We start from the raw sequence: 232960 nt of genomic DNA, 5'->3' as shown, positions 1-232960 counted from the left end.
GTTGGATGAACTAGGGTCTATGTACAAATTTAATAACATAATTAGTTGATTTTCCTATACTTATCATTATTGTTGTGTGGGCATTTCGGATTTCATCAATGGAGAGAGACACAGAAACCCAATTCACAAACCCAAGTGTCTGATGTTGGCATGTACCTAGACTGGAAATAGAAGCATGCAGCTTTCATGTTTGAAGACAATAGCCATTGTAACTATCTAATTGTATTAATGAGAGAGCAAATGACAGGAAACAAGTTTAATAGCCATTAAAAAGTATTTGGCTAATGTATGGTAATTCCATGCAATGCCAAACTATGCAGATAGTTAAAAAGCAATGTAAAGCCGTATGTGTTGATATGGAAAATCGACCACTATGCATTATTGAGAGAAAAAGAGGATTATAAAACAATATATAGATTATGATACCATATGTATAAACAAGAGGATGTATTAGTTAAGCATTATGAAATTGTAGATATTCAGCAATTTCTAACCAACAGAATGGACAATTTCATATTTTTCAGCTTGAGTATGTTCAGGAAACTATTGAAATATATTTGAATGTGTCCAGGAAAATTTCTGAAAAGTTTATACAATTTACTCTTACTGGTGGTTACTTCTAATAGTGTTGGAGGGTTGAGAGGGTGGGCAAAAGACTTTTTATTTCATACCATATCCTTTCTTTTTTGATTTATTTTATGAAGGAACTCCCCAGTTAAAAAAGATTCCTCTTCCTCCTATTCTACACTTAGTATCTAACTTCTGGATGTAATTTTACCTACACAGAGTGGAAATAATGACCAGCTAATATGTTCACTTTGTGCTCTTGACTGTTATGTTCCTCACTGTAAAAAATATTCAAATAATTTTTTAAAAATAAAGAATATGAATCTTGGAAAGCAAGTAGCCATGTTAACTTGCCTTTTGGAAATCTCAGGTTGAGACTTTTAGTGATTGAAGGGAAATTACCAGGAATATGAGTCAGAAAGGAAATTTTCTGGTGCTCATGAAGCTTCAACTGAATCAATGGGTTATAGTTTCACCAAAATTTTCCTCTTGTTCCATCTTTGTTGAGGTGATTCACAAGCTATAAAAGTTCTTGGCCAATTATTTCAGGTTGGCTATTGTTAGCACTGAAAATGAGCATTTTTTAACATTTTTTTTAAGAATCCATTTTTTGAGGTATAGTGTACCTATATGATGCACCCATTTACAATATACTGTTTGGTGATTTGACAAATGGATAGTCATGTAATCATGACCACAATCAACTTATCAAATATTTCTATCTTTCTAAAACATTCACTTGTATCTTTTTGCAGTTAATCTCTTTCCTTGTTTCCCAGCCCCTGAAAATCAACATCTTCTGTCACTATAGTTTTGCCTTTTCTGGACCTTTGTATAAGGAATTCAACAGCCTTTTGTGTTTGACCTTTTTCACTTATCATAAGTACTTTTAGATTCACTATGTTGTTGTGCATATCATAGCTCTTCCTTTTTATTGTTGAGTTCCAAACAAGAATTCCAAACTGCAGTATTGACAGGGGCTATCTCAGGATTTTTGCTAAAAAAAAAAAAATAGTTTATTTAAGCTACATTAATTGAAAGAAAAAAAATGCTGAAGCCAGAATTCATCGTAAGAATATGGGTAGTTTCAGATACAAACCAAGGACCTTGCAAGTGCTAGGCAAGCGCTCTACCACTGAGCTACATCCCCAGCCCCAACAACTCTCTATTTCTTAATGAAATGTGATTCTAAGTGAATATAGATAGCAGAGGTCATTGAGGGATTTGTTTATACATAGCTTCATAGAAAATGGTTCAATAAAAACTGATTACAGTCATATTGTCACAACTGACCTCTTAATAAACTATGAAATTTCAATTCCTTAATAAAGATCAAATTCTCAACTTTGTGTTATCCCTCATGAAAAATTCTTTTAGATTTTTAAAATTTAAATGGAATTTGTGGCCTATAAAAAATTAAAAGGCAAGTCTTAATGGGAGGCTCCAAAGAATTCTGGAGATCTAATTTAAACACACCTAATATTATGTACAAAAAAAGGCCTAGAATATATGCATTAGATAACAACTATGATCCTCTTTAGGCTTATTGCATAGTATCTCAGGAGCTGTTATGTCTGTTAATCATTCTGACTTTTATACATAAATGATCAAGCAAAAATGGCCAAACATTAACAAATTATTTTCTTCTCATGTTCATTAGTGGTTCTAAACTCCTTTCTATGGCATAGATGACCTCATCTCCTTACTGTCTTTCATATACCCACCTCTCTTACCAATAGTTTTCAAATTGTAAGTTATGCCTATTAGTGGAGCTGTGAAATCAATTTTAGCTACCAATATAAAAGAGAACATGTGTGAAACACAGAGTCTCATTTTGTGACGTTTAAGTTGGCCAAACAAACATGGCCTCCTGGACCCATCCCCACCAATAGTTCTTTCCTAGACAACAGGGAAGTAGAAAATGGGTTGACATTGCAATGGGTAAATGAGCGACAAAGGGCTGGCTGGCTGTTCATGGAATGCGGTTGTGAGTCTAACAGAGATAACTGAGGGATTTGTATGGACACAACTTGGAAGAAAATGATCCAGAATATATGCATGTATGTACCAGATCATGATGTTGGATCATACTCCTTCCTATAGATTATGATCCAGATGTCTCCGAGCTTCTCCCAGGCACAGTCTTACCAATCTTCCTGTATTTTTCTGCCTTCCCTTTTATAATTGCAGGCCTTGCTCTTACAAAGTATTTTTCTTCTCCTGTGACTGGCAAACATTAACCTTTAGTTTTGAGTCCTCTCAAGCTTTATTTTGGATGCAAAAGCTTTACTTAGCTCCAGTTTACCTGCTAGTGATAAGAAATCTTTTCCATAGTCCCTTCTCTCATCTGTAAACTTTGTAAAGGACTGCCTACATCTTCCTCATTTTTGCATTTTTCAGTGGCATTGTCAACTAATATGGGCTCAATAAATATTTGTTGAATGAATTCTAAACTCAGTAGGCTGCTAGTTACTTTTTCAAACTTTGGAAGTCTAAAAAGGAGTCTTTTAAAAGTAAAACACATTTTGTTAATACATTTTTGCAATTTAATGCTGTTTTATTTACCATAGTTATATTCATTTTTCATTGAAGTAAATGTTATTCTGGAGGCTGAGACAGGAGGATCCCAAGTTTGAGGCTAGCCTGGGCAACTTAGGGAGACCCTGTTTCAAAGTCTAAAATAAAATTCTAAAAAAGGGTTCAGTGGTTCAGTGGTAGACTGCTTGCCTAGCACGTGTAAGTCCCTGGGTTCAATCTCTAGTATTGTAACAAACGAAAAAAAATCGTGACGAGAGTAATTCAAATTCAAGAAAGCAGTTTAAAATTGCCTTTTTATTGTTTTTATTTGCTACCAATATTTTTATTGTAAGAAATACAAAAGGTATGACAAATGTACAGACCATTTTCTTTTCGTTTCAATTTAGCTTCTGCGGAAGTGAACACATTGGACAATAACATTTCAACACCAATTGTGAAAAAACAGTGAATTCCATTATCTGACAATAAACACCAATATTTGCATTCTAGCACCCAGTAAGACATCCAGTTTCCAAAGGATTATTAACTGTAACCCTCTGAATTTCCTGACCTGTTATCTTTGCCATGACAACGAAATTGCCATGGCAGTTCTTCCTCTCCAATTAAGTGTCAGGGTAAGATGCAGGCAGGAATGGACACTCCTGACCCCAGAGGCCCCAGGTCATAAAGCATCCCTTATTTGAGTTACTTTAAAAATAGAGTTCTACTGGTGGGCTATTAATGAAAGTTGTGGAGGTCCTTGGATGACATATTTTATCTGACACAAACACCTACTTTTCTGTTCTCTTCTGGTGGGAAGGGTTTAGATCAACTGATCACTATTTTCATATGCCTCAAGGGAAGAACATTCATTCAGCTCAGGACCCTCTAAAGACATTTCTGCATGGAATAGGGGAACGGTCGCTAGTGACACGGCCCACTCCACCCTGTCTCTTTGCTGCCTATACCCAAGGTCATTTTTTTTTTTTTTTGAGGGTTGATGATCCATATAGGTAAGAAAGTCCCTGCCTTCCCAGGGCTGATGCTGGGATGGACCTGACAGGCCAGTGTGGTTACTCTCAACCTTGTATGCAGAAAAAAGAGCAGAAGCAACATCTAACACCAAGTCGTTGGCCTGCATTCTTGTAAGACTGTGTTCCAGGCAGTGATTTTCCACACTGCTTTTTTGACCTGCTGAGTCCAAAGCACCAAAACAGAGCATTGTGTAGCAATATGAGCAAACGGAATGAGAGTAATTATGCACCTTGAGGGAACATGCACCCTGATGTCTGTACCCTGATATTAAAATAGCAGAATGAATTTCAAGTATGAAGAAATACAGTAGAAGTGTAGTCTGCAAATGGATAGAAAACAGCAGCCTGAAATGTGGTTTTTATTCTTGGTTAGTTTTTCCCTTGGTACCACAGTCAAAAGTGAATGCTCTGTAGAATGACTTGGTTAAACATCAAGATGCTACAAAGATGCTAGAGGGCATTTCTGATTGACCTCATGAGCACATTCGGTGCCTGGCATCAGGAACCATCTATTGATGACCGTGGCCAGCCAAATGTTAAGAGGGGGTGTTGGCCAGGCCTAGGCAGGCACACTGCGGTGCCTAAAATATCTCTCACGATGTCCCTGATGACTCTAAATCAGCAGAGGACTGAGAGCAACACTTGGACAGGTCAGGGTGGTGGCAAGGAGCACCTTAGTGGGAGAGAGGAAGAGATGCAGGGATCAGAATGTAGGCTGTGGAGATAATAGTCATCCTGGACTGTTCACATAGTCTAGATTAGCATCTGATGTGCACAGTCTCTACATGAGAACTGTGACTTCAGATACAGTAACCAATAAGTCAAAAGTCCAAATTAATATTTTTTTTAACTTTTAAAACATTTTCTCTTTTAAGTAAGAAAAGAAAGGCGTTTACTGTATATGACAGCCTCGCTGAAACTTAGAAGATTTTAACTAGGCCCTATGGCAAGGCTGAAGCACTAATACATTTTACAGTGAAAACATGCTTTTACACATCTTAGAAATGATAATCCTATAAAACTCTCTAGTTCTAATCTGCCCTCTATAGGAACTGACAGTGTGCTTTTCTTAACACATACTGCTTTTCTGTACCAAACACTTGCCCTTTAACCTTCAGTTCAAATACCAGACATACCTAAAATACCAGATATGCAGCAAGCTTTTGAGGTGTTGGGAATTGCTGGTTGTTAAAATCCCTTTGTCAATTACTGTATGAACAACCCTTGCTCTTTATTTCCAGGCTGGATTGCTTCTGTACACAGTTAAGTTGCCCCAAGCATGGAAACTTAAGACTTCTTCATCTGACCTGCTCTGGAAGCCTCAAGACACAAGCTGCCAGTTCTGCTTCTACAGAACAGTTTTCACACAGCTCCCCTTTCAGCAGTACTACCTGTTCTCACATCTGCACAGGACACCTAGTACCGCACTAGATCTGAGGGAGAAGCTTCTTCACAAGGCCAGACAGAAGGCACCGCCCAGACACCTGTCTCTGCCTGGCATCTATCTACTCTGCTGGCCACCTGGCCCAGTTCCTAAATGAAGGCAATCTCTAAAATGCTTTTCTACCTTTAGCTTTTACTTTTGCTGTAATTTCACACTATACTATATGCATATTCGACAAAAGCAATAACTACAAAGTTCTCTGCTTTGATTCCTTTACATAATGATAAAACACCAAAAATCCTACAGCTATAGACTTCAATCTACTAATCATATTAAAAATGCATGCAGCTTATTTGGGGGCTTCCTCTCACTTTTAATTTCTTAGACCCATGAAGACCATGATAATGAATGTCAAATGAAAGTCCTAGTATTTCTGCCTTCAGTTGTACTTTCACAGGACTAGTGTGACTCAGAAATAAATAATATACATGAATAATAATAGAAATAATTTATGCAAATGTAGAACAACTTGAAAAAAATTCTCCACCTGCTAAGTGCTGCTTCTAGGTTCCTATTAATTCCATTTACATTTATTAATGGTCACTGGAAAATAAATGAATAAAAAGTAAGGAGATATAACTTACATGTGTATATTGTTGCAAACAAAGTCCAAGAGTGAAAAGATACATGATACACTTGGAGGTTCAAAAAATGCACTACTGCTGGATCAATTTTAAGTATTCAAAGACTTAAAGGTCAAACTCAAGAGTTACTGGTGACCACAGAAATATCGTTAGCTAATACACGTTATTTCATTTCATAAAATTTAAGATTAGAAATTTTCAAGTAAGGGTACAAGGGTACCATCAGAACTTTGACATAAACATAGCAACAGAATGTGACTAAAAACCGGTATGAAATTAAATATTTGTGTGGTTTTATGTTTGCTGGTTAATGCTACAGTCACAGTTCTTTGCAGTTAATATGTAGTTATATTCCTCCTTTAAGAAAATTTACTTTTGACAATCCAAACTCCTAAAGTAGAGAAGGGGTTGATTTTTTGTGTGTGATCAGATGATTCACACACAAGATTCCTCTTGACAGGAAAGTCCCCTATTACAGGAGATAATTTGCTTACATGCCTGTAATTACTTGAAGCGGGAGGGGAGGAAATCAGAAACTAAAGAAGAGCTTTTGCCAACTGAAGATGGAGTAGAAAATAAACAACTTTTCAAAAACAACTTTCCCAGAATCACTCTTGCTAACATAAATGTATAATGATAGAAAATAAAAATTAAAAAAAAAATCCTGCAATTATACATCTCTTAAAAGAAAAAGAAAAAAAAAAAAAAAAAAAAAAGGGCTGAGCTTACAGCTTGAGATGCCTGGTAGAGCTTCGCAGAGAGCAGCTTCTACCACATCCCTTCATACCCGAACGTTCGGAGAATTGTGTTGTACTTATTTATGCACAGAAGGCATCCGTTTGCTTCCAGAGTCATTTTACTTCCTTAGATTGCAGAACGGATGCCTCTGAGAGAGCAGCAGGGCCTGGACCTCGGGTGGTCTCCTCGGGGCGGGTCTCGGGCAGCTCCGCCCCCTGCCACTCTCCGGCTCAGGGGCGGGGCGCCGCACCCGGAAGGCGTCCAGGTGCGGATCAAGTCGGGAGCGCCAGCCAGTGGCGTTCGCTTTGGCCCAGGTAACACACCTGGACATGAAGTTGGCCTTTCACTTAGGGGCTTAAACTAGACTCTGCTTCGGTGGGAGCAGAGGGGTGAATGGGGTTATGATTTCTTAGAGCTTTGAAAGTTCCTAGTGTGTGTGGTATTTTGATTCAGTGTGAATTACTGAGATTTCTTGCCTGACCCTCTGGAGGAAAGCAGGTACCATCTAGTACCTGCCCCTCAGAGGGGAGTAGCCTATTGTGCTGTGCTATGTTAACTGAAAAATGCTGTAATTTCCTTCCTCCTAAGTTTTGCACATCATCTACAGGGGAGACGGGTGGGAACTGGCCTCTGAGCAGGAACTCGAATTAAAACAAAAATATCATAAATGCTAAAAACCCTTCAAAGTGGAGAAACCAGGAATATGGAATTTTTGCTAAATTATGCTCATATACCTAGACAAAACCTAAAAATTAGAATCTCTTAGGAATTTACATTAGTCATTACATAAGTGTGAAATTTACCAGGTCTTTAGTATTTTAGTGCTGTTTCAGTATAACAATTCTTTAGAAAAGATTTTGCCTACTTATTGATGCATTACTTATTTTCCCCATCTGATTTTTAAAATTAGAATTTTTAAGTGGAATCAGTGTCAAAAGGTCACCATGGTAGAGGATGTGAAAGTAGTAGACTGGGGTTGTCTGTAGGTGTTTTGACTGGGGCTTCTTGAGTTTTATACTGCTAACAAAACTATCCTGTTCACAAATGAGAGTTGCCTTTTTAATAAGTGAGTCGATCCAAAGTAGAAAAGTGAGGTAAGTAGATACCTCAAAAAAAAAAAAAAAAAAAGTGTCCTGAATAAAAGTATAAAAGTGACTAGGCTTTCTTGACCCACTTAGGATCAAAAGAGGCATAAAGTCATCTAGCACAACTGATTCGCAAATTGTTCAGAACCTAGATAACAACTGAAATATCTTTAGTTACAGAACATTATGAACACTATTAATTATCTTGAAAAACAAGTGCCAGGCAGAAGTTAAAGATGTGCAGAAAAATAGAATGAAGTCCTTAGAACTAACTCTTCAGCCTTGACCAAATTTTTATTTTTTTCTGAAAGCGCCACCTTGTGGAACACACTGTAATAAAACAGAAGAGCCCAGCTCTTGGGACTGAATTTAAAAACAGACCTTTTTTAGAAGTTGTTGTTGTTGTTTTTTTTTTTAAAACTACCTTTCATACCTACTATTAAAACAAAAACAAAAACACCAAACTACCTTCCCTTCCTACCACATTAACTCTAAATTTCTGTAATAGTATTTCAATAGGTACTTGGAAAAAAAAAAAAAAAAAAAAAAGCCTGTACTTTCAGGTGGCTCTTTCTTCTTGAAGGCCAAAGCACCAGGATCAAGGAAACAAAGATTCTAATGGAAATCCATTTATTAATCTACACTGCCTCCCCGAGAATACCAATAAATGAAAAACACTTTGAAAAGCTGACTGGTACTTCACTTAAAAAGAAAACAGAACAAAAAAACAAAAATTTTGAGAAAAAAATAATTGAGAAATAATAATTGAGAAAAAATATTAAAAATTCAGATCCCTCCTATTTCTACAGTGCTGTTATTTACAAAGGTCAGAAGACAGAGAAGGTCAAAGGAATAGTTTGGCTTATTTTCTAAAAAAGAACAAGTTAGAAATGCTTGAGATATAAGTATATATCAAAATTGGACTAAAATTACATTGATATAAAAGGAAGTCAATAAGGAATGAAAATGCTATTTTCTCATGTTCTTGAAGAGATACCATTACTATTTATCCCAGGATATACACTGCTTTCAGGCTTTGGTGGGCTCAGAAAGTTTTTTGGAGAAGGAATATGCAAAAAATACCTTCCCGATTACATTCCCAAATGTATTTAATGCACATGATAAAGGAGTTTGGGTAAGTTTCACAATTTTTCAAAAGTCCCACTGGCATAGGAAATACGTGCCTTAAAAAAAATTTTTTTTAACAGTGAATACCCGAAGGTATATGTTAATTTGTGCTTGGGATAGCTTTTCCATAAAATTTGTGTTTGAACATGTCAAGTCCATAGTTGCCAGGTGCTTTAATATCAATTCTTACAATATATTTGATGATAAAAAATGTGCTTCAAAATATATGAAACTTTGAAACTACCCTTTGAATATGTTCAGTTTTTTCAGAATTTCCTCTATTCACTGTCCACTGTTTCATAAGTAATTTTTAAAGATTTAGAAATCATGCAACATCTTTATTCTTATGTCACAACATTAAACATTAAGCATGCATTCTTTTGAATTCTCTCAATATGTTCCTAGACACAATTATGCAATGAAAGTGTGTTTTCAGAGAATAAAATGTAAGACACTCTCATGAGCTTATCATAAAAACAGTCAAGTTCTCACTTAAAAGAAAAGTAATTCTTTGAACACAAGAATTTTAATGTTTATGATATCAGGAAGTTTACATGATTTAATTTCCACAATGGAATGAGAATTGCCATTACTGACTTTAATAGGCACCACTTTAAAGAGAGGCAGCTATAGTTATTTAAAAATCAATTTAAATACATAATTTAAAGTTCACAATGTTTGGTACTATTGGTTTTTTTCAACATGGATAGTACCATATTCTAGAATCAAACTATATATTTTTCTATTAAAAGGAACACATTTCCTTTGGGATCTTAATGTCCTGTGCATTCTGAAATTTTCATTTGTACTGAAAACTAACCTGCTGAGATTCTACTCTTAGTTGAATAATTTTAAACTATTTTTAGTAAGTCACCCAGGGCTAAATGAAAAACCCGCTATTCATAGTGTGTGCTTCCTGAGGGAAAAACTGTGAGAATACAGGGGGCTGAAATGGCTGGAGCTTTCCTTCAGATAGGCTCTTTGCTCGTGAGTTCCCATCCTCTTCAAAGAAGGACAAAGTGGGAGGCTCCAACCCATTAAGTTCTTACAAGCTCTCAGGAATTATGTTCTTAAGCTTAGGTTATCATTACCCTTGACCATGAGATAGCTTATGATAAACAGACACATTTTTCTCTTTTTATACTGAGGTTATAACTCTACCCCACACAATAGCCCACAGGGCATGGGCCACCAGAATCAAGCCCCAAACAAGCTATGAGGCACATACATAATGTTCAAATGTGATTTCCAATCTGATACTTTTCCTGCTATAAGCTGCTTCAGTAGAACCCTGGGGCAGTCTGACCTTGTCAGTTAACCATTGCCTAGCTTTTGGCAAAGTCTGAAGCCATGTCACAGAAGAATAAACCATATTCACTAGATTTTTATTCTACTGTATGCTTCAAAGTGCCCTAATGGCAAAGCTGTTCACGGGGCACCTGGGTTTTAGACGTGGTGACCCTGGGTGTGAAGACATAGGACAAGAGAATCATCACTCGGGTGCAACCACCACAGTGAGGGAAGAACTGGAGAGACTTAAGCTGAGTTTGTGAAGCTGAGATGCCCTTTCATTCTGTGCCATCAGAGGGTGATGGGCAAAGCATCTAGTGTCAAAATGTGTTTTAATTTTTCTTCACAAACACTTATAAATAAGTCCAAAGCAGATGCTAGAAATAGAAACTGAGCTCTCCAACTTGTTTAAAATTCTAAAAATGCTGAAAATTTCCAGTCCAGAACAGCTGCATTTTTCTTGCAAGAACTACTGAAAAAACTTTTGCAAAAGCAAAGAGTCAAGTTATGTTCACTCTAACACATAGATACTAACAAGAAAAGGTCATGATGAATCAGTGCAGTGAATTTTAAAATCAAATTTCTAGGCTCCAGGAAAAATGTCTTTGTCTTTTGAACCTTGATCAAAGGAAAGGCAGAACTCATTTTCCAGGTAAGACTTGGAATAGATCTTGCCCAGAATGCTCTAGATTCATTATATCTCAAGCATTTATAGTGCTGACAACACATCATCAATGCTGTCACAGGAAGGAAGTGTAAAACATTCTTAGCCCATCTTTTTTATCTTGCTTTAGAAAAAATTCCCATTCCTAAAGCTACTGAATTAGAACAATGTTAAACAATGTATGTTTTTTAAAAAGAACAGTTCCACCCCAAAAGGCTTTTAAGAAGAAACACCTCCTAAATTTTCTTCTTGTTCAAGATAGTCATATAAAATATTAAGCTGGAAGAATTCAGGGAGCTTGATAATGCATAAGTATCATATGAAACACTTTCTATCGAGCAAAGCAATAGCCAGTCCTTGAAAATTCTAACTCTAATCATGATCTAGCTGTTTGTTGCATGCACTGAAAGAGTCAGAAAGCATGGGCAGCTGAACTTCTCCAAAGATACTTTCTGTGTCTTCTGGTTACTCAAGCTCTCTCAGCACTAAACCATAAAGAAGGCAGAGATGGGATGAGATACTAAGGATGAAAGAGAAAGCATTCCAAGAAAAAGGAGAGCTGTTTATAATGCCCAGTCAGGCTGGTTCTGCAGAGAGCAGGAGTGAGAATAAGGCACTGGAAACAAGCATGGCCTGGGGGAGGGAGACAAAGACTATTTTAGAGTATAAACAGCCAGCTCTAAAAAAGAGTAAAAGACACTCTCTCAGAAACTACACCAAGCATAAATTCTACAAAAATGTAAAACACTAAGTAACAGTTTATAACAATCTGTGTGCTGGTGATAGAGTGGAACAAGAATCCTACTCATGGCCTAGGTAACTCAAGCAGATGCCAGGTAGGAAGAATGCATCCAGAGTGAGAACATATGGGCCCTGTCAGGAAGGCAGAATCAAGGCCATAAACCATAATCTGAAGCTGCCTATTTATGAAAGGTTCATTGAAAGCAGGCAAGCAGGTGGCGCATGGAACAGCTTCAGCATCTGTTATGAGTTATGTAATGGTAGCGATATACATTAGAGGTGCTGGGAGACAGGTATGATGGACACTTTGCAAATAATGCAGTGCATGGTGAAAAGTACAGTGTAATAGGTACAGAAAATTTAAATGGTATTTCTGTCTGGTCAGAGAGAACTACTCTCCAAATCCAAACAGGAAACAGTTTTTGACAAATTCCTAAAAACAAAAACAAAGTAACAACAAAAACCAAAAAAGAAGTCATGACATTTCAAACCAGAAAATAAAGGGTTTTCACTAGTTCTTTAACCTATTTGAGGTACAATCCCTAAATCTATAGCAAGTAATAAAAAGCTTATATTTTCCAAAGGAAACAATAAAGCATGATACTATATAGAAGGTTAAGATAGACTTACAACAGGTAAATTCAGCTTTCAAAAGAGTAAATAGAATGCATGCTTTAAAAAACAGGTCTCTTAAAGGATATTAGAATTTTTTTTCTTCCTTTTTGTTGTGTGTCTAAAACGTCATCTTTAACTGCTAACAAATGTACTCCTTGTGGCCAGAAAAGAAATGCTGAGGACATAGGCTCAACTTTCTAATTTGAGAAGATCATTCTGGTGAATCACCTTCAGTGAACAAGTGCCTGGTATTTATCGGTCACCTTGAGTCTTTAAAATTCAATTATTCTTGTTGTTTACAAAAAGTAACACTTTAAGAGATCATAGAATCTCTCTCACACACAAATACACACACACTCAAAAAAGTACCAAATCAGGCCCAGCAGCTGCAGAGAGATTATGTCATAACTCAGCTGTGCCTGGATCACCCACTTCACACTGGCAGCATTCAAGGTTAGAAAAATGAAATGGCAGCACAATTGGTCAGCAGCTTCTCTTCTTCTGGAATTTTTCCAGGTTCTTGGAACAGACAGACAAATGAATGAACATAAAGCTGCAATCACTCTTGCATTGATTCCAAAACAGTAAACTAGGCGGTTTCCTTGAGGAAGCAGAACCCATCCCGAAGATGGCGGCTGGAAGGCCTCCAGACAGTGACCTTTGACAGCTCTGGGACCCATCAGCCACCAGGGGTGTTCTCTAGATGATCAGCTCAAGACAGCCATGGGGACCTCAGGCTGTATTCAGCTCTGAGGTGTTCTGGCTGGGCGGCAGGTGGGAATCCAGGTTCTCCTTGCACCTCTCCAGGTCTTGGAAGTATGGGTGAGACAGGGCGCTGTACGCAGATATTCTTTTGGCTGGGTTAAATGTCAGGCACTTCTGTAATAAAAAATAATTGATATAAAACATGTCAGTGTGAATAATATGCTTTACATAGTTATTCATCTACTTCACTGTCATGTATTAAGCATATCTATAATAAGAATGAATATTTATTTCAAGGGACACTACATAATATGTAGACAGTACTGGTATATGTCTCTAACACATAAACAGCCCCTCGGGAAAAGGCAACATCTTTTAGGTGTCTCTGGACTGTTCCCGACCTAGAATTTCTCTCCAAACTATTCCTAGTTCCTTAAAAAATGGAGGTGTAGCTCAGTGGTAGAGTGCTTGCTAGGATGTACAGGCTTTGAGTTTGATCCCCAGTACCCCCACTCAAGTTTATATTGTATTTGTAGTATGTATATATCCTTACTTACATTGTGATTCTGCTAGTGATAGAAAACTTAGTGCTATAGCCAGAGACATCACCTTAGCACCTTGCCCCAGGGTTTATCAATGTGCAGGGAACAGAGGAGGTGCCCTATTCAGGTGTAAAGGGTAATCAGAACAAGGGTGCCTGGTAGAGGGGCTAAAACTAGGCCTCCATTACTCGCCCTGGGACTGTATCACCCACGGGAAGGATGCCCTCCTTCTGACTCTCAGCACGATGCCACATGGGCTAGTAGCATCCCTGCAAGGAATCCATAAGATTCTGTTCAAGTCACTAAAGTCTATTCCGGGTGGATGATTTAAGTACAGGAGCACTACAGCAAATTAGCTAGTCCCTGCACTTAAGGAGTACCTGGTCTAAGTCAAATGGTCTGGTCAGTTTGGCTAGGTGACTGAGGTAGAAGATAGAAGGAGGGATAGGTGAACCTCTGTTCCCAAAGTGTCAACCAATCCCTAATGTCAGTCCCATTTCCACTTCAACCACATGTAATCTTGTTTCTCAATTCCTCCTCTCCTTCCATGGACTACCCCCCCACGCCCCCAGCACCTACCTAGTGATAAACACTAATTACCATGAGTAGGACCCACTCATTGCCCCAGGAGCTCACAGGCCACAGAAAAGCATACCAGCTGAGGCAATGCCCATTGAAGGGAAGTGGGCCTCTGAAATGCCTATAAATTTCAAGACCTCTATGTAATCTGAAGAGTTAATATTTTTATGGTTATGCAGACCTTCCCCCTCATTTTGGGTTCCTGCTCACAATCCTCATTATTTTCTGACTAAATTAGGGACTCCGTTAATAGCCGAAAGCTACTGGTCTTAAAGAAAGGCCCATACAAGTAGAAAATTTTGCATATAATTTCAGGTGAATTTTTGGGTCCCTACCAATGTGCAGATGCCAGTTTCAGTTTTGGGTCTTCTGAAAATCAAAGAGCTAAATGGCAGGCAGAGGAAGGAGATTATTTGTAGAATGGATCCACTGGCTCTAATAGAATAAATAACTTTAGAAAAACTTTGCAAAGACTGCCTTTCCAAAGGACAGGAAAGCAGGGGCAAAATTCTTGAGCCTGAGTCTCTCATTCTGCAGGGCAAGGAGGAAAAAGATAAGGCAAGGGCATTAGAAAAAGCACCAGTCCCCCAGGACATAGGAAAGAAGAGAAAAGCATTGTGGGAGTGTGTGTGAGGTAGAGAGAGATCCCTAGAGGATTATCTGGGAGGAAGCCCTTTCCCTGCAGCTGCACCGACGGGTAAGAGCTGGGAAGAGAGAGGAGGGAAGAAGAGCTCCTTGGTCAAAGGGTGTGTGTGAGAACCCAAAGCAGAACTCTTAATACATTTTGTCTTACAGAATTACAGTTAGAAAAGGGAGTTAAGTTCTATTTCTGCTCTATTTCAGGGACGAGGTGGCTGGCACAAGAATTAACTCAAAGATCTTGTGTAATAATATTGCTTCTGCACAAAAATTTAATTTCATTGCCAAGTAACTAACTTACAAAATGAGGTTTTTGAATCATAACTTAGCCAAAACGTGAATAATGTGGTAGACTGGATGACTTCTTCCGCACATTTTCCCTTTCTTCTCTCTCCTCCTTCCCTAGGAGGAGCAATCCTTCCTCCATTCAAGCTGGCCTTAGCTGGGTAACTTGATTTGGCCAACGGAATGTGGAAAGAAGTGGCAGGGTGATTCTTCTAAGTGGAGGCCTTTGGGGGCACTGTATGTTCTTGCCTGCCCTCTGGGAGCATCTGCCTGCTGCCATAAGGAAAACATGCCCCAGGGAGTGGGGCCTCCCATGGAGAAGACCTGTACTTGACCACAGCCTGAAGCAGAGGTCAAAGGCTCTTAATTCAGGAGGCAAAGGATACACTCATTACTAACTGAGTTCTGTCACCAAGAGAAGACCTCAACAGGTATACTCTTCTTTGCTTATTGTTCTGGCCTCCAAGTCCAGAAACTTATGTACAACATCAAATACTATGAGTTTGAGACTTAAGGATTTTACATGTGCATGCATGGCATGTTAAATACTTAAATAAATTGGTCACTAGAAGGAGTTTTGTTACTTTGTTCCTTTGGAACCAAAAGATGTTCCTATTTATGAAAAAGAACTTAAAATGACAAACAAGTTACTTAAAGCAGCATGAACTTTAAACAAGGAAAGATAATATTTACTTCTAAACAAGCATATACCCAAGCAAATCCAGAAGCTTCTAAGGCTTCATTCAAATACATGTTCAAAGATTAAGAGTGTGAATCAGAAAGACGTTCCAGAATCAAAAGCCACCAGCTGGAAACAAAACCCATGAAGAAACTGCAGCCAGCTGTGATGGCTGTAGCCCTTGTTGAACTGATTCTTGCACCCAGAGCCCAGTATGAATAAGATCAGCCCAGGGCGGAGCACTGCATGAACTTACCAGAAGCAGGTCTTTGCCTAGTTCGTCGATATCTGTTACAAACTTCTCAATGGGCTGGGCAGATTTGGAATGAAAAGCCTGCCTGGGAAGGGCAACGTCTCTAGGCCAGTCCTCTTCTCCTGGGAGTCCAATTACACTATGAAAGAATATGTGAACGTGAGCATTAACTGCTATGCCAAGTGTTTCCTCACCACATTCTAGAGAGAGCAAAATCTCTGGGACAGGCATTGGGGACATAGATCCCCAGGAGAAATCCACTTAATGACTATTTGTCTCTGCCCTACTGCAATATGACAATCATCTAACAGGAGAGTAAGTCTGTAAAATTCATAGGAAGGAGATACAAGTTTATGCTGGCAGCAGATAAAAATATATGAGATGGTATAGAAATGAAGCATATATTAAGGGAAAGCCCTAACATATTGACAAAGCAGGACCTACTGGATTCAGAAGAGACCCGCATGGGTATATAATATCTTCCTTTATGCCCACAAGTGTTCTTTGTGTTCCCCAGTGTCATGGTTTCATTGATTCAATTTGGTTAAAGAGTAATTCATTTCAATTTGGTTAAAGAGTAATTTCCCAAATAGAGATTACATATATGTGAATCAGACAAAAAAAAAAAAAAAAAAAAAAAAAAAAAAAAAAAAGGCTAAAGGGTATGTTAGTCCTATTTTATGCAAACATTATTTTATAAAGAACTCTACAGTATTCCACAATAAGAAAAAAACAAATCACAAGAATATCATTCATATTTCCTCTGAAAACCATTCTGGGATCAGAGATGTTAGAGAGATAGTAAGTGATAAAGACAGCACAGGCTTTGGAAATAAGTAGATCTGGGTTCAAATTCTGCACCTGTCCCTTACTGGTAGTAAGGCCAAACTGTTTTGATATCTGTGACTCTTGGTATTTTTATGTATACAGTGATGGTAATTTATGGCTGCTATAGTCAGTAAAAATTTATATAAAGTCAGTGATAATTTATATAAAATGTATACCAGTGCCTCACACATAGAACACAGTCAATATAATTACTCATTATTATTATCATAGTTAGAAAATGTTATTAATGTAAAGTGCATAGGAAATACATCATGACTACACTGCAAATAGGAACTGCTTGAATCCTAGTTACGTGTAAACTTAAAATTCTTCAGAAATATTCATGCACAAGTGGCCCTACATAATTTATACATTATATAGATATTATTTATAGCTTATGTAAAGGTGGTTAAGCACATTTGAACACGGGAAAACATAGGATGCGAGAACTTATATCTCACAGACTGCTAACTACAAACTAAAAAAAAGTCATAATTTTGCAGAGAGGATATACATTCAAATTCTGACCCAAACTAAATTATTCCAGTAAGAAATGGTGCCATCATGTCATGGTTCACCTTAGAGTCTTCTCCTTGGTCTGTACTTTCTAAGAGTAGGCCTAGAAGGGGTGACCTCATGAGTGGAATTCCAGGTTTCAGGAAGATAAGGCAGTAAATGTCACAAGATCTTGAAGGCTTTGTTCCTTTTTCTCTTACCGAAACAAAGCCCAGGTCACGACCTCACCTAGGACAAGCAGATACCCCTGGGATCACTGCACCTGTCACTGGGTATCTGGGGCAAGACAGTAATTCTGCTTCTGTTGGGCATCTGAAAGAGTCACATTATTGAGGCAAACACAGGCACATGGACATATTTACTAGAACCAACCTGAGTAATATCCAAAAGTGTTTAATAGCAAGGTCTATGGTAGAGTGAGAAGAAGAAAATAGGTTGGGGGTGTAGCTCAGTAGTGGAGCAGGAGTTCAAAATCCAGGTTTTGGACTCAATTTCCAGTCCGCCACCCTCTACCAAAAGAGAAGAAAACAAAAATGCCAATATTAACTATGAAAGGAAATGAATGTGTATATGTTTGGACAGATGAGATAGGGAAGAGGGGGCAAACAAGAATGTTTATTAAAGATCTTTTGAAATTTCTTTCATTCCTTTTTAGCTTTTTGTTCTTTTAAAATTTTTTTTTTAGTTGTAGATGGACACAATACCTTTATTTTATTTGTTTATTTTTATGTGGTGCTGAGGATCGAACCCAGTGCCTCACACATGCTAGGCAATCGCTCTGCCACTAAGCTACCGTCCCAGCTCTTTGTTCTTTTCATAGCAGCATTTTTTTTTTTTTTGCTAAAAATTGATTATAGGAACTCTTATAAATAATTAAAATTCTTTTGATTGGCAGCTTTGAACATATATGTGCATATACACACACACATATATAGTTATTCCTATTTAACCATGACACTGTTCTTAAAAATGCTCTAAAATATGTCTCAAGCTAAAAACATGGTTTCACTTTTAAAGTACTTGTTTTTGAAAGTACAAATCTCCTTAAACACAGAAACATTTGTCTCTTTAAGGGTATGCAAATGTAACTTTCCTTAAAAAAAAAATTCAGTCTCATGTTCAGTATGAACTTTTATGGTCTGTAGGTGAGCATTGTGAAATACTGATAGGCTCATTAAGAAGTGCTTGCATCACATTCAACCATTTGGACAGCTGAATATAAGACTTAAAAGCTGACTTTTACATTGGAAAGACTGACAGTATACAAAATCTATAAATGGCTGTGATGGCAGGGACAGAAATAATTTCTCAAGTACTTAAACAGTGACACTAGGGTGCAGCATTGTCCCTTTTCTCTAGCATGGTAATGCATCCAGAGGAAATAAAATATAATTTTGATGAAACAATGCCAGAAACCAAGAAATAAAATCTAAAGGTACAAAACATACAGAACTTTACAGCTTCTTTTCTCCCAGCAACCTGGATTGTTAGGCTTTTGCCAAAAGTGGAACCGGCTTTCCCTTGGAAGCATGTCAGACAGGCTGGTCAAATGTTCCTTCTGGTCCACTGCACTGGCTTCGTGCACTAAGGGAATGCTCACAAGATGGCAGGCTGTGTTGGAGGTGGACAGAAAGCCCAGGTAGTTTAAATAAGGAAGAGCAGGTGATGGTTTTCTGAGCCTGGCAAGCTGAATGCAGTACAGAGTGTCTTTCCTTTCAACTGAGGGGCATTGGAAGGTCTGACTTTCATGGTTCCCTCACATTCACAAGAATTGTGTCCAATGGCCATGGGGGAGAACAGATGTAAATTTGCCAATGAATGATCAATGGCCCTGACATCTAGAAGGAGGGGCAACCTGATGGCTGAATTTATCCATCTCACAGGGTGATCAGTTAGTGGCAGAAGTCCCGGACCTAGGAAGCCCCTGGACAAAATCAAGAACCAAAAACCAAACCAAACTTGAAAATGTTTTTCAGGCCTTAAAGTCACTGGGTTCTGATTCAACGGTAGCACTGGCACCACAGGAGGGCTATCAGAGCTGCTTCCAGTCAACAGAACAAAGTCTGGTTTCATTTTTATCCCAACTCTTTTAAGCAGTTGTGATTGGATAGATAGTGCTAACATAAACTTCTGTTCTTTAGGGGTAGTTTTTTGCAGTCTTACAGCCTTCAAATTTCATAAAAATTACTAGGATTCCTATAAAATGTCACAGAGCAGTGATCACTGCTATTTTTAGTCAGAACTCACACTTTTTCTCTACTCCACCCCAATGCTGACAGAGTTTAGTAAATGCACAAACCCAAAAGGGGTGTCTTGCTACACGCTGTGAAAAGAAATGCCCTGGTTACACTCTATGAACATGAAAGCAGACAGACCCTCACAGGCACCCACATGCAGTCATGAACAGAGCTCTGCAAACCATCAAGGAGCTATGTAACAAACAACTGGAACCAAGAATTTTGAGACCAAGGAAGGATCATATGCAGAACTCAAGTCAGAGTTTCATTTCTCAAATGAAGTTAAGAAACAAAAGGTTGAATAATTAGTGATGGATTACAACAACAACAACAATCTTGAACACTGTTAAAGCGCTTACTATGTGCCAGGCACTTTGCAAGCCTTTTATGGGATGTTTTAAAATGATTTTCTCAAGGTTGCACAGTTATTTGGCCACAGATGTAGAATGAGAATCTAGGATTCTCATTTCCCATTTGGTACTCCAAAGAAAAACGGGATTGTGCACCATCCCAGTCATGGCCCAGGAAATCAAATCAAAACAAACAAACGAAAGAAAAGCAATGCAAAACCAACCTGGATGACCAAGGATACTTGATGGGAACAGGAAGCCCCCTGGACAAGGATTACTAAGCCACCAAGCACCTTACCTCTGTTGCGAGTGTGTTTGAAATGACCATAAGCAGACAACACATCTGCTCCAAAGAGCTGGAGCTCAGCCAAGCGAAGAAAGAGCAGCAAAAAGATCCACACAAGCAGCACACAAGCCTCCAAAGCACAGCAGTCAGACCACACATCATGGTGAACTCATAAGACAGTTCTCATACCCTGTCCCCACTCACCACACAAATAATACTGTCTGCAGCAGCAGCTTGGGGGTAAGAAAGACAAGAGATAAACATTACGTGAATGTCAGAGAGAGTCACTATAAATGTTTCCATGCTATATAGACACTGATTAGAGCTATTACTTACTCCAAGATTTTTCCTAGTTGATCGACATCGGAACTTCCACGAAAAAGAGGCCTAAAAGAGAAAAGGTAGATCTTAAACAAGGAATTATCTCAGGTTACATTTCAATCATATTTGCCATTATCATTGTTCAATAGGAAAGAAAATATTCTCTCTGAGTGAGAAAAGAAGAAAAGAATGGTTACATCTTTCCTCTGGCCAGTGAAGTGACCCTTACCTTCACTTATGGTAAGGATTGCTCACAAGCAGCTGGTGATACCCAACTCTGGTGTTTCACATCATGGGTATCCTGTTGGCAGTCATGGCAACAAGAGCACTCCTACTGTCGACCCAGGTTTTGATGTTAGTGTTCACTTTGTGACAGGGCAGAACACATCCTGGTCTTGGTCTCACCCCAGGGATAGGTGGGACTCTGAAGCTCCTTGGAGAGATGCTTCTCAGAGCATAGTTCACACCACTTCCTCATGGGCCTCTCTCCTATTTGTCCTAAATCTGCAGCTAGTCATTTCTGGGTCTGTTTTCTTGATTGTGCCCTTTTCCTTTCTCCTAGCATTATGGTTGCTAACTGCCATGAGCTCAAACATCTCCACTCTAGGCTTCAGAGATGATCGTATCCTCGTCTGCATACACAGCCCTCCTTGCCTACACTGAGCACTTAACTGGCAATTAAATAAGCTCACTTTGTAACATTTTTGGTGTTTTCCCAAGCAGATCAAGTAGCCCCTTGAGAGTGGTCAGGGGCTTCTCTAGGTTTCCCCAGAATCCTTGTCCTAATGGCTTTACCTTAAGAGGTACATGGTTATCAAATATTTCACTTGACTTTGTATACACCTATGGTTCACAAGTAAATCTCCCTAACTCCTAGCTCATCAGAAGCAGGTATTTTTCAACACTAATGTATTATACAATATTTGTAGCCTATTATCAGGAACCATATTCCATTTTATACTAGATATAACATCATAAAGCCTTGAGTTCTTAAATATTTGGTATGCACAATAAATGCACTTGCTATATAGGTCAAATACAGAGATTCCTACACAGAATCGTAGCATTACAAGACACCTAAAAATTCATCAGTCATACTTTCTACTCCTGTCATTATTCCTGAAAATAAATTATTTCCAAATGTGGTGAAAAATAATTTGGGATGGATTGTGTCCCCCTCAAATTTTTAGGTTGGAGCCCAACCTTTAATATCTCAGAATCTGACTATATTTGGTGACAGGGACTTTAAAGGGTAATTAAATTAAAATAAAGTGGTTAGGATGGATCCTAATCGACTCTTGACTCGTGTCCATAAGAAGGAGAAATTTGGACAAAGAGACATCAGGGGTGTACATGTGCACAGAGAAATGACCACCTGAGAACACAGCAAGAAGGCAAGCCAAGGAGGGAGGCCTTGGAAGAAATCAAGTTGACACCTTGATCTTGGACTTCTAGCCTCCAAAACAAAGAGTACATTTCTGTCTTTTAAGCTATTTTCTTGTGGCAGCCCTAGAAAACAAATACAGGCAGCTTGTACAACACTTATGTAGTCAAATTCATAAATAATCATGGAGTTGGGTTCTAAAAGGCACCTAGACTATTTTTTATGGGGTGCTGGGGATGGAACCCAGAACTTTTCATGTACTCTAGCACTGAGCTATACTCCTATGCCCTAGACAATTCTTAAAAAATAGCAAAGTGAGCTAAGCACAGTGGCATATGCTGATGATCCTAGCAACTTGGGAGGCTGAGGGAGGAGGGTTGCAAGATCAAGGCCAGCCTCAGCAAATTAGTGAGACCCTATCTCAAAAACTAAAAAAAAAAAAAGGACTGGGTAAAGTGCCTCTGGGTTCAATTTTAGTACCAGGGTGGGGATGGGGTAGACATCAAACATTAAAAAACAAAAAACAGGGAAAACAATGGAATATTTTACCAAGTGTTAATGCTCTCCACACATGATCTCAATAATTCTCACAAAAATTTCAGGAGAAATGTAGTATTATTATTATCCCAATTTTCAGATGAGGAAATAGGATCAGAGATAGTTAAGTCATATGACTTAATTAATACATATCAAATTGCAGATTTAAAATTCAAACTGGGTTTGCCTTACCCAAAGCCTGTATACTTCATCATTATGTTGCAATTCTTTTTCTTTTATTTTTATGTTCTCTTAGTTCAGTCGTCACAATTAAACCTCTAGAGAAAAGCAGCATGAGACTCTAAAGGATGCTTCAGAGACCTGATTATTTCTCAGGCTAGTGCCTGAGGGATTCCATACTCTACTCAGTTTGCTTTACAAGTGTCTTTAAATTCTTTTTCTATTCTAACAAGGAACCGAGCAATCCATCAGATTAGCTGATGCTCTCTGTAACTTATTGACTTGGCAGCTATGGTCTGAATATTAGGGTCCCTCTAAAATTCTTAGGTTGAAACCTAATACCCAATGCAACAGTATTAGGATATTAGATTTTAAAGTACTTTCCCATCAAGCTCAATCTTCTACAGTTGTTTTGCCCACACTTAATCAAGACACTATTTTTCATTCTATCTAAAGCACCAAACTTGTATTTCATAGAAACATTTCTCTTTCCTCGTATACTCATCCGTTTCCTTAATATAGTCAATTATGAAATCACAAAAAGTAGTATAACTGGAATGATGAGATTTAGGAACATACACAACTGACCCCTCCTTGTTAAGTATATATCTTGAATGGCTGGAGTGTCGGGTGAGTGAACTCAGCAAGTTTATAAACAGAATTGAGAGTATCAGTTAAGTTGATGAGCTGGTGAAGTCTATGTAAACATGCCAAACCTCACCTTTCAGGAAGGAAGTTGGTCTCCCAGGAGCAGGGCAAAACTACCTTTAGAGTAACATGAACAGCTTAAAAGAAATATGTTGGCCATGGCTATTGGGAAGCAAACAAACTAGACTATCTTGAACGGATGTTTCTTCAAGGCCAAAGAGTAAGACTATCTCTTGTTCTGGGGCCTGTGTCCTGGTCTCTTTGGGCTGCTAAAACAGAATACCACAGGCCAAGGCACTTATAAGAACTGAAATTTATTCCCAATTCTGGAGGATGGGAAGTGCAAGTAAGGGCCCACTTCCTGATTCATGGATGGCTCTTTTCTTGCTTTCTCACATGGTGGAAAGGGTAAAGGACCTCTCTGATCTCTTTTATGTGGGCACTAATCCCATTTGTGAGGGCTCCATCTTCATAACCTCATCACTTCTCAAAGGCCCCATCTCCTAACACCTTGAGGGTTAGGATTTCACATGACTTAACTAACACATATCAAATGGGGGGGGGGGGCACGAATCTTTAGTCCGCAGTAATGGGCTCTGAAACCAGGGCCTGAAATTCAGTCGCAGCAGTGGTCCATTCCTTTACTGTTTGGTTTCATTTCCTTTTTCATTTCTGTCCCTGGCAATATTATAAATTTCTTGTTATCTCCATTATGCCTTTAAACAAATGCTTGCTATGCTTAAGCTAACATATGCTAGGTGTTTTACTAATGCACTTCCAGGTCATGTTTTACCTTAAGTCTTACTCTACTTATTGACTGGAAATTGGCCTCAATTATGAAATGTACTTTCCATCCTCAAGTTAGAAATGGCCCATCAGTTTGGCTTCCTTTAATATGGAGGAGAGCAAGCAGAGGTCTGAATCTTGATCACTATTCTGTGAACACTCAGCAAAACTTGCTTTGGGGAATACTAGAAGCCCTGAGGCAGCAATGTGGTGCACAGGTCAGAATAACTTTTACCACCTTAGGGAGCATGACTGAGCTCTGTTAACTTGGTTTTGCAGCAGATAATAGCATGAGTTATATACAGCTACTGAGCCCTGATTGTATGCAATCAGTTCTTATTAAAATAAGATATAGGGGCTGGGGCTATAGCTCAGTTGGTAGAGTGCTTGCCTTGCAAGCACAAAGCCCTGGGTTCAATCCCCAGTACCGAAAAAAAAAAAAAAAAAAATCTCTGGATGCAAATACACAGTCACAAGAAAATGGAAATGGGTTATGTGAAGGAGGGAACAGTCCAAGGGGTGGACTATGAATGTGATCAAATTTTTAGAACAATTAGTCTATGGCTGAAAATTCTGAACACTGCATCAGATTTTTGTATGATAGAGGATGCTGTGTACATCAGGAGCACAAAGAGGTAAGGATGGAATTTTTCATCATGGTGAAATCTTGAAATGCTACGGTAGAATATGGAGATTTAAGAATGTATGATATAATCTGTCTTTGAATCATGCTGTCTGGTAAAAAATATATTGGGGATATCAGGTATCTGTTAATTATTCCCTCCTCAGATTAGTTGACTTAAATATCCTTAAATTCATATAATTTATGGCATGTTTTAGGTAGATGGATATGAACATAATCTTTGGTTTTGTGGAGAGTTTATTTCTATTGCCTTAGATAACTTTATAATTATAGGAATAATTTGGCATGCGCGCACATACGCACATGAGCTGGACCTAAATAGTTCTTTATTACAGAGCTGAACTGGAAGGAAGTGGTTGGTTGAAGGAACATATAGAAGACTGAAAGAGACATAATAGAGACAACCTGGAGAGGTCCAAAGTAATGTTGAACTCTGTTTTTTCCTACTGCCTAAAAATCTAACTTCCTGGACACTCTGGTGTATACTTAGAGAAACCATGCTTGGAGATTGAAATGAAGAGGAATGCTCTATTACATACAGTGAGACAAAGGCCCATAAAAAACAAAAGCTATGCAAAATTTTTTTTTTCAATAAGAAGATCCACTAAGCAAAACCATCTTGTCTTTTAAGTGACAAACTCAACTCTTTTTAACTAATTACTTAAAAGTAAAATTAGCAATAGAGAGTAGAAAATCTGAAGGCTGTTTTGTATTTTTAAAAATATTTCTGCCTTATATGACACATTTTGGGGGGTGGTTTAAATAACAAAAGGGAAAGATTACATCTACCAAGAACATCTCAAAATGAAGAATGTATAAATTATTTTCCTAGAGCAACATATAAGGAAAATACTTTTATTATATAGGCTATTGTATAAAGTTGGTGAGTTTCACTTATTTTAGTATATCAAAAAGTACAATTACCTACTTTAGGTGACTTTTCAGTAGTTTAGGATAACAGTTCTCAAACTTCATTTGCTAAAGACCTTTGCTAACTCTCAATTTTGTGAGTCCTATTTCCAATTTTATGTCAGCTTTTCTTGGCACCTGTCTTATGATCCTCTTTGCTTCCTAAGAATGTCTCCATACTCACCTCTCTGCACCTTATTTGCCTCATTTGTAAAACAGATAATGATGCTGACCTCATAGGATCAACTACATGAGGTTTTGAATACATATCATTTATAAGAATACCTAGTTTCCAGCAGACCTTCAATAAATGGTAACTGAACATACACACACACACACACACACACACACACACACACACACACGCACGCACCCTCTCCTATTCCTAGCTGATATTATACACAGTTAATAGTACAAGTATTTCACAGGGTGAACAAGAAGGTGGTGAACTCCCAAATCATATTTAAGCTTAATAGTCCTTTCTCTGGGTCACTACACATTACAGCTCTTACAACTTTATCAAGGAAAGAAAGTTTTTGTAAAGGATGGATGCTAAAATTTCCAGTGAGGATTAATTACATCTGAATTGGCAATGTTATTAAAATCTCAATCACTATATAGTTAGGTCTGTAATCAGTGAGGTGAATTTTCTCAGGTCAAATTACAAAAGGAATCAAGTTTCAGATTATGTCTTTTTAAAAGACAACTAGAAGAACATACAAATATCATTCATAATCTCAATGAACACTGGAAAACAGCACTTAAAGGTGGGGTATATTTCCATAGATGAGAAGTGTGTATGAGGAGATGATTCACGTATTGGAAGATGAAAGACTTCATTTATAATATGGTCGTTGTACTAAAAAGACAAGGAAGTCATGGGTCACCCTATAGAGTACCTTTGTAACCTGCATTTGACCTGTGGCCATATTTTAGCTGCTATCTTTTTTGATTAGTAGAGGAATTTTCCATGTTCATGAAGTACTTTTTGAAAAATATCACTCTACTATTTTATACTTGCTCTTCTGTTCTAGAGTAGTTATCTGTTATGTTAAAAAAAGTTAACTTATCACCTTACAGTTACCACCTATTCAAATAACAGGATTAAGCAGAAAATCAATTAAATGATTTAGTTGGTAAACACTAACTGAGTGATCATCCACTAAGCACACAGGGTTGCAACTGAAGCTGGCAGATACAAAAAAAAAAGGTATATAAACTATGTCATATTACATAATATTATATAGTCTTTATATATACAATGTGTAACACACATAATAGGTATTGAAATTATATCAAATTTGTATTAATACAAGTAAATTTATTAAAACAAATTCATAAACACACACACATACACTCTACATGTATTTGTATGGTGTGTGTGCATGTGCATGTGTATATGTGTGATTAGAAGATAGTAATTTGATTTTAAATATGTTTCTTTTTATCTTTTAAAAATATTTTTTAGGACTTTGACGAACCTTTATTTTAATTCATTTATTTATATGTGATGCTGAGAATTGAACTCAGTGCCTCACACATGCTAGGCAAGTGCTCTACCACTGAGCCACAACCCCAGCTCCTAAATGTTTCTTTATAGTTAAAAATTTATAGAATAGTTCATTAAATTCTGAGAATGAATAATACCCAGGCACAGCCAGGTATACACCCCAGTGAACTGAAAACATATGTCCACACAAAAGCTTGTATGTGAAGGTTCACAGCAGCATTATTCTTTTTTTCTTAATTTTAACTTTTTTATTTAGATTCTTAATTAATTTTTTAAAATTAGATTCATTGTACACAAATGGGGGGAGATTCCTCGAATTACAGCCACCATTTGACCCAGCTATCCCACTCCTAGGCCTATACCCAAAGGACTTAAAATCAGCACACTACAGTGGACGCAGCAGCATTATTCTTAACAGACGAAAAGTGGCAGCAACCCAAATGTCCATCAACTGATGAACAGGTAAACGGAATGGGGTATGACCACACAATGGGATTCGTTCAGTCATGAAAAGGATGAAGTCCTGGTGCAACAAGAATGACCCTTAAAACGATTATGCTAAGTACAAGAAGACAGCCACAAATTGTGAGTCTATTTATATAGACTAGGCAGATCTATAGGGTCAGAAAGCAGATTAGTGGTCATTTAGGACTGGGGGACTAGGCAGGAAGTGACTATATAGTAGATTGAATGTTTGTGTCCCTGCAACATTTGTATACTGAAATCCTGACCCGCAAGGTGATGGTATCAGGAGGTGATGCCTTTGGTAGGTAATTATGTCATAGATGGGATTAGTGTCTTTGCAAGAAGCTCCAGAGTACTTCCTCATCCTTCTGCCATAAGAAGAGGACTCCCTAGGGAACAAATAGGTGGCCCTTGCTGGACAATGAATCTGCTGGTGCCTTGATCCTGGACTTGCCAGCCTCCCAAACTGTAAGAAATAAATTTCAGTTGTTTATAAGCCACCCAGTTTATAGTATTTTGTTACAGCAGCCTGAGATGAATAAAGACAGACTGTTAATGTGTATGGAATGTTCAAAATTGATTGTGGTGTTGATGGCATAACTCTGGATATGTTAGACTAAACAACTGAATTGTCATTATTTGGAAAAAAAAATTTTTAGTTGAAGATAGACACAATACCTTTATTTTATTTATTTACTTTTAAGTTGTGCCTAGGATCGAACCCAGTGCCTCACACATGCTAGGCAAGTGCTCTACCATTGAGCTACAACTCCAGCCCCTGAATTGTCATTATTTATATTGAGTTGCATGATATGTGAATTATATCAATTTTAAACAAATTGTTTAAAAAATAGTTGAGAAATTATTTTTCCAAGCAAAGTTTATAGAATCAGGACAGTAAAAAAACCACTAAAAAAATTGCTTTAGCCTTCATTATACTGAAGACTTAGTACATGATAGTGATGTACAGTGATAATTGTTTACCATGTATTCAATCAAATACACATCTGAAGGCATGTGCTGTGCAAGTTATGAATAAAGTAATAATATGGCCTGAATCTTTCCTAATGATTTATCAGAGAGGCTTAAATAATAAACTAACTCCCTATGGTCTGTCTTAAGCATTTTATGAGCACATTTCACAACCTGAAGGAAGAAAGCCAATGACACTGCTGCTTGCTTATTTATGGTCTGTTTACCTCGCTTCTTAATTCCCCTATACTAACCCACTCCTATTACTCCTTGACCTGTTCATTTCTACAGACCAACTGGAGGCTCTCTGAGAACAGGGTCAACCTTCAGTTGTTTCTGTATCCAGAGCATACGATTTACTGCCCAGTCTATCCATAAATGGCACTCGATTAATACATACTAAGAGGTTACTGCTCCCTGCAAGAAGGCTTTGTCTTCCTTCTTTCCATCAACTTCAGCTCCTCATCTCAAAACCTATTTCTTGGTTCATCTCTGGGTAATTCGAGTGTGAGCATGCGTATTTGCACAAATATGTATATAAGAATAGATGTATACACACTGAGAGTCAAAACTGGATTTGATTTATATTGCTGTGTCTATGCTTTAACCAGTCTGCACTAGGTACTAGACAATACCTGCCTGAAAATAATGGGTATTCAAAAACTGGGGCCAGTTGATCATTACTCTCCTAAATCTAAAATATTGCCCAAACCATTACAGAAGCTGCAAGAGGCAATCAGGCCCTGGATCCTGCCCTTAGGTGCTTACTGCACCCAAGTATGCAGGCTAGGGATGGGCTTCCTAGGACAAGAAAAAGTGTAGCAAAGGCAAAATAAACATGTAAAGGATTACAGAGGGTGTGGAGAGGAGGTAACTGACAGAAAACAGCCCAGAAAAGGAGAAAGGCTGATAGAAAAGACCATGGAAGAAAAATGAAAAGCCCAGTAATGAAAAGGAAGGACCATGGCAGAAAGAAGAATCTGAGATGGAGTTCTATCACCCAGACAGGAACACAGAGAAGAAAATCCTCTACCAGGGAAGGGAGGTGCACTTATAGAAAAGACTCAGGTCTCTAACAAGTTAGAGTGTGCTGGCATCTGCCTTTAGGAGGGACTATTAGTCTGGTAATTTCCCTAAAAATAAATAGCTGAATTAATTTCTTCTTGTTACCAGATGTGAATATTTATTGCTCCACAGAGGGCTCATATTTACTGGCTATGAGTAATGTGAGAGGGAGGGGAAAAAAGAATGAGGAGGAGGAGGAGGAGAAAAAGAAGGAGGAGAAGAAGGAGAAGGAGGAGGAAAAGGAGGAGGAGGAGGAGAAAGGGAGAAGGAGGAGGAAAAGAAGGAGATGGAGGAGAAGGAGGAGAAGGAGAGGAAGAAAGAGGAGGGGGAGAAGGAGAAGAAGGAGGAAGAGAAGGAGATGGAAGAGAAGGAGAGGAAGAAAGAGGAGGGGGGGAAGGAGAAGGAGGAGGAGGAGGAGCAGAAGGAGGAGTAGAAAGAGAAGGAGAAGGAGTTGAAGGAGAAGGAGAAGAAGAAGAAGGAGAATGAGAAGGAGAAGGAGGAGGAGGAGGAGGAGAAGGAGGAGAAGAAGGAGAAGAAGAAGGAGGAGAAGAAGGAGGAGAAGAAGGAGGAGGAGGAAGAGAAGGAGTTGAAGGAGAAGGAGGAGAAGGAGAAGGAGGAGAAGAAGAAGGAGAATGAGAAGGAGAAGGAGGAGGAGGAGGAGGAGGAGAAGGAGATGGAGGAGAAGGAGGAGAAGGAGAGGAGGAAAGAGGCGGGGGAGAAGGAGAAGGAGAAGGAGGAGGCGGTAGTGGCAGCAAGTGCTCTACCACTGAGCTACAAGCCCAGCCCACAGAATCCAAATATTCTTTTAAGTACTTTCTGATCATTTTTCTTATCAAATTACAAGTGTGTTATTCTTTGAAAGCCTCCCTTATCTCATGCTCTCTAATCATAGTGCTCAGGGCAATTCTCAAAACATGGTAAGGAATGATTATGCTATTGGTATTTGCATTGAATCTATAAACCGCTTTGCATAGTATGGACATTTTAACAATAATTCCATAAATGGTTCTGTCTTTCCATTGTTTTGTTTCCATTTCCTTCCTTCCTCCTCCATTTCTTTCATCATCACAATAACTAAGATATGGACCCAACCTAGATGCCCCATCAACAGATGAATGGATTAAGAAAATGTAATAGATACACACAATGGAGTACTATTCAGTTAGAAAAAGAAAGATATCATATAATTTGCAGCAAACAATGGAAATGGAGGACATCATGTTAAGTGAAATAAGTCAGACACAGAAAGTTATCTCATGGTCTTTCTCATATGTGGATATTAAAAAAAAAAAACAACACTTGATCAGAATGTGTAATAGTGATTACTAGATGCTGGGAAGGGTAAGGAAGGGATAGAAAGAGGCTGGATAAAAAGTACCCAAATGCAGTTGGACAGAATACCTTCCAGTGTTCTAAAACAACAGTGGAGGATGAACTACAGTTCACAATAACCTCTTGTATATTTCATGAATAACCAGATGACAGGAGCTTAGAGGCTCAAAATACAAAGCAATCAAAAAGAGACAAATATTAATTACCCTTATTTGATCAGATCAGTACATAATTGTGTACATGTACTGAAAATATCACACTGTATGTACCCTTTCACTAAGTACCAATTACTACAGGCTAATCAAAAATTTAAAATGTTTAAGAGGATGGAAATGTTTACCCTGATTTTATCATTTGATTTGAAATTTGTATTAACATACAAATACAGGTATACATGTACTGAATTTTTACTCTGTACCCCATAATTTTGTATAATTAAAGTTTAAAAAACAACCATCACATATTGAGTACTTTCTAAAGGCTGGGTTCCTAATTACATTAATAAACTGGAATTCTCATTCTAACTCTGAAGTTAGATGACTAGTAAATACTGAATAAGTTTGCATTTGAAAATGCAAATTTTCAAATTTGCATAGCACTGGTTTTAGAACCAATGTTATGGTTTAAACATGAGGTGTCCCCCAAAAGGTCATATATGACACAATGCAAGAGAGTTTGGAGGTGGATTGGATTATGAAAATCTTAACCAGTGCATTAATCCACAAATAGGGATTAACTGGGTGGTAACTGTAGGCAAGTAGAGTGTGGCTGGAGGAGGTGGGTTGACAGGGGTGTGCCTTTGGGGTTTATATTTTGTTCCTGGTGAGAGAGTCTCTCTCTGCTTCCTAACCCTCATGTCCTGAGTTGCTTTCCTTCTCCACAACCTTTCCTCCTGATGTTCGCCTCACCTTAGGTCTGGAGCAATAGTCAGCCATCAGTGGACTGAGATCTCTGAAACTGTGAGCCCCAAATAAATTTTTCCACCACTAAAGTTGTTCTTGTCAGGTCATTTGATCAGGTCTTTTAGTCACAGTGGGCTAAAACAACCAGGAAAAGAAATCTGAGGAAGCTATAAGGAGAGCGAAGCATTTTTCCTATCAATCTTACTAAGAAACTGGAGGCAAGTCGAGGATCTGGTGGCCCCGTGGCATCACTCCTCTCAGGATGGGATTTTTTTTTTAATAGTTAGAAATCTCAGACTCAGTGCTCTAGGGAACACTGTCTTCAGAACCAAAGTTTGGATGATCCTCCTCATTCTTTGTGAAATTCTAGCTATAATACTTATTCTATAGGCATTTTAAGTTGGGTTTGGTACTGAAAACTTTACTGATGAAATGCTGGAAGACCACTTGGGACAACAGTGATGACGGTGTTTGCAGACACAGAATAAATGATCAGAGATAACCACTGGCAAAATCAGTGCCGTGGCTTAAGCAGTCAGGCTTCAATTGTTAATTGGGCTCAGGGCTTGTCAACTGTGCAGAAGAATTATGAATTAGAGACATCCCTCAACCAAACCAGAAGGATCCTCACCATACCCTATAATAAAATAATTCTGTCTCACAATTTCCAGCTTCATACTGGGCTTTTCTAGAAGAGAAAGGAAAGCTTAATACATGAGTGAGAAATAATATCTGATCATTTGAGCAGGAAAGGTCCCAGGAACCAGGTGACCAACAAGCTCAGCTTGCTCAGGAGGGTCCCAGTTTTAGCATTGCAAATCCAATGTCCTGGGAAACATCCCTGATAAGGCAAATTGGGATACTTTCACCCTACCCAGGAGACCCAGAACCAGAGGCAGAAGGTGCAAATAAGAAGAAAAGAGTAAGTGTTCTTTGTTGTTTCAACAGACTGGGCTGTTTATTTTATTTTTTTTGCGGAGCTGGGGATTTGAACCCAGGGCCTTGTGCATGCAAGGCAAGCACTCTACCAACTGAGCTATATATCCCCAACTGGGGCTGTTTAAAATGACTGCCACTCAAAACAATTAAGAAAGAATGTGGTCGAGGTGGAGATTTCATTCCTTTTTTTTTCCCCTAATAACTCACTGCTGCTGTGTACTAAAGGACTACCAGGGAAAACTCCCTCTGCACCCGAAATCAAAATGCTACTTTTCTCCTTTAGCACCGGACCTTGGAAACGTATATGCACCTTGCTGTGTGTGCAGGGAAAGAGCATTGCTTATGGCTTTGAGCATGTTTGAAGTCACAGTCTAAGGGAGTGTGTGATTGAGAGGCAGCCACCAATGGAGGTTCACAGGGTTGGGGGTACCTACACATACACGATGAAAAGGAGAATTTGTCCTGTCCAATCTGACTGATAGTGACAGGCTGTGAGCTGGGTTGAGAATGATTCTGAAGAGCTACCTGGGTAGAGTAGGAGAGAGTGCTATGATTAATCGGGAACATATACCAATGAATACAAATTAGCCAAGTGAGTTAGCTTTATCCCTGATAGGGTGACTTCAAAGCAATACAGAAGAATAAAGTTTAGAAAAATGCAAAAGTAAGTTCATTTAATAAAGATAATATTTCAATAGCAAATATATAAATAAAAATATTTATAGAATATAAATATAATGGTTACCAAAATGAGACTTTTGAAACTATATCTTTGATTCTGTGAATCCACTGGTTTTGTCTTTGATGCAACATTTTTTTGTTTTTTGCCAAAGGGAGTCTCATGAACTTGGCTGTGGGCATGGTCATGTCTATGCTCATACATACATGCTTTCTCTTCAAAAACTCTAATATTGACATCAGCCAGCTGTCAGCAAGATGATGTCTTTCGAAGGCCATATTCATGTTGATTTTCGGGGAAAATAATCACTAGAAATTTTCTGAAATGGAAATGTCTGTTAGTTAGAGTGGCTGGTTTACTTTTTAAAAAAGGGAGCTTTACTCAAAAGGGAACCAAAAGTATCACTCATAAAGTATTACAAATGATCTAAAAATAGTCTCAAATTGGACTCAATCATCAGTTATAAATACTCTGAACAGTGGAAGACTGATTTTCTCATTTTTTTTCCTTAAAAAAATTATAATCTGCTTAGCATGCAAATATGAGTTCTAGGCCTTGGATATCAGTGACGTCATCTACTTGTCTCTAGTACAGAGAGACTAGTGTGGTGATTAATCAGCAAAGCTGGCATTTATTTTATCAGGATAAAACTGTACTGACCCAAGAGTCAGATTCATCCTTTTTTTTTTTTTTTTTTCCCCCACATAAGGGAGTTTATTAAGTTAACAGAGTGTCTCCCTGCAGGGTAAGAGAGAAAATGAGAGGAAAAGAGTGTGGAAATCGAGGAGGAGAAAGAAAGTGAGTAGGAGAGAGAAAGCAAGAGAAAAGATCCAGATTCATCTTTTAAAGGGCTTGTTTACTGCTTTTGTAATTTTAATGCTGGGTAGATATTTGAAAAATAAATTATTTTGCTGATACTAAATACATATGCATTGAGAAAATATGGGACAGAGAAAAGCAAATAGGAGAGAATCAAACTGCATCACTTCCATTCTTTCCCATTTTTGTATACAAATGGAAGAGAGGGTATCTCTAAAGATCTTTTCTTTCTCAATCAGGCTAAGATGGCACCATACCCCAGGCAGGATCTGAACCTTGGCTCTGCAGCCTTGGTTTGAAAAGTACAAAGAGACAAGAAAGTGGTTAGCAGCCATAACAAAGCTGTGACTGAACTGACTCAAGTCTCTATGAAGAAAAGAGCCAAGGACACATTCTAAAAAATTACTTGCACACACATTTTCTCCTCTTCTTTTACAGTTTATATCTTAGGACATGGAACTGAAGTTTTTTTTTTCCCTTCCCTTTACGAATGGTAAAGACAACTGGTGTCCTGTGTGAATATAATATCTGTATCCAGCATATTTTGGGTGGAATCCAATAATGTGTGATAACTCAACAATTTAGCACAGGAAACAAAGCCCACAACATTCCTCAGAAATTTCACAGACTATCTAGAAGGAACAGACCCATTGGAATGGGATTTTTTTCAGTAATATTTGAAGAATGCAAGTTTTCATGGTGGACACCCTGGGTTTGTGACAGATGCAAATTCAGATACGAATAAAACACAATTAAATGATTCAGACTCTTGCGCTGTGCTTCCACAGACCTTATTTCTGCATGGGTCAAACAAAGGAAAGTTGATGTTTGACAACTGTGGATGAGTCATCGGAGGAAGTTCTTACCATATGGATGTGCTTGTTGAAATAAAGCTGTTGAACAAAGCCAGCCTTTTTTTTTCCCCCCCTGTGGGCCAGTCAGGGTTTCATTTTAGGAAATGGAAGTGTCAGTGTAGACAAACTGTCCTGGAGTATTTATAGCATAAATGTGTAGTTTCCTTAAACTGCCTTTGAACAAAGAATATGGGAATGGAAAATAGATCTCAATTTCTTTCACTCTCCATGTTGTCTGAGCAGCATTCTGTTTAAGAAACTATTTACCCCTGTGACTTACATAATGTGGCTTGAAAGTGGGGAAGCTACACTGGGCTGTCCTAGTGGTTTCTCAATTAATTTTATTCATTAAGATTATTACACCATTGCTATATTCACTGAAAGTATTCACTGAAAATACTTTCCCCAAGGTTATCATAAGTTTTTAAACTCTGTAGAGTAATATTTTTATTTTTTGATGAACAAAGGTTCTCAATTTTTACAGGCAAACAAATATACCAATATCTTTGTTTTAAAGCTCTCAAAGTCTATCTCCATCCTAGGGTCAAAAAATATATATTATGGGTTCTTTATCCTTTTATGGTTTCATATGTGACTCTTGAAGTCATTTGTCACTTGTTCTGTAGTAAGGAACAGTGAAAATTTACTCAGATTACCATTTCTCCCCAAAGAGTTGAACAGTTGCCCTAGAGTACTTTTTAAACAAGCCATTCTGTCCTTCCAGATTTGTGATTTATGATAAATTACATCTTGTCGTAAATAGGGGTCTCCATTCTGGCTCTCTATGTGATTCCATTAATTTCTGTCACTTCCTTGCTTGGTAGTACGTTGTTTTTATTACTGCAGCTGTATAATGCATTTTTGGGATTGACAGTAGAAATTTTCCTTCATAATTGTCTTCTTTTTTGGTTATTTTCACTAGTTTAATTCTTCCAAATACATTTTAGAAAACCCCACTGAGATTGATTGGTATTGCAAAAACCTATAAATTAGTTGGAAAAAATTTTATACCCTTATAATACTCAGTTTCATTTGGGAAAAATGGAATCTTTTTCTAATATTGAACATCATCTATGCTTACGTCAGTCTTTCATGTCTCTCAATGGAGGATTATAGTTTTCTTGATATAGATCCTACCTAATATATAGGTTGGTTTATATTAGTCTCCATTCTTTATTTTTATGCTGGGAATGAGCTAGTGCTACTATGAACCCTAGAGAAATTTAAATGCCACTCATTTATCTGAAGTCATAATCCTGACTGTTCTCCTGAATCATGGATGATTTTATTTTACTTTATTTTATTCTTAAATATTTTTTAGTTGTAGATGGACACAATAACTTTATTTTTTATGTGGTGCCAAGGATTGAATCCAGTGCCTCACACATGTTAGGCAAGGGCTCTACCATTGAGCTACAACCCCAGCCCTCATGGATTATTTTAGATTGGAAAAGTGGAAGAAGCAAAAGGAAAAGGGACATGCTGGGTATGAAGCAGAGTCTGTTACATTTCATAATGAGACTTAACCTCCCAGGAAGGCTCCCAAGGTTAAAAAACATGCAACCAAAAGCACTGAGGGTTAGTAAAAAAGAGAAATAATGTACTAATAAGTGCTCAGAGTGATGACTCACTGCATTGGATCATCCCTGGGAAACCACCTACTAAGCAGAATTTAGTAGCTAAGGGGTTATTTTTGGTTCATGATTTACAGCTACTTCCCCTTGTGGGTGAGGGGGATTAATCCTAGCTCCCTAAAACATATGAAATTTGACATGCTGGCAGACCAGGCTGCCAGGTAACAATGCTATTTCTAGACCAGGACAGGGTTGTTTGCTGTACAGACTTCTTTAAGAACCAAGAAGTCCTGGATGTGGTTCTGGATGCTAGGAATACAGCAGTAAGTCAAATGCACCACTCCCAAGTGCACTAATAACTCATCATGAGAATGTAGAGTTCCTTGCTTAGAAGTGGGCCTGAACATTCTCATTCATGTTTATTTACCAGTGGTAAAATTTCTGTGAATTTCTACTTCTCAATTTCTAAGCATGGTGGGATGATTTGGCTTAAAGAAATTGGATAAGTAATTCTTATATATCTAATCCATACAAACAACCCTGAAATAAAAGCATTGCTATCCTCAGGGGAGACACCTAGGTCTCAGGCAGAGTTATAGCATATGTTGTAAAAGTGAAAGCTGGAATCAATATTGTATAACATTGTTTCTTACTGATTCTATTTTATCAAATATTTAAATGAAATAGCACATTCAAAATATGAGACAAATGTTAAAGTCAATCTTTGTTCTCAGTATATTTAGTTTATTTATGAAACAAATGAGTTCATAAGAATGAGGAGGTTGAGAGCCTATGATTAATATTTAGGATGCATTTGCATTACACATTCTCTAGAGAGGCACAACTCTATCTGCCATATTTTTGATTTTACAACTAACAAAATGATGTAAATGGCCAAGGTTTATTACTCATATAAGTAAAATGAAATTTGGTAAAACTGTGTGTAAGGTAACAATTACATTTTGGTAAAAAACATAAAAGACTGGAAATATATGCATATTATATATAACCACATATAAATTCTAGAAAGTAGGATATAATGAAAATGTTAGGATATATATTATTTACCTATTACATATCATTTGAGATATTATAGATATAATATCTATATAACATACGTAGATATCTATAATATATATGGATATATATAATTTTCAGGCTCCTTTACTTGATTCTTTGTATTTCCCTAAATCAAAATTCCCCAAACTGTGCTAACATATTACTTTTCAATATGAAAGATACAATAAAAGTTGTTAAAAATAAAAAATAAAAATGCAGTCATGTATTGCTGTCTCTCAATTTATGATTGTAGAAAAGGAAGGCTATGCAGGCATTAAGCAAACAAAAATCTATGAGAAGTATCGTTTTGGCCACAGGGGGCTGTCAGGTTACATGAAGTTTAATAAGCCTCTAACAACTGAAGATTTAAAAGGCAACTGCCATTTCACTCAAAAACTCCTTCTGAATTTAGATATTAAGCAAATAAATGTCTACTTCCAATATAAAGTTTAATTGCCTACAGGTCAGTTTAACTTCTTGATCATCACTTGTAGTCCTGAAATCATCACTGAGGGACACGTTGTCCTTGAAAATCAAAGTTAGAGTCTTAAAATTTATAAAAGAATTTCTGAATACTTTTGGCTAAATTATAATCCTAAAATAAATCTTAAGGGAGTATAGTTTTTAATCTTAAGGTCATTATTTTTAAGAAATTATGTAGATATCTGGGTGTGGGTGGTGCACACCTGTAACCCCAGGGACTAGGGAGGCTAGGCAAGAGGATCACAACTTTGAGGCCAGCCTCAGAAAATCAGCAAGGCCCTAGGCAACTTAATGACATCTTGTTTAAAAAAAAAAAAAAAGAAAAGAAAAGAAAAGAAAAGAAAAGAAAAAGAAAAAGGCTGGGGATGTGACTCAGTGATTAAATGCCCCTGGATTCAATCCCTGCTGCCAAAAAAGAAAAAAAGAAAATTATCTGGTTAAAACCCAGAGTAACCTAAAAAATGTTGGGTAGGTAACTTCTTCAACAGCAGTACCATTGGAGTACATCCAATGGTATTCACAGGGCAATTACATATTTGAGGAAAGTATATAGAAAGTGAGTCTCAAGATACATTAAAAATTTTGTTAAGTTCATACTATTCAGTTAATTAATTAGAGGCCTTTAAAACTTGGAAAGCCAAAGTATTTAATATATTACAAATGAAATTTGGTATAATTTGATAATTAATTTGTAAGTACAACTCATTAAAATGTCATTTCAGATGGAGTAATGTTAGCATATAACTAATACACAGTCTTGATTATTTTTTATTTACAGGTTAAAAAGTCTGAAAGACATTTTAATTTTCTTTAATTAGAAACTGAACTGCTCTTCTTAATTAATTTACCAAAATGTATAAAAATAAGTGTTTAGTATATCTGGCATTATTTTTATTAGCCTCAATACTGTTTTTTAAATAAAGTACTTATTGTAAAAGATGAGCCTGGCACTTGGAACCTCCCTTGCTACAGGGAGGCTTCCGGCTGAGCAAGGGGCAGCTGAGTGACAGTTCCACACCAATCCCATGTCCCACCATTGAACAAAGTTTTACTGTCTAGTCTTACTGACCCCCTTATTTGAGGCTGAACTTTCCTGGTACCTCTACCCACTTGTTTGGGAGTTCTGCCAATGCCCAGATAGACGGATGCTTCAGAGAAAATGTGGCGTCTGCCTGTCTTGCTCTGACAGGCAGCAGGACAACACACCCAGTGTTGACCCTTCAGCCTGGGCAAGAACCCCAGTTTTGCTCTGTCCCTGACCACTTGTGACCTGCGAGGGCAACACTAATTCTGAACCTCAGTTTCTTTAATCAGAAAGGGCTGAAATTCCTCATGTGCCTCAAAAGGACATCACTTATTAAATTATATCAAAGTGTGCACGAATTAAATGCTTTCTTTACCAGTGCTTGAAAATGTCTTTGGACTCCCCCTCCACCACAAACTAACCAGCTATTGGATATTGATGATATGCAGGAAATTATTAAAATTTGCTTTTCAGGCAAAACAGCCATATTTTATCAAATCTAAGATGCCACCAATTAATTGCAATTCACATCCTGATTTTAGAAATAATCAAATATGGAAAAAAAAAAAAAAGAACATCTCAGAAACACTGAATCTGGTACAAGAGCTTCAGGTATACAGCATTCAACCTGTCCTTGATGGCACTCTGGAACTTAGATTTTCTGTTCCTTTATATGTTCATATAATTTTTCAGTTCCCTGAATATAGATTTACTGAAAGCATTTTTTTCTCCTTAAAGTATTAAAAAATATCTTGGAACTTTGGTGAATACTCATGGAGAGTTGCCAGTCTAAAGTTCTGGAAATAAAGTAAGTAAACAGGAGACAGACTCTTTTTGCTAAGCACTTTGCAGTTATAACATGCATTTCTTGATAAGTGAGGAACGGTAGCAACATTATTGAACATCTGCTCTAGAAGATTCTGTATAAAGGACTATGGGATAAACTCCCTTGACGTAACTTGATTTCCAGACCCCCCAAGACTCCTTTGTGTAGCAATGATCTGAGAAGCAAGGTCAGGAAACTGACAAAAATAGTCTCAATTAAACACCAGTCATTCCCTTCAAGTAAAGTTTTCTTGCTCAGCATATTACTGGGGAGCATGGTTTGGTGCTTAAAGTCTTCTTTTCCTCACTGGAAAATTGGAGTCAGTGCCTGGGGCACCACCATGCTAGCCTCATGCCTCAACCAGACTGTGCAGGCTCCGACCACGTTGTACGATTTCCTTTGTCTCCCCCTCCTTTTCTGTAAATTTTTTTGTTGTTTCGTTGTTATGGGTAGTGACAGTTTCTGGTTTCTTTCGTTTACCAACGGTTTCCTTTACCACAGGCTCTATTCCTTGGGCTGGAAGCCTGGCATGATTGGAAGTTGGAAGAAAAACCACAACTGAATAGCCTGGCACTTACTTTAACAGTCATTTCCAACCACAGATTAATACTGTTACTGGATTTGACTAACGGCTCTCAATCAGCCCAACTGTCATCACTTGAGAACATGCTACCCCGTGAAAAACAGAAGGGAAAATGCAAGCAGATCCAAAGTGTGGTATAGTTTTACCAACTGCTCATTGTCTGACTCCAAAGGTATCTCTCTGAATGTCCTTTTCTTGGTTTTCTTTCATAATCTGCATACTGAGTGGATCAGGAGATAATACACCCCCTGCTCCAACTAGCAGAAGGCTTAGGTCAGCTGGTAAGGCTGCCATGGGCACCAGCCAGCCTAAAGAGCTCAGGGCTCTGCTGTGGCACCTTGCCCTGCCCACCTTAGGGAACTGCATGGGATGCTTGGTGTTCTTGAGTGTCAAGGAGCCAGCATCAAAAATCCAGATGGAAGCAGGCCCTCTTGCAAGTTTGGGTAACAGTTGTGCTCAAAGCTAACTCATCATAAAAAGGAGCCAGGTTTTTCTCTTCATCATTTACTTTGATATAGTAGGTGCCCTAGGGCAGCTGACAGAATTTTTCAATAGATATGAGAAAAGGATGGTATGGTATGTGATACAAAATAAGGCTGGGGATATGGCTCAGTGGCCAGGTGCCCCTGAGTTTAATCCCCGGTACCAAATAAACAAACAAACATCTTGTAGAGATCAATTTTGAGACTATGGAAATCTCCTGATCTGTATCAAATTTTCACTCACTGGTTTCAGCATCCATTGATGAGTTTTTAATGCTCAATCCTTCAATATTTATTAGTTGTATTCTGTTGTAAGAGTTTTCTCATCTTTCCTACTTATTTATAGCACTATGGACTCATAGATTTTTTTCATCTTATTTTATAGGTTATAATCCTTTAATATAATTAAATATTTTGATGCTCAAAATACTCAAGGTTTCTTCAGTGTCCCCACCAAGCTAAATTCTGTGCCTTTCCAGAGGGAAATTCTGTTCCCTCTATTTTTGAGCATTTTCTTACTTTCTGGTATAATAAAATGCTTCAGGCTTATCTTGTACTCTACCCATATTTTAAAAAAAAAGTTCTAAAACAACCATGTATTATACTTTTGTTAAGTGAAAGAACACACGATGCATACAATTTAAAAAATAATCTTACATAACATGTAATACTCTGTTAATGTATGCATTTTATGTAAGATAATCTTAAAAAGTCCAGGTTGCTGATTCTACATGATTCAGAAACATGAAGACAAATGGGCTCCTCCTGGGTTCCACTTGAGATGGGAGAAGGGAGCACCTGCCTTATAAACCAAGGAGAAACCTAGCTGTGTCTGAGAGAGATCACTATAGGCATCGGTCACTGCTCTCTTCTTGACTGAACCAGTGAGCCACCAGCCTGCGATGAGAAAGGAACAGTTAAAGTATATTTTCAATTAAGTCTCAGAGTTGAATGCCTCCTCACTGCCCCCTCAGAACACTGCACAGAAGAATGGTGACACACAGTCATTTCCATCCTGCTTGAGTTTCTTCCTGCTGACTGTCTGGAGTTTCCCTATGAGCTGGTATGAGGCACTTCTTCCTGTAGCTCAGAACAAGACTCTCTGAGGGCCCTGGGGGCTGCACTCTGGACTCTGTGAGGTACTATGAAAACAGAGGACCTTGCAGGAGCCCCAACTCCTTCTTGTTCAGGAGTGAGTAGACCCCTGGCCCCAGAGAGCTCTGTCTAGTTTCTTTACTTTTCTCACATGGTTTCCTGACACTCACTTGCATCCTCAGCCTCTCGCCAGACTCCAGGACCAGCTCTAGTCTTAGTAGTGATTATGGAGGGGTGGAGGGGAACAGACATGAGGAGCCCCTCAACCGTGAGTCATTACTTCACTACTGACTCATCTGACCACGCCACCGAGCCAGCTGTGACCCAAGATCAAGTTCTGTACTCAGGCTTGAGATGTTGCCCAGAATTCCAGCACTGCAGGGCCCCCCACACCTTTTGACTAAATTCTTCTCATGTCTGATGTTACCTCTGACAAGAAGCCACTTCTTATTGTGTTCCAGAAAATGATGACACTGAGATACAATTTGAACAAATTTTACTGAGCATGCACAATGCACGGGACAAAGCCAACTGCTTTACGTGCACTATTGTACTTAACCCCAGAGCAACACTATGTGGAGCTACAGACCAATATCCTCATTTTACATTTGAAACTGAGGTTGAGGGATGGTTTATAATGAGTCATCATCGCCCAGCTAAGAAACGAGAGACCGAACTAGATGCTCCATTTCACTATATTGCATCCTTCAGATGTGGCTGTGGAGCTGTTAGTGGGGATGAGGCTCAGACTGAACAAAAACTCAGGGGATTTTTCCCCCAAAGAAAAACTATGGAATGGAAACAACACTGGGAAGCCTGGTGTTGAGACCAAGTAGTAGCCTTCATTTGATACTAAGAAAGGTGATCCAAGGAGGCTGTGAGTCCACAAAGAACTCAGAACAAGGTGGCCAAATAACACTTCAGTAGTTTGTTCATTCATTCATCAGGAACATTTGGGATCTATGATGCATTCTTCACTCTGCTGTGTGCAGGGTACATGGAGATGATAAGAATGACATGGTTTCTGCCTATGTTGGGCATACAGTTTAGGAAGGAAGAACATCCTTAAATAAGTGGTAAGTGCTATGAAGAAAAGAAGCTGTCCTTGTTGGAGAATGACATGGTAGGGTCTCTAAGAAGATGACATTTAATCTGAAGGATAACAGAGCAGGCAGGGTTGATGAGTGCTCTTCACTTCCCTTTCATCCTTGGTAAGAGCTGAGTGCTTTTTAAGGATGCTTTATGACTTGGGCTCTGGTGAGCAGCTCACTATGATTTCACAATGCATGTTGCTTTATCACTCATGCTTTCTTTCACCCTGTTCAAAATGGCACAAATAAGATATAAATGAGATTTCTACTATTTGGTCCAGTACTGTCTCATTCTTTTTTTTTTTTTTAAATGCAGAAAAATCACTACAGAATCAGGACTAAGAAGAAAGTGCTTTGTGTTTCACAGAGTTCATCCAAGTGTACTATTTGTTTCTTCCCTGTGGAATTGTCATATCAGCTTTGGGAAAGATGATGGAAAAAAGAAAAAAAGAAAGAAAGAGGCCCAGAGAACCCAATGGAAACAATGCTAAGCTTGCTATTCATATTTATGGGGGAGTGGAAGGCAAGAGCTGAGAATGAGGGGCAGTTTTTCCTAGCAGTGCTGTTGGTGCAGTGGTTAGATGTCACTCAAACTAAAATCCAAAGGCTTTTCAACCAGCATTAGTGAGTCCTGACCTATTTTTCTCATATTTCTGAAAATGGTAATCTTATTATCTCACAAGCAGAGCTGCTGATGAGTCTGTAGAAGGCAACAGCATGGAAGAGCTGGGTCCAATTTTGTTATAACTTGACTGCACTTTCTCAGGGAGAATAGATGCTTCCTTAAGGATGTGTGGAGTTGGGACCAGTCGCCATTTATAGCTAGGGGGATATGTTTTGATGGTCAGAGAATTTAAATCACGATTATTTTCTTGTATTCAAAGACTACAGCAGAATGGTTGTAAATTCTCTTCATAGAGCAACTTGAAGTTCTAGGACCCTCTAACCTCAGGTTTCCAGAAATCTATTTTTTCTTCATCATACTTCTTCTAACTACTAAGTAATTAACCCTAATGACTAACTTAGTCTCATAGGGAAAAGGCTTGTGAAATCTGCTCCTGATTCATGTAAATAATGCAGAAGGACACATTAAGTAATGGGACAGTCTGGAAAGGCCAAAATTCTTTCCCCAAAGCCTGGTCTACCCTGAAAAGAGAGGAGAGTTTGTACCCTAAGTGGAGCAACCATCTTATTGTTTCACACATTCCCAGGACCACAGCAAGTGACATGGAGCCGCCTGGCTCTCCACAGTGATCACCAGTGCGACTCTATGCCAACTGACCAACTCTGTCACCCGCCCCACAAGGCAGCCAGTGTAGGCCTCCAGATTGTAAGGGCACAGGGTCAGATTTGGGGCTGGGTGCTGTGCTGCCACAATGCTGTGTGTCCAAAGAGGCCAGCAGCCAGGCAGATCCCTTTCTGTGTAACAGCCTGGCCACCTGTCTGTGAGGGAAGACAAATCTCATTTCATGAGGTCTGGCATGGAAAACAAACAGTCCACCCTCACATTCAAAAGCACTTGAGTGGCAGAAGGAAAAGAAAAGTATAGACCTCGTGTGTGGATATAAAGTGGATCTATGGGGATGAATCTTCTAGTTAGCTTGGTTTGAATTCTAAGGTATTTGCACCCAACTCTCTGTTAAAGAAGTAATGTGATGTGAAAGAAATGGTTATCACAGGGCTTTTAAAAAACCACCATTCTCTAACATACCCATACAGGAAAAAAGATGAGGCTTATCTTGTTTTTAAGCTATTGTGTTACCAGTCTTTCAACAGGACAAGCACGATAAATAAATGCTTGCAAAATAAGGTCTGACCCAAGCATCACCCGAGATGGAGTTTCTATCTTGCTGAGTGCACATGATAATAAGATTTTTAAACTGCATCAGAAATCAGGGTTGAGTCCAGAAGTGTGCTTCTTCAACACTGGGAGGGCTCCCGATCGCTTTGCAGTGAAGCCACCGTCACAAACAGGATTTCCTAAAGAGGTCTTGGGGCGAGGAAGCCTCATTCTAACTTTGGCTCTGCCATCTGGGCAGCCCTGCTGCTCCTCCCCTACTGTAAACAGGCAGTTGGGGGGACAGGGGAACACTCCTTCCTATTGTTCTTCATGCCTCTCACTTCCCTTTCATCTTTGGTAATGGCTGGAGTTTATGAGTACATTGGATGACCTTCCAAGTCTTTCCTTCAGAGTTTATTCACTTCATTGAGACGCCTTAGCAGGGCTCCATCTTTGGCTTCCCTTACCCGTTGTATTTGCCTGAAGGTGTGGCTTCCTTTCTGTATGCTGTTTAACTGAATGGAAACGGAGTCATAAACACTGTGCAGTTCTTACAGTCTAACAGCAATTTTGCATATAAGCCTCCATTTCCCAACTTATACCTTCCACTCTAGCCAGGTCTTGCTTTTCCAAGACAGCACTATTTCTTGGCTTGTCTCATGAAGTTCTTGTTAAATATCCAATTAAACATCTCCAAAATCTACCTCAGGACTAACTACATGAAGCCCATATTATTCTAGTCCAGTTTAGGGTACTATTAAGCTTTTCAAAGCTCTTGTAGTTAAAAAAAAATCTGTAACATGTAGCTTAACACTTAGACAGATGCAAAGTCTAAATGTATGCTAGTTATTACATGCTAATGCCTCATGCACACTTCTTTTATTTGCTCAGATGGGCAATAACTCCTTGAGGATTGATCTTTCGCTTCTCTGTTATCTTCCATAGTACCCCGAATAATATTAGACAATTGATAGGTTTTTCAAAGAATCGATAAGTTTCATTTGCTTATGATGAAAGGTTGGTTGAATATATTAAGTGTAAGCATGAGAATGACCCAAGAAATAATGCTAGGATCTAAATTGATTTAATGCTATGCTGATATCATTTAGACAATAAAATGATGCACTAAATTAAAATCAAATGCTTGCAGGCAATAAAAAAATGTTTAAATTTCACTTAAAAATCTCTGCAACTGTAGAAGAAACATGACAAAATGTATGTTTTTATGGTTTGAGAGACAACATGAAATAATGCCTTTGGCCTGTTCAATGCCAAAGCTCCTCACAGAACCACTGAAGCTCTAACTACAGTTTGCAAGATGTTCATTCATTTGTCACTCAGTTACTCAGTGGCCATTTTATGCCATGCTGTAGGTACTAGTTATACAGAGGTGAGAAAAACAGAGGTGGGCGGGTCTACAGCTTTGTAAGCGATGAGGGAAACTAGGTTTTAAATTAGAAGACACACACACACACACACACACACACACACACACACACACATACAAATGTAATTCCAAGTAAGAGTAAGAGCTATGAAGAAAAACACCAGGGTGCTATGAGAATGAATACCAGAGGTACTGATTCTATTCTGGGTCAGAGAAGGTGTCCTTGAGGAAATAATATTTGTGACGTTTTTGGAGGATGGGATGGAGAAGTTACATGGTGAGTTAGGAGATGGGCAGGGAGAGTTTCAAGAAAATGACTCTTGGAACCACTGTTGGGAGTTTCTTGAAGGTTCTAATGTCATTGCTCCTTCTGCACAGCAAAGCCAGTAACTTACTGATCCCCATAGGGAGACAAAAATCCATATATTCATTCAACAAATCTTCATAGAGGGCTGACTGTGTGTCAGATACAGTTCTATGCCCTTGGGATATCTATGTAAACAGAGTCTCTGGCCATATGACAAGAAATAAAAACATACATTTTATTCATCTAAATAATGCAGGTCTGGCCACAGAACTTGGATGTTTGTAATGAAACTAGAACTATTTCAAAAGAAGGAATAATGACATAGGAAATGGAGGGGGCATCTGCTAACTGTTGGGAGATAATTCTGCAAGTTCCTTGTGTTTTTGTACCTCTTGTGAGTAGAGACACTGACTGCATGTGTCCTGGACTAGATTTTCTGAGTAAACAGCCTTGGAAGATAGAGATAGTGTCTCTCTCTGGCACATAAACAGGTTGTTTACTCTCCAGCCTAATAATGTCTCCTGTTAGGGCAAGGGCCTGATTGACTTATTGCCCATGATGAAAGATTCGAGTTTCCTAAGCTAGGGGTTTAATCTTCTATAACACACTGGTTGTGTGTGGAGGTGTCACCTGGCCCTATTCTCATTTTCCTATGAGAACTGAGAATCTGGTGCAAATGCTGATACTCTGGCTACTGCTATTGCTGGGAGTAATAAACAGTCCTTTGTCTCTAACCCAAGATTGTGTGTCTTCTGCCAGGATCCATAAACTGTGGAGGACTAGTTTGCTGGCTTGCAAGTAGGGGAAAAACTCATTTCCTTCACAGTTCTTGACATGAGTCAACTGACAGACCAACAAATGGGGACTTTCTAGTTTAGAAAGAGAAAGACCAAAAAGGAGGATAAGGGTTACATCTGAGATCAGTAAGAGTAAACATGCTCATGTTCACCAGTCCTGAGTAGAAAATCAAGGGTTAAGTGCAGGACAATAGAAAGGAATTTCTTCACACAGAGGATGCTAACCTCATAGCATTTATCATCTCAGTAAGTAAGTGGTACTGGTGAAAATATAAATTGCTTTATGAAAGAACCTAGAATGCCAAACTCAATAAGTATTTGATGACTCGATTTTGCCAACTAGAGAATCATGATCTCATTATGTCTGTCATTACCCAGAGAACAACTATGGGTAAAAGACATTAATGTAATCTAACAAGGGCCATTTTAAATTTATAAAATAAAAACTCCATTTTTTTATCTAATTATAATTCTTCCTATGGATATAAATCTATTTGAGATTGGTACCTATAAAATCTCCTTTACCACTAGTTACAATTCATAATAATCATAATGCATACATGTTAAATAATCTTGGTTAAATTTGCTTTTATTTTAGGGTGGCTGTTTCCCAAATTGCATATGCAGAATACTTTCAGGAAATTCTGAGGTATTTCTTGGGAAAAAAAAAAAAAGTTTAGTGGTCAAATATGTTTGGGTAGCAATACACTACATATTGGTGGAAATTCAAAGTTTATGTTAATGATAAGAGCTCTCATAAGTCCTGTACAGAAACCTTTGTTTGACCCATCATTTTCCAAATTGGTTTAGTTCTAACAGATCATTTGACAGCATGCCTACATGAAATACTACTCATAGAAAAAGATGAGAAAGATAACGAACACAGAGAAATGTTCTTGAAGGTGTTATAAAAATGAAGATCTACATGGTAAGGAAAATACTGCTTATGTGAGTATTACCTATAAAGTCTCACTAATTTTAAGTGGAAAATAATAGCAGAGAGTAGGAAGGGTGTAGAAAAGACTGACAGATGACTGGATGTCCTCATTTGGTTCTTACATAGTCTGGCTAGGCCATTTCCACTTTTTCCTTGGGGCAGTCCTTGAGATCAGTTGTTTCTTTGGTCCAGGGAGGCAGGACATGGAGCATTTCAGGGAAGGACAGCAATGATAATTACAGCTAACATTTATTGCTTCCAAATGTATTTACATTAAATTCTCATAACAAACCATGACAGAGGTTTTCTTATCTGTTTTCACAGAAAAGGAAACCAAGGTACAGAGGAGTCAAGTAACTGGTCCATGGCCACAAAGCTAGTAGGTAAGAGGGTTGGAATTTTAAACCCTTGTAGTTTTGGTTCCACAGGTTCAACTCCTGTGCTCGTCTACTTTGGAATTATAGCAAACATTAGCAAACTTTTATATTACCAGTGTAATTCATATCACAAAGCAATTCAGTACCTTCTAGTGAGGCTGAAGTTTCCTTCTCCCAGATTTTGTGCTAACACATCTTAAAAACGTTTTCGAAGTTTATGGTTGTACCAGAGGAAATAAAATACAAATGGAACAGTGTGTACCCACTGTCAAAACAATCTCCTTTTTGCATAATTTCTTCCTTTCACCAATTTGTTATTATACACAATATTGACTTGTACGTAAATAAACAAGTAGTTGCAAACATTATACCCATACTATTTTCAGCCCTGGGTGATGCCCTGTTGTTATTAAGGTTCATCTCTAAATTATTTTTCTTACATAAAAATATACATACATACACATACATTTTCATGTTTCCCCGCAAAACTCCTGATCCTTAGTTGGGTGCTGAGTACAGGCTCCCACTGAATCTGCTTGGTTTTTAGAACTGGTGCTCCTTGCTGTACAGACAATCTCAGCCAGAGAGAGAGAGCAAGTCAACAGCCATCCTGAATTGTGTGTTCTGTCATGTTTACCATTCATTTCACTGCTTTTGGTTGTTGCCATTATTTCATGTTGGTTTATTAATTTCCTATTTCCACTCTAACTAATTAGCACCAATTTAGTGGCTTAAAAAAACATCCATGTGCCATCTCACAGTTCTGTAGGTCAAAAGTCCAAGTATGGCATGGCTCAGCTGGTTCTTTGTTCAGACCTGTACAAAGCTGACCTCAAGGTATTCGCAGATCTGTGTTCTATTCTTGAGGTTTCGAGGACAAATCTGCTTCGACTTCATTCAGGTTGTTGGCCAAATTAAGTTCCATGCAGTTATAACACTGTAGGACTGAGGTCCTTTCTCTTGCTGGCTTTCAGCTGAGGCCACCCTCGTTTCTAAAGGCCTCTCCTCTAGTTCCTGATGTGGTCTCCACAAACATCTCAGGGCCAGTAACCGCAGGTCAGCTCCCTTGCTGTCTGCAATTCTCTGACTTTCCCTTCTGTCTCATCTTTTCTACCTGCATCTTTTTTTGTTCTCATGTGCTTAAATTGGGCCCATTCAGACAATCCAGAATCATTTCCCTGTTTTAAACTTTATTAACTTAAATCTGAAAAATTCCTTTTATCATGTTTAAAAACAACAACAACAACAACAACAACAAAAAACAAGTTCATAGGGATTAGGATGTTGACATATTTGGGAACCATTCTCCTACTAGGGCCTCCTGCCTGCCAGGGGAGAGTTCTACCTACCACAGAGACATCCAGGCCCAGTGGTGAATGATAACACCAAATCTGCCTCAAAACAAAACAACAAACAGCAACAATAACAAAATAAATGAAGGAAGAATTTCACAGTTAGAGACTGAATTATAAGTTTCACCCATTTCTAGAGGCCTTTAAGGTCCAGGAAACAAGATAAAGATCTGCAGGCAGATAGGAACTAGTGGTAGGTCTTTGATATTATAAAGAGCATAATGACCAGCAATTGTTCAAATGGTAGCTGGAAGAAACCACTGCCAGAGGCACAGTATGATTCAGGGGACTTAAAGAAGATAGAGGTTTTGCAGCCAACATATGTTCCCCAAAAGGTATCTCCATAGCCTGAGATAATATTATAAAAACATAGGTTCTGGAGAAACCTGGTATGACAGCTGATAATAATGCCAATGCTGGATCCCAGGGAGGCCCTGGGGATCTCTGAAGAAAAGCAGGGGCATCTAGGGAGCTGCCTAGATGGGCAGTGGTTCTTCCCCAGTGGGAAGTACTTGAGCAATGTGTGAGGGACACAGCAATATTGCTGACAATAACACAAGTGCACCATTTCTTCCAGGGAGGAACACTACACAGCACAAATCCTTGCAAATCCATGAATATTGAATATTTTGATTAATTCCACTTTTTGATCATCTCTAAAAGGAGAAATTCAGTGTTAAAAGAAAAATGAGAAAATGCCAAATGGGGTATGATCAGAAGGAACAAATCATCCCCTGAAAATTTAATTCAATGTGCCTTTGGCATCACTTCCTTAATCTTGAGAAGTCAGTTTTTGCTTTTTGCTGCCTCCTCCATTTTGTCTTGTTAATAGTCTCTTATCTCATCATCTCCCTTTCCATTTTATCTTCAGTGTTTCACTTTGACCTACTCTTCTCTTATTTATTTTTTTAAATATCTTTAGAGACCATTTCTTTTTAGTCACAGGTGGGCTAAAATGAAACATAATTTCAGTCATATTTAATTAGACTTTCAAATCTGATGGTATACTCTTGCCTGAGGCTTTTCAAGGGGAATTTCTGAAGTCCAATTACAGGGCTATTCTCATAATAAGGACTAATAATTCCTAATGAAATTATTTGCTTTTAAGCCTCATCCAGATGATGTTGTGAAAAATATACTAACCCAACCACATTCCTATAGGGTCATTAGTGTGGCCAGTACAAACAGGTGGTGAGGTCTGTAGTTCTCCTGAGAGCTTCTGTGAAGAGGTGGGTGCTGGGTCTGGGGGCATCCCATCAGTCCTTCCATATCATGGCATCCCATTCCTGAGGTGCTCGTGTGGACACCCCAGTTAGCTCAAGTATGCCCAACTGATATTTAACAAACAAGCACAAGGTGATCTGTGCATATCCGAAGCTTTCTGTCGCCTTCGAAAGTTTAAGACAATACAGCTGATTATGAAGTTCTTGGGTTACAAACTTTTCCTCTACAAAACTATAGAATTTTCTCTATTCTCTTCTGGCTTTTGGTTAAACAAAAGAGAAGTATGAGGCCACCCTGATTGTTTTCCTTTGTGTAAAGCTGTAAAGTAAAATTTATGTGATCCTGGAAGGCTTTTTTTCCCCCTTTCTCCACACAGTTCCAACATTTTTCTAGGATTTGCTCTGTGTCAGTCTTTGGAGTGGATTCCATAGATTGTCTATTCACTTTTTTCTTTTCCTTTGTAACAGGACACTGATGTTCTTCAAACTCTCTTGAAGCTGATTAGCAAATTCCATTTTCTCTGGTCTCAGTTGCTGGTTTGAGTGTGGGCATGTGTCATAGCAGTTCTAAGGATGAAACTGAGAACTTTCATTTGAAATCTTGGGACATAACTAACGCTTCATCTGAATATCCTGGTGTGCAGATGTGAAAACTGGAACTACTACAACCACTTTGCCCTGGGTGAAGACAGTCTTCCAAGATGCCGAGACAGAAAGGGAGGTGCAGCTTCTGAATCAAGCCAACCCTGAAGCTCCACCTATCTCTGGAATCGCCATTTATGAGCACCAAAAAGTTCCTTATTCTCTAGTTGATCCAAATTGAGTTTTCTGTACTCACAGCCCTGAGTATCCCACCCAAATACTGCAAGATGGTTCTGCATACTTAAGTCTTAGGAACATGTTTCTTTGGTCATGGTTTTGATTACTGTATTTCAAGATCATCACTTTCTTAGCCCAGATTTCCATTCTCTACCCATGCTTTCTCACCATCTGTTCTTTTCATTTGCATTCTGTGAGAACTCCTAATACTGTTCTTTATATTGATGATTCTGTTTCCAACAGTAGGAATTCTACTTCTTACTCCCTCTTACTGGATTTTAATTTCTTACTTTAAGTAAGTGCTATTATACTGGGTTTCCTTACAATTCCACATCTTGTTTATCTCCCTTTACAGCTTTGTTTGCTGGTTTTGCATTTTAGGATGTTTAATTCTTGTTTGTTCCTATTTTAGTGAACATGTCTTCTAGCATTCTGCTGATGTAGTTTACTAATTTTTAGAAAATCTTTCTGATTTTGCTTATATTTAATCATCATTTTCAAAATTTTCTATCAAAATTATTATTATCAAAATTTTCTCTTTTTTTGGAAATATTTTGGCTAATGTTAGTTTGATTTGTTCAGTAATTTTTTTTTCAAAAGCTACAAAAATGTTTTCCTTTTAGTTTGCTCTCTTATACTTCTAAGACAAGTATTCTACACAACAATTTTTTGTTAATATAATGGAGATTTTACTTCAGACTCATTCTGAAAACATTTAATGCTCTCTGAGTAGCTCTTAGATTTTAATATCTAGCATTTTTATCTAGGACTGCTCTCATGTCTGTCCCCACCTACAGATGCTCCATTTTTCTCATCTCCAGACATTACCACCCTGTTCCTTTGGCAGGTATGTTTTGCTGGTATTTGTAGTTAGGGGGTGGGGAGGGAGAGAGAACTGATGGCCAATGATGGCCAAGGAAAGTCTGCAGCACGTGGACCTCAACAGGAACAGTAACTGGAACAGTTGCTCATTTTTTCAACTAAAATCAACCTTGTGTTTTGAAACAAGGGGAGTAAGGCAGTAGTCTACCTATTTCCAGGTGCACAGAACAAACCTGTGTCACCAATTTTTTTTTTTTTTTTTGCATTGGGGGACTGAACCCAAGGGGTATTCTGCTATATATCCCCAACCCTTTTTAAATGTTTTATTTGAGATGGAATCTTGCTAAGTTGCCTAGGCTGGTCTTGAACTTGTGGTCCTTCTGCCTCAGTTTCCCAAGCAGCTGGGATTATAGGCGTGTGCCACTGCACCCAACTCCCAAATGGTTTTTTAATTCAGTTCTGGCTAAATAAGAATTCTTCTACATAATTTTGATAATTCTTTCACTGCCAGCTTAGTTTTTCATGTTGCACATTTTTGTGATTTTTCAGTTAAGAAATTAAGCAGGGACAGTAAAAAGACTCCTAATATTTTTAATACATTTTAATATATTTTGATAGAGGGGTCATAAAGGTAATGAAACAAGAAGCTGTTAATATGTTATCTGTAAAACAATGTACCAGTTTAGAGGTAAAAAATGAGAAATGTCTAAGTACTAAGTTCAGTGCCATTTTTAATCAGTAGTCTATCCCACTTAAGTGAGTGCCTTTGGAAATTAACTTTCTTACATGCTGATATCTGGAGACTTCAACAGAACTCTGACAAGTAAGAACATATAGATATTGGCTTCCAAATGACTTCTTTAAAAAAAAAAAAACAACTTTTTTTTTTTAGATGTAGATGGACACAATGCCTTTATTTTGTTTATTTTTATGTGGTGCTGAGGATTGAACCTAGGGCCTCACATGTGCTAGGTAAGCACTCTATCACTGAGGCACAATCCAAGCCCTTTCAAATTATTTCTGAATACTGAAATATTAGTATGTTAAATTATTCCCAATTAAGTGAATTGGCAAGATAGCACAAACACATTTGTCAGGCCCCTGATGCCTGACTTCCCAAGGTTTTTGACAGAAAATGTCTAACAAACTTAACTATGTAGTGATAAGAGAAGAGCTGGTAACATCCAACTCAGTTGACAGTTAAATCTAATTTTCCCTGGAAACAGCCATATTGAAGTGTTCCTTGCAATATTTCAATTCACAAGTAAATACTGCCCACATGTCTGCAGCTGTCTCTGCCACACATTTTGCTCTCAAATCATAGAAGCACACACATGCACATACATACACAGATGAGTACACACTCCTCAGCACCAACTATTAATGCTAAGAGTAAGTTTTAATATTTGTAAATATAATTTAGTAAACAAAACTGGAACAACAAATCACAAACCCACATTTTATCAGAGGAGGTCAACATGGAGGATTATGCTGAATGCTCTTTCTTATGGTTAAAATGGGAGGAAGAGTGGGTAGAAAGTAACAGAGAGAGTCAGTGGAAAAGACAGAGAGAGGGAAAGAGAGCCAGAAGAGGGGAAACACCCACTGCTTCTTAGTCAAACCAAGCAGTGGTCTCATCAGAAAGGGTCTCCTCCACCATGGGAAGGCCAGATGAGAAGCATGGGTATCAGGCAGACACAGAGCACCCAAAACAGTGGGCCAAGAGTGTCCCACAGATTGCCACTACAGTCTCTCACTTTACTCCAAGAGCTAGCAGAATCTTTTGTCACATTTTACTATTTATTGTAATTTAGCACTTAGTACTGTTTGGAGGGAAATTATGTTAGGCATATGATGAAATCCCATGAGTTTACATTTGTGTGAAATATCTTTTATTATTTTCTTATATTTATTGTCTAGTAAATTTGTATGAATGTTATAAAGCAACAAATGTAAATGTTACATCATGCTTTTTTTTTTTTTTTTTTTTTTGGCGGTACTGGGGAATTGAACCCAGGGCCTTGTGCTTATGAGGCAAGCACTTTACCAACTGAGCTATCTCCCCAGCCCTACATCATGCTTTGAAAGAGTTACCATGGCCAGACTCAACTCAGATTGGAGGTCCACATTGCAGCTAACAGTAACTGTGTAGACCTTTTTTATTTCCCCCCCTTAAATTTTGTAGGGCAAGGAAGTCGTACCCTTCTTGCTCATGAGAAAAAGGAGGTAAGTTTGCATTCCACTAAAAATTTGATTGGTAAGAACTAGCTTTCAATGTATCAAATATTTCCTTTCCTGCCAGTATTTTTTTTTTTTTTTTTTTTTTTTTTTGAAATACTGGGGATCGAACTCAGGGCCTTGAGCTTGCGAGGCAAGTACTCTACCAGCTGAGCTATCTCCCCAGCCCCTCAGTATTTTATAATTAAAAAATATGTGGTTTCTTGCCTCAAACAAGGTATTTGAGGTTGAAAGATGTGGCCAACTCAGTGGTTGAAAGATGTGGTGACCAGGTAGACCTGAGATTTTGACCAGATGACTTAAAACCATTAGTCTTATTCTTTTCCTAATTAGAGGAAGTGGCTGATGGAAGAGGTTCTGGAGTTTTTCCAAGGCACAGATCCAGAAGGCAAAACATCATTTGTGAGCTCTGGCAACTATCAAGGAAGAATTGGGTGAAGAAAGCGCTAGGGTTAGGTCCTTCCTGGAAGGAAGATCACAACTCAAGAAGAGAGACTCTCCAAATGCAGGCACTGTGGAACTCTACAGAATGATCTCTGGACCTGCTGTGCACTGGAAAAAACCAGTCTGAGAAACTGCTTGGAACTTTATCTAAGATAATTTTTTTTAACTGACAAAATGAGGTTGATTCCTTCCCTATTGCTACCCAACTGATAAAAAGGAAACCCACAGTAAATTTTACAGTTGAAAGAGGTCTCTTATGCATCAAACCAAGTTTAACAACAGTGTTACAAAATTACCACATTCACGTATGTTTTCCAGTTGATATTTTTACAAAGAGGTAGAAGAAGTAGTCAATGCTTATGTAAGAATTTTAAATTTATACTTCTTTTGACAACCTTTCCTAATCTTCAAGAATCTCAATCCTACCACCTACTTTAAGCTAAAAACAGATTTTCAGTTTAAGATTTTTGGAGAGTAATTTGGTTTAGCTAGCAGAATTTTAAAAATATGCATGTTATCTGACCCTATAATTTTGCTTCTGGAATTCACCATACAGAGATACTTGGACAAATGTTCCACAAAATAAATGCAAGGATTTTACTGCAAAATTATTTATAATAGGACTAAAATGAAATGAACAAATAAATCCTAAATGTCAACAACAGGAAATTAAATTATTAAATAAATGCAAGGATTTCTTTTCCTCAGTTTAAAAATGAGTTAGTAGTATAGTGTAAATCCATTTCTGTACAAGAAATTTACTGAAAAGCAATGTGTGCATGTGTATTTATATATTTATAAATGTAAATGTATACACACACCCGAATTTATAAAAAAGAAGATTTGAAAGTATATTCAGGGAGTCATCTTTGGGGTTTTGTATAGGAGTACTGGATAGATAACATTCAGTTTTACATTTCTGTAACATGTGCGTTTTTACAACTGGATTTTTTTTTATTATTATTTTTAATGAAGCTAAGAGGCATCTTGATCTTCTAACTCAGTCCTTTCCTCAGCAATTCTAGTTTCTGAAAGTGACAGATGGAGTGAGATGTCACAGAGACAATGAGGCTCCCCACGTACAAGCAATTTAAAAAACAAGACACACTGGGGAAGATCTGCTAGGTCTGATAACCACTATTTTATACTTGTTAGTTGGCACTCAAGCATCCCTAATTCAGGGGAAGAAGGCCAGGTGGCTACATCAACCTCAGCTCTGCTGGTTTTACATGCAAGAACCCCTACTTCTATCTATAGTCTCCACCCAAACTAGAAAAGAAGACAACATAGGAGACAGAAGAATGATAAAACAGTGTAGCTGGAAAAAGGGCACTGAGTTGTTTTCTTCCTCCTTCCCAATAAATAGCAAATTGTCTATTTCCTGTTTATTCATTTATTTGAGGGTTTAGACCTACACTGTCCCATAGAGTACATATGGTCATCAGCACTTCAAATGTGGTTGGTTCAGATCAAGGTATGCTTGAAGTTTGGAGTTTGAAGACTTGGCATGAAAAAAAAAGCCTAAAATACCTGATTCATTTATATTATTTATATTCATTACATTCTGAAATTATAGTATTTTGGATATGCCTGCCTAATTTCTCAGTATAGCTCTCAGTGTAGATGAGGGATCTGGGGCAAGACACTTGGGAGGATTAAACTTAATAACATATGTCAAGTGCTCAGGACAGCACAAGGATGTGTAATAAGCTCCGTCAACAAGTGTGAGCTGTGTTGGACATGTTAAGGGTTCCAGAAAGTACCAAGACATAGTTCTCCAAAGAGTATCAGAGTTGGAGTGAATATTGGGCATTATTTACTCCAACAGTTTAGAATGTTTTTAAAAATATTTTTTTAGTTGTAGATGGATGCAATGCCTTTATTTTATTTATTTATTTTTATGTGGTGCTGAGTATTGAACCCAGTGCTTCACATGTGCTAGGCAAGTGCTCTACACTGAGTCACAATGCCAGACCCGTTTAGAACCTTTTTAAATCTTAGAAGCCCAATAAAGAAAAAAGAGGAAAGGAGAGAGCTGGGAACTCCTTAGACCATACACAGGGGGTCTGAGGACTCTGTGAAGCACAGTGAACTCCAGAAAAGGATGCTAGGCTCCAGAAGTTGAAGGTTTGCCCTCTGTCACAAAGCCGGTAGGGCTGGAATGGACTCAGCAGTCTAGTTCCTGAGAAAGAACACTGCTCTGCACTTCGTCATTACAACTTGTGTCTGCACTGTTTGTCACTGAGCAACATCCCAGCCCAACAGTTTTATTCTTTTTAATGGTAGAGCATTTAGATGATGGTATTTCTAAGGTGCAGTGTCCCTGAGAAATACGCATAGAACCTGAGCTCCTCACAAGGTCACTGAATGCTAAAGTACCAGCCAGGGCGACAGGGAGCGTGTAGGCTGAGTGAAGCAGCTGTTGAGCCGATCTGGATCCTCAAAGTGCTCTGTCTCTTCCAATGTGTGAAGCACTTCTACCAGTAACATTTCTCCTTACTCTGTGCTGACTATACTTAAAAAAAAAAAAAAATCCCTGGCACTGAAAGTCTCCAAGGTGATACAGTTAAGATGAAGTTGGGAGTCTTAAGAGGATTAAAAAAAAAAAAAAAAAAAAAAAAAAAAAGACACAGGGCTTTGGCAGAATCATGCCCTCAAAGCAGCAAATTGCTAAGTATACTGCAATTCCTTTCTAGAAGCGGATACAACAACTATAGGAGAAAGGTTGACGGAAGTTACCCTGAAGGAGGAGACTGTGAGAAAAAGCTCAGGGAAGCAGGGTAACTTGCTGCCACAGAACATGGGTTCCAAGAGGCAGAGTAGAAAGATGAATAGAGGTAGAAAGAGCCAGAGAAGGGAGGGGCGGCTGCCAAGAACAGGGATGGGAACATGAAAAAATGGAGGAAAGGCTATGATGGCAGAATAGTTGGAAGAAAGCCATGATAAGACCTGGTTTGTGGAGAAGATCACCCAACAGGCAGACAAAGGTGCCAGGGGAGCTGGGGAGCTGGGGCCTACACAGCAGCTCTAACGGGGAAAGGCCAGGCCTCAGAGTGGAATATATTATGAACAAATATATTTTTTTAATTCATAATTAAAGCAAGTTACACATTAAGAATTTAAAAAGTCAATATTGATTACATTATAAAATATTCACTTGCTCTAATGTAGAACTATCCTAACTAATGTAGAACATATATCACTCAACCAAGACTGGTTCTTTTCCTGGGTACCATCTTGTGTATTTACTCACTCAAAAAAATGCTCCTTTAGAGTTTTCCCCATTTGGCTGTTTCTTTAAAGGAAGGGAGGGGAAAGGCCTAGGAAAATGTCACAGAAGGGATAGGAAATCCATGAGTCCAGCTGAGTGCCCTGGGATCTGCACATGTGTTCTGACCTAACCTGAGGTGGTGGGCTTCTTCTCATGGTCTAGGGCTCTCTTTCTGTGCCTCATGGTCTGGGACAGACAGTTAAGGACCTCATTCCTTGACATTACCAGGAGAGTACTCCAATATGAAGAAGCACCAATGCAGAAACCATTGGGAAGACTGGCAAGGCATTCAGTGACATTGTAGACATTTGCTCATTGGCCATTGAGCCACAAAGGACAGTTTCACTGTTAGTTTCTCAGATACTGGGTGTTTAATTCATAGAAATCACTGACGACAAGCCTAGAGAGGCCACCGAACAAGGGGCAATATAACCATGAAGTCCTGTTTGTTTCCTTCTAACAGTGACTGTGTTTGTTATATTCTTCCTGGTGGCATTTGGCATTTCTTAGCTAGGGATCAACAGAGCTAGCAACTCAGAACTTCTAAGAATTACTATCTGTTTACCACAATCTCCATATTCAAAGAATTAGTAGGCTGTTTTGTTTTTGAAATGTGCATTTTATTTTTAAGACTTTGCTATAATCTGGAAAACCCCATAACTTTCAAACCACAGACTACATGGTCCTGACCAGTTTATAACAGATACATACCTGGAGAAGTGACTATGAATTTATTTTGCCATGTAGGTAAAAATCAATATACCATATCCATCTATCCATCCATCTATCCCCTCCCATTAAAATGAATGACTGACTACTGACCAAATTCATAACAAGGCTTTTTAGTATCAAGATATAACTGAATGTTGAGTAAAAATGGATTATCCAAGGGAAAAGAGTTACAGGAGGAAGATTAAAAAAAAAAATCTAACTGTAATCCATTTTGCAGAATACTTCTATGGGTCAGTGTGAGCAATTATTAAACCCAGATAATAGTGACAGATGGTATTTAAACTCTCTGGCTCTTTGTCAACCATCTGCCCCAAGACTCTCTTTACTGAGTTCATATTTCCTAGGTATTCAGTTTTAGAACAGAAGGCATGTACCTCTTAATAATATGACAGAGAATTAGTCAACCTTTCCAATGTAGATAGACTGAAAATCGAAGCTATTATATGTGCGATTTGCTTTTTGGCTTGTCTAAGATATTACTGCTGCTAGACTGCAGTAATACATAAAACACTCTAGAAAAAAATAACCCAGTTGTCAAACAACAGCAAGAGAAGAAATGTGGCAGAGCGGAAAATTCAATGGCTCTGGGAGTCAGGTGGATCTGGGTTCAATTTTTTCTCTGCCATTTAATAGTTGTGTGTGTCTATGCACCCTGCCTGCAGCAGGCCCCAGTTCAATATATGTGAACTCTAGATAATAGCCCTCAGAATGTGGGTGTGATGATATAATGCATGTGAAGGGCCCTGGCCTGGCACTTGTAACATGACAGGAGTTAACTCCCTCTGTTTCTTTTCTTCCCCCTAGGTTATGGATGATGGTGAGCCTTAATGATACACAAAGATTTTATATGAACAATTAGAATATGTTCTTTATGGAAGTTTAATCCTGACATATAGCCTTCCACAGAGCAATCTCCTTTACTTCCTCAAAACAGTCTTCTCCCTATAGCCCACTCACAGAAGCCCACACTTCTTGGCACTGACCCTACTCACTGCATGTAATGACTTTCTCCAGATCGAATCGAGTTGGACCCCAGGACACATCTGCCACAAGAAAGAAGCATCATGTGTTCAGCTATCTGGGTGGTATCACAGGACATACCAAGTGTGACTGGGCAGGGACAAAGGTCAGACCCCATGGCCACAGTCAAACCAGTAAGAGCTACCTAGGGGACAGGGCAGCCACCCTAGGAAGGAAGGACATGTGATTATCCTGGATTCATTCTCCTTCAGCCTTGAAGGCACACAGACCCTGGTTTCTGGCATTGCTTTCTCCTCCCGGCAATTATTTCTCAATTAACTACCTTTGTAAGGATCCAGGAAAAAGATACTTTCCTATGTGCATAAGCGAAGAGCCAGTGGGTTTTCCACCAATATCTCACTTTTGTGGCAAAATGAAGCAGAATGTTGCCACTGTCCTCAAAGGAGCCTTTCCTTGAACCTCCAGTGTGTGAGTCCTCCCTCTCGGTCCTGATGCCTTTCATGTTGAACTGGAATACTGAATGAATTTTCCCACAGAAAAAAAGATTCGATGAATTAGTTCAAACTGATGTTTCATATATTTTCCAGGTTATATAGGATTCTGCAAGCTAGGCTGGGAACTTGATTACCAATTATACTATCACTTTAGTGAAAAATGTTTTTCATGTTAGCAAATAAAATTGGGGGTTACAATTGTTCAACAGGTAGGGACTGCCTATACTTAAAAATACAACAAATTCTTTACTAGTGAATGCTTAATTCTACATATCTTAGGTTTTATCTTTAACAGTTTTTACCATGGATCAAGGCTAATATTTAAGATTGTACTGCTGAAAAACAACCAATGACTTTCCCCTCCACACCAGAAGAAGGACCCCATCTTTACACTGGGGATGAAAATTCGAGACACATGAAGGTAATTCCAACAAGCATTTTTCTAATCAACTCTTAGCTGCTCCAAGTCATTCCCTGGATGACCTGGAATGACTACCTTGATTTGTACCCTTCTGCTCTATTGATAGAAGCTTATTCCAATTTTTATTTTATTTTTTATTTTATTTTGGGACGGTTGCTGAGGCCCTTGCTAAGTTGCTGGGGATAGCCTCAAATTTGAGATCTAGGGTTGGCCTCAAATCTACGATCCTCCTGCCTCTCAGTCTCCTGAGTCACTGAGATAATAGGCATGGGCCACTGTGGCTGGCACTTAGGACCAGAAGCCTAACTCATTGTGTTCCACAGTTGTTGGACAAAAAGAATTATTTGAAGCACTTTTAAAAATAAGAATCTCTGGCCTCAGCTCAGTAATGAATCAGAATCTCAAGGAGTGGCCTGGGAGCCTCACTTGTAAAGACTGCCCGTCCCTGGTACCATGAAGTGGTCCTTCCCCTAATGATGGTAGCGATATTTTGCTTCGTTGTGTTACACAAGTGAGATGCTGGGTAGAGACCCACTGGCTCTTTGCATGTGCACATAAAAAAGCACCCTTTCTCCTGGAACCTTACAGAAAGGTAGTAAATTGGGAAATAATTGCTTGGAGGAGGAAGTAACACTAGAAACCAGGGTCTATGTGTTTTTAAGGCTGAAGGGTCAAGTAGAGGGCTTGTTGAAACATAGGCTGCAGGACTCTAGTCCAAGAGCTTCTAATTCACTAGTTCTGGGGTGGTGACTGAGAATGTGCATTTCCAACAAGGTCCAAAGTGATACTTAATGCTGCTATCCAGGGACTATGCTTTCTAAACTACTCATCTGGCCTGTTTGGTAAATATTGTGGCTAGGCTGAATGTTACTATTTTTCTTTCTTCCTCTGCAGAAAAACAATACTGGACTGGAACTCAACAGACTTCCTTTAGATTCATCTTCCCCTACTTCTTAGCTGCCTGATGTTAGACAAATAAAATGACTATTCCATTTCAGTTTCCTCTTTCTGTAAGGATTACAAAGATAACACAAAGGAGCCATGTTGGCACTGCACTCTGTACAGAGTAGGCTGCCGCGAAACCCCTCTGTGGTCTGACCTCCTTGCAATGATTCCATTCTATGAGTTACAGATGAAATTGCTGAGTATTAGGAGTTCACTGCGCAAAACTTGATTTGACTAAAACAAACAAACAAAGTAATGGCTGGCTTTCCCTGGTAAGATCTCACGTAGCTATATTTTGAACATATCATGTACAATGGGAATATACTTGGCTTCTCAACTCACATATTCCCAAGGAAATAAAAAGTAAAAAAAAAAAAAAAAGATTAGATTATACTTAGGTTCTCTGTTCAATTTGACTAGGCTGAATTTAGTACTCAGGTATGGATTATTTTCCTGGCAGATCTTTATAATATTGTTTGGCTTTTATTGTGACCTGAAAAATCAAACAAATGAGTCACAGACTTTCAGACTCAGGGCAGCCTGCAAGGGCATCAAGCTCACCCACCTGCTCTGTGAATGCTACTGAAAGCAGCTTCAATGTGAGGTGGTCCAGACTCTTCTTGAACACCTTATGAGAACACACAAATCCCAACCTACTTTTCAGATAACTGTTTAATCATTAGATTGTTCCCCTGCTGAGCAAATGCCTTTATTTCTTTAATTTCTATGTCCCTCAGTCTCATCTGTGTCCTTTACAGTGTCTAAATTTTGTTCCAACTTCTCCTCTACACAGCAGCAACCTGAAATATTCTGACATCCTCCTTACCGATTCCTTTCGGCTTACATATTCTGTCTTCAGTAATTCTCACCATCGAAATTTCTGTTAATAAATTCCCATGAACTTAACAATCCTGGTCCTCTGTCTGTGGATAAAGTTCACCTTGAGGATATTTCTTCACTAAAAACACTGCAGCTTACCCCAAGTTTATCATGTCTTATCAACACCAACAGAAACAGTGTAAATGGAAAGAAGAGGGTGTGTTCCTTTCCAAACAGGGTTTCTAAGAACTTGAAACTACAGTTACACAAAACTACATTGTAAGGACTGAGAAACTGGTTTGAGGATAGGCTTAGAGGGAGCAGCCAGGAGCCTCAGATCTGAATCATGACCTGAATTGAGACAGACAGATGCTATGCTGTCACTTAAAGTACAGAAGATTTAAAAAGAAAATATATTTCTTACTTTCTACGAAACATTTCTGCAAATATGCAGCCAACACTCCAGAGGTCCACGGGGGTGGCATAGCTGGATTGGAGCAAGACTTCTGGAGCTCGGTACCACAGTGTGACAACCTGCAATGGCAAACAGATCTCAGCGTTAGTGAGGAGGATGGTTGTGGGCTTAAACCTGCTGATGCTGGGTGGCTTAATGACAAGATCCAGTTCAGAAAGAAGTCCTATAAATCATATGAGGACACTGATAAATGTATAAGTAAAGAGGACTCATCAGTCACAGGCCAGGAAATTACATCATCCCCACACAACCTGGGTTCCCATCTCAAATGCTATCTTAACAGAATGGTGAAATAACAAGCTTCAGAAAGCAAGGCAAAGACCAAAACAAAACAAAGCAAACATACAAAACCCTCTTATCTTAAAACTATTTTTTTTTTTCTTACGGGACTTTAAAAAAGAATACACAAAAAACAGGTGATGAGAATAACTCCAGCTCAATTCGCAAGTCAGGGCTGGAAAATTGGAAGATTCCAGTGGCTGCCAGACGGTGACCCTGAAGTCTACAGAGCATCCAGGGTGAGTCAAAACTGCTCTTATCATGACATTGTGGGAAATCAAAACAAAACCCCCTTGCATGCTGCTTTTTTCAGAAAACAAACAAAAAAATGGGAAAGAACTTAGAATATATAACCCAAATATTCATACCATGTATAAGAAAGGTCATCCATAGCAATAGATTCCCCAAAATGGAGAACCCATTTAGTGTGGAACACTATAAAGTAGATGAAACAAACAAAGTTGTAATTATTTCTGTTGGGTTGAGTGAGGAAAACATGTTAGGGCTTTCAGATTTATGTGTGTACAGGGATCAGTGCCTCCTATTTTGGGGAGAGAGGCAGATATTCTATGGAGACCTGAAATGAGGATATATTATTGTCAAATAAAGAATTGGATACATATATTTATTACATAAACATTTTATATTAATCAGATCCCCTTATATTTATTGATTTGTCTAATTGTATTATTACTGACATTCAGCTTTATGTGTTTTGATAGTATGTTATTTGGTGCATTAAGATTGAAGTAGAGAGTCTTTAAAAATGGCTCCCATCAATTTCCTTGTCTACTTTTATATATGTGCTGCTTCTCCCATTAAGGGATGGAATTCATTCACCTTTCAGTTGAATCTGAGTTGGACTTTGTGATTTGTTTGACCACAGAATACAGTGGAAATAACATCTGAGACTATTATGCTTGGTCATGAGAAGTCTTGTAGCCTGGGCCCTTTCAAATGCTTGCTTGCTCCCGAGAAGCTTCCTTTTGAGATTCAGATGGTATGCTATGAGAAGCGCAAGAAGACTCTGGTCCACATTCCTAGCTGAGTTATGACGCATCTTAGATACTCAAGACCAACCAATCCCCCAGATGTCTCCAGCCCCAGGCAATGTCTCACAGAACAGCTGAGTCCAGTCAACTGACAAGACGATGAGCAATAATAAAATGCTTGTTGTTTTAAGTTTTGGGTTGATTACATTGGTAAATTGACATTCATCTCTTAACATGTTTTGCTTTTAATTCACTCATGGATCAAGTTTTGCTTAGGGATTATTTAGCTGATATCTAACGAAGTGGTGATGTAACAGAAATAAAACTCAAAATACAAACTGGCAATACCAGAACAATGTTACTCCAGTTATCATTTGACACCAATAAATCTTCTGAGCATCATCTCCTACAGGACTTCCACATCCCTTGTGCCACAGTCACACACTGCATTACATCCTTGGCTTTCAACCTTAACTATGACCAGAATCATAGAATCTTTTTAGAAAAACTTAGGTATCTGGACCTTTTTTTGTCTCCACTGAATTAGCTCTCCATGGGCGGGCCCCTTGTTTTTTCTTTTCTTTAAAGTTCTTCAGGGAATCCTCACCACCCTTGGATAGGATTGAGTACCACTAGATAATACAAACACATCCTACGGCTCCTGCCTCCATGGTTTTGTTTATGCTGTTCTCCTAACCTGGGCGACTCTTCTTCATTCTCTTCCCCATTAGGAAATTCTACTTATCCTACATGCCCAGCTTGAATGTCATCACCCTCCTGAACTCACTGCTACCTGCAAATAACTCCTGGTAATTGTTCATGGCTGAGGGTCATGGCCCTGGCTTTGTACATAGTATGTCTGTAAATGCCTATCATAATACAGTATGCTCAGGAACAATAGCCTAACAAAGATCAAAGTAAGGACTAGTTTATGGCAATCCATCCTAGAAAGATGACTGGGCAAAATTCAATGACTAGTCATTTCCCAAAGAGAAGGTACTATTTTCTCTAAGAAGACTGTCCAATTCTGTGTTCTAGTTTTTAGTTCCATGGTTTATTTCTGCTTTATTAATATTTCTAACTGGAGGCACACTTCTTCATTTCTGTCACACTGTACACAGAAGCGCAGGTGCAAACGGTCTATAAAGTTCCACTTGAGTGGTTGACAGACGTACACAGATATCACACATTTATCTTTTCACCTCAATTCAGAATAAAATCTAACATTATGAGATGAAAATTGTAATCTGAATATAGCATTATTTGAAGTATTTTAAGGAAATTGATTGATTACTCATCCTGAGAAACTTTGGCAAGGCAGAATATCCTCATTTTTAATACTTTAGTATATGATACCTATTATAATGACCAAATCAATGTTTAAACAGCAAAAATAACAAAAAGAATACTAGCATGTATAAAAGTTCCCTTTTATTCTTTCAAAAATCTAGTTATCACTCAAAATGTAAAATGGATTATCAAATGCTTTAAAAATGTCTATTACTAATGACCATGTGATCACTTTCCTTTATTTAATGACATATTAATTATATAATTAGATTTCCTAAAATTGCACCATCCATACCTTCTTAGAATAAATCATTCCTAATCATTGTGTATTATTCTTTTAAGAAGCTTGAGAATTCTATTTGTTAACATTTATTTAGGATATTAACTTACATTTATGAGACTTACATTCATAAGTAAGACAGATCTATAGCTCTCTTTTTTGTTAGTTTTTCATGTTTTGATATCAGGGGTATGCAAACTTTGTATTCTTTTCTATATTCTCGAACGGTATAAACGACATAAGAATAATTAGTTACACGAGGGTTAAACTGACCCGTACCACCGTCAGGGTCTCTGTTAGCCGTGCCCAACAATCTTTTGAATTCCTCCTAGGTAATTAGTGTGTTCAGGTATCAATCTCTTTTTGAATCAATCCCGATTATGATAAAGGATTTTCCTATGAAAATTCTTAACCTAGATTTAAAAATGTATTGGCTTAAATCTGAACACAGTATTTATTTTATAATTATTTTAAGTTCATCTTTTTCCTTGGTTATACTGATTTTTTTCTTTCCTAATGTGTATTTTTGTTTTCTTTATATCTGTCACATTTGTCAGGAGTTTGGCTAGCTGTGTTATTAATTTAAAAAAAAAACCCTCATGTGGAGCTTTATTTCCATTTTGGGAAGATAATTGTTTTATTTTATAATTTGTTGATTTCTATTTTCATTCTTTTAAATTCTCCCTCCAAGTTTCTTTTGTTTTTCTTTGGAACTTTTCTTATTTATTTTCAACTCTGATTACTAACAGAATAGTTATTTTAAAATAAATTTCCCATTTTTGTTCATGTTTTAAATAATGTTATTTATCTTTAATCCAAGGGAACATTATATTTGAAGAATCACTTATTTAGGAAAGTGTTTAAAAATTTCCATATGGTCAGGTTATTTATGGTTATTTTTTAATTGTGGATTTCTAGTTTTATTGCTCACAACCAGATAAATAGTGTAGCCTGTAAAATTTCTACTTCATAGAATTTATTTTTGTTTTCTTTATGATGATGTCCATACCTGATTTTTTGTTCTGTGGGGTATGAGGGAGTACTCTCTTCAAAGTGTAAAGTTCTTTAATAAGAAAAGTTTTCTTCATATAAATTCTTACTTACATTATTCTATACTTTGTCGAACTCTGAAGGAGGAATTTTATTTTCCTTTCCCCAGTATCTCTGTGTATTTTTAAGGGTTTCTGCCTTATATACATTGGCCTTACATTTTTGGTAAGTAAAATTTATTATAATAAAAATATTATTAAAGTAATGAGAAGTTTGATAGATACAGAATAAATACACAAGTCCTACTTAATTCAGCTACAAAATAAAATGGAAACGAGTCCATTCATAATAGAAAAAAATATAAAATATTGAGGCATTAAAAATTAAGATTCATACAGAAGAAAATGATATGCTGCTGGAGAAGAATATAAAATAAAAATGAAGTAAATGGTGAGAGAGAACATGACTAAAATGGGAAAAGGTCAGATTACAAAGGTAATAGTCATCCCAGTCATAAAAATTAAGACAATGATTTTAGGAAGGAATTTAACTTTGACAAAATGGCGCCTCTGGCAGAATAATGCTTAAGAAGAGCATTAAAAACAAAACACAAAACTCAATACTAAGACAAGATAGTTGGAGAGGTATGGTTGAGGGAGATTTTCTCTTAAACTAATAAGTGCTAACAGATTTTAGAAAACAACATACAATCCAGAGACTGATGTATTTACGGGGTTTAATCTTAAAGGTGTCTGAAATTAGTGAGAGAAAAATCTGTTACAAATGGCCCTCTGTTAGGAAGAAAGCAAGTTAGACCCCTACTCTATATGATGTGTAAGAATATTTCATAAGCATCTAAATGTATGAAGTAGATATAGAAAAATGAACTAAAAAAAAAAAGAACTACAAAAAACAAAAAACAAAAAACAAAAAACAAAAACAAAAACAAAACACAAACAAAATAAAACCAAAACCAAAACCAAAAACAACAAAGGTTGGTGGCAAATGGTAGCCCTTTTTAGCACTTTGGGAAATCTTGAAACCCTGGATGAAAAGAGTCACAGACCTACTTCCTCTTCAGCAAAGAACACTGTAAAAAAAAAAAATGCAAATGGTAAATGACAACCTGGGTGAAAACATCTAAAACATATATAAAGTCAAAGAATTAGTATACATAATACATAAAGAACTTGTACAAGTCAGTAAGGAATAAAGCAACACCATTGAAAAAATAGATAAAGTATAGATAGAGCATGTGAAAAAAGCAATTCACAAGAAGTGAAAATTATCAAAGGCACTCAATCCTGTGGAAGGAAGGAAGAAAGGAAGATAAGGAAAAAGAAAAAAAGAAAACAAAGGAAAGAAATCCATTACAATAAATTGGTATCATTTTTGGCCTGATTTACAGAAATAAACAGAATGACAATATTCATAGTTGGTCATGGCAGGAATTTATTTATTTATTTATTTATTTTTTATTTAGGGGTTGGGAACTAAACTCAGAGTCTTGTACATGCTAGGTGAGTGCTCTACCACTGAGTCACATTCCTAGCCCTGAAAAAACTTTTAAACTACAAATTGGCACAACCTTTTTAGAGAGCAAACTGACAGTATCTATAAAATCCGTAGTGCACATCTTCCTGACCTAGAGTTCCACTCGTGAATATCTGTGCTATAGGAATATTCACATATAGCATACAAACAGATATTCCCAAAGATGTTTGTGCCACAGTAATGACCAATAGGGGGACATTATTGAGCCAGTGAAAAGAATGAGTTAGCTGGGTGCAGTGGCACATGCCTATAATCCCAGTGGCTTGGGAGGCTGAGGTTGGAGGATCACGAGTTCAAAGCCAGCCTCAGCAGAAGTGAGGCACTAAGTAACAGGGCTGGGGATGTGGCTCAGTGGTCAAGTGCCCCTCAGTTCAGTCCCTGGTATGATATTCACTCCCCAATTTACATTTAATGACTTTAATAAAGTTTAAGATTTAAAAATCTCATTTGTTATGAATGCCCAACAAATGTATGAAAAAATGTTCAACATCACTAGCAATTAGAGAAATGCAAATTAAAACTACTCTTAGATTTCATGGCATTCCAGTCAGAATGGCAATTATCAAGAATAAAAGTAACAATAAATGTTGGTGAGGTCGTGGGGAAAAAGGTATACTCATACATTGCTGGTGGGACTGCGAATTGGTGCAAACACTCTGGAAGGCAGTATGAAGATTCTTCTGAAAACTTGGAATGGAACCACCATTTGACCCTGTTATCCCACTCATATGCTATGACCAATAGCATACACCCAAAAGACTTAAAATCAGCATACTATAGTGACACAGCCACATCAATGATCACAGCAACTCAATTCACAATAACTAAGTTATGGAACCAACCTAGGTACCCCTCAACAGATGAATGGATAAAGAAAATGTGGTACATATACAAATGGAATATTACTCAGTCATAAAGAAGAATGAAATTATGGCATTTGCCAGTAAATGGATGTTACTGGAGACTATCATGTTAAGTGAAATAAGCCAATTCCAAAAAACCAAGGGCCAAATGTTTTTTTCTGATAAGCGAATGCTGACTCATAAGAGGCATGGGGGAAAGAGGAGTGAAGGTTCACCAGATTGGATGGGGGGCAATGGGGGGGATGTGGGGGATGGGAGTGGGAAAGACAGTAGAATGAGTTGGACATAACTTTCCTATGTACATATATGAATACATGATCAGTGTAACTCCACATCATGTACAACCATAAGAATGGGAACTTATACTCCACATATTATGATATGTCAACACATTCTACTGTTATGTATAACTAAAAAGAACATATTAAAAAAATTTTAAATTAAAAAAAGACTCATTCATGTTAGTAAGACTGATGCTTAATCTGTGATTTCACTGTAACAAAGTGAGAGGAATTAGATGAAGTTTGTATTTACACTACCATTTTGAAATATCAATATTTTTCTAATGAGACAACTTTTTGGCTTAATCTTTGTGCATGCTTTGATCATGCTTAAATTCCAAAAGCAAAAACAAAACCTCTGAACTGTATAAGCCTTACATTTCTATTTAATTTCCCAACAAAATAATCCAAGAGGGCCTGCATTTAAAATAATAAATTACAATTGTTTACAACAGACATAAAAGAATGGCATTTTCTTAGAGTTGTTCCCTGGTCTATGTATTAGTATCATATATCAAGAGATCTTCCCTAGTTTTAACTTCTTTTTTTGGGGGGGGGATGCTGGGGATCGAACCCAGGGCCTTGTGCTTGCAAGGCAAGCACTCTACCGACTGAGCTATCTCCTCAGCCCATTAGTTTTAACTTCTTAATTCGTGTGGCTGTTCTACAATATCCAATCAGAGTCCTTCAATTCTTAAAATAAGTCAATGTAATTATTAAATATCTCAAATGATGACAATTTAAAAAATTATGTATGATTTAAAATATTCACTACAACTAAATTTAGCTCTAAGTGTTTGAGAACGAAGTGTAACATATTTTCCTGATAGTAAAATACAGATTCTTTTTTTTTCCGGGTGCTGGGGATCGAACCCAAGGCCTTGTGCTTACAAGGCAAGCACTCTACCGACTGAGCTATCTCCCCAGTCCCCAGATTCTTTTTTTCTTAGGAATGATATTTGTGCCTCTAAAAACTTTTATGGAAGACCCTGTAACTCGCAACCACTTTAAGTCACACATACATAAAGAGAAATTTATTAATTTTTCCTTATAAACTTTTAAAATAGAGTGAACAGAACTGATAAAAATGTTTCAAGGTTTTAGTGCACCAAAGTAAGGACACTTAATAACACAATTTTTTTGTTAGAAGAACTCTATGTTGAATAATTCTAAAGGTCCTTCAAAACCAAGTGTAATGGTCAATTAAGTTTAAAAACATGTTGTGGGAAACTGAGTGCAATATATGAAGATCAGCATTCAGGAATCTGTGACAAAGGTAGCTACCAGGGGACACAATGCAGTTGTCTAGTAAGCAAAGATAACAATAGGAACTATGGATAGAGTTTGGAGGTTGGAGCCAGCTGGAACAAAAGCAAATACGATGTTTATTACGATCATTACATGTATTAACAGCCTCTGGAGGTGCTGAATGAATTTGGCAACAGGAGGGGGAGCGGAAGGGGGGAAGGAGTTCAAGGATATTTACACAAGTGAATGTATCTGTTTAAACTGCTTTGATCTCTATTCACAATTTTTTTTGAACCAGTTCAATAACAATACAAGATAAAGTAGAGCCAAGGCCAACTCTGACTCAAAATACATGTCAGAATACACCGCTCTCACTTCATATTCTACTGAACTCTGTTATTCACGTACAATTTCACCAAGATCCGGGAAAGGCTGTCGATGCTATGGGGTTCATCCTTATTTGATGGCTACGACAGCAGCCAAGCAGGGTGTGAACGCTGTGCAGTTGTCTTCCTTTTGCTTCTCTGGCTGGTCTCTGCCTTGCAGGCAGACCTGTGTTTGCCATATGCCTCCCCTTTCTTACTGGGTATGGCCAATGGGAAGCCCTGGCATGAGTGAAGGGAGAGGGAGAAGAGAGGTCAGGTCCTTTTCTCCTTGATTTCCTCACAGGACGTCATCTAGAGCCGGCTGCACTGCCATGGCAAAGTCAGTGTCTACCTGGAGCAAGCAGATCAATCTACTTGATTCTTTCCCTCTGGATTCCAGGAACCACTGCACCTCTCTTCCCTTTGGGCTGGGGGATGGTGACAGCCTGGCTGCCATTAAGAATTCAAGGTATGACACCATCCTGAGGCTCCCTAAACCCACATTTTTGTAAATCATGTCTCAGCAAACAAATCTTCCCCAAATTTCCTTATTTTGTGTGCCATCTATTTCCTGTTGGAACCCTGACTAACTGGAAGCCTGTTTCCTCATCTATCAGTGAGGACATCTGCACGGGGGCCTGTTCACATTCTAGGCATACATAATTCATGTGGCAACGGTAACAAAGACTTAAAAATAGATATTCTGTGCAGACAAACCCAAGACCTCTACCCTTGGATATCCTTGCTGTCTTTCTGTTCGGTAGCATCATATGAACAGTGTGGTGATAGTTCTCCTGGGCCCACTTCAGCATGTCCCAAATGCCATTGTAGGTAATGGTTTATGAGGAATATGGATACAATCCTTGACATACATCAAAATTTTTATTTTGTCACAGTGAAGATTTTCAAATCTGTCTTTTTTCTTCATACCAATACAAAACTCTCTAATAGGTAGATTTTTCCCTACCAAAAACTAGTATGGTTTTGCAAAGTAAAAATGTAAGTTAGTGATAATTTCACTGTCCATATTCATAAAGGACAGTGGAAATGATTTTAAAAATCCAGTTCTTTAAAATTATGCATTTAAATTAAGAATATTAGAAATAATCATAATTTGAATTCTGTCAAGCAATCTTCTCATTATAAGGCCAGTTATATGGAAATTAAAGTTAGATACCAATAAAAGTTCACAATGAAATACCTGACAACAAAACATAATGGAATCATCTCAAATTCAATCATTGGTAATCTAAGGGCCAGAAGGAAATGTTTTGACATATGACAAGAAATGGTCAAGATTTAAAGATGAGCTTCTCGGGACAGGGAGTACTGTTCCAATAACTCTGGCCTCATCTCTGCTCTGATGCTTCCATCAGAGCCTTGGGAAGGCGGGCTGTCCTTCCTCAGACCAATGCTGCCCTGGTTTACATGAGGCCATGGTTCCTGTTTAGATGTGCTGACTTCCCACCACCTGGCCATCGCTTGGTGGTTCTGTTCAGGGGACACTCTTTCCCTAAGACTCTGCAGGTCTAAATTCCATCCATCTTTCGAGGCCTTGTGCACTTACTGCTTCCACCACTAAGTCCTTCCTGATTTCTCAGTGGAGGTGACAGCTGCCCTATGAGCTTTTATTTCACTTCTACAGCACTTGGTGCTTCCTATTTCTCTTTGTAGTCATGATTCACTGGCCACAATGCATACATAAGGCCATGCGTGGAAGGTGCTCAGTAATGACTAGATGGCTGCATAGAAAAATGAACCTCAGGAGACTGCCAGTGGCAATATTAAAGATGAACAGAGGCAATTCCCTGGACTGAAGATAATGTGGACAATACTGTTTAAAAATAATTTAGTACCACTAAATACGTACCTTTAACAAAGAACTGGACTTGTGGAGGAGGGGGATGAACCTATTTGACTCAGAGGATCCAAGGACTCGGAGGGCAACAGATTAATGCTGAGATGGGTGTTTCCTCCAAGTATAGACCCAGGCTATCTTGAGGGAAGATAGCCTCTGAGTACAACAGAGACTTGTGTACTGTGTCTGGGGAGGGACAACCATGACCCACTGAAGGTAGAAGAGGTGGAGTTCAGGGATCTAGGTTTCTGACCTTTCATGATACCAGAGGTACTTGCTTTTTCTTTCTGAGCTCGTATTTCTCATTTTATTAATGTCTATGCAGATCTACCCCAAAATGAGTTTCAGTTAGGTTCATCATGTGACTGTCCCCTCTACGTGAGGCACTGGTAATACTGAAGAGTGTGGTCATAAACTAGGAAAGAAGCAAGTCAAATGAATTGGCTGAAGATGGGGGCAGGAAGACTATGGAGTGATAAATGCAGAATACTAGAACACTAAGGTCCAGGCCCAGTGTTACCCCAGATTTCTTTAAACAATTGTCTCCTCTAAAGCTACCACCTCAGGCAGTCACTTTTATATGATACATGACCCCTGGAACACATCATAAAGGGGTGCACTTTAAATCCATGCTGTACCCATTTTGAGTGTGGTGGTCTGCGTCTGGAATCCCCAGCTACTTTGGAGGCTGAGGCAGGAGGATTGAGAGTTCAAGGTCAGCTTGAGCAATAGAGAAAGACCCTATCTCAAAACCAATAAACAAAGAAGCAAACAAAAACAAAAACAAAAACCCGTACTGTACCTAGAACTCTGCAGAATATCTGACCTAAAACTCCAACTGACTCCTGGAAGCACTGCGTAGTCTTCTGAGGAACCTCAGGCCCACAATGCAGGCACTGTCTTCCCACTGAAGCTTGTCTCTTCTGCTTTCCCGGAGAAAAACCGTCACCTGTCCAGTGTCCTATTAATCTCCACCAATGAAAGCTCCATCAATGAACCTGTCCTTTCCTGGGTGGTTCCAGAAGCTTCCTCGGGGTCTTTTCTTACCAGTCTGCCTCTTTCCACTCTGCTTGCTCAAAATCCTTCATTCATTCTCCAGAGCTTTCTGGGTCAATGTGGAGTCTAGCTTACCCCAGGGGCCCTCATGACTAGGCTCCCACCCTCTCTGGCTTCATCACCTTCCCCCCACCCTCTTTACAGGCAGCTTTCCTCAGTCTGCTCAGAGACTTAAGAGGTTCTTCAAATATGTGGGTTGTCATAGGCTGTGGCCTTTCCCATGCTGAGAGCCTTCTCTGGTCCTCCTCACGACTCCATTCTTAATTCTTGTGAACCCTGCCCTGCCTGGTCCTCCCCAAATACAAGTGATCACAGCACTGACCGCACTATATCTCCTATGTGGTGTCCTGACAGCCACCTAGACCCAAGATCATGTTTCTGAGGGTAGAGACCATTTTTAGGTGCAGTTTCAACCCCAGCACCTTGCAGAACATTGTACATAGGCACAAAATAAGTGCATCTCCCAATGAATGTGCGAGTAACAGAAGATAGGAGAATGGAGGGTTCCAGGGTTAGGAGGGAGAACCCAGGGCAGGACACAGGTTTAAATTTATAGACCATGATGGTGTCCCCAGACACATGCCAGGCATTCTGAGAATCCACTAACACTATCTTTAGTTAACAGATGACTTTTTAACAAAGTGCCAGGGCCACTTTATTTTTGTAAAATGAAGTTTAAAAATGCCTGAAGAGACCATGTTTTCCTTTAGGCTGCATTGTTTAAATTTCATCTTGAACTGGTGAAACTTAAAATACTTACCACTTGGCTAAATGTCTATTATGTTTCAAGTAACAAACTCATTCTCTTTGTAAAAGTACAGTATAACATAGTTTTGATTTTGACACTAAACAATCATCCACTTGATCTCTCTCTGCCTTCACCATAGAAACCAAGCAAATATTTGTAGACATTCCTTCAACCTTTACAGATAAGTAGAAATGAAAATTGTTCTGAACACAGGATATGGCAGGCTGCATAGCTCATCATTTCCTCTTCAAGTTGTTTTAACTCTTAAGGGAATCTATATGCTTTGGGAGGTCAAGTCATTACTCAGATTTGTGAAAGAACTTTAATATTAATTTTTTTGTTATGGAAATAGTCAAATGCCTCTAAAGTTTGTGTCTTATTTCTCCTTGGTTACTAGGTTCATTTTCACACAGGCTGTATGCAAATCTACAACATGAGTCTGAACAGGTTATATGGTTAGTGCAAGTGATGAGGGAAATGGAAGCATAGTTTAAAAACTTAAGTTCAGGCCTGGGCACAGTGCACATCTGTAATCCCAGGACTTGGGAGGCTGGAGCAGGAGGACTGCCAAGTTAGAGACCAGCCTCAGCAACTTAGCAAGGCCCTTAGACACTTAGCAAGATCGCCTCAAAACAAAAAATAAAAAGGGCTGATTGGGATGTAACTCAGTGGTAGAACACTTGCTTAGCATGCATGAGGCCCTGGGTTCACACAGACACACAAAAAGTGCAGTATAGTCCTGTACCACAGGGGAAAAAGGCAACCAAGTTTATGAACACACATTCTTCAATATTTTAAAAATTCTGTGGGCAATGCATTCCTTAAATGGGAAGGATTTAGAGATCCTTAGCTGGAAAGAACTCCCAAGGTAGAATTCCTTCCGCAGCATACACTCCCATCCTATTTCTCTATGACACCTCCATCTAAAAGGTTCACAGAGATGGATGCAGGAAAAGAGAACCAGCTGTGCAGTTTCTGGCTAACCTGGGTTACCAGAAATAAATTCAAAGCACCGAAAATTCTGGGGTTCCTACTAGATTTTGTGCTTTCAGCTATGAAAGGCAAGAAATAAAGAAAATATCTTTCTGAAGATTAGGATGTTTCCGGCTGTTCATTTAGCAAGATTAAAGCTGCCAACAGAAAAGGAGAAGGACTCAACCGAGAGAAGGGTTTAGGCTGCAGCCTTAGGAATTCCAGTTAGACAGAAGGAAGTATTTTCCGACAAGTGCGATTAAACATCAGAATGGGTTCATGGATGACTTTGTGATCTCTTCTCTGAAATTTTTTCATTTTATTCTTATGTGAGGGTAAAGAAGTGGGCTAGGGAAAGAGGGAAAGAAAAAAATTCGTCAGTCACAAACGTAAAGTACTGTGCTGGACTCACCACCTATTACTTTATACTTTGGTTTAGTGCTGTGAGGTAAGTATTGATGACTATTTTTACAGACAAGGAAGACGTAACTCACAGAAGTCAAGGACCAATAAGCTGGTAAAAGGCAGAACCAGGAGTTGAAGTAGGGCTTATCTGACTCAGGTGCATACTCTTAGTATGACCTCAGTTTTTTTTTTTTTTTTTGTCTTCAGCCTAATTACAATGAAAATGTTTGCTATCCAGCCCCAGCCCCATCAACATTTCCACAGCAATGTAGGTTTACCAAAAGTTGACAAGAACAAAAGAAGATGTTTTGTAGGATCATGGTATCACCAAGGATTTCACCAAGATGGCCACAAGCTGGGGGGCCAGGGACAAGGACATGCAAGTGGTGGGGTTCTGGGTGGAGGGTAGGGAAGGTCTGCCTACCCACAGTGCTCTGCACAGGGCCAGAGCTGGGACTGTGTGCATGGGCAAATTTCTGCTCCCCTTCCAGAATATGCCTCCTGGAGACCACAGCATCGTCCTTCCTCCCCAACTTGTTCTCCTTTTGTATTCTATCTCTGCAAAGGAAATCACCCTCTAACCAGTTCCTCAAGTCAGACTCTTCCTCAAACTCACCCTTCACCCATTTATACAGACAGTATAAAAGGCTGCCTTTTGTTTATAAAACAGAAAAAAAAAAAAAAAGCACAGAGGACTATAACTGTGGAAACAGGACAATGAAAATACAGGTTAAGAGTCTGATTACTAATCATCTGCCATTTTATAACACATTGCTAGCAAAAAACAAAACAAAAAAACAAAAAGAAGAGAAAAAAAATCACATCATAAGGCATAAGAATTTTTCAGGTTTGAACATAGTACAATTGGATGGATATCATGATAACACCCTGGAGTTAACAATGTGATTTCCAGGTTGCTAAAAAAAAAAAAAAGTCTGCTATGTGTCTGGGTCTTTTTATTTTTTCCCTTCTGTATTTTATAAAATGCTTTTCTGTACTTAACACATTTTAAATATCTTTAAAAAGATTTTTTTTTTTTTTTGGTTGTAGATGAACACAATACTTTTGTTTTTTATTTATTTATTTTTATGTGGTGCTGAGTATGGAACCCAGTGCCTCAGGCGGCAAGTGCTCTATCACTGAACCACAACCCCAGCCCTCAGTTTAGATATCTTTAAAATTCTAAAATTCATTTCACATAACTTCTATGAGCAGAGGTGAAGGATCTTTGATAAGGAATACAGTTCTGTCAATTAAATAGATAATTACAGAATCTGTAAATTCATTTGCTTTTAACGAGCCACAATACTTGTCTTTAAGCAGTCTCAGTTTCTAGGAAGAACCACACTATTACCAAGGCCTTTACTGAGTATTTCTAGGTACATCCGCCATCAAGAGAGGCACATGCGTGAACGTAGAAACCAGCGGAAGGTTTCTCACCTAGACTCGGGCCCATGCTGCGTGCGTGTTCGGGGCAGTGTGGCTGCTGCATGCAGAAAGAACTTGAAAGGAAAAGTAACCCTCCACGTTTGGGTAAAACTTGGTTTTAACCTCAGAACTAATTCAAGGAAACACTACCTTTCCATTTATAAACAATTCAAAGAAGCTGCTTTCTAGAAATCTGTGGCAGGTAAGTTTTTATCCTTGAAGCTCTGTTGGGGCTTTGCTAAATGGACTAAGAAGTGATCACGGTGGTATCTAAAGTACTTTTAAATCACCATTGTAGATACTCAATATTACAGAAGACCCACAAATATGGTAAAAATAGAAGCAGGGCTTAGTGATGTCTTTCATGAAAGCCTTCCGGGACATTCTGAGAGAAGGGTCAGCTCTCTGCTCTACACTCGCACAGTACACCTCTCTTATGGACGCTGCTGATGTGTGGTATGACCATAAGACTCTACTTCCATTGCCCGTTACTCCCAACAAAACTGAATGCTACTGAAATATTTGAATATTAATAATGTAAAAGTTTTAGATGCTGTTATATTGTTGTCTTTATTGGATTTCTTCTAGGCACAAAATTCTGAAACAACACTATAAACTAAAATATACAACTGCCTTTGTTATTATATAAGCCTGAAGCTCAGTTAAGGGTCAAACTAAAGGCAGTTAAGTTATCTTCCCCTGTTGGCACATTTCCCTCTAAAGAGATCATTTAGTCAGGTTTCCATCTGTAGTGAGTCTACAGTCACAGGCATCCAGGCATGGAATTTAAACACAAGGAACCAAGGCAACTATTGGGGGTGGGGACTGAAGGATGATAAACACTGGGGGCTGGTACCATTTTCCTGTGTCATTTATACACGTAATGACTGCAGAGATGATTTTGTGATTTCTTGATCTAAACATCTGCAGGGCGCTACCTGGTGGCTCACATTTAGCGCTAGTGAATGGTAGGATCTGGTTCCTCACCTTATGGGGCTTGTAGTCTGACTGATTCAAAAATTGTGGTGGGAAAGAAGGGAAGAAATGCTCTTCTATATTTTAAGGTAAACATACTGAATATGTGAGGTGGTTCTTCTCACTTAAGAAAAAGAAAAGAGAAGTAAGACCATTCATATTTTCCATTAATAAAGATACTTCCAATCAGAGAGGAATATTGCTCATATTTTGGAGATGATGTTAGAATAACTGATTTGGCTACACTAAGTCCTGATTATATAACATGCTTGCTTCCCAAAGGGAGTTTAGATATGGAAAATGGTTCTAAATTGAGTAAATTTGGGGATATGCTGAATCTACCCTCTTTAAATTTACATTGCACACTGATGTATCACAGGCTCTGAGAAGTCCTGCAGTTAAAAGAAACCTATTTAATTCAGCATTTACTGAGCTGAATGATTTTTCTCTCTCATATAACACCCATTGCCATTCTACAGAATTACTGTTCCTTGGAAAGTGCTTTGTAAAGCACTAGTTTATGACAATGTACAGGTTTGGGAGTACAAGTAATCCAAAATAAAATTTGGAATGTATCTATGTATGTAACTTAACATTATTAACTAACGTAGTCCTGAAAAATAAGAGCAGATATATCTTGCTTTAAAAGCAAGCAATACAGCTGGGGGTATAGCTCAGTAGTAGAGCACTTAACTTAGTATGCATAGGGCCCTGGGTCCAAACCCCAGTGCACATGTGTGGGTGTGTACACACACACACACACACACACACACACACACACACACAAAGAAATATAGTGACAATCTTGTTTTGCATTAAAAAAATGGAAGCACAAAGTGAAATAAAAGTTACAAGTATGCTTTAGGGTTTTGGTATAACCATTATGGGCTTCAGTTACCACTATACATTATGGTCGATGCAGACAGTGAGGGCATCTTTCTAGGTCTATGTTAACTGGATTATTTCTATTTGCACAGATACACCCATGTTTAGACAGAGACTGCTCCAAATAAATGACTTATTTACTTTCAATTACTTCTTCATGGTAAAAGTAGAATGTAGAACATTTCTAATTAACCTTTCTGGCTGTCTGCACACCATCGAGGAAGACATTTACAGTATATGAAATTCATCAACATTCACTGGGCAACCAATCCACTGTAATAGAGAAAGACAAATAATAGACTGTGCCTGTCCTGGAAGAGTTCATAGCCTAGTGAGGCAAATATAAAAAGACACAACATTAATACAGTGTGGCTGGAACTATAATAAGGCATTGAGAAAGTATTATGGAAACTCAGATGACCTCATACACAGAATGGGTGATTTATTGCTCCTACAGTAAAGTACACATAACATGCCTGCATATAATAAAACTGATGGCAATCAAGAAACTAATAAATATTTACTGAGCACCTACTATATACTGTAAACCTGCGTGCCAGACTTTTTAATTATCAAATCACTACTAGCCTCAGAATTTCATATTGTTCTCAAAAGGAATATAAAATATCTTTTAGATTCTTAGGCAATTTTATATCTAGAATTAAGAGGGAGCCAAGCTAACGTTTAATTTTACATTTTGGAAAGAGTCTAAGGCAAAGAACATGATATGCAAGCAATCTCCGGAATTCATGATCAGAACTATACTTTTACATACTTTCATTTCATAGTTGGAGCCAGCAGAGGGAGTAAACCGCTTCAAATTAAAGCCTCAACTATGTATAGAGAAATTAAGATTCAGATGTAAAGAAGGCCTTTGGCAAAAGGAAACTTGATTGCAGAGACGCCTTTCAATTACTCCCCTGTATTATGGAGTAATATTACAGTTCAAAAATTTGTTAAATCTGAGTGCAATAGAGTAACCAGCAATCACTGAGCAAAGCAGAGGATACATCTTTTTGCTCCAATAAGATGAACGGGACTGAAAACATGAACTCTCTCATCTGAGAACCTGGCAATAGAAACTTCTGTAAAACAGGTCCTGCAGCAAAATCTAAGTTCCAATAGGAAGGAACTTCACTCATATACTTGCTCATCAGTCAGAGCTACCATCAGCTAAGTGTCTATTTCACTCCAAAGATAATTTCGTACACACCAGTTACAGGACATTTCTGCTTCAATTTCTAAGAAGCTTCTACCTTGGGATCCCAAATGTGTTGTAACACTCACATGGAGTATTACAACAAATTCATTTCTTAATACAGCTACACAAGGCTCTTAGTCTTTCAGTGATTTTCTTCACAGGGAGTACTGAGAGAAAAATTTTACTAAGGAAACCAAGCAGTTTTACTCCATTTCTGGTACATCCATAATATTTTATCATCAGTGCTCCTTACTGAGTGCTTTTCACACCTTTCTCAGTTGGTATTTTTACCATCTTTAATTCACCTACCAAACTGTAAACTTCTTGAGCACAATCCATGCCTCGAAATTTGCACATCCCTACAACTTAGAGTGTGATACAGGTCACGCACAGTTTTGCTTATACTGTCTGAAGAGACTTTGAAAAGCTTAACTTTTTTTTTTTTTTTTTTGGGCAGGATATATTTTCCCTGTTTTTTTTTTTTTTTTTTTTTTTTTTTTTTTTTTAGTACAGAGGATTGAACTCAGGGGCACTACACTACTGAGCTACATCCCCAGTCCTATTTTGTCTTTTATTTAGAGACAGGGTCTCACTGTCTCTAAACAGCCTTGCTGTTGCTTGAACTCACGATCCTCCTGCCTCAGCTTGCAGAGGTGCTGGGATTATACAGGTATGTACCACCACGACTGGCTTCCCTGTTCTTTAAAAAAAATTTTTTAAGTTATAGATGGACACAATACCTTTACTTAATTTATTTATTTATTTATATGTGGTGCTGAGGATCCAACCCAGTTCCTCACACATGCTAGGCAAGTGCCCTACCGCTGAGCTACAACCCCAGCCCCTTCCCTGTTCTTTTGCTGGCATGTGAACCTACACCATATATAAATAAAGTATGAGACATTTATTTATTTATTTTTAATTTTTTTTTGTAGTTGTAGATAGACAGTATGTCTTAATTTTGTTTATTTTTATGTGGTGCTGAGGATCGAACCCAGTGCCTCACACGTGCGAGGCAAGCGCTCTGCCACTGAACTCCAGCTACAGCCCTGACATTTATTTTTCTTACCCAAGTTAACACAACAAGACACACCACTGGGAGAAATGGGTGTCCAGGCTCAAGCCTGGGAATGGGCTGGGCTCACACAGCAGGCTGGATCAGCACTCCCTCCTGCCCTGACTGATCCTGTCTCCTCAAGAACTACGAGTTCTTCCAAAAGCTCCACCTGTCAGTACCAAAGACTGATGTGCTCCAAAACACACTCCCCCGCCCGCTCCCATCAGCTTTGCCAGAGGACTGTCTTTGATGTTAGTTTTTGAGGGACCAACTCTCAGGTTTGTTTTCTCATTTTGTTATTATTCTGTATATTAATCCATTCATTTATGTTTTGAACTTTTCCTGTCCTCCAATTTATACAGGTCTTTTCTAACTAAAATTATTTTATCTCTATAATTTTGACAAAGTTTTTATTTTTCATGAGTATAGATAACATTGGTCTATAAAAAATACAACAGATGCACATGGAAGAGAACTTCTTTTGTGCCTCTTTGAATAAGGCTTTTACATTTGTAGTCAATCTTTCTCATCTAGTCATAAAAGCATTTAGTGCTATGAATTAGCCTCTGCAAATAGCCTTGGTCATACTGTCAGCTTCTATGTATAGTTCACTGTTGTAATGTGAGGTCACTCTTACATGTTAAATGGGCAAGAGAAAAAGGGGATTCTACAGAAACAGTGAGAAACTTATAAGGAAACTGAGGTGTGGGAAGTTGGTAGTGAATGGCTGAATGTCGATCAAGGAACAAGGAAACACCAAGACCTCATGTTACCACCTGCTCAGTGTACAAAACACCTGCTCGTATCACTGTGTGGTTCTCTACCTGCAAGGTAACACCCATGAGACAACTATCAGCCATTTATTAATCTCGTCTTTGGTCACCAGCAAACATCACACAATATAGGGGGGTACAAGACTAGATAGATGAAGGGAAAGAATTATGTACTGTGATTTGGAGAACTGGGTTTTAGTTTTAAATAAACCTGTGTAAATTTATTAAAAAGAACCCCTGTATGTTTATTATCTTATCAAAAAAGCAATTTCATATCATTGGTTCCCAGTTTCCTCAACTATAAAATCAAGTCACATTAAATCATTTCTAAAGTTCTTTCAACCCCAGAATCCTATAATAGATAAATTCTACATGCTTAGTGACACTATCTGGACATTGTACTGTGTACCAACCAACACATCAGGTTAGTGACGTTGTTCACAGAAATTTGACATTTAAAGAAAAGGAACTTTGACCAAAAGAAAAGCTGAAAGGATGTCAATCAATACCCGATTTGTGATTTCATAAAGCAAAACTGGAATTCCAGAAGACAACAGAAGAACCTGTAAGAGTCATTTAGACATAAGGGCAACAGGCAAAGCCTCTTACCTTTTACAACTGCCAACTACAGACTAGAGAACAATCCCGTCTGTGTCTGTGCAGGGGCTGTGGTCTGTCTCGTAGTCTTTTCAAAATCAAGCATTTTTATTTAAGCAGTAGTATATGGTGATTGAGTAGGCTTTCTATAGGCAAGCACTTGAATTTATTATACAAATATGTTCAGAGCAGCCATTTCAGAAGAAAGGATAAGGTTTTATATGTCTGCCCCACAATATCTCTGCAAATTCCATTCTGTTCTCATGCAACTGAGTCAATGAAGGTTATTATGATAATAAGTTATGCTGATAACAGACTTTTGAAGAATCAGGCATAATAAATGGGAGCACAGATGCTTCAACCACCTTGGTTTCTTTTAAATATTACAATAACTCTGGTCCTAGGACCAAGACAACTATATTTAAAAAAAAAAAAAAAAAAAGTCCCAGAGACTTTGTTGGTGTATAAGGAACTCTGTGTTTTAAAAAAAGGAAAACAAGAAGCAACGCTCAAGGTAATAAGTGCTTTCATGTTACCAGTTCTCATATCCGAGGGCACTGGATCGAGCTAAAGGACAAAGAGATAAGGGCAATATTGCTAGTTACTAACAAATGGCAGATAAAAGAGCTCTTCTGGGTTCTGATTAAGTGACAGCATTCTACACATTCTTTTGACTTGAGAAAGTCAGACTAAGAGCAGCAGCTAAGTTCCATGTGAAGCACAGCTAAATAAGCGTATCTGCATGCTTTCACATTCTGGCAGGACAGGATTCCTCTCCTTTCATTGAACAGAGACATGTTTTCTGGGATCACAGCAATAACGTGCCTCTGCTTCGGTTTCCATAAAAAAGCATAAACGTATATGCTGCAAGCACAGAGAAGTTTTGTGCTGTGGGACGTGGTGGCCCGGAGCCAATGTTTACAATCCCCTGGGTGGGGAAGGCAGGCTGAAAGGCTCAGGACGGCAGGCTTTAAAAGTCTTTGCTGTTGCCGCCTGTGACCTTCGCCTCTGTTTTCAAAGCAGCTCTCAGGTTAACCCCTTGGATTCTGTGTGCACTGGAGCTGCACAAAGGAAATACCTTTCTTTGAAGGACACCTCTCTCACACACATCGGTTTCTGATTTCAGCTGAAGCAGCTCAGAAACACTGGATTAAGAAAAAAGCATGCATTCAATCTGCCGTCAGACCCACGGGCATGTCAGGGGTACTGGATCTGGATTTCGATGAGTGCTGTGTTCTACAAAGTGAAAGTTTCCAGCTTCAGGCAATGGACTCAAGCTTACAAACCAGGGGATTGTGAAACATGAGCATATTTGGTCTCCAGGGGAGAAGGAAGCATCCAATTTATGCAGAAATGCTCTTTTCCCAGCTAGCCAATGAGGATCGAGGCTATGGGAGTGGGGCTTCCTATTGGGATCTCCTGACCAGAAGAACGGTGCTTAAAATTAAAGACAGGCTAAATTGCTAACAGCCCGACTTAAAAAGCGGCTGAAGAGAAAATGCCAATTGTAGAAATGAAAAGGGAGTTTTCCAGTTGTGAAGTCAAAGCTGACCACATTTGGCTTATGACTATTGTTGTTTTGATGGGGGTGAATTAATAAGCTTTTATTCCTAACGTTAAGAAGTAAAGGGCTCATAAAAACTCACCACATATGTGTATGTTTTATTATAGACTTTACTAAATTACTCAAAAGATGTTTTTCAATCATGGTAATATTTAAGGCTTCAAAATGTTTTCAGGATGTAAGATTTAAAAGAAACCGGTCTGATGTTAGGGTCTCATACTTATTTAAACAAAGGCTTCGCTCCATGAGAAGGTTTGTAGATTTAAAGATGTTTGGAACCTAAACATTGGTCATCATTAATATCGTCGCCCCTTTGTGGAATGGACAGCAATTGAATTCTGGGATGTTGAAAGGTGCAATTCTATCCCATATTTGGAGTCTATGAATCCCTAACATGTCCTCTGCCTTTGAGAGGGTTAAGATTTCTGGAGAAGAAAATGAAAAACAACATACACCAGAAAGTGTAACTGAAATGTATAAAAGTCATTAAAATAAGTCTTATGAAAAGTCATTCATTTGAATACGAGACTGTAAGAAGAGGATTTTCTCTTCACATTTGGAGATGAAGCCCTGGCCTTTGTGTTACCGGGCAGCAGCTTTAACGTCATAAAGTATGCATGTCCTCTGGTTTAGAAGCCCATCTCAGAAGAAGGACTCTATCTGAGAGTATTGTTTTCCAGTTTTCCTCGACTAATAATTGGGTCTTAAGTGCTTCTGAAAAGAGTTATTAAAATTTTAGCTTCTCAAAGAAAGCTTAAAAGTAATCAAAATATCGCCCTGGCTTTCACTACAGACCAACCTGTTCCTTGCTATCTACCACAGAAGTCAATGGTGATTAAGTAAACATATTCAACTCTAATGCAGGCACTGATGAGAAAGAATGTTTTGAGAAGCTCAAAGAAATCTCAGAGCTTCACAAGGGAAAAGATGTAATAATACCGCCTGAGTTTATCACAGGTTTTCCACATGCCTGGCATTTCACTAAGGATTTGACACGTTTCTTGTCATTTAAATACCGAAAAAGCTTGTGAGCTAGGCTCTCTCCGCCCCCTGCCCCCATATTCTAGGTAAGAAATGGATGCTCTGAACATGTTAGTGCCCATGTTACAGTCAGAATTCAAACTCAGGTGTGACCCCAGCCTGTACGCACAACCACCGAGCATGGCAACCATGCAAGCAGACAGGTGTCCACCACCCCAAGAGAAGCCCTGGGGAACTAGTTCACTGCCCTCAACATGTGGCAGATATCACAATTACAACTATTAGGGGAGACTCCCAGGATTATGGATCTTTTAAGAAAGGAGCTGCATTTGGTTGGAGCTTTCCCCCTGTATTACTGACCACGAAGCTGGAGTACTTTCTCTCTGCAACTGATTTACTAATACCTATTCACTTCTTAAATGGAATCTAAAAGTAGCATATGGGATCATGTCTATCACAAATTTTCCTGTTTTACAAACCAGCTGGAGAATATTTTCATTTACTGGTTACAGGATTTGTATTCTCATTACTCCCAGTCTAGGCCTCGCACTTCTACCCCAAGTTTTTAAAACATTTTAAAACTTGTCTCCATAAGTGAATATTGTCTTGTAAAAACTTCGTGAAATCAAAGAAAATAACTGTTGCCATCTTTTACAATGATGATATATCACAAAAAGTTTTCAGCTTAGATTTGGTGTTTGAAGCTACTTCTAAGTAACGATACAACAGCTATACATGAACTTTAATTATTGCAATAGAATTATTAGGCACAACCAGTTACAACTGAGCTTCTCCACATGCAGCATAAAGTTAAAACTGTACAAATGAAGCCAAAATATGCACAGCTAAAAGGAATGTTACAGGGGGGCCTCTCAGTGAACAAAGCAAGCTCAGTTTGGCTCTTTTTCCCTCGCGCTACCACATCCGCACATCGTTAGTTGGAAAATTCCTGATATATGCTGTAATTTTTTTGTGCTCTTTTTTTTCCCCCCCAGTACACTTGGGGCTTTAATGTCCAGATGCCATTTTCCCCCTTATCTGTCCCTGTTTGGGACTCTGCCAGCTATGGTCAACAATTAATACAGTCGAAGAAAAAAATACAGTACGCTCCCTGGCAACTGGTACAGCCTCGCAGGAAATACCAAATAAAAACTTGATTATGTATTGTTTAACCATTTTGTTTGCCTGTAGGCCACCCCGTCGTCGGTGTAATTCAGACGAGCATGCTTCATCTGGAAGGCCTGTGCGCCGCACCATTGTTCCCGGAGTCTGTCACGCACAATCGCTGGCTTCAGCCTGTGGCCCTCTAAATGAAAGGAGCAGATTTGTGGCAGCTTTCCAACCTGCATTCCTTTTAATTAGTCAACTTGTGGCCCAATGTTATAATAGATAAGTAACCTCTTAATATTCATGTAATTAATTAATTTTTTTTCCCTCATTCAGTTATAGACCTTTGCGTGGGTGGAAAAAGGCTTTATCCTATATGGGCTCTAGTTTATGAAATAAGTGTGTTACTATTACAAAGAACATCAGACACCAGGTTTCAAAGATTCTTCATGAGGACCAATTCCAGAAACCACAGCATAACTGTAGCTATGTTTTAAGCGTACTACTTTGCATCTGAGATTATACCTGAAGTTTTCCTCTTTTACAAGTATGATATATGTAAGATGAATTATCTTTTTGCTGACTTTAACTTGGCTGGGAAGCCTCTGTCCATCTGTACAGATAAACTAGTTCACCAAACAGGCAGAAGGTTTCACATTTTGAGAATCCTTTGCAAAGCAAGGCTGACATGGAGAGCGGGCAGCAGTTCTCAAAATACCAGGCAGTCTGTCTGTCCTAGATCTTGATTAAGTCGATAGTTAAACTATGATGCTTTTAGTTTTAGCACATGATTCCCCTTAAAAGATGATTTTTAAAATAAATGTTAATGTTATTCATTGGTAACAGGCATAAGAATGGCATTCAAAGCTCAATATTTAATTTCTTTTAACTACTTACATTTCTCAACTGAACCAAATTCTCCTCAAAGGCAGTAACAACATTTTTAGTTGATATATGCCCTCACAGACCATATATATGGTGGGTGGAATATTACTCTTGCATATTCTTATTATCACTTCCGATGCCACTTATGAGACATTTACAATGCCACTTCAACAATTCATTCATTTATTCACACATCTACTAATATACCTACCAAGTGAAAAGCACTGTGTCCCAGTTGTGAAGATGTTACAAAGACGGCTGAAAGCGTTGTATCTGCTCAAACATTGTTGAGCAGAGGAGGCAGTGGTGTAACTACTGGTCGCATCTGCTCTGGGTCAAGGAGAGGTGTATGATTTAATAGCCCGGATTAAAATCCTGACTCCTCTCTTATAAGCGGTATCACTTTGGTTAACTACATTAAAATCTCTGTGCCTCTGTTCTCTCAACTGCAAAATGGAGAACCATAGCAGCTACTTCATGGGGCAACTGGAGAATTATATGAAATAAGGTACCATGAAGTATTCTGGAGGTGCCCTTTTTCTATAAATTTTAGTTGTCAGCAAATGTTACACATACAACTCCACAAAAGTGGGGCAGGGTGTGGAATGGGGGTATACCGCCCAGTGACAGAGGCTCAGAGAGGATCTGCAAAGGTACAGCTGGCAGAGGGAGCAACTGGAGCAGAAGTTGAGAAGTATGGAGTTGCCTGGACCAGCTGCCAGGGGATGGAGCCTAAACTTCATCTTAAAGGGAAAGGGGGCATTGAAGGTTGTAGGCAGGGAATGCATGTTTGCATATTCTGCGTAAAATGCATTTTGATAACTGTGGAGGATCAAACTGGAGATAACTGAGCAAGCAGAAGATCCACAGAAAGGGTGAGATGATCCAGGGGCACTGGGAGGAAGACTTACGGAAGGTACTATAGCGGTAAGGAGAGGAGAGGGAAGCAGAAGGAATAATTTTATCGATTGATTGATTGCAGTGTGGGGATTGAACTCAGGGCCTTGCACATGCCAGGAAAGTGCTCTACCACTGAACTGCATCCCTAGCTTAAGAAGGAATAATGAACCAAATTGGGCAGAAAGGAAAAAGGAATCTCTAGATCAGTCTCACATTTCTGGCCTGGATGAGGAGGATGGTGGGGAATGATGGGCAGGTCTGCTAATTAGGATGATTTCCAGGTGGATATTCGGGCCTGGAGCTCAAGTGAGTGAACTGAGTTGGACATAGCATGAGTTCCCTGCCTCCGGGATCGTCTCCACAGAAAAGAGTACATTGCTGAGGGCGAAAGTGCACGTAGGCTACGTGTCATAGGGGAGAACCTACAGGGAAGAGGGAAGGGCCCTCAACAAAGAAGTAGGACAGGCAGGAACACTATGATGCTATACAGAAGCCAAGGTGGGTCTTGATGAGAAATATAGTGAGAATCATATAGATACCAGAAGATGCCAAGCAAGGTGAGGGAGGCTGCTTGCATGAAAGCAAAGTGGGTGGCATCCAGAGTGCAAACCATCCTTCCTTGGTTACAGAAGGAAAGAGGCAGAGCCATCCCAAGCTGCTCTCTGCTCGCGGTGCTTTTTCCACCTGCCCTCTAAGTCTGCCTGAACTTCTGACCCCTTTAAAGATTTCTTCTTTGGAAAAGAGGGCACACCTCTGGAAGAGAGAGTGTGGGTGAAGGTGCTGTGGCAGCAGAAGCAAGCAACCAGGACCCAGAGGGGATCAAAACAGACTCAAGCCCCCAGGTAGTGAGATTAGAAGACCCCTACCTCCAAGGCTTCAGATGCAGAAGCCAGTGGGAGCACAAATAAACAGAGGATAACTTGCAGGTGTGTGTGGTAGGAATGGAGAAGTGAAGTAATTCACATTCAATGATTTATTTACTTGATTAAAAATGAGATGGAATCATTATGAAGAGAGCAGATCCCTGGTTTGTGAAGTCTAAAGCTTATACACTTTTAAAAAGCTGTCAAATGCTGCAAACATCACAAAACACAGGAATAAAATCACCACGTTTTGATTAGTAAGTGGACATGTCCTCTAGGCAACTCTCTTGTCCTACTCTTTTGACTGCATATTATTTTCCTTTCATTTGACAATGACTTTTGACATATTTTCTATAGAAAGAGCAGAAGATAACATGTTTAGTCAAAATTATTTTTATTCACAATTGTGATATAAAAAACTATGCCACTTCACATGTGTTCATTACTTGTGCTACAATTTTAGCTTGATAAGAGGAATTTTGATAAAGCCTGTTTTAGATGAATTTTTTCTTTTGGGCTGAGGACTGAACCCGTGGCCTCTGCACTCTCCCACTGAGCTACATAACCCCAGCACTTAGATAATTCTTGTAAGGACAATTCTTACAAGGATGATTCCTTCCTTATGAATGGAAAAAAAGTGCATGATTGTTTTTATAATGAAATGTTGCATTATCTATTATCTTTTCATGAAAAAACTTCTACTTTAACTAGGCATCAATGAGAACAAAATCTTTTATGATTTATGTGTCTATTACCCTCAAAATTTTCCTCAGACTAGCTTCTGTCCCCTTGTTTTAAACCTTATTTTTCCTCCACCAACCACAGGCTGACACCATGGGTCATGTTCACATAGTGCAATGACCTCTGACCTCCAGGTAAGTCAGAGCAGTTATGGAAGGGTGTCACTGTAAGCCATTCCTACACTGGATCTAGGGCCAGTCATTATTTTACGGAGTTTCCCAATCTGGGCATTTTGGGCAGATGGGGCAAGAAAATTCTCTACTGTAGGAGGGTACTCTGGGCACTCCAGGATGTTTAACAGAAGCCCTGGTCTACAACCACCAGATGCCAGTAGCAACCACCCCCCTCCACCGAGACCACCAAAAATGTGTCTGTACATTGACAAACGTTTCCTGGAGGGAGTCAAATCATTTTTAGTTGAGAAGCACTGATAAACATGAAACAGTGAACCCCATAATAAGCTTACACCACCCAAAATAACTCAACATCCCGAGTCAGATCTTGAAAATACCTGTGGTCACTCCAGTGCCACTTGAGTGGAAAACTGTGATTGTGCGGGGTAGAAGGTTAATCATTTGCACTTAGAACAGCTTACTTCTACAATTAACAAAATACACTACCTGAACATCCTGCTAGGGTTTCTTCCTTGGCCTTGGTAAATGAGCTGCTAGTAAGAGCTCAGAGCTTACGACTCACAAGCATAGTAAATCCATTTCCAGTCATGGGCCAATCCCAGCTGAAGACAATGTAGTCATAAACACTGACATTTTTTTCTTTAATTCTATTTTTATACCACATAATAATTAATGATACTACCAATCATTTCACACAGATACTGCAAATGTCACGATGGGTGCAAATACGTTTCAAATGACCTCATTAATCATCATAGTATCATCTACAGTTTAGTAATAAAGGAAAACCAAGTATTTTCAATTCTTTGGATACAAATGTCATATTTTAATGACATGAATATATCAGTGGTGTGGGGGGGGCGGTGGGGAAAAGTGTGCACTTGTTTATCTGGTAAGATGAATGAAGCTTTAGATACAACTAAATTTCCCAGATGACTTAAGTTTTTCCAGCTCTGAAAGTATATCATATTTTGATCATTTAATTTTTTTCTTCCTTGTGCCCTGCTATCAATTTTCTTTTTTCCTGTTTTTATGCTGCCTTTTTTTTTTTATTAGCTTAATTACTTTCCTAGTTTCTGCTTCTCATATGCACTGGGTCCTTTATTCAAAGTCCTCTGATAGCTTCCTATTATACTTAAAAATGAACTAACACTTTTACAAGGTCTTCAACAGCAGCCCTGACCAGTCTAATCCCATTCACTCTGCCTCAGTCACAAAATGGCCACCTTGCTTTCTCTGGACAGGTCAAAGTCCCTTCTGCCCTTGGGGACAAAAGTGATTTGAAATCTCTGCCAGAATGCTGTCTCCTGAATCTTGTCATGATGTGTCCCTCACTTGCTTCCTAAGAGACCTCCCCTGACCATCCTCCCTCTCTAAAACAGGTTCCCAACCTGCTCTGCTTTATCCTCTTACTCACCAGGCTCCACAGAACTTCTCACTATTAAGGAATAATGTCACGTGGTAATTCTTTTACTTGTTTATTATCCATCTTCCTCACAAAAATGAAGGAAGAAGTTACCTTGTATCTACACTCTCAGCTCAGTGCCTGGCCGACAGAAACCATAATGCAAAACTTTAAAAAATCATGTTAAGTAAGAATATGTTAAGTAAGAGCCCAAGGAAGTAGGTGTTAGGTTTCAATGATGGTACAGCTATTTGGTCCTCAGAAGTCTCTTTCTTTTGTTCTTTCATACTCTTTCTTATTGTATCTCCTTGCTCCTTTACCTCTCTGCCTCCACTGTTTTAAATCCTGTGTTTGCTTTTAAAAATGTTAAATGTATCACATAAATGTACCTATATAATATGTAGTACTGTTGATAAATATTTATAACTTCGATTTTTTCACTCAATATTGTTTATGACATTCATGACATTATTGTCCATAGCTAGCTACAATCCTTCATTTCCATTCTGTGTTGTATAATTCCATTGTGAATATAACAGATGTAATTTTTAAAAAAATATATTTTTTAGATGTTAATAGAACTTTATTTTATTCATTTATTTATATGGGGTGCTGAGAATAGAACCCAGTGCCTCACACATGCTAGGCAAGCACTCTACCACTGAGCCACAACCCCAGTCCTAACAGATATAATTTAATCATTGTTTTGTATCTGGATTACAAAGGCATTAAGAATATTCCTAAATATGGCTCTTGGCACACATGTGCAATAATTTTTTTGAGATATGTAACTAGATGTGAAATTTCAGAGTTTTGTTTGTATAGTTAATGCCAAATTATTTCCCAAATAGAGAACCATTTTATGTTCACATCAACAGAAGATCAGTTTCAAATATTACCTGAAAAACAGAGAGTTGGTTTTGGATAAATGTTTTTTGAATCCGAATATTCTTTTTTTTTAAACTGGTGAATTTTGTCCATTTACACTTGTTGTGATTAACAATTCATTTGGGTATATTTACCAATTTATGTATGTGCTACTCTTTCTTGTACCTCAGATATTCCTTTGTGGGTTATTGTCTTTATTTTTTACATAAATCTTTTAGTGAAAAGTCTTGTTGTTATTAAGCTCTACTGGTTTTTATTAATGTGAAAATTTTATTATTTCATGAGTATATTCTGTACTTTGATTCCATATATACACAAAGATAATAACAAAACATCTGGTCAAGTAGTGGCCTTTCTATTATTATGTCCTTTAGCCACCAAGAGAAAAAGATGGTAACAAGTAGTTAATCACCAAGTAACCAACCATCTCCTAAGTTTTTGGTGCACACTAATGGTACTTAGTCATGCTTAGCAAACACGAGTCATTGCTCCTAATCTAAAAGTGCTTTGAGCAGCATGAGAAAAATGAAATCACACGTAACCTAAGTAAAAGGTTTCATGTAAAGACTGACTTGGGTGGCTTAAGAAATGCTGTAGGAGTTTAGAGCAGGAAGTATCCAAAGAAAGCTGGACCCTAGTCAGGTCATGTTGCAGAAGCTCCTGAATTACATTTCCATACAATCTGCTTATGTGGCCAAACCACACCTTTACCCTGAATCTAAGAAAAGCCAGAGCATACTTTCTTCAGAGAGACAGTATTGTGGTTTAATGTGAATTCTGAATCCAGCACTAGGTAGGTAAGAGCAATACTAAGACAAATGTTTTTAAAGACTAAATTAGAGACTATGCATTGTATAAGATGCCACACACAATTTCCAGAATGGCACGCTGAATATCCCACTGGGTTATTAGTTTAGGTAGGACTCCTGTGAATGGGGGGCATTCCTGCATGACTTTGTAAAACAAAACAAGACAGTGCAGGTTACACAGGGCTGGGCTGGAAGCCTCAGGAATTTCTTTTAACTGATTTTTTTTTTTTTTTGGAGAGGTTAATAGCTAGAAGAGTTTTTATGTGACACAAAAACAGACTATGGTAAAGAAGTGTATGTCATTTGTGACATTAATTCCTAATCCATGGTACAATGAGTCACTTATTCACCAGAGAAGAATCTAACCTATCTGGGAAATGAAACTTTCTGAATATTAACTACTACTTATCCTCAGGAGAAAGTGAAAACTGGAATACAAAATGGTTTAGAATAGAAATAAGATTAAAATGCTCATTTTGACTATAGAAAGGGAAGAATTTCAAGATTAGTTTATGAACTGGTCAACTATCTTCTACCCTATGGAGATTAAATACCAAAAGGTTTGTCTTGAAAATACTTTTACTTATCTTTCTAGGGTTTGTCCAGTAGGTGGTAAAGAAGAAAAGTATAACCGTGTAGTTTTGTGGTTGAGCCAAAATTCAGTTCCTCTTCTGCCACCATTAACTACTTGCCTCACAGGTAAAAGTGAACAGGGGACAAGGACTGAGAAGACAGCACTGGATTCTGGAACTCTGAGACCTCACACTGGGGAATGGATGGCTGAAGCTGGAAGTGTGTGCTGCCTTACACTCATTCACAGTAACACACTCATCCATTCTTCACCTCTTAGTGAAAATTCTGCAGCCGTCTTATTTTCAAAGAAAAGATATGCGTATAGAATGTATTTTATTTTTCCAAACTTCACTATTGTTTAAATAATAGTGATAACAGAAGAATTTCCTTAACATACTCATTTTAGGAATACTAGAAACACTCTCCCATGTTGAGAAACAAAAACTTAAAAAAGTGAGAATGATCTAAACTCCAGCATGAGTAGTCCCTAAGAGACTGGCTAGTAGTAATTGGTTATGCTAATTTCCTAACCTGCTTTCTTATTTAGATGCAAAGAGGAACATTACTACTACATAATTCAATATAAGAATTTCTTGAGTACTTCCTCTTTTCCTTTGAACTTATTTAATTCCCACAACAATCCTATAAGGCAAGTACTGTTATTTTCTCCATTTTAACAGAGAACACAGACATTTTAACAGGACACAGAGAAGCTAAGTAATTTATTTAAGGTCACACAGCTTGTTGTAGCAAGATAAACTTCAAATAAAAGGTCTGGTTCCTGAATCTGTCACCTTAACCCACGTGCTGTGCTGTACTGCTTCTTCTTCTTTTTAATAGTTATTGATGGACCTTTATTTATACTTGGTGCTGAGAATCAAACCCAGTGCCTCACACATGCTAGGCAAGTGCTCTACCACTGAGCTACAACCCCAGTCCTGTACTGCTTCTTGAATGAAGCAAGATTCTTCCAAAAACTATCTCTGCCTATAGTGGAAAAGGGTAGGAGACAAGAAGGAATATTACAGGAACACTCAAATCAATTTAAGACTTCAAAAACAATGTTGCCAAGGAGGAAGAGAGAAACAAGGGAAGAAATTCTAAAGCAAGATCAATGGAGTCACTGTTCAAAGAAAATAAAAGACTTATTCTCTTGGGAGGGTGTGAACTATTTATTCACGAATACCTGATGAGATATATATATATATAGACACGCGCGAGTGCGCGCCCACATACACACACACTCACTCTCGCTTTCTTTCACAAGATAAGCAAATGCAATATCGGAAAGAACACCAAGTATATCATGTTTTAAATTCTGCTGTCTTTCCAGATCTTTCCAACCTAACATCTGGCATGACTCAAGAAGGTGGCTGTGTTCTCTGAAGGGGCAGAGCCATTACCAAGGGTATGCTGCTGTGGGGGAGGGGCATGTGACAGTGAAATTTTTAAAAATATATACTTTTCAAAAAAAAAAAAACCAAACTTTAATTTATTTAATTATATGTGGTGCTGAGAACTGAAACCAGTGCCTCACACATGCTAGGCAAGCGCTCTACCACTGAGCTACAACCCCAGTCCTGGTTAAAACCGAACCCATTCTTACTGGAATTATATATCCAATATCCTTTTTAAAATTATTTGTTTTGGAACTTGGATCAAACCCAGGGCTTTGCATATACTAGGCAAGCACTCTACTACTGAGTTATCCCTTCAGCCACCAATATTTAATTTTTAAACTTGCTATTCCTCAGAAGCAGTAAGCAAAAAAGGTAAAGGTATTTATTTCTAAGGACAGAAAAATCTAATAAAGGGCTGAAAAAATATTTAATTCCTTTTTCTGCTTACATCTTTCTTTCAAACTCCATGTAAAATTTCTTATGTTGGAAATTAAAGAATCAAATCCATGTCACTGTTTTTTAAATGAATGAATGAGCTGAACCAAGAATAAACCAAGACCACACAAATTTGCCTATAATGAGTATATATTACTTTTATAATGGACATAAACATCCTAAAACTATATCCTCATTACCAATTACTACTTAGTGAACATAATATACACGATGCCCTGTTTCTTTCCTCAAGGTGCTTGTTGTCTAATGAAAAGAGTAAATTATAGTGTTTTGTGGCTGTTTACATTACACAGCGCTCATTAGGGTTTAGTCATGTAATGACCACATGTGAGGTATATAATCTGCCAACTTTAGCAATAGCTGGATTATGGGGATAAAAAAGGAGGAACAGAAAGACAGGTGTTTAATTAGATAGAACCTAACCATGCTACTTTAGGCCCAATAAGGTAAAGTATCTGTCACGTAAGTACTGAGGGGGGAAAATTTCTCTTTTGGAAGGAAAAAAAAAATTTTATTAATGAAAAATAAATCATTTTATGATAGTCATCCTAATTCCAATTGAGATAAGCATTAAACCATTAGGAAATTTCTGTTCTACACAACTACGAGTAAGATGACTTATACAGATTCTTTATGATACAATATGTTCCCAACTCGGAGCTGTTAATCCTCTCAGAAGAAATTACTATATGTTTTCATCCACTGCTAGGAAAAAGAGTTACGATCACATCAATCATTTGATTTAAAGAGAAATTATTTTTTATTATTTTTTCCTTCATAAGGTATATTTCATATTAAACTTTGGCAAGAATGTGTTTTTTCCCTATTTTTCTTTGGATCTGTCTCCAGTTTCTGTGCCCTCTCCCTCCTATCCCAGTTGACCAAGCCCTTATCACACATCTGTCATAAAGCAGCCTCCATGAAGATCTCCTTGATGGCAACTTCTTAACTCACACCAAACTCTCCTCCAACCCATTCATCACATTATGTTAGATCTTTTGGAAAAACAAAACCAAACAGTTTTGATCATGTTTTTCCAAGACACCTTGCTCATCCACCCACACACTTCTTGCTGTTTTGTGAACATGAGCTGCCTTTTCTCAACTCTATCCCTAACACATCTTTCCTCTTGCTTTGCCAGGCAAACTCCTCCTTATTCTTACAGATTTGGCTAAAAAAATCAGCTTTCCTGTGAAGTCTTCGCTCCCTCTCCCAGATCTAACAACGCCTGGCTTCTAGATTCACTTGGATTTACTGGGGGAGGTAATACATGTGTAGGCAACTTCAGATTTACACATACATATGTATTTCCTATGTGCATACAGAAGTAATTGGCATTACTTTGAAGAATATAGAGATAAGTATTTAAATCATATAAGTTACACAAATATTAATGAAATCAACATCTTTAAAAAAGCATTTAAAAATTTTTTGCTACCTCAGTGTTAGAAACCAACTTCAGCTTCTGACATGCCTAACTGAATTTGCAGGTGAAGATATTACCTGTAAATTGCTCAGATTGTTTATGCTCAGAAACTTGGTGATTATTATTAAAGAACCCAAGGAACACGCTGGGTAAGCATTCATCCTCCGCCTAATCAATGTGTCCATGAAATTCAGCTCTCGACATATGTGGAGCACTTACGGAAAACCTGCACTATACTTCATACTACATTTTATTAAGAGATCCCTAAGATCCATGCACTTCTGAAAGAAACCAACAGCACAAGTTTCTACCTCACATTGGCCCTGTGTCTTGAGAAGTCTCCGAGATCAATGAAGGGCCTGTCACTGGTTATTTACCATGATTTACAGTCATTTCCCTTTTCCGGGTTAGTACAGCCTGGTTTTCTTTGAGTAGCCTTAAGCTTATCTACAGCACGATCGGTGTGTCATTCAGTTCTGGGTGATGAAACCCAAGTGGAAGTTTGCAGAGAGCTTTTGGAAAAGATTATCTTTCCTGATCAAAGAGGCAATGAAACCTTTTTTGGCTACTGCTCACTCACTACCTAAAACACTGCTGTACAAGAATCTGATGCTTGAAGCTAGAGCAGCCATCGTGGGTCCATTAGGGAAGACATAATCAACTCCATGAGGTGGGGAGGAGTGAAATTTTTCCAAAATTTGATTACAGGAAACGAGATGACTCCACTAAGCAATGGTGCCAATTGTAGAATTATCTATCCCCAGACTTCTTATGTAAGATTAAATAAGTCCTACTGTTCAAGATACTTTGGATTGGGTAGTGTGTACTTGTAAATAAACATACGTTGACACAAATAGATCTCAGCAACAACAACAAAAATCTAACGATTCCAGTTTTGGCCATAACTAGTAGTAAGGTTAAATAAAGAAGGGAAACTGAAGTAGAATTGCCAAGGGCAGCAGAAGATAGTGAATGACCTTTCTGACATGTAATGTTTCTGTTCTCAAGGGACAGACACCAGATGGAGACAGGAGGAGGAAAGTGAAGATGACGGCTGATACACAGAGGGATTCTGGGGCAGAGCAGATGACATGGATGGCCCCGTGCAGAGGTGAACGTGAAAGCCATGGACCTGAGCATGACTTGAGAAAGGGGTGAAGTCAGAAATTAGGGAGGGTTTCTTAGTAGACAGGAGGAGCAAAAAGGTTAGCAGGGGCGATGTCAGAGGAACTCCGAAGAGATGAAAAGGAGAGCTCACTTACATTCTGATAAGTGTGAAGTGAAACCCTTTTGAAGAACAACTGGACATAAGCTATTAAATTTTTAAACGTGTGCACTTTTCATCCTTTGTCCTGGGAATGCCATTTCTTAAAACAAATCCTACAAAAATATGAGTATTGGGCTGGGGCTGGGGCTCAGCATTGGAGCGCTTGCTGTGCACGCGTAAGGCACTGGGTTTGATCCTCAGTACCATATGAAAATAAATAGCAATATTGTGACCATCTACAACTGAAAACATAAAAAAAATGAGTATTTAGGTGAAAAATACAAGCGCCAAGATTCTTGCTGTAACCAAAAACGATAAACTACTCAAATGTTCATTCCAGGAGACTGGGTAAAACTATTACATATGTTCACACAATGAAGGTACAAAAAAGAATAAATGGGTTATATGATAGACATGGAAAAGTACCTAAGACAAATTAAGTGAAAAAAACTAAACAAGAATCCCCAAAGAAGCAAACAAAAAGCCTATATATATATAGTATAAACTCATGCCTATACCCACCCATACTGAGAACTCTACATAAATAGAAAAAGTTATAAAGGTTCATTCACTAAGCTGTTAACAGTGACTTTTTCTGTGAGGAGGGATTAGTGGGGATTTTCTGTTTTCATTTTTTTACCTGTCTGTAATGTTTCAATTTTAAAATAATTTTAGCAATCAAAAAAGAATGTATATTAAAAACGTTGCCTAAAGAGAGATGAGAGTCATGTAAACAGTGCTACTGAGGTAACAGAAAAAAATTGCAGAAAATGCCACTAGCTTTGGTCAAACTACAGTTTATAAATAGTGTCATTTCTCTCTTAATAACTGTCTACTGGTATCAAATTTCTAAACATAAAATTACAGAGTAAATTAATTCTATAATTCTTGGGTATTGAAAACAGTTGATGACTATCTTATTTTTCTAAAATATATAGGACTAATCATACTTGAGAACTATAATCAAACATTAGGAACACAAAAGAGAAAGAAACTGATGGAGAACACAAACTGCTCTGCAGATACAGTGGAAGCAGCATGGCATTTTGGTCCCACATTCTAAAATCATGGAGCCCTTATAGAAATAAAGCTATAATAATAAGTGTAAAGAAAGATAAAAATGCCGGGCGCAGTGGTGAACACCTCTAATTCCAGTGGCTGGGGAGGCTGAGGTAGGAGGATCGCATGTTCAAAGCTAGCCTCAGCAACTTAGGCCCTAAGTGACTCAGTGAGACCCTGTCCCTAAATATAAAAAAGGGCTGTAGATGTGGCTCAGTGGTTTAACACCCCTGGGTTCAATCCCTGGTCAACAAACAAAACAAGACTATACATCCACTTGTATACAATTACTAAAAGAAGGTCACTCTTGAAGAGGCTTTCCCTATTTCAACTGGAATGTTAACTCAATATGAACACCTTAAAGGCAGTGCCACAGTTTTAACCTTTTCTAGCTGGTAAAAAGCATGATAGTGACCAACTTGTGTTCAGGTATAAGACATGTGAGTCTCCTTTTTCTTTTAACGTCAACATTTTAAAATTCCCAATGAAGTATTTTGACTTTTCCTACAATATCTTTATTCATATACCCAGTAAGAACTAGAATGGCCAGATATTATGTAGTTACTTTACATACTATACAATCCCAGAGAGGCTTAAGAAAATGCATTTTAATCTATTAAATTATATTTTTTAAAGCCTATGCAGTTTTGGAAAAACTTTGCCATAAGCCCATTGATAAAATACTTAATTCATGCAATTTTATTAAAGCTATATTGCTTTTAAGATTTGGTTTATACTATAATTGCATTTAAGTTCCCCATTCAAGTTAATATTGACAAACTGATGATTTAACATTAAAATTGGTCGTGATTAGAACTAGCATCATTGAGCTCTGATAAGACTCTACAACAATATGCAACCAACCAACTAGTCATTCATGTGGTTGTAAAATTAATACAACCTTGGTTTTCAAAATGTAATCTAAATGTAAACACCAGAGATTTTATCAATGAACATATAACAAAACAAGTTGGATTCCTGGTGCTGAAATTTCTAGACAGATGCAGATAGAAGTTGTAATGGCCCTTTCAGGGAAGCCAATGTTCAAGGAAGGCATCTTTTCTGAGCTCAGCCCCTTTCATTCCTCCACTCAGAAACCTGTTTCATCACACACACCTATATGGTGTTTATACTCTATGAACACTCGCCGGGCAATCAGCACAGGCCTGTGTGTTACCAGAAATGCTGAAAAGGACATTTCACAACATAAACCTTTTTGAATTGGATGACAGATGCCAAAGGAATGGGAATACCATCATGACAGAGCTATAGGCAAATCAAAAGCACGCATTAGAGGACCTGCCCAGATATCCCAGGGGAAACTGGTGGACTTCGGTGAGGTGGCACTGGAAATGCGTTCTTCAAGACTGTGTTCTTGGGCTGAGAAGGGGAAAGGCAATCTAAGTAGACAGGAAGAATGTCTAATCAATGAAGGCACAAAGTCTAATGGCGTGTTGTTTCAAGAAGGAGGAAAAAGGTCTGGACAGTCAGATCTTGGGGTTGTGAATGGGTTTCAGGGGTGGGAAAGCAGGAATGGCAAGAGAGGTAAACAGTCACTGTTGCATCCACTGTACTCCTCCTTTGTCTCCCAAGCCTGCTGGCTTCCCACGGTGGCCATGCTGAGTGGCTGCTGTCATTGGTTCCCCCTATAAACTGGTCTTGTCTTTCTAGGAAAAAGAAAATCTGCTTCTCACTAGTCTTCCACTCAGCGAAACTGGGGTTTCCCACTCAGGTATTAAGAAATTGTCACAAATGTATATGAAGACCATCATTCTGGGAATCAGTTTTACATTCTTGATAGTAACTTCTTCTATCCTTTACAAAAGTTTCAGTTGTATTTTTTTTTTTTTTCCTAATCTGATTTTTCTAAACTAGTAAAAGCTAGTTTTCTGGAACTAGGTTACAGACAGACTTTGGCCCATTTAACAAGGTCAGACTGTTTATTCTTGACAGAATTCTTTCCCACTGTAAAAAGGTACTTTTAAATGCCACATTCCAAAACCAGTGCCAGTAAGCCACTGAAGCATATTTTCCCACAAGAACTGATACCATGTGCGGTCCTTACCTCACTGAAATCGCCCAGCGTTACATAAGGTGCAGAGAGTTTTTAATGCCACCATGAAATCTATCAACTGAAGTGTATCAGCCAAGGACTTAGAAAAAAACTTCCACACATTTCAAAGCGCTATTAACCTTTAAGAAGTAATTAATCAAAATAAAAATGGGAAAAAAGAGGGAAGGATGGTTTTAGAAATTAAGATAGCAGGAGAAACTAAAATTTGGAACTTTATATTAGTATCCAAACCTAGAAATCATAAGGTTTTTTATTCCTTATTTTGGGGTTTTTATGGTTGAGCTGTTAAATTTACAGCCCCATTTTTAGATTCTGCCAAGCCTTCAAAATAAATATATGAGCAGCACTAAAGTAAATTCTCCTACGCTTTCCCCTTCTTTCATTTGGATGTTTCCCTGAGACTTGAAGGTAGATTATTCCTCCACAGCCAACTGTCAAGTTTAACATTCACATTTATGAGGGATTTAAAAATCATCAGTATCCTTTCAGATGCTGGGTGGAACAAGATCACTCACCCTGAGTTTCAACCCCCAGAGAAAAGAAAAGCCGAGAGCAGGCATAATAAAAGGAAGGGCTCAGTGGCCCAAAGACTATCATTTGGAAACAAATTTGGAAAAGTAGCAATCAAGTCAATAAAATTAGACAGAAAATACAGCATTACAAAATAATCATTTAGAAGTTTGACCTCACTTTTTGGAGAGACCTGTACAGATGATCAGAAACACATGCCCAATCTTCTCAAGGACCCAAGTGGACTACATAAAACACCAATAAGAAACTACAATGCAGGCACTTTCAATCCTTTCCGGAGACACTATGGTTCTTCCAAGATGACAAGAAATCCTAATTTTTAAATAGAGGATATCATTTGGAAAATAAAAGAACGTGAGTTGGGGAGGTGGAGGGAGGTTTGTGGTATTGAATAAGGAAGAATGGAGCACAGGAGCGATTATCTGAAGGTGAGAAATGGCTGCCCAGACACACATTCAAAGAGTAAATGTTACTCCCTTGGAGCTCAAGTTATTATCAGGCAGTGACGCAGGCAACTGGGAAGATTAGCAGAAAGTTGCGTCTAAAACAAAACAAAACTAAACTTCGGATGCTTATAATTGATGATGCAATGACACAAGCAGTAACAGAAAACACAAAGGTGGAAATTCACTGATTCATTTTGGAAAGCAGGGCTTTGTGAGACATGTTCAAAGACAGTGAGACATTTGATGGTGTTATGTGGCAAGCAATAGGTGCATATGTGTGTGGGCGTGGTCTTTGGACAGATGCAGTGATGGGAAGACAGAAAAAGAGGTTGCAAAAAAAAAAGCAAGCAAGAAAGAGAAAAAACACAAAATTTTGTATGCTCATGCGCAGAGTTTGGAATTTTTTTCTTTGGGTGCTGGGAATGATGAGGATGCATCCATTCATTCACTGCTATTTCTCAAGCATTTAACCATGTGCAAGGAAGGCACTGTGGGAAACAGTAAGTAGTATAAAATCTGGACTGACTGGATAAAAATGGGTATGTTCAGAGTTACAGCATTTCAATGACAAAGAATGCCAAGCAAAAGGTGCCAAGCAAAATGAAGACATGGCACCTTCCCCTTCCTTACAAGGCAGAAGTGACAGCTGTAAAAAAACACAAGAAGCTCCAACATCCAAAGAATTGAAGAGGACACAAAAATTCAAGCTATGGAAACACTGTTTCATGTTCATTTCAAAGACCAGGCTTCCCTAGCCTGAGTATGAAAATAACATGACACTTGGGTTAAGCAAATTTAGGAGATGGGATTATCTCCTTAACTAAAGTTCTTCGGACTTCCTCAGGACCCATCACCGAAGATGTACTTCCATTAAGAACATTAATGGTAAGAGGAAACAACATTTTATCATCTTGTGGATCCCTGAGAAACCTTTGCCTGTTAAAAAAAAAAAAAAAAAAAAAAAGGTCCTACCAACTATAAGACACTATCAAATGCTCTTTACATTTAAATTTAAAATTGGTCTTCACACTTAAATTTGGTCTCAGGCAGCTGAGATGTGAATGAGATCACAGGAAGTATGAATGACAGGATACAAAAATCCAGGTGACAACCAGACTCTCTCGCACCACGCCTGGACAGGACAAGCAGGATGGACGTGTATGGAGGAAGAGAGGAACGTCTAGTCCTTTCTCTGGGGAAAACTTCCTCCAGGCAGTAGCACTACAGTTAAACTGCTTTCGTCCAGAACTAATTCTCAACAGTGACCACTTATGAAGGAGCTAGAATTAGGTGAGTCAAATGAATGACTATCTTTTATAAACAAGGAGGGCAGTCATTGGATCCACCTCCCAAATACAGCTGGTGTAGTCAGATGCCCACACGTAGACACAGGCCCCCACAGCAGCTCTCTGTACAGTATGGAATTCATCCTTCTACATGGGAACAAGTCTCACAGTGGTCACCAATGTTTGCCTTCACTGTGGAGGCAGAGTTAACCTATCAGATGGTAACTCAAAACGTGTTTTATTACCACTGAGAATGCGCAACGGAGGATCTGGATGGGTTTGTGTGTTTGTTTTGGCTCTGGCATTTTCCACGTACCCTGCCCTGGGAATCCTGAAGAAAACGTGTCCTGTTCCCAGCTCTGTGCGCTGCCCCCATTGTGTTCCATTTCCCTCACTGGTGAAAGTGAAAACGAAACCGGCACAAACACTCCATTGTTAACGATGAAATATGTACTGGCAACTGGAAGTTTTAACAAAACAGACCTGGTTGTGTCATGGCAAGATGTTAGCGGGGAGGGAGTTACAGGAGCCTTTCCTGCTTCCGAGGTGTGTCCTGCACTTTCACTGAGGTGCTGGGGCGACAGGGCTTTGGGTTTTTTCCATTATACTCATGTAATGCTCTTGGTTTGATTTATTCAGTATGCACTGGCAGCGTCTGGAGGCTTCTGTGGGAGCAACTCAGCTGCCCAAGCCGAGGTACAAACCCTGCCAGGTCTCCATAGTAAATACAACATGCACGAAGAGGAAACAAGCATAAACAATTTATTTTCTCCTGTAAAAGATGACATTGTACTCCACTCTCTGGTTCTGCTTTACTTTGTTACTTGGCAGTGCCAACTGGGTGCCCTATGACGAGCTATTCCAAATCCACACACAGAAAACAGGTACGGACTGCATCATGTGCACATCCATGGGGTCCACATTCAGACAGGTTCCGAAAGCAGCATGCTGGAGACCTCCATGAGCATCCCACATCCTGGCACGGGTGTGTGGAAAGGATTTCCCTGACCCCAGCCTCTGCAGGTTCCTGAGTCACATGGCCTCGCAGAACCTTGTTCTTTTCATTCATTGAGCTCACCTCTGTTTCCAACTATAAACTCCCTCACGTGATGATTTTATTCAGATCTATCATTTTGCTTGTGTGCTCTTTGAGAGCAAAGCCCTTGTCCATTTTTGTTCATCTCTCTCAGGTTCTTCGATATATGGAAAGTGATCAGTAATTCTTTGTTGACTGAAAGCCACCCTCCATTTCATTAATTTTCTCCCCTGGGCTTATCAGAAAGCTTTTGTCTGAATCCAAAAAGTTCCTTTAGTGTTTACTAAATGCTACTAACACTGAGATAAGTTAGAGTAAAAAACCATCCATTGTCAGAAGCCTAAGAAGGGGATATAAGTAGTTCAAATTTTGTAATACTTGTGGCATTAAATAAATTAATGACCTTAAGAAAGCAATCTTTGGAATCTTATCAGTTGCATTAAAAAATAATTTTTGTACTCTATGCAGCTTTCTAACAGTTTCAACAAGTTTATTATTTATGTACAGTCTTTTGTTGATTTCTACAGAGGAAAGATGTTTTCAGGACATGAATGCCTTTATTCAAAAGGAAAGATGATGTGGGAAAAAGGTCTCTGGAGAAGAGAAATATAATTTACTTATGGATAAATTATTAAGTCACTAAGAAGAATATTCCCACTCTTTCATTATGGTACAAAGCAGACTTTTCCTCCTAAGTAGGTGTTAGGCACAAGCTTTTGAAGGACAAATGCTAATTTAATGATGAGCACTGAATGATTATATAAAAGTCCTAAAACACTCTGGAAAGTCATGGTAACACTGTTCAGTCCAGAAAAGGAATTTGTTTAAGGCAGGCCAATCCTGGAATTCATCTCAGAAGGTGAAGTTAGGTGAGGTACCAAAAAAAGAACCTTATGTAGCTTTATGGTGACTATCTTGGGGAGTGACTGGTCCTTACTGCCTGAGCACTGGCAATCACATCTGGGTATAAAAACACGTAAAAGTCTCTTGAACAGTGAGTAGAGCACAATTTGCACACTGTGATGATCATGATGACGCAGCTGGGTGATTATAAGGACACAGACACACAGAAGTGAACTGAGAGAATGCTTGTTTTTTTTCATATACAAAATATTCAGGTGTACAAATATGTCCAAAGTTTTATTTTGAAGTCTACATAAAAAAAGAAACTGGGAGGCACCAGTTCTTGCTTCAATGTTCCCCACTGTGTCAAAATGTGGTCTCGGTTAGTTTTTTTTCAATTACAATTTTAATAAGAAAAAAACTAATTTAAAAAACAAACTCTTGAACATTTTTGGAACCTCTAGATACTTTATAGAACCTGAGAGTTCCACAGAACATTGGATATTCTTTGAGGTAGAAAGAAAAGGGAAGTGGGGAACATGAGTGAGAGCTGGAATATAAACATTAGAGTTCTCCTAGCCCTTTATAATCTATCTGGCAAATTCAGATTTAATCTGGTTGAGTCTCCATTTCCTACTTCCAAAAAGAAATGGTAAGGAGTTCATAAAACACCAATTCAGTGGCAACATTATCACCCTGAATGCTGTAATGTTAGGTTTAGGGGGAAAAAAATAACAAAAAATTTTTGCATCATAAACAGAAAAGACTGCTCCCTCTCTAAGCAGCCGGTCACAGGGCTTCATGATGATCAGGGGCCTCAATGGAGCTGCAGGTGATGTCTCTGGCTCTGCTCTGAGATACTTTCTGACAGACCAGGATACACTCTCATGTAGGACCAAAACTACTATCTGAGTGGTTGGCCTTGATTTATTCTGACAGATAAAAAATGTGCTGGCACCATATACTACTATGGTAAGTACTTAGACATGTTGACTTGAGAATGACTGTAAACATAATTTTAGTTAGTTTTAATATTCATTCTACTGAATATGTGTATATTCGCAAAATGTAGATATTATATAAGCATATGAGCTACGATTCTTGCATATCAACTTCTGTGCAACTGAACCGGTTCTTTTTGGTTTTCCACAAATATGAGAGTTCAACAGAACTCACAGAAGTTCATTTTTCAGGAACTCAGAAACTTTTTTGACAACAATAATGCACATCAGGTGCTAGATATAATAGACTCCACTACTCTTCACACCTCTGACTTTTTCTTTTTTTTTCTTTTTTTTTTTTTTTTTGCTGCCATATCAATGTTTATAGAAAATCAATTCACAATAGCTAAGCGATGCCCTTCGGCAGATGAATGGATAAAGAAAATGTGTTACATATACATAATGGAATATTACTCAGCCACAAAGAATGAAATTATGGCATTTGTCACTAAATGGATGGAACTAGAGACTATCATGCTAAGTGAAATAAGCCAATCCCAAAAAACCAAAGGCTGAACGTGCTCTTTGGCATGGGGTGCAGCAAATGGGGTATGCCGACTCACCAGATTGGAATGGAAGGAGAGTTGGGGGAGGGAAGGAGGATGGGAAAAGACAGTAGAATGAATTGTACATAACTTTCCTATGTTCATAAATGAATACCTGGCCAGTTTAACTCTACATCATGTATAACCACAAGAATGCGAAGTTATACTCCATGTATATAATATGTCAAAATACATCCTACTGTCATGTGTAAATAAAAAGAACAAATAAAAATCTGGCTTTTTCTTTGAACCACAAGGGACCACACAAGTATGCATCAGACATTCCTGTGCACACATCCAGCTCTGCCCATATGCCTGCAAACAACTGTCCCTAGGCTTACAGAAAATACACAAGGGGCAAAACCTGCTATTAGGAGGAAAGATGAGCCCATGAAGTCCCATGTAGTCAGGGATTTTCAATGCCCTGAGGGTAGGATGGAGGTCTTGGCCACGTATCCTTCGTACGCTAGGTTCTGTGTTCCATGAAGGGAGACATGGCTGGAGCAAGTCAGCACAGGCTCCTCTACAGAAAGAGACTCAGGCCAGGGGTCCCTCTTGACCCTTAGGTCAAAGGCATAACTGCTGGCATCCACATTTTAATACTTCAGTCTTTAAAAAAATAGCATGAATCTTTATTCTGTATAGGTACAAGTATATGCACGACTGTATAGTGAGCAGCAAGAATCCTATATCCCCTAAAGACATCTGAGTGTCTTATTGGAGACAGCCCAGTACAGTTAAGCATCTAAAGGGCACTTAACCCTAGAGATTAGTCCTCAATTTATTAAGTGGGGACAAGCTAAGTCATTTGGACTTATGCTACATACCAACAACAGCTAAAACTATAGTCCAGACTTATTATGTTTGTCCTACGTTAATTTCTACCCAAAAGGTCAACATATCGAGTATATTCTTATGAAAAGAACAACAGACACATTTCATTAAAATATTAAATAATAAAGACCAGAGTATACAGTGTTATGCCCTAAGACAGCTGAAAAGCTCACTAGTCTAGCACAGCTAATTTCTTAATTAATTCAGAAAAAATGTTTCTTCTTGAATGCTGGCAGAGAGCATAGTTCAGAAAGCATGGAGCAGCAGTCTCAGTTCCATCATGTAAGACTTTATAATGAAATAAATACTGCTAACTCCCCCTTTAAAGATCTAGAGTATATGTGAGAAAATTCTGAAGCTTTTCGAAGACTGTAGGAATACAAGCTATTGTCAATGGTCCACATAGAAATTCCATGTATTATATAAATACACATATATTAACATAGTTAGATAGCTTATTAACCAGATAGGAAAAAACTGTCTAATAATGCACTCATTCTTTCATTATCTATCTGTACTTTCATATCTGTGAAATATGAAACCTCTTCTAAAGCTCACTAACACCAAAATAGTGGGTTAAAACATTTTGAGTAAGTAGTGGAATTATAGTAAAGCCACATTTCTGTATCTCTACAGCTTCTGTTCAGGATTGAAGTTAAACTCATAGAGGTTAATTCTTTAATGAGACAGCAGAGAGAATTACCATAATTATAAGGCACAAACTGTGAACTTGGGTTCAAATCATTCCTTCATTCCTAACGTGAAACTGAGCTACGGCCTGTAGCTTTCCTGACTTCAAATAGATACTTGTCAATGAATTAATCAGGACTAAGGTGCAAAGTGGACTCATCTTTAAGGTATCTGCTCTAGTAAGTCCTTTGGTTTAGTATCACCAGGTAGCTATCTAGGAATATTGAGACTATTAAATGTATAAGTAACATCTTCCACATTTTTATTCCAACTTAGCTATTTATATCTATATGTTGGTATTTGTCAGTTTATTCATTAAAAATATTTCCTGAAAGTCTATCAAAATAAACAAGGCTAAAGATAAGATACAGCATCTACTTTCAAGGGACTTGCAGCTTGATAAATAAAACCCCTAAATAACAACAAACAAGATAAGAAAGCAGTATCATGAAGGACATTAGTAAGATGTTACTCTAGAGACAGGGCTCTATTTTTGGAGGGATACCAGAAAAGGGCATGTGAATCAGGCTTTGAAAGATTAAGTAATATATTAGCATTTCTCATGGCTGTAAGATGTCAGTTTCAAATCAGTTAACTCTTAATCCCTTTAACATTCCACAAATTAAGTTGATTCTCAGGTCCCACATGACATATCCTAGTGAAAAATGTTCATTTCCAGGAAGTGGAGTGTAGTCTCTTCCAGAGATACTAAAAATACATACCAGCTCAGTTTGAGAAACTGTGATTCTAAATTTTTATATGCTAGCAACTGTATGTAAATCAAAGCATCACTACGTTAAATGGATTTTTCGTTTAAGTAGAAATAATAGAAAACTGTGGGCAAAATTTTAAATGCCGCAACCTACAGAAACATACCTTTTATTATTACTATTAAATTCCAACTATCACTCTTTCAAACAAGTCTCTCCTCAGCTGTGAACACCTTTAACTTATGCCACCACAGGAAATATAGAGCACACCAGACAGACTAGGTACTGAAAAACCATGTTCTATGCTTGCCCTTCTGTTTTTCTCTGAATATGAAATAATTTGTCTACATTTTCCAGTTTAAACATATCAACTTTCAGCATGAATGGAATGTTAATTGGTGTTACACACAAGCTGAGGTATCATTCCTCAAATTTAACAAGCAAAAAAAAAAAAAATCAAAATAAAACCAACTGGGTTTCCTGTTTTTATTTATGGTTCTTAGCGCCCACTTGGGGGGATTAAAATAGTGTCCGGCTTAGTTATAGCTCATCCTTCCCTTAATTAACTACCCAAGGAGACCAGTTCCTTCATCTGCTCCCCCATGACTGCCGTGATCACAAAGTCTTTTCAAGCTTCTCCCCAGGGCCCCAAAACAACATGTGCAGTAACTTCCTAGGGAAGCCCAAAGCCTACCTCACCCTTCCCACTGGGGAAGCACACAGACTCCGCCCTTTCTGGTCTGATTTTGTAAGAACAGAAGGGCTTGCTTGACCCTGCCCAAAGTGGAGACCCAGCCTTTAAACATCAACTTGTGCCTTATCTTCTCAAAAGTACTGGTGTATGCTGAGCAAAGAGGAAACAAGCAGGATTTATCGTTTAACAACTGCAACATACTTCAAGGAATCCTCTGGAGAAATTCTGATGCCCCGGGCAAAGTGCTTAATGCTGGGAATGTAAGGAGTTCTACAAGGGAAGGTTGCTGTATTCATATTTTCAGAGAGGGAAGGGGAGGATGCAGAATACTTTTGCAAGCTGGAATTTTTCCTAAGGCAAGTTACCTGTCTCAAAGAATTTCCAACTTCTCAACCATGTTTCTACTTCTCAGCTGAAGAATTACTGGAATTCGAGGGAACATTTTTGTTGTTGTGGTGGAGAATGCATACCAGCATTCCTTGAAGCATATAAATTAAATGCCAAGAGCAGTCATCCCATTTTCCAAGTCACTGTGATGACCAAAGATGCCACCATATATTTCTCAACCATGTCCCCCACCCAGGGCAGTGCTGCCCCTGATTTGAGAAACTTTTAACACATTTGAGGGTATCCTCCTCTCTTTACTTCCTCCTTCCTTCCCTCCCTACTCTGGGATTGAACCCAGGGCCTCACTCATGCTAGGCAAACACTCTACCACTGATACATCCCCCGTCCTGAGGGTAACATTTCTATAGTCTTCATCAAATCAAAGGGATCTGCATCAACCTCCAGCTCCAAAATAAGTTGCAAGGCAAAAGGACATTCCCCTGGCTTTTAAAATATATGCATGAATTCATTATATATAAAACAAATCTTTCTAAGAAAAAAGGTTATTAATACCTACATCCAGGCTGCTCTTGTAGTTTGGGTGCAGAATTTGAAAAAATTCATCTCAGAAACGATGAACTATAAGAAGGAATAGAAACTAAACAAAGTCACTACTATGCTTTTGCATCTGAATGAGACAAAGATCAGGATATCCTAACTGTTAATTTTTGTCAAAACAGGACCCTTGGGTTCACTCCTCCTATTCTGGCTCAGACCTGGCAGGGCAGGGCTACTTGTTCAAGGGTCATCCAAATTCCCTGTCAACTTCTTTCTTCTTAGAGTCAGCACCTTCAGCTTTAGGAGTGTTTAACACACCTGGGTCGGTACTTCCACTGCTTCTCAAGCCAGGATGCTGTAAATAGGTCAACATTCCTAGTTCTGTCTCTTCCCTGATCCTGAGCTCATCATTACGTAGCTCTCAAAACAGTGGTTATGGCAAAAAGCGTTTGGAAACCTTTAACTGACTCCTTCCTAGTGGTTAAGATGCAACAGGCTATTTCTGCAATGGTCCTGCCACAACACAGCCAGCCCAGATGTCTCTGTAGCTGTAAGCGGAGCGCTTCCCTCTTACCCACTGCTATCCAGAAGACTGCAAAGATATTCCGGACACCAACTGACCATGGGAAATAGTAACATTGGGAGCATGGGAGAGGGGCACCTTGTCATTCAAAACAGGAAAGATAATTCAATGAAAGGACAGCATTCTCTTACTCACCACTGAGGTAAGGGCCATCTGAAAACTATAAATGCGCGCAAGGCCAAAGTCAGCTAATTTTATTTGTCCATTGCTGGTCACCAGAATGTTCTGTGGTTTTAGATCACGATGCACTACTCGATGAGAATGAAGGAAGTCCAGACCTCGGAGAAGCTGAAACATCATATCCTAAATAAAACCAAAACAAAATATCAATAAATGCTCAAAACAGAAATTCAACATGTGCTGTAGTTGATACTAAATCCTCAGCATTTTGTTAAGTCCTTTAGAAGCAGATATTTGATAAATACTAACTGAATGAATGAACTGGTCTCCTCACCTCTCCATTTTCCCATTCTTGAGAACACCACAAAATTTTTTTCTCAACCTGTATTTCATTAATGAAAGGGAAATTTAAAATAGCTTTCAGTGGCACAGGAAATATTTTGGGAGGGCATATTCCAAACTGGTTAATTCTGGGGAGGGCAAGTCGGAGATGTCAAGAGGAGGATGCAAGTCCCTTCATACACTTTTATATTGTTTAATGTTATTTCAACAGGTAAAATCTGGTTAATATTAATAATATTATTAATGGTGATTATCGTTTTTGAATACCTAATATTAAGCAGTCATTAAGGGTCAAGCACTATTCTAAACACCTTCCATTCAACAATCCACTTAATCTATGTTGCAATGTTGAGGTAAATAACCTTATCACCCCATTTTACAGGTCAAGAAACTACACAGAAGTAGGTTAGGTAACTGGTCCGAAGTCACAATATTAGCCGAGACAGAGTCTTCATTCAAACCAGAATCCAGAAAAACTGGACACGCATTTTCACTGCACTCCTTTAATAGACTGATGAATGTATAAGAATGTAAAATGAAGCAAATCAGCCATTTAACCGCTGAGTCTCGGTGTTTCCATCTGTAAAATGGGAAAGTAACAAAGTCTACTTCATAGGGTCGATAGTTTATAAAGCACTTAGCACAACAGTAACCATTCAGTAAATGACCATTATTATTGCTGGCATTATTAACCAGCATGGAGCAGGGGAGCATTCAGAAAGTCAACCAATAACCAATTTTTAAAAATTTTAGGTTCAAAAAATAAATGATGTAAAATTCAGAAACAGTGTCTGAAAGTAGGAACTTAAGACCTTGACCAGAATATCATAGCCCTCTGAAATCTGGAGTTAGTAAAAGTGGCTTACTCTTCCCCCTCCCCTGCCCCCACCAAACACTGTGAGAATGGTGTACACAGGGAAGATAAAGCTATTTTGTTCATACAAGGAGTGGAAAAATGACTAAGCAGCATGCTGGGCTTCAGAGCTGAAGAAGCTATGAAGATGTCCTTGTTCATCAGCTGGATCGCTAAACCCTTGCATCAACAAAGGGTCACTGGTTCCCACTTTTGGTTCTGAATCCTCTAGAACCGAAAGTTCTGTCTTCATATCCTATCTTGTTTAAAACCAAAGCCTTAGTTTTTCCATCTATCAAATGGAGAAAATGGTGTTTACTTTTCGTAATAGTAGGAAGTTGAAATGAAGTAATGTATGCAAAGTGGGAGTGTAGCTTCTGGCCCCTGGTTCAACAGATGGTAATTATTAGCATGATCACTGCCATGGTAAGCATCCCCTTTCCTTGGGGAGACAGATTCACACACAAATACACACACGTGTGCGCACACGCACACACTCACACACATATGGCCAGTGCCACAAAGTCAGTGTGAGTCAAGCACTGCAAGGGGGCACGTCATAACACAGGTGTGTGGGAATCATGTTTGAGATCCCCAGAATGAATCCTGTGAGCTGGCAGGGGTTGCCTTCTAAGCTTTGGAAGGTGAAGACCCTGGAGGAGGCTGCAATGGGCAGGATGGCCTTTCAAGACTTGAGAACCACCTATGGTCAAACAACTTGCAATGAGTAGACGGGAGTGTGACAGTGAAGCACAGAAAGTTAAAGAAAGTCATCTGCTATGGCAAATGAGTCTTTATTGGAAACACATGCACACAACTTGTAAGCACTGGATTTTAAAAAGCATGACTAACCTAAAGTAATGTCATGCTGGCTCATCATCTTTAGCTTCCTATACACTAAGAATCACCCATTTAAAACAGCACAGAGAATAAATCTGCTCGGCCCATGCTGCAATTTTCAAACAATTTAAGCATCCAATTAGCAGTGTGAAAGTTAAAAAGTTGAACTAATTTATTTGAAGACACATCTAAATTTATAAAAGCCTGAGTTACAGAAAATTTTAAAAGTGTGCATTGCTTTTGTGTATTTAACACAGCACATATTATACTTTCTTAATTATAAAATTGATAGAACATATATGTATATGTATATATATAATATAGATATATATACACATGCTTAAAGCAGAAACCTATAAATCAAGAGGAAGAAGAAAAATCACTCAAAATTACAATACTCGGAAAACATTACTGTTAAATAACAATTTCTGAGGGTTTTTCTGGTCTGCCTTTTAAAATTTATATATATTATCACATTTGTATGAATCACTGAAACATGTATTTAAATAAAAATGGTTATTCTAAACCCTTTATTCTGTGACCTTTTAAAAACACCTAACAATTTATTGTGAATATTTTTCCATTTCAATAAAATTCTTCGATGTATAACTTTTTCATACAATGTGAGTTTTAATGGCTGCAATAGTTTTCCTCCTTGGGATATGCCATAATCATCATTATTTGGTTTTAGTTGTGTTACTTTGGCACTTTAGTATGGGTTTAGTTCTTCTTTGTTTGAAGGCTGGAGTAGATTAAAATAACTTAAATCATATTCAAATATGGGTTAAGTAGTATGAGTCCACATGACTGCACTAACATTGATTCCATGTTAACGACACCTGGAGATAAAAGTTGGTTTTATGTAACAATTACCATTCTGAACCCTGGTCCCAAGTAAGAACAGGATATAGGTCCCAATTCCAGAGAATGATATAAATGAATAAATGAACTACATTAAACAAGTAAGAAAAAACAATTCTGCTTAGAATCACAAGATCAAACACATTTCAAAGGATTCTCTCCTTAAACTTGTTATCTGTTTTATCTCAATTTATGGTATCATGAGACATACTTTTAAATTAGCTCCTTAAGATTTTAATCTAATTTAATCTGTCCTATAGAAGACTCAGAATACTTCACAGTAATCCAAGTGAGGTAACGCAATGAACTAGAGATGATGCCAATTAAAGCTCTTTAGGTTTAGCACAGTAACATAACCTCTGGTGCCAAAGGTCTGAACACCTAGTAATACCTATGATAAGTAGTCACTCGGGGTTCTATCTCTCTAAAACACACGACCTGGTGATGTGTTTCAACAGGACACCATTGTGAAGTCTGAGTGACTTTTTAGGTGGGGCTTGGTCCTTGGCAACTCTCTCCAAAAGCTCTGCACCCTCCATCTGAGTACTGAAAACCTTTAATGTCATAACTGTTTCTTTTAGGTGTTCTCATTCTCTTATTTCTCTAAAACCAAAGCAAACAAGCAAACTAAAAACTGACCTTGAGCTTTTCTATGGGAAAAAGTTTCATCATGAAGTCCTATTTTCCAACTATACATGGCATAGATTAGTTTCTAAAGCCACTAAAAACATCCCATATAGTAAATTACAGAAATGCAAGCTTCAAAATGGACAATTCTGGATATTTGGCTATATCTAGTTGATCTAAGCATACATTCAGATCATCAAAGTTTTAGTTCCAAAAACGTACAAAAGCTTCTCTATTAAAAAATTTAAAAACAAGACAGGCAGAGCTCGTAGACAAGGATAAGCATTATTTTTGTCTCCTTCTAATCCATAAGCCACAGCTTTTTCAAATTTGCTATCAAATTTTTCCCAGAAACATCTCCATAGTGTTTTGTTTATTTCTTAAGAAGGGTGTCAGAAGAGTCTACAGTCTAAAACATATAAAAGTTTTTTTTTTTTTTTTTTTTTTTTTCAGTGCTGGGGATTGAACCCAGGGCCTTGTGCTTACAAGGCAAGCATGGTACCAACTGAGCTATATCCCCAGTCCATAAAAGGGGTTTTTAATACTAAACTGATAACAATGTATTGAATTAAGTTAGGGGTCATAATTATAGCAAGAGAGGTAAGGTCACCTGAGCCATACAGGTGATCATGAAGTCATAAAAGAAAGCAGAGGGCTTCTGATAGTAATGAGGGCCAGTCCTAGGATCTTTATTTCCCCTCTTACTACCAATACATATATTTTTAATTGTGGTAAAATACACATGACATATGATTTACCGTCCTGGAGCATTTTAAGTGCATGTTTAGCATTATGTGTACTCATATTGTTATGCAACCAATCTCCAGAACTTTTTCATTTTGCAAAACTGAAACTCCGATGTCCATTAAACCACGATTTTTCATTTTTATCTCTATTAGCCCCTGGCAACCACCATTCTACTTTCTGTTTTTATGAATCTGACTACTCTGGATACCACATATATGTGGGACAATACTGAATTTGTCTTTTATTGTGGTTCATTTCACTTAGCAAAAAGTCCTCAAGTTCCATCCATGTTTTGATGCGTCAGAACTTCCTTTTGAAGGCTGAATAATATTACAGGTGTGTGTATTTATAATATTTTGTTTATCTATTTATCCATTGATGGACAAGAGTTGTTTCCACTATGGATTATTGTGTGGACAGTGCTGCTATGAACATGAGTAACATTTATCTCTTTGTAAACTTGCTTTCAATTCTTTTGGAGGTATACATATATGCACACATATATATTATACATATATATTCACATATATATATTATACATACATACATACATATATATATATATATATATATATATATATATATTCACACACACTCAGAAATGGAATTGCTGGATCTAGTCCCAGAATCTTTTAAAGTCATAGTTCTCCCATAAAATGTGGTAAAATATTGCTACCTATGCAATAAAACAGTGAATACCAAAGCCAAGCTGAGGTACTAGAGGGTCAGCCAGGTGGGCTCACACATTCCCTGGAGATTTCACCCACACCTTTCTGCACTCAGGGAGTGTCTTTGCTGTGGTCACCAATCAAGCTTCCCATAGGTGCCTGCCTTACACTTTGCTTCAAATCTGAACAGGGCTCTACTCCTGATCAACTCACAATGATAACAATGGGCTTCAAAGGCTGATTTATAAACAACAAAGTGGGAATAAAGAGGACCTATTTCTTGCTTTGGTAACTACAGGAGTACCCGAAGAATGTTTTACCCAAAGTCCAAAGGGGAAAAAGAAAAAACAAATAAACAACAACAACAACAAAAACACAAATAAAATTGCATTCTGAGGAAGCAGGAGGATTAAAGCAGAATTTTTAAAAACTTTCCATTCACTTGTAAAGCTGTACAACTGGTGACTTTAAAGCAAGCAGTTAACCAAAGGACCTAGAGAGAAGCAACAAGAGTCACACATGAGATTGTTCCAAAGTAGTGTGCAGTCAAGCTGCACCATCTTGCCTGTCACTTTGCCACTGGGCACGAGGACAATGAGGCAATTACATAAGGTGGCATGCCACCTTGGAGCTCCTCAGCAGAAACAAAGGTAATGGCCCTAATCACAAGTGCCGGCTTCCTATATTACTGCTTCCAGGTAACTGGATAAAAGCATAATATAGGCGGTTGACGTTGGGTACACATTTTATTAGTCAAATAAGTATTCTAAAGTGAGAATTTAAAGAATCCATATGTTATTCATCCTGGGAAGTGGTAATACTGAGAAGGTAAAGAATCAGTTTCAACTAACTAGAATTTAAAGAGTAACAGCTCATTTCCACCATGTTGGCTGCCAGACAGGAAGGACTGGTCCAAGTCAATCAAGGCAATCACATTTCCATTTGTTAGGAATTGATCCAGGGACAAACATGAGACAGAGGCCTCTGTGTGGGCAAGTTGGCTACAGAGTTTCAGGAAGCATTTTCTTCCTTGATAAGAGGAGCAGAGGAGTAAGCTCTCTGCTCTGCTTCCTCTTACCTCCCAGCCTCCCCCTGCCATGTCATACACTGCTACGGCTCAAGGGCATGAACTTGTGCTGTAGCTACCATCCTGAAACAAAAGGGGAGACATTGTCAGTACATACAAGTGGCCAGAGTGTAAAAAGAGAGAGAGTATGGGTTTTTGATGACATTAACAAATGGCTGAATTCACATTGGGGCTGCCCATCTCTGCCCTTATAGTTATATACATAATAATGCACTAACTTTAAAGTCATCTTTCATGGAGTATTCTGTAATTTGCAGCTGAAAATTAATCTAAAAATTTTTTTTAACTAAAATTATATTAACTAAACCCTGTTAAGGGCATTATTACCTTTCATTTACAACCACCATCCCTCACCTCCTGCTCAGCAGTGCCCATAGCAACATTCTTATCTTGCTGCCAATTATCACTTTCAGATGGTTATAATTTTGTCTTTGAGACCTGTCCCTCTCTTTCCATTACTGGTCATGTTGTTCCTAACAACACTGACTCTCAAACTCTCATATTCTTCAGGTACTAAGGTTCATCTTCTCTACCCCACACCCACCACCATCCTGAAAGTCTGCAAACATACTTAGGATGCCCCAGCTTATATTTCAGCTTTGGAGAATCTTTGACTTCTTTAAACTAATTTCACTTTTGCCACCTACCTAATACTCATATAAACAGCAACTTCATTTTACAAATGGAATGCTAGTGTATACAACTTTCTAAATGCCTTTCCAAACCACAAAGTATACTGAATTCATTTGTGCATAGATCTATCTGCGACAGAGATGTATTGCTATTTGCAATAGAGATCTATTACTCATGCTTATGTACTACTGGATTTTTATTTATATACTATTTTTAGCCAAAGGTTTTAAGCACTTCTTAAATTACCTATTAATTTTAAATGCCATTTTATCATGTTCTAAATTACCTGAGTTTGTTTCTGGACATGTATTCTTCTGCCTCTGTTTGATTCTCTTAAGAGCACTTGTTTTTATTATTAAACATTCAGAATATACTTTAATGTTTAAGCAGGGCGAGTTTCCTCTTTTCATGCCTTATAAAACATTTCAGGATATTCTTATGTGTTTTTGCTCTGAACTGAATTTAAGGTTATTTTATTGAATTCCCATGCTCTTCAAAAAAAATGCCTTTGGTATTTTTGCAGAGTTTTAAAAATTAGTAGATACTTAGGGGAGAACAAATATGTTCATAATATTGAGTCTTTCCTCTTCAGAACATGGTGTGGTTCTTCAATTGTTCAGGGCTTCTTCTGGGTCCCTCAGGAAAGTCGTGTGATATTTTCCATACAATTCCTACACCTTGGAGGCCCCACTACCACAGTCCTAGTCCTTATCCTTTTTCATGTTACTGTACTGATTATTTCTCTGTCAATCTCATTCCTCTGATCCATCTTTCATTCTTCAGCTAGCCTGCTCTTTTTTAATGTGCTCACCTGATCCCATCAAATCAGGTTCTCCTGCTCAAACCCCTCAGATAAGACCCATCTACCACCCCATCTACCTCCTGGCCCACTTCCTGGCACTTAGTAGACTTCCTCCATTCTTCACTCCCTCATTGCCCAATGGCCCTGTCTTTGGAGAGTGAGTTCTACTTCAACCACTATTTCTCTAGTTCTACTGGCCTCCAGCACATTGTACTAATGAGTATCAATAAATATTCAATGTTCTGTCATAGAAAAGTGAGACCCAAACTAAATGGGAAATGGCCATGGCGTTTATAAAGGCTGTTACCTTAAAAAGAACTCACCAACTCCTCCCTTGGAAAAATACTAGTGGGCAATAAAACCTATAAGGTTTGGGGGTATCTTATTTCTAAAAGAATGACCCAAAGGCCTTAACACATGTAAGAAGATGTTTTAATGGCTAACAAGAACACTGCAGCTTAGAATAAAAAGAGTGAAAGATCTTTCTTTTCTAATTTATCCTCTCTTTTAGAAGCAACTTACCCAGTGTCAAGAGACATGCATTTAGCACACTGTAGCACCCTCGGTAGGGGTGTGACTACAAGAAGTCCCATAGTCTCTCACCCCTGGGAGCAGCATTCTAGGGATCACTTTGCCTGTGGCTTCACTTGAATGCATAACTGGACTTTTTGCTCACTCTTCTAATAAAACTTAAGTTTCATATCATCACAGCAGTATTTCACAAAGTATGATCTTTTATTCCAGTGTTACTGACCAAGTTCCATTTCATCTTGGCTCCTTACCAACTAACGAAGCAAGTCTCAACCTTTCTGAGCCTCAGTTTTTATTTACAAACATCAGGATAAATTTTGCCCTGCTCTGACATGAAATTATGAAGGCAAACGATACATTTGATTATTTTATACCATATATTTGATTTGTTTTTAAACTGTCAAGAGATTTTCTGTGAGACTGTAAATTCCTGTAGCAACAGAAATGTAGTCTTTATATCCTCCTTGAAATCTAGCAAGACTCTTTATACAAAACAAAAACAAAAACCTGTTGGTTTTACTTGATAGACATTAAAATGAAGTATAATGACTTTAGCTCTTAGCTCTGTGTATAGGGGTCATAGCACTTCTCACATAACTGATTGGAGTTTTTTTTTTTTTTTGGTAGAAGAGATTGAACCCCAGGGCATTTAACCACTGAGCCACATCCCTAGCCCTTTTATGTTATATTTTGAGACAGTGTCTTGATAAGATGTTCAGGGCCTCACTAAGTTGCTGAGGCTGGTTTTGAACTTATGATCCTACTGCCTCAGTCTCCCGAGTCACTGGGAATTATAGGCAAGCTGCACTGCACGTGGCACCAAGTTTTTCTTCAGGAAAAAGGCCATGATCTTGCATTATGGTTCACTGGTTATTCACTAAAAATTTACTGAATGCTTGCCATGATTCTTTTCATGAAAAGAAGTACAAAAACGTTCCTCTCAGAAATGTATAACCTAGGGGATTGAGGAGGAAGAGGAAGGGACAGGCAAAGGAAAGAACAGTGGAATGAATCTGATCAAATTTTCCCACGTGCATGCATGGATGTGGCAGTGGGTCCTGGCACTGGGTGTATCTAAGGACACTAATTAAAAAAAAAAAAAAAAAAAAAGTAAACTGTAAATGTACTGAAGAGGGACTGGTGGAGTGAAGGGAGGGAAGCTGGGTGTGGTGTGGGGAGGAAGGGCTGGGGACTGAATGGGAGCGGGTTGGGTTCCATGCTTTTGTGATTAATTATGCCAAGGTGTATCCTGGTGTTGTACCATAACTAAAGAGAATAAATGTATAACTGGCATGAGATGTAAATTTCCATTTTTGAGGGCAGGACAATTAAAAGAAAAAAAAATCACTGGATTAGGAAAAAGATTTGGTTATGAATTGGTGTTTACTAATTATAATCTAAGGTAGGTAGGTCCCTTGCTACCTTTGTGGGCCTTGGATTCCAGGCTTATAAAATGGAAATAACACCCCCCCCAAAAAAAAAGAGAGATGTTAGATGATAAGATAAAATATTAGCATAGATTCATATACAATTATATGTATTATGGTTACATATAATATTAAGTAGGATATTATATACTTTAGCACTTTATGTATTATAAAGTACACACATAATAATCTGCTATCATCTAATTCAAAAGAACTAAGAAGTCTCTCACCTATAAGGCACGTGTTAGCTGATGTTACCGCACAGAAGCACCTGAAGACAGTCCCAAGGAGCTCCTATCTTAAAGGGAAAGGAGACATAATTGCGTCCCTCCACTCTTCAAATCGGTACGTAACTAGGATCACAAATGCCACAGGTTCTACAGGTACTGAGTAAGTATGGAGGAAGAAGGAGCATCTAAGCCAATCAGGAAGAAAGCTAGTGTTAGTTTGCCATCGAGACAACACCAACAGAAGCTTGGGGGACGGGTGCTTAGCTTAGAGCCCAGCCACAGCCCCAGCAGGCGAGATCCCGGAGAGGGCACCCTGCTAAATGGCATCACGCTGCAAAGGGCTTTATTGTAGGGCATGTATAGGGACGTAATAGTATCTTATACAGTCCTTGGGTAAGTAATATCCAGGAGTGGCATGTTATTATAGATATTTTAGCACACGGAATGGATGGGAGGTGGTATAAGGCAGCTATTATTTTGCTCTGGACATAACGTAGTATGGGTGCAAACTAGAATATTTGAAAAACAAAGAAAAGGGAAAGATCATCAGGAGACAAATGCAATAGGTTAATGTTTATCGTCATGGGTCAGCTATGATGGGCTATCTTTTAAAGGAAATGCTGTATCTCCATGTCTCACAGTGGGTGACATTGGGCTTGTTACTTAGCTTCCCTTCCTCCAGTATCTAGCCTTAATTTGCTCATCTGTGAAGTGGGGGCAACACTATCTTGTACGGTGGATGTGAGGACTAAAAACAATGAGTGTACCTCCAGTGGGTAATGGGTTCAGAACTGGTGCCACTAACTCAAGAAGAGGCTCTGCTACCCACCAGTCATGGCATCTAACAACACTCCAAGTTCAGATTCACCTAGTTCTTTGGTTAGAACAGGACACCATCCCATCTTCCCTAACTCTTATTAAGATCAACAAACCAAGTTCACAACAAACTCCTACTGAAGGGCACAATCTTTAAATACTTAGTATTTTAATTATATCAAGTATTATGTATTGCCTATTCTTAATTTTGAAAGTCTAAAAGATTGCTACCATTTTAGGTCTGGAAGGATCACTAGAAATCCTCTGTTGTTATCGAAAGCATTGTATGCTCTCTTTTTTAAAATAACCAACTTTCTACAGTAGTTTTAACTTTTTAAAAAATATGTTTTTGGTTGTCAATGAACCTTTATTTTATTTATTTATATGTAGTGCTGAGAATTGAACCCAATACCTCACACATATCAGGCAAGTGCACCACCACTGAGCTACAACCCCAGCCCACATTAACTTTTTCTTTTTTTTAACCTATTATCTAGAAAGACTTTTCTGTGGGGTCTTCCAACTTTGGAGGTTCCCTCAAACTGTCCTTCAAGTGCTTTTATAGAATAATAACTATATACTATAAGAATGTAATATAAAATTTTACTTAATTGACATATATTCAGAAGCTACTACTGAATAGGAAAAGTTACTAATGACCTTTTTTACGTAATTAACTCTGGCTGCTTTCCCAGATTAACAAATAAGAACTAGAATTTGTGACACTATTTCCTTATGTTATCCATTAATGCCGAACTGTGTGCATTCCAATGCAGCGGCGGGGGGTGAGGGGGAGTAAAGGAGGGCTGTGAGAAGAACACTTAGCTTCATTTGGTCAAAAAATGGTCTTTACAAGGGTTTTTATTATGGGTCATAAAACACTGCTTACCACAATGTACCTCTTCCTTGAAAAAGAAAAGAAATCCTCGCAGTGGTGAGAAGCTGAAAACAACACACTGAGAGTCCTCGTGCCTTCCTCCCATAAACACATCTGTGCATATTATCTGTTTTGGGTAGAGCTGCATGCACAGCTGTTTATGGGGACTCTGAAGAGGCGGCACTTGAACACTTTTTATTTCATGTTGTTGCAAGGCCTGAATGTTGAAGCTGAAGCCTGCTGGGACAGAGGCAGCACACGCATCTCCACGGAGAAGAGGACCATATGCTTCTCACTAATAACTTCTTCAGTCTACAGGAAGAGGCTCTGGGTGGTCACATCAAGTCAGGAAAGGCATGGAGGCCAAGGAAAAGGGGATCTTTAGGCCAAATGGAACTGACGCGCTAACCACAGAGCCAAAAATGAGACCGGGGTTAACAATCTGATGACAATTTTTTCTTCTTTTTCCACATTTTTACATTGGTGCATTATAGTTGTACGCAGTGATGGAATTTATTACATATTCACACATACACACAATATCACAATGTATTTTATAAAGAAGAATTTATCAGGTTAATACCAGCATCACAATAGGAATCCTGGGGGAGTATTGGGCATTGCTGTGGCTAGGAAAATCTTAGTGTTAAGGGGTACAGGACCCAGGTACAGACACATGCATGCATGCATGCACTGGGTATACTGAGGCTTTAGGACACCCTTCCCTAAGATGCAGGGCTCTGTAACTTCTTGAACTGATTGTTCTCATAAATATGCCCCTCATACCTTCAAATCTGTTCCTGCCAACCTAAAGCTCCCAGTTAGTTTTTTGGGTCTTTCTCTTTCTGGGCATCAAAGTCATCTTCAGCTTCTCCCTACCCTGGTCCTCCAAGGCCTCACCTCAGAAGCCTCATGTCCATTCTACTCCTACAATCAAGGTTGCCAGGGACTCTACCCTGCCACCACCACCACCATGAAAACGGAAGTGGTCACGCATCATGGTCCGATTTCATCTGGGCTTTTAAAGTACTGCCTTCTCTGGAACTATCCTAAGCTCCTGTTATAGTTTGGATGTGAGGTCCCCCACAAGCTCATGTGTGAGACAATACAAGAAGGTTCAGAGGAGAAATAATTGGGTTATGAGCCTTAAACCAATGGTGAATTAATTCTCTGATGGGATTAACTGAATGCTAACTGAAGGCAGGCAAGGTGTGGATGGAGGAGGTGGGACATTGGGGGATGTGCCTTTAGAATACATATTTTATATATGGTACTTTCTGATCATCATGTGAGCTGCTTCCCTCCATCATACTCTTCTGCCATGATGTTCAGCTTCACCTCGAGCCCCAAGGAATGGAACCAGCTGTCTATGGAATGAGACCTCAAGTAACCTTTTCCTCCGCTAAAGTTGATTCTTGTCAGGTCTTTTACTCATAGTAGTGATAAAGCTGACTAAAACAGCTCCCTTTCCTGTTGTCCATGATGACTATCACAAACATTCACTTTATTTGTGTTTCCTTTGTCACTCTGCTTCTCAAAAGTATCTTAAGTTCTAAATTCTACCTTCACCCTCATCATTCATCATCCATGGCTTTAACATTAATGTTAGTCATATTTTAAGATATCCCAACTCATAATAGCAGCTGGGACTGTTCCCAAGCTCCAGATGTGCAAACGGGTGAGGATGTGCTTCCTGCCATGTTTTCCAGTAGTGATAATCTCAATCTGCCCAAAAAAGCCACATAATTTTTTTCACCCATATCAAAGCCTGTTCTTCAGTGTGTATTTATCTTGTATAACAGTACCACCATCCACCCAAATGATCGATTCAGAAAACTGACAAGACATTTTAGGTTCCTTCTCTCTTCCCAACCACATAATTAATCTGTCACCAAGTCCTGGTCATTACAATTCCCAAATAAAGGCAATATGCCTTCTCTCCCATCTCCACAGCCTGGATCAAACTGCCAGCATCTCTTGCCTGGATTACTGCAATAGTGTTCTAATACAGTTAGCTCCTGTCTTTAGATTTATGTCTCTTTAATCTGTGTTTAATCTTTTTTCCAGAGTGATGACTAAGTGGTATTTTTTAAATGTAAAGCTGAATCATACAAAAGTCCCCTCTGCTCACTCTGAGACAAAGGTAAAACTTACATCGCTACCTATGGCACTTTACTGTCTCCTCTCTAAGTACCTCTAGTTTCATTTTCAGCAATTCCCCCACCCCTCTTACTATGTCTAATCGCTAATGATGTTGAACATTTTGTCATATATTTGTTGGCCATTTGTATTTATTCTTTTGAGAAATGTCTGTTTAGTTTATTTGCCCATTTATTAATTAGGGGTTGTTTTTGGTGGTAAATTTTTTGAGTTCTTTATATATTCTGAATGTTATTCCTCAAAAGATAATTTTAACATGCAAACAAAATAAACTGACAGAGAAAAGAGTATGATTAAGAGGGACACAAGAATACCCTGATTCTAATATGATAAAAGAAACATACATTTACATATGTGTAGCTGCGTCTGTATCACAGTAGCCACATCAAATATAGGACACAATTAAAATCTGAATTTAAACGGCAGATACTTTTAATATTTAAGTGTGTCCCATGCAATATGTAGGACATATTTGTGTAAAAATTATTTTTTATCTGAAATTTAAATTTAACTGAATATCTCATTATGTATACTAAATTTGGTAATCCTAGTCTGAATACATATAAAAGTGTTTGGATATACACATATACACATCTGTAATACACACACATATACATACATACATATATACACGTATACACATACAGTTAAAGGTAGTTACTTCTAGGTATATGGGTGAAATGGAGGAACAAAAAAGATTTTTGCTTTTTTAATGTCAAGTGCTAAAAGTGGTGGAATTATGGGTAATTTTAACTTTTTTGCCTGTTCTTTTAAATTTTCCAGTTAAAATTATATGTGTATATATAAGTTCCTTTTTTCAACCAGGATTTTTAACTTTGTAGCCAGCAATTTTTTTAAAGTATAAAATTTGACAGGTTTCTGATGAAGTTTGTGAAATAAGAAAAGTCCTTCAAAGACTATTTAAAATATTATTCCACAGAGACAGAAAGCTTTAGAGTTTTCTAAGAAATGACACATCATTTTCTAAGTTATGTTAAATAATATCGTTTTATGTCCTTGGCAGAATATAGCTATTTAAGAATAGTAAGTACAATTTATTCAGGTTGTTTTTTCTTTCTTAACCACTACATAGATCCCAGGGAAGAACAGTTCCTCTATAAGTTTATTTTTTCCTAACTTATTTTTAAATTTACAAATGAAAATTGTATATATTATTATGCACAAAATGATGTTTAAAATGTATACATGCTAAATCAATCTAATGTATGTATTATCTTTTTTTTGTGGTGAACACATTTAAAAACTATTTTTGGCAATTTGAAAGAATACAAAATGTTTATTTTTTAATATTGAAAGTATAATATCAAGAACAATCTCAGAGGTGATTTTGAAAAATAAATAAAACAATTCATTTTAGAGAACAGATAATACTACAAATATGATTGGGTCGTTTTTGAGACTCTTATTTAATTCTTTCAAATATTTAGGAATGAAAGCAAAATCAACAGTGCCCTTTCAGAACAACCCTGAACTTTCTTTAGGCTGAGAGTAAAAAGTATGAGCATTCACAAGCAAAATAATCAATGTAAAAACCCTAAGCGTTCCCTCTCACAACAGATTGAACTTTGTTGTTGAAATGAACACCACTATTATATATAGCTCTAATGCACTAATAAACACATTATAGCCAAGATTGAACTTTTATCTTTCCTTGAATACTTCAAACCCTGCTTCTTTCCTTTTTGTTGGAATCAGCATGAAGTCTTTTCAAATGGGTTTTGAAGCTTTTTTATCTTGTCTTTGCGGCTGTGATCAAGTGACATTTTAGCTCAGCTTTGGGATCATCTCAGATGGTCAGACATGATGCTTGCTGATTTGCCCAGAGGTACCAGGTCTGCAAATGTCTGCTTGTTTCCCTTTCCTCCTTCCCTCCCCTCTCTTTCAGTCTTTCTTTTTCTCTCTTCCTTCCTTCCCCCTCAACACATGCATAAATGCTCTCTGCAATCATTCACAAAGGGCACAAATGGATAAGGCAGAAGAATTGTTTTTTTCTCTAAAGTTATAAATTCTTTTTGCCCCCCTCTTTTGGAATTATCAGTACTTTTTTTTTTGGTAGACAAAATATACACTGGAAATTGTTTTTTAGCTATGAGGTACTTTGCTATCCCCTCATCTATATATTTAGTTTGAAGTTAAAAATATTGTACTGGAGAATTAAAGTGTAGTAGTATGGGATGCTTGAATTCCATACTGTTAATTACCAAAATAGGCTAAAAAGGCATTAGGGAACTCTTTTGCCTCCAGACATTATTAAAGTGTTCCAGTGATGTAAAAACCATCGGTTTGCAGCTCTACCTGGGTGAAGAGGGAAAAGTTCCATTTAAATTCCTATGTATTAGAAGATTTTCACACTGTATATATCTGATAAAGGACTTACACCCAGAATATATAGAGTAAAAGACAATACCCAAAGTATAAAAATGGTTAAAAGATATGAACACCTTAAAAAAGAGAAAATCCAAATGCCCAATAGTTTATAAAAAGGTGTTTAACCTTATTACTCATTGGGGAGCTGAAAATGAAAAGCACAGGATACCAACACAATGGTTTAAGTTGACAAGACCAAGTGCTGAGGAGGATGTGGAGAAATTAGCCTTTCATCCACCAGTGGTGAAATACAATATTAAAGATACGACACTGGGTATCACTGCCAGCCCCTATCAATTCTCAAATTTTCTGAAACACAAAAATTCAAAAGTTAATTATGAGCAAGATTAAAAAAGTATATGGTCTTCCCTTCACCCTTAAGATGATGCAGTGATTCAGGGTATTTAGTGTTCTCTTAACTTTTCTGCTGGGTTAGTGTTCTTTACTTTCCTGCTGGGTGACCTTGGATATTTTTGTGTATTTTCTTTATTTTTTCTTATTAATTGACAAATGATTATAAATAAATTTGTGTATACATATACATATTTATACATATATATTTTGGTGGGGTTACAATGTAATGTTTTGGTAAATGCATATACTGTGGTATGATTAAGTCTTAGCTAAATAATGTAACCATTTTATTAATGCTAAAATAGCTTCTATTTTAAGATTTAGTATTATTTTAATGTAGCACTAAGAAAAAAAAAAAAGATTGTCAATTAAGCCATAATGTGATACTTTTTTTTTCCTTTAAAAGTTTTAGTCATATATATTAAAAGGGCTCTTGCAGACTTCTTTAGATTTGGATTTTTATCTCTATCATACTTGAACATTTATAAAAATTAAAATTTAAGTGAAATAATTTGATTAAAACATTCCAAAAAATTTCTTTACCCTCAAGAATTCGGTGGTCTTACATTCCTTTTCTATTCAGAGCTGTTGTTCCTGTGTCCTACACAATTTTGTCTTCTGTACTATCAGTGGCATTGATGATTAGGCAACAGAGTTCCACTTTTATACCCAGGATTTTCAAACAGGCCATGGACTAATTCTGCAAGTTCCCAGGCATGCGTGCATGCTATGGAAACTGTCATGTCTGGTGCCTTGGGACAGTGCCCACAGGCCTTATATTAATTTAAAAAAGGGCATCTGAAAACTGATAAAATATGGTCCTTCAATTTTCTGAACCAGTTTCCTTTTTAATAAAACAATATTTATCATTATAAGACATGACACAGATTAAAGTATATAATTTCGAGGGTAAAGTGTAAGACTTTGAGAATACCACCAAAAAATACTAATACATAGCTCCACTGTTTCCTACAGCTGACAGTCTGTTATTTTCTCTCTTTGGGCTGAAATCTACTTTAACCTACAGCTTACTTAACCATTCACAGCTTCAGTAACAGGATATATGGCAAAAGAAAATGCTGGGCATCCTAAATTAAAGGATCTTTTTCAATAAAAATCTTTTAAGGTCATAATATTTTTTAATCTACTACTTTAGCAAATGCTATCTGACATGAAAATGAAACTAGAACCTAGTCTCACTGAAGCAAAGCTAACTTCTAGTGCTTATTACATCTTTTTAATATACACTGATCTTATTTTTGATTATATAAAGGATATCAAAATATATTTGTTATGAAAAATTATAAAACTTAAACAGTTGAAGTTTTACTTTACTACTTACTAGAATTACCAGATAAAATTTTCAGTAAAATTTGAATTTCAGATAAACAATGCATAATATTTTTTATCATAAGTATGTTCCAAATATTGGATGGAACATACACTAAAAATTTGTCTTCCTGAAATTTAAATTAACTGGGAACTCTACATTTTTATTTGCTCAATTTGGCAAATTTATTACCCACCCTTCTTTTAGTATCCTCTAAAGAGGTAGGCCCTTATACGAGTTTGTGGTATTTTCTTGTGGAATTGGTTCTATGAATTATATGAGATATACATGTACTTCAGATAAATGAAACCAGGCCATACTCACAGTTCTAAAAGTGGTCCTCTTTTTCCACTTAACACTGTGTCTTAAAGGGAATTCCTTACGGATCTGTCGGTCTTTTTAGTTGTCACAAAATTTTCTATGCAGGGTCACAGTCTATTCAGTTGGTCCCCCAACTGATGAACACTTAGGTTATTTCCCTTTTTTTCATCATAATTAGTGCTATAGTTATTCATGACACCTTTTGCATTTGTTCCCAGGATTTCTCTGAGAAGTGAAAATATCTGATTAAGAATACATCCATTTTTAGTTTTAATAGGTACTGTCAATTTACCTCCAAAATGCTGTATCAATTTATATTTCCATCAGCAAAATATGAGATTATTCATTTCTTACTAGTGTCACTAATACCTGACATTATCAGGCTTTTAAAACTTATTTATTAATTTTGCTTGCCTTAATTTGATGGAAGAAATATTTTACTATTATTTTACTTTTCCTTTCTTTGCCAAGTTTGGGCATCGTTTCCTAGTTATTAATCAGTTATTTTTTCTATAGTCACAACCCCATTCTTTTATTAACCCAAGACTAATATAGATTTTGCTGCATTATATTTTGTAGAATCTATCTTTTGTTTATTTAAAAGAAACACAGAACATTTTTTCATTTCCAGGATTTGGCACCTCTCCCATATCCCCTGATTCCTTGAACATTGGGGCTCAGCAGTTGCAACCACAAACTTTCAGTGGTGCTGTCAGATATAATTTCCTATTCCTGGTCTCAAAGTGATGAATCCCATTTCTACCTACTCTCCAACTACTGCCACCTCTCCTTTACTCTGGACAGGAGTAACCAGGTCCTGTCAAGTCCTTCACAATTCCTCACTTCTTTCCATCTGCCACCACTGCCACCTTTTCTGGTATAGATCAACAACTGGGCCAGTCTCTTTTGACTGATCTCTTGTTGTCCTCTCTCCCAAATGAGCACAGCACTACCAGATTAAAATCATTTTAAATCCCCAACTAGAATAAGTTACGTTCCATGCTTGTATCATTATATCAAAATGGATTCTGCTGTGATGAATAACTAAAAAGAACCAATAAATACAAAAAAAAATAAGTAAATAAGTAGATAGATAAATAAAACCCCACAGGATTACTGTCAGACATTATTTCCCAGTTCCTACTCCGTCAAGCCCATTTCTCTCCTGCTTAACTAGCTTCTTTTCCTCATCTCTCTGAATGTGCTCAGTAGAAAGCTGTCTTTCCTCAAGAGGAAACTGGCAAAACTTGAGCAAGGCTTCTAAATTCTGGCTTCTGCTGGCTTGTATCACTCATGCCTCAGAGTGACATTTCTGAAGTCCTACACACTTGCCACTTTCTTCATGAAGCCAGTCTTTGTTTCCCTTCTTCATCTGCAACACTCACATGGTGTTTGTCAAACATTGTCTTATGTGGTCATAAGTTCTCTGTACATCTTATTTTCCCTTTCTAGATTTTAAATTATCTATAAGCTGTGCTTATGTGGTATGTTCCTTTTATTTAGCATAGTAGTTTGAGATTCTGCTGCATAAGTACTTAACAAATAAGTTAGATATAAAACTAGAATATTTATTTGTCAGATAGACTTCTTTGTCCCCGTTTAAAACATGCCAATAAAAATTGATGAATTTTAAATCCATTAAATATTAGAATATTTTAAAAGTTAGCATTTCAGTTTGGTCAGCTGCCATCCAGAAAACATGATGACAAAGATTTGAGGGAAAAATGCATAAATGTTAAATACACTATATTATTCCATGGGTTTTCGCTTTTTAAGTGTTCCAATTTGGAATGGAAAATTCTTTTCTTTTTAAAATTTATTTTTATTGTACACAAATGGGATACATACTGTTTCTCTGTTTGTACATGAAGTAAAGGCACACCATTTGTGTAGTCATACTTTTACAAAGGATAATAGTGTTTGATTCATTCTGTTATTTTTCACTTCCCCTCATCCCTCCCACCCCTCTTTTCCCTCTACACAGTTCCTCTTTCCTCCATTCTTACCTCCTTCCCACCCCCCACTATGTGTCATCATCCACTGAACAGGGAGATCAATCGTCCTTTGGATTTTTGAGATTGGCTTACCTCACTTAGCATGATATTCTCCAATTTCATCCATTTGCCTGCAAATGCCATAATTTTATTGTTCTTTATGGCTGAGTAATAGTCCATTGTATACATATACCACAGTTTCTTTATCCATTCATCAATTGAAGGGCATCTAGGTTGGTTCCACAATCTGGCTATTGTGAATTGAGCAGCTATGAATATTGATGTGGCTGCATCTCTGTAGTATGCTAATTTTAAGTTTTTTGGGTAGAGGCCAAGGAGTGGGATAGCTGGGTCAAATGGTGGTTCTGGGATGGAAAATTCTTAAAATCAGCTCCCTAAACTTATGATGGCATAGTGTGCATTCTATACCCAGAAATCCTACAAGTAAAAGTTGATGGACATGACTTTCCAGAGAATCTGGAGATTAAGTTCCTCAGGCAAATGTTATATTATCAGCAAGAAATTTATGGAAGGAAATGCAAACAGTCCCCTTATGGTCAACAAAGGCTCAAACCAGAGGGAAGAAAGGCCTACAGGGATACTAAATAGGCCAAGTTGCCTTAATGGGCGATTAAGTCCTCTGTGCAACATTTACCTATTATTACTTTTAGCAATGCCAATAAGCCACTATCATCACCAGTGAGACCTCTGTAGTACTGTGACTTACGGGGTCTTTACATATGAAATTACATGGAATAACTAAAAAATACACAGGTTCTTCCATTATATCATTAGAACGCTGGACTGCATACAAAATACTTTACATATTTTAACTCATTTGGTTTGCACACTTTCATCTTGTTTTACAGGTAAGGAAACTGACACTCACAGACGTGAAGTGTCTTGCTCAGGCTAATAACCACGCTTCTGGTTGCCAGGGATGCTAGTCCCGCCAAATCAATAAAATGAAATAAACAGACAGTGACTCCTGGGCCTTGGATCTTTTTAGATAATGTACTACTTCCACAAATCTAGTAGAGGTATTGCTTCCTGGGGATCCATAGAAGGCAACACTATAACTACTATATCCCATCACCCATTCCCCATCCAGACCTAAAGAATGAATGACTTAATAGGAAATTTTTGCATGGAGATTTTGTAACTTTAAGAACTGAGAAAATAAAATATATGCCAGTCTCCAAAATCAAACCTGAAATTCCAGGGTCTGGATCCTCCCACTGGAGAGAAGAGAACTTAGGGGGAGACCATCCTAATGAGAACTCTTTTTTTTTTTTTTTTCAGTGACAAAGACACAGCAACAGCAATCATAAATTGGTGAAAATATAAAGATTTGTGAATAAAATCATAGGCAGTTCTGTTAACCTTTTACAGAGAAAAGAGGCTATATCTCTGTATGCATGATTGGTTGTAAAGAAAATCTGCATATATAAGAAAATAATCTTAACTCTGAGCATAATTTTAGAGGTACTAGGTAAAAAACAATATATGTAAAGCATAGTCAACGTCTAATGCATAGTTTTAATTTCTGAATAACAATAAAATTTAATGTATCTGTCTTAATTCCACTTCTGGATTTATTTTATACATTCAAGAGGCTTATGGTAACTAAAATTGTAAAAATAAATTATTTTAATGGCCCAGAGGGCATGGAAATGCAAAAACATTTATATAAATAGGACTTAATCATTAAAAAGCACTGACAAAGATATATAAATTATATTTAATTCTATTATAGTGGCTGAGATGAAAACAGTCTAATGGATTGTGCAAGAGTCACAAATCTACCTCCTGGCTCTTTGCTTGTGTGAACCTGGGCAAGTCATTAATTAGCTACGTATGCCAGCTGCCTCCATCTGTAAACCAAGGACAGTGCTCCTTCGCAACTGCACCAGAACTCCCAGCTCAGCTCCAAGAAGTTTCCCTCAGAATTTAGTCTTTTTAAAAAGCTAAATCCAATCAACACACAAACATGGGGGAAATGTTAGTATTCCTTAAACGTGCAGATGAGACAGCATCTTCCAATGGCATTACAGAGGTTGAACTATTCCACTGTTCATGAAAATAGTCACGCTTATTGATTCACTAGGCTTGTGTCTACATGACAGAGAACTCTGAGGGTAAACAGGGGATAAGTTCTGGGGAAAAGAATGCAGTGAGTCATTAGGACTTGAAGTGAAGTGAAATGCTACACCAAATCCTGTCGAAACTTCAGGACTTAAAATGAGAAGCTACTTTTTCCCATGAGAACTCAGCAATTATAATTTTAATGAATGCTAGGAAAAGATTTTCAAGTTCTTAGTTGACATGTTTAAACGCAAGTGTTTTCAATGAAATAGGCCATTTCATAAAATATAGGCACTATTAATTAATGGCAAAACTAAGAGAATTTTTATGGAATTACATACGGACACATGACTACCCAAGCAGCTCATCATGATGGATGTTATTATTCTGAATACCACAGTAGTTAGTAATGATTCGGTGCCTTCCCATGAAGTTCAAGCCAATGTTTTTTGTCTAACTGGCTCATCATTGTTCATTAAACTGGCATTTTTCTCTGCTATTCCTGTTTCCAATCATCTGGTATTCTTCTGGAGTCCATGTGATCTTCAGGTAAAGTGCTTCAAATGAAGTGCAATTTTACACGACAGATCCTGAAATCAGGCATAAGAAACAATTCTGGGAAAACAACACTGTTTAAACACAAAGTGAGTATGATTTAGTTTGTAGGAAGACAGGAAGACTGTCCTTTGGCATATCTTATTCTAACAGGGCCAAGTAAAACTGATGCTTCACATTTACAGTTCGACATCACAGCAGAAATTGACTGAGGATCTTACTGAAGAAAGCTGCCTCTATCCCAGATGTGTGGTTCCTTCCTACTTCCTGCCGTCAACAAGACTGGAGAACCCGTTGGTGGCTGCTTGGATTGGCCATTGTCCTGTACTGACTCAGCCTATGGCATAACGAGGATGGGGCCTTGTGTTCTCTGCTTCACTGTGAAACCTCAGAAAAGCCCCTCTCCTCAGAGGCTCATGTTTTCCAATCTATATAAAGAGGATCTCAGATTGGAAGATGTCATAGGACTGGAGCAACCCTACTATTATTCATCATAGACAATATTTCCAAGATCTCCTTGGTGGCCACACCACCAATTCTTCCATACAGGATGAGTTGAAATCTAGTTAATACGACACTCTGTGACTATGATTCAATTGAACTAATAGTTACTTCTGCCCCTCAATGAAAGTTATTTTAAATGGGGCCAGAAACTCAGAAATATTAAGAACATTAAGATTACTGCCCTCCAGGTTGCCTTTTGGTGCAATCATTCAAATCTATATCCTATATGCATTATTTCTGATCATTTTTAGATGTTTTGCCATTTTCATGTCCTCAAGAAAAAAGATCTTTTCAGAAAAGCAAGTTCCAAGTACAATTATGAACCTGTTACCTATTGGTGTTAAAACATGGCAAGGAACCATTTTTATCCACCCTCCAACGACTGAACAGTTTTAATAATTGGTTCAGATGAGTAGGTTTCAACAAACAATTCCACTTAAGTCCACCTCATTCATCTGTTCAGATTTTCACTAGACACATTCACCCCAAAGCATGCTTTTGTGCTAACACCAAGGTTGGTCAAAAGTGTCTGGACAACAGCAGCTAAATCACCTCAGTCTTCAAAAAATCAAATCACAGTTTTGGTGGAGCTTCTATTTACTTAAAGAGTTTTTTTCTTCTCATTTTGGATGGGCTTTGTCCTCCGAAACTCTAAAATCCACTATAGCTCCTGGTGAAGAAGGGCTGACAAAGTCAGCAAGACCGACCTTTGTGGAAATGGAAGCCGTCTGGAGCCCACCAGTTTTAACTACTTCGGTTTGAACTGAAGAGGAGTTTATTGCCATTCTAGTCCCCTTCCCTATGGCAGTAAATTACCAACGATTAAAGAGCCCATTTCCCTTCACCCTCTGCCCCACCACTTTTCTCTGCTCCCAGCAAAAACATAAAAACCATCCCCAAAGGACAAAACCTGCCACCACGGCGGTGGTACTGTGGTAATTTCCCAAGGCATTATGATTGATAATGATCAGCAGAGCGTGGGATAATAGCTCCCCTTAATTTACCGGTCCCTTTGAAGGGTTAAAATATGGCAGATGTTGATAGCTGACACTCCTTGCTAACAGGAAAGACACATTGCTGTGGGGCCCACGTCTAGGCTTTCCCTTCCCCGCAGCTGTCTGTGTAGAGCTAATTGTATCCACTTGTTTAACCTCGGGGAACGTCTGGAGGGGACCCAGTGCCACAAGGGTACCTTTTTTTTTTTAACGGTCATTTCCTCTCTGGTGTAACTTGCATGACAGTATGTGACAAGCAGAAATTAATGGGGACACTGCTGTGCCAATTCCTCCTGAATTGCTGACACTGGCTACAGGCTGCCTGTTTGCCACCCAGCCAAGACCTCACATGAGACATGGCGAGGGGCCCACAGCTCTATTCACCAACAAGCCAGCTGGTCAGTGATGAGAGGAGCTGAAACAATGTGGTGCGCACAAACCAGGAAGAAAATGCTTTACAAACCAATTCAAATCAAAGAGGTGGCATTTGATAGGAGTTAATATGCTGGTTCATTTTCCTGAGTGGCCAAGTGCAGGACTCTGATCTCCAAAGCACTTCAGATATATGAAGTATACCTTTCCCAAGACCTTAAGGTATATGCTAGGACAGGAGCATTATTCATGCAAAAGAAAGTCATGGGAGAGTCATCTCCAAAGAGGCTTTCCCAGCAGGAGCTTCCAGAAAGGTCTGGGAGCCAACAGGGTGTCTTTTGCCGCTAGCTAACTACCAGGGTACTGCCCAGTTTAGAAATTCTATGCATGGGTATCTCTTTCACTCTTTCTTGCACGTACAAATGCACATATGAGCACACACACAAAAGAACTTTCAGTTCAAGCCCCTTAATTGCCTGTAACATTCTGCAGGGTTGGGAAGTAAGCCCCAACCTGGCAAGATCTACTTTCTCCTCTCAGCATAATCAGGAATCAACCTTGGCTGGTGGTCACTTAAAACAGTGGCTCTGTTATGGATTAGGTCCTGCTGATTTCGGCACAGATGAAGAAATAAAGGCATATTTTAAAAAAGAAAAAAGAAAGCACAGCAGAAAAGTCACCTAACTATGATCTTGTATGCGATTCAAAAGTCAAGTTTAAGGAGAAAGATGGAAAGTTGTAATGGGAAAATTATATTGGTAAGAGTTTTATAACAAATTTAGGAAACTCCAAGGGCATTTTAAAAAGGCACAACAAAGAGGGTCCTCAATTTTGTGGCTGAGTGTGGCATATGGTGAAATTTTGGTGCTCTGAAATACCAGATACTCTCGTGTAAACAAGAAATCTATTTGATTCACTTTTTCTCCAGTTCAAAGTTTTAAAGAGACCAGTTGGTAAGAATGGGATGTAGCCAAGCTCAGAGAAAATAAGGAAACAGCAACTTGGGAATTCAAGTACACAATTTTGCAAGTTTTGGTCTAATCATTTACGTAGGCCTCTCTCTTGGGGGGCATGAGGAAGGAAGAGAATGGAAAACCTCGGGCAGCCAGGTGGAATCCTGGGAGAAAGAAGACAAGCATTTCCAATTCCAAGGTGACTTTTCCAAGTCAACATCTGGATGGTTCCCTCAGAATGGTCATTCTCTGGCCACAATGAATTAGCTACAGGGATAGGTAATCCGTCTATCCACCCAATGGAATTAAAAAAAATTCTCCAACTTACTCAGGCAAGAAGAGCAAGTCTAGAGAGGGAATCAAACAGACTGTGCCTACCCACCTCTACTGGATAAAGGTTCTGTGAAAAACTTCAGTGCATGGGTTGTTATTTCTATAAATATAACTTATGAGAGATCTACTGAATTTACAAAAGTTTAAAAGAAAAAAAAAAAAACAAAAAACTTCTAACTCAGAAATGAAACATAGGTCCAGAAAAAAAAACACAAAGGAAGAAGTCATGGAAATAGAAATGCTCTTTTCTTAAACATTTCTAAAATATACTAATAATGCAACCTGAGCCTTTTAAAATGTTCACTGCCAATATAGTCTTTCAAGGATCTCTACTTTCTGATAACAAAGGAATACTTCAATGAAAATTCAAACACTCCTAAGAGTGCTCGGAATGACTGTCTAAATAATGGGTCCTTATTTGGCTCAAGACCAATGTGGAAACATTAATAAACAGAAAACCCATTCAACTTCAGACATTTGCTCTTATGTGATAACCCCACGGAATGTGAATCTCTCAGAAACGATTGGGCGAATGTTACTGAAAGCATGTGCAAGCCAAATCCTGAACTCCGGGCTTGAGGTGTGATGCCACAGCCTTGCGGTGGCTGTGCAGCCACTCCAACAGCTCCAGCAAGAGGTCTGCTGTGTGGGGCTGGTGAGCACACTACCCAGGCCTCCAGGGAAGTCATCGGACTGCACGAAAGGCTAAAGAGCTGGTCCAGCGGTGGGACCCAAATAGGCACTTCCAACATTGCTTCTGATTAGTTAAAATGTTATTTACATTTATGAATTTAGCTGCAGTTTACATTTCTGAGCTCCTAAGTTTTTCCAGACTATAAACATTCAATTTAAAAATGCCAGAAGGAGTAAAAGGATTCTACTTATGGAATTTCATCACATGGATACTTTTTAGAAATGCACATTTTTTAAACTAAACAGGGGATACTGTATACTTATTAAAATAGCCTTCTCCTGCTCAAATGCCATACTGTAGTGGTCAAAAAGCTGGATGGCCTGTCAAAGGCTATCCATTTACCCACATGTTTTATTTGTGAGATAGGGAACCATGAATTGCATTTGCAAAGGTAATTCAGTAAGCAGCTGGATAGAGCACATTTCCAGACTTTACAGTTCCTCTTGATGCTTCGTTAGGCCTCTTATCAGAACTAGAAGAATGGAGATCTCTGTTAGGGCTTTCCTGTGGCAAGTAAAATACAAGGCGATGATTTTCCAGTTCATTTCCCCTGGCAACATGCTCATCAATCACCAGAAGCTACAACTTTGTTATTTTGGCTGGAGGAAAGAAAGCCCAGTGGTTTCTGTCCTAGTGAAATGGGACTTTTCCTTAATCCACAGTTTAGGTTATCATCCGGTCTTGTGTCCATCCATCCTAAGTGAGTTCCCAGTGCTAACCTGGAACACAGCAGTTTTAGCTACTGTGGACATGATTCAGTCTGGAATAGAAGCTATTTTTTAATGTGTTTTGTGGTGCCAATTTTCTAAATGCAATGGGGAGATGACCAAAGCTGTGGGTATACTTCTTCCTGTGAGGGATATGTCCTCAGCAGTGTTCATTTATTGTCATATCACATTGGCCTATTTTTATCTTCTTATGTTCAAAAGGCCATGATGGAAAGGGACAACAGGACAACAGACTTTAAGGCAAAAAAAAAAAAAAAAAAAGCTTAAATAATAATAAACATACATCTTCCCTTTGGCATCACTTTCCCCCTTTAATTTTGAAGAAATATAGGTTGCCTCTGAGTGGACTATGGAGTTGAATGCAAATATGATCTTGTATGCACATGCATATGTTATGAAGGTTCTTTTAGTGCTGAGTCTCAAAGATTTTACTTCAAGGAAAATCGGAAAGGAATCTGACACTCCTTCATTGAATGAATTTTGTATTCATAATGTCTATTCATAGGCAAATCTCCCTGTACCAGCCAATCCAGGATTTCAAAGAAATGTTCTGCTTTTGGCAGTCACAGAATAAAATATACCTCCCTAAAAAGCTTTTGCTCAAATATATAGTGTAATTGTATGAGCCCCTTTAACAAGCACACTAAAAATTCATTTAAAATAAAAAATACTGGAAACCAAGAGACCGTTAGAGAAAGCTGTACCTGTGCCTGCCACTGCAGTAAAAATAGGTTTGTAACTTTATCTTACATGTAGACATTAACTTAAAAGTTTGCTACTCACCAGTGACAGCTTCCATTTACAATCAAGTGAAATTTCTCTATAGCCCAATTACACTATTTCATGGTAAATGGCCAGTAAGATTAAAAGAGATAACAAAAGTTAGGTCAGTAAGTCTTAGAATCACATTGTTTTTTTTCCCTAGTCCTTTGTTTGCTATTTTATCAAGATCATCATCATCATCATCATCATCAATAAATATGTACTGGACATTTTTAATGTAAGCACATTGACTATTTTACAAAAGCTTTCCTACCGTATTGCCTACCACCAAAGAAGTGACAGCATGTTGTTAATTCTTATGTTAGGCTACAAGGAAGAGAACACCAATTTCTCTGTAATCGAGGGCCTTACTCACTAAAATGTGTTAAAACATCTTGGACTAAAAAGATATTAGGCTGAATCATCTTAAATGGCTACTTTTGTAGGGCAAAAGGGAATTTCACATGGTACATGCACAGGCTAGACCATACATATAAACAACCCAAAATACTTCAACAGATGCACATTATTAGTATTTAGTATATTTATTAGTATTTAGTATACTCTGTGCTAATTTTTAAATTCAGGTATTAGAAATATATTTCTAAATTGGATCATGTCTTTCTTTAAGCTATTATTCTTCAAATTGAGTTTTCATTCTGAATTGAGCTGTATTCATTCTGTTACATGAATTTTTATAATTTATTTAATCATCTCTCATTGTGATAAATTCTGATTTTTAACATACATCTCTAATTATCTGTGAGGATGATCTTCCCTGCAGTTGTCCAGTTAGACTGTGCATAGGTATGTCTCTGTGAATTTAGTATGTTCCTTATCCATACCTAAACTGGGTCATCATTCTTTTCTTATTAGTTTGTAAAGGCTTTTTATATATTAAGGATATTAAGTCTTTGCCATACTTTTCTGTATTTTGTCATTTCTTTTTACTTTTATTTATAATGTTATAAATTAAATTTTTTAACAATCTAACCTATGAACCATTTCCTTTGTGATATCTTCTATGTTTTACATGTAGAAAAATTCTACTCTCAGATCTGGTAAGTAATTGCTTTTATTATTCTATCCATTTTAAAAAAAAACTAATAGTAGCCCTCACATACACAACTTATCTTTTCAAAATATAAGTATTTGGGCTTTCTACAAATCATAAAAGAGGGCACTTGCTTGGTATCCAAAGCTGAAAGTACTGTCTTCAACCTCCTAACCAGCTCTAAATGTTGCTAAATCAGGCCTGTTTCTAGCAAAATTTACAAGCAAACTCAGCTGTCTCTTTTCTAAGGAAAATTTCCTGCTGTACAAAGGGTTACCTCTGAACAGTATCTCCATTATTTCACCCATGACTCCATTCCTAATTTTCTGTTTTCTGGCAGCTGCTCTCCAACTTACAAATAATGTGTGTCTTTGTTTAGAGTTCCTTAAAAAAACTGTATATTCTAAATGTGGAAGAAAGCTCAATTTCTTTTACTTTGAAACCTGAGAAATCAATAACATGAACCATATGTTAATTATGGAACTTGGTGATAAATAAAGTAAGAAGTCCTGTGAAACTGTGGTGGTGAAAGAGATGGTGGAGCTGAAACAGAAAAGGAAAGAAGTCCTTTCTCTTGGTGTGTGATGCTTTCATAAATCTCTCCCCTTGGGAGGATACCAAAATGCAACTCTTTTCTTAATTCATTCTCATGTCATTTGTATTTTACTTTCTTCCAAGTTCCTAAGTGTTTTTTATCAAGATCTTCCAGCAGAGATGACATGCACATCAAGGGCTGTTAGTATAGTGCAAAGTCGAAGACAACTTAACTGAAATTTATGTCCTTGTGTGTTGTTTATTTGGATTTATATAGTTTTGCACCAAAGATGTAAATGAACCCATCTTTCATGTTTGCTTGAAATACTAAAGGACTTCAGGTTTACAAGGTAAACAGGTGTGACCAGAGTAATAATCATAATGGGGAGAACAAGAGTTATTAATGTAATGTTTCAGATATTTAGACATCAGTTATGTGGTTTTTGTTAAATTATGTTACTTTTGGGGGAAGTTTATTTACAATACAGGAATTTCCCCCTTTTCCCCTGGGACCTAGTCAATCAGTTCTTCTCCTGTGCTTACCAATTGATTTCTTCCCTCTAGTACCTTATCCTTCTGACCAGGAATATATTTTGGTGGAGGGAAAGGACCTCATATACAGCTTTTATATAATTTTATTTTGGACAAACACATCCGGTCTTTAGGTATGGGTGATGGTGAATTTCTCAATTCCAGGCTTGACTATTACATGTGATATATCAGTAAGACTGAAATGTCAACAAGGAATGTTTCAGGTATCCACTCCATACTAAATCATAGAATATCTTAAATTGAGGGTAACTACTTCCAGGTCAATCTATATCTGACTGCTAAAGGTACACCTGACCTTTAATGTTGTAGTTCCTAAACTTAATTCATAGTGAAATCTATGCCCTACAATCCCCAATCTCTGCTATGTCCTATTTTAGCTTTCTAATCTAAAAGTGGTATGACTATACTTCAGGAGAATGATAAATATTTTCTTTGGTATTGTCCAAGGAAGGAAAAATTAACAAGTATGGTCAGGGATAGCGGTGAAAAATGGTAAATATAAAAATCAACAAAGTTACATACTTGTTGAAGCCTTGAAATCACAACTGGGAGAAAACTAGAATCTGGGCACTCAGTTTTTAATATATGAGCCACAAAGAGAGGACTGTGTTTGGCCACACTGATGTCAGCACTAAAGCCTATGACAATGATTCACTTAAATTTCATAAATTACATTAACAACTCTTTTCCTCATCTATAAAAAAGGAGTAAGAATTCTGACTAATCACACTTGCAAGTCTGGTGATAGTTTACTAATTAAGACCACAGGGAACTGTGAGAACATAAGTGAACAGGAAACAAAAAGCATCTTTCAAAGCGCAAATCATAATACTTCATGAATGCTTTTTTGAAGGATGGATTTCTGGGTGACTTAAGAAGTTTTAGTTGGTATTTTTATATTTCTAAGAATGTTCTCTTTAATTCATATCTCCTACTAATGAATTAAAAATTTTCCAACAGAATATCTTAAGAAATTTCAGTGGTAAGGAACAAGTTTCATAGATGCAGATGATTTCAGTTAAAATGCCACTCCTGACCTCATCTGGACTGAGATTATAGCCTTCTGATCTGGGGTTGCCTGTGCCCAGGCAAGCGAACATTCAAGTGCTTCAAGTCACCTCAGAACATAAGGTGGACATCTTCCATTTCCAAGCTGTGTTGTATGTCAAAATGTAGGGAAATATTTCTTGAACTTGGTGTTTACAAACGTCACCAGAGGGAACTTAACAGAAACTCTCTCCTGAGACTTATGTTTGGGACAGGGAGATCAGTTAGGGAGGGACTGTCATTTTGAGATGCAGGGGATTCACTGGCCACATTGGAAGAAACACGACATGGGAAAGAAAACAGGTGTAGAAACAGCCCACAGTGTTACCTAAGTCTCCGTCAGTCCTTTATTAGATACTGGCTCATTTTTGCAATATCTATTAGGTTTTGTGTATTTTCCAGGCATCCTAATTAAACTCACCATGGAATGATAGTAACTGCCAGGTTTTTTCAGAGATTAGAATTGTGTTTGGTTATTTCCAATATTCAGGGGATTCTCTTTTACTATCTAAGACTTTAAGTGTCACAGTGCCCTGATTTTTGGCATAGAGTCCCTGTTTAAATGTATAAATCCAAATTCAGGCCAAACTCTCCTCACTTGATTTCCCACTGGAGTCAATCATTTTGGAGAATTCTACTCTTACGGAGTGATGGTGAAGAAGAGAAAGAGCGTAATGACGGTGACTGGAACAACATCTCAAGCTGGAGACATCGGATCTTCTAATTGTCACCACTGGGTTTACAAGCTCCACTGCAAAGCCTTTTGTGAAAGAACTTATTCATTCAACAGATAAGTACTATCAATGATTATTTTCTTAACGGCAATGAAAAGACTTGATTGATCTCTTCTACCTTGCTTGGAAATGAGGAGTAAGAATACTATTTTAGGTAAATGACAGATCCATTCTCTACATGCCTTTTTTTTTTTTTTTTTTTTTTGTTATAGATCTTCCAAATTTTACAATACATATGGGTATGTGAAATTTCTGGGTAAGGATGATAAAAATCCAAATGAACAAGTATAGGACAGTATTTTAAATTAGATTTTAAAAAATTCAGCCAAGCATGGTGGTGTATGCCTGTAAATCCCAGTAACTCAGGAGGCTGAGGCAGGAGGATCATCACAAGTTCAAAACCAGCCTCAACAACTTAAAGAGGCCCTAGGCAATGTAGCAAGACCCTGTCTCAAAATAAAAAATAAAAAGAGGACGGGGAAGTTGCTCAGTGGTTAAGTGCCCCCAGGTTCAATCCCCAGTACATAAATAAAAAAATGTGTAAATATGAGATTATCTGTTAGCTATATACTCCTGAGAATAAGGTCAAAGATTCACAGTATCATTTCATCACTGGAATTGATTTCCCATCTTAGTAAAAACCATGTTTAACAGAGTTGAATGTTAAATAAAAATAATTTTTGGAATTTAGTTGAGAACTATATTAAGTAATAAAATGATTTATAGTTCTAGTGGGGAGCAATTATTTTAGATTATATCTGTTTTATTAATTTTTTTATTCTGTAGTTCTGAAAGCTCTACCACTGAGCTACACCCTCAACCCCTAGATTATATCTAAACCAAGTCAATCAAGGAACTTCTTAGCTACTATATGGATAATCCCAGTGACCCTGCCCACCATAAAGAACTGAACACGCAAGAGCAAAGTGAACGTGATAAGAAATGACATCCTCTGGGCTTATTTTTCTTTTATAATTAAAAAAAAAATCTATCCATGAAAAAGTACCATTCCCTCCCTTGGGGATATCGAGACCTACATTTCAGAGTTAACAGCAAGGTCAGGACATAGTAGTTATAAACACAAGCCTCTGTTCCAGGTAGTATGCTGGTCCTGTGGATTCTACAAGAAACTGGAGTTCTGACTTCAAGTCTCTTATTTTCTAGTTGGGAAAGATAAAATAACAAACGTTTAAAAATAAACAATATAATTTCAGCTAAGTGCTATGGAGAAGATAAGATAGGATACTAAGGTATAATGTCATAAACTCTATGAGATGTGAGGTTGTAGCTGATAAGGTCAGAGAGGGAATGGTGAGGACGTAGTAGGAGCTGGGAGGTGCAATGTCTTCCAAATTGAATGAAGTAAGAATATGGAGTCTGAGCTGGAAGCACACTGGAAGAACAGAAAGAAGGCCAGTGTGGCTCAAAGACAGCAAACGAGGGGAAGGATAGGGGTAGACCAGAGTGGCAAGGGGGTGGGTAATACTAGATGAAACAGAACTTCTGACATTATCCTGTAGGTCACGGGAAACCACTGTAGTTAAGTTTTCAGTAAGAGAGTGACACAATTTTACTTGTGCTTTAACCAGCACAAGTTATATTATGGAGGATGGTTCACGAAAGGGCAGGAACAGAAGCAGCATGTTGAACTAGGAAGCTTGTTTGATGGGCTGGGTTAAGTAATGAAGAGATTAGAGAAACTGCTGGATTGGGGATTATCCTTTGGGGATAAAACCGAAAGTACTGACTGATAGATTAGATGAAGATGAAGATTAGATGAAGACAAAAGGAAAGCAAGAAACCAAGAACGATGCCTCAAACTGGGGAGAGGATTCCTGGCCATTGCCTCGGCAGTGAGGTGTCAAATGGTGGGTTAGCTATACACATGGAGAACATGGGGGAACAGCCAGGTTGGATGGAGAATAAATGTCTTAAGATTCTTCACTGAATAACATGCTGGGCATGAAGGTGTAGCCCAGGAAGAGAAGAGGGTTGACGGTGAAGCCTCAGAAATTCGAACGTGTAGCAGAAGAAAAGGAGACTGTGAGCAGGGGACTTAAGGACACAGTAAATTCAAATGAGGACGATCCCTCTTCCACACAGAACATCCCTCTGCTCTCTGTCACCATGGCAATAGATGGGGTATACACTGTCTGTAACTTTTTAATAGACTCAATAAACAGATTCAGTGCCTAAGGTGAGGAGGCAATTTCTAAAAAGAGCCCAACTTATCTATTAGTTTAATCGAAGTGTCATTTGTCACCTTAGTGAGTCAGTATTTGTTTTAGTGACTCAGTCTTATGGCACCTTTAGAAAGACACTCTTTTTTTTTTTTTTTTTTTTAAACCCTTATTTCCTGTTGGGGGGAAAACAAACCACTAAACTCTGTGATGGTTTTTAAGAAGAATATCATGTATTTGCATAATTCTTTTCTCTTTCCCTTCAGATATTTTCAGCTACTACAAAGAGCAGGGAGTTTGCATAAACATTTGTTTCTGGGAGAGTCTTCAAAGTCTGGATTGCCCTGCATAAATTCCTTGAGTTACTCAAAATTTTCGCTTGGAGTGAAAGACACTAGAAAACACCATATATTTGTTTCTGATGGTAGGGGGACAAATGGAAATTAGTAGTGTGTGGCTGAAAGATCACACAACTGAAGAGTTTATTTCTTTCTGGGCTGAAGAGTTTAGAAGTATAAATTACTGCAGTTTTTACAACTCACAGTTTTTACAGCTCACTCACTCTACATTTCCTTCTAAATTTGAAATAAACTCGGTATTGACTCGCTTTTCTTCCAATTATCTGTCCTATTCTAGTTGATGGTCCAGTGCTGGCACTCCTATAACTCAGTCTACTCTCAGACTAGCTACTGAACTTTTATGCTTAGCTACAAATATGATAGTCCTCATAAAAAATAAAAAAATCCCACAACTGTATGTGCAGGGTCAGATAGCAGGGCAAGGGTGTGGAGAAAACATTTCTTTAGAGTCAAAGACTATATTCAAAGCTGACTTTCCAGAAAATATTGGTCATGTTCCTGGTGAAGTTTGGATGCCTGTTTTTCAAAACAATCAGAATGTCTTTAAACACATTAATAATACACTTTTTATAAGGCATAGTAAGGGTGTAGAGTATGTAGAAATGCATTAGATGAAAGATTATAATAAACAATCTTATAAAATGCTACATTCATGTGGAAGGGCAGTGGAAATAAAATGAACAAAATCTTGGGTCTCAGGTGGGAGCACCTAAAGCTGAGGACTGAAGGAGAACGGCCGGGCTAGGTTGATCGAAGGGATGTTGAAAGAGGGGCCGAGACCCAGAGTGGTGGTGGTGGGCACAATGGGACAGGGAGGAGGGTGTGTGGGGAGAGAGTGAAGGGAAAGGTTAGGGTTAGGGTTAGGGTTAGGGGAAAGCAGGTTGTTGAGTACCAAGAAAGAAAGAAACTGGGAAGCGAGCTGGAAGGCTTAGGAGATCCAACTGTACTGTAGGAGTGAAGTATTTTAAGTAAAACTGTTGTAAACCAAGGCCCATCTTACAGCAAAAGTGGCATGACTGACCAGTGAGGTCTTTACACCATAACTAGTATTATTACAACACTCCACTATTAAAAGAAATTTTATTAAACAGTCCTATCAGGCATCTTTTCATATATGTACTTTCTTTGAAAATTTTCTGTTACTATAAAAAGGACTTTGCATTGAACACCAGGAAAGAGGTGTGTGTGTGTGTGTGTGTGTGTGTGTGTGTGTGTGTTTAAAAACATGGTCTAGTCAATTAATCCAGCCATGATATTAGATTGAAAAAATTTCCTTCCAAGACCTTGATCATTATTATGGAGTATTTGTTCTTTGAATTTCTGGCCTTGTTTTTGGGATCACCTTATTATGCAACATCTGCTCTGAATTTCAAATGTGATAAACAGAGTATGAGTGTGGGTGGCAGATGGCTAATGACCAGCAGTGACAGGGCATTCAAGCCCGCCTTGTTTTCTGAGAAGCGATATTTTCATGTTAATTTGCTCTGTGTCCTGCAAAGATGAGACAAATCACCTGCTCCTAATTCAGGCAAAGTGGAGACCACCAGGAGTCGAGGGGCTGTGGCTTGGTTCCTTTAGGAGTGAGAGGAGAGGGGGATCTGGGAGACTTTCCTCACTCGCAGTAGAGGAGACCAGGCAGTCACTTTGCATTATGTCAAATCGAGAAAGATGAATTGGCCCTGGGCGTCCCATGCTGATATCAGAGCCCCTGTTTACTGCAAGCAGATATTAGTCATGAAAACAGATATTTCCCAGAGGCAAAAACAGGTGCTATTAAGAGTGTGTGTCAGTCTCTGAAGTCTGGGTTTTGTAAAACAAACCTAATATACATTTTATCTCCTACTGAAAATATCAGAACCAACAGAAATTGCTAAGAAGCATTTCAATTGAAGATAAAATGAAATCTAATCCACAGAGCACACGACACACACAAACACATGAACCTGGAAGCCTTCTAGCCCTCTCAAGCTCTATGGAATAATATATCATAGGGGATACACAGACATGATTTTGATTCGAAATTGAATCATGAAAAGAGATCAGCTCAAAGAGCCCTGTCCTATTTTAGAGAAGTCTCTGATCTGTGTGACCTTTCAGTGCTTCAAACTTTGTGAAATTACCGCACCACTTTTATCAAAAATGTTACATGCAGAGAATGTCCGAGGACTTCTAGGTAGGTTCCCAGAGAGTTTATAAGATGGTAGCACAGGTTACACCCTAGGAAAGATACCATATTTACTGTGCGGGTAGCCGAGCAGTTCAGTAAACAGGGGCATTCTGTTCTTTACCTGGCAGTCTCCCCCAGATTTAATCTATAATACAGTTCTTTTTCTGGGTAGCAGCTCCAAATGACTAAGGAAAAGGGTAAGGGAATAAATTTACAGTTCTGTCTGAGCCTTTCTTACAAGATGAAAGATGAAAGCATGAAAAATAAAAAGCTGAAAGCCTTTTTTAAAAATTTTAAAATAAAGTCCCGTACAAATGAATGGTGATATAAAAACAGATACTCCAGACCTATGAACTCTAAAGGAAAAAATAATATGGTCGTTAAGGTGTCAATTATTACCTTATCAGTTTAAGAGTGGAAATCTTGGGAGGGAGTATCAAATCTCAAATGATATAAAAACACTAAGATGGCACTGAACTCCTCCACAATTAAACAAATCCAAAGATAATATTCTAAATCAGAAAGAGGAAAGCAAGATATGTTAACAGTCAGTCTATGAGGCGGCATGAGAATATTTGTTGACAGATTCTCTTTTATCCAAATGTCATTGTCAACCAAGAATGGGTGTACCGTAAGGACATCAAGAACAGAGATCAAAGAATGTGGTGATGCAAACCTCAAGATGAAGCATGAATGGGATGTACACACGTGTTTGTTTATTTAGAAGAGGTGTCTTCAAAAATGATTTTTTAAAAAAAATTTTTTAGGAGTTTCTCAACAACAATGTTCAGCTCAGGCCTATCCCCTTAATTTGTTTTATCAAAGTCTAATATGAGAACTGTGCAATACGGGATTTCCTTGATGAGTTAATCCAGCTATTAACCTCTACAAATACTTAACAGCTTTAGGTTTGGTTCTGTGCCTTTGTATTTTCTGGCACCTAAGTATCTGAAACTGTTAGATGATTATTTGTAGGTCCACCATGAGTTCTTTTTATTAACAAACATGTCGATGACATGGTATACAAAAAGATTTACCCCCTATAATATCTAGTATTATACAAACCATGGATCATTCCAATTTTACCCAGATTCTGTATACCTAATACAATTTGGCCCTGAATAGGTACTAGAATATTGTGAATTTCAGTGGCTAGTTAACAGGTAAACAGCACCACAGAAAACACAGCTGTAGGGGAAAATTCCCTTAGCCATGTTAAAACATTTTACATTCTTATAATTATTTTGACAACATGATATGTTCCAATATGTGAAAGACAATGTCAATACTTACATCCTGATCCTTTGAAAAATATTTTAGGAAACATTTTGGTACTGTAATGCAAAGAGAGTTGTTAAAAACAGGACTTCTGACTAATTAGCCCTTACATTAGTAAAAAATGTTTAACACTCATTGTTAAATGTTAACATCATTAACACTCAAATTAATTGCCAGAACTATCTGATCATAGTTAGGTTTTATTTTAAGAACACCAACACATTATTAAATATAAACTATTAACCTTAACTAACCAGAGCCCCTTCCCTCACCACCACTCCTGCCAGCTAATCTGGTCTCTATAAGATCAATAGGAGCACCAACCTTGATGGCTGAAGAAACTGAAAAGCCTCCAGGAGAATCTCCTGTTAACCTGGAATGAGGTGACACTCCCTTCCCCTGGAGATAGAGGGGAAACTTGCAAAAACTTTACAGTCACTTTGTTCAAAAGCTTGTAGTAACAACCGCCTCGTGATACGCACCCCCATCCTGGCTCAGTCACTCCCTTACTCCTCCCCGTATCTCACTTTGGTGACTACACTTCTGCCTATTCCTATTCCTATCCTGCTTGCCCTTCCATAACCACCCTTGAAAATATTCCCATCCCACTTCATTTCTACTCCTGTCTGATCAATGTACCACTCTAGCTTATCAACCATTTAAATTGCACAGATACTTCTGCAAATAATTCCACTCAGCAGCTTATAATATCTTTGGAGGATTTAATGTAAAGCTCAAAACAAAAATTCCATGAGCATGGAAATGTGGGTATAAATATATGGTGACCTCGTCTTGCTGCTTAAAACATAAATGACAGGCCAAAAATAACTTGGAAATTAGAAACGTATCAAAAAAGTCAATGATTATTTTGGTAGTCTATTTAAGCCACTGGAAGTCATTTTAAAAATAATTTTGAAAGGGGCTTTTCTCTGGGCTCTGCTGCTGTCTACACTGCTGCCGCTGACTCTGCTGTGGCCACCAACACCATAACTGCCAACACCCCTACCGCCACCACTGCTGACCCCCCACCTGCTTCCAATGCCGGCTGCAGCTGCCACTGACTCCCACTAACACTTCCACCACAGCCCAGAGGTCTGCTGCCAGGGAGAGTCCATGTTTGGTTGCACATGGCTGCATCCATGTTGAGACGCAACCAGGGCCTGGGGGGTTGGTGTGCCAGCAGATTTCCTATCACTGCCATCTTGGGGCACAGCCAACCCCTATTTGGGAAAGCTGGCTAAGACCTAGAGGTTCAGTGTCAGGGTGCTGTAGGTTTGGCTGTACCTGGGGTCTTCCTCCTGAGAGTGCTGGTGGCCACCATCTAGTTGCTGTTTCTCAGGATTGCTCATCCCTGGTGGTCTCTCCAAATTCCAGCAACATTGAGATCTTGGGACTGCACTGGGGCAGAACCCAGGATATATGAAGGCCAGATCGGTGGCATAGTGACTGGGTCTGCCGGGGTCAGCCTGGGCCAGCCAGTCTTGTGGGACGTCAGAGACAGGACTGAGAAACTTTCGAACACCGACAAAATCAGTTGTTCAATTTTCCATTGAGATTTATTTTATTTTAATTTTTTCTTCTCTAACATGTTTCTCCACCATATTTGGAACAGGGTATTTTTCATGCATCAGTTTGTTGAGGACACTAAATATGTGCATGGTGTTTTGCAGTTTTGTTGTACATTCTTATATTTTAAATTTTTTCTCTTTATATGTATTCTTCCTCTTGCTTGTCTGTTTTCTGGATTCCCTTTCTACCTTTTCTCCACCTAACAGTTAATCTCTGTTGGTTCCTTTTCCACTCTTCCTGTGGATTTTTACTTTTAGTTTTTCTCTTCCTTGTGAACATGACGTCCTACACTGTTTCTGTTCTCTCTTTGTCCACCTTTGAAACTGTACTCGCATGGACTGTATAAATAAATTTTCTGTTTACATAGTAGACAGTGATTGAGCTCATCATTTCTGTTTATAGTGAGAAAGCAGCAGACACCTTGGTAGAAGCTATTAGATTTAAGGCTATATATTGTTTACACTGGGTGCTGTGGATATTGGTCTCCATTTTAAAGGTGGGGTACTGGAAACATTCAGGGACAATCTAGGTCTACAGGGTAGAATCTTTACTGCCTCAGATCATACAACTAGATGGGAAAACACAAAAGCAACATGAAAAAACAAGGGAACAAAGTGCCCCCAAACAAACCAAGATACCACAATAAGAGAATCCACTGACAACACAGTAGAAAAAATGTCCAAGAAGGAGTTGAGAATGTACATAGTTAAATAAACTGATCTGCAAAGTACAGGATGGTATAAAGAGTGAAATCAAAAAGAACATAGAGGACGTGAAAGATCACTTCAATAAAGAGAGATTCTGGAAAAAAAACAAACAGAAATCCTCAAAATGAAGGGATCAATAAACCAAATTATAAATTCAATGGAAAGCATCACCAACAGACTAGGCCATTTGGAAGACAGAACCTCAGGCAATGAAGACAAAATATTTACTATTGAAAATAAAGTTAACCATGCAGAGAAAATGGTAAGAACCCATAAACAAAACTTCCAAGAATTATGGGATAACATGAAAAAAACAAATTTAAGATTTATCAGGAAAGCTGAAGGAGCAATGATACAAACCAAAGGAATGCACAATCTTTCCAATGACATAATATCAGAAAATTTCCCAAACCTAAAGAATAAAATGGAAATCAAATACAAGAGGCTTACAGGACAACAAATATACCAAATTAGAGCAGACCCACACCAAGACACATTATAATGAGAATGACCAAAATACAGAATAAGGATAAAATCTTAAAGGCCATCAGAGAAAAAAAAGCAAATTACATATAGGAGAAAACCAATTTGGATTTCAACTGATTTCTCAACCTAGACCCTGAAATCTAGGAGGTCATGGAACAACATACTTCATGCTCTGAAAGAAAATGGATGCCAACCAAGAATTTTATATACAGAAAAATTAAGTTCCAGGTTTGAAGATGGAATAAACATCTTCCATGATAAACAAAAGTTGAAAGAATTCACAATTATAAAGACTGCACTACAGAACATTCTCAAAATATTCCATGAGGATAAAGTGAAAAAAAAAAAAGTGAAACGAGCAAAGGGAGGAATTATAGTAAAGGAAAGGTCAATCAAAGTAGAAACTAAATCAAATTAAAAACAAGAAATAAACCAGAATTACCGGGACTACAAATCATATCTCAATAATAATCTTGAATGTTAATGGCCTAAGCTCATTAATCAAAAGATGCAGACTGGCATATTTGATTAAAATACAAGACCCAACAATATGCTGTCTCCAAGAGACTCACCTCATATGCAAAGACATCCAAGACTGAAGGTCAAAGGATGGGAAAAAACATATCACTCACATGGACTATATAAACAAGCAGGGGTTTCCATCCTCAAATCAGATAAAGTAGAAGTCAAGCCAAAGTTAATCGTAAGGGACAAAGAAGGACATTTCATTCTACTGAAGGGAATTTTATATCAGGAAGATAGAACAACTGTAAATATTTATGCCCCAAACAATGGAGCATCTATGTACATCAAACAAACCCTTCTCAATTTCAAGAATCAAATACACCACAACACAATAATACTGGGTGACTTTAAAACACCTTTCTCACTACTGGACAGATCTTCCAAACAAAAATTAAACAAATAAACTATGGAATTAAATAATACAATCAATAATTAAGACTTACCAGACATATATAGACTGTTTCATCCATCAACAAGCAGATATACTTTTTTCTCAGCAGCACAAGGATCCTTCTCTGAAATGGACCATATCTTATGCCACAAAGCAACTCTTAGTAAATTAAAAAAAAAAAATGGGGATAATACCCTGCATTCTATCAGATCATAATGGAATGAAATAAGAAATCAATGATAAAATAAAAAATAGAAGCTACTCTAACACAGAGACTAAATAATATACTATTGAATGATGAATGGATAGTAGAAGAAATCAAGGTTGAAATGAAAAAATACTTAGAGGTAAATGAGAATACTGATACGACATACCAAAATCTCTGGGACACAATGAAGGCAGTACTAAGAGGAAAGTTTAATGCATTGAGTTCATTTATTAAAATAATAAAAAGTCAACAAATAAATGACCTAACATTACATCTCAAAGCCCTAGAGAAAGAAGAACAAATCAACACCAAAAACAGTAGAAGACAGGAAATAATTAAAATCAGAACTGAAATCAATGAAACTGAAACAAAAGAAAGAACTGAAAAAATTGACAAAATGAAAAGTTGGTTCTTTGAAAAAAAAATTAATAAAATTGATAAACCTCTAGCCACAATAGCTAAGAGAAAAAGAGAGAAAATCCATATTACTAAAATACGTGATGAAAAAGGAAGTATCACAATGGACACAACTGAAATACAGAAGAGAATTAGAACCTATTTTGAAATTTTATACTCCAATAAAATAGAAAATATTGAAGACACTGATAAATTTCTGGAGACATATGACCTACCTAAATTGAATCAGGAGGCCATACATGATTTAAACAGATCAACTTTAAATAATGAAATAGAAAATGCCATCAAAAGCCTACCAATTAAGAAAAGCCCAGGACCAAACACATTCTTAGCTGAGTTCTACAAGACCTTCAAAGAAGAATCAAAACCAATACTCCTCAAATTACTCCATGAAACAGAAAAGGAGGGAATCTTTCCAAACTCATTCTATGAGCTAATATCACCCTGATACCAAAACCGGACAAAGACACATCAAGGAAAGAAAACTTCAGACCAATATCCCTGATGAACACAGATGCTGAAATTCTCAATAAAATTCTGGCAAATCACATACAAAAACATATTAAAAAGATAGTACACCATGATCAAGTGGGGTTCATCCCAGAGATGCAGGGTTGGTTCAACATACAGAAATCAATAAACATAATTCATCATATTAACAGACTTAAAAACAAAAATTATATCATCTCAATAGATGCAGAAAAAGCATTTGACAAAATACAGCACCCTTTCATGGGCAAAACACTAGAAAAACTAGGGATAGTAGGAACATGAGGACCTCAACATTGTAAAATCCTATAGGCTAAACCCAAGGCCAACATCATTCTGAACAGAGAAAAATTGAAAGCATTCCCTCTAAAAACTGGAACAAGACAAGAATGCCCTCTTTCACAGCTTTTATTCAACACTGTCCTTGAAACTGTAGCCAGAGCAATTAGAGAAGAAAGAAATTAAAGGTATACAAATAGGTAAAGAATAACTCAAACTATCACTATTTGCTGATGACATGATTCTATATTTAGAAGATCCAAAAAATTTCACCCAAAAACTTACAGAACTAATAAATGAATTCAGCAAAGTAGCAGGATATAAAATCAATACCTATAAATCAAACGCATTCCTATATATCAGTAATGAATCTACTGAAAGAGAAATTAAGAAAACTACCCCATTCACAGTAGCATCAAAAAAAATACTTGTGAATCAATATAACAACAGAGGTGAAAGACCTCTACAATGAGAACTACAGAACACTAAAGAAAGAAATTGGAAGAAGACCTTAGAAGATGGAAAGACCTCCCATGCTCCTGGACAGGCAGAATTAATATTTTCAAAATGGCTATATTACCAAGAGTGTTATACAAATTTAATGCAATTCCTATTAAAATCCCAATGACATTCTCCGTAGAAATAGAAAAAGCAATCATGAAATTCATTTGGGAAAATAAGAGCTCCAGAATAGCCAAAGCAATCCTTAGCAAGAAAAGGGAAGCAGAAGGCATCAGAATACCAGACTTCAAACTATACTACAGAGCTATAGTAATTAAAACAGCATGGTATTGGTGCCAACACAGACATATAGATCAACGGTATAGAACAGAAGTCACAGAGACAAACCCACATAAATAGTTTCTAGACAAAGGCAACAAAAACATTCACTGGAGAAAAGATAGCCTATTCAACAAATGGTGCTGGGAAAAATGGAAAGCCACATGTAACAAAAAGAAATTAAACCTTTATCTCTCACCCTGCACGAAACTCAACTCAAAATGGATCAAAGACTTAGGCACTAAAACAGAGACCCTGCGTCTACTAGAAGAAAAAGCAGGCCAAAATCTTCACCACGTTGGCCTGGGATCTGACTTCCTTAACAAGACCCCTAACGCACAAGAAGTTAAATCAAAAATCACTGAATGAGATGAATTCAAACTAAAAAAAATTTCTTCAGCAAAAGAAACAATCAATAATGTGAAGAGAGAGCCTACAGACTGGGAGAAAATCTTTACCACATGCACCTTGGATAAAGCATTAATCTCTAGGACACTACAAAGAACTCAAAAAACTTAAAAAACACCAAACCAAACCAAACAAAACAAAACCCAAAAATCAATATATGGGCTAAGAAACTGAACAGATACTTAACAGAAGAAGATATACTATCAATCAACAAATATATGAAAAAATGTTCAACATCTCTAGCAATTGGAGAAATGCAATCAAAACTACTCAACAGTTCATCTCACTCCAATCAGAATGGCAATTATCAAGAATACAAGCAACAATAAAAGTTGGCGAGGATGTGGGGGGAAAGGTACACTCATTCACTGCTGGTGGGAATGCAAACTGGTGCAACCATTATGAAAAGCAGTATGGAGATTCCTCAGAAAACCTGGAATGGAACTACCATTCCTCAGTTTATACTCAAAGGACTTAAAACAAACGTACTACAGTGATGCAGCCACACTGGTGTTTATAGCAGCTCAACTCATAATAGCTAAACTATGGAATGAACCTAGGTGTCCTACAGCAGAAGAATGGATAAATAAAATGTGATACACACACACACACACACACACACACAATGGAATATTACTCAGCTTTAAAGAAGAATGAAATTATGGCATTTGCTGGTTAAATGGGTGGAGTTGGAGAATATCAAGCTAAGTGAAATAAGTCAAACCCAAAAAACCAAAGGTTGAATGTTTTCTCTGATATGCAGATGCTAATTAACAATAGGAGTGGGGGGCACTAGGAAAGAATAGAATTATTTTAGATTAGGTAGAGGAGAGTGAAGGGAGGGAAGGGGGTAGGAAGGATAATAGAGTGAAACAGACATTACTACCTCATGTACATATATAACAGCATGATCGATATGATCCTACAATATGAACAATCAGAAAAATGAGAAATCATACTTCATTTATGGGTGATTTATCAAAACACCTAAATGCATTCTACTGTCATGTATAACAAATTAGAAGAAATAAGTCATAAATAAATAAAAAATAAATAAAATTTAAAAATAATTTAAAAATAGTTATATCTGAAGAAAGATTAAGAATATATCATACTTAATGAGTACATATGTCTATAAATCATTGTGAATGGCAAGGTCATGATACAAGGATGCATGAGAGGTAAGATGTGCACATAAGTAATCACAACCAAATGTAGAAAACAATGAAGAAGGAGCAATAGGCAGGACAAGTGTCAAAAGGCAAACGAGATGACATCCAGCTATAAGAGGTGATCAAATGGTATCTGGGGTGAACCTTGAGAAATTTAAGCAGACAGTTATTAGTGGAGGGATCAAAAGAAATAGTGTAAGAAAGAGGGCCACTGAGACGGGAAGTCATGCATTACACTAGGAGAACTGTGATAAGTCCAATGTGGTCAAAAAACAAAACTCAAGAGGGGACCAGGCCTGCTCTATCTGCTGAACATGGGGTTTTGACAAGCTCATATGGGAAAGAAATGAAGCTACAGGGATGCAGCAGACCACCAGAGAAAAAGAGGGCTGCGGAGAGAGAAGGGGGCAAGAACAGGTGATAAGGAACACCCAAAATTCAAGAGGCTTTAATGTCCTCAAACATGATCAAGAAGAAATGGGACAACTGCTGAGCACCACATTCTTTTATGAATGCCAGATTGGAGAAAATATACTCTATATGGGTCTAAAATCTAAGAAATAAATCATATATTGTATCAAATGCTAAATGTATTAGTCTCTGGGAACATCATCTAGACATCACTCAAAGCCATTTCTTCTTACTCTGTTGAGAACGACAACTACTTCCAAATATTAACTTCTATCAAAAAGGATGTTGAAATCAGTACAACCACTGTGGAAAACTTTATGGAGATTCCTCAGAAAACTAGGAATGGAACCACCATATGACCCAGTTATCCCTGTCCTTGGTATTTATCCTAAGGAACTCAAATCAGCATACTATAGTGATACAGGCTCACCAAGGTTTATAACAGCACAATTCACAATAGCCAAATTATGGAACCAGCCCAGATATTCGTCAATACACAAATGGATAAAAAAAAAATGTGGTATATATACAAAATGAAGTATTATTCAGCCATAAAGAATGAAATTACAATATTTGCTGGTAAATGGATGGATCTGGAGAACATCACATTACACGAAATAAACCAGTCTCAGAAGTCAAAGGTCGAATGCTTTCTCTCATATGCGGAAGCTAGAGAGAAATAAGAAAATTTTAAAAAGGGGCTAAGGAATCCCAAGAAAATAGAAGGGAGAACCATAGAGAAAAGGAAAGATACTGAAGGGGAAGGGAGGATGAAAAGGAAGGAACTGCAGAATGAAACTATACATACAGTATGTGCTATGTACATACAGGAATATACCACAGTGATTTCCACCTTTATGTGTATCTATAAAGCACCAATTAAAAAAAACAATAAATAAAGGAAAACCTGTAGAGTAGAAGAAGGGGGATAGGAGATAGCAGGGCAGGAGAAAAAGTGAAAGTTTGGGGAACTGGAATGGAGCAAACTGTATTCCAAACAGGTGAGAATATGTCAAAATGAATTATGTATAACCATAATGTACCCATAAAAATATTAAAAAGCAAATAAATAAAATGAAGCTGAGTTCTTTAACTCATTTCTAAATAATGAATGATGTGGTAGGGAGTCTCTTTAAAGAAGTCACCTAATTCACATAGACAAAAAGGTAAGCAAGAAGACCTGTCCATGATGTGCACAGATCTACTGGGAAAGTCAGGTACAGAAAATATAAATTAAGACCAACAAAACTTTATAAGCATCTTTTCCCATTAGATTTAAAGGAAGAAGAAACTTGTAGTCAATATACTGCATCTGGCTTGCTGACCTCAAGAGGCAGAAAGTACATCTTATTCATCTTTACCCTCCAAGAGTTTGGCATACTACCTGGCAATTGGTCTTCCTCTGAATTTGGAAAAAAAAAATGGAGCAAAAAGGGCCAGTAATTCAGCTTTACATAGCATCAGTAAGTCTTATGATCAGTATATAACTATAATATAAAATGTGCTAATGAATGATATTTCAAATTATGGCCCTCAGAGGCCATGTTTCACCTGAAAAAGGTTGAGCTATATTTACTACACTATACTAAGGTTGGGGCCAGATAATGTACAAATAGATATTTTAAATTATTTTAATATGCATTAAAACTGAAGGGTTATTTCTCTTCACCCTAAAATAAATGAACTAGATTACATCCTATTCTTTGAACATCCCACTCTTTTGATGAACTGGATTATATCCCATTCTTTGAATAATTTACTTGGTTGCTATTTTAATCATAACTGGCAATTTTCACAAGGAGAGAATGTTATTGCTTAATAGACTATAACCATGGACTGCCTGACCAGGCAGAAAGATGATTCTCAGTACCTTTATGGTTTCTGTGGGCACTCCAGGCTCCGGAACTTTATCCAGGTAAGTGGTCAAGTCTTGATCAACATGTTCAAACACTAGTGTTAGCTTGGTTTCTCTGTCTGTTCGCGACACAGTGCACACATCAAACAACCTAGAAGACAAAAGCAAGAGACTTAAGTAGGTGGAAATGAGCAAAGCAGCAAGTTGTATATCTTACACATATTCCTCAGTTTCACTTCATAATAAGAAAAACCAAGCCAGGAAAATGGACTAGTGTTGATCAGTCCTTGTGACAGAGACACAACCATGCCTGGGAAAACATGTATGCTAGAATACAAAGAGCTTTCCGATCCTGCTGAGTCAAATTATTTCCCTGGAAAGGGCCTAAGTTCTTCATAAGTTTTAAAATTCAAATGTCATGTTAACTAATACTGAAATTTTTAGAAAGTTAGTTTTTAAATTTTTTGTTTTTAATTTACAGATAATAATTGCATATATTTATGGGGAAGTTGACATTCTGGTGAATTATTACACAGAACAGAGTATGTATAATAATGCATTGTATACTTCAAAATGACTAAAAGAGCAAATTTTAAATGTTTTTAAATAAATAAAAATATGAAAAGTATGTGATGATTTGTTAATCAGCTTGATTACATCATTCCACAATGTAAGCAATGTGAAATTTCAAAATTTCCATTTTTGAAGGAAAAAAAACCTAAATTGTAAACTATATTGTCCTTAAATGATAAAAATCACAGACTATATAATTAATTATCAGTTTGGATAAACACATTCAGTTTCTTCCATAAAAGTCTTATAAGTAATTCAAAATTTAAGTTTTAAAGATAACAAAAAAGGCTTCAGTAAAATGCAAGTGAGACTATCAGGGAAAGAGAATGGGCTGGGGGAGGAGGGAGAGAGGGAACTGGGGAAGGTGCACAGAAACGTGCATGATGGAAATGTCACCACAAAACCCATTAATCCGTACAGTTAATATGACTGAGTAATTATAATCACTAAGAAAAAGCTGATAAAATGATCTTCATATTAAATTGTTTCATTAAAAATACTGAATAAACAACCTCTTCAAAGAAACTAACCAAATACGTGCAGATGGCCCAATTACAAGAACACTCTTACTTGTGTGGTTTGTATTTTGCTTTTATTAAAAGTTCTAATATCTAGTTGGTTCACCACGCCACCCTACTACATTTCTGGTCTATATGGGTCCCATAACATTTGGTACCTCTCTTTGAATCTAAACTAAATTTTTAAAGTATCTAAAGAACAGTGCAATTAATTTAAATCTGGTGGGGCAGACAACAGAATACCAACAACTACATACACATCACAGCCAGATCCAAACTACTGTTCACTTATGGGCAGTTTGAAGTGATTTCTCTAACTACATTAAAATTAACCAAAATCAACTAAAGTTTTTCCCTCACATTCCCTAATTCCAAATTTTCTAATTTTTGTTTTAATATATACTTCTAAAATCGATATTTTCCCTAAATTAACCTATTCTGGAAAAATATTCTAATAAAAACTCCTAATTAAATGATGGTGCCATAGATCATTTAAATCCTATACTACAAAAAGTATGATTGCTATCATGCATGGATATAACACTGGGGAAGTTTATCAAAATTGCTGTTTGAACTTAATAATGAGATAACTACCATTTATTTGTAGGCTCCTTCCCCCGCTTCCCCATAAGTTTCTTTGAGTCATCTTATTCTTATTAAAGACAACTTCACTTTTTCCTTCCTTTTGAAGGAGAAACAGTAGTTCCAAAATCACCTGGCTTCTATTTTTGCAACAAAACAAAACAAAAAAACCCAGCAATGAACCAAAAATGGTATGTACTAAAATCAAATATGAACATAAGAACTGGGTCTTCCTGCGTCATTACAGTTGTGCTTCTCAACATCACTTTAAGAATGTTCCCCATTATAATCAATACATAGTCTAATGAAAAAACACATTGCTTATCACCATTCAGGCAACAATGACTTCAGCAATTCCAGTTCTTATTACATTTAAAGTCTGTGATGTATCAATGACTGACATTTCAGTAATTTCCAAAAGAAAAAATTCACACAGAGACTCAACTGAAGAATGAAATGATCCTAAATACATAACCCAAAGGTCACCTGTTCCACAAACCATTGTCCTAGAGGTTACCTAAGAGCCCTGGCAGTATGCTACATTGCTTTATCTACTGAAACTGTTTTCAAACACTCTTTGTATGACACAATTCATGAATAACACCCAAGTTGTTTCCCTCAAAATTATGTAACACCACTCTCTACAAACTATTAAGATTCACTGATGCCACTTATAGTAACTGAACTTCACAATGAACTTTCAAAGGATGCTCAAGATATGTAAAGGCAAACTCATTGAAGGCATTGCTAATTGCCTTAAATGCCAAACACTGGCAATATTTGAAGAGTGGAATGAATTTTAAGGAGACATATGACAGTGCATATAGCAAAATATTATTGTATGAATTTTAATATACATACATACATATTCCAGGCTACCAAAAGAACAGTGTTAGATACAGAGGCTGCTCAACCAAGTTCAAGGAGATAATCCTTTAAAATTTTTAAAGTGTTATTATCAACTTCATTTGGGAAGTGGTATGCATTAGAGTCTACTTAGAAATTCTCAGGTGGCATGGGGGAAGTTAGTCCTAAGAGAGTTACATGATACTCCCTTTTTGAATTCAGTGCTGGTCATCAATAATCCGTAGACCCACTACTTCAGGGAAGACATCAAGAAAGTAATTTCTCATCACTAGATATAAAATTTTGAATTTATTGTTTAATAAACATGACTAATCAAAATTAAGTTATATTAGTCATAATGGGTAGCAAATTCACTTTGAGCTAACAGTTATAAATATTAATCTTAGAAGTTATAGAACATGATATTTATGATGTTTTTTCATCATTGACTCTTTCTAGAATTACCCCAAATCAAATAGTCATTCTTATAGGTAGTAAAAGATAGACATTTTAATATAAAAAACAAGTTCCACAAAAAGCAACCAAGCTAAACAAACACTGAGGTCCTGAGTATTTGGCTGGAGGTTAACAATCTGTAATATATTTATATAAATCAATGAGGAATGTGGCTAGGCCACCTATAACCTCTACACTTGCAAAACAGAAGAGCCAGACAGTTCTGAACATTTGAACATAAAACACTGGAAAATAACTTCCACTGTATGATTCCTTGTGTTGAGCAACATTTTACAACTTACTAAAATGTATTTTTTTTTTTTTTTGCTAGATATTCAGTAAACTGACAAAAATACCATTTCAATGACTGCAGCTCCATAAGAAAAATGCAATCATGCTATATTGAATATGAACAAAATATCTCTCACATACTTTCAGAGGAAAATGACCATTCAATATTTATCCATTAGCGCTTTAGTTAATGTGATCCAAGTGAATGTCTGTTCAAAAAGTAGTGAAAAGTGGTTCTCAGCATTTACTGAGGTTCTGCATCCAGTTTAGCTGCACAAACACAATCCAAAAAAGGCAGATAGGTCATTATTTCACAACTAAGTCAGCCAAGCCCCTGACCATTCCATAAAGAGAGTTCTCTGGCTGTCTCTATTGTCCTGACCCTCCAGCTGCAGGGCAGAGAACAAGCCTTCCAGTCCAGCACAGCGCTCAGCTTTCCAGCTGTCCTAGTGATGTAATTATCTCATAACAAAATATCTCCCTGAATTAGCTCTGCATCCTACCCATTGTAATTCTTAATGACTGCTTCCTGTTCATGTTCTCAATTTAACTTGCTCTTCGGGATCTACTGCATAGGTCTTCAACTGATGGATGGGATTATACTCAATAGGCTTGGGATTTCCAAAGATTACAATTTACAAAGGTCTCCCAAACAACATGCTTTGTAAACACCAGCCCTCTCTAACTGTAGTTATAATAAAAGGGAAATCTGTATTATTTGCTGTGATTACACTTTGACCTGTTACAGGAAGTTCTATGAGGATTTTTTTCCTGTCAGTTTTTTTCCCCCATACTCTTGAATGTTTGGACATCAAACAGTTTGAGTGTCAAGGGATATGCCTGGCCCAGCTACTAAGGGGCCACAAGAAAATTTTACTTGAACTACAGCCAATATTTGGAATTGAGAAGAACTTTTTTTTTCCCCTATATCTAATCTCTTCCTTGAAAGTCCACGAAGCACATTCTGTGGGTATGGTTTGAAGGCACCAAAATTACTGTTCACACATCTCACTAGCCCTACTCTAAGGGCTACTGGTCATGACATTCTCTTTTTGCTCATTATGGACTGTGTGTGAACTTATTCTCCACCAACACTGAATAGCATAGCTCCAGAGGTATTTGCCACTAACAATAAGCATGCTGCTAGAAGAAAATCACTATTTCAGCAGCATCCAAAATTCTTTAGCACTATCTACCATGTGTAAGTGCTATATTTAAGTGATAGTTACCAAAAGTCACAAGAGATGTTGTCTTTAAGAGCTTTACTATTCAGATGTGGGATAGAAGACTTACATGTAAAAATACAAAGCATGATGTATTAGTACCAAATAAACTCTATAAATACTATGTGTCACTTTATGTATTACAACAGAGTAATTTACTCTGCATCCTATCACAGTATCTCATAGGTGGTCTCTGCCTCTCCAGCATCTGGTTACCTCTTCTGAATACCATATACTTATTTTCTGTTGAGATATCACTCCTACCTGAAACTCAGGTCATTTGATTTTGGGGGCAGGGACCAAGGGTTGGCATGTGACTGATCCTGGACAAACAAGAGTGACAATGATTGCTTCAGGGATAGACAGTACTATGAGAATTAGTCCCAGGAATTTTGCTAGAACTTCTGAAAGAGTGAAGCTGTCTTTATAACAAAATTACCAAACTGGCAAGGCACATGCCTGCAGTTGCTGGTGGCTCTCTTTGCTACCATGTTAGTGAGCCTCCACTGAATGCAGCCAACAGAGAGGAGAGGCAGAGGAAAGAGACGGTAGGTGAGAGACTCTCATTCTAGCATCTGAACCCCTTTGTACCTGATCTATCTGCTGGGTTTATTAATTACCTAAGCCAGTGAAGTCACATCTTTGCCTACCCAGTTTGAGTTGGGTTTTCAATAATTGCAACAAAAAAAAATTATCCTTATATTTTGAAATGATTAAATGACTTCAACATGTTGATATCTAACCTCAACTATATCCTATTTAGTAGACAAAATGTTGAGCTAAGTTCAGGCACTTAAGTAGCAGTACTGTTCCCTAAGAGACTGTACTAGTTCTCTGACTTCCTGGAAGACTATTCACTATTCCATTCACATGTCTATGGGGCAGAAATAACTGACAGCAGCAGACTGGAATCCCTTTTTTCTAAGGAGCCATGTGGCTTCCTCCCAGAATTCCTACTTGAGGTTCCTGATCTGACTTGAGACATTTTATGGAAAAAAAAGCAGAGAAAGGAAGAAAACAGACAAGCTCATCAGAAACAGGAACATGGAAGCCAGAACAAGAAAGGTCTCCATAGGCGAGAGGAAGTGAGGAGGGAAGGAGAAGTACCTAAAAATGATACAAAGATACAGAGTTCCATTACTTTAAAGGTGCTCAGAGGTATGTTCTCCTGAAACCTTCAAATACAACCCCTTCCCACTAACTATTTCTGAAAAGTGGAAATACATAACAATATCAAATTAACAATTTGACAAGAGAATGCAAAGCCAACAGCTTTTACTTACTATAACATTTTACTCTCATAGCCTTAAAAAGAGTGTCCATAAGAAAGTTTCATAGTTCATCTTTCAGTTCATCTTTAGAGTTGCTATTAATCTGGTTTCTGCTTCTATTTACATACACCTGGCAAGCGTGGCTCTGTGAGTTAACATCTTTTGGATCTGTTAACCAAAAAATGTTTTACAGATGAAATGGGAATCCCCTAAACTGGGCAAGTTTACAAGACATGACTCACACTACAGTAAATATTGAAAATAAAGCAAACAGTAAAATTTGTGTATATGGAAACAGTCCTACCATATGATCAGCAACACAACTGGTGTGTTACTAGTCAGGCCCCAAATAAGCTATTTAGGGTAGCTTAATGAATATATGGATGCCTACATACTGCTCTGCTCATATCCAAGATGAATTCTGCAAACAGGCACTAACAATTCAGACTTCTTTCATTGTGCCACAGCAAGCATTAAATGTACTCTTCCATTATCAAACATAATTCTTTAAACTGCTAAAGCATTTGAAGAAGAATGAGGTTGTAGCCTCAGTCTGTTAGGAGAAAAAGGAAAATATTACTTTAGAGTTGAAATGAATGAATATCATAAAAACAAGAGATGTCACCAGGGAAGCATAGCACTCTAAGTTGGAGACTGTAGCTGATGTTAAAAGAAGACTCAGGCACTAATACTATATTTCATTATCAGTTAATATTTATTACTCTGCTCCCTATCTACTAGTTGCTTCTCTATATTTTTATTGTTTCAAACCTCACAGCAACTCTATGAGATAGCACTCATTTTAGAGATGAAAAAAATAGGTAAACAAATGTTCCTTGTACCACCATCCATAACAGCTCAAATGTGAAAACAACCCAATGTCCAACAACTGATGAGTGGAGAAATCAAGTGTGGTACACTCACACAATAGAATCTTAATTGGTAATAAAAAGAAATGAAGTATGAATACTGTTACCACATGGATTAACCTTGAAAAGATGATGTTAAGTAAAAGAAGCCAGTCACAAAAGCCTGCATGATTCCATTTTATGAAATATCCAGAAATAGGCAAGATCCAGAGACACAGAAAGTAGATTAGTGATTGCCTAGGACTTGTATAGGAGGCAGAGGTGGAGGAATGAGGAATGATTGCTAATGGGTACTAGGTTTCTTTTTAGGGTGATGAAAATGTTCTAAATTTAGATCATGGTGATGATTGTGCAACTCAATGTACTAAAAATCACTAAGCTGCATGCTTACAGAGGTGAATCTTATGTGATATAAACTACATCTCAAGAGAGCTATTTAAAAGTAAGCAAACAAGAGCCAGGTGTGGTAGCGCATCCTGTAATCCCAGTAACTCAGGAGAGTGAGGCAGGAAAATTCCAAGGTTGAGGTCACCCTCAGAAACTTACGGAGCCCTAAGCAACTCAGCAAGAACCTGTCTCAAAATAAAACATACAAAGGGCTAGGGATGTAACTCAAAGGTAAAGTGTCCCTGGGTTGGATTGCTAGTACCACTCCCAAAAAAGGAAAAAAAAAAAAAGAAGCAAAAAGGTTCAGTACTGTGCCTAAGGTATGGGCACAGTAAATGGTGAAGATGTGACTGGAAGTCAGACTGTTTGGCTCAAGAATCTGATTTTTCTAACCTCTCCTAACTCCTTACATAGCACACACTGGGACTGCAAGAGAGCAAAGGCCAGTAATGCTGAGACCTTGCTGTGACTGATTGGCATTGTGGAAGTACCAATCCTAAAACGTCTGGTAAATCTGGAGATCCTAATATATACTCCACACACTTGGCTGAAAGATGGATAAACATTCAGAAAATTCATAAAAAATATGAAGACTAAAGATCTCCAACCCTCTTGTTTTTCCCTTGACTAGTGAGAAAAATGACACAGTGCAATTTACCCAACAGAGCTTTAAAAAGATATTCTGATCTCAAGAATATATGAGTTAAGTGATATTTTTAAAAGCAAAGTGAACAGCTCTGGCTTGAGTCAGATAGAGTGTGGAACATTCTGGACAACTTTCAACATTTCGTTCTCTTTCCATTTCTGACCTGTAAAAGCCCTGTTCTCCAGCGTGGGCCTCTCTTGAGGAAAAATGATGAAGCAGCCAAAACTAGACAGCCGTCTGTGATGAAGACTGTCTGCACGGTCTTAGGAGAAAACCAGCTGAGCTTTACCTACACCACAGGCCAGAAGTCTTTCATAATCACATCCTTACTAGGTACATAAATTTATCCCAGAACAAATTCACTACGAAAGATTAGCTTCTTATCTAATGAAACCCCCAATGAACTTAGTGCCTTTTAAGGAAACACAAATGACCAAAATATATGAGAAAATGTTAAACCTTGGTGGTAACTTGAAAGAGAAATGAAAAAAAAATCAGTCATAACCCTCCAAATGTAATTAAATTATTAAAAAAACTTTATAATGATAAAACTGCATGGCAATTGGGAAGCTTTGTGAAAATGGGCCCACATCAGTGTGGGAATGCAAATTGGTAAAAATTTTTGGACACACACACACACACACATACACATGTACATGGATATACATTATGTTGTTCTTAAAATGATGTTCCAGGGCAGGGATGTAGCTCAGTGGAAGGGCACCTGCCTGGCATACATGAGGCCCTGGGTTCAATCTCCAGTACCACAAAACAAACAAAAGAATTTTTTAAAATGATGCTACAGATTCATATTATTTGGAAAGGCACGCATAATATGTTATTAAAAGAAAATGCAGGTTTCAAAGAATATGTACAGTATGATCCCATATAGGTAAAGAAAATGGTAGGAAGACAAGTCAGGATGCTACTAATGATTATCTTCGTTATGAAATTTTTTTTCCTGTTATTTACTCATTTGAACTATAAACAACAAGAACTTAATTGTTAATAAGAAAAGTTACTATTTTAAAAATGAGAATACTGGAAGATTCCTTTCTCCTTTCTGTTTCCTTCTTCTCAAGTACTTTTCTTTAACCTACTTTTCCAAGTTAATGAGAAAATAAATTTTAATCATCAATCCTGAAAAGGTAATTTTAAAAATTATGTAGGCAATGTAAATTCTTAATTTTGTTGTAGGAAAAAATAATATGCATGATATTACCACATCACTAAAGGCATTATAATTTTCAATATTTTCAATCCTCTCTCTATATGGACTACTGTTAAAAAAAAAAAAAAAGGTAAAACGAAGTTATTGTACAGGTTCCTGGCTTAAAATTGAGAAGTTGACAAAATTACCAAGGAACAATGATGGCTCAAAAGTCTTCCAATTACTCTAATATTCATTATATATAAGCCAAAAAATAAAAAATCCTGGAGGAAAGAATTAACCACTTTTATAAGTAGAGGGAGCTTTAGCGATTGACTCATTCTGTAGAATTGTTCTACAGATAAGGAGCAGAATGGCAAAGCTAAACAAACCAATGAGACACCTGGGTCTCATGAATGAGAATCCAGTGCCCTTTCTAATGGAATAAGGTACAAGGAAGAAAAATAATTAAAATGTGGTGAAAAAAAATCCTTATAAAATCAGTATCTATTACCTTATATAATGTTTTAAAATTAGATCTATTTCACCTAAACTTCCAGGAATTTTTGTGTAAAGAACTATAACAAATTCTATATTTTAAAGACATTAAAAGAAAACTACATTAAAAAATAAGAAAACAATATAGTTGGAAAAGTGAAAAGAACTGTCATCACTGTAGATAGCTAAACACAGAGGTATGAAATTGGGTTGTTTTGTTCAGGTGTAAAATCTTTCAAAAATTAAAATATGGGGCTGGAGGGATCACTCAGTGGTAAAGAGCTTACCAAGCATGCAGAAAGCCCAGTTCCATCCCAACATCACAAAAAACACAAAGCCCCCTGCCCACAAAGAAAGAAGGAATTCAAATTATGATTTGTTAAATCTCTGTGAATCAATTGTATTTTTAAGTTTGATCTTTGTTCCAGGAAGATTTCAAATAACAAGACAAATATTTCAAGGTGTTAACAGAATCAAAAACTAAGGGAGATAAGAATTTATAAATGTTAGCTCCAATTTTATCTCCTCCACAGCAGGATTCTTCTTCAAAGAACAACACCTTATATTAGGATCTATTAGGCAACTAGGTATTACATGTAAATGAATATTTTGAATATCTGATTGTTACTCATCTTAAGCCCTAAACTATTTTTAAAAACTAAAAAGTTTTCAACTGAATTTTTGGCAGTATTCACTGAACATTTTCTTGACTTAAAGAACATATACTATATTGTTATGCTCTACTAATAGATGATTTGGTTATATTTATTATCATTAAATTATAATCATTTAATTCAGTACCGTTATAATGATCGTTTATTTGAGGGTTTACTAGGAATAAGTGGGTGTCAAAAAGCCCACATCCATCCAGACACATTACAATCAAACTGCTGAAAGACAGAGAACCTCGAAAGCAGGAAAAAAGCAAATCACATACAACGGATCTTTTTATTTTTTAATCTTTTTTTAGTTGTAGATGAACACAATACCTTTATTTTATTTAATTTTGGTGGTACTCAGAATCAAACCCAGTGCCTCACACATGCTAGGTGAGCACTCCACCACTGAGTCACAACCCAGCCCCACATACAACGATCTTAACCAGACTAACAGCCAATTGCTGTGGCAGAAGGCAGGGGGATGATGATTTTTAAAGCGCTCGAGGGAAGAACTGTTAATGAAGAATTCTACATCTGGTAAAATACACAACAAAAATCAAAGTGAATTAAGACATTCCTAGAGAAACAAAAATGTTAAAGGAGATCCCTTCAGTCTGAAGGGAAAGGACAACAGTATCTCAAAGCAATATGAAGAAATGAACATAGGTAAATACAAACCCCTATAGGTGTATTTTGGTTTGAAACTTCCTTCCTTAAATGATTTAAAAGACAAATGCATGTGATAATAATTAGAAATTTATGTTGATGGCCTTACATGTATAAATATATAATTTGTGACAATAACAGCATGAAGGGGAAGGAAAATTTTTTTAACATAATAGTAAAGTTAGTATTCTTTCAAACCAAATTGCTGTAAATTTAAGATGTTAATTATAACTTCCAGAGTAACCATTAAGAAATTCTTTGCTTTGAATTTTTTTTCATATCCTAAGTGATATATTTTCCCTAATTAATCACTTAAGAGTACCTATCATGAGCCTAGGACTTTACCAAGAACGATATATATGCAGATTCATTGAAGCCTTTCATTTATAGATGAAGTAGTTAAGATTCAGAGAATAATTTTTCAGAGTCATAGAGAGAAGGTACAGAATCAGGATTCAAATTAGACTTCCACTGGCTCGCTCTTTCTTTTTTTTTTTTGCGTGGAGGAGTACCTGGGGTTGAGCTCAGGGGCACTTGACCACTAAGCCACATCCCCAGCCCTATTTTGTATTTTATTTAAAGACAGAATCTCACTGAGTTGCTTAGTGCCTTGCTTTTGCTGAAGATGGGAGATCCTCCTGCCTCAGCCTCCCGAGATACTGGGATTACAGGTGTGCACCACGGCACCTGGCTTCCACCTGCTCTTTCTGCTCTTGATGTGGGCTTCAACACCTGGTGTCTCATGGTCTTACAGTCCCAGTGCACTGCCACCACCATATAATTAACAACAGACAATTATCTCCCAAGCCACAGTTTTGAAGAACACCTCAAGGTTGGGGAATCTCTAATCTGTTCCTCTAACACAGTTCTCTTTCCAAATTTCTTTTTTTTTTTTTTTTTTTTTGGCGGTGCTGGGAATCGAACCCAGGGCTTGTGCTTGCAAGGCAAGCATCTTTCCAAATTTCACATCCAGCTATTTCCTTGACAACTTTGATCAATATTCGGAAGACCTTAATTCCAAAGTGTCTGAGATGGCGTTCGCTCCTTTGCTGAATCATACAACCATCTAACCGATGTTCTAAGCCCAGAAACCTTCCAGCAATCCTAGATTCTAACATTTCCCCAAACATCCACTCATCCACCAGTTTCACCAAGGAAATTTTTCTGTATCCACTGCCCCTTTCTGAGTTCAGGTACTCATCTTTCTTGGCTGGTCCTGTACCAAGGGTCTTTCTCCTGTTTCCCTGCCTTGTGAAGACCTCTGTATTAGCCCTCTCTGTAGACAACGAAACTTCTACATTGAATATCTGATCCTAATCCTAAACAAATGCATTTAACCAACAAATGTATATTAAGTATTTACTTTCTAAGCATTGTAGTGAGTGACAGGGATAGAAAAATCAAAGGAGAAAATAACATTTTCTCGAGTTGTTCACTCCAAGGGTGGAAGGCGAGTATCAACTATTTTGTAAATGCTGCGATGTATGTGTGTGTGCTGAAACAATACACTAACACTCCCCGGTGGCATTTTGACAGAGATAAAGAGCGGCGCCCAACCTAGAAGTGTAGGAATTAAAAATGAAAACTGAATTGTCTTAGGAGTATCAGGAGGTACCCAAGCAAGTAGCAGAGAAAGGGCACTTGAAACCAAGAGAAAGTGTCAGCAAAAACACATCAAGGCCCCCGAGAGAGGAATCTTGCATGCCATGAAAACTTTTGTCCCTGGAAAATGGGTATCTACTTTTGAATTTTCAAATAGCTCAATCTGATGACATGGATACTTGGGGAACAGTGACAGTCCAGAAAGGAGACTGCTGCTAGAGTAGTACAGGGGAAATAAAGAGGGCCTGTCCTAAGGAATTGGCAGTGAGGATGGAGAGGAGAGTCGGATTCCAGAAATATTTAGGAGGTTGAATTGGCAGGACTGGCTGAGTGTCTGAATGTGGCAGAGGTGGAGGGATGGGAAAGGAGGGAAGCCAAGGATGACTCATGGGCATTTGACTTTGGGGACTTGGTGCCACCTCATGAGCTACAGCAGTGTTCCCAGACCTTTGGTTTTCAGGGAACTGTCAACTTTCCAACAACTTCAGAGCTCCAACAGAAAGTTGCCAGCTAAAGACATAAATATACCCTACCATCTACTATCACCATCCTTTCATTAAGGAGAGCACATTTTAACACCCAAAATGTGAATACACTTAGCTTTCTGAAAAATTCACCACAGGATTCTTATTTTTCTAGCTGCAACACAGATAATGGAAAACTGGTACCAGGGACACATATCTCACATATATTAAGGATTGAAAAAAAAGTTTGAGAGTTGTTGGAAGCCCTGAAGAAGGGGCATTCAACTATGCCTGGTGGGAAGTGGCTGGGGAACTGAGTCTCAAAGGACAGTCTGGAATTTGTGAGATAAACAAGGAAAGTTTGGCAGCGTCCTAGCAGAAGGAACAGCATGTCCAAAGGTGTGTAGGTACGCAGGAAAATTTGTATTGGGGGAATTGTGGACAGTTTGGCATGACTTGGTGATTATCTTGGAAAATGGCAAAGAGATGGAAAAGTACACAGAACAAAATTATAAAGAGCTTGGTACTCACAGCTTAGAAGTCTAGAAATTATCTTATGGGCACTGGGAAAGAACCAAAGGATTTTATAGTGGGTAATGCTATGGGCAGATCTGCCCATCAGAAAAACCACTCTGATTACAGGATAGAATTTGGACTGTAGGGGAATAAAACTGGAGGTGAGGAAAACACATGGGAAATGTCTATGAAAGCTCAGGTAAGAAATATAGACAGAGAAATAGCAGCAGAGAGAGCCCAATACAACCAACGAGCATTTCCTAAGCACCTAGTCTTTTCAGTAGTATATCAAGGCCCATGAGACAAGATCACCGCTCCCTTGTTTATTTTCTACTATTGTTAAAGCTATGATCATACTTTACATAATGTTTTGTAGTTTAAAATTTTAATAATATGCCAACTGCTTTCACAAACCAATCTTCATTTTTAAATTGTACTTACAGTCTATATGTGATTTATTAAACCATTTCTCTATGTTTGTAACAATGGCTCATTATTACCTTAAGATAAATTCCTAGAAGTGGAACTGCAAAAATCAAAAGGTATATATGCTTTTTCTGTAGTATGGAGATTCCTCAGGACCCAGATATCCCACTCCTCAGTTTATACCCAAAAGACTTAAAATCAGCATACTACAGTAATGCAGTTACATCAATGTTTAAAGCAGCTAAATTCACAATAGCTAAACTATGGAACCAGCCTAGATGTCCTTCAACGGATGAATGGATGAAGAAATCGTGGTATATATACACGATGGAATACTATTCAGTCTTAAAGAAGAGTGAAATGATGGCATTGGCCAGTAAATGGATGGAGCTGGAGAATATCATGCTAAGTGAAATAAACCAAACCCAAAGTATCCAAATGCTAAATGTTTTCTCTGGTAAGTGGATGCTGATCCTTAATGGGTGGGTGGGGTGGTAAGGGAAGAATGAAGGAACTTTAGATTGTTCAGAGGGGAGTGAAGGGAGGGGAAGGGGTATAAGAGTGGGAAGGATGGTGGAATGAGACAGATATTATTACACTGTATACATGTGTGACTATACTACCTGTGTGACTCTGCACTATGTACAGCCAGAGGAATGAGAAGTTGTGCTCCATTTGTAAACAATGTGACAAAATGCATTCTACTGTCATGTAAAATTAGAACAAATTTTTTAAAAAGGTATATGCTTCTTCTGAATCAAAATATACAGACCCTTTAAAACCTCTTGATCCAAAGCAACTGACAGCAGACTGTACCAACTGATACGCCCATAGTGATATCTACAAGGTAAATTCAGAGGATCTGGTGACCTACCAGGATATAAAAGTTGAAGGGGATACGAAGTTTTAGAATGACCTTCAGGTTTAGGCAATAAGGTAGGTGGTGGTACTATTTCCAAAGGTAAGAAAACAAGATTTGGGAAGTGACTAATGAATTTATTCTGAAAGAGATTAATTTGCGATGTTTGTAACATTCAGTTGGTAATGTCCAGTCCACAACTGTGAGCATGCCTTTAGAGCTTTGGACACAGATCAAGTAATAATTGTGAAGTTACCAGCATCCAGAATCTCAGAGGCCATAATAACATGCAGCAAACCGCATAGCATCCCTGAATGAATCAGAAATAGGCAAGAAAAGAGCTGAAGACATGATAATAAAAAAATATATATTTAAACGAAATAAAGCAAATTCATTTAAAACAGCATAAAAACAAAACACTTAGGTATAAATTTAACAAAAGATGTGAACTGAAAACTTCAAAACAATATTGAAAGAAATTAAAGACCTAAATAAGTGGAAAGATACCCATACTCATACTCAGGAAGACTTGATATGGTTAATAGGCTGAATTTCCCAAATTAATCTGTATCTTCAATGCTGGCTTTTAGTAGAAACAGACAAGCTGATCTTCAAAATCCACATGGAAATGCAAAGGACTCAGAATAGCAAAAATAATCTTGAAAACATAAAAATTGACAGACCTACTCTTTTCAATTTCAAAGCTTATTATAAGCTACGTATGCGAAACAGTGTGGTAGTGGCATAGACACATGTAGGTCCGTGAAAGAGAACTTCGAGTGTAGAAATTAACCGCCATGCTTATGATAAACTGGTTTTCAACACGAGTCCCAAGACCATTCACTGAGGAAAGAAGAATTTCTTCAACAAATGATACTAGGCTAACTCTATCCACATGCAAAAGAATGAGGTCGGACTCCAACCTCACGACATATGCAAAAATTAAACCAAACTGGATCACAAATCCAAGTGTAAAAGCTAAAAGGAAAAAACACAGGAACAAATTTTTGTGCCCCAAAAAAAAAAAAAAATTTTTGTGACCTTGGATTAGGCCATGACATCTTAGATAGGACTCAAGACCCATAAGCAACAGAAGTAAGAAGAGATAAGCTGAAATTCATCAAAATTGAAAAGGTTCACTCATTTTTGTGACATGGACAGAATAGGTAAAACCATAGGAACGGAAAGTAGATTAGTGGTTGCCCAGGGTAAGGGGTAAGGGGATTAGGAAAAAATGGAGATGGGGTTTCTTTTAGGGAATAAGAAGTTCTAAAATTAGGTTGTGACCATGGCTGCACAACTATGAACATACACTGAGTTGTCCATTTAAAATGGATGGATTGATGAACTGTATGGCACACAGTTACGTCTCAATGAAACTGAACCCCTGCATGCTCTATTCCATGGCTTATCAGGACCCTGAAAATCTTGCTGCTACTTACCACTCCAACTCATCTTTTAATTGGATTCTACCCACTGTGAGATACTGACAGTTCCTGGGGTTTGTGCTATAATTTGACACAAGCTATTGCTTCTGCCTAAAAAGCTCTTTTTTCCTCTGTCCATCTGGTGACTCTCCCACTCATCCTCAAAGATTCTGCCCAGGGTGAATGGAATATTTCCTAGGATCCTTCCTTGTCTCCCTTCCTAGAGCCAGGACTCCTCTGTGTTACCAAACATACCTGACTCATTGGAGGCACTCAGCCATGATTGCTGAATGAATAAATAAGGGAATAAAACATTCAATTGTCTTATAACAGAGTGGCACTATATTTTTGGAAACAGCCTGAGCCAAGTCTGATAAATTAAGTGGGGAATCAGTCTGAGTAATATTCTTTTGGGTCCAAAGAGAGGTGTGATAATAAAGTAAAGATGTTGAATTTTTTTTCAATTTGGCTCATGAAACAGTTCCAAAGACAATTCCAGAAGAGTCTGAAAATGTTTTGCTCAATTAGAGTAAAGCCAGAAAAACTGGACTACCTCCCATGGGAGGAGATTTATTTGGTCATATAAGTACTAGTATGGCATTTTTTGTTTTTCGTTTTTCCTTAGTCTCATTATTTTCAAGTCAAGTGGTATAAGGCAATTGTCCTTTTATTAAACATATTTCATTTCCGAAAGAGCAAGTTTTTTTTGAATAAGTTATCCCCATTTTTCCCCTCATGTTTTCTTTCCTCGGTAACTATCTTGACATGTTAAAGAAATATTTTATTATCAGAAGAATGATTTTGCTTATTTCCAAAGAGGGAAGCAATTTGCTACTCTTTAATTTAAACCTACCCTTAAATCCAAGGAATGTCTGGCTCATGAAAGGAAAAACAAAGTCCAGAATCTATTAACTTGTGATCCATAGCCCTCAAAGCAATTTACATTCAGTATACATGTGAGTTCATTTAGTTGTCAGAGTACAGCCTAAATGCCCTGTGGATCCTGCCAGTACAAAAGTATACTCAGACCCAAACTAGGTCACAAAATGTTTTAGAACGACAACGTGTTTCATTCTTCCAACATTTTGAGAAATTTCCAAGGAACCACAGAAAGAAGGCTTCCTGAAAGAAAGAACTTCATACCCTAAATCACATCCTAGATAGGCCTCACCCCAATCTGGATTTAGGGCACTAGCAAAACAACAGAAGAGGACTGACTTGTGCCACAGCACACACTCAATCACACTGCTTCTTCCAAGTCTCAATCTCAATACACCAATAAGCCAATCCATGTTTAAATGGTCTTCAAATGTTTTGTCCATTCCTCTTTATCCATATATTTTAATGTAACCATTTTTTTGGTCAGAATGTTTTATATTTTTACACTATGCATGTGGAATTAATGTATATGAAGATTAGACTCAAGCACTAGTCTAAGTACATCTCTGCTAATGTCAACTCCAAGTTTTTCTTAGCTGTTCATTGCATGTTACTCTACTACAGCCCCACTCTTGTCTTAAATATAGGAGAAGATGGGAAACTGTAAACCCACTGCAGTGTTTTCTAGCAGAGAAGAAAGGCAACATCACTTGTTGCTGAAGTTAACTGAAAAGAGAAATTCCACCCCCAAACACCCCACCAAATGAACTGCACATAGACTATTTCAGTTTCTTTGCTTAATAAACAATAGATTTTTTAAAAAATAAAAGTGTGGGAATAAGTACATTTGTACAACTTTTAAAAAGCTATAGACATGTGGATGATTAGTTACTACCCACCTCACCTGTATTACTTGGTTAGAAATAAAAAAGAAAATTCGGTTATATATCTCCCTTTGACAAAAAAATTAGATAACGAGGGCTCTGTGAGACAACAGTTTTTTAAAAAATAATGTTTTTAGTTGAAGGTGGACACAATACCTTTAATTTATTTACATATATGTGGTGCTGAGGATGGAACCCAGGGTCTCACATGTGCTAGGGGAGTGCTCTATCACAGAGCCACAACCTCAGCCCTGAGACAATTGTTTTTATTGATTTGTTTTGAGATACTAAAATGATAATAAACAAGGTAGTTTACTCAATCTCTTTTTAGTCTTCCTGATCACTGTCACAGAAAACTTTGAGAAAGCTATGTTTTATAATTGCTAAATACATAAATATTATTTATTATAAAAATAATGCTTTCTTTGATATTTCACCTCTCTTTTTCTATGTTTTTCTGACGTACTACATTTTCCTTTCAGAATTCAAATAGTTTCTTAAAGGGAAACTCAGTTGTTAAGAGGACATTTCCCCCTTAACTATATACATACAGTTTTTCAAAAGAAAATATATTGTTATTCAAAAGAAAATAACCTATCAAAATTCTAAAACTTCAAAGTGTACTATTTATATTTTAGAACCTGTTTAACCATAGAGACAGAGAAAATAATAGGAAACGAAATACTTCACTTACAGTATTAGACTTTTAAAAATCATATGCCATTGTCAAACGATGTGCCAAAAAGTTATCTTTAGGAGGTTAATTTTTAGCTTACTGTAAGTTATTTCAATAAACAAACACGAAAGTGTCCAGAAGCAGGACATGGGACAGAAAACACAGTAGCCCTGAAACCAAACTGAAAGACAAAGTCTAAGAATGAAGTAAGGAAAACTAATTTGTAAGTGATGTGGATGAGTTTATCAGCAGAAAAAGCTCAAGAGACTATGATCACCCCAAATTCAACATTAGGAGACTGTGAAGGCAATCTATGAATAGCACTGTAACTAATCAAACTGTACTTCCACCAGAAGCCTATATTTTACCTAGAATTTACCTAGTAAATTCTTAAAAGACACAATTGAGCAGTACAGTATGGCCCTTTTGGAAGAGGTTATTCTGTCACAGATGAGGAAGTCTGTGATACAAATGGAACTTCTTTCCTTATAGTCAAAATGGATGCATCCAGCATCAGAGTCTAAGGCCACAGGACAGTAAGAAGATCCCTAACTTCCTTTGCCAGTTCCATGTTCACAAAGCAACTATCCCACTCTAATCTGGCTATCCTGTTGATAAGTATGCAAAGGAAGACAATGGTTTCACTGGCAGATCCAAGAACAGGTGAGAAGTTCAGCTTTTATTAGAAAAGAATACATTAACATTTTGATTCAAACTCAGTTTCTTGTGAGGTTGACAGGAATCTGTCATCCTAACTGCTAAATCTCTCTAGGTATACTAAATAAATCTAGGCTTGCAGCCGAAAAGCCAAATAGATCCTGAAACATGGAACCACACCATAGAAATGGCTTCCTAAATGTGAGCAGCCAGCCATCATTCCGGTTGCCTCCTGAAAAGGCAACACAGGTCACACTGACCTTCGAATATACCTTTTATTCTGTAACAAAATACTTCTGCATTTTTTACATTTAACTCCCCCAACACTGAAACTATTAAAAAGAAAGACAGTGCCTCAGGACACACTTATACAGGTTTGTTGGAAGAACTTCTAAGCAGATCATCTCTTTGGGCAGCTTAGATGAGCACTTTTGGAAAAGGTTAATTCTTAGACTAGCTTATACTGAATTTGTTTTGGTTATGAATTGCATCATGGGATGGGAAATACTGAAGGGAAAGGACCAGACACAGTAATACCAGAATCCCCTGTGGGCCCTTGTCAAACACCAACTTGCCATCCACTGTCAATCAGTCAGGCAACAAGGGTTTCCTGGACACCTGGAGATACTCCAGTGAGCAAAACTGTCCTCTCCGGAAGTTACTGGAATTGCTGTTACGGGGAAGCCACTGTGATCAGTCCACTTCCTTTCTCAAGTGTGTTGGGGCAGAAATAAAACTGAAAATGACTCATCCTGAATGATGACTTGACTTTGCAAGTGAATATTATCAACAGTGTTAGAAAATTTTGTTCCTGGCTTTAGCTGTTCAGACCCCAAATTTGCTCTATTCATTTGATGTAAGACTAAACAAGAGCATTCATTAATATAAAGTACAGAAAACAGTGCCAAATCTTTGTATATTTTAGCACATAATATATCCATCTTCTTCTAAACAAATGGCCTGCAACTTGTTTCTAATTCAAAGAAAGATAATGAAAAAAAACTGTTTATAGAACAATCTTCAGTAATTTATAGCTGGATGATCTAATAAAATTACTTTAAAATGTCAAACATAGAAATGCTGTCTCAAATCTCTTACGCATTTCAAGGCTAAATTAACATTTTGACAAAAAAAAAGAATTCACCAAATTGTAGCTGTAAGGCGTGCCCAACTTTTTATAAGTTCAATTAAGTAAAATGATTTTTACAGACAGCTACGTAAAAGGGTTCTTAATTTTTATAAAACATCACCCTAACAATTTTAAATGTCTACATACCAGTGAAGTAATCCACTCTTAGTATATGCCAAAGAAGTGAACACACACACACATATACAAGTTATGGCTTCTAAACTATAAATGAAGAACACAAGACAAGACAAGGAAGCTCCTTAATGTTAAGGTAAACCAGCTACGAATAGTAGGGCTGCTGAGGAAGAACTGTCACCACAGGCAAACCAGGTCTTGAGGCCACTTAAGTGTTCGGTTAAAATTTAGTTTTAAGATGATATTTACAACTTAATTTTAAGAATTTTAATTTTTACTTATTAGAGCTATATATTTTAAAGCATAAGGGTTCCCTTGATGCATGCGGTTGGCACTCTATGTAAAGTCTTCATTTACTGACGAATGAGGGAGAGTCCCCCTGGGTTGAGGGATCCCAAGGTATTGACCACTTCAGGTTCTCCCACAGGCTCGAGTCTCTCTTGGAATAGTCATTCCCTCCCTCCATTTCCCTTCCTCTCAACCTTTCTGCTTATTTCAGACATTTCTCTTTAGCCTTTACAGAGGGCTCCCAATTCCTTCCCTCTTTCTGCAAACAGTTTTTTCTTATAGAAAATAGAAGACAAGATGTTCCTTCTTTCAATAGATCTTATGTCACTCATGATTCACAGAAGTGTCCTCTTCAGGATGCATCATCTTCTGCCTGACTTGGGCTTCTCCCCTTCTGCTAAATCCTCATTTCATCCCTGTTTACTCCCTCTGCTTCTGCCTGCTGGCTCCTCCTCTAACACAACTCATATTTCCTTTGTATCACAACAACAAAAAAGTTAAACTGTTTCTACCTTAATCCACCATTCCAGTCCCCTCAGCTGAATGCCGCCCACACTTAGTGCTATGAATTCTCACTCCTTAGTTATCTCCCCTGCCTCTTCCATCACAGTCTGTCTCTCAAAGGATAACATAATCACTTTCCTCTGTTAGTTTTTAGTTTCTTCAACCTCTTGGCAACTCCTGGGGCACCTGAATGTGACACTGCCTCTTGAAAGGCTCTCTTCCCTGGCTTCCCTCAAGTTTTCTTCTACTTCCCCCTTTACTTCTCATGTCCCTGCTGTTCTTGTCCCCCACCCCCCAATACTTCATTCCTAAATGCAGGTAGTCCCAAGATTCCATATTCTTTTTCTCAAAATATAAATAAGGCCTTTTTCATTAATTTATCTGACAAATGGGGTCCTATCTGCCAGGGACCCAAAGGATCTACCTCTGATGGACAGCAATTGTGAGACACGATCTGAACCACCTAAGTCGCACAGGCTGGAGTGTGTGAACTAGTCACTTAACTGAAGTCTGAGCCTAGTCCTGGTCTCAGTATCCACAGTGGGCACAGGGTTTGCTCCTTACTGGGGCAAATTAGGTACAGTAGTGATATTTCCAATGTGGGACTCAAGAATCTCTATATGTCTCCTTTACAGATGTCACAGATGCCGAGTGTGGTGGTGCACACTTATAATCCCAGCAATTTGGGAGACTGAAGCATGAGGATCACAAGGCCCAGCAACTTAGAGAGGCTCTAAACAACTTAGTGAGACCTTGTCTCAAAATCAAAAATAAAAAGGGCTGCGGGTATAGCTCAGTGGTGAAGCATCCCTGGATTCAATTCCCCCACCCAGGCGCTGGGTGGTAGTGCATACCTGTAATCTCACCTATTTGAGAGACTGAGAAAGGAGGATAGCAAGTTAGTTGAGCCCAGCTTGGACAATTTAGCAAGACACTATCTCGAAACAAGAAGTAAAAAGGCTGGGGATGTAGCTCAGTGGTAGAGCACTCATGAGTTCAAACCCCAGTGTCGCAGAGGGGAAGTCAAAAAAAAGAAAGCTTCACAGGTTTTTTGGACTCCTCTCGAGCTGACAATTTCCTAAACTTTGACTATAACTCTGCCTTGGCTATTTCTTGAAGGGGCATATAACTGGACAAGTTCAAAATTGAGTTCATCATTGCCCCATCAAACCCGCTCCTTCCCTGGTGAATCCTATTTTCAACAGCAGCACCATCCTCTCACCTGAACTTAAAATAACGATGCATCTTGATGCTTGATGCAGCTTGATGCATCTAAGCTCTGTTCACTCACACACTCAACCAAGACCTAGTACTCAACTCTGAGTCAACTTTTTCTCTCACTTTAAGGGTACAAGCCTCATTTAGGCTGTTTTATCTCTCTTTCCAGGGACTGGTCCATCTTTGCCTATCTCTCGATGCCTTCTATTTCAAGCTGGTTTGCCCTCTGCAACTATTCTCTCTCCATCACTTGGGCATTTCTCCATTCCTCTTCTTCCCCAACACTCAACATCCACTAAATGAAAAGTCGCCAAGACACTATTTTATGAACATGACCTCTGCCACATACTGTTGTTCCCTACAGAAATATTAACTCTGGGAAGATGATTCACACTATAGCTGGACTCCCTTAGCATCTTTGGGTCCTTCCTAAAAACATCTTCATTCAGGCAATGTCATTACCCAAGTTCTAGAATGGATGTTAGAACAGAATGGATTGCCAGAACCAATCTTCCAATTCCTTCAGAACAGAGGCACCACAGAAGCAAGTTTCATTTCTTGGGATATATCTTTACCCTTATAAATATCCAAATCACCATTTTGGGGAATGGGAAAAGGAAAAAAAAAAGGTTAAGGTTCCATTAATTTTCCATCTAGCAAACAGGAAAGTTTCATCATGAGCAAAGCCCAACACTTAACAAAATAGTGGATTTAAAACTTTAACAAAACTTCCAAATGTGTTTTAACCCTAAAAACAGAAAATTTCTCAGATCTGGAAGCATGTAGCACAATATCAATTATGTGAAAAAATTCAGTATTATTAATACTACTAAAATATTTTATTTATACTTAAATATAAATACACAAAAGAAAATGGACAAAATTTTCAAAGTTAGCTAACAATGATATTTTTAATTGGTTATAAATTTCATTAACTTTTTATTTTGTTTGGGGGCAGAAAACAGTTTCTGTTTATAACAGGAATTCCGTTCTTTCTTTAAACATTGGAATTAAGTCTTTATAAAAAGGAATATTTCTGACATTTCTAAGAAACAAACTAGAATAATTATTGCCTCCAAAGACTCATAAACAACCTTGTATAAGTATTTTTGAAACTGAAACTACAGGAACACAAAATTTTAGAGCTAAGAGTCATCAAATCTTAGTACTTTTTTGGAAATAAGGAAACTAAGGCAGAGAATGGTTAAGGCAACCTGCCCAGGATCATCTCCTCAAACTGTCCTCTCTACAATACCACATTGCCACAGAATGCATCAAAGGTATCTCCTGAAATTAAGTTCAGCAAGGAAAGCATACTATTCTTTTACTTTAAAAACTGTCAAGCATTCCTCAAGAAAGTTTTCTAAATATTTGGGCAGTTAAATTAAAAAATATTGCCTTTGTAATCACCAGTGGAGCATCTGATCATCCTGGTTATTATGTGATAGGTGGCTCACATTGATTTGTGATTTTGAAACAAATAAAAAAATTTACAATATATAAGAGCAAGTAAGAAATTTAAATTACCAAGAGACGGGGGAAAAATCTGTTCTTCCTAAAGAAATCCCTTCAGATAGAGCTCACGGTGTTTAGTGATGTACTTGCAGTATTATTTGAAGAATTGTTTTGTCTTAAGGAAAAAACATGTTGCACATGATTTGTACTGCAGCAAATTGGCAAATTGATCTGAGTTGGATATATTTGAAGATATTTTGAAAGTTACGTTTAAGGCTAACACCTGAGCTTTGTGTAATGTAAATAAGACCTTGTGTTTATGAACCTTTCAGCTAATTTGATTTTTTTTCCCTTATGTGCCAAGTGATGTTCAGGTTTTGAATGTTTTTGTATCAGTTTTTTCCTTTGTAAATGGCATTAACATTGTTACTTGAGGTCTTGCTTAATCACTTTTGTTGTCCTGAGGACTTGAATTTACAGTGCATCAGATTCGTTGCTAATTTTGTCTGTAGATAGTGTAGCTTCAGCTGCTTATGATGATGCTACATTTTTGTTTATAAATATGTTTGTGGTAAAAAAAGAAAAATCAGTATAACCATAGGTTTTGAACAAATTTCCTTAAATTTTTCATACAAAAATCATAAATATCTGTATGCTATTGAAATTTAACTTTGTATGATGCTTAAACCACTATTTGGGGAAATAATAAAATAAGCCTTTACCATGTATGAAAGAAATTTTTAAAAATACAAAATATTTTCTGATTAGCATCTAGCTTATAATAAATTTTCAAAAAAGCTGAAGGCAGAAGTTGCCTTCATCAGGATGCACTGAGAACTATATAGTTACGTCCTGCTTTCTGTATAAACTGAGATGCTCACATGCTTCCCCTAGAACAGGCAATGTGCTATGCATAACATAGTTGTACATTATCTTTGCGGTTGCTTTGAGTTTTATTTTTTATTATTTAAAATTGTAGTTATAAAATTTTTCAGTATAGTACAGTACACACACTGGGAGGCGCGTGCTAAAGTGAATAAGCGAGTTTTCATGCTGACCCACTCAATGCTGTTCAGAGATCAATTGGCTTAGCACTTTCTCATATCCTTAGGTGCATTTAGATTGTCAGAGTTAACCTTCTGTGTTTAAAAAAAATAAATAAAATACATGTATATACTTAAAAAAAAAAATAAGGTTTCCCTCTGAGGAAAACAGCAGCTACATGCTTCTTTCCTATACTACTGTAGCAAACCGAGGCATTGATGAGAGGGCGTGCAAATTGTGCTTCACTTTACAGTGTTTATCAGAGCACTTAAAAAAATGTAAGGCTGGTATTTATTTGAAGTTGTACAGTATAACTTATTTCACATCTGTTGGAATAGAAAATATATTCTGTTGAGTATTTAAGAAGCTGTACATGTTTTCTTTTGTGTTTGGATTCTTTGTACTTTTTCATGTTCAGTACATCAATAAACAAAGTTGAAGGGAAAAAATTAAAAAATATTGAATATACATCCTGTTATCAGTCCTTTTGGAGAAATTACAGTGTATTAAAAATCTAAGCAATGCGAAGAAAGAGCCTACAGAGTGGGAGAAAATCTTTGCCAATCATACTTCAGATAGAGCACTAATCTCCAGAATCTATAAAGAACTCAAAAAACTCTACACCAAGAATGCAAGTAATCCAATCGACAAATGGGCTAAGGAAATGAATAGACACTTCACAGAAGAAGATCTACAAGCAATCAACAAACATATGGAAAAATGTTCAACATCTCTAGTAATAAGAGAAATGCAAATCAAAACCACCCTAAGATTCCATCTCACCCCAATTAGAATGGCGATTATCAAGAATACAAGCAACAACAGGTGTTGGCGAGGATGTGGGGAGAAAGGTACACTCATACATTGCTGGTGGGGCTGCAAATTAGTGCAGCCACTCTGGAAAGCAGTATGGAGATTCCTTAGAAAACTTGGAATGGAACCACCATTTGACCCAGCTATCCCACTCCTTGGCCTATACCCAAAGGACTTAAAATCAGCATACTACAGAGATACAGCCACATCAATGTTCATAGCTGCTCAGTTCACAATAGCCAGATTGTGGAACCAACCTAGATGTCCTTCAATTGATGAATGGATAAAGAAAATGTGGTATATATATATACAATGGAATATTACTCTGCCATAAAGAATGATAAAATTATGGCATTTGCAGGCAAATGGATGAAACTGGAGAATATCATGCTAAGTGAGATAAGCCAATCTCAAAAAACCAAAGGAAGAATGATATCGCTAATAAGTGGATGAGGACACATAATGTGGGGTGGGAAGAGTTAGTATTAGGTTTAGAGTTAGGTTTAGGGAGGGGGGCAAGAATGGAGGAAGGAAGGACTGTATAGAGGGAAAAGAGGGGTGGGAGGGGTGGGGGTAAGGGAAAAAAATAACAGAATGAATCAAACATTACCCTATGTAAATTTATGATTACACAAATGGTATGCCTTTACGCCATGTACAAACAGAGAAACAACATGTATCCCATTTGTTTACAAAAAAAAAAAAAAAAAATCTAACCTAATATTTCAATATGTCCTCCTGGGTTACCAAATGCCTCTCATTTTTTTAAATCGTGGGCTACATGCATTTGGCATTAAGAGAGCTGTCTCTTCTGATCATCCATTACTACCAAAGGCTACTCTAAAGGTATAAAGTGCCTTTATTACACAAGCAGCTATCACATGTCTTTTAAACTGTCAGATTATCCTGGCTTGTGTACATAGCTGCAGTTCCCACAGTTTAGGAGTGTATTAAATGTGTGATCATTTCCTCTATATAAAAATGCACTACGTTTTTGCATGTTCTCATTCCATTAGGTGATGAAGTTATGTTAATGGTGGTGCCCACACAGGGCTATAAATTAGGGTTTCTCAACTTTGGCACAACTCCACCCAAGACTGGATGGTTCTGTTGTGGGGTCCTGTTCTGTGCTCTGTAGGATGCTTACCAGCTTCCTTATCCTCTACTCACTAGATACCCGTAGCACCTCTCCACTTGTGGCAACTCCAAATATCTGCAAATGTTGCCAAATGTCCCCTGGGGCAAATTACCCTCAGGGAAATATTATTGCAGAGGGAGAAGACAGTTCATTGGGTATTTGCTCATATAATTTTAAAAAAGTTTTCTCATGTAATCCCAGATGACTAGTAGCAATTAGTCTTTTCAAGTTTTCTTGTATACCACACTTGCTATTTATTTGTGCACATTGTCCCAATGTAATGTTTTTTAAAAAAAACAGACTATCTCACACAATCTACCAAATGTAAAATAGCTGCAGTTTGGTTAGCAGTATGTTAATTGCCAAAAAAAAAAAAAAAAAGATAAAAGCATGGATTCTGCTTACAAAGAGCTTTCACTATAGTTGAAGAAAGAAGATACAATAACCACAGGCACCAGAGGCCAAGATATAATACAGAGCTAAACCAGGTGACACATGCTTCTTAAAGAAGAGAGCAATGCTAGTTCTGAAGTTTCCAGAAATGCTCTTATGCAGATGACGACAGCCCAGCTTAACCTTTGAAGGTAAGTGCACACTGTTGGGCATGGTGCTGTATTACTCCTGTAATCCCAGCAACTCTGGAGGCAGAGGTAGGTGGATCACAAGTTCAAAGTCAGCCTCAGCAACTTTGAGAGGATCTAAGCAACCTAGCAAGATCCTGTCTCAAAAATAAGCAAATAAATAAATAAATAAATAAATAAAAATTTAAAAAGGGTTGGAGATGTGGCTCAGTGGTAAAGGACCCCTGCATTAAATCCCCAGTACCATGAACAAAAGAAAAAAGAAGGTAAGGAGGACATATCGACTAGGTAAGGAGAAGAGGAGGCTTTCCACAGAGGGAAGCCACAAGAGTAGACTGGCTAGAGAGAGCCATTAGGTTCTGTCAGAAAGCCCAGCTGGCAGAGTGCTCTCTTAGAGGATGGCAGAGATGAACATGTAAGACAGATCCGGATTACCCAGAGCCTGAACAGATGGAAAAATATAGACTCGAGGTGGAAGATAATGAAGACCATTTTTGAGCGAATACATGATATGATATGAGGGGCAGGCATGATATAAACTAGAAGATAGAAAACAAAAATCTCATAGCTTTCTATTGGTGGAACTCTGGAATAGTAACAATGACAATGAAAAGGAAAAAATGGGCGTCAGGGACATTTTCACAAGAATACCCGTCAGAATGGTTAATACCAGAGCATGCTGAGTAGAAAAGAAACTAATCTTCAAGGTTCAAGTCAGGATGACTTAGGAAAACAAGTGGAGCCTCAACCTACGTAAACCATCCACCACATTCACAGATCTCAGTATTACCCACATTAATTAATTGCAAGTCACTTTTCTGATTGTTCTATTTAATTACCTCATGTAGACTAATGATATTTTATAAATGCAGGCATTAAAAGGCAAACAATAAAAACACGATAAGCCAACTACCATGATATGCATTAAGACAATAAAGAACAAGGATGAGGCAATGCATCCATGATGCAAAGGGAGCTCTAATCTGAGCTCTGTTTCACTGCCTGAAATTACCTCAGGCTTTCTTCACAAAGGAGGGTTCAAATGCAACTAATTCAGCAAACAAAAAATTCAGCCTTTTGACTTAAAAACTAAATCTCAAATTTTCCATCTATCTCAGTCATCTCACCTATCAATTAGACAATTAGGGGAAAAAAAGTTCCCTCTACTCTGGAGTTTTCTCTTCTCACCTATTGATGGTAATGGAAAGTACTCACATTGGCAGTGCTGATTACATGAGTATTTGCTTATTAATGCTAGATGGTTGGGCTGGTGTGTTTTCCCCAATTTATGATATAGGCCTTCCATTATTTTTTGCCTTCTAGAAATTGATATTAAGGAGTACTCCTTTACAATGCAATTTCTGAACCAAGACACTATCAACATTTTGAATCTTATTTGTTGTGGGGAGCAGTGTGTTGTACATTGTAGGATATTTAAAAGCATCCATGACTTCTACCTGTCAGATACTAGTAGCAGCATTCCTTCCTGGATGTGAGAAACAAAATGTATCCAGAGATTTCCTTGGGGGTGGGGTGACAAAATGACTCATGGTTTAAAGACCACACCTGTAATGTGCTCTCAGGGGACAAACACTAGTCATGCAGTGCTGGTATCATTCCAGATTCAAAGACTGTTAACAAATAAGTAGAAGAATTAGATAATCCATTAGTTCTGAAAGCCATATAATTTCTCCACCTCTAAGTTGCCTTTCTTTTGATTCAAAGAGCATAAAGTTCCATGAAAGAAAACGGGTCACATAACTTAGGTCCCAAGCAGGCACACTAAGGGTGGTGTGGCTAGACACAGGGTGAGTAGGAGGCTGAATCATGTAGTGGTCCACTCAGCCATCCCAACCATGCTGCCACTTCCCTTGGCTCAAGTCATTCGGGTCAAAGACATGCTACTTTGGGGTTTGTTGGTAAAAGCATCCGGTAGTGAGTTAATTATATGTAAGGTGTCTTCCAGCCATTATAAAGTCAAGTAGCATTTCCACTCAATGGTCTAAAAGAAAAATCTGTTATCTATCATGATGTTCCAACTTTTCACTTTGAAGAACATGATTTCCCCACCAAAATGAGTGAATTCAAGACATCAATGGGGCCAAGAACTGGTAATACTCATCAAGGTACCTATTCATCATGAACTCCTTCAGGGTTCTAAAGATGAGCTACCGCTGAAAATGAACAGTTTTATATGACCAAAAAGATAAACAAAACTACTGTTAAGTCTAAGTCTTAGGGTGCAGTCTTAAAACTGGTCTCTTCTCACATACATGGCTTTGAAAGGCACAAACTTCAAAATGACTTAAGAATTATCCTACAGCTGTGTTTTCATGACAAATATGGCTAAAAGACTCAGACCTCAGAACAACAAGGAATCAAATGTCAACCAACTTTCTTAACCATGTAAAACCAGAACCAAAGGCCAATCTTTCCCAGATAGGGAATGTTTTCACCACCCCTTACCTCAACTTCTGGGATAAAAAATAAAAGCAACGGTACACTAGTGTGGGACACCACATCAAGTTCACACAGGGTGTGCTGTTAAGACCACAACGGGTCCAGGGAAGTGGAGGTCATGAGGGAGCCTCGGGTAGGAAAACACAGGAAGCAGCGGTGGACACTGAGAGGACATCCCAGGGCAATCTTCTGGTCCAACACAGACACAGGCTCTTCCCAGAGTCCCCTGGGGTCCAGAAGCCCTGTCCCAGAAGCCAGCTATATGAAGATTTCCAGGAGAGCCCTATTCTCTTACAACGAGATCCCTCTTTCCTGAGCGAGCTTCAGTGGTTCTCTGTTACTTCTGAGAACCACTCTGCTCTCCCCATCTTAACTGTCATTTAAAAATCTCTGGTGGGGAAGGGAGAAGTGGGCAGTCATGGAATAGTGGGCACACATTTTCACTTTGAGATGAAAGAAAAATTCTGGAGCTGGAGCATGCTGACATGATACAACAATATTAAAGTACTGAAACATCACTGAATTGTATGCTTGGAAATGATTAAAATGGTAAATGTATGTTATGGTTATTTTGCCACAATTTAACAAAAAGGAAAAACAAATCTATGTTCTTGAAAATAGAAGAGGAAAATATTCTATCTACAGAAGCTTTTAATCCTCAACATGAGGTAAACCTTGGGGATCTCCTGGATGCTTACAGAATATACATAAAATTATGTTACAAACTCTCAGAATTCAGCATTTTGAAAACGTACCTAGGACTGTTAAGAAAAAAAATAGGCAGGCTATGAAGCGACCCTCTGTTTTCAGTGGTCGACCTGTCCCACCATTCCTGTACTTGTGTCACTACTTAGCACTTTATTAACATCTTTATTAAAATATGTAATTAAGTACAAAATGGATATGCACATGTCCCCATACGAAGAAAAAGACCTGAGGGGTAGTTTTGGGGAGATGTGAGGGAGGAATGAAGAACCCAATTTCCTAAACTGATTACTAGTTATCTATGTTTAAAACAGTCAGTTCAAAGTCTGCCTACCCAGATAATGGGCACAGTAAATCTTGTATAATAATGTTAATGATAAAAACCAACAGAAAATTTAAAACACATGCAACTGACCAAAAACTCTGTTGGCATGTCAAGTACCACTCTTTTAAGTCATATTTTTTTTTTCTATAATAAGACCAAAAGCTGGGTGAAGGCAACATGAATTTACCTTATGTTTCTCACAAAAGACACAGTGGGAAGAGAACAATGAATGTTTATTTGGGTTTTGGGCAACAAGTAAACAATTTAAGATAAACCATACAAGTTATAGCTTATTCCAATTTGGGGGCCAAAAACTAATTTTAATTCTGTAGTACTCCTTTGGATTTTTAGTTTTGTATTTTCCCTCTTTAACTTCATTTCTTCTGTTGAGTCTAGAGATATTCTCTCAGAATCAGAAGGATTTTGCCATACTGGTTTTTTTTAAACCTTTTAATGTTTTTTTTAAAAAAACTAAAATCATGTATTTTTAAAAAATTTGATCTTCCTTAATTTTGGGGGGGGGGGGTGAGAGGAGTCATTTATTTCTTTTTAAATATTTTATTTTTTTCTCACTTTTCATTATTTTATTCTCCACATAAACTCCTGGGGTGCCTTTCACAACTATCTCAACCTATTAACTTTTCCCTCCATAAATTAATTTGAAGAGTGAAATTTTTTAACTAACCAAAACATAACATAGCAGTTGATTCTGGTTTTCCAATCCTGTCAGAGACAGGACAGAAGTCCTCCTCTCTCCTCTGTGAATAACCAAACTGTATAACCAAGTAAAAATCTTATGCACTGTGATTCCCTAGTAGCAGGTACAGGTACTGTTCATTACAACTGCCATTTTATTAAGAATACAGTAAAGGTTAAATCCTGAAGAATCTTAATAATTAACAAAAAATTAAACTGTGAGTTTTAGTATTAAATGTATTTTATCATATTCCAATTATCTGATAATGGGACTTATATAGTATCTTTCTTTTTTAGCAATACTAAGTAGAAGATTCTGTTATAGCTCAATACACAGAATACTCACTAAAATCAACACAAAATGATTCAAAATATCAGCTTTGATGCTGCAGGGCGCGTCAAAAGTTTGCAGTCTTACACACAAGCTACAAGGTCTCACCTTTCTATAGCTTCAAGGAAGTAGATGTGCTTAAATAACTTACTATTAAGTGGACAGATATTCTGCCCATTAAAAAACTGAGCCTAAGTTCTGTATATTTTCACTCATTATCATTATTTTTTAAAAAATTTTAATCATCAATGGAATGAAATTTCAATTTCCCACGGCCTAAAAATCTTATGCTTTGGAATGAAGCTCTTCATGTAACTTCTCAAGTATTTTGAGGTTGGGTGGTTAGATGAACAACCAGAACATAATCCATTTTCAGCTAGTAGGATATGCAAATAAACAAAAATATGTTTCTGAATGAAAGACATTCAAAGGAATATATATTACCACATATTTTCAGTGTGCTTATGTAACAAGACTCCACTTCAAAGCTAACTTTCATTTGGATTACATGTGCAAAAAAGTCAGGGCTGTGTTTTCTGTAGGAATTGGTGCTTCTGCTTATTTGGAAGTAAAGCACCAGACATTCTTGCTACTTAGAAGCTCTGCAAAGAGGAAAACACATAAATATATTTAATGATAAATGCTTATGTTTTATATTTAAAGCAGACATATTCTTGCTATAACACAGTTATTTCTTCACCGTGAACTACCAGTTTAAGATTTTCTTTAAAAGTATATATATATTTTTTTCTAAAGAAACCACTGTGTCCAAATAACCTTTAAAATAGTTTTTTAAATTATTTCATAAATTTCTAAACAAATTGGTTGTCAACATTGAGAAACTCTCAACCATGTCCTGAAATTAAAGTTAGGAGAGCCTCAGAGAGCTCAGGTAAGGAAGTGTCAAGGTTTTCTGGAATTTTTGATCTCCATCTGTGCTCCATATTAATAATTTAAGGGTCTGGAAAGTTTGGCTATTCCTAAATATAAAGCTAATTAATCAAAGTGATTTGGTTTTATTCACATAGTGGGCCTACCCTGGATCATTCAGAAAGTGATGAAGGACATGAGGAACAGCTGCAAGATTCCCCTTGCTCACTTGGCTTTACTGTTCACTGGGTCTATCCTGAAAGTACAGTGGCACACGCGGCCACTGTAGTTTGAACTCTACGCCTTCCATTTCTGCCCTGGTTATTGGATTGCACGGAAACAATTCAAAGACCAAATCCATTACAGCAGGACTGCCTCAACTTGAGAGATAAACTATTTATTTATTATAGAGGTAACTATTTATTTATAGTCCAAAGTTATTTCCTTAAGACTGTGAACATCTCAAGAACAAAAAGTAACTAATTCAGTGCATAATAAAATGGTGCATCCCTACCATGGATTAATTAAAAACAGAAAAGAAGAAATTGCAAATTTTTGATGATGAAGAAACCAAAGGTTCCCTGAAACCCTCAGTTTGGACCAAGGTCATTCTATACCATTAGCCCACGTGTCTGCAAAGAGAAGTGCTGAATCATCGGGAGCACGTGCAACACTGTGGTCAGCACTTCTGGTGCCAGATTCGAAGGTGAGCCTACTTTCCTTGACCTGCCACTCTTACTTCCTCTTTTCACTGGCCTAGGTTAGGTGGTGGAAGGCTGAATGCCACCAAGTTGAGAAGCAGCATGACAACAAGGACACAATTTAAGAGCTTAAATTTCATGTACATGTCTCTAGATGTATCTATTCAAACAAATTGTTTAAACACACACACACACACACACACACACACACACACACATACACACACATACACACACACACAGGGTGGGTGGGGTGCAGCTTACTAGTAGAGTAGGTTCTTAACAGGCTCAAGTTCAATCCACAGTCCCTTAATAAATAAGTAAATAAAGAATTTAATGCCTGTCAGAATTGAGCAATTATACCTCTAGTTTTCGTAATAGAAGGCAAGACAGTTTCCCTCTCAAATAATCAGCATGATTTTGTCAGCAGTTGATATGTATTTTATATGCAGTTTATGTGCACTTAATTTGCCAAACAGACCTTAACAAAAAAATGTGAAATCTGAATGAGCTTTGCATGACTTAAAACACTTGAAGGATTAGAAAAACTATAAAATAGGGAAAATAATACCCTAGAGTCAAGACTTGTGGTCTAGTCCCAACTCTGGCACCAGACAGATGAACCTGAACAAGTCATTTAAATTATCTAGAATCTGCTTCTTTATCCGCAAGATAGAAACTGTCACCCCACCACCTCCACTGTTACCCTTTCTGTTCCTGTGAGAACAGCACCTTAATAGGCAATTGTCATGGAAAAAAAAAAAAAGAATGTCATATCTATTAATTATTTTTTTAAGAAACAAAACTTTGGTCCTAGACATTCTATGAATTTCATTAGAAACACTCAATAATTTCACTGGATTTGACTGTTTGAATGAATGTCACCTATTTTAGGAGCAATACAAAAAGATACACTAGGAACAGTAATAATAAGACATGAGGCAGAATTCAATAGTACTGGGTGATGTAAATGCATACTTTTTAAAAGGCAATTTTATACTAGAAATATCACAATAGTACATCATTAGGGAAAAGAAAGTTTTAAGTGACATAAAGACTCAGTACTTAGTATTTTCCTACAAAATCCCCCTTATTCAAATGAACGTAACCTTTACTCAATCATTAGCATTTAATTTCTAAGTCATATTTGATGTTATAATTATAGTAACTGAACAAACATAAAGAACAAACATTGCTTACTACAATATTTTCTTCATCATACATTATTCAGTTACATAAATAAGGTTTGTGAACTAGTCTGGGATTCACCTACAATTACACTGTTGTTTCCATTAAAAATCAGGAGTCTCCAAACCGCCATGTATAAGGGGCATTTTAAGCAATCATCTTTTTAGTCCCTTTACCATCCTTGAACACTCAGATGACACATTTGTGAAAAGGCTTATACTCTCCCTACTGTGTATAAGAACAAAATAAAAATCCTTCTGATCTTTGACTCAGCTGTAGAGTGGTTTCAAGTACATAAATCTTGAAGTTAAATGTGGGAATAATACTAGCACCTGAAGATTGCAAAGTATTCAAGATGACAATGTATCTCTATCAAAGATCAAACATTTATTGTTCAGCTCCTATGTCCACGGTGCCAGTGCCTGGAAACCACTACATTGCACAGTATCACACTTATTCAGGGGGAAAGAAAACTACGCAGACTTCACAGATTCTTCCTGGACTTAATCGTTTTCTCAAAGAGATTGAGAAAGATGCAAAAAAAAATTGGCATTTTAAGAGAACTTTGTCAAGTACTAGGAACAAAACCATCCCCTTCCAATCACATTCTGAGTGGCTATACCAAGGAGGAGAGGAAGAGGCAGTTGGGTAACTAAATATTTACCAAGTGTAAAGCTCCTGGCTTCAGAGACATCACTTACAACACCATTAAAAGTGAGGAAACTGAAGCTTAGAGGTAAGAAGCACACGGTGGTGAGCAGTAGCCCATAGCAGAATGAGAGGCGAATTCACACCTTCCACTCTGAGGAATCCATAATATCCAATGACTAATAAATAATAAAGTGGTTGTTATTTCTGGGGCCCCACATACACCCTCAAACTTTTAAATGTTCACATTCCAACTTTAAGGTGCCAGCAACAGTACTCTTCACAAGAACACTGTGTGTGTGAACTACTGCACATGAGCATGTTCATGGTTTACCCTACAGACATTAACTCCCTTCTCCATCATTCTTAATAACATATATGTGAAGTCAATGCCAACCCACAATCAACAGAATATAGTCTTAATTGTCATCCTAACTGGATGATCTTCTGTCTTGGGAACAGAGTCCACATATGTGAACTAACTGCCTAGCACGAAGACTATAGGCTTGTGACATGGAGCAACATAATCCTATAGAAGCTGTGTTCAAGTTCCCAATTGTGGTCATGTACCCACAATCCAAAATCTTTTTTACCTCTTCCCAATGGTGACCAAGAAAGCACATGTAATTCACAGTAATTTCTGATTTGGGATTTTACTTCCATGTAAAAACAGGATAATTTGGGGGGACCTTCATATCACATTAGGGTAATAACCTATACCTGCCAGAATCCTTTTATTGGAATTTCTAAGTAAATAACTATGAAAAGGAGATGGAGGTGAAAATCACCATTGGGAGGAAAAAAAAAAAAAAAGAATCAGTTTTATATAATATTGCCTGTCTTAAAAAAAAAAAAAAAAAAAAAGCACCAAAGCTTTCTTCATTCAAGCAGTTGGTTTTGTCCCCTAACTGCTCCCCCTACATATCTAAGTGCAGAGTACATTCCCAACTCCTCCTGCCAAGTTAAAATGAAAACGTTCTCAGTCTAGAAATGATTGAGGTGGTTTTCTTTAATCAAATTAGAGCAGCCAAATGTTCCTTTCAAAGGTAACTGTCTACTCTGCAGCTGTATGCAAACTACCACATCAAATGTGAGGGGAAAAAATAGCGATAGAATTGTGTCCTTACAGTACAGTGCTAGCTGCAGAGATGGAGAAACAAAAGCATCAGTACAGCTAAGAATCACATTCACAGCGAGCTTCCAGAAATATGCTGACTTCACAAACTCTGAACAATGTACTGAAACTTCCAGTATATAATTAGCTATTTTGGGGAGGGGAGAATGTGGGGGGAAATTCCCCCTTAAAAACAGCTAAGCAGCAATAGATACCTTGAGTCATTTACCCTAGCGACCGAAGCTTCAATGAGAAACATTAAAAGACTGGCTGAGACTTCACAGAAAAAAAAAAAAATCTCATAGACCTTGCTTTTTTCACTTCCTGTCTCCATCAAAAACACACCACCGTGAGTAAACTTGAGTATCCGACAAGCTTCAATTAAGTATGGAATGATTCATTTGCATGCAGAATTTATTCTTTTAAATCATCAGACTTGGGAAATTCATGCAAAGAATTAATTTATAGTGAGCTTACTTTTCCAGTTTGTTTCTCTCAAGAAAAATCAGTTGGCTAACATTCCCAATATGATGTCAAATTAGCTTCTCTGTGTTACAGTTTATACCAGCTGTTGGTTTTAGGGATGGTATATTAACAGTATGAAAGACTAGCACATGACAATGAATTTAGATAGACAGGTGCATGGAAAGAATGAGAATGTTCTTTCTACATTTACAGCCCCTTTCAAGAAGATTCTACTGTTCCCAAAACTAAAGAATGTGGAATAAACAGGGCAAAAGTGTATCTTGCATGATCCCCATATTTCTCAGAGCAGATGTTCTTAACTTTTTTTTTTTTCCTGAAGAAAATTGCAGACTACTTCCTTCTTTCACACTTCTTCTGACATATCCAAATTTAAGGACTGCCACATAAAGAAAATTTCCTGCAGGTAATAAGCAATTCATATCCTTCTGCTCCCACCAGGAAAGCAAACTGATTTGCAAAATAGCAGCCTCATAAAAAATATTTACCTCCAATTTTTCTAGGCTATTGATGAAGTAAGAGAAATACACTCATAATTACAGAAGGGTATCACAGAAAAAAAAAAAAAAGACTGGGAATTTAGTGAATTCTTTGGATATATGAAAACAAACATCATCAAGTTGATGGAGGGAAGTCACCAAAGAGAGAGAGCAGTCTCCAAAGGGGAGAACTTAGAATCAGATGTATTCCGAAAATACCTATTGGTAGGTATTTTTAATCTCTTCATTTCAACATCATTATTTTTGCTCATCTTAGTATATTATATCTGTATGTGCATGTAATTTTTTATAAATCATGAGTATCGGGAGCATGCTCAAATATTTTTGCTGAAAAGGAACCCAAAGCCCTAGAACAAGCTGTGGAGGAAGCAGGAGATGGACCAAGAGTCAGCGAATGCAATGGGAAAAAGAAAAGAGGAAGTGTAGGCTACACAGGGGAGTCAACTGTAGGTCTGATATAGGATAACTAAGCTGGTGAACAGCCCCACTGCCTCCCCATATCCAGCACCTTGGAGTAAAACCTGTCTTACTATGGCATTTGGAAGTTCTTCTACATCCAGAGAGCTGAATTTCCCACTCATCCGAAAGTAAAAGCCTATAAAGTCTATTCCTACCCCAAGTTCCCTACTCCAAACAAGTCTCCCAGAAATCTTACTCAGGAATGAGAGGTAACAGGGAGGAAAAGATCTATTTAACAGCCATACCAGACACTCATGTTTTATAAAAACTAATGTATGTACAAGGCAAGAAGCAAGCAAGAGTCCCAACATCTTACCTAGAACTAGAATCTGGATAAATGTATGAAACAACTGCTTTCGGCTATTAGACTATAGGCAGTGCAGGACTGTAATACCTGAGAGAGGGGAAACAAATTAGCCCCAGATTGCCCCAGCTTTCTGCTTGAAGGTGATTTCTAGAACACAGGCATGGGGAGGAGAAACTCAGAGGTCCATGGTCTCAGTGAGTTGAGTAGATGGAGATATGATTTGAAAAGAAAAGGAGGCTGAAGTGGTTAAAAATCTGTGGGACAGAATACTGAAAAGAAAAGCTACTCACAGGGCTGGGGCTGGGGCTCAGTGGTAGAGCGCTTGCCTGGCATGTGTTAAGGAGCTGGGTTCAATTCAGAGCACCACATAAAAATAAATAAAAATGAAACGAAGGTATCGTGTTGTCCATCTACAACTAAAAAAAAAAAAAAAAAAAAAAAAGCTACCCATAATAAAAGCTTCAGAAATCGACATGGAATCTATTAAGATCTGGGCTAAATACCACTGTGAATATGGAACTGTACCAGGTCAGGCAAAGAACAGTTTTTGAAGCAAAATCACTAAGGAGTTATAAGTTTACCAATTCCTAGAGTTCTCAGGGAATTTTTCAAGTTCTTACCAAAGAGGATGGACCACAAAAGACAAATGTTAGTGAGGCTGAGTTACTCTTTAAAGGGGACACTACAGCTCTTCCTCAACAACAACAAACTAAAAATAAGCCTTGGTCAGAATAAACTGAACCACCAGTAATCTTAATGCTTCTCAGAACAAAATCCAACATTCTGTAATGGAACAAACAAATCCAGCAATTAGCAAGGTAATGTTCACAATGTTTGGCATTCAATAAAAAATATGCAGATTACAGGAAAGTCAAGGTCATAAACAGAAGAAAAATCAGTCAATAGATGTAGACTCAGAAATGACAGTTTATGGAATAGCAAAGACATTAAAACAATTATTATAAATATTACAAATATGCTCAAAGACTTAAAGGAAAACATGAACAGAATGAGAAGAAAGATGAGAAATATTAAAATAAATCAAACACAACAAGTAACAAGACAGACTATATCCTGGACCAAAGCAACTCTTAATGAAACTGTAAAAGGACTAAAATCATATAGAGATTTCTTTAATTACAACAGAATTTAATTAGACAGGTATTTAAAAAATCCCTTCTGTGTTTAGAAATTGAAAAATTCACAGTTCAAAGAAGAAATAAATTTTAAAAGGTTTAAGAGATTTTAACTGACTAGAAATGGAACCACAACATATTCCAAGTTTGTGGAGAGTGAATAAACACCATATATGCTTATATTTGAAGATTTATGCTTCTATTTTAAGAATCTAAAAATAAAATTAAACCCAAGATAAGTAGGAAAAGAATAAAAATATAAAAGTAAATGTCAATAATGAGACAACAGATGAAATTAATGAAACCGAACTGGTTTAACGGCAATAAAATTGATAAATCTCTGTGTATTAACAAAAAAAAGAGAAAACATACAAATTTCAATATCAGGATTGAAAGAAAGGACTATAGACATTAAAAAAAGATTAAAGATAAAGAATTTATATCACTAGACTAAAAAACCTGGATAAAATACATAATCTCCTTGAGAAATACAAATTATAAAATTATAAATTATGATTCATCCTGTAGGGACACATATCCATTAAGAAAATAAAATTCATGGCTAAAAACCTCATAATGAAATGCAAGGCCCAAATGACTTCATTGGTAAACTATATTAAATATGTAAGAGAAATAATAATGACCCCACACAAATCTTTCGGAAAATAAAGGAGATGGAAATATTTTTCCACTCATTTATGAGTCAGCATTATCTCAAAGTCAAAATCTGAGATATTAAGAAAAAAGAAAATTACAGACCAAGATATTTCACGTACATACATGCAAAAATACTTAGCACAATTTTTGCTATATATGTAAATAATATACATTCTAACCAAGTGAGCTTGGTTTACCTTTCAAAATTCAGTTGGTGTACTTCACGTTATACTAACAGAGTAAAAGAAAAACCATAAAATCAATCTGATGTTGCAGAGAAAAATATTAACAAAATTCAATACTCAATCATGGTATAACTTCCAGAAAATTAGGAATACAAGGGAACTCAATCAACATAAAGCATGTCTAGGAAAACTTGTAGTCTTAAGGGCAAAGACTGAGTGCTTTCTCATTATTGGAAACAGGTAAATAAATCTGCTCTTGCCACTGTTATTCAACACTGTAAAAGAGGAAAATAATAAATAAAAGATATACATGTTGGGAAAAAGGACAATTATTCTTGGGTGATGATGTGATTTATACATGTAAAATTACTAAGAAATGTAAAAATGCTAAGTGATTAATAAATGAATTTTTCAGATAGCAACATACAAGATCAATATACAAAAAATAATTAAGTACCTATACAGTAGCAATGGATGTTTGGACCCTTAAATTAAAAGGAAAAACCAGTTCCATTTACAATAGCATTCAAAAATATGAAATGTACACGGACACATTTAACAAATACAAACAAGACCTTTTTTTTAACACTAAAAGCTGCCAAACACTGAACAAAATTAAAGACCTAAAGAAATGGGAGATAATACCACATCCATGATCGGAAGTCTCAACAGTATCAACATCAACACTTCCCAATCAAAATCTCAAACTTTTTATGCTAATTTAGAAGTTGATACTAAAATTCACAGGGAAATGCAAAGGAACAAGAACATCCAAAAACATTTTGAAAAAGAATAATAAAATTGAAGAACTTACACTATACCTGATTTCAAGGCCTACTGTAAAGCTATAGTAATCAATGTCATGACATTGGCTAAAGGACAGATGCACAGATCTATTAGAACACAGCAGTGTCCAAAAATAAACCCAAATTTATATGGTCAACTAATTTTTGACATAGCTGCCAAGGAAATTCAAAAAAAGGAAAAGACTATCTTCAACAAAATGATGCTGGAACAGTTCAATATCTATATAGGAAAAAGAAACCCAATGCTTAACCCAGGCCATGCAAAGAAACTAACTTGAGTATTTCATATTCCCAAAATAAAGGCAAAAACAAAATTCCAGAAGAAAACAAAAGGAATTCTATGTGCCCTTGGGGGTAAACAAAGAACTCTTAGGATACAAAAAAAAGCACAAACTAAATAATATTTTGATTAAATTAAAATAATCTCTGAGCTCAGTGGCAGAGCACTTGCCTAGCATGTATGAGGCACTGGGTTCGATCCTTAGCACTACATAAAAATAAATAAATAAAAATAAAAGTATTATGTCCATTTGCAGCTAAAAATATTTTTTAAAAAATCATCTCTGAGATATCCCACTAAGAAAAATGAGAAGGTAAGTCAAAGATTTAGAGAAAATTATTACAATGCATGTAACTGACAAAACACTGCTCCAGAATATATAAAGAACTCTTATAACACAGTAACTTGGTTATTAAAATTATCAAAATATTTAGATTAATACTTCTCCAAAGAAGGTATTAGAATAACTAATTAAAAAGTGTTCAACAATATTAGTCATCAGGTAAATGAGAATTAAAACCACAATGTGGTAACAGTTCACAAATGAAGACACAATACCAAGTATTGAAAAGGATGAAAATCAAATGGAACCTTCATACACTGCCAGTGGAAATGGTATAACCAGTTTGGAAAACACATTTGCCGTACCAGTCAACAACCCACTTTTAAGTATTTACCTTAGCAAAGAAAACTTACCTTAGCAATGAAAGCATATGTCATATCAATGCAAAAACCTATACATGAATATTCATAACAGCATTATTTATAACAGCACTGAACTGGAAACAATAAGGTGAAGAAATAAACTATGTTAAATCTATAAGCTGGGAAAGAGTGAACTACTTATATGGTCAACAACAGGAATGAAGCTCCAGAATACTATCTGTAAAAACAGAAAAAAAAAAAAAAAAAACCCACTGCTTGATACCATGTATATGAAACTCTAGGAAGTACAAATCTAAAATGATTATGACAGAGAGATTAGGTTGTTGGGAGTTTCAGTGGGGAAAGTAACTGGCTGCAAGGGTCTTAAGGACCTGTTGGGATAATGGGCATATTTTAGATCTTAATTGTAGTGTTGGTTATATGGATGTACAAATTTGCCAAAACTCATAAAACACACACATTTAAAATGAATGCACTGTACTGTTTATAAATTGTATGTCAACAAACTCAACTTAGAGGAAATACTACATAAAACTAGAATAGAATGCTTTAAAAAAAAAGGCAGAAAACAACAACATAAAAGATGCTTTGAAGCTAAAAATAATTGCCAAAAGAGGAAATTCTAGAAACAAGTGGAAAATAATATAGAATTTTTTTTTTAGTACACAGAGAAAAAGTCAAATAAAATAAATTCATTAGAAAATAGAGGAAAAGAATAAGCAACAGAGTATTAAAGCCTATAAGATGGAACTCTGAAAAACACAGCAGTCTCAACTTGAAGACAGTATCTGACTAATAGGAGAACCTCAAAAAGAGAATAGAACAGAGAGGAAGAAGTTATTTTTAAAAATAAAATGAAGTAATCTGTTCTTAGAAATATTTCACAGGATGCCCACCAAAGTGAACAAAACACAACACAATACCTAGACAGTATTTCTGAAGAACACAGACTACATAAAGGTGAATAGGACAATAAAAAAATAAAAAGGCAATTATAAACTCCAGGAAAAACAAAATGGTACAAGAAAATCATGGCATGAATAGGAAGTACACTAAAACAGGGCATAATTTTAAGCAAGTGATGCAGAATAAGAAAATAAAAAATTTATATTTAAGAAAGTAGAACTCCATAAGGCTCATAGGGTTGGGATTTTTTGTTTTGTTTTGTTTTTGGTAGGATCTGCCAGGAAGGAAATGTAAAAACCAACTATTTGACCCAGCAGTGAACTCTATATAGTTAAAATAATGTAAGCACTGTTTACTAGCATTCAGTTTCCAAGAGTCAACCTTTAGACAAAGCAGGAAAATTTCTATTGTGGTTGCAGAACAGAATGCAAATATTTAGTAACTTGAGCAAATCAGCTAATGACATTATGATGTTAAAGGAAGGCCAAAGGTAGAGGAAAGGTTAGGAAGATAAAATATGCTTCTCTTACTAAAGGAAGAATCAGGAGATACTGTCCAAGGAAATAACATAAAATTGTTTAGGGATGCTTTTAAAATTATTATATGAAAGTTTATCAAAAAAAGCAAAAGGTGAAGGAAATGAATAATGAGCCTAATCCTCATCTTTCTGAGTAGGAAGTCAGTAGATTTTGTCTGAAATTTAAATATCAAAAAATAGAATGTAGCCCATTATCTAGATTTACAGAGGCACCTACCAGCAGGACTAAAAACAGTCAAAAGAATTTGAGTACTGGAAATAGGGGTAGTTCAGGCACGAGTCTTGCTTTTTTTAAATCATCAGTTGCTTTGTACTAATCAACAAGTATTAACGCATGATTACAAAAAAAGCTAAGGGTGGTACAAATTCTTTAACATTCCCTCCATTATGGTGTGGTGTATTTCCCTTCCCCTTAAATCTCTGGGGCTTTGAACTTACTCATAACCAACAAAATGTGACACAAGTAACACGTACCTTGTTTCCTGAGATGCTGACTTTTGAAGCCATGAGTTACCTGATAAACCCAACTGCTCTGAAGTTTTGATGCTGAAAGTAAGACCAGGCCAAGTGTATATGCACTGGTCAAGAGTTCCAGCTCAGGTCCTGGCCTACATCTACCAACCACGAGACTGGAGATTGAAAACACTCCTAGACGAATCACATTCCCAGCTGTTGACTCATATCCAGCTTATGTTCCACCCATCTCAGAGAGAGATACACTATTCTTCACTGTGTACTGTCTGAATTCCTCGGTTACTACAACCATGAACATAAGAAAATGATTGCTTTAAGCCTCTAAATTTTGGAGTAACATTTACATAGCAATACTAACCAAAACAGTTACTTCAACAGAAAAATTTAACTAAATAAAAAACTTCAAATAACTCTTCTTCCCTGCAAACTTTTGTACTGTACTTTAGGAACAATATCTTTGCAGCATAGCTGTCAAATGATTGGGAACACCATACATTTTTCTTTTCTAGTCTATTCTTCCTTCCTTCTTTCTTTCCTTCCTAAATATATATCTATATATAGAGATATATAGATATATATATAAATATATATATAAATATATTCCTAAATATATATCTATATATAGAAAGAATAGTTATATATTATATATAGCTACATATGCTATATATATTATAAATATACATATAAATATATTTATATTATAGTTAAATATATATATGTATATATTATATCTAGTCATGACCAAGTGATGTCACAACACATCAGGTAAGCAGAGAAGAAAGGGACTTGAAACGGCAACACAAAATAGGAGTATTAGGGTAAGATTCATCATGAAACTGGCCTCTTGAGCATCACTATTTGTAAGGAAAGCTATAGCCATTTTTACAAAGGCTTCACAATTTATGTTCAACCTATTAGGGGAAAGTATGTCAATATCTTTATATGAATTCACAACCCAGAGAATCTGAAACCATGCCCTTAAATTTCCACCAGAATATCTAAATCCAATCTGTAAAAATGGATATAGCTATCTAAAATATTATTAAATTTCACTTAATATTACTGATATAAAATTACCTTCACAATTTAACAAAAAGAGTACTGGAAAAATTAGCTTAGAAGGGATCTCTTTCAGGGTTCAATTCACTTGCTAATCCTCATATTATTAAAATAACTCTTAACTCTGTGTCAAAATTCAATTCACTACATAATTTTTTAAAGCATTTTCAATGTGTGGATAGAGAAATAAAATGTCTGCTAAATTTTGGTAGTAATTTACATTTTGATTGCCAATAAAATTACCATAAAAAGAGCAATTATCAGTTACATTTACTCAGTTGACTACTTTTACTTAATAGATATTTATCCAAGTACATACCAGGCACTGTTCTAGATACCAGAAATCCAGTCCTGATAAAACAGACAAAAATTCCTGCCTTGATGGAGATTCTACTCTAATTGGAAGCAGACATTCCATAACTCATGAAAATAAACATTTGAGTACTAGGTACAGTGGGCAAAGTAAAGATGATTCAAATAAAATCCCCAAGAAAGAGCAATCAGAAAACTGTGCCATTTATCATAATGGCATTCTAAAAATGATACTCTGAAATTATTCATTCAAGAAACAGTGGCTTCAGGGCCTTCTAAACACTGTAGAATTTTCACCTCCTTTCAGATCACCAGGTTTCAGATGTTGAAGTCTACCAAGAAACTTCAGACCTACTTGCTATCTCAGATTCTCTCATCTCTACCTCAATTTAGCTCATCTTCTCCCATTTCCTTCCCTTCTTTTAATGAGTGTGCTGTCCTTTCTCATAAATGGATGCATCCTAGACCAGTCTCTATTTGCCTAATAACAGATTCACATCTTTATTTAATCACTCTAAGGGGGGAAAAAAACCTACACTATCTTTCATAAACAAAGATGTTTCTTGTGATTCATCCCAAATGCCTGTGTTTCTAGGACTAGAATTGATACCATTGATTCAACTACGCTCATAGTTCTTGAGATCAAGCCCCTCAAGAGTAAAAGCTTTTATCCCTTGCAAACTAGTTGGTATATCTGAGAATCCAGCCAGCATCAGTTACAGGAGAAAAATATAAATATATTTATATTTATATAAATAAAAAATAAAAATGTATTTAAAAACCACTGATTAAATCTCATAGGCTTAAAACAATTTGTATTGACTACTAGGATGTCACAACTTTTCTTTTGTGCCTTTTTTTGTTTTTTTTTTGTTTTGTTTTGTTTTGTTTTGTTTGGTACTGAGGATTGAACCCAGGGACACTTTACAACTGAGCTATATCACAGTCATTTTAATTTTTTTTATTTTGAGGTAGGTGCTAAATTGCCAAGGCTGGTCTTGAACTTGAGATCCTCATGCCTCAGCCTCCAGTCACTGGGATTACAAGTAAGCACATAGCACTGGGATCTTTTGTCTTAATGTGTCCAAAACAAAACAAAATGTGTTACTTGGAAGAACTTGTGCTCCCTGGGTTCCCTTAAGGAACTCATTTACATGCGCTTCATTCATAATTAGCTTCAGGATCCCTTCTAAATCTAACTCTTTGTCCAACTCTGTCTCTTGGTTTCTCATGGCTCAACAAGAAAATATCTTGTTTTTTACCCAAGACTTTGTAATAACTTCTCTAAGTGATTCTACATGGTTGGAATGTTTACTACATCATCTAAAACTCCCAACTTGAAACTACTCAGCTAATTTCTTGGTTTCCACTAAAAAAGTTTTTACATGTGTGTTGGTCAAAGCCAAAGCTTTAAAGTCTGACCTTGAGATGCAGTCTTTTTTTTTCTTGTTCGGTTACTGAATAAACGTAAATGTCAATGCTTCCAAGTTTACACTCATATACCTTCTAAAAATAAAAGTATTTTAGGAAAAGTAAGTGTTCTATTCTAACCATTAGGAATACCTAACATAGAAATTACGAGATTACTTAGCAATAAAAGGAAGCAAAGAAAAAGAGAGGATTCACTAGAGATTAGTGCTCCTAAAAGAGAATAGCTTCCTTCCTTCAGATAGAATTTCTTAATGATTTAAACACAGAGTACATTTTAAATGTCATAAAAACAGTTATATGTAAGAATAAAGAGAAATTCCAAAGTGTGACATAAATATGAATAACTCTGTTTGAGATTTTGAACTTAAAAAAAAGAGAGAGAGAAAGAACAAGCAAAGACCCCAACTTGTCTTTGAGTTATTTTGAACAGTGAAATACTTCCGTGTGTTCTCAGGAGCATTTGGTTCACAACTCCTCCCACAAAAAATCCATTAATGAATAGGATGCAGCAATGAGTAAACCTGACACCAATTTCTAATACACTCATGAAAAGATTATATTTTACTATAATCAGTATAAATCCAATATGCAACTTTTCAGAAATACCTAACTCCATTAGTACTTTTACATGGGTTAGGGGGAAAGATAGTACATACTACCTATTAATAACATAGATGTTGTTATATGCCAGTTTCCTCAAGAAAATTACATAAACTCCTTGAGGGGAGGAATTAGTTTTTGAGTAATTCCCTGCATTTGTATATAATTTGATCTTTGTATTCATAATTTCATCTGATCATAATAACCCATACGGTTCTAAGAGTAGGAATAATTACTTTTATACTGTGGAGAAATGGCAGGCAAAAGACAAAAGGAATTTACCCAAGATCACACAGCTAATGAGTTGAGGAGTCAGAATAGAATCAAAGTTTCCCAACTCCTAGTCCACCAGCAGGTACACTTCTTGAATTATTATTATGAAAAATTTTCAACATACACAAATGAAAAAAGACCAGTACAACACACCTCCTATAGCTTCAACAACAATCTACTTACAGCCCATTCCTGTGGCATTTAGATCCAATTTTGAAATAAATTCCAGACTTCCTAACGTTTTTTGGTAGACATTTCAATATGTAGGTACTTTTGTGATCACTGTCTTAAATTTAATAAAGAATCTAATATACTTGTTGAATGCTAGAAACTCCACTTACGTTTTCAGACATCATTATCCATTTTTATTTAAAAAGTTAAATTCTGAATTCCTAAATGGAATACACTCATTTTTCTATTCACAGATATTTATTTGGGGCTACAAAATGCTAGGCACCATGCTAAGTGTCTGAGATACAATGAGAAGCAACACAACACAGTTTCTTCCAGAAACTTTGCATTCAATTGTTCTGCATGCGTATGTGCATGTACATTTGCACACACATCAGCCATATGTGTCTGGAGGAACTGGAATTAGTTCAAGATGGAGAAACAGTTCATAGCTAAACCTACTGATACGTCAAAGTGAAATCCAAATTCTCTCCGCATTATGTGGAGTAGAAACAAGGTCTGAAGGGAATCTAGAATCATCACCTTCGGGAAATTATTAAGAAGATTTACCTAATTTTGCTCTAACAGTTTTTCTACCATGGAAAGTCAAAGAAACTTAAATTAATGGGAAAATATTAATATTTAAAAATTCAAGCAATTAAAATATATTTACAATATCTTACATTCCCATATTTAAAACCCTTTCAAAGCATTTTCAACTTTTACTGACTATGTATTCACTTCCTCATGTTAACATCTTCTTTACCGAATACAAATTCAGTTCAACTGCAAAGTTAACTATGGGAATGAATTACTTAAACTCTAAAACTCACTTTGATATAAGCTATACAGATTGCAGTAAAACAAAAATGAAACTATTTTTTCAGTATTGTTAAAATCATTTTCCAGGAAACCCCATAAGTGTAATCCAATACACAGATCTGTTCTCCTTCTTTGTTTGACACTTCTTACTGTCAACATTCTTTCATGTAAAGGAAATAACCCATATGTTTCCCTCCTTAATAACTGGATCCCTTTTTATGATTTCACTCATTTACTATTTATTCATTTATTGTCAATGGATGTATGGTTAAATGAACAAGATCTCAAGAGGAGCTTAGAGGAGCTTACAATCAGGGTGTGAGAGGGCAGACAGTCACAGAAGGGTAATTACGGAGGAAGGAGGATGAATACTATATTTTACATAACAGATTTTATATAAAAGGGTAGATATATGCTAAGTGCCATTAAAGAAGTCCAAAGTTCACAGGGTTCAAAGGAAGCAGAAACATTATCCAAATGGAGGTACCCAAGAGTACACTATAAGGTGGCATGAAACCTTGGCCCTGAAGGATAGGTAGCATTTCAACAGGTAGAAAGAGTGGTGCAGGGAGGGGCATCAAGTGCAATTTCTGAGGTCAATCCAAATGAAAATCACAGAGGTTAAGTGGAAGGCAAGAAGGACACTTGGGGGACATGGGGGAATCTGTTTGACTATAGGGTACACAAAGAACACAAGAAAATACCAAAACCAATGCTAGTATTGAAAACAAAAATGGCTAGTTGGGAAAAATTTAAAATATGAATATGTATTTGAAGGCTCTTTTTTAAAAGACTACATGTGTGTGCATTAGAGTTAATATTAAAAATCTCCTGGCATCAGTGTTAACCTTAGATAATTAATAATGCTATATACATCTCTCTAAAAGAATAAACAGTGTCTATCTGAGGGGTTTATAATTTAATTAATTCTACTTAACTCATTCATTTAGGAAATATACACTGGCCAATCAACAGCTATGGACACCTTGTTATTTATGTATATAAAAACACAATCTTTGTCCTCAGATCAGCAAACAGTTAATTAAACTGAAAATACTTTTAACATTGCAAGGGAGTTTTTTGGTATGCAATGACTATTTGTCATTCTGTCTTGCTAATGTTAGACATAAACATCTGCCTGAACCTTAGCTACCTTCAATCAATTTGTAACTACAGTGCATATATTTGTGGAATAAAATAATTGACTAAAAATAAGACTTTTTTTTTTGCATTTATAAAACAACTCCCGTATGTCCCAAAGGAGCTTGGACTAGTTTATATCTAGGACACTTTTCAGTTAAAAAATTCTCATACTATGATTGTAATTCCACTGAATTAAAATCTTTAGAAAGGCCAGATAATAGGAATATCTATATATATTATATATATATATATTATACACACACACACACACACACACACACACACACAAACTACATAATGGGCAAAGCTATATCAACAATGTTTAATCCTCTGGGTTGGGGGTGTACCTCAGTGGCAGAGCCCTTGCCTAGCAAGCACTAGGACCTGGGGTCAATCCCTAGTACCACAGAGGAGAAATAATTAATACTTTATCCCAAATGGACTTCCAGGCTACACTTGCACAGATTCCTTGCATGTGTACACTTGCACAGATTCCTGCCACAACACAACTTAGTGCCCTTACTTCACTTCTCAGGTGCCATCAGCTACATATGCAGCTGGTAAAACAAAATCAGGTCTGGCAGCAAACTGGATATATTTAAAACAACTGCCCAGAAGCTCTTATGAAAATCCTTTCTGACTGCTGGTCTGCCTGCCTTAAAATGTATGGATCATAACTCAAAAGTTGACAAGTTAAATGCTTGTTATCAACCATGGGTACCCATTTTCAGTAATGATTCCTGGATATTGGATAAAGCCAATTACACACACTACCTTCTCCTGTTACCAATTCACCTGGACCCAGATATCACCTCTGCCATGATTTTGGCTATAACAAGAAGCTCACAATTAATTTACTTCTGATGAAGACAGAAAAGCTCATCTGAACCTCATGGGAAATGCAACAGTGTGATTAGTTCCTCAGAAAGCATGGGGAACACATTAGTTTATGTGTCTGGAGGTTGTCAGGCTGTCTGACTTTCAAGTATTGGTGTTTATTTCATTCAAAGAAATGGTTAGTAGGTGCCACATTATGTAATATTTCATTCATCACACAGGTATCCAACATTTTGATTTTCCCCATTGTTCCTGTCTAAAATGAATTTAATATAACTGAACTATTCAATTATTTCATTTACCTGCATTATTACTTTAGCTATTTAAATGACCATTAGTGGGGCTAGGGATAGAGCTCAGTTGGTAGAGTGCTTTCCTCGCAAGCACAAGGCCCTAACCCCAATTCTTTTTTTTTTAAATAGTGTTTCAATCTTCTAATACTAATTTTTTTTTTTTTAATACTGGGAATGGAACCCATGGATGTTTACCACTGAACTATACGCTATACTTCCAGTTCTTTTTATTTTCTTGCTAAGCTGCTGAGGGTCTCACTAAACTGCTGAGGCTGGCCTTGAATTTGTGATCCTCCTACCTCAGTCTCCTGAGTTGTTGAGATTACATGTGTACTCCTGGTTTCAAATTTTTTAAAAGCAGAATTTAATGGAATAGTCATCACACTTTTTAACAGATATACTTCAGTACTGTATCACACTATAGAATTCAGGAATTTCCTGAACATATATATCATTTATTCCCCGAACACTATCATCTTTATCTTCATGTAAGTCATTTTCTCCAAACTAGAAATGTACTATTTGATTTACCTTCTTCTGCCAAAAAAGTAAACAAAAATGTTTTAATTGCTACTTAGATTTAAGAACAGAAGCTGTTGACTTTATAATGGCATGACAGATGAGTTGCTTGACCTCTGGGGCTTTAGTTTCCTATCTATAATATGAAAGAACTAAAAGATTTACAGTGTCTTCTAAGCCCTAATATCCATAACTTTACAATGATATAGTGTAGGTATGGACTATTTCCTTCTTAAAACCAAATACATTTTTTCAAAAATAGAATGTACTGCTAACAAGGAGTCTATTTCTAGTTTCATTTACCCAAGTCTTAAACACAGGAAAGTGTCCCTAAAGATATTCAAAATTATACAAGTTTCCCTCTGATAGACTGTTTTCTTTTTGATTCCACTGAGAAATTCTAATAATTCTATGTTAACAGTTACATAAAAAGGATACAACTGCCAAGTAAAAAACTCAGCATTATCAAATTCTTCTGAAGAAGCAAGGAATGAGAAGAATGTCATTCACTGTGAAAATGTCCATTTACTAAACAACCTTGATAATAAGTGGGAAAATTTCCAAGGAACTCAGAGAATGAAGGAACAAACATACTTTTAACATATCAGAATTTAAAGGGATATCTGAAATGCTTTCTTGCTTTCACTGAGATAAAACCTAATAAAATTATTATTTACCCATAAAATAACATTTTAATTCATAATGATTCTTATGAACTAATCCACCTGAAGACCTGGTTTTACGCTGAGTCAAATAATGTCATATTTCTTCTACCCTGTTAATGATTAAGTTTTTTCTAAAAAAAAAAAAAAAAAATTCTTATTCTTTTTACACATTATAGAGCTTTAAAAAGAAATTTTGAAAATTTTCCTTGAATAATCATTGTGCTGCACAGCTTTTTAATTTTTTTATTTTATTGTTTAGTTGTAAATGAACACAAAACCTTTATCTTATTTTTATGTGGTGCTGAGGATAGAACCCAGTGCCTCATGCATGCTAGGCAAGTGCTCTACCACTGAGTCACAATTGCAGCCCCCTACACAGCTTTTTCTTTGTTTTGTTTTGTTTTTTCTAAACAGCAACTAAATAGTCTAAGAAAGATCATTTAACATATTTAGACATTTAAATATTACATGTCTAACCACTGAAATGCAGTGAAGTGACCTTTAATTTCTAAAGCCAATACTTGAATTTGAATCACTTTTGCTGTTAATACTAATAAACTTAAAGTTTGGAGTAAATACAGATAGAACTTACCTGTATCTCATTTATGGCACATGATACTATTACATATCCATTTTATGATGAACATTTTATTCCTTCAAACAGGGGAACTTAAGGAGGGCAGCCAGGTGTGATTTACCCATGTATCTTTCCAGTACCTAGACCCATGATTTTTAGAGACTTGGTTCCTAAACATTTGTTGAATAAACGGAGCTGAAATGTTCACCTACCTTAGTTACATGTCAGTGCCTCCTTATATAAATTGATTTGTATATCTCTAGGCTGAAATTTAATCTTCAAAAAGCATTTGACTCTGATTAAGGTTAACTGTTAACTTGCCTACTCAACCAGCAGATTTCTGGTAACTAAATTATCACAAATATTAGCTGCTTTATAAAACTGGTTAAGTTAAACATAGCAAAACAAAGCAACTGAAATAAATACAGGTGAATTTTTTTAAAGAAAGAAAAAAAAAAGTTTCTCATCCACTAAAGTCCAAGTTCTACAAGCATAGAGGCTTCTTCTGACCTGTTCACAGTTATACCCCCAGCTTCTGCGAGTGTCTGGCACATTGTAAGTCCTAAATATTGAGTGAATAAACAGACTGCTGATAAAATATGCCACTGTTTTATCTCTTTATGTGTTTTAGTTCATGATGGAAAATAGAACTCCTTTGTGGAGTGCAGATGCTCCAATATAGGTTAGGACTGAAGTCTGATTCTGGCAAAGGCTCCAATATTAGGGACTACCAGCTATAAAATTAAAGAGTAAATTTACATCTCAGACACTGGTTGATCAAGCCTGGGCCTGGGAGACATTAAGCACAGGTAAGAAAGAATTTCAAATCATTATCCCTGTGTGTGCAGGTAGTACCAATGCCAGCAATAAGAAGTCAGCTTTTCTGGCAAATCCATCAAAATTAAATCTTAAACTTTTGAGAAAAGCTAATATGTTTATTGTGTTCCTTCATGCTTAGAAGTTTAACTATCTGTGGGAATGGCCTATAATTATGATCAATTACTTATGACTCGAAGGCACTTAAAAAGGCATCTGCCCTTTTAAGCAACAGTTAAAGAACCAAATATAAGGCTGTAAAACTTATCCTAGGACAACAACAAATCAGTTTTGGAGGCCAACTTTGACACTCTGCCTTGGAAGTAAAAGGATTGTTGTCTCTTGTTCTTGATTTCCTGACCCTGCCTGAAAAAAATATTAGCAACGTTTAAAATTCACAATTTCTGGTCTGGCCAAGCAAGTCATGGGGGACACTGGTTACCCCAAGGCAGAGGCAGAAGAGCAGAAACAGGAAGGAAACTAAAAGGGAATAGAGATCTGTAGCTCGTGAGAGTGACCTCATTAATAATTTCAAGTGTTACTGATTTCATAGCATATGACTGATGGCCTTGTTTTTCAGGCTAAGTAGTTTTTTTAGTTCCAAAGCCCATAAAGTCTATGCTTGAATATGATTTGCTCTTAAAAAAAAAAAAGGGTCAGGTAAATTGAGGCCCCTTCCTGGGAACCTATTTAAGGGAAAAGGTTCCATTAACCTATTGGAATACAAATGCTCAGATATTCAAAGAACTTTGAAATTTACAAAGTGCTTTCACATACATTATCTCACTTTATCCTTCCAACTACAAAAAGTAAGGGTCATCATCATCACTTAACAGGGAAACATAATTTTAGAAAACTATCCCTTCATTTTCACTTCATAAATACATCTTTCCAAAATTCACAGTTCAGAATCCAAGTCCTGGGTCAATCAGAACTCTCTAAAGACAAAACACACTCAAAACTGAATAAATCAGAATAGGATAGATCAGTCAAAATCTACCAGCACAACAGAAAAGCAACTTTCCTCTGTTACAAGAATGGATTGCACTCTATAAACTATCGCAATACACAGGGATGCCTCTGTAACAGCTCTTCATTGGTAGGGTTACTATATGTGTAGACATGATAATCAACCTTATTTGGCCACTCCATAGATAACAGGCAATAAATTAAGAACTTTGATTTTAAAATTCTAGGGGGAGAATTCATCCTTTAAGAGTGCTCCAGTGACATCTTTGGGAAGATAACTAAGATAACTAAAGCTGGGGAGCTAAATGTACTCTCCCTCTTTCCCTCCAACAGGACAAAAACACCCCCCAGAGGGTTATTGTTTTTCAACAAACACACAAAAGGTAATCTGTTGCTTTCATATAAATTCCATCTTCCTAAACACTCCTCCCAGTCTCATTATCTTTTGCCCCCACCCCCAGCTAAAGTAGAGGTATAATAGTGTCCTCTCTCTATAGCCCTTCACTACCTTATTTATGTATTTATGATTCTTTGTTGTCTTCCCTCCTGATTCTCACTGTGTGGGGAACAAAACACCACACAAATCACCCAGCCCAGGATAAGAGGAAACAAGTTAAACCTCCCAGGAAGACTCTGTAGACACTTGGTCTCCCTAAGCCAATACAGAGGGCTTGGTATTTCAAAGGTCAGTCTTGGGTCTCTCCATTTTGATGACTAATGTTAAACTGTTTGACTTTTTACAAGTATATTTAGCAGTGTTTATTTACATAATTTCATCCAGGACACACACAGTAGGCAGGCAGTTGCTGTACAGAATCCCTAGATGGATGAGTAGACAAGAAGATCCCAGGATCTCCTTTCTCCAACACACTGAAGGCAAAGAAGCTGAAAAAGGTAAAATCACAACCCAATTTGAAGAAGCCTCTATGCACTTCTTTTCGACTTCAAGCTACATAGCTATGTATCTTTAAAAAAGAAAGGGATGACACAACCACACAATGGGGAAATTCCAGGATCACTAAGAAAACACCATTATCCTAAGTCCACACACTTTCTTTTAATACTGGTTACTACTCACAAGAGAGACTGTTAACTGCTGTCTTCCCACCCACTGGCAGGACCCATCCAGGAAAAGCACGGAATTTAGAGATACCACATCCTGAACTCACATCTAACTCTTGGGAGAGGGAATCTAAGGACTACATCAGTCCAGAGATAAGAAGTCAAACAGGTAAGATTTCTGAAGACATTTTTTAAATGACTTTGCTTAAACACTGAGCATCAGCACTGAAACTTCTTAGACCACCAGAAACCACTTATATTATGAAATTTTAATAAAAAAGAAACTGGGTGTGATTGGCAAACATATTCTTGTGTTTCTGTATTTTCTTTACACCGTACTTACACTAGGCTCCATCCTTAAAAGTTCCCCCTACTAATTATCACCCGCAACCTGCTACCTTTCTCACTCAGTCTCTCAAAAATTCCCCCATGGCAGGGAAAAATATGTGGGGGCTGGCGGGGAGTGTCTCGGGTTGGTAGGTTCCACGTCCCTAAAAGGTACCCACCTCCCCCGGACCCCCTTGGGGACAGGCAGGGAGAAAACACTTCGGAGTTGCCCAGCAGCGGGGGAAGCCTGCGCAGGTCTCCTTCTCTGACTGGTCTTTCCGTAGGCTGGCTGGCAAGGTCACCGGCTCTGGCTCGCGGCTCTGTCGACGAAACTCATTCAGTCAGATCGACTGGTGGCGCTGGGCTTCCCTAGCCGCCCCTGCCTTGCACCTTCCTGGGTCCGAGGATCCCCGGCCCGGCCTCCCCAGAAGCGCTGCCCCCGACGGTGCGGGGGCGGCACCCTGCTCACCTGACCACGTTGGGGTGCTCGAAGGTCTCCAGGTGCCTCAGCACCGCCACCTCGCGGATGGTGGAGAGTGGCATGCCCTCCTCGCCTGTCTGCACCCGCACGCGCTTCAGTGCCACGAACCGGCCTCCGTTCTTCAGGTCGCGGGCTTTGAACACCTTCCCATAGGCGCCCTCCCCGATCTCCGCCACGCACTCATACTGCTGGTCCGCGCGACTCAGGCTGTCCTTCTCCATGCCGCCTGGACGCCGCCCGGCGCGGCGCCGCTGGGGCGGGCGGGGGTGCGCTCGGCTGGTTCGCCTCCTCCGGGGCTCCCGGGGCTCCCGGAGCTCGATCTTGCTAGCCCTCGCCCCCGCTGGCTCCCGCGCTCCAACTCTGGGGCTCTCGCGGCCGCCGGGCTGGATGGAGCGACCTCTCGGCCGGCTGGCGCAACCCTGGTGTCGCCGCCGCGAAACTCCGCCTGCCTGCCGAGTCGCCGCCGAAGGAGCGAGTGGATCCCTCCTCTTCCCTTCCCGAAGCGAAGTCCTCTACACAGACGCCGCGGCGATTACATAGTCTCTGCCCGAACGCGTCTCCGTCCACAATCTCTGCACCTAAAAGGAGAGACGGGAAGACAAGAAAGTGCAATCAGACATCCCAGGAGCCTTTCACGGGGTTCCTCTGGATTCCCCTCCTCCTCCTTCACGAAGCCCCGGTAGCTACCCTCCGCAAGCTCCGGCCTTCTCCAAGCCGCCTAATCCTTCCTGGTTTTTCCGAGAAAAGCGAAGTTACTTTTCTTTCCCTGCAGGGCTGAGCCGTCTTCGCGCGGAGAGGTTGCAGGGGCCCCTCGGGGATGAGCGCGCCGCGCGGGACGCAGTGGAACGGGAGGGGGCGTGCCGAACAGCCCAGAGTGTGCTGGGAGCGCGGGGGGGAGGGAGGCGCCGGGGACGTCAATGTCACGGCTTAATATTTATACCTTTATGATTGTATGCGCGGCTACCCTTCTCGCCTCCTGGGGCCTGGACGTGCAGGGAGAGGGGGTCCGGGTGCTTTCAGGGGCTGTGCACAATCTGGTGTGAACGGACTAAGGGTCCACCCGTTTGGGGCAGCAGAATGTGGGTGGGGGCTCTCGGGACCCTGTAACCCGATGCTGGGAGTGTGCGAGAAGGGGTGGTCAGACATCTGCTTGGAAATTGCTTCCTTTCTTTCTACTTTCAGTTTTTCCTCGAGGAGACATTTAAAAACTATTCGCACACGCAAATGGTCTTTTGGGGGTAAAGGAGTCTTGGTGGGAAATGGTATTCTCGGACTCGGAGGACCTCCCTGGTGGAAACCCAGGGAAGACAACCATCGGGTGGAAGGGCTGGGGCTACTGGGGGTGGGCGGGCGAGAGGCCCTGGAAGGGGGGGGGTACCCCGTGGGAGCCCAAGAGTGGGAGAAAGGGGTGTTCGCCACACTTTCGCTTGTCGTGTCCTTAAAAGAGTAACTTCAGGAGGAAGACAGCATTACCGTTCTCCACTTGAAGATTTCTGATTTCAACCTGAGCAAAACGCCACCTCCCAAAAAGGGTGGGGGTGGGAGCAAAGGCTATGGCTCCGAGGGTGAGTGAGAGGGGGGCTGCGCCCTCGGGACCCGGACTCAGGATCCTTTCCCCACTGCCAGGCCGTCCTGATAGAGGTGGCGGGGGTGGGTGCTCCACTCCCGTTAGGGCCAGGTCCCGTCTTCAGCTGTGCGCCCCCAGGCCCCAGAACCCTCTGCACAACAAAGTGCCTGAGTGGGGTACCCTAACTTTCCCTCCCCATTCTGTTGTTATCCAGGACGTAGGGAGCTTCCCTCCCGCCCCACGGCCGCTTCAGCCCCCGCCGGACATTCGCCACGCCAGCAGCGTGTCCAGAATTCCCAGGACACCTCGGAATTACCTGCCCCGCAACCGCTGGTCGCTCGCCTTCTGCCAGGAATTAAAGAAACAACAAACGGCGCGACCCCCACGGTGTGCGGGCGGAGCGGACCGCAGCGAGGGCAGGGCCTCTCAACACTTACTCTTTTCAAAACTTTCCTTAAAAGCCGAGGAAAGAGCCCCCAGAGCCTGCCCCGGGGTCTGAGCCAGGTCGAGGGCCACACAGGTAGCGGGGGAGCAGCCGGCGGCCGCCCAGTCCTCCCCTCCCGCGTCCCCCTCCCCCTCCCGCTCGAGTCCAGCCCTGGGCTCCGCCGCGAAGGAAGCGTCGGGGACGTCCCACCCCCGCAGGGAACTGCGCCCGCTGCCCCCGCCCGGCCCCGCACCACCCGCGCTGGCTCTCCCCCCTCGGCCCCGGACGGTCGGCTTCAGCAGAGAGAAACGGGAGCAGCAATGCCTTTTCCCCCCCTCTCCTCCACTTTTTTTTGTTGTTGTTGTTGCTTTCCCACGCTGGCTGAATGTGACTTGACCCCATTTCAAAAAAGTTTGACATAGTGCTTCAACATTTCCGCATTCCTCCGCGACTACAAAGGCTGCAGCCGCCTCCTTCTGCTTTCTGTCTCTGCTCTCTGTCTTCACACTCAATGAAATCCTTCATGTGCCTCTCCCGAAGCCTGCCAAGCACCGCAAGGGTCGCCACCAGCGCAGCGAGAAGAGGCCGCATCGGGGACCGCGACTCCCGCGTGTGCGCACACGCAGATGCGCCCACGTGCACACGGACGGGCGCGCTGCGGGGCCCAGAGCTGCTCGCTGCGGGCGTGCGTTTTAACTTCGATGTTTTAAATAATAAAAATAAACTTGGAAACTAAAAAAGTAAACGTGCGTCCTCGCGGGGCTGAAAGCCTGGGCACTGGTCGGCTGCGTGCACTCCTCTGTGCATAACACGCCCGCCGGGGTTGTCAGCAGGAAGCCCGCGTTAACATTTATTTCATGGTGGGGAAGATGGAGCCCACACCCACACCTCAACAAGCTGCAGAGGGAGCTTTCGTGGGGAAATAAATAGGGGGCATGGAAACACATTCTCCAGCATGGAGTCCCCAGAGGCAATGCATTTTACACTCTAAATGTGAATTATTATGTGAATGTCCGAGTAGAGTTCAAGTTCCGTTTGGAGAAGTTGGATGAGAAGTGTATGTGTGGGTGTTCGTGCGCACAGATATGTGGGAGCTGGCACAGGATCTTGGTGTCGGGGTGTCCTAGTGCGGGATGTCCCCTCTCTCCAGATTAGATAAAATTTCTCTTAGCTCCCCAAACCCGGCCCCCGTAACCAACCCCATCTCAGTTCCTAAGGGGTTAACCAAAGTCGATTCCGAGGACACACAATCCCCCCACCCCGCACTCACCCCCACCCACATTCTTGCCTCCGACCCCGGCAATCCCCCAGAGGTCCCCTGGGACCCCCCACCCCGAGCCCACCCACCAGAGTCCGTAGCTCCTCACCTGAGGGGCCCAGACGCGTCGGGCCTCCCGAGGGGGCTGAGAGTGTCACTCAGACCTCCGCACGTGTCCACCGCGCGCGGAGCAGGTAACCAGACTGGGGAAGGAGTTACCAGCACTCTCTCCGGCGAGGGCGAGGGGGTGGGCACAACGGCGGAGGGCGGAGGGACCGCGGAGGGCGCCGCCCGCGCCGCTCGCTGGGGGCGGACGGGGGCCTCTGGGCTGCGGCCGGGGCTGGGGGCCCGAGCCGGGGAGGCGGTGGGGGCGGCCGCGCGGCAGGGGCGGAGGCGGGGACCCGCGAAGCGTCCTCTGCCCGAGACCCACCCTGCCGCGGGGCCGGGGGCTCGAGGCGCGGTGGCAAGCAAGTGTGCAAATTAAAGCCTTCCGGAGAGGGGGAGGCGGCCGAGCCCCGGCTGTGCCCGGAGCCTCCCCGCTCCCCAGCAGTCCACTCCGAATGGGGGGCGAGAAGGGCGGCGGGGAGGGGGGTAAATGAAAATTTCCGGTTTTCACTGCAACTGGAGTGGGGGATCCCGCGATTAAAATAAGCGGCGTGAGAGGGCAAGAGTGGGGTGTGTCGTCGGGAGTCGGCGGAGTTTCCACGCCCAGGGTCGCCCAGAGTTGGGGTTTTGACAGGGTGAGGCGGGGGTATCAGCAGTCTGTGATGCGGACGGATGGAAAAAACACAAAACAACCAACAATAATTATGAGGAGCCGGTGGGGGTGGTAAATACCAATGCTTTCCAAGAAACCGAAAAATCAGACCAAAAAACAACTCTTCTCTATTAAGAAAAATTAAAAAAAAAAAAAAAGTCTGGCAGGATGCCTTGTAGAAAAGAAAATACTAATCTGTCCAAGCACTTTTCACTTTCAGCATGAACTACATTTGTTTTGTTTCCCTTCGCTTCCTTTCGGCCTCACAAAGCCCTATCTTTTCCTTTTGGACAGAGGCTATGGTTTGGAAATTGTCAGGCACTCTTGTGGTTAACGATCTACTTGAAGGGGCTGGCGGGGTCACAATTATTAAGTGGTTAGCAACTGCTGAGGGTTCACTAAGGTATTTCTGAGGAGCTAAAAAGACTAAAATTTAGTGTAAATAACAGAACTGCAAGATAATAGACACACGTGTACACACACACAAAGAGGAGTGCTTAGTTTAAGTGCATGATAGAAATTTTGAAATGTGAAACCTTGTAAAATGAATATTTTACCTGCTGAGAAGACCTGAATGCAGTTATTTCAGGTGAAAATGAGATTTTGGAGGGGGAAAAAAGTCTTCAAGACTTCCTACAGTGGAGTAAATGAGAACTTAAAATAGCTGTCTTGGGAAATAATCAGTGTTCTCCACTATCTGAATTTGTAGAATATTTGAAACCCTTTTTAAACATCTTAAAGCAAAACTAAATAAAAGAAAATAAAAATTAAAAACAAAGAAGCAATAACTATTTTGGTACTTTGTAGAAAAATAAAAACCCAACAAAATTTTGTTTGAATTGGACACATTCTCTATAAATCTTTTGCTTTTTTTGAATTATAAATTACATCACTAATTTCATTTTAGATCAAACTATTGCCTTTATGAAATTAATTCTGTACTGCAGTGTTAAGTAAGGTGAGAGAAATAAGAATTGATGCATTTCCACTAATAAACATTTTGCAATGCATCATAATAATTTTTCTTAAATAATAAAAGTGAATAATTATGTCTTTAAGCTTAAGATAATTTATAAAATACATTTTGTGTTTAAGAGCATATCTTCTAAAATGAAATCCAGTTTCTGAATAAAATTCATAATTGTCTATCAATTTTATATTATACATTAAAAAAGCAAATTAGAAGTTAACTTTATATAAAATATTGAATGATTACAAATCACTAATTGGACTTCAAACTAGAGATACAAATAGAAATCCTCCATTTTGATAATTGTGCCCACTTATCAATGCCTTTTAAAACAAGGTTAGCTTGCTAGTAATTAATATATTTATATCTGTAGAAATAATGGCCAATAATTAGGTCCAGGAGCCAACACATGATGGCAAAAATTTATTTGGTAAATAATTTGTTTTAAAAACAGTAAGCTATAAAAATCTTAAAAGTTAACAGAATGTCTTTTCTACACTGAGTAGTATTTTTAATTGCTGGATTTGACAACAATCATTACTAGATTAGAATTTTGATGATTTAGGTTACTAGATCACTTGGGTAATGTAAAAAAAATGAAATTTTATTTAATTATATGTTAATAACAGTGTTAACTCTCTGTCTTCTTCTTCTGACATTACTTATGTTTTGTGTTAATTTATCATTGTTTTCTTTCCCTGGTTATGATTCACTTTAAATCCTAGTTGGTAAAAAATTCACACTCAAGGAAGTTTTACAATGGATTGTATAAAATTAGTAAATATCAGATGGTTTTTGTTTATGGATAACTTCCTCTGTGGATATAGGTTATCATAACAAAATTTCTGCAAAGTTTATGAACTGTGAACCAAATTCCGACTCTTTTATTTAGAAGTCTTCTATGAATTAAAACACAGCATTCAAGAGTAATGACTGCACCCAGTATTTTCAAACCACATATCAGATATTTTATCGTTATAATTCAAAATCATCTTACAGGTATTTTAAAGTTAAGAGTTCTTGGATTTTTCTCTATTGTGTTGTAACTCATACCAAAAGTTTCTTTAGTGTCATATAACATGTATTTCATGTGTGAACATTTTACATCAGATATCTGTAAATGTTTTCCCTTAAATAGAAATTAAATTTAAAGTTCTGGTCTATAATTTTAACCTTGTTAAAAGAAATGAGTAATTTTTAAAAGTAGGAATTACATAATGTATATCTAATTCTAAATCATTTCGGATTTATTTGGCTATTTGAATTTGTAACATGCCTTTTCAAAAACTTGGAAATGAAGTTTTGCTATAATTTACAATTATTCTAATTGGAAGTTCATATCAATGTATGCTTTTTGTCTATAAAGTTCTCCTGTTTACTATTTTGATAAAAGTATTTCTGTTTTAATAACTTTGAAAACAAGTTACCTTGTGTTTTAAACGGATTTGTGTATATATGTAAATTTTGAATAATTACGACAAAAAACTGTACTTTTGATAGAAATAGTGTAATATTGTACAGTGCATTTTAATACATTCTTCTGTCCCTCCCCAGGCATTTCCAAGATATTTTCTTGGGTTGTCCCCTAAAATATAATATTGAAAATTTGCTAAATACCCTAGGAAAAATCAATTGTATTATCAACTTTTTCAAATGTAAATTTCTGAACTTCAAATAATTTTTAAAGCTGTCTTCTAAATAAATTGCTTCCAGTTGATTTGGAAATGACCTGGGTTTTTCTCTTTTTGTTGTTGCATGTGATCTAATACATTGCATTTGAGCACTGAGAGTTGAAAAGATGTTGATGTTTGCTGTGTTGGAAAAAACTATATCACATAGTAGCTTATAAAATTTAAGGAGAAAAAAACAGACATTATTATCTTTTGGAACATTCTGTTTCCATGGGTTCTTCTACTCTATAATTATCTCTGTGCAACATGTCAGTACTATGTTCATATTTGTATAATTGTCATAATCTTTTCTATTTTTTTCTTTCAATAGATACCCATATCTTCTTTTTCCTTTGTGGATGTGTATGTGTTTGTGTGCAAATACCTGTGTGTTCTTGGCATTTTGTTATGACACGTTCAAGACATGTTCTAAAGATCCTTTCATCATCTATATTAGAATTCTGAGTAATCAGAAAAATAAGTATGGAAATAGATGGTGATAATCATATTGAAATACCTACATTTCCTTCCAATTTACAATGACCTATCATTTTCTCTGGCATCTAACATTTCTTTTCTGAGATGATACATCTCTACTGCACACATGGCCTAACAATTGTGTTGCTATAGTTGCTTTTGGTTGAGCTAAAAGGTGTGTACACTTCTTAGACCATTCAGATGGAGCAGGGAAGGTACAACCCAGTGGGGGTGAATGATGATAAAGTGGGATGTGGGAGGTAGGAAAAGAGACAAAGAAGCCACCTGGGGAGAAACTTTTGTGGATGGCCTGGCAGCAGGGGCAAGTGAAGGAGGTGCATGCTGAGGTCCTGGGACCAAGAGATGCAGCTCCAGTGCCCTAGGTATGGTGTATCCAGGCAACCTTATTCTTTCAGTGAATGGCATTCTGTGTCTCTTCTATTATGCAATTAAATCTGACTTTTTGAATGAGATTGTATAGTGTGTGTGTGTCCGTATTCATGTCATTCCTTTTTATGTTGTCTTATTCTGGATTTTTTCCTGAAAATAATGTAGAATGGAATTCTTTGCAGAATTCTTTGAATTCCTAGAAGAAAGTATATAGTAGCATATTTTTGTGGCGCAAACATTTTGCCACAGATTAAAGAGCCTTCTAATTTTTAAGCAGTGTTATAAATTCATACAAAGTTACTCTTATCTTTGTACCTAGCACAGTAACTGGCAGGTATTTTATGTCCAACAAATGTTTATGTATGGAAAAGTTGGCTTTGTGTCCTTTAGTCCCTCATCTTTGGGACAACTTATTTCTATTTCTTTCAGGGGGATATATTAGGATTTTTAAAATATACTCCAGTGGAGAATTTTGATAAAGTTTAAAGATGGGTGTGCTGATAGCAGGATCTCAGAAGCACATCTTCTGAATCTGCTGTTCTCCTTTTTAATCCTTTTCTCTAAATCCTGTCATCTTTTCAATGCCCAGATCCTGGAAAACCTTTGGAATTCCCCCAGCAGGAAGATACCCCTCTTTGCTCCAGTGTCTTGAGACCATTCACCTTCCACCTCATTGAAAGCTGGATGCCCTGCTAGTCACCATCCTGAGCTCCCCCAGAGCACCTTCCAGGACTTATTCCCTCTGACAGTCCTCCAACTTCTGACTCTGTCCCCGCCCGTAATAGGTGGCCAGTGAATGCAGTAATGGTTCTTGTCATCTTCCAGGAGTGTTACTGAATCAAGCAGACACAGAAGAGGCTGGAGCAGTTGTGACATAACTAGAATAATATTTGAAACATGAGAAATCAGGGTTGCAAGTCGCTTAAACAGGAGAGAACCAGGTCATCCTGCTACTTTGGGTGAATTCCGTATGTTTTCTTTGGGGTTGCAGATGTTGGTCATTTAAAACATTTTTGTCTGAAAGAAAATGTTCTTAGATAAATTTCTCCATCCCCTACTCCTCAAAATTCCAATTCAATGTTCTTTTTTTTTTTTTTTTTTTAAAGGCAAATACAAAATTCTGAGAGGTAAATGAAATACTGCATTTCCAAGATTCTGGAAATATTGCTAATTTTATTTGCCTATACCCTTAATATCTATGTGACTATATCCTAAAAGAAAGAAATCTTGACTTCTAAGTCAGGAGACTTGTGTTTTTCTTCCTAGTTCTTTGTCCCTCAGTAACACTCACTGTACCCTCAGGGACCAGTCATTTAACCTTTCAGAATCAGTGTCTATTAAATGGGTTTGCTAATCATTCAGAAGTATATAATGAAAATAATTTGGAGAGAGGCATCAAAGAATTTCATCTTTGCAAGGGAGATATGAAGGTCTAATGAAAGTTGCTGGTCTGACGACTGTCAGAAGACCTGAAGTTTAATCTGGAGTTGGCACAAACTACCTGTGTGAGCTCGGGCAATACACTTAAGTCCCTGAGATTTGAGGTCCTTGGCAATAAAAAAGATGATTAGATCGAATGGTTTCTATAGCTGTAGCAGACTGAAAATGCTGTGGCACCATCCTTATACATCTGTTTTAATAAATCCCCTAACTGCAAGTAATGCAAGGAGATGAGACTCTTGATGTCAGCAACCCAGAGAGGTGTCTGGATTTCAAATACAGATTATACTGGGTTCTCTCTATCTCAAGTCTCTGGATTTTAAAGATGAAATAGAAATGAAGACTTCTATAAAAACATTAGAACACGTGTTTTCATTGGAAATAAAGAGGGAAGAGTCAGGTTTAATTATTTGGCTAAGGCTAAATATAGTAAATTAATCAATCCTCATTTAAAAAATGATCAGTAATATAATAATACATCCAGATCCAAGATTACATATCTTGGGTAATCAAGGATTCTTCAAAGGCTCCATCAAGCATAACTTTGGGAGATGTGACATATCTATAAACCATTAAATGTGTCAGAGGCAGCCAGATTCCACTGAGGCAGTGGGAATGGCGATGGATGGGAGGGTCAAAGGCAGTATGCTGTGAATTTGGGGGGCTTTGGTAACATCAGATATTCCTAGAGTTGATCAAAGGTCATTTTTGAAACGTGTAGAGGAAGAGGCTGTGTCTCTGTGTTCTTCTTTCCCACCACATCAGGCCATGTGCATGATTTTAAGGTCCTACCTAGATGTACAGGAAGGGAAATATAGGCAGTTAGAACCAGATAGTCATGGATTAGAAGTCTCCATCGTGTGACCCAGTGTCCCTCATCCATAAAATAGGTACGCTGTAACGTGCCACCATAGGTTGGCATGAAAGTCGAATGAGTGCCTACTATGTACATTTTGCATTTAGTAGACACTTATTAAGTTTTAGTATGCATCAATATCCCTTTCACAAAAATCACATTTCCTATTCTTTCTCTTTCTAGGGACAGCTAACTCTTTCATGGACATGCCTTTCTTTTTAGCTGGGTTGGAACATCTGCTCACATTGCAGGAGGAGCAACTGTAGAAACAGAACACACCCAAATTATCTTGGGCCTTTGCAAAACAACTGATGTCTCTGGGTGTGTGTGGAATGTTATAGAGAGTGGGTTGTCTCATTTGAAACTTCTCTTTACTTGCTCAGATCTTACCCAGTACTACTTCATCTCTTTTTTTCTTCTGTTCCTCACTGTTTTCCTTACCCTTTTCCTTCCACTTGGCTCTGTTCTTCCTTTCCTCCACTGCTTTGATCTGGCCCAGGGAGTACTCTATCCTGCCCCTTCTATCTATACCCCCAGTATTTGCTGACATTTGTCTTTAAAACCCTGCACTTGGCTGCCTCCCTGCAAGGGCTCTTCTGCAGTCACAGGTCCTCTCCCATTTTTCTTGCTTGGAGTCTGATTGTCTCCCAGTTTGTCATCATGCCAGTCTCTTCGCTAACTTTCTGCCTTATCTTCTTGGCTTAGAATAGCATCACATTTCCTACTCCATACTCTCTCCCTAGGAACACTCGAGAGGAGCTAGTTCACTCTCCCCCCACATTTTTGATTCCCAGATCTATCTCCACAGTTCCATGGCTTCTTGTATTTTGAGACTCAAATGTTTTTTCATCAGCCATTTCCCTCACAGCTTTCTTACCTTAACCACACAGTTCCTGGACTTCTGTTCTCCACTGACTTCTACTGTGAGGTGCTGCACAAGTACTATATGCCTCGGAGTATAAAAGACGATTGACTCCTTGTAAAAAGGGTCTGGGGGATTTTATGTCTTAATATAATAAGTCCTGGTCTGGGGCATTTTATGTCTTAATATAATAAGTCCTGGTCTGGAGCAGTAAACAAGAAAGGTTGCCTGAATGAAAGACCGTGAGAAACAGGTGTCATCAGATCATTTCTACCTTAGAAGTCACCTCATGCTCTTCTAGGACACATTTTTCTCACCTATGTCCTCCCTATCCTGGATTCTGTACTATCCTCTTTAAGGTTGAACCCTTAGGCAGGGCAGGTAAAAGCCTCCACGTTTGCTGTTCTGGTGTTCCTAGTCTTCATCTCTGAGTTGCAGTATCATGACTTTTCTCAACAGGAACACAAAAAATGGTGATGGAAAGCTCACAAAACTGAGTTTGACCGGTTGTGTTCATACTAGGTTAAGAAGAACCATGACAGGGAAGTGTAAACTTGATCGTTATGCAAAAAATCAAAACAGATTTAAGATCTGGGAGCAGAGAAAATGGTCCTTGGAACAGTGAACCCAAAAGCTGTGTGCAAGGAAGAGGGCTTTGGTAGTAGCAGGGTGAAAAAGTAGAGTCTGGGAGGCCAATGCTCAGGGTCCTACCAGTGGTGAGAGAAGACCTTAGTTAATAGTGTAGGAAAGGTGGGGTGGGAAGAATAATGGCTATAAGAGAGACTTCGAAATAAACATCTGATAGGATTTAGTTAATAACAAGACAAAAAGAATAATGAGAAAGAACATGCATATGGCCTAAGCACTTTACATAATTTAGCCCCTTTAAACCTCCTGATTACCTTTCTTTTTCAGACAATGAAACTGAGGCATAGCACCTAACTTCTTACCAGGTTTGAGGGTCCAAGGCTAAAAATGGTGCAGCCCATAAGAGAGAGAAAGATGGCCAGAGAAGATGACTTGGTGAAGTCTAGGACTTCTACTTTTGAATTTGGGATGAGAGCCAAATTCAAATATCCAATGGCAAGTGGATTAGAGAACTTTGCACTTTTGCCTAGTTCTGCCTTAAGATAGATCCATCATACTGGAGAAGCTCACTGCTGTTTTGAAATGACATTCTGTTTTTCTTCTTTCCTATTCGTGGGGCCAGCTTCATGGGTCCTCTAGCAGCACAGGCTCCACGCTCAAAAAGGCCCTGGGTTAGGTATAATGCTCTATCATTGCTATCTACTGTCATTTAAATGTCTGTCCCTTCCAAAATTCATGTTGAAAATTAATCTCCATTGCAGTGGCATTTAAGAAGTAGAGTGTTTTGTGGAAGTGATTAAGGCATTAGGGCTCCATTCTTATGAATGAATCATTGCCCTTATAAAAGTGATTTCAGAGAGTTCATCTCTCTTGCTCTTCCACTCTTCTGCCATGGGAAGACATGGCAACCATTCCCTCTACAGGGTGAAGCAATAAGGCCATCTTGGAAAGTGGAGACTAGTCCACTTATCAGACACCAAACCTGCTAGTACCCTGATCGTGGATTCCCAGTCTCCAGAACTTTGAGAAATAAATTTATGTTCTTTTTTGTGGGGGGAAGGGATACTGGGGATTGAACTCAGGGACACTTGACCACTGAGCCACATCCCTAGCCTTATTTTGTATTTTATTTAGAGCCAGGGTCTCACTGAATTGCCTCACTTTTGCCGAGGCTGGCTTTGAACTCATGATCCTCCTGCCTCAGCCTACTGAGCCACTGGGATTGCAGGCATGAACCACTGCACTAGCTAAATTTATGTTCTTTATAAGTCACTCAGTCTCAGGTATTTTGTTATAACAGCACAGACTAATATACAATCTTAATGATTTTTGAACTGGGATCACCCACCATTTTTATTTTGAACTGGGCCTTGCAAATTATGTACCCAGTCCTGCCTACCTAATGGAAGGTCTGAGGAAGACATTCCTAAAGTGAGCATTCATTTTACATTTCAGACCTCCTTAACCCTCAAGGGATGTTCACTACTTCTATGAAACTGTTCTTTCCAACATTGTTACTGGTGCCATTCATGCCAGTTTTCCCTAATGGTTAGGCGCAGCACTTGTATAACTGATTTTTGATCTTTCCTCAAAATTCTTCCTCTCTTAGCTGTCATGACACATGACTTCTGTTACTTCTTGGTTTAAGGTTCTTTTGTCATGCATTGCCAGCTTTCCCTCTTGGTCCTGTCCAACATCTGCACATACCTTCCAAGATTCAGCAGTCAGCAATGGAATCATTCTGCAGATCCACTTACTCCCATGAAAGTCATCGGAACTTCTCCTGTCCTAGGCACATAAAAACGAAATCCAGAAGTATAGGGGATTGAAGTGGAGAGAATTGTATGCTTGTGTAAATATGTCAAAATGAACTATTATGTATAACTATAATACGTTAATAAAAACATTTAAAAAAATAGGTTTCCATTATTCTTATAGCATTCATTGTCTCCACTCTAACCACAAACCCTGTTTTATTCTTCTTTTCCTTACTTTTTCTTAATTTTTCTAACTTCTGACTTTGTAACTCTTATCTGGAAATTTATGGGCTCTTCTCACTCATAACTTTGCTCTCTGACTTCTCTACTCACCACCAGTTAGTCATAAGGAGTTTCTTGATTCCAATTGTTTTAGGCCTCCCTTAGAAATCCTGTTTAACCCAGTCCTAATCTCTGGTCTTTCCTCTTGATCAGGTACTAGAGAGACTGATGCTCCTTGGGATTTTCTTTAACTTTGTTAGTGTCCTTTCCCCTACCTATGCCACTGAAGCTGAGCAAACCTGACATTGAATTTTTTTTTGTCTCAGGGCCATCCTCCCCACCTGGTTCTCATCATGTGTTTGCCAAAAGAGCTGGTTCCTTGAACAATCCACTACCTGTGGTCAGGGCTACTCTCTTTCCCTAGTCATTCTCTATTCTGCTTTCTGAAAGACTATTTTGTACCTTCTCCTGTCCTCTCAAATCTCCAACACTTTCCAGTCCTTATTGTCATGACACTCTTGATTTTGATTTCGCTGAGAAAATAGAAGAAACCAGGGGAGAAAGTCTGTACACTTCCACTGATTACCTTTCAGGTACTGCTTTCTTCACTCACGGTCCCTGGACTCCACGCTTGTGCTTCTTTTCCTTCCTCACAGCTACTCATATTCACACTCCTCGTTCGATTTTCTTCGTCTTCCTGACTTCTGGGTTGGTGTGTTCAGAGACTTAGTCCCTAGACCCATCTACTCTCTCTCTCTCCGCTCTCAAACTCTTTGTGAGTTCCTCTAGGACCATGATTTTAAATACTATTTGCTTGTAGATACCTCAAAATTTATATCTCCATTCAAACATACTCTTAGAATTCCAGACGGATGTATCCAACTGCCCACATAGTACTTTTGTATAGATGTCTAATAGGAATCTCAAGCCTAACACGTCTGAAATGATCTCTTCATTTTCTTCTCAAACCTGATCCTCCCACAATTTTTTCCACCTTACTAAATAATAAACTGCCATCTCTGATTGCTTACTCCAAAATCTAGCAAACAACTTTGACTCTTGTCTTGTTTTTCTACCCTGTAGGAAATCCTTTGGCAATCCTGCCAACTCTACAGTGACAGATGGACCACTAATGCAGCCACCTTTGCCTGTTACCTATTGTAACAGCCTCCCCACTGGTCTCCCCATTTCTATCCTTGCCCCTCTGCCTTCTCTACCCAGCAGCAAAAGTGATCCTTTAAAAAATGAAGTCATGTACAAACAGAGAAACAACATGTATTGTTTACAATAAAAAAAAAAAAATGAAGTCAGATCATCCCACTCCTTCTGCCATCAAGACCCTCCAGTGTCAGGGTCAAACGTAGGTCCTTTCCATGGTTTTCAAGGCCTTACGTGCTCTTACCCTACTCCACCGTTATTCTGATTCTTCTCATCATGGTCCTCCTTGCTTCTGCTATAGCCACACTGCTCCTTGCTGTCCCTCAAACCCACTAAGCACATCATGCCTCTGAGCCTTTGCACTGCTGTTCTCTCAGGCTGAAATGCTCTTCACCCACACAACTGCTGTCTTTCTTACTTCCTTTTGGTCTCACTCAAAAGTCATCAGAGGGAACTGGGGATGTGGCTTATTGATAGAATGCTTGCCTAGGTTGTTTGAATCCTTTGGTTTGATCTCCAGCATTTAAAAAAAAAAAAAAAAAAAGTCACCAGAGGGACATTCTCTAGTCACCCTACATAAATTGCATCTGCTCTATTTTACTTCACTTTATTTTTCTTTCTTAGAACTTATCAACATCTGACACATTATAAGTTTATTTGTTTATTTGTTTAGTATCAGCTTCCACCCAATCTCCCTAGAATGTAATCTACAGAAGAGCAGGAACTTTGTTTTATATACTCCGTATCATTAAAACAAACATTTGGAGTGTAGTGGGCACTAAATAAATGTTTGTTGAATAAATGAATGAATGAACTCTCCTCCTATTACCAAGACTTAGGACTAGCCTGTCTGTGGCTGGGTGATCATTTATTAATTAAGAAAACTAGCTATAATATATTATAATATATGCCTTCCTGAGTCCTCCTAAATTTAGGTATTTTTATATCTAATCAATTTCTTTCTAGTGACCTTCAGCTGGGATTATCAAAGGTATTGCTTAAGGATAATTTGTTTCATACTTTCTAGGTAAAGTTAGATATAGAATGATTAAGACTACAAAGTATTCAGTTCATTAAAATTATTCTTATATTAGAATGTGTGTGGAACAAGTTTTAGTTTTGTTTAAAACATTTGCCTCTCCTCAGATGAAGAGCAGGAAACAGTTTGGAAACCAGAGGGGACCAGATTCAAGTCTCAGTCTATCATTTTATTGCTCCAGGTTCTTTCATGCCTGATGAGAGCCAGTGAGGAGTTAGTATAGTGCCCAAGATTAGGGACGCCAGTTACATTGGTTCAAATTCAGGCTCTGTCACTTGCTAACTTTGTGTCCTTGAGTCTGTTGCTTAACTTATCTGAGTCTCAATTTATCTATCTGAGTTGATCATTGACAAGCTTCCCCAGTTCATAGGATAGTCCTGAGAATTTAATGAGTTAATCTATGTAACGCATTAATAGGAGTGATACACATGTTAGTTCTGATTATTACTAATATCCCTCCTAAAAAAAACAGCTGTTACTTCTTAGCATTTTACTGTCCTGGTTCCTGGGCACCTGGCCCAGGATTTACTGCATGGTACTCTGTGTCTAACTGCTATATCCACCACACCTTCCTAGCATTCACTGTGCTATATGCTTGTCTTTTCCTTCTATTTCCTTCCTTCCTCCCTCCTCCCTCTCTCTCTCCTTCTTCCCTCCTTCTATGTCTCCCTCCCTTCCATAAACGTCACCTTCCCTTACTCTCTTGTCTACTTCCTCTTTCTTTCATAAGCTTCAGTCTCTTGTGTGTTAGCTCTCTGACCTGCCCTCCTTCTAGTACTTCTGCTCTCATTCACAGAGTCAGAGTTCTGGAGGCAAAATGACCTGCCATGTCACCAGGAAGGGACCTCAGAAGCAGATCTTCCACAGCTCTCACTTTCTGGGTAGAATTTTGCTCTTTCAAGGAATCCCTACTTTAGAGATTAGAGGCCCTGTTGTCAAAGACTGGGTTGCTCAAGTGGATCAGAAATGCCGTCTCAGCACTTTTAACCCACGTGTGGGTTATACCAGTA

At 37.9% G+C, this 232960-nt stretch overlaps 1 protein-coding gene across 3 annotated transcripts; it reads right to left on the bottom strand.

The window, feature by feature from the left end:
* Nucleotides 1-8525: 8525 nt before the first annotated feature.
* On the bottom strand, nucleotides 8526-220002 carry Cdk6 (cyclin dependent kinase 6). Of its 3 annotated transcripts, none has more exons than XM_047561593.1 (8): nucleotides 219874-220002; nucleotides 216504-217093; nucleotides 160409-160544; nucleotides 112938-113105; nucleotides 64039-64148; nucleotides 20643-20693; nucleotides 16093-16228; nucleotides 8526-13286 (listed from the first exon to the last, which is right to left on the bottom strand). In XM_047561593.1, exons 2-8 carry the CDS (start codon nucleotides 216734-216736, stop codon nucleotides 13140-13142), a joined length of 981 nt encoding a protein of 326 aa, XP_047417549.1. In that variant the 5' UTR covers nucleotides 216737-217093; nucleotides 219874-220002; the 3' UTR covers nucleotides 8526-13139. The 3 variants fall into 3 exon arrangements, with proteins under 3 accessions (XP_047417549.1, XP_047417550.1, XP_047417548.1); XM_047561594.1 differs by lacking the exon at nucleotides 219874-220002 and adding an exon at nucleotides 218520-218636; XM_047561592.1 differs by lacking the exon at nucleotides 219874-220002 and adding an exon at nucleotides 217203-217359.
* Between the last annotated feature and the right edge of the window lie 12958 nt (nucleotides 220003-232960).

Source organism: Sciurus carolinensis, chromosome 8 (genome assembly GCF_902686445.1).
Source record: "Sciurus carolinensis chromosome 8, mSciCar1.2, whole genome shotgun sequence".
NCBI lineage: Eukaryota > Metazoa > Chordata > Mammalia > Rodentia > Sciuridae > Sciurus > Sciurus carolinensis.
This window is presented reverse-complemented; position numbering and strand designations above follow the sequence as displayed.

Bases quoted from the DNA above. Each gene is read 5' to 3' on its own strand.
- Cdk6 (XM_047561593.1), bottom strand. From the start codon at position 216,736: ATGGAGAAGGACAGCCTGAGTCGCGCGGACCAGCAGTATGAGTGCGTG. The intron at 20,694-64,038 runs GTAAGAAATATA...TTTCTCTTTTAG, and splicing joins GCAGAAATGTTTCGTAGAAA to GCCTCTTTTTCGTGGAAGTT. The intron at 16,229-20,642 runs GTAAGTAATAGC...ATTCTTTCATAG, and splicing joins CAACTAGGAAAAATCTTGGA to TGTAATTGGACTCCCAGGAG.